Genomic DNA, 288,358 nt, shown 5'->3' on the forward strand with positions numbered 1-288,358 from the left:
TCACTTGTCCTCAGGATCACAGAACTCATTCTATTTACTAACGAAAGTGTAGACATATTCCTGTAGGAGCTGTAAGAGCTGCAGATTCAGTTGCAAGAATGGCTATGCACCTGTGGCATGTCGTTAACCAGAGGGGAGCTCCATGGATCTCTGCTGATGGATGTCATAGTGAAGCTGTTGTCCCAAAACTCAGTTTAAGGAACACTGTAAAGGTTTTTTTTGGGACATAAGACCAATTTCTATAAAAATAAATCAGGCAAAACCCCGACTGAATTCAAGAGAACTTTTGCCTCAGTAAGATTTGGATTAGCTCTGTAGACATTGAAAATATAAAGCTTAAAGAAAATATAAAGCTTAAAGGGAATGGAGTATCCTCACAAACAACTGCAGCATACCACTGTGCTTTGTGTGAACACCGGGGGGCCATTTCCACACTCCTCTGGAAATACAAGGGCTTGAATATAATGATGGATTTACCAGAACAGTCACAGCATATACCTTGTAGGCAGGGCATATGCTCAGTGTCACATTCGGAGCTGCTGTCACCACTATGGCTGCATCCAGCCTGGGGAGCTTTTGCCTTTCCTGCACATATGGTCAGAGCTGAGTCCCAGGAGCTCATAATCATGGGATGTATGCTTTCTTAAAGGGATGAACAGTTTTACTGGGAAGCAGGTTAATTAGTCTGATGAAAACTTTCCTGGCTGGAAAGCTTAAAACTTGATAATGAAACTGAAACTGTAAGTTCACTTGTGAAAAATGTTTTGTTTCTGTAGCTCTTTGAAAACATAATAAATCGGAAAGAATCTTATTAGTTTTTAAATTCACTGTGTGGGAGCAGACCCAGCTATCTAAGCCTGCTATCTGTAAGCATCTGGTATCACCGTTTATGTGATTGACATATTAATTCAAACTAGTTGGGACTTTAGGAAAATTACTGTGGGATTTTTAAATTTAAAAATACTCAGTCCATGCTCATCCATGCTTCGCACATGCTAATCCACTTCTATAAATCTCACAGACTAGATATTTTGAATTCAGCGCAAGAGAAGGAGTAGGTAAAGAAAGTCCCCATTATCACAATGTTTGTTGGTGGCACTGGAAGTATAGGAGGATCTATTACCATATGGGACTGTAGCTTCTTTGCTTCTTCTCTCTTTTTTTTTTTTTTCATTTTGAAGAAATTTTCAGTCTGGGATACAATGAAAAATAACATCAGAACCTTTGGGATTTGTGTGTGCTGTTTTGTGGGAAAAAATTCTTGGCTTTGCAGACAATGAAGAGGAATCTTTGTAATCCTGCTTTTGGAATGAGAATCCTACCTGATACCACTACTTCAGGCCTGTCAGCTATCTGGAGTGCTTTGCAGGGGCAGGAAAGACTGGCTGAAGGCAACTGTTCAGTAGTTCACTTACATAGCAAATGTTCTATGAAGAACCCTCTCAATTTTCACCATTCCTCTTAAACCATTGAGTGCTATGAAATCCTGCACTGTAGTCTTTCTACACAATATTCCTAGCCTGAACTATACTGAAATTGATATTTATTTCATTTTAAAGGGCTTTTGGATTTCATGTATTTAGAAACATTATGCACAGGAAGTTATGAGACCTAAATTTCCCTAGGCATAGTTGATCACTATTTGGCAAAGAAATACCTTTGGGTATCTAAAACAACCCTGTTGTAAGTGCTGACTGAGCTGCTCTCAGTGCCTTTGACAGCCTTCTCAAATGCTTTTCCCAGTAAGGTTGGGATATCTTCACCAAGCTCAACACTGCAATTTGAATGGAGTCAATACCTTGATTGCTGATAGCTGTGTTCGCTAACATTAAGTCCTGTAACATGTAAAGAAAGACTTTTATACCTATGATGTATCCCATAGAGAATTCAGGGTAAGGCTGGAATTGCAGTCTGGCCAATAATATCTACAGTATGGTGAGAAAATGAATATCAGTTATTCTCTTATTTCCAGGAACTTGAAGTGACAATTCCCGTGCTTGAAAATCTTACACTATTACGTATAAGCAATGTATAACTATTATTTAAAACTGTTTAAGTCAGGAATTCCACAAGAATTATATTTATTTATATTTTAAAAAATTTTGAGGTTCAAAAGTGGAACAAGTTCAGACAGAGTTGATGCTGCCTGACAGCAGGAATATGGCATAGATGAGTTCTTGGGATCATTTCCACACTATGTTTTCTGTGTGATTTCATAAGGTTATTCATTTGTGTCTTTCCATCAGCTCTACTACCAGAATTAAACAGAGGTATATTAAGATAAATAGATATAAGAATTGTAGGACTGAATATCTCTATAGACATCAGAGCGAGTCCCCAAGGAATGCAGCAGAGGTGAATATTTGAAAGATAATTCTAACTGATAGCAAGATGAGAGAAAAGTATGCTTTAATAAATGCATAACAGCAAATTAATATGCTACTACTTCAAAATCCTAACAAGAAGTTGAGAGTCTGTATGCTTGTGAAATTTAACAGCAATTGTTCCCTGTTGTATCTGTGACACACTCTCTGCTACATTACCTGTAGTGTGTCCTTTAAATGATGAATGTGTTTGTCCCTCACAGTCTCACAAGCATAATGATTTGTTTACTTTCTTCGCTTTCACTGCTAATCCATATTAGAAAGTTTAACCTAGTAAACAAAACAAAATCCAATCAAACAAAGAGGTAATAAGTGTCTAGAAGCCTGAAGCTAGGCTGGCTAACTAGACTGCTAAGCCAAACAAATTGTTAGTGGTGCAACTGTTGGTTAAAAGGTTAGTATCACATGCAAAAAAATAAAAAGTTCCTCCAGTCAGTCATTTAACACATCGATTTATTTTACTTCCATTTAATAAAAGGTCATATTTCAATAACACTGTTGCCGTAAACTGTTAAGGTGATATAAAATTTAGCAGAAAAATACCTTGAAATTGTTCTATCAGGGGCCTAATCAGTTTTGAAAACTGTTTGGTGATCTGTACTGCAGTGATTTAACCTTGAAAGGAAATGCTTTTGGTTTTCAAGTATTGGTAGTACAGCTTCAGAATGCCTGATGTACTGAAATTCACTCAAAGTAAGAAGAGGAGATGCAATGCACTAGTTCCCAAACTGAGTGGAAAGAAAGTTTGATTTATTAGCACTTGCTCCTGTGAATCATGTACCCACCTACAGCTTCATAGATTAGGTGTGTGCTGCTCTAAGTTTAAGCTGTAAATTTAATGAAACAGGATTTGATGAATTCTATAATTTTTTTTCTCTATCTGGAAATTAGGTTTCTATACATACTTATGGGAATGAAAGGATTTAATTTCCAGTTAACTCTCTTGCTATTTTTCTTTGTAATGCTTAGATTCTAAAATGTAAAGAGTGAAATAGAGACCCAAAAAGCTATGATAACACTAAGTTTTAAAAAAGCAAAGGACATAGGAATATTTTGTCCCTATACTTGTCTCCATATCTTCAAACAAGCTGAAGAAAAAGCTAAAGAAAAATCTGCTTTCTTTTTTTCACTGTGATGGAACTCCTGCTATATATACCACAGATGAAAGTTTAATGAGTGTGCTTGTATTTATTTATATTAGTGGTTTATTACATTATGTTACCTTTCATATTGAAATGTGTCCAAAAAGATATAATAAATCCTGCATTATTATTTTGGATTTCATCTTTCTACATTAATAGCATAATAACTCTTTATTGATCTTCTAAGCACCACTTCATTGGTAGCACAGCAATTGCCATTTTTCTCATTAAAATAAAGAGAGAGTGTTATTTAGGTATACATGGGGGATCAGGAAGTTTTTTGCAATAGTACTTAAAAATATTTTTCAAGAAAGATGTAAACATTGCAATATTCTGTTAAGGACATAAGTAAAAGATTGACAATTTTTTTTAATTAGGACACTTAAATGTGATAATAATTTTTCATAGGTGGAAAATTTAAAGTTACACAAAATTTGAGAGGAAACTGCAGAATTGGGATTGAAAAGTATCGTCAGAAAGGAGAAATGACAGTCAGGCAGGGCCTAAGAGTACAATATGTGAATTACTTCATGGTAAGTTAATAATTGCTCCATTTGATTCATTTGCAGAAGAAGCGAGAAGAGTGAGAAATCAGATCAGACACATTCGGCTACTGACTAAGATGGCAGGCTGTAGTAGACTGAGTGAAGACAATGTATTATATATGTTTTTCATGACAAACAGTTTATTCTAGATGCACTATGACACCATTACTGATATACACAACTGTTGCAATATGCTTTTGGTATATAAAAGTATGCAGAAGTTTTAATGGTTGTTTAAAGTGAACATGCTCCCAGAATGGCTCTGTAACTCTTTGTGTAAACCCTTCTTCTTCCCAAGATCCCTTACTTGTACCTTTGGAATGTCTAAGAGATAACTGGAAGCTCATCTATTGGTTGTTAACCCCTTATTGTCATTGGTTGGTTGTGAGACCTCCTGGACCCCCACTGGTCACATTGTAATCCCCCTAAAAGGTACTTAAGCAGTTACTCAGAACAATAAACTCTCTCTACCTGCTCACCCTGCCAGCTGCTGGTGTCCTGTGGTCTCTGCCAGAGCCATGAGATGCCACGTGGAAAGGGGGAGGGGGAGGGCACACTCCCCCCCAGAGCTAGGGGTAAAAGGAAAGGCCTCTTGCCTGGGGTCCCCCCTCCCTATCCACCTTCAACGTTCGTCACACAACCTCAGAGAACGTCAGCTATAATTTAGGATATGCTACGTATATGAAGGAATTCAATTGTATATACACAATTAATGTTCAAACCTGAGTTACTATTAAAAGCCAGATTTGTTTATCCCTTATGGTGTCAGGGTTGTTCTTATATCAGTCTTTACAGAAAGAGCTCGATACATACAGCATAAATCTACATTTTCTCTGTTTTTAATCTAATGAAAATATACATCTAGGAAATATGACTCAACCATATATAAGGACATAAAAAAGCAAAGTGTTATTAAATATGTATACTACTGACTTAATTATAGGAGTTAAGGGGAAACTTGAGAAAACTCGAATTTTTTGGTATGTTTTTCTTCTCCTTAATCTAATCAGACAACACTAAAAGCCCAAGAGGTATATAAACTTCAGTAACTAGTTATATTAAACCTGTGTTTACTTAGATGATTTGTATGAGATAAATAAATAATTACCCAAAGGACATTAAAAAATGGAATATATGAGACTGCATGTGAGCAAGCTAACACAAGGCAGAAAGCTTGACTGGTGCATATTTAATAAGAAGAATTCCCTGTACTTTTATATCCTCTTCCATTCTATAGAAGTCCTTATATCACCTTTATCACCATAGTAACTCAGCACTTTACAGTCTTCTCTTTCTAGCCATCATATTATTTTATCAGTTTAGTAAAGGATGAAGTGCTTCCCTGATCATCCACTGTTTGATACCCTGCTTTGTGGGCATCCTGCCAAGAAGTATTGTGAATAATGTAATAATTCAGCAATCTTCTAAAGAACAAAAAGTAATCGCTGGCTTACACTACCAAACTATCAATTTCTCATTGTATTTCATCATAATATTTAAAAATTAATTAATTAATCATGAGAGCTTAATATCTTTTAAACACTTGATAAAAATTTCTGTAGCCTTCTGAGTTGAAAGAATCAATTATTATGGTCATAAACCTTGTACAGGTTGAAGACTGGCTCTAAAGTGTCAAAACACAGCATTCAGAAGAGACAACATTATTTAGGTTTACTAGAGAGTATTTTTTCTATCTTCCACTATTATACTACCCCCAAAAGAAGGCAAGGTGCCAAGAAAGCAGGTTTTGTAGCCCCAGAGTGCTCTATTATTAAAATAGGAACAGTCATGACAGACTAGAAAGAATAAGAAGGTATTTTCATTTATATCCATATCTAACCCGTTGAGCTGTATTATTTGAAATTAGATAAATATGTAGATACTTAAATACATCAGTTAAAAGGAAATAAAATATGCAGTTAGTAAATTCCATATAAATAGGAATGGCGAAGATCATATCAGTGAGTAATTTAGACTAAAAAATTTAGGATATTTGTGTTTCACTTATTTTTTTTTCCCAAGATACCACCTTCATAACTTCTAAATATGCATTTGGCATACTTTTATTTATTCATACTAAAGAACTGTGCTGAGAGGCTTTGTCAAAAAACTTGAGTTTACCTGCATGTATGCAAATATTACTACTTTGAAACAAAGCTGACATTTCTAGTGTTTGATCCTTTAAGTGCAGACTGTCTTAGCTTTTCTCTAACATTGCAAAACATCCTTCTCATGTGTTAAAATACTTCAGTTTGATTCAGAGAAGCATTTTACTTTTTTATTTTGAATGTAAGTTTCCCAACTCCACATGATGTGTTTTTATTCTTAATGAAACTTACTCTTTTCTACAGTTTTCCTTAAGGTTACTCACAAAGCATCAGAAGGGCAAATTTTTTTTTTCAAGTATAAAGTGCTATTGGTACATCAACAGATACCTGGTCCCACTAAACCCTGCCATAGGAAACATTATTTAAATGAACATACTAGCTTTAATCCATTAAAATTATTGTCATGACTTGAGCAACTTCACTCCATTAACTTCAGTTGTGATCTTTGCTTTCTCAAAGGATTAAGGAAACATACAAATAAAAAAGTACAAAATTCATCCCATGGTTTATCATCCAAGAACTGCAGTAACCATACAGCTCACGAGAGTGACTATGTGTGACTCTCTGTGCTGATTAGCAAATGAGGTGGGACCAGATCCTTTGGTTAATGCGGCCTGACAGAGCTTCAGGATCTGATTTGTGGATTTTAAAACACAAGATGAGGAGTAACTGGAGCAAGTTAAGTTGTTCAAACTACACTTAAATACTCACTGTATATTTCCTGCAAATACAGAGTTAAAGACTCCTGGTCTAGATAGATGAACCTAACATTTACAGAAGCCTATTTATCCAGCACTGCAGGCTCACTGATTCTTTTTTTTGCCTTGCCTCAGAAGGCATTTATATGCTTTCTCCACTGTAGGGCCTTTTCCTAGTGAAGTTTTTCCATGAAGATTATGGATTTCCTTTTCCAAACTCCTCTGATTATTCTTTCCTTACTCACCTGATAGCTAAGCAAGATTAAGCACCAGTTAAGGAAAAGGAAGGTTCCAACACAAAATTCTTGTAGAAAATGATATTTATTTAACCTACAAAAAAGCTTATCTAGCTAAAGGACAGAAAGACAGAAGTAATTTAGAAATAATATTAGAATATAATACAGGTTTATATACCTGTAAACTTCCCTTTAATATATCCAGAGGTCTTTATTTATTAGTTAGTCCTGTGTTGGCCCTGTTTTGGCATTAGTTCCACAAGTCTGCTCTTGCTGCAGAAGTTCTGATTCTATTTTAGCACAATGGCAATACTTGGGATGGACACAAGTGTTAGAGAGCCAACAGGGATGAAACAACACTGGTTCCAGTTCTCCTGAGCCCCACAGGCTCACAACCCTTAACAAACCTCTCTAGAGCTTCTGCCCCAGTGCGGATGCTAAATGTGAATGCAGTATAGCCCTTCTGTTCCTGGCAGCAAATGAGAAAATTACCCTTTCAGACCATGATTGAACAATATAGAAACTAGAAAGTTACAGATATGTTGTCTTAAAAGAAAACTTTCCCAAGTAGTGCTAGAAGAGCTTCCTTTTTTTGTGTATGTTAATGTGAATTGCAATTATTTATAATTTCGTGCAGAATGCAGTTTTTAAAAATCCCAAGTCTTAGTTGCTTATTTCAGGAAGTGAGTCAGTTTGGCTCTGCTTTGATTATTTGGCAAGCTCATATCCCCTTGCTGTTACGTACATTTTAGTCTGCATGTCCATCACAGGAACTTGAATATGATTATGTTTGGCCCAGTAGGTTCATGTCTTTTAGAAATATAACATTACTTCACTTGAACAGTTATTAGGGCTGCAGAGATGTAACTACAATTGCTAAATGGGATAATGTAAAATGAATGAAGCAAGAGAACCCCTGGAGGCTTCTTGATGTTTACTCTTTCAAGTAATGCACTCTTCTAAGCCTGTCAGCTCATCACAACAGAGAATTATTTAGGGAACCGTGTGAACAGTATTGCTTCACAAGTCTTACAGCCACCCAGAATATAAAGTGTGCATTATACAATACAAGTCATAAATAGAGATTTCCCTGTTTTCTGCAAACCAGTCTCACTACGATGGCTTCTCTCATTACAGCAGTGCAAATACGAAAGCAAAGACGTAAAGTAGCAGCACACTGTTGTGCTTTATATGCTATTTACAAACTCTATTTACTGCTATAAATAAAGCTAACCTACTAGGCTCATTATCTCTTATATTCTTCTGAGGATAAACTAAGACTGTGACATTTCATTCTTACCCAGTATCTTCTAATAGGTCAGCTACAGCCATGCCATTTCTTAACGGTGCTACATCATTTAACTCTGAATAAATATATGCAAAAATAATTAGCTTTACAGTATTATAGGTGTATGAGACATATGTTACACCTTAAGGATCTGAAATTGTCATGACATCATTGAGATTGCATTCAGACAGAATTAGTTAAGCACCATTCTTTTGTGGAGTTTTTACACATATACTTGAAAGACACCTGTGCTATACTATTTATCACTAACAGAATAGGAATATATGTTTAAAGTGAAATATAATACATGTGATGCAACAGCAATAGAGCTAATCTTTTTTGTATTAAAAGGGCTAATAGTTCTTCCAAAGTAGAGGAAGATCGAGAACTCTTTTAACCACTCCAAGGTTGGGTGGAACAAGGAGCAGCCATATCATCTCTGCCCTGGGCAGGGAAAACTTCTTGATGTGCAGTAGTTGGAGAAGGCAATAGGGGCTGATGGATCATTCTGTGACCTTCAAGGGTGTAATGATATGACAGAACAGCTATGCATGTGCCATGGCATAGTAAACTAAGCCGATAACATTTATCAGAATACACAGTGGCAGCAGTGTGTGGACTAGGGGGAAGCAGAACTTCTTTTAATGGTTACCACCATACACTCCTAAAAATTGTCTGCTTCCAGTCACAGCTATCAGCACTGAACATTAGCATGTAGAATTTGGGCAACAAATAAATTCCTATCAACAGCCTTGTTGATATATGTTAAAACTGGTGCACTGTGAATAGGAACTGGGAAGAACTGTGGCTTAAGTAGATGAAAGTAATAAAATCCTTTTATTTTTAAAAGTATTCTAAGTCTTTACCTAGCACCACTGAGGACCTAATAAAATATTGTAACAGGTTGCTTAGAGAGGTTATGTAGTCTCCATCCTTGGAGATTTTCGATACTTATCTGGACATTCTTGAGCAGCTCCAATTGCTGATGTTGCTCTAAGGAAATTAGCCTGCATGGTCTTATGAGTTCCCCTCCAACATAAATGGTTCAGTGGTCTTATGATCTTTGGGGTCACACAGGCTGCCCTGTAAGCCTATCTTTTATATTTGGCACCAATTATAGATGGAAATAATCCAATCCCTCTCTCTTCTGCTGGATCAGACAAGGGATAATGAGAGGTTCAGGTGATAGATTTTTGCTGAAAGATGGAAATCCAGGCAGAGTTGTTGTCTCCTGAAGTCTTGCAATGTAAGTTTTATCTTTGAAAATAAATTAACAGATTTCAGAATTATTTCATGTTCAAAGTAATGAATCTCGCTGTAGAGTCTTAGAGCTCTGTTTCAAGAATATAATTGCTTCTATTTTCTCCTAAATTGTGTCATGGAAGGGACAAAATATAGCATAACTAGTTTTTCTCTCTTCTGTGAACACTCCAACATGCTTATTTTGAAACAACTGGATTCAGAGACTTCGATGTCACTGTCACTGTGGCAAAATGTACAATCACTATTTCCTTAGCCTTGTTTGATTGCTGTTGCTGTAATTTTTTTCCTTTCACTTATATCTTATTCCACTGATGTGTTTGAGTGTTATGTACACTGTCAGTGTACTTCCACGCTCTGGTGACAAAGCTCCATTGTGAAGCAGTCAGTTTGCTAATCTATCTTTAGCATTGCTGTGGTTATTTATTATTTATTCCCATCTCATCACCCCATTAGAGGCAATAAATGTATAAAATTCCAGAGCCTGGGGTGTTCCTCGACTGTCCTCAAAGTCAACACAGTCGAATACATATCCAGGTGAATGATGAAATATTAAAATAAATTGCAACAAGCATCCATAGAAAATGCTACCTCAGTCTTCATTCTTGTATTCAGAGAGAGAAGGCATCCCCTGATGAAAAAGCTTCTTAGCATCTAGCTTTGTCACTGTTGACATGTTCTGGGGGAATGAGGATATTTCAATGCAAATGTGTGGAGGAAACCACAATCTAAACATTTCAATCTTCCTACCTCAGAAGAAAACTGGAAAATTCTGATTACAAGCCTGCTTTCCCATGGAGAGAAATACATGCTTCCTTCATATATGGAATTATTCCCCACTCCCCTTTTGTTTCCTAGCTTGGACGAAAGGGACTCGTGTCTTCTCTCTTTGTGTACTTTACTTTTCCAGGTCTATTATACATTTCGTAACTCTTGTGTATCTAAGATTAAATTTTATCATGTCTTAATATATAATATATTAATCTCACAATGACTCTGTGAAGTAAGAAATTACTATAATTGCTTTTTATTAACAGGAAACTTGGGCACCAATCCTACTAAATAAAAAAGGTGCCTGGAGTGGGAGTTGGATATACAAGCAAATGAGGGGACATCAACATCTCTTCTTTCACAGAAGATCTTAGTCATCAAGTACTAGATTATTTCATGGGGATATGAGTGAAAACAGGAGGTACAATCCACACCTTCTCTAGAAGCTGTGAAACTACTTAGAAAATAATGTCACTAGATCATGAAAAGCACAACTAAGTGCTCCATGCTTAATAAGCTCAGGCCTCTCACTTCAGTGCAGATTTGTCTTATGAGGTGGACAGCTCCATTAGATGTGGCATTTTTAATATGCGAGACATTGGTTTCTCCTCCTTTGCAGATTCCTGTGGCTCCTTTCAGCTTCCTCTGGCTCCTGTTGCCCATAAATAATGTGATGGTACTACCTTATCCTTTGTTCCTCTTCTAGCTCAATGTCTGGAGCACCAGGCATTAGAATATGACAGCAGACATGTTGGAATATATAATAATACACTCTGCAGACTGTAGAGTCTGTATCTGTTCTTGTCCTCTAAGCATTGTCCCCTGACACTTCAGTCTCTTATTATATGATTCCAAGGAAAAGCAAAACCACAAAACTGAAAACAAACACCAAACAAGCAAAACAAAACAAAACAAAACAAAACAATATATGGAATGAGTAACATTAGGGTATTCATAATGAAACATCTATTTAACTTGGACACAAAATGAAAGTTTGGATTATCTAGAATATTTGAAGCTTATTTAAGAGATTGCATGCTGTTGTTTAAAGATTTAGAAGGGTCCTTGTGTAAATACACTATACCAGTACAGTGCACAGGACGTGAATGACAATCCACTGGTTCCCAGATTGCATAACAGCTGCTTTTATCTTCTGATAGAAGAACAGAAATTGCAAGGAAACATTCAAAAACATAATGTATCATACCAAGCCAAATTTTGCACATTAGGACACAGTTAAATCCAAGCAAGCAAAACCATCAAAACATCTCTGGCACCACCTACAGAAGTAATTCAGTATTAGCTTTAAAAGTTTTCTGTTGAGGAAAAAAAATGATTTAAAAAAAAAAGAATAAAGACGGGAAGATGAAGATGAGTGAAAACTAAACTAATAAATAGATAATTTCAAGAACTAGAATTATGTGGATGCTCAGCCCCCTACTAATAAAGTGTTGCTTAGTAGTAGCTGCTATGCTTTCCATGCAACATTTTCAAACTCCAAAGTGTGCTTACATGCTTGTGAATGGTCTCCATGAAATGATTAAGTGACAAGATACAATCTGTAATGTGTGGAAGTCAGTCTTTACTATGAAGGATTTCCTTTCTAGTGCTGGAAGTCTATGTATATAGATTAATCACGTTTTCACAGCTGGATTTTGAATAGAGCCTCATTAAACTGGTATAAATATACACCGTATTGTTGTGTCTTTTTTTTTTTTCTATCTGCATCAAGATCACTTTGGTATGGAAGAATGCTGTTTCATTATATCCACTCCAGCTGTGCTCTTCTTCCAAAGTTCTAGCGCTTGCCAAATGTAAAACTTAGCACTTGCTCACAACAGCAGGTTAAATAAAGTTTGATTGAATAAAAGAGAGAACAGAGTAGATAAGGGAGGGGATAAAATGAACTTTATAATGAAGACAAAATTTTGGTTACAAATATTCTTCACTTCTTTGCTATTCACCAAGGGTGTTGTGGTTATTACCATAAACAAAATAGACACTTCTGAGTCTCATACAAATGAAAGTAAAAAAAATAAATGTTGATCCAAATGACAGATAGCAGCAGCAAATCCCATATAACATACGGCTGTGTTAAAAGGTACAGAAGCAGCAGGCTTTATGGTTGATATTGTGCTCAGCCCTCTATGAGAAAGTATTTCACAATAAGTGAGCTGAAAAACTCATCTAGGGCTTGTGCTTCAGTATGGGCATAAATCTGAGTGAAAAAAAAACATTAGTGATGTTAAAGGCAAAATATCCCTTTGATCTCATCAGGGTCAGATTTCATTTGTGGATTCCTTGCAGGTAAAGCAGGTATTCTGACGTCTTCCAAACACAGGGCCGTGTCACAGCTGTGAAAGTAGGAATCAGTGTAGACCCATAGGGATCTACAGTCCCAAAGGACCCAGTCACTGGGATGGATGCCCCAGAGGCAGCCAGGGCACAACTGGCAGACAAACACCTGACTGGTGGGTCTGCTTTACCCTTAGAACTGTTTATACTTAGCTATAACAAATTTAGATGCTAAGCTAAATACTTAGCATCTCTGTGTCAAGTTCTGCACCTCACTGGGCACTTGATGAGAAGAAACAAGGTGTGAATATATTCATGGAGTATCTCAACCAAAATACCTGTTTTTGAGATGCTTTATAATTTGCAAGCTAGCACTTTTATCCTAAAAGTTACTGTGTAGTCTCCAGGTAGGTATAAGATTCAACAGTATTGCTGCCTATATTCATATTGCAATTTTTATGGGTATATAAAGTGCCTATAAACTTTCTTTATTGATGCTCTTTATTGAAAGTAACTCCCTGATGAAATAATTTCAGTTGGTTGCACTGATGTAGCTTACAGGGAAATTAGACTTGAGATTGATTTTACATCACTACATTTCCTCAAAGATTTTTCTTTCTTACCTTGAACAAATTGTATATTACCATTACATTTTGAAGTGAATGAGTAATTAATAAACTGAAGATTGTTATGATCCCATTAAAATAAGTCTATTCCTGTAATAAGAGCAATGATTCACTGTTCACAAGTGAGTTTAGGCCACTGACGTTAAACGCTAATTCTTCCACAAAACCAGAGCAAGAATGATGTTCTTTGTGAGCTGCAATATAAAATTCCAGTAAACAAACCATTGAAGCAGTGTAGGAGTCCCGCAAATATAAATAATTAGTGAGCCCAAGTCCCATATTGTCACAAAGGGCATTGGAGGGTATATAATCCCATCCTGAGAGGGGGGAAGTAAAGGAGAGCTTTAACTGATGGACTGCAGAGTGCTGTCCAGGAATCACCCAGTTTTGCGTGACGGAAACAAGGGTGGAAAAGGAAGGGGATGACAACCTCATTTGTCAGTGGGTTATTCCAGGTGCAGCATGTAATATTTTTATTAAAAGCAACATGGTTTTGTTCGTCCGTGAACAGTTAAGTATCAGTGACATTATCTCCTGCTGCTACCAAAAAAAAAAAAAAAACCAAAACAAAGAACCTCCAAAAAAATCTGTGAAATGACTATAACTGGAAAAAGATTATGGAAAAAACAATCTCTCATCTATTTTCAGTTAATTTCCTTTGTACATTTGATAGCACTTTTGGTATTGTCATTTTCACTTTCTCTAAATTAGTAAGTTTTTTCTCTTCTCCAGGAAAAAGAATTTAGGTCGATCGGGCTCTAGTTACTTTTATCTAATTTCTTTTAATTGAACATATTTAACACTCATGGCAAACTCACTAACAGATTACAGCTAAGAACAGGGAGGAAGAGCTGTATCTATTGTTTCTTATATAGGGAGTACAAGATAGGTATCCTATTTTATTTGCCTAATCTACTCTACTTTATTATTTCTATAGCAACTATTAGTACTTATTCTGGATATATCCAGTGTATGTAAAGTCAAAATTAAAGGTTGTTGCTGTAACTGTAATTTCTTTCATAATAAGTTTCTTTATAGAATAAGCCCATTTTGCATACTCTGGGTGGGTTTAATTCAATTAACTTGAGATGTCAATTAATATGGGCCACATAGGTTTTGTTATTGCAACAGTTTAATAATGCTTTCCCTTGAGTGAGAAGATGATTTTAAATTGATCACTTAGCAGTTAAGAGGTCTGTGAGCTACAACTCTGCTTCCTGCCTTCTGTGGACTAGGTGTTTTTTGGGATGCTATGGAAAATAATTTTCATATAACTGTTTTCCTCTGAATTCGTGGATTTGTTGTAAATGTCACTAGTAAGAGGGAAGTGTTCTTATATTCTTGACTGAGTAGTTTCTTGGCAGACTTCTTAGCAACCCTGCATACTCTCAGTGACAGTGTTGATTTTCAGTCTTCCTATGAGATCGGGTAGGGATGGAAAGAATTGTTTTCTTTTTCCCTTTTCTATTGTTTGGAAGCATATGTTTCCAACACTGCTGATGTCATATTGGCAATGAATATTATACTTTTGTTTTAGGAGGCAGATGCACTTCAGAAACTTTTTCACTTACTCATATAGTGAGATTATGTTGTGTTTTTTCCTATTTTTTGCTTTGGAAACCTTATAGTATAGTATGGTCCTCTAACAAAACATCCCAATCAGATCACAAATTCTCTCAATGGGTTTGAAGAACAAGCAATGAGAACTTTGTATGATGCCACAATCTGTGAGTGTGATGACTCATGCTCCAGCAAAGAAGCTGTATGATTTTAGTAACAATATCCAAGTGGAGTATTCCACTGAACTCATGCCACTGACTCACTGTTGGATTAGATCTGGCACACAACAGCTCCAGTGAAAGAGAGGCAGCCTTCAAGGATAGATTGCAAGTCTCTTCTTACGACAGACCTTCAGAAATCTCTAGAAGGTAGCTGATCCTTTCTTGCAGTTCCCACAGTCATTTATACCTCATTTTTCACTGCACTGATATTTGCTAGATCTTCCAAAATATGTCAATATGTGTCAATATCTTTCTTAGGCGCACAAATTTAAGCTAACCCTTGTGGTCAGCATTAGAAAGAGTTATGGTTTTCAGAAGTTATTTGTGGCTTACATATTTCTCTGGACTCTAAATTCACACATATGCATGTATGTAATCAAATATAAATACGTTACAATGTATTTTGGATTTCAAAAACAGTGGAATATTGTAAGTCTGAATCTTGAAGCTGAAAACTAGTAACATTTCAAACTGACAGTTTTAAAGGGATATTTTAATCTTTTTTTTATCATGAAGTTTGAAAAATTATATTGCTTTGTGTAGAGTAGACAGTATATGTTAAATTAGTCTCACATAGCATATTGTTAATAAAAATAGAGTAATCAAAGCACTCACAGCCTCTTAAGAGTGAAATGGTATCCTGTCACAAATTAGCAGACTCTGGAAACACATTTTATATCAGAAACTAAAGTAATGAAATGTCTTTTATAATGATGAATAGATATTACATGTTCGAAGAAGTCATCTGGTAAAACTTGCCATAACAGCATCACTGTCTAGGAAGGCTAAGATTTTAGGCAATATTTTTTTGCTAAGCCTAACCTAAAATGTATTGCAATTAAAGTGTGTTCTAAGTCTTAAGGGGAAAAACAGCTCACTGACTTCCTCTCATCAGCAACCTTTCATAAATCTGAAGAGATCTATGTCTTGTCTCAGAATTCTCTTTCTTCCACTCAGCAACTACTCCATATCTTTCATGAAGAGCAGATCTTCAAACTTGCACACCACTTCAACTGAGTTTTGAAGAGAAGGGAAGATTATATGTCATGTAGACTATGACCCTCTTCATATGCTACAGGTTGTTCACCTGTAGCTCTGGAGCACAATAACACTGTGTTAAAATTCTTTGCATTGGCCATTATAATCGTGAAATATTTCATTTCTAAAACAGACAGCTTTTCATTTCTCCATTCTCTGCTACTGAAGTAGATTGCTGGAATGATTCTTCTGTTTTACTTTGTTAAATATCATAGTTATTTAAGACTATTTTTTCCAGTTTGTCAAGATTATTTTGAATTCTGTTAGTCTTTCACCATATGTGCAGTCCTTCACTTATTGAAAATCATTGTCTGCAGTTTTCTTGCCACTTATTTGCAAGTTTTCCAATGCTCTGATTTACTAATACTGTTTCTTACAACTGTAAAGTGAATGTGACAAAATGATCCTGCTTCTGCTGAATCCTAAGCAATTGATTAAGTCTGAACTACAAAGTTAAAGTATTCACAAAAAAAAAACCCCACTCATAAAATACTTATATATTCTTCATCAATCCAGAATACATACACTCCTGGACACAGAAGGCAACACAATTTTTCTTTGAGTAATATGTAAGTAGCATCAAAATAGTCTAGATGATTGCATGAATAACTGATTTTTAATTTTGGCTAAATATTCTTTTTTCTTATAGCAAAAATAAAGAAACTTTTTTTTTTCCAATCAAATAAAATGTCTGCTAGAATGATCCAGAAATTGGATCATTTAATTTGGGAATTTATTTTGTTTAATATTTTTGTGTTTGTTTGGTTTTCCTTTCATTCAAAAATGAACAGTGAGAAAATGTATAATTGAAATACTTGTTTTAATTAATAATTTTTTTCCCAGGTTTTTTTTGTCCAGTTTTCTTTTTCATTACCTTTTGAAATCATTACAGTTTGAAACTGCATTACTTAAAAAAAACAAACTTACAATGAGAGGGTTAAACACTGAAATAAGATCACCAAAAAGATTGTGAAATCTCCAACCTTAGAGACTTTCAAAACGCAGCTAGACAAAGTCCAGCACAGATGGATCTAATTTTCATCTAACCCTGCTTTGAGTAGCAGGTTGAACTTATATGGCACACAGTAATTTTATCTAAATTTAAGACAAGACATGCATATTAAAGATGAAAAAAAGCAATAATTTGTCTACTTCGTATATGTCAGTATCTATAGTTGCAAAATTAATAAGCTAGTATTTTTGTGCCTGGTGTGCTTGTTAAGCACACAAATAGGTATGTTTATTAGCTGAAGGCAGGATGGGTACATTTCTTGAATATCTTGCACACTGAAACAGCATTTCTGGGGCAGGGGCTGATGTTCCCTGGGGCAGACAAAGAGCTCCGGACTATGAGTGGGATGAGGGGAAGCCATGGCAGGGGCACAGTCTTGTCACAGCATTTCTTCTACCAAAGTGTCCTGACATGCAGTTATTTTTTAATGGTTTCAGAAACTGCTATCCTCAGCTCACATAGTATGATAGATGTTGCCACTAAGGTTTTATTCTTCTCTAAGACTTTATTCTTCAACTGCTCATCCTAGTAAATCTCTGTGTGCCATGGTGTGAAAATCTACACCAATTAAGGGTACAACTCTTTTGAAGTCACCTGAACCTTTTTTTATTATTATCCAAAGCTCTTTCCCTTTTTAGTGACTTCCACTGTTCACCCACTTGGCTGTGTCCAGCATGGGATTGACATTACATTCTTGGAACAACGTACTGGATTGTACATAAATTGTCTCACCCAAGTCAGTGTCCCTGGGGTTTCCTAGAACTGAAAATTTTCTGGTAAAGTTTTCCTTGTAGAAAACAGTTCAAATTCCTACCTTCCAAATGTCCTATTTGAGAGATGAGCAACAACCTATGGGAAAAATGTCAGTAAATTCACTTCTAACAAATACTTTGTGAGGAAGTGTCTGTGGAACAACCTGCTTTCAAACTCCAAAATTTCTTTGACACGTATTTCATAGTCTATCTGAGCCTAACTTTACTGAGTTAAACAGCTTTTCATTTGCTCAGGGACAGTGTCATGGTTAACTCATGATCAGCCAGATTTTCTGAAGTGATAAAACTTAGTATTAAAATTTACGAAGAAAAAAAGAGATCAACATGTAAACTATAAGCCAGAGTTTACAGCTATATCGACACTCAATAATTCCAGTCCACCAACATTTCACTTTTTTTTTTTCAAAGTGTATCAATATCTCCGGATAGGGGCTCTCTCAGTACACATTGTGGTCTCTCTGCTTTTCCAGCCTTGTTAGCCAGAAGTGACTATGGCATGGTATCCCCTGGACCTCAGTTGAGGTGATACTTCCACAGATTTAACACCTGCAAGAGTGATTTGATTACCTTCTAGTGACTCCAGTTTCTAGAGGAAATGATTTTGTTATGCACAGATTGCAACAGTATTAATGGTTCATTCATTTACTGTAATGGTAATGTCTGAATACAGTTTTCTTTAAAATTCCCATGCCTCCAGAACAACATCTCTGTCAGGATGGTCCCAGGTGCAAGTAGAATGTGTTTGCAACTTGCATGTATTGTTACATGCTCTAATTCTTCACATGAAGAGAGAGGTTGCCTGTGTTAGATCCTGTTTTCTATTTGGCACTGCTGATAATGCTGTGAATCAAATTAGCTTAAATTAGCCTAGTTTGCCTATACAGTTCATACTCGTCCCACTTGGCACATTTTGCTTTCACTCAATCAACATAATTAAAAACCTTCAGCTGATCCCCACTATACTGTGAGAATTGTTGAAACCTTATTGCACATTTTATAGCTCTAGTGAATGCAGTAAGTAGAAGTCTAGACCCACTAAAACCAGTGGAAACATTGCCACAAGGTCAATACGACCAGATTACATTCAATGAAACAGTTCTTTCCTTTATTTTGTGCATCCTCAGATCGCTATCTCTGCACAGTTATTTTGGGAAGATGAACAAGTTGCTCCACAGCAAGAGCAGAATTCTGAAAGTGCTCCCTAGATCCATCATGTTGCTGGGCTTAATTCTAGGTCCGGCTCCTGATCGTGTGCAAGGTTCAAGATATGTGCAAGGTTCCATCCAGGTTTCAATCAGGTGCTTGCCTTTTCAAGAAAATCTGGACAGCACTGAGAGAGGAGTCTGTTCTGGTGTCCATTTACTACAGCCAACATGAATACCAGCAAGTTTGAACTGATTAACTGATGGAAAATGCTCCATCCCCACCACAGTACAGCAAAGGTGCTACAGAAGCAGCCACCATGTACTCTCTGGCTAAGAAGGCAACAAGCCATTTTTCAGCAAGGATATTTCAATAAAATTCTGCGATTATTTCCATAATTTGCATAATTTCACTACTATCATCCAAAAATAATTCACAAGGAATTTGAGGTCAGCTTCAATAAAATAGAAAGAAGAAACTGTGATTGCAATTACATTGAGATATGTTGTTTGAATCAGCAAGATATGACATGACAACTCACCCTCAAAAAAATGAAATAGAATTGCTCAGGAAGAGACACAGATACATTGAATAAAAAACCCCCTGAACCAACAGAGGCAAAACTACAAGATTTCCCCACACACACACTCTTTTTAGTGATGTAAGAAGGGAATTTTTGCTTTTTTACAGGTTCACTATGAGTTTCAGATTCTAGCATCTTCTTTTTTCCTCCCAATAATATACTCTATATAGGAATAATTATTCTATATAAGAAATAATGGTGTGCTCAGTGCAATAGCAGTAGAGTAATAGCTTCTTCAATAGGCCAGGAGAAGAAGATTTCTAGAAGAGCAGAAAAAGTTTGACAGGGAAATAGTAAGAAAATTAAAACTTTTTATTTCATATTATCAGGAGCTAACAGGTAAAAATACAAAATCACACAGATAGGAAGCATTATAAAAGGCAATTACCTCTGCTGGTAATAAAACAGCTGTTGTCCAGCTATCTCCCTTGTGTGAAAGTGTGGGCTAGCCAGACCACATCAATGACTCTCAGCAGGGTTAAAGGAGCTGTGCAGATTCATTAACTCAGCGGAAGAAAAATCTGAACACTGAAAAAGAGATATATTAAGTGAAATATTCTTCTTTCTTTCTGTTGGGGGAGGGGGTGTCTTTTGAGCTGTTAGGAGTAATCCCTGTACTTAAGTCAGAAGAAATGTAAGAGTTCAAGTGAATTAAATTAATGTTATGTCTTCTTTAAAACAACAGAAAACAGGGTACTTGTTTATAAATGTAGACTGTAGTGTCTAATGGAATACACATACACATATCTTAATGTGTTTCTGGTAATGAGAAATCCAGACACTGGATAATTATGTCAAATCAGAATCTACCACAGACTCATTTTATCCTATTAGAAATCTTGATTTACAAACAATTCAAACATGTAATTTTAGTATTCATTCAGTGCTTCATTTCAGAAAGGCTCATTTGTTATTTTGGAGCAATTGTCCTACCTCCTATTTCTTCTTTAGCCCCAGGAACTTTAGAAATATGTAATGGCAAACTCAGGAAATCCAGTGCACACCTGACCAAAAACAATTTTACCCACTTTTACCCAAGCTGCAATCTGTTAGATAGGATGCAGTAATAAAAAATAAAAAACCAAACCAAACCAAACCAAAACCCCACAAAAACAAACAAAAAGAGAGAGAGAAGAAATTAAACATTTCACTGGTAGAATTGCAATGTTGTCTTGAATAATTAAAACAAAATGTCTTACAAGGCAAAGGTTTCCTACAACTGGCACAGACTTATTTGAATAATGCCCTGGAATAAAAAGGTTAAATGCACATCAGTGATATGTAATGAATATCATATAATACTGATCATGCTGCTTTTCCTGTCTCTCTCTAAAAGATTATGACATGTTGAAGTTATCAAAATGGATGTGTTTACATAAAACTGACAGTGATACATAGTAGAGATTAAAGCTCTCTGAAGATCATACAAAAATAGAAGAGAAGGTATACTTCACAGGTCCCAGTAGATTTTTTTTTGTGTGTGTGTGGGTTTTTTTTATTAAAAAAACAACAAAAAACAAAAAACAAACACACACACACACAAAAACCAAAACAAGACCATTGTAAACAAAATTTCTCCATGCAATGAAATTAAGTATGGCAAAGTGTTTCTCCAATAATAGTGCAAGTAAAATTAAATTAAATGAACATTGTTAACTCTATCAATTCTTAAAGAAGAAGCAGTTAGAAGTCAAGATCTAAAATGCATCTTTTAATTGTTTATTAAACTTTAACATTTACATACTCGATATGAAAATATCAAATGTGAGAGACATATATTTAATTAATCATGTAGGTTTAAACTTACAGTTGTAACTTACCCCCAGTGACTAACCAGGAATATAACTCAGATGAAGTGTTTTTTGCAGCCATGTCTAGCACCTTTTAAACATATGTTTTCAGTGACTTAGAATTCATTTAATTACATAGTGTAGTGTGTTTCCTTGCTCCAAGATAGATTTAAAGCTAACTCAGAAAAAAGAGTAAGTGACGCTTTTCCTCCCATGCTAATGGTCACCTGCAGCTGGGGAGTAACAGCTTTCTGGTAACTGCAAAAAGCAACTTCCTCACCTCTCTCTCTCTCTCTCTCTCTCTCTCTCTCTCCCTGAATAGAACCCGTACATCCTTAAACGTGGTATGAGGGGTTTTTGTGTCTAAAAGGTAATAATGCTTGCTAATCTTTCTGAGATATTTTTGAGGGTAATGGAAGAAAAATCACATCCAAGATCAAAGCTTTGGGATTTAATAAAGTTTGTGTCAAATAAAGAACAAGCAATTGTACAGAAATATTATTCAGGCAGCCCATCAGTCAGTTTTACAGCTATCTTAAGTAAGGATGAATGGCATATTGGCAGTACTGAGATATTTTAGTATCCTTTTCCTCCACCAGGCATCCAAACACTGTGTGTCCAACTTCTCCCAGCTAGCAGGAAGGGCAAGAGCAGTATCTCATAGGGCCTGAAGTCACCTCCTTCTATGCTGCACTGACTTGCACCCACATCCTGCAGCAGCGTCTTTCTCTCTCTGCCTCCGATGGCACTGTATTTAATAGTGTGGCTGCGACCCTCTCTGTCATCACATTTCAAATATTTATATTTCTAACATGACCATGTGAAACTTCAGTTAAATATTTTCTACAATTTTGTTATCTGATTCCTTTCAATTTTCAAAGAACAAATAAAACTGGTTATTGCTAGAAGTTGTAGTTAAGATGAAGGCTACTTCAGTTTTATTGTCAGAATTTTGGGGTGGAAGGAGATTGGGACACACACACACATGCACAAGAGAAATGCATATACAGAGAACAGATGGGGGAAATCTTATGCTTCATTGAGGCTGGTGCTCCCTTCACTACTTAAAGAATGTTCCTCCTGAGAACCACAGCTAAAGTCTGTTTCAGGTTTTGTCCTCAAACTGTAACAGAATTTTAGGTATAGTTTTGACCTAAAAGTTGTGAGTTGAATTGCCATAATTTTTATAATACAGGAAATGAAAACTTTCAAGGTAATGCTAATGGAGGTTTTCATATTAAAAATGAAAAAAAAAAGTATTCTTGTGTTGATTTTACAATTTTTGATGCATGCTATACAGCTTTACTTTCACACTTCTGGAAATAACAAAAGTTTGTGCAATTTTAAGAGCCAAATTATTGCACAAAATCCCAATTCAACTTTTCTTGTTTTCCAGAAAAATAATCCCGCTAATTTAAAGTATAATTTTGGTTGGGAAAAGCAGCTCAGAATTTGTCATAAACGTTATATACTTGTTCAAACCAATATTATAAACCTTTAAAATTCATTTTTCATAATACCTTCACTGTCAATGTCTTTTCTAGACTTTCAGGCAAAATTTCAGAGGTGAAACAATAACACAGCAATACATACAATGTTGATGGACATTCAGAAATGCCTGTGCATTAACACTTAATGTATGTTCTCATAGTAAAAAATTCAGGTATCAAGAATATTGAAACTGACCAGCAGTGGAGTTTTAATACTACAGAGGAAACAATGTGTTGGAACACGATGATATTGTCTCATATTTGGTATATTTTAAGGTTGAAGCTTTCTCATGTGTAAAAGTAATCAATCCCACATGCACTATAAATGTCAATTACTATATATGAAACTTAATGTAAATTTTCCCTCTTGAAACAGGAAAACAATATTGTGTAAACCTGGAGAAAGGCCACCATACAGTACTAAAATATTTTCAACAGTTAAGCAGGAAAAAGCTATCAACAAAAGCAAGAATAATGATCATTTAAGCTGTTACAAAAAAGATTAACAACAGTCCTTCCTTGCCATATGAATGTAGTTAAAAGTTATTTTTACTGTACATATTGACATTCATCACCTTACAATTTCCCATGTATATGAATAATTATAATCAGGCAAGAGAGTATTTAAAAAATTTATGCATATACCTAAGATTTTGCAGCACATTATTTTTTTCCCCTGATGTTGTACAGCAACATTTTCAAAAAATAATAGAGCTTTAACTATGAATTGTTGCTACTGTATCTTTTGACCTTGTTTAAAAGATTTCTTGTTTGTATTATGAATATTTAGGCTAATGCTACTAATTTTTAAGTATATTTTTCAGTGATTTCTATTTCCATTTCTTTAGTAATTGTAATAAAAAACTATTTCCAGTATGATACTTAATGAGTTAAGATTTATTCAAGTGTTCCTTAGAGCATTTCCAAAATATACATTCTTTATTTATATTCACAATAAAGACAAAATATAATAGAGAGCCTCATTCCAGAGTATTTTGATGCCCAGATTGTTCACCAAGGTTGGAGAGATCCAAGAGGCTTGACTGTAGGTACACCTTGTCCCATCAGGTGAGACTTTGAACCAGGTTTTCTCATTGTCTAATAATTGAGCTCTCTCTCTCGGGTTAAAGTGGCCCTTGACAGGAGATAGTACAGGCAGTGCAAGAAGATCTAAGAGGCAAGTGGAGGTAAGTGCACTCTACTGTGGCGAGGCTTAAGCTCATGTCTTATCCAGGTCAGGACTGTGAATCTAATTATATCACTTTCTAAATGAGTGTCCCCTTCTTTGAGCTGTGAGTTACCAGGAGGTTCCCTACACCTTGCTCTGTCTGGTCATCATGATCAGCAGTTTCAGCTTAGACTTGAGAAACCTTTAAGAACAAAACTGTTACTGAAAAACCTTGTTCTTAAAAAAAACAATCCAACCCAACCCCACCTCAAAAAACATCCAAAACATCAGTTCCAATCAATATACTTCATAAAAAAACCCCAAAAAATCTCACTCCAATTAGAAGGACAAAAAAGTAGATACATTATTCACTCACATTGATTGATTGAGGTAACGAGTAAGATTGGTATCCACCTATAGTTTTAAATAGGAACTAGATAGTCCAGTTTTCTGGAACATGGTATCAAGCTCACATTATTTATGCACTTTGCTCTCAGAGTTGACTGCCCAGAGAGGCAGTAGCCAAATCAAACCCCAACATTTGTAATGCCTCATGTGAGGAATTGACCATAATGATTTTAAGATAACTGAGAGAGAAGTCTGCAAACAAAAATAGATTGACCATGTGTACTGTAGTTGTGGTAAAAAAACACTAATAGAGTTAAGTATTATAATGATGTTGTTTTAATTTTTAATAGAGTAATTTTTAGTTATAGTTTGTTTATTTATAGTTGTACATTTATTGTAGAATTTAAGATTTCTTAAAATGTAATTCTCAAAGGCGAAGGGGGGAATTGTCGTGGTTTTGCCCAACAGCCCATCCCTGGGGCTGAGGATGGTTTTGTCCAGGTGATTTCCGGACAAAAAAACCAATCAAAAAGTTCAGTGACGCCTTTGCTAATTACATCTTTAAGAAAACGGAAGAGAAGGTTGGTGTGCGCAGTTGAAATTAGGAGCAGCAGCCATGTAGAAGGGTAGCGGGCCCGAGGAGGGCCAAGGCCCCCTCCTCCCCAGCTTGGGCCAGGGGGGGCAGGTGTAGTACTGAAGCCTCCCTTCTCTTCTGTAAAAGAGTGAAGAAAATAAAAAGGTTTAAAAAATGAACTGCTTGGACAGAAACCGCTGCAGAGAAATTCCAGCGAAGAGATAAAGGATTTTCAAGGTCAAAGCTGGCAGTCGCAGGAGAGAGAGGAAAGGTTCGAAGGGGGGAGAGCTGCTTTTTCTCCCTTTCGCTCTCCCTCCCTTCAGCAGAGTAAAGACTGAAAAATAAAATCCCTGCCACTTGTAAAAGTTTGTTAGAGTGAAGAGACTCCCCATGCGGCTCACAGAGGAGCTTGTGGATGCACCAGAGATTTGTGACTTTGACAGAAAAAGCCTTATGATGGAGCAGAAGCGGCTCAGGTGAGGCAGAGTCCTGTTAAAGACTTTGTGACCCTTGAAGGGGATGATGCTTATGCCGGAGCAAGGACGACTTGGATAAGCTTGGGATCTCAGTGAGAGATCCATACTGCTAGTGCTGAAGATTTGTGACCCTGAGGGAAACCCACGCTGGAGCAAGACGGCTCAGGTGGGATATTGGGATCCGAGTAAGGGATCCAGACTAGACCCATGCCGAGAAGTCAATCAAGGACTGTTCTCCCATGGGGAGGGACCTCCATAGGGAAACAGGGGTGAACTCTTAAACCATTATCCCCTGTAACCCTGTGGAAGAAGATCCATAGTAAGCAAGTGTCCCCTTGCAAACCTATGGAAGAAGACCCTTCAGGACCTGAGTAACCCCCAGCCTTCGGTTTTAACCCAGGAGGGGGGTAGGCCCAACCCTGAAGGTTGACACAGAGAAGGAGAAAGAGTTCCAGCTGCAACGAGAGTGCTGCAAAGTTACTGGAGAGAGAGAGAGCTGGAATTCCGAGAATGGAAAAGGACTGCTTCTCCTCCTTGGACTGATATAAAGGGGGGTGGGGGAGAAGTATCTTCTGTAAATACATAATACCTTTTACTTAAGTAGAATTTTTGTAGATATAATTCTTTAGTTTTAGCTTGTTAATAATAAATACTCATACTTTTTTTTCAATTCAGTCTCTTTTCGTCTGCATAAACCTTCTCTCAACTGATAGTAATTGTATGGGGAGTATAAAAGTAAATTGAGCCAGGGTAAAACCACGACAGGTCATTAAAAGCTTGGAAAATGCTAAAGATCTCCAATCAAATTAGCATTATCGCTACTAAAATTTTTATTGAGTTAAAAAAACTCAGTGAGTTTGGACTTGATCCGTGGCCTGCACTAGGTTGTCTTAGGCTATAGATATCCAGTGGGTTCAGTTCATCTTCCAAAAGGAAAATGTGGACCAGGGATTTTCTGCATTTCACAAAAGGTGATTGAATATGCTTCAAGATTAGACCCAAGAAGAACATACCATTGAATTTGCCCTTTAACAGAAGTGGCACTCATTGAAATGTTTACATTTCTATGTGAGAATAAATCTCGGGGAAAGAAAGTACATTAAAGACTAATTAACAGCACTGTTCTTATCAGGACATCCCACAGCAAAACTCACCAGGTGGTCTGTGGCAGAACTCTGGGACGTATAATTCTTTTTGTTCTTACATGCTTCACAAAGGAACTGCTATTGGCCACTGTCAGAGACACAGCACTGGAACGGATTTGTTCTGATCCAGTAGAGCCTTTATTTTATTTTATTCATTTGTCCTACCAGCTCTTAGTACAGGAATATCATATTCTGTCTTTATTAATCAATTATATTTGTGCTTTTGCAAAACCAAGAAACTTAACCTATATAGTGAAAAGACTAGCAGAATTTCAATGTTTAATTATGACAGTATTGTACAGTGCAAGTGGTGTCCACTCCATAGCGTAAAGCAGATTTCTAGTTTATTTATATATGAAGCAGACAGCCACAAATTCTAATAAGGGGAAAAGATAAACACTCCTGAAAAGTAGGGTGACAGAGTATTAATTCCTGTGATGGTCTCAAAATCAAGAGGGAAAGCAGTACGTGAGCTTACTTGACTTTTTGCTTTGCTTCAGTGAGAAGGTTGAAGCTCCAAGCAAACTGCATCTTCAGTTTGCTTGGAGCCTGTAGGCAGAACCAGAACTCTCAGCCACTGGAAGAAGGTGGAGCTCCCTGCTGTGAGAACACCTACAGAAAGGCCAACCTACAACCACTTTCCTAAAATACAAATGGGGATAAACAGAGTGTGAGGAAAAGCACACAATTCCTCTTACTCCAACGTTCCATTCTGTCAGGAGTCAAATTCATGGATGTCAGTTTTCATTAGTCTGGATGACTGTCCTGCATTAAGGGAGGGTCAGAAATAGATGTCTTGTTGGCATCCTTGATAGGGTTTCCTATTCTTCCTTACAGTGGGATAGATTCTAATAAACTTTTCAAACTGTAATCAAAATAGAAATCCAAAATAAGATAGCATTTTATAATTATTTATCACAGAAAATAAAGTGTGAAGGAAATGTCTCTAGAAGTAACAAAAATGAGTATATTCTGAGTATATACAGGATGTATACATTAAATGCAGAATCTGGTAAACATGAAATATACTTCAGTTCCCAGATTTTAGCATAGAAAACAGAACTTTTTTACACTAAAACTGCCAGTGTCTCTGAGGGTTTTAGTTGGTTGCCTATTTGAAAACAGAAAAATTCTTGAATACATCAAGGGCTGAAAGGTCAGACAGGTCTGAAGTATTTCAATCTGGAAAAGGTTGTCTTTTTTTTTAATATCTTCTAGTATCAAATTAAAAAATAATTTAAGTGGAGAAAGCAACTCTTGAGAAACAAATTCAACCATGTGGACACTGAATAACTTCTGCCATTTTTTTCTGTGACAGCCCAGAGCTGAGCATTTGCCGGCCACTTGGTGTTAGTGAACATGCTTGTGTGTTTCCCACAGTATCACATAATCACAGAATCATTAAGGTTGGACAGAACCTCTAAAATCACCAAGATCAACCCTCAACTTAGTAGAGGTAGCAAAGAGACCCAGCTGAGAATGATATGTGAGTTGTGATTATTGCACTGGATTACACAGATGTACTTAAAAAATAGAATCTCTGCAGGTGTTTAATTTAAGAACCTTGAACTAAGAATTCATGTTTCAAAAATTAAAGTAGGGAGATTTAAATCAAAAGTGAGTTTATAATTTCTCTCCTAATTCCTGCTTCTTTATGAGGGTTAGGCTACCCTTCTGCCTTTTGTGTCATAGAAGTCTGTGTTTGTCTAATTGTATTTGTCAAGTAGCCTTTTTAATAGAAAACTTGAAAGTTACAACCATAAATGTATTTTGTGACATTACTTATCATTATTTCTTTATTTTGTGCTTTTAATACATTTTAATAAATAGTTTAAATGATACATTTTAGAGAGGGTGACTGGATTCAGTCATTCCACAAGCTATATAAAGGACATAAGGTATAATTGCAAATGAGATACACTTGAGAGTGTAGTCTTAGAAGCAAACATTGCAAACATTATCTTGGTATTTAAGTGTTGAAACAGATACTATTTTAATAGTCTTATTCTTTGAGAATGATGATTATAGCCTTTTCTGTGTATTAATATATGAAATTGGAAGGTTTGCAAAGTAAAGTGGGTCAGATCATAGAACCATTTGGGTTGGAACATCTTCAACTAGATCAGGTTGTTCAGAGCCCTGTCCAACATGAACTTGAATGTTTCCAGGCATGGGGCATCTACCAGCTCTCTGGACAACCTGTTCTAGTGTTTCATCACCCTCGTTGTAAAAAATTTCTTCCTTATATCAAGTCTGACTTGACCCTCTTAATTTAAAACCATTACCCCTACCACAACAGGCCCTGCTAAACGATCTATCCTCATCTTTTCTGCAAACCCCCTTTAGGTACTGGAGAGTTGCTCTAAAGTCTCCCCAGAGCCTTCGCTTCTCTAGGCTGAACATCCCAAACTCTCTCAGTCTCTTCAGAGTAGAGGTGCTCCAACCTTGATCACTTTTGTGATCCTCCTCTGTACCCACTCCAATAGGTCTAATTTTACTACCTCTTATCAATTTGTCTTTCCCCCTCCGCATTATTTGGAATATTAGCCACATAGATTTGTTTTCTACTTCCTCACACTTGTTCTCACACTAGTCTACAACTGTTCTCACACTGTTTGGGAACCTTTTATCTTTTGTTCCCACACTACAGTTTGGCAAATCATAACTAAAGTTCATAGGTTGCATAATGTGCAACGTTTAAAAGACATGAGATGTCCTGAAATCTTGCTGTAGTGCAGCATTTATCAATATTTTCAAGCTGCAAATTTCATTTCAGAGGAAAAATATAAAGTTTCCAGAAAAGTCAGAGAAAAAGGGAATATTCCCACTGGCTGCCCTCTGGTTTTTCCTGTCTTCTGTATCTCCTCAGTGTCCATCCCTTTCCTTATAGATATCTGTACCAATGCTGTGGCAAATTATTTCTGTATATGGTTATTTTTTCACATTAGATTTATAATATTGTTCTAGTAACCTACTGCTAGTTCTTTGCAGACACTTTCCAAGGTTAACTGAAGAGCTGCTTAAGGAAGGTAATTGCTGGCATCACTTTAAGGTAGGGGCAACCAATACAAACTTGCAAAGTGAAATACATTTGATACATTTGCCTAACCAAGAGAGAACTAAAAAAATTAGTGTGGGAGATCACACCAAGACTGATACAAAAAAAAGAAAGTTACAAATGGTTTTAAAAAATACTGGTCCATACTGTCAGCCTATGGCCTATACTCCTTGATTAGCCAAACTGCTAATATGTTGGCTCTCACACAGCCTAACAGGAATGAATTTAGGCCCAACAAGACACCAGTTTAAATTCAAACTCTTCTAGTTGAGAAATTTGAGTCACAGGGTATAAAGAACTGAGACAAACCTAATGAGCTAAACTATGGCATAAATACCTGCTTTAGAGTAATAAGGGCAAAACTCATCCAGTGTGATTAAACCGGTCCATGAAAAAACATCCTTGCAGTAGCATGGCTGCTACTGCAGCTATTTGTTAGCCCATACCATCTGCTCCTTTATATCCTTCTTTATAGCTCTGACTTTCAGAGAGATGTGATTACCTCACATCTTTATTATATAAAAAGAACTGTTTGCCAGTTCAGTGTTCAGAGGAAAAAAAAAGTTTTTGTCAGTTACTCATCAATTTGCTCATCTGTTTGTCCTATGCAACACGATGATTTCAAGTCTGCTGACACTGTTACCCAAGGGAGTATGATTCATGCAATAATTTTCCTTCCTTCCTGCCTATTTCTTTTAAATTTACTGGAACTTTGATATATCCCATATATATTTTTCACCTAAAACTATTCTACCCCTACTAGAACTAAAGTCATTCATTTCACTTTTAAAAACTTATTTTTTTAACTTTAGATAGGAGTCTTATGAGTATTAGAAAAATAATTTCAATTAAGATGGCATACAATTTTGGTTTCATACTCTTAACATCCCATTCTTGCCCATTTTTGTTTTCTCTTCTCTTGGAAAATGAACTCTTTCAAGAATAGAAACTAATATTCATAAAAATACCTTTTTGTTTATAGATTCCACATTATCAAGACTATGAAAGAATCTTAGCAATGTGGGTAGTTTCCTCCTTTTCTGCAGCATGCACCAGGATACATGTTCAACCAGCAACCTTCTGAAGTAGTCTCCTGATACTGAATCCTGTAGTGATTAGAGCTTATTGAAAGAAACCCATCAGCAACTTCTGGGTGGAGCAAGACAGGACTTCCTATTTCCATGGCAAAGGAAAGGCAGTCAAGGAAGAGATCGTGCTCACAGCAGTTTCACTTTAATGACCTCAAATCATGTGAGTCTGAAAATGCACAGCAAAGTATTGAACATGGCAAAGACAATTCTTCATGGCTGCCCGATTTGTGTGCTAAAATGATCATGGTTAATTTCTTCATGCTTTGGATGGACTGAGCTGAGACCTAAAGCACAGCCTAATTCAAAGAGTAATGGAACAGAGAGTAATATGTTGTGGTCAGTCTTCCTCTTCAGCAGAGTGCTGCAGGCAGTGCATGAGGTTAAGTGGCGTTTAACTCTAAGCACTGACCTATTTATTAAGCCTTCATTTGCTATTTCTGAAAAAGCGTTTTCATTCTCATGATCTGATGGGTTTAGAAGACTTTCCAGACTACAAGTGCAATGTAATTTTGATCTTTCTTACAGGAGCGCTTGTGCAGGATTTTTATGCAAGAAATGTGCCAATTTTTCCCAGAGAAAGCTGGCAGGCTGTGAGAAACATTTCTTTTTACTTTATTGACCTTTTTCTTTTTTTTCCTTCATATAGCTGTCTTCTCCTTTCCTGGTCCCAGATGGATGCTCTCTTATATTCACCACTTGCCACAAAACCTTCCACCTTATCATGGGCTTTCTTTTCCATGTACTTTTTTTCTCTTCTTATTGGTTTGTTTTTCTTAACTTTTGGTTTTCTTCTTAACATTCTTCTTAACTTTTCCTTCACAATATTAGATTTTTTTTAAAAACTGCTTTAAACAAACAAGAATATCTGACTTTAATGTCCAGATCTGTTTCTATGCCCTCCTCACTTCCAATTTCACTCCAAACCCCTTCCCATTTGCTGCATACATGGGATATGAAGGGAACAGTCAGTGAAGTTGAAACTGCCCTTCAAGGGCTCTTATGTCTCAGATAATGTGGTAACCCTCACTTTGGCCTTTAAAATAGCATCTTCTAGAAAGCCAGAGTGTGGATGTAAGTTCACTGTTACCACATCCATGTTCTTTCTCCTCTTTGATATCAAACACTTCCTAATTGTGATGCTAGCCTTTTGCTAGACATATTGTTCCTTTTGGTTGTTTCTGTGCCTCTAGGAAGAAGCTGAGTCACACCTGAATCCCCTGTAAGGAAGAAAGGAAGTACTCTTATGCTTCTTCCCCTGTAAGAGATTTGTTGTTAGGAGGCAACACCCTGCCTCAACCTTTTTAAGAGAAAATGCTGCCCTGCAATGCTGTAAGTTATTACACACAGACACTCTGGATAGACAGTGAAGCATTCAGAAAACCATGGGAAATCATTAAGTCATGATTTAATTGTTTTGCCTCTAGACCACTTCTCATGCATTTGAAATTTTGGAACTGAGAATTCTGTCACATTTTTGATATTAATTCTAGTAAATTTATACATTACAGCATTGCAGACATTCTCCTTCATCTCACAATCCTAAACCTACGTCATCAGACCTTTTAACCAGCATGGAAGGTTCTGTACACAGTTAAAACCATGTAAACAGAGTTAATAGAAGGCCTAAATTAAATTAGAGTAGATGTCAGAATATGTTAAGCTGTCAAATTAGCATGTTTTCCAGTATTACATAGCAATGGAGCCCTCTAAAGGTTACAGAAAAACCTGACCGCTTTCTAGCTAAGATATAATATGGCCAATTATGTATTTAATTGAAACAATCATGTATATCCTCCAGTTTATCTTTTTTTTTTTTTTTGACAACTTAATACAACTCTACTATATCACATGCTACTGGGTTAAATTTAAATTAGATGACCACTCTAAAAGGGTACTCTTCTATGGTACCTATCTAAGTTAATGATATTGAATGATAATGGTTGTTGCCAGTTGGAATTGAATTAATATGTGTCTACATAATGAACATATATATAAGAAAGCCAAAAGGCTTTGGTGCACTTTTAGCATTTTCACTCAACATTTTGTGTGAAGATTCAGCTACTCTTTTAAAAGCATGTTGCTTTTATTTGAGAGGGCAAATTCTCCATTTTTCAATTAAAAAGGATTTTCAAGTGACATTTCCGAGGTCTAGGAGGCTGGAATTGTCAATATTGATATGTATTAACATCCACAAGAATTAGAGAAGCAGTCAGTTGAAAAATGCAATAGTAATATCCATTTTTTCCTGTAATTTAACTTGGCATTTATTTTATATTTCTTGCTCATGATACAACCACGAAAATTTGTCTTTAAATATGCTTATTTTACTATTCACTTTATAAATAAAATTATACGATTCAAAATTCATGCAAAAAAAAAAAAGTCTGAAAGACTCCAATGAATTTCACTCCACTTAAAGTGTCAAAATTTTGTGTCTTTTTGCAGGATTTCCATTAATGCTGAGGTCTTGAAAGTCATAAATTCAAAACAGGCTGAGAGAGTTGGGGTCGATCAGCCTGGAGAAGAGTAAGCTCTGGAGAGACCTTACAGCACCTTCCAGTACCTAAAGGCATCTTACAAGAGAGTTGGAGAGCGACTTTTGACAAGGGCCTGTAGTGACAGGACAACAGGGAATGGCTTCAAACTTAAAGAGAGTGTGTTTAAGTTAGATATTAGGAACAAATTCTTTTTCTTTTTGGACATAAATATATAAATATAAAAATATAAAATATAAATATAAAAATATATAAAATATATAAATCTATCTCTTCAGTGTTTCTCATTCAAATTTAAAACTTGCAAAACTTCTTATAAACTTCATGCAAGGTAATGGCTTAGGGAACCATAGCTCACCTATAAGTTATGTGTTCTGTACATTTTCAAGTTCTTTTTCGTAAGTTTAAGTTACTGAAAAATCAGTTTCTGAAGGAACTCTATTTAATAATATTTTGGAATATTTTTACTAAAATTTCAAAGAGAATTCCATAGAAATCATATACCATTATAATTGTCATTGCTCACATATAAATCCAGTCAGCTAATTTTATGTTATATTTGTTCTTTCTACAACATGAAGGCAGTAGAAAACTTGGATAACATACACTATATACTAACCTGTTTGAATTTTTGATTGTAAAAATCAATAAAACAATTTGCTAGAAAAATCAGTAACATGAGTTTTTTTCAATAAATTAGCTCTTGTTAATCAGAGGAATGCTTTGACCCACTCTTTGCTAATATTGTAGAATGATTAGTCTAATTTAGTATTTAGGGGCATTGAAACAATAAAAAAAAGATAAAATTGAACTGGTTTGTTTGTATTGACTCTGTGACTTAAACCAAAAAAAATCAGACTCTGATTACTTACAAAAGTTGTCACTATCAATGTAAAAATCCAATATCTTTAAGCAATGCCATTAAATTTAACCCCACTTTAAAACACATTCCACTGCTGTGGAATGAATGTATTTAAAGAATTGAAAAGCTTGCAGTGTTCTGGGTTCTGTTAGAAAATACTTTGCAAAGAAGAGCCAGAGGCTTCCATATTATTTGTTTGGTACATCAGCTTCCTGATTCTTGTGATGCTTTTACTTCAGTGCAGCACACCTTACAAATCACATTCTCTCCAGAATGGCTCTAGGAAGCTGACCACTACTAATCCTTAACTCGAGGTGAAGAGTATTGTATCAGAAACTCTTACAGTTACAGACCCAAAATGGTTCACATCTTTTAGATCCTACCAAATTAAACACCTTCCAAGCTTAGTGTTCTTTAAGATCAAGGGATACTGGTCCTAATTATATGAAGAACTTCATGTCCTGCTCTATTGATTAAAACTACTTAGGTGCATTTAATACACGACTCTAATACTGACAGATGAGTGTGATTTCAGTGAAGAGTCCTAGCCTAGATAACTCTTTGTCCAGCTGAACTTCATTCTGCATCCCCTTGGGTCACTGTGCAAACTCTTTTTGCTGGATCAGAAGGGAGTAAGGGTATACAAGATTATATTTCTTTGATTCAGAGTTGGATTAACAAGTGTGTTACAAATGACACTTGGAACTTGTCCATTTTAAGACATGTGTCTTGTTTCAATCAGTTCTGCTGAATGCCTTGTTAATTATTGCAACGTTTTCAGATGAAAAAGGGAACGTATTTGATCCCGTCCTGTTAGTTTCAACTGGTTCTAACTCTGGACACTGCCAAAGAAAACAGGACTATGATCTCCGTGGGACCACTTAAAATCAGTGCTTGTAACAGTGTAACATATTACCAATTACAGCTCTTTTCCTGGCTTTATTTATGCCTGTGAAACTATATGAGAAAGGTTCCTACTGATCATAATTATATGAAACAATAAACACAAATATAGGAAATGTACAGGCCTTCCTTTTGAGTCCTCTGAGGTATTTTCTATTCAGTACAACACTCACTGTTCCGGTATTGCAGGAAAAGAGTGTTGTAAGTATGGCCATAATTTGGAGGACCTGGTTAGAAGAAGGTAGGTTACAGAACAGAGGTTCCTAACGCACATCAGTTTTGAGTTACAAGGCTGGCATTTCTCAAGCATGTGGTGGGTTATAAGTGCCTAATCTTTTTGGATTCGTTATGTGTATGTGCAAGCATGTAACTCACAGGAAGGGGGCCAAAGACCATTCAAAATGTAAGTCTATATTCTTCATGAAGTGGTGTGTGGAAACAGAACTTGGATGAATTCCAAAGGTAAATAAAAACAAGCTTAAAACTCAGTATACAAAGGAGAACATCAGATGGAGAATACTGCATATATACCTTCTCAAATGAAGTCATAAAGCCTCTGAACACTCCAAAGCACTGTTTGCCTGGTGGTGGAGAAAGTGACTTCTGAAAACCTCAGTCATGACTGTAAGTGACTGCTAGCTATGCCACATAACAAGGACAGACCTGGTAATAATGTATTATGCAAGGGTAATCTCAAAGAAATAGGAGACATGCATCAGCTCATGAACTAGATTGCTTCAGTAAACTTCCCTGCATATTGTTCACACAATAATGTAATTATTTTTCATTGTTATATTTTTTTAATTGGTTGAAGACAGGTTCCTCCATATGAAATGTAGTTATGAGCAAGCAGGGTATTTATTGCCTTGCTGCATTAAGAAACTTTAAACACAAAACACCTCCACAGTTCTGACTTGAAGTATATATGCACATCATCACTGTGCGTATATGCAAAAGAAGTACTTTTTAATGTAAAAAGCAAGAGCGTCAATAAACACTTGAAAGTGACTGGAGATGCATTTTTGAGCTCAGACAAGTTTATGCTTTCAGAGGCTACAGTCCAAGGCTTCCTGGTCATTCCAAAATGCTGCTGGCAGTATTTATGAAGTACGGTGAAAAGCTCTACAGAACCATTTCAAAAGGAAAGCTTTGAATCAGCTTTTGCATGTGAGACAGTGACATCCAGTGGCGAGTTTGGTTACCTGTAGCGATATCTTCCTGATGCACAGAAAAACATCAATATTTGTGTTTGCTGAGATGCATTATTTAAAACATATTTTAAAATATTAAAAAACATTTAAATATTAGAAAAATATACACAGTATGTGAGTTTCCTAAACAAAGAAATATACTTTGATACATTAATTATAAAAATGGTACATCCATCTGAAGTGAAAAATAACAGAATCACAGAATGGGTTGGAAGGGACCACAGTGGTCATCTGGTCAGACCTCTCTGCTTAAGCAGGGCTGTCCTAGAGCACACTGACACAGAATTGTGTCCAGATGGTTTAATAAAGCTTACAATAAAAGCAAACAGAAATGTCTAGCTGTATTTGAAGAAACAGAACATTCTCTACATTGTAGCCGTATTCTTTTCTACCTTGTTCACACAAAAAATCACTACTCCTCTTTTTCCTGAAATTCCCAGTTTCTGTAAGAGTTCAAGATCTGAGATGATGATTCTCAGCATCCACAAAGCAATTCTTCATAGACTCTTCCTCCATTTAAGATTCACAGTCACAGCATATCGCCCTCTAACTCTAATGTAGCTTTTCTAGAATAGATCCCTCCTTTCAAAATGCAGCTGTTGAAAAGTAGTAAGACTGTCCTTCAAAGTTCTTTGTTTAGAATACATGCAAGACTGTAGGAGACCTCAATTTACTGTCCTTCCATGCCTTTGGGAAATAGGTGGGGTTTTTTTACATATGATGGAGATACACATATCTACTAAACTAGAAAATGCTGCTGAGGAACAGAAATTTTAATTCCTTATTACATCTGTTACATTTTTGTAAATCATGAAACTCAATGGACTAAAAAGTGGTGAAAATACATCCAAGTTAAGGATATCTCATTTTAGGGGATGTGGAAAAACATAGCATGCTAGGTTTTCATTTTTGGAAACTCATCTAAGTTACTGCTTTTTCATATGGAATGTGGCCAACCTCAACCTCCAGCCAAGTTTATCAGCTAAATTCTGATAATCTATCTTTTCACAGATTTATATGCAACAAAACTACTTTCTACTATGGTAAAGTTGCCAGGTTAATATTATTTTTCCCTTATGTTTTTCCACACTGTGTGACACCACGTGCTGTTGTGGATAGACACATTAAGGAAGACTAAAGAATTAAGTAACTAAAAGCAAGATACACAGACCAGTAACAAATCACCTCTGCCTCATCTTGCTCTCCACTGGATCCAACTGAGCACCTACCAGGTTTTCTGTATTCACATTTGAAAATGAAATAAACAGGCTCTTCCACAAGCAACCCAAATTCAGGTTTCCCAATTAAAAGAAAAGGTATTTCACCAACCTTAAACATTTGGCTCTCATTCACTTATAAATTCTAAGCAGACAAAACAGTCTCTAAATTCATGATCTAATTATTTTGGTTTGTCAGCAAGTAGGCCCATACTTCATGTTATTGCAGTATCACTTCATAAATCCAGACTCAGGATGAAGAAAGTCATGCTTCACTTACTGAGGGTTTCTGTTATGGTTTAAGACACTTAGTTTTTTTAAAAAAATAAACCCAAAAAAACCCCACCCAAAAATCACAAACAAAAAACACCCACAAAAACTTAGCTGTTAAACTTAGTGTTTCTTAGGCAGGGTTAGCTAAGTTTGAGTCTTTCCAAAATGGGAATATTTTCCTGACAAACATAAATGCACATTCAAGAAAAGGTCATCCAAGACAGCCAGCAAGAGTAAATCATACCTGACCCATCTGGTGGCCTTCTATGATGGAGTGACTGCAACAGTCAACAAGGGAAGACTGAGAGATGTCACCTACACAGACTTCTGTAAGGTCTTTGACATCATCCAACACATCCTTATCACTAAACAGGAGAAACATGGATTTGAAGCATGGATTATCTGGTGGAAAAGAAATTGGCTGGATGGAGACAGCCAGAAAACTGTGGTCAATGGTTTATGTTCATGTGGAGGCTGGAGATGAGTGGTGTTCCTCAAGGCCCTTGTCTTGGGACTGCTGCTCTTTCATGTCTACCAAAGACATAGTGAGATTGAGTGCTGCACACTCAGCAAGTCTGCAGATGACAAAAAGCTGAGTGCAGCTGACAAAAAGCTGAGTGCAGCTGACACAAAACAAGGAAGGGATGTTATCCAGAGAGACCTGGACAAACCTGTGAAGTGGGCCCACAACAACCTCACCAATTTCAGTGGGTTCAAGTGAAAGGTGCTGCACCAGGGTCAGGGCAATCCCAGATATGAGTACAAACTGGGAGATAACTCACTGAGAGGAGCACTGCCAAGAAAGACTTGGGGGTTCTTGTGGTAGAAAAGCTGGAGATGAGCTGACAACGTGCAGCTGCAGTGGAAAGCCAATCATATCCTGGGCTGCATCAAAAGCTGCATGGCCAGCAGGTCAAGGGAGGTGATTCTGCCCCTCTCCTCTGCCCTTGTGAGATTACATCTGGAACACTGCATCCAGCAATGTGGTCCTCACCACAACAAAGATGTGGACCTGTGAAATCAGGTCCAAAGGAGGCCACAAAGGTGATCAGAGGGTTTGAGCACTTCTACCTATGAAGACAGGCTGAAAGAGCTGGGATTATTCAGCCTGGATAAGAGAAAGGCTCCAGAGAGACCAAATTGCAGCTTTTCAGTAGTTAAAGGGGGCTTACAAAAAGAGGGAGAGCAACTTTTTACAAGGACAAAGGGGATCAGCTTTAAACTAAAAGAAGGTAGGTTTAGATTGGATGTTAAGAGGAAAGTCTTTACTTAGAAAATGGTGAGACATGGGACAAGTTGCCCAGATAAGCTGTGGATGCCCTTCCCTGGAAGTGTTCAAGGCCAGATGGGATGGGGTCCTGAGCCACCCAAGCTAATGGGTGGCATCCCTGCTCATAGGATGGGGGTTGGAACTGGATGATCTTCAAGATCACTTTCAACCTAAGCCTTTCTGTGATATATGGAAACCACAATTTTATGTTTGTGAAAATTTATCTCATATAACTGTTACATTTACTTTGTACAGTTTCAACAGTGAGGAAAGGTTTAAAAACACCAACCTCACACATAAGAAAGACAAAATACCGAACTATTTGGGGAAAGACTGACTTGGGTGTTACAAAATAAGGCACATTGTTTTCAATTGCAAGAGACTTGTTGCTTAGCTGACCTGAACCACCTTGCTTACTGTGAATCAAATTCATACACTTCACACTGTAAAGCCAAAGGTTACTGATAACAGGTGGTTATCAGTAACACATGATGAGGTACAACAGCTCCAAGTGTGTGACACTAAAACAACTGTGCATTGGTATTGTTTCAGAACAGTTCACAACAGGAAAGTCAGGAGCACAACACTTGTGTGGTCATGCTTAGGACCATGTGTGAAAATTGCCCCTCTCCCCATGAAATCCTAAAAGCAAGACTGAACTTTTTCTAAACCAGTCTGGGAGGACATCTTATTTATATAAAAAGGTCTGTTCCTTGGTCCTGAAGACAGCAGGTCTTACAGTCACATTTGGACAGATTCTATTAATTCCTTCCCAGAAGGCACATACTGTCTTACCAGACCACTAGAGGTGTTATTCATGCAGTTGACACCACCCAACACTGCACCAAGAGTCACAAGAGAATGGTCAGAATGGGACAACATATAAACCTTCAATTATTTATTTTGCTAATATAAAGTAATCTAGCTGTCAGTGGTTCTTGATGGAGCAATGAGTGAGAAAAACGCCAGAGGCACAGGAAAGTTAAAGAAATGGATCCAACAGTAATACTTCACTACCCTTCCACAATGCTGTGAAGCCCTCAAGAAAGAGTTTCACTTTCTCCTTCTCTAGGAGACTCACAAACTGTGTGTCTCCTAGATAGCATGTGCTATCTCCCTTGAGTTTTTCTCCCTTTGAGTATTTCCACTGGTGTGAAGACTGTTCAAGTAATGAAAATTAATTTCAAAAATACTTACTTAGGTTATAAACTTACCAATGGTCTGGGATTTTCTACCCAAGTATTTTTCAAATTAGTCTAAGTTCAATTTTGTAGATCATCTTCCCTGTGTCTTAAATGAAACCTGTATTAGATAGAAGTGTACATCTCCAAACAAAGATATAGCTTTTACTAAATATGGACAGTTTGCACTGTGTTCACACTCCCCCTTCAAATTTCCTTAATTCAATAAAAACAAGCTACTTGAAACAAAACTGAAGTCTTCTTCTTTTTACCAGAGTTATTTTTTCATTTTCAGTTATTTAAGAAAAAAAAGCATAAAAGAGGGAACAAAATTGTATAGAACATTATAGTTTCCCCCTTCTTTTCTGTTCTATAAACAAGACAAAACCTATAAAAATTTCATCCAGTTTTAAGAAAAGACGTTTATCTATAAGCCTTAAAACCATGAACTGTAAATTTAAAAAAAAGGCAGCAATCATTTTGAATTACTTATGCAAATTAAGTACAAGATTTTACTAAACTAGGAATTTTTATGAGAAAAAACAAGGGAAAAGTCTGATTAAAAATTAATACAAATTAACTCAATTTAAGATACAGTGGATAGTTTTATTTATAAAATGCCACTGGCACACAATACACATAGAAAGTATGAAACCTGATTTATAAAGAAGTGACATGCTTCACAGAAGCATGGATTCCTGAGTTATTCTGAATACAATCTCTCATTTACTTTAATTCACAACACTTCTCCAACTGGCTTAAGCAGCAGAAGAATGGATATTTGATAAACAGAGAGGTAAGATACATTAAAAATCACATACAATCAAAACTAACTGGAACATTGTGTCTCGCATAGGTCATGGTGGAAAACTATCTTAAAATGAAGGGCACAAAATCTCTTAAGACTGGTTTCTCAATTTCACAGCCAATTCAAATGTATTGTAGACACCTTCTTTCACCTTGCCCATAGGCACATGTTACAAAGTCCTCTTGACATCAGACACAAATGTATCTCTGTTTCTGAATAATCATACAGAAGGACTGATTACCCAGACAAGCACTATTATAATTGAAAAAAATAGTGTAAGGTGCTTTCACTTCTTTTTCTCTTTTTCTGCTTTCCTTCTCTGTTGTAGCATCTTTAGTTCAGTCATTACATTCAAAGTTCTGTAAACCCAGCTGATCTGAAAAGTAAGTATATTATTGAATTTAACTAATGCATATACATTCACTTATCAATTTAATAAAAGCACCCATATAAATGAACGTATGTATGTATACATACCACAATTATAATAGTATTCACCAGCAGTGGTGCTGAAAATACAAGCGAAATAAACATTCCTCTTGAATCAAAGTATTGGTATTTAGAAAACAACCTGAAAGAAATACAGTAAAAATGAGAGAGGAAGCTTTATTCAGTGTAGTTCACACATCAGACTTTCACAGTTATTATTTAACATGGACATTGTATACATCATCCTACTTCTTGGGATCCCCAAGCATAAGCCAGCATTCTACTGTACTAAGTCAGAAAAAAGAGGCAGTCAATATCTCATCAGTTATGAATATTTACTACAATACCTGTATTTCTCTCCTTTAAAGTTTTATTGCACAAACACTAAATAAAACAACTATAAATTAAGAAATTTCCCAATGCGACTACAAGAGTACATATATTTGTACCTCAGAAATCATTCTTATCCTGAAGTGCCTGCAATTACTTTCTTAGGTATTTTGTTTAGTTATATTACAAAAGATAACAGAAATAATAAATGTAGTAAAGGTATAATTTAGATCATAAATGCCTGAAGTGAAGCATAAAGACTTACAGTTAGATGACTGCATAAAGTAGTTTTAAACACATAATTTGCAGTTTTATCAGGGAAAGATTAGTTCAATCTTATCAAAATAAGCCATCAGTTTAATTCTGGTATACAGGTTTAATAAAACAGACAAATTTTAATGGTTATGATGCATACAAGTAAGTATAAAAAGCAGCAGTGACATTTTTAAAAAGGGTTTTTTCAGCTTATTAAGTGTGAATAATGACCGAAGAAAATTCAGCAAAAACAAACCCCAAAGTTTGCACCCTATTCCTCTTAACCATAGCACTCTGCTTTTCTCTCAGTTTTCTGACCAGTTAGTTTACAACCATACATATAAACACAGATTTTAAGCAGTAAAATAAAGGTATGCTAGCTACCAAAAATTATCAAGCTAAGTGATATTTATGTTGTATTGTATAGTTTTATTTAAAAAATGAAAGTGAAAACAGTTACCTCCAATTCATGGCTGCTAATTCGTTGATGTACTCAGCACAGTACACTAAGCCCACTGTACAACAAAAGAAAAATATTCGATTCAGTATTTCTTTAAAAATACTGCCATCAGTTCTGTGATTATACTAAAGATGTGTACATATCAGGTATTAGAATTCCTTGATTCTCAGAAGATCCTTCAATATTTAACTGCACAAAACCAATTCTGATTTAAATGTCTCATATAGTTACTAGAAAGTATTAAGTGATCACAAAACATACCCCCTACATTACAAACAAACAAATGTAAAAGCCTAATCATCTGAGCTTACAGAAAAAGCTCACCATACAAATTAATACTAATGAAAAGACCCAAACACCAAACTGGTTTTTTCCCAACAATCCTCTTGCTGAAAGCTTCCAAGTTATGTCTGTAAAAAGAAATGCAAGTGCTCCCCAAAGTTGGTATGGAATTAAGTTATTATTATAGATTTTATGGTGTCACACTGTTATATCTAACATTATTATCTCAAGTTTGGGTACTAATAATATACAAGCAAACACTAATAACATACAAAATAGAAACTGTTTTAACACGTATACAGCAGAGTAGTCTACTGTAATCAGGTACAAACCAGCATGTTCTTACCTGAATTCAGCATATTCTCACTTGAATTACATTCAATATGAAGCCATCAAGACATTAAGAAAATGACAATTTTCAGTGCAACCACATTAAACAGAAAAGCAACACACCTACAAAATTTTAAACTCAAACAAAGCAAAACACCCAGACTGAATGGCTAAAGATAACCTGCACAAGGCAGTTCAGTAACTAGTCTGGTGATATGAAAGAGTGTCATCTTGATGTGCCATCACCTGGATTACCTCTGCTTGGCATTGTGCAGTATAAACATAAACACAAATATAGGGCTGCTTGGTTGCCAAGGAAGCACAGTGTGATAATTTCATAATTTCCTCAGCTATTTCTAACTACCTACAATATAAAATAATTTCTATTGCAGACATATCCAAGGTACAAACAAGGCTTGTACTCAAAATGGGTAGCTTTATGCATTCTGTATTAACAGTAAGTTTACATCATTCCTAGAAGTCTAAACGTATGGAATTGGAAATTCTGAACGTCTAATATTACCACAGAAAAGGCTGTATTCTTATAGGAACTTCAGGCCTATAATGAACAATGAACAGGGCATTGCTACCCTCTGTAGATCATTTAATACATCCAGGTATAACTGGATGTATAGACATTACATATGAGTAGAAGTACAGAAAGATTTCTGGATTCCTTTTTGGGGGTATTGCATATTATTAAAACCTTAGCTCTAGCTGAGTTATTTGCTGTTTTGAAGAAGGTATAATTCGTCTACCAACTTGACTACCACCTAAACAGTATTTTTAAAGTCAACATAGTCTTCCAGTGGCTTTTTTTGCCTGCAAATCTCTTTCAGTTGCTCACTTTTCTACCTCCACCCTGCAAGCATGACAGAGCTGTGGTACCATGTAAAGAAACACAACTCAGCAGAAAATTCAACACATGGCTAGAACCAAGGTAGTGCTCATAATACATGAATCTAATCCAAAATCTATGAGATCTTAATTAAACCAAAGCCAGTAGGTCTTCTGTCAGTCAGCCATGAAGATATAGCATTGATATAGCAAGGTCACAGTGGATTCTCAGGCTGAAGGCTGTTAAACTCTGCGATAACACAAGTTGTTACTGCAATATACATGCCAGTCTTGGTCCTCCTCCTGACATTATCATGGCTGTCAGCAGGGCATAGGGTGAACTTGCTGTGGAAACTAAACTTATTCACTGAACTGCAGCATTAGAACAAGGTAGAGTAGAAAGCAACTGTTGGCGCTCAATAGATTTCTCTTCTGCTTCTCCAGGACAGCAACAATTTACTGGGAACCTGTGATACATGCGACAATGACCGTGCAGAAACCTTGCTGATCCCAGATCCTCACTAACGCCAAAATTTTAAGTCGCTACTTCATACATTTTCTTGGAAAAAAACCCACACATATTTATAGGTCATCGCAGACTCTATAGCACATCATCATCTACAGGTGCATGCACTGCTACAAGAAAAATGCGAATTTCCGTGCACTTCATCTGCTGCCAAGCACAGCACGGTGTGCCCGTGCACTCACCCATGCAGAGGAAGTGCCCGACCTGCACCCGGCGGTGCTGCAGGGACGCGCACGTCAGGAGGAAGCAGAGGAGGTGGAAGGCGGCCAGCCCCAGCAGCCAGGGCTCGGACCAGTCCGTGCTCTGCGGGCGGAACGACAGCGCATCAGGCAGCGGCGGCAGAAGGGGCATCGCCGGGAGCCACCGCGACCGGAGCTCCTTCGCTCCTTCTCCCGCACCGAACGCGGCCGGTCGTCGGTCACGGACCGCGCCCCGCAACCCTCCCGCACCGGGCTCGGGAAGGAGCGCGCACAGCGAGGGCTCTGTCCCCGCGCCGGACGGCCCCGCTCCCCTGGCAGCCCCGCGGCCCCGCTCCCGCTCACCGCCAGCACAGCCGACAGCCCCGGCGGGCCCTGCACGGGCAGCTCCATGGCGGCGGCGGCGGCGGCGGCGGCGGCGGCGGCGCTTCTCGCGAGACTCGGGCGGCCGGCCGTTCTCCTGCGGGGCGGCGGCTCCTGGGGCGGCTCCGCATCCCGCCGGGGGGAAGGGGCGGCGGCTCGTCCTGTGTTTTGGGGAACGAACGGGTCTCACACCTCCTCCTGAGGGTGGCAGTAGGCCAGAACCGCCTCTCCTGGTTGTGTGTCTGACAGAAACAGCGCTGGCTTTTCCGAGCGGGGAGGGAGCTCTGGCCTTGTGTCCAGCGTTTGATGCTGGCGTTGGGAAGCCGCCGGTGTCACCAACTGCTGCGTGGGGTCAGCCTGGTCTCAGGGTCCGTGGCCCAGCACTGGTGTTGGCTTTTTGGTCTCCTCTCAGCAACACCTACTGTTGCCTTTAGCGATGGAAAGGCAAGGAAAAAAGGAGTTTTAATGCCAGCTAGAAATTTCTTAACAAACACAGCTGAGCACTCCAGGCAGGAACTTAAATGAAAAATACTACTTTTTTCCAAGGAAAAAGAAAAAAAAAAATCATTACGATGGAAAGTCAACAATGCATTTAAAGGCTAAACCTAATTTATAATCCCTTTTGCTAAAAGTATGAAGAAGAACCTTCTGGAAGAAGGTTCTGGAAGAACCAGCTGTTCTTAAGACCTACCACTTAAAAAGAATTTCAAACTCAGATTCCTATCAACTAAGCCAGGAGACTTTGTGAAGTCTTAAAGGATTAGCTTTGTCGAACAAGCCATATGTCATCTATACCTCCACATTCTGCTTCCATTAAATTATTTTTTCTGACAGTTTGGCTTATCAGATGTAAAGCTTTGGCTTTTTTTCCCAAATGTTTTTCTTTAAAAAAACCTTACTGTATAAGTAAATATTACATACACTCTTTTAATTTAGTCTACCATACAGCCAAATGCAGGTCATCACTGTGAACTGCTCTCTCTTCACTGTCAGACTCCTGCAATTTAGTGTGAGATACCTGAAACCAAGGTTGTGATTCTTTTTTGCTTTAGATTTTTGTTAATCTTTTTCTCAAAAACAATAGTATGTGGAGGCTAATAAAGACTTTCACTTAAAAACATAAAATTAAGTAAGGTGATACAAAGGTGGTAATTTTTACTACTATTGTGCCTTTAAAAATAAGACTAGGGGAAAAAGATGTTTTGATTCCACGTTGTAGACAGGGAAGTAAGATCGGAATAAACACCAGTACAGTCTGGGGCTGACCTGCCAGAAAGCAGCTCTCAGAGAAAGACCTGGGGTCCTGGTGGACTACAAACTGTGCATGAGCCTTTGTGGCCAAGAAAGCCAGTGGTATCCTGGAGCGCATTAGGAAGAGCATTGCCAGCAGGTCGAGGGAGGTGATCCTGCCCCTCTAGTCAGCCCTAGTGAGGCCACATCTGGACTTCTGTGTCCAGTTCTAGGCTCCTCAGTACAAGACATGGACCTCCTGGAGCCAGTCCAGCAGAGGGCAACAAAGTTGACTAGGGGACTGGAGCATCTCTCTTACAAGGAAAGGCTGAGGGAGCCAGGCCTGTTTAGCCTCGAGAAAAGACAGCTGAGAGGAGATCTCATCAATTGTCTATATATGAAGGGAGGGTGTCAAGAGAATGGAGCCAGTCTCTTCTTGGTGGTGCCAAGCAATAGGACAAGAGGCAATGGGCAGAAATGGATGCACAGGAAGTTCCACCTGAATATGAAAAAGAACTTTACTGTGCAAGTGATCACACACTGGAAGTGATTGTCCAGAGAGGTTGTGGATTCTCCCTCACCAGAGATATTCAAGAACCATCTGGACACAGTCCTGTGCAATGTGCTCTAGGATGACCCTGTGTGAGCAGGGAGGTTGGATCAGATGACCCATAGTGGTCCCTTCCAACCTGACCCATTCTGTCATTCTGTGATTCTGTAACTTGTTGTTTGGAAAGTCTTACAGCTAATAACAAATCAAATGGTTTTGTGTTTTGTAAATAAGGAATGAGTTTCCTATAATTGCTCAGTAATTGACTACGGACACGATCTGCAACTGCTGAAGGGCTCCAACGAATGCAGGATACAGCCACTCCTACATGAATGGAATATACTGGTCAATAGTTAATCTGTGATGCAGACAAGCTGGATGGATAAAAAATTATTGCCTTACTATGGCTACATTAAAACTTCATGTAGCTTTTACTGTCAGCCACTGTTGCATCAGTGAAAACCTTCTTACAGGGAAGTAGGAGTTGCTTCTTTAAGATTGACTAGGATAAAGTCAATAATGCTGTTTGTCAGCAGATGGTAGCAGATACACAAGTATTACCAGATCCTTTGTGTAGTATATGTTCTCTTTCATTTATTTTTAGTGGGGAATGAAGTGTGAACAGAAGATACTTAGAAGGCAACAAACAGGTACCTTACTCTTTTATAGGGAAGAAACTGTGTATTTTTCCTCTTACAGTTTCTTTGTAGAGCCAGCATTCTACAATTAGATCCCAAGTTTTAAAATACTTTACTAATATAAATATACAGTACCAATAATAATAATAATATATATTTCTGTTCTTATAATTTCCTTCCTCCCCACAATATTATACAAGTAGATTGGATGAAAGTTTAAAAAAAAAAAAAAAAAAAGAGTTGATTGGTGAAATGATTTTTTTTTTCCCTTTTAACAACCGAAAAACTTAATCTACTTTACCTAGGAAAGAACCTAAAATCAGGCATCTTAAGTTTAGATTGCCAAAAAACCAAGCTGGATTGTAAAAGCCTACATATGATAGGGAATACCAAACAAATGCTAAATTATATTTCTTGTGGTAGTCCTACATGCATGTTTGCTAGCAGATCATATGGTGCTGTACTAGAAACCATGTAGAAGTGCCTTTTCTACTTCCTTCTGAGGGAATTGCAGCTCTGATTCTCTGTGAGAAGATGTAAGAAGATGTGCAAGCAAGTGAATGGGGCCGCCCCCCACCAGAGCATCAATCAAGGCAAAGATAGAAGGTGGGCACATGTGGGGGCTAGTGACAGGTATACCCAATTTCTGTGCTTTGCAAAGATCCCACTGCTGAGTTCTGCTGTCAGGACAGGGACTGCCCACCTCTACATCTCCTGCCTGTCTCACAGCCTTGCTCCTGGGGAGTAGAATGTTGTACTGACTGTCTTGGATAGCCTTTTCAGAGCTCTGGGAGGCGTGAGCAGTTTCACTGTGAAAATAGCCTGAGCCTGGGAGAGGAGTCTGGATGATCACTGTTGCTGTCACTTCCAGGCCATCATTTTTATCTGTCCTGAAGATTTTCCTTATATACATGGGTATGCTCAAAAGCTGTCTTAAATTTGCATTTGCTTCCCAATGCAGCTGAAGTGAGCCTGGGTCTAATACAGGTTTCACTAAAATCCTTCACTTTCCCTGTCCTTGCCATTATCAAATAATTATTTTTGAGTGCCTCCATTATTTTTTGCAGCAGCTGTCATCTCTTTACATTTTTATAGTACCAGCTTTTATTGGTTATGATGTACTTGGAAAACAAGAATAATAGTCATAGTATTAAAAACGTTTCTTTAGAAATAGAATTTAAAACTCACTGTGGATTGTTTTGTGTACATCATTTCTGGGTTTCAGGTTTAGTTGATGGATGCTACTTCTTCTAAACTTGAGGTTAGTCCTGCTTTTGAGAATGAGAGTTGTACTGGACGACCTCCAGAGGTCTGACCTGTATTGCTCTATAATTTTTAATTTCCAGTGATATGGACTGGGACCAACTGGCTGGGGGGCACCACTGCTGAGCCTGGGAGGGGCAAGAAGCTGAACATAGACTATCAGTGTAACCTGGCAGCAAACAGTGCCAACAGTTTCCTGGGCTATATTAACTGCATACTCAGGAGATTAATGGAGTCAGCATTCATTAGAACACATCTACATCTACCTTTTGATACTTCAAATACAAGGACAATAATGATAAACTGTGAAAATTCAGCAGAGAGCTCTCAAAATGTTCAGGGAGTTGAAACCTTTGTCCTGGGGCAGGGGCTGGGGGAGTTGGGCATGGTTGGCCTGAACAACAGGCTCCAGGGGAAACCTGCTGGCAACCTACCAGTGCTTATGAGGAGCTTATAAAAAGATCCAGGCTCTTCTGGTGGTGTGGTGTGAGAATGAGATGCAGTGCACATAAATTGAAACTAGAAGTTTGGGCTGGATATAAGTAAAAGCTTTTTCCTCATGAGGACAATCAAATAATAGAAAAGGTATCCAAAGAGGTTCTGGGTTTTTTTGAGATTTTCAGGACCCAGGTAGATAAAGCCCTGAGAAACCTGGTCTGGCCTCATAGTGAATTTTGCTTTGAGCAGGAGATTAAAATGACTTTCTAAGATCTCTGCCAGTCTGACTTATTTTAATTCCATAATTCCATAATTTAAAATGAGAAAAATCAACTGTCTAGATGTATTCACTAAAACAGTATTGCTTTAGCCTGGAAGTTAAATAAATACTTTTGTATGTTTTTTCAGAATCTTATTCCCTTAACATCATCTCTTTCATTCAGTTTCTGTGAGGGCTTTTTTTCCTCATTTCAAAGTAGTTTCAGGCATCTTCAGGCTTATTTTTATTCCTCTGCTATTCCCAAACTTTAGAGGCAGTCTGAAATGCAAATGTCTTTTTTTTCTCTACATACTAACAAGACCGCCTATTAAATTGTTCCACTAATCCCACCAAAGATCTCAGAATTATTTCAAAGCCCTGCTGTGTTCTGGCAAAGCAACCAGATTTTTTTTCTGTTGGGATCTTTGTCCAGTCAGGGTGGAAGAGGCCAAGTGTAGTTGAAAGCAAAAAGCAGTCCTGACAATCTCTAATCCTGTTCTTAATTATACACTTTACTTTCTCTTTGATGCCCTCTAAAGTTTTCTTCTGACACAATTGCTCTATTGACTGTTTTTGATCTTAGAAGTACCACCTTTTGTCATTCCATGGAATGATATGGAAATTAAACACCTTTACGTTTCTTTGATGTGTGACTGCATTGAACTGGGCACATAATATAGTGCATTTAAGTTGCAACACAACTATTGCAAGAGGGAATAGAAATATCTAGGATGTGCAGGGCAACTTTCATGATTGTATCTGATCTGACTCAGGAGCTTGATGTCAGCGTTGTACTTTCTGCTTAAGGGCATGCCCCTAAGGCACATCCTAGCTGCTCCTGCCTGTCATTCTTAACATTCAGGGGAAGTGCAAGATGCAGAGAACAGCAGGAACAGGATCAGCAACTGGAAGAGACATTTTTTTGAGCAAATCATTCTTCTGAGGGATCTCAGCCTTCTCATCTCTGAGACTGAACATTTGATATAAATCTGGTACTTTGGGGCTCCTACTGCTTCTGGCTTATCATCTTCGTCTAATGAATGAAGATTGAAGGGTGGAAAAACGGTGGTAATTCAGCAACAAAGACAGCCAAGAGCTAGAAAGCCAGCACATCCAGCCATTGACCCTGGAGCTATCAATGGTCATTGCTTTCTGGTGTTTGTCTGTTGCATATCCTCAAAAAGTCCACAGCTCTCTTGATATAGTTTGACCATATGGCTCAGATTGTCTGAGCTCGTTAGTGAAGATCTGATCTCTTGAAATAGAAATGAAGACACACACATTATAAGCTCTTATATAAGATACTTTGAAATACAATGATAATTGCAAAGCTATAAACATTTGTACATTTAACACGTCACAGCACTGAGTTAGCACCTATCAGCTCCTTCTTACTATCTGTGAGCTAAAAGCATATGACCTGAGAGTATTCACGTTGCAATTTTCTGGCACAGGTGTTGGAGCTCCATTGCAACATCTTGCATTAGAGGTGTTGAGAAGCAGTCAGTTTATCCTCCTGCAGCTTTTTTCAGTTTGAGGTTTTGCAGATTCATAGGTTGTTCCATAGTGTCATTCCCTCATGATTGGTGGGATATGTCTCTAGCTTTTGCTGGTCTATTCCTGACTGGTCGGGGGTGTTGCCGTGGTGATGTTTGGACTTGTTCACACATCACTCTTCAATGTGTGATATATTTATTTTAATTCAAGGTTGTCTCTCATAATAGCACACCAGTGCTGACAAGTCCACTGTTGGGAAGATTATGATAGAGATTTTAGATACTGTTCTGTACATGGATTTTATATGACACTTCTGTGTAAGAAATTTCAATGAAATCATCAGAGAGTTTGAGTTATGAGTATTTCCCAACTTCGTAGGTATCTATATGTTACAATTTGCATAAAATTTACAGAAAGAACTTCAGATTCGAATATTCCCCTGAGCAAAATTAAAACACACACAAGTTATCTGTTGATACCAAAACCTGATATTTTTAATAATTGTAAGTGATGCAAAGAGAAAGAGGAAAAAATAAGAAAAGGTTGGAAAAAGCTAAGATTAATTTTAAAAGCATAGGAAAGATACCATCAAAACTACCTTTCCACCGTGTGTGTGGGCAGAATCAGTTTCTGCCTTTTTTTTCTCTGTCTCTGCCACTTTTCCATGTTATCTTCTTTAGCTGCTGGGTACCTTAGCAGCTTTAGTTCTCTGGAACGCAGTCAGGATGTGTGGCTTTGCTGCTCATGTTGAGCCGTGTCCCAGGCCATGCAGGGTCCCGATTCAGCAGCACCTTTCAGCCCTCAGAAATATGCTTAGGGTAGAAGGAGAAGATATAACTCACACATGTGGCACGGTGGGTTTCAGTTCTTCTCCAGGCCAGCAGAGTTTCATCTCCAGTGGCAGGCAGGCAGCACACAGTGGCAGAGGAGAGGTGAGGAGGAGGTGGGGAGAGACTCCCGGCTAGAGTAACCAGTTCTCTCTCCCTTTCCTCTCCCTGATTTTCCAAAATTTTTCCTTAACTTTTATAGTGTTCAAAGGAGGTTGTACGTGGTTTCTTGTCACATAGCCCTATTCAGTGTTCAAAGAGATATGATAACCATAAACAATAACAAGATCTTCTGGCAGGAAAACTCCAGCAGGAAGCTCTGGTGAGGGCTTCTGGCAAAAAGCTGACAGAATTTTTGGTAGGAAGTTTTGACATGCAGAAATAGTGGTGAAACATTATTTTTGGCATTTCTATATTATCTGGTTGTTACACTGTGGTAGGGACAGAGACTTGCCATTCCTCTAAAAGTTGAGACGTCATCCTTGTACAAGGAATTAATATGGATGGAAGCACTGGAAAGGGAACTATATGAAAGTTAAATCAGCAAAAATGTTTAGGAAGCTAACGCACAGCATACCTGAAAAACCTGTGGGAAAAGTCAAGTTGCAATATTCCAAGTCAATGATGAATGCAAGGAAGAGACTGCATAGAATATTTTGGGCAAAGACTAATTTTTAGAGCTGCTGACCAAAGAATTGCAGACCTAACTGTAGTTGCAGACTTAATATTTGCAGTTGCAAGAGTGTGTGATATTTGGGACAGTGAAACACATAGAACTATACGTGTTTTAAATTGCCATTGGCAAAGAAACACTACCATGGGAGTGGTTGTACACAGGACATGTTGAAGAGCTGTACAATGCAAAAGGTAGCCAGTTACAAAATTAGAACTGTGGAGTAGAGATGGGAAAAGCTCATGTTCCCTTGAAATAGAGGAATTAAGCAAAAAATATGTATCTCTCCAGTAACTATATCCTATACTTCCTTCCTGGAAAAGTATTCTACACCTGGACATCCCCTCCTCCAGCTCCTTCCTCCCATTTTTACATTCTATGTCCAGTCCTTCCATACCCTACTTGTACCATAAACAGTACTGCCAGAAAGTAAGGTAATAGCCATTTTTTAAAGAAAAAATAATTATCCTCTGCAGTACCTTTTGGTGGCATACTGGAAAATACAGAATGAGAAAGAAAAATCACAGCAGAGGAAGGACAATGACAAAATATGGTGCCACCTGGGGCACCACTAAAAATCTATTCTAAAGCCTTTGTTATCAGTTAAAGGATAATGCTTCTCTGTGTGCTTGACCCCACACAAAGCAAGCACTATGTGGAACAGTCTTCCTTGTAGCATCCTTGCCTTGTTACTTCTGTTTTCTCTGGAGTGGAATTAAATTTTACCCAGCTTAACAGCTTAACAGCCCTGTCTGTCTTTGGTTTCAGAACAGACTATCATAATGTATTGCCAGATGCTGCATTTAAATGAGTATGGATATCACATTCACATAGGGTCAGGGAGACAAACTGTTTCACTGTTGTTCTAATGAAAAATAATTAAATATCTGATCGTATGAAAATAGCTACTCTGCTTTCCTTGCTCCCTATTTCCAAAGCCAAACTATTGAAGCTATGTAGAAGCATGGCTTCCCTGTGTCATGAGCTGTTGGTAGGGAAAAGATGTAGGCAGAGATCTTTTACTTAAAGATTAAGTCTAGGCTTTCACCACTAGCAGTAGATAGGCAATCTTCCAGACGTCATGAACCACGGGAACGAACTGTCTCCCACCAGTACAATATTGAGTCACAGAGCTCTGAATTTATCACATCTCTTTTGCTTCAGAAATGCCCATGCTGAGACTCCAGAATATTAGGATATTCTCACTGGGGAGGGTGGTTAATCTCCTTTTTACAAAGCCTTTGAATATCTCTCAAGAGGGTTCTCAGTCTTCCGGGCTTCAGAGACTGCAGGTTGAGTAGAGCAGTAGCCTTGTTTTCCTTCTCACCGGCAAAATTCTTCAGTTCCTTGTAATAGAGATAGATTTACCTGGGTTTGGCAGACTTAGTTTCTGTCCCTGTTTTTCAAATGTTTTCTTCATTTTAATTTTAACTTCATGCAACATCGATTCTGTATGGTGCAGAGCCCTTCCTTGTGACCTGTGCAGGCTGCTTTCAGATCGTTCAACCTCCCACTGAAATTTTTGGCCCTTTCCATGACTGAATTCACCAGAGTAATAATCTCTTGACAGAATGAGGGTGGTGAGCCTCATATTTATCCCACTCGTGGGACAAATACTATGTTAAATTTCTCCTCTTTGGAAGTGGAAGGGCTAGGTTTTTGTCTCAGCTAGCAGTTTGCAGTGGTGATCCCACCGAGATGCTGCTCTGACTTTTTTTTTTTTTTTTTTTGGAAGGTCCAGAAGCTTGTGACTGATCTCCGATTACCTTCCTGATCATTTTGGATTACCTTCAGATACAGAGGAAGGACAAGACATATAAATATTTCCAGTACTGTTGCTTGCATATAATAGGACTTTGGAGTTGCTGAATTACTGCTTTAAGGGCTGTACTTCGTGTCCTTACTAACCTTGGGCACTCTGGATTGAATCTCAGTGTGAACTGTTTAGTTCAGCAGAGAAACCACAGTGTGTGCACAGGCTGTGTACCCAAAGAGTGCTCCCTGTAGCTCCAAGTGTGGATACTCAGCACATTCATACCTAGGAAACATGATGCTGCTCAATAAAGCACTAATGCAGATTCACCTGGACTGTTCAAGTTAAGTATGTTATGCTTAGTTAATTAACTGAGAAGTTCATCCTTACTGGAGAAAATAAGATTCCTAAAGGTAGTCTGAGGAAGAAGGCCTAATGCAGAAAAATTGAAGAAATCTGCAAGAAATTTTTTCCATGGAAACATTTGGAGAAATATTTACTTTAGCTTGTTTCCGTTAAAATTGATGGAATTAAGTGCTTGTCTGTGTGTTTGATTTTGTTATTTGATGTTAAACATATAAAGGAAAAATCAAAATACTGGCTTTAGTATCTATTAACTACTAATCATTGATATTTTCTTGCAGCTAGCCAGAGCATTTTTGAGGACTTACCTCTTTTTAATTTTGTAGTGCTGCTTTCAGGCTAAGGTTATTAGAGGAAAGCATTCCTTTTATGGACTATCAACTTTTATGGACTAACTGGTACAACATTAAGATGTGCTTGTCAGTGTCCAGTAGCAGATTCCTAGGGAAGAATATAAGAACAGGACAATCAGCAATATTTTCCCAGTTAATTCTCTCTGTGTCTTGCAGCTTTTTGCTTTTGTATATTGACAGATGAAAGAAATATTCTGTGACTGAGCTAAACTGAAGTTGCTGAGGGCTCAGTGCAAAACATTTACCAGTTCTAGATGAACGACAGAATCAGATTTTTGTTGGTGTCCAAATACACGTGCAAGAAACCTGGTATCACGCAGCTAGCTAGTTGTGAGTCCAGGCGTACTTCAGTGAGGAGGAGAAGGTGGCATCCAGCACCTCCGTCCTCTTAAACAGCAGCGGTAGGTGGCGCTCTGGCTTTGTTTTTCCTCAAGACATCGCTTTTTCAGGAACACCGGAGCAGTGTTCACAAAACAGGTTTTGAGATACACTCAGATGAAGGAAGTTTTGTGCTATAGATCCTCATGCTAATAAAGAAGCCCAGAACACCTTTTAAGTTTGTGGAAAAGTACTATGCTTCCCGCAGGCATTAATAATTGCTCTTTTAGTCCCTACTGCTAAATATATTGTGGGTACAAAGACACTGCAGACTTCTCTAGGACCCTCCTTGTTCATCAGGAGAAGATGCAGGCAGAGACCTTTTCATGTAAGGATTAGGAAAGCAGAATAAATGCCACCAGTAAGATTTAAAGAACTGTGTTGGGCATCTCCGTGGAAACACTGAAAACTTACTGGTTTTTTTCTGAATGTCTTCTGTAAGCCAACAGCTACTGCAAGTGTGTCTGCCCCATGCCCAATTTACCATGCTGTGCATGAGAAGCAGCATCTGCTTTGGCTCCGTTATGCTGTGTCCTACAGCTCTTGCTGCTACCAGTATGAAAGGGAAGTCTGAATTTGAAGCACGGGAGAGCTGGTGAACAGGAGGGCAGTAGCCAAAGTGATTCCGAGCTTTCTAGCCATGCCATACACACAAAGCCTAAGCACTAATTGTATTTAGCCAGTAGTGCCCTATGACATGTTTTTACTAAGCAGAATTTCTTTGTGCTATACTTGGTCACTCCTGCCTTCTAAGCACACTTATTACACTTACCTAAAAATACTTTTAGATTTATGGGGACAAAGGAATTACCTCAGAGTTCTGATTGCTTCTGGATTCTGCCATGCTCCATGGTGCAACTTAAAATGTGGATGCTGCTACCTCTTCTTGGTATCTTTGTGGAGGCTGGCTCTAAAACCTCCACTAGCTGCACAGAAGTGGACAACCGTCATGTGCTGATGTACAGTAGAATCTTGGCATAAAATTTAGTTTCACAAAGGAGGGAAGATCTGACTTTATTTCCAACAAGAATGGTTGCACTATAAGGTAAGTAGTTCATCCTCCTTTAGTTTCTTGATTTTGACTATATTATACTCAGGTGTTTAGCTAAAGCAGGTTTTGGCCATCTGTTAAGTGAAAACAGATTATTACAGACAGGTGCTGTTGGACTGCTTTCGTAAGAATCCAGGTTCTTTATAGTCTCTACACAACTCATGATGATGTAATAGGGAGAAACTGCCCTAAGAATGAATGGAGTATTTCCCACCTTTTGGAGAATGCAAGTTTTGGTAGAGAATGGGTTAGCATGTTGGTACACAGTGGTATAAGAATGTGGATTTAGTGTGGGGAGGGACATGTGCTTCTCTGGCTTATTGAGATGGCTTTGAAGATTATTGAAAATGCTGTATGAAACCAATCTTGTTGAATTTGTATATATATTGTCAGTGGGATTAGCGGTGAAGTACGAGCTGACCTTTCTGCATGCCCATTTCCCTGTTTGGGAAATGTATTGGTATGCAGCAAAGTTCAGTCTGACTATGTGCTCAAATGTAGGCAATATGCATGCAAAGAAGAAGAAAAAAAAATCAAACCAAAACAAAACTTAAGTGCACCTGAAAAATAGGACTTGAAGGTTGTGTAATATAAAGTTCTGTTTGTTTTGGGGTGTGGGTTTTTTTGTTTTCTGTGATAGCTAAATGTTTGTTTTGTAAACTGCAGAACAGAGTGCTTGATTTCAAAATATCAGTCTCCTGGAAAACACTGTTGTTTTGGACTTCTGGTGTGAAGAGCACTCTGTTCTGAACAGTGAAGATCTAAGTTAGTTGCAAGAATCAAAGCATGAAGAAAGTGCTTGGTTATAGATATTAAAAAATGGATATCTTTAGGAGTTCTAATTAACACTTCTGTGGGGGGAAAAAAGTAAATAGAAAACATTTGGTGGAACATATCTGAATGTTATTTATTGAATAAGGAGCTAATGAAAGAGGAGTGGGGTTTTCAGGTCTTCACATTTTCTTGGGAAACTGTAAACAATTTGGCAGTGGTGTACAAAGAAACCCTGTAGTAACTTGAAAAAAAATGGTAAGAGAGACTGCAATTTCATTATATTGACATCAGCTGTAAACAATCTTAGTGGTAACTTGTATATTGTAATTAGCGGATTCACAGTGTGATGATTAATGGAAGATGCAAAGCTGAAACAATTTTATTTCTTAAAGATACCATGGTTTATCTGAAATCGTAGTAATTAAAATGTTTAAAAACAGATGGAGTTAAGACATTTACTACATGTATGACAGTGAAAATGAAATACTATCTGATAGCTGATATTCAAAGAAAACTCAATATCAAAGGAAAATATTAGAAATAGGAACTTGAATTGCAATGTCAGAAAGGAAGAACTATTGATTTACTGTATTGATTCTTTTAAAAGTGTGTATGTGCATTAAAGTCTGTGCACTTGATCTCTGCTAACAAAAAAAGTTTGAGAGAAAAGTGTTAATTACAGAAAACACTCTTCTTGCAGACATTTGCTGGAAATAAGAATTATTAATAATTTGGGCTGTACTAATAAGAGGTTTGACTATAGCTGCTGAAGGGACAGGACTACTGAAAGCCTTGACAGCAATTCACTTTTATGGGAATTGTGTGCAAGACCTAGTCAGGTCTCTGATTTTACTTCTTCTCTTCCACTGCTCTCTTTAAGAAGACTAAGTCTGGGGATAAACCCAAGCAGGAAGAGTCCTGTGCAGGACATTTGCTAAGTAAACACTTAATCCTCCTTTTCCAGACAGATCAATAAGTAGTAAGTCCAACTGTTACTCCTAGCCAGTTGGGCTGCTGGGGATATTCAGTTTTCTGCAGTTTTCCATGTATCTGAAAGTAAAAAATTGGTGGCACCTTGTTTAGTCACCCATCTTCAGACATGGATTTGTAAATACTGGTCTAGAGAATCAATGAGCATAATTAAGGATTTAAAAAATGTCACTGTTCCTTCACGTGTGTTTTTGTTGTTGTTGTTGTTGTTTGTTTTATTTGTTTGGGTTTTTTTGTTGTTGTTTTGGGTTTTTTTTTTGTTTGTCCCCCCCCATGAGTGCTGTCAATATGGCATCTCCATCTCTGGATATTTTCAAAACTTGAGTGGACAAGGCTCTGCGCAACACGACCTAACATTGAAGTTAGCCCTGCTGAGAGTAGGAGGTTTGATTGGATGGCCTCCATGGTCCCTTCTATTGTGAATTTTTGTATTATTGTGAAGATTCAGTTTCAACTATTAAAATACCTCTTTTATAAAGGACAAGATAAATCAGTTCTATTCTGTCACAAACCCTTCAGTATTAGGCATATAAAACAATTTTTTCCATAAACAAATATTATAAGAATTTTTCTCTGATTTTTTTGAACGAGAAGATTCCTTTGTTTCCCTTCACCTTGATGATGAAGAATGTTAGTTGAGATTTTTTTTTTTTAAGAAGACAGACTTTTACAGACAGATCAATACCTATGAGTACATGAAACATTCCATGTGCTTTCCAAGCATTACTCAATTGTCCACTTTCTTTTTTGTTTTATTTTGGGTTTTTTGTTTGTTTTGGTTTGGTTTGGTTTTTTTTAATATATTAGAGGTCACTTTTCTTTTGCAGTGAGAGAGTTTAATGTTTGTTTTTTCTTGTAATACATTTGATGATAACATAAATTTCATACCAAGAGGGTAGGGCGGTTCCCAAAGAAGCCATTTAGGAGTTAAGAGTGTCTGAAAAGGGGTGGGAACAAAGAAATTGGTGGGGCACTGCATGCGGCTTTAGGCCCTTCCAGGATCAGTACTAGAAGAGGAGGAGCTGGCATGGTGGTAGCCATGAGACAGCTTCTTCAGCCTCACCCAAGAGCCTTTGAACAGGTGTGTATGCTCAACTTTGAGGAAATGCCAGTTGTTCTGATAATTTTTTTGACATCAAGATGAAGTCAGTATCATTGTCAGTTCAGGAAAAGTTACAAATTACTGTGTATCTATTTCTGCTAGCTTGTCTAAAGCAAGCTCAGTGCTGTAAAATTTAAAACAGAAAACTATGAAAAATACAGGAGAGGAGGTTAGCACAAACTAAAGAGCTAGCAGCTGCCCAATTATCTACTGTTTCTGTTATTTATTATCTCCCTGGTTTCAGCATTTGCATCATTGTGAGTGAGGTGAAGTCATAAAGTATTAAAAAGTGATTTTATTTTTTTTCTATGATAATTTTAGTGGGGTACTGAGGTTGCTGTTGCAACTAAGGTAACAGCTTATCAAATGAAATGTAGTGTAGCAAGCTATTCAGTCTTGCAGAGGGGACATGGATTAATGTTAGCCATCAAATTTTTTACACAATACTAGACAGTACTAGACAGTAATGTTCCATTGCTAAAGGAGCACAGAAACATAAGAGGCACTGACACGTTTGGGGCAGGATGAAGAGGAAGTGGTAAAAGTCAGAGTGTGGCATGCAGTAGTGAAGAGAAGGAAGCAACGAGCAAGCATTCCTAAAGGACGAGGACTAAGGGTCTAGAAACAAACAGAAAAAAAAGCCAGAAGCATCAATGGGTTAGAACTAGCTATCTCAGTGAGTGATTTTCAAATATATGCAGTCCTCCAGAGCTGCTGAGTACCAAAGAGAAGAAATGCTTTAAGAAGAAAGAAGCTGTGTAGGGAGGAAGGACTATGGCCTCAACCAGAACGACCCACATGCTGTCATATTGCAAATTTTTCCTTTGTCAATGTGGAACCGACACTTTTGCAAACTTTGATTTTGCATCATCATTTCCTTTTCCATGGTTAAGCACTGTAGTGGGTTGACTGTGGACAGCTGCCAGACACTCACCCAGCTGCTCTTATGCCCACTGGACAGGGGGAGAAAATAAGATAGAAACTCTCAGGGGTCAAGATACAGACAGGGAGATTACTTACCAATTACCATAAAGACAAAACAGACTGAACTTCAGGAAAATTAATTTACTGGTTGTTAAAGACAGAATTGGATGGTGAGAAACAAAGACAAAAATTAAAACACTTCCATCCCACCATCTTCTTCCTGGGGTAAACTTCACTCCTCTGCTGCTTCCTCTGTGTCCTTCTACCCACACACTGAACAGTACAGAGGGATGGGGAATAAGGACTGCAGTCAGTTCATAACACTTCATCTGTATGCCTACTTCCTCCACTTTTCCCTTGCTTCAGGATGGATCCTTTCATTGTCTGCAGTCCTTCAGGATAAAGCCACTCCTGCATGGCTTCTCCAGTCTGCAGTTCATTCAGAGCACATTCATCTGCTCTGTCACAGTGTCTGCCATGGGGTGCAGTGTGAGTATCTGCTCCAACATGATCCTCCATACACTGGAGGGTGACAACCTGCTTCCCATGGTCTTCTCCATGGACTTCAGGGGAATTTGTGGAGCATCTCCTCCCTGCCTGCTTCACCTGGGGATCTGCAGACCTGTTTCTCACATGTTTTCCCTAACACTCTAATGAATAGTGGGTTTTGCCTTTTCTTAAAAAAATACTCTCCCAGAGGTGCCACCATCGTGGCTGTGGCGCTCAGCTGTGCCTTCTGGTGGATTGGTTGGAGCCATTTGGAATCAGCTGTGTCACATACTGGACAGCCCTGTCCTCTGCTCACAGTGACTGCTTCTGCAGCCCCCGCTGTCCAACACTTTGCCATGTAAACCCAATGCAATCATCATGGCACCTCTAGCAGCTTTCTTCAATAAATGTAGGAGACAGAGAGGGTATGTATGCTGTCACTACTGCGATACTACTCATGGATGCTGGGCCATGCCTGTTTGAAAAATATTGGTGTTTATAGTCTTCCCTGTGGCCTAGATCTGAAGAATACTGCATAAGATTTGAAGAATACTGCAGTACTTTATTGTTATTTTTTTCCAAATGGGGACAGAAGTAATTGATGGAGTCCTAGTGCTTATCTGCATGTAGTTTATGGGGTGAATCCTCGTTCTCACAGGGTAATACAACCTTACCCAGACAGTAAAGGATCACGTTGCCAATTCAGGCATGCACTTTTCTTGTGCCACAGCATGATGGAGCATTCCTTTGGTAGTCTTTCTGGAGGCAGAGGCAGCTGTGGGATTTGTAAGTGCCAATGTTTCGAACACTTTGTGAATAATTGGGGCCTGATTTGCCCTTCACTAACAATGTGAAGATGCAAGAGAAAGATTTTACTCTGGCTGGAATACAGTTTCTGCAACAACTCTCCTCCCAGCCTACAGCAACTACTTGAAGCACACGTAATACACAGGAGGATCTCAGAATCTGAAGTGCTATTTGCAGACTTATCAGTAATAGTAGTGATAACTCTCCCTGTCACTAAAAAAAAAAAAAAATCTATTAAATGATTAAAGTGTTATTTTAGGGAAAAAAATTACTTTTCTTGTAAATCCATGCTGGTTGTCAGAGACACAATTGTGATAGTTTCCAGTTTGATTGTTTTCTGACTTCTCTTCTGGTCTTTGATGAGTCAGAATCTATGAAAGGACTGGCACTGTCATGAGTATGTATGAAATGAGAAATTCCCTATTTTAGGAAAATGTAAATGCCTCTTTCATAATTGCCTTAGTCTATTCTAAAGGATAATTTATGGATGTAATCTCAACAGAACTACATATATGTCAGTTGAAACTGCATAACCTTTGCTGGGAATAATATATACCTCTATAGAGCACTGAGAGGAAAGGGTTTCCAGCTCTGGAAACACATATAACAGTGTGTGTGGAAATCTGTATGGCATTTTCTTGATAATGTGGCCTGTGTACCAACAGCTGATGTGACAGGAATATGAGTGAGTGAACACAGTAACCCAAACTATTCTGAAGGGTGTTTACCCAAAACCTGATACTGCTAGGAAGAAAATAACAATGATTAAGTTTGCTTTATATGACCTTCATTGTGATTAAATTACAACTAAGAAATTACCAAGATACTTTTGAGAAAAAAAATCAGCTTGGAAAGTTAAAAAAAAGCTTGAAAAGTAAAACAAAGCTTGAAAATTTGTGATTGAGAGGAGAGACCTTGGAGTGAGTGTCACAGAACAGCAACTTAGTAATATGCTATGAGCGTCTAGGTATTGGAGTGACAGTATAGGGGGCAACATACCTTAGATGTGTATGTGTGATCTCATGGCATGTTTTTTTATCAGTGTGTAGCTCAGCAAATTGTAAGGACTTGCAAGAAAATAGAGAACCCATATCTCCATCAGCAGCTGTGGATAAGGATGGGCAGCTTGTCCAAAAGTGAGATTACATGGTATAGATGCAGGAGGGAATGCATGTGCCATTTGAACAGGAGCTCCAGAGGAGTGTTCAGTGGGTGGCAAGGAGGATAAATGCCTGAGGTGGGTGCCAGGGAGAGACAGGTCTCCTTTTAGAAGAAGTGAGTTTGCACAAAAAGTTTGCATTTCAGGGGTAAAAAGAGGAGCAGGAAGAGGAATGTGGGATAGATCAGCAAAGAGGACATTCTGGAACACAGCTGAAAAAACAGAGAGATTAGAGGAACTGGAAAAACATAACACAGTGGTTGACAAGTACAGTGCTGGAGCACATCGTTCCAGAGAGGGAGGGAAAGTCATGCAGCACTTTAGATGATTGCCAGCCAAAAAAGAACTGCATAATTAGAAAATTACACTTAAGGGGAGTTTCTGTGAAAACACATATTGGAACCACCCCTGCCAAAAAAACCCAAAACATTGCTGTCAATGTGACTGCGACTCACTGTTGCAAACATAACAAACCTTAGTGAAGGAGAGTTACGTGCTGCTGAAGGAAGCTGCTTTCAGTTCAGAGGAGGAATATTGTAAAATTTGTGAGGGAAGAGAGAGGGGGAAGTGAGGGGATTTCTTTGAGTGGTGACTGACTGTTTTCAAGGAAGCTCAGCAAGCTTGGACGGTGAGGTGAAGGCATTCCACTGCTCTGCCTTTAGAAAGCTGGAAGCTGCTCGCAGAAAGAAATCTCACATGCAGCTGATGAAATAAAGTGTTCATGTCTGCCTCTGCCTTTCTGCTTTTTTCTCTTCCAGCAGTGCAAATTTTAGTAGGGAAAAGGAGATATTGTTTCATGAAACAAGAGCAAAGCATAATTCTTACTGGAACTAATCACAGCTGCGTGAATGACCAAATGTCTGCTAAAGGTGATTTTCTCAGCCCCTTTATTTCAGGAAAAATGTGATTGATAGCACTCTGGATATTCTCACCTGTACTTGGCTCTTCATATCAGTGATCTGTCCTCCTAGAAGAGAAAGCTACCCTGACTGGAATATTCGTCCCTTTCTTTGCCAAAGATAAAGCGTAGGTGCTGGAAATTACTCCCTACAAAAGCAATTCACTGTGTAAAAATCTCTCCTTCTGTTAGTTCCTTATTTCCCTAGCAGGGAGAGCAATGAAGGGCAATTCCGTTCTTGAGAACAGAAACATCCCAGTACAGTGCTCCTGTTCCAAGTGAGATAAACTCTTAGCATTAGCACATGAATGGCTGAGGTAAACTACAGCCTCCTATTAGAGATAATTTATGAGATTCTTATTCAGTAGAGATGGTCCAAATACCTTTATTATCTCATTTGGGCATAGTGGTAAAAACCCCATGAAATTAAAGATTTTTTCTTAAGTTTGGTGTTGACTGCTAACGTTACCAGAGTCAGGGTGCTGTGGGTGCTAAAGAGAACTATACCATTCAGTGATATATACATTTACTTACTTAGTAGCATAGGTATAGCAATTCCTGCTCTATGAGCAGACCTGCCTCCCTCCCACCAACATGCACATGTACACATGAATCAGAGCTTCAGCCGCCCCCAGTCTGGTTTAGACCAGCTAAGTACCAATGGGGAAGCAAGATGCTTGCTCTGACTCGTTATGTGCTGCATCCACTGTGGACAGCTCAGTTCCTGCACACGGTGGTTTTTTATCTTGCACTTTTGCTTCTGTAAATGTTAGACATCTGTGTATTATGATCCTCTTTCAAGCAGATAGTGCCATAATTATTTTTTGCTTTCTAAAGGCTTTGCTAATCTTGTAGGCCCAGACCAGTTCTTGAACTTCCTTCATGACTGAGGCCAATTAGAGGTTGCTACCAATTATAGTTTATGTTACTCTTCAGGCTCTGCCCTGATATGTTTCAGAAAAATGGGTATATTTCTAGTTCTCACCAGATGAATCTGATCACCTTATGCTGCAAGTTACCAACAGCAGTCCATTGCATAGGTAATCTGTGTTTCTGTGGGGTAGTATGACAGCTGGGAAAGGCTTAAACCAATTGTCTGCAAAATCTCCTTGGAGTTCCTCTGGAATCTCTTGCCTGCTTGGCCTGTGGCTTATTTAACATTGCTGGTGGTCAGGTGAGAAAAATAATTTGTAACTGAGCAGTGTAATTAATGTAAAAACCTAAAAATCAGTGTCTTGGATTTTCAGTTATGTATCTGCAAGTCTGCTAAACTGTCTCCATGAAAGCTTAGGAAACAGTACCTGCATTTCAATAATATTCTTCACCTTTTTAAGCTTTCTTGAGATGAGAGGGATGTGCATGATCTGTAGGTATTTCCACTACTGTATTTCTACGCAGTTGTTGCTAAGGCAATGCAAGACTGGTGCCCTACTCCCTGAACTGCAGTATTCTATGTCCTTTCTGCAGAGGGCTCTAGTGTGCAGCTTCCTGCTTGGTTCCACCAGGAAGAGCAACTTTTCTTATGTGACCCAGTATTGCCTGTTATCACAATGCACATAACTCCAGCTACCAACACATGTAGAAGTCACACCTAGAAAGAGTCTACATTGCTCACTAAGCTGCTGATGTAGACACCCTTTGAGTGATTCAGATGGTGCTTGACATCTTGTTTCACCTGCGCACCCCATGGGATTTTTTCGAGTCCCCGAGAGCTTCGTAGCTAGTTTTAGAAAAGCGTTGTCTTCTTTCTGGAATTTTGTTGGAGATATCTTTGTGTCAAGAAACAAATCCCTTTTCTTTAAAAGACTTCTCAGTGTCACTGTGTCCTTGCACATTGTCCTGGCAAGCAGAAAGGATGTCTTTATGTTTTTAACATTACCAGTCACAGGAAATCTTTCTTTTTTCTGAGAAGAGTATAGGAAGGAGGTGAGGTGAAGAACAATCAGGAGGATGCCTGGCATTTCCAAACCTGCAGCTGGTGACTATGAAAAGAGTTCATAGAACATTATACTTGACTACTTAGGCAGACAAAATCTTTATAATCTAGGCTTGAGGTTTTTATCTCAAGTTGCATCTTTAAAAAGATGGCCAACTCTTTTTGTTCTGCCCACTTCAACTGACCAGAAGATAAAAGAAGACTGATCATACTACTGCAAAAGGGAGAACTAGCTGTCAAAAGCCCAGATATAATTCTGAAGGATGTTGAAACGTACTTTGACCACATTATTTGTCCATGAGGGCACTACTCTATTATGACATTAAGTACAACAGCACTATATGGATAGGAGGTGATATGACAAGTTGTTTCTGAAGTATCACAGACTGTTATTCATTCCTTGAGCTGTTTTTAATCCCTACAAAAAGAAAACACAGCTTTTCCCCGTTGCTGCAATTTTATAAATGTTTTCCTCTTTCTTTCATATCCATTTTGTGCATAATCTGCCCCAGCAGACAAAGCTAGATGTACACTATTCCTGTGCTGTTCTGTTAATGTGACTCATATGGTATTTCAAACTAAAAATATGATACTATATCTGTCCTTTACCAGAGTAAGAACCTGCAACTAAGCAATATATAGCACAGCTGCTGAACTGCAGAGTAGGTTGATAATAAAGTACAGACACTGAGTATTTTGTTTTACAAAGTCTCTTATGCAGTGCATCAGCTCCTGTGCATCATTTGGGAAACTGAATAGGATGAAACCATTGCTTCTGCTGACATTGGCTGTCCTCAATGGTTTCCGAGTTTTAAAAGACTGTTTCTTTAAAGAACTGCAGCATTCATGTTTTCATGAATTCAAATAAAAAATGCAAAAATTTCAAACCCTTCTGCTTTCAGTGACTCAGTTATGATAATGTTAGTATTGAAATGTCAGCACTATAATGTCAACATTGCTGATGAATTGAAATATTTATAAATGAGAGTTTTGGTTTTTTTGTTTGTTTGGGTTTCTTTTGTTTGGTTGGTTGGGTTTAGATGGATTTTGGTGGTTGGTTGTTTTTGTCTTTGTTTTGCTTTTTTGTTTGGTTTTGGGAGGGTTTTGTTTGTTTTGTCTTGTTTATTTGGTTTTTACTGGAAGATATACTTATGATCATCTCTTTTACATATATAATGATTTTTGTGAATTTATACATCTTGTCAAGAATGAGGCTTTCTATACATTTGTGAAATGAACAATAATGGAGCTTGACAACATGTTATAAACCAAGGTTTTATTGAGGCAATGGGAAAGATGAGCAATGACACAGCTACATGGCACTTCACCCAAACCCCTCTAGCAAACAGCAGCATTAGCAATGCCATGGCTTTGGTGGACTTCTGGGGACACTTGGCACACAGCCAATTGTGCAAATGACTTTTGAATGTGAGTAGGAATCATGTCACCCTTTGACTGAATCACTGGCTGTGTGGTGTGAGAGAACCCTACCTTAGATGAATAATGTGAGTGGCATCCTGCCTATGCTGCCAATGTTGGCCAGGGCCAGAGTGTTGACCGTCTGCCAGGGTGGCTGATGCTGGTCAGGGACAGAGTGTCAGAGTCTGTCTAGGCTGCTGATACTGGCCAAGGGGCAGGGTATCAGGAGCTAGGCCTTCTATACATTAAAAGAGAATGAGTACAAGGTCTCAATTCCTTTAGAATGCTTAAGCCAGCAATTCATGAGAAACAATCTACAACAAAAGTCAGAACAGAGGTACAACAACGTAAATGGTTCATTAGTTATGAGAGATTTTTTGAGTTTCTTTTCAGTACTTGTAATTTTTTTTCCTTATTTTCTCGTTACCTTCCAAATACAGCACTGCTCTCATTCTACTGATACCCAGGCCGGTCCTTGCTGAGTCCTAGAATATGCAGCTGACTTACAGGGACTGAAACTGGAGCTTAGATAATTCTTGTCAGTTTTCCATCTGGAAGAATGTTTTGATGTGTTTTTTCAGACCAACTGAAGGCAAGAGGTTTCTTAAAGACCATTATAACAATGAGCAAAGTAAAGGATTTTTACCTTAAAAAGCTGCTGACTTTTGACTAGCAACAGATGCATTTAAAATGAAAATAGAAGGTATATAAGGAGACCTTCAACCTTAAATAATGTTGTGTGGACTGAGGTTACAGTTCAAGATGAAGTTGTATAACAGTTAAAAATCCTTGCGTTTTAATTTATATCTATGGGAGACCTGCTGCTCTTCTGTTCAGCCAACATCACGGAAAACTCAGATCATGCTGGTGAGTCAGTGATTTTCTGTCGTGGCTCTCTTAGGCAAGACCATTCAAAGGGCAGAAAGTCTGTTGCCAGATCACAGCCAATCTACCTGCCCCAGAGGTATTTTGATCTGCAGTATTCCTCAGCCATTCCTTATCAAGTCTCTTAACTTTATCCTCCCTGCAGTATCTGTTATGTCAGATATGTAGTATCTGACAGCAGCTGGAGGGCAACCTTTAGAGATAGCAGATAAGACTGAAGATGCAGTACAGTGAAAATCAGTCTTTTTCAATGGCTGCAGGAAAGAGAAGGAACCTCAGAAAATATCCAGATAAAGCAATAGAACAAGAGGGATTTTGATGGAAAAGGAAAAGAGAGCAAATCATAAACCCATGCTGAGATATCTTTCTCTGGGAAATTAATTACAACTCTTTTATCTTCCAGTTAAATAGTTGCAACCAAGCAGTTCTATGTCAGTTACTGATTGATAATCAGCTGTGTTGCTCCATTTTAATGCATGTCTATTTCTCCATGTACTTGGTAATTTATGTGGAAAAAACCCCAAAGTATTTTCTTTCACAATTTCAGAACAGACATTAGATTTAGAGGTGCTTTTAGTGATCCAAGGAACTTGTTATGCCATACTTGTCATAAGTAGTCATGTTTAGTGACTATACTTAAGAAAAATATATACTGTGTAGAGCAAACACTTTAAAAATCAGTACTTCTCTTTCTCTAGTCTTTTCATCAATCCACCAAAACACATTAAATGTTATAGACCATTTCATGTTAATGTAAGGTCGTGCAGTATGTAACTGGAACTGTTAAAGAATGTAAGGGACTGTTAAAGAAACAGATTGTTTAAAAAACTGTCAACCAACTTGCTTTTGATTGCAATCCTGCTGGTTTTTGAGATGTAGATGTGCTCTAATACTACATTAATAACTTTTCAAAGAAGCAGTAAAATAGCATGCAATATTCTTTGAAATTTTTTTTTTTAAATCAAGACAGAATTTCAGAGGTTCTAATACAACCCATGAAACTGCAATGACTCATTTTATTTCTTTTGCTTCTAATGGGAACAAAACAACTGTTTTACTCAGCCTCCTGGGATTTTATCTTCACATAGACACTTCAAGTTGATGAGGTAGACAACAAATACACTGTATAGTAGCTATGCTGTTGTGCACTGCATTCCTTTATTTGAACTCTGGAAGTCTAAAAGTTTGTTGTCTGAGCCTTGTGAGTAACCTTTTTCTCTTCATTTACTCAACAGCAAAATATAGATATCTCCAAGGCACTTCATCTCATTTACTTTTATAAAGCTACCTTAGGATGAATGGAGAGAGGTTTTATAAAAACAGCTTGAATCCCAAAAAAACTTTTACTGATGATCTGTTGCAGGTGTTTTGCACAAAATCACTTTTAATATTCATTGTGGGAGGCCTGAACCAGGCTAGTTTGGAGTAGCTAATGTACTGCCCCTGAGTCTACTGCATAATAGCTTCCCTAACTCCAAGTTAAGAATTCACTGCCAAGCTCTTGTTAAACTGACAATTAGGATTAAGTTGAAAGGCATTTAAGGTAAACAACTTTCCATTACCCCTGAAAAACACTTGTAAAATAAAGTCATGCACATTTTTAGGAGGTATCAAAAACTTGAATAATAGCAATTGCACAGTCATGTTTTATAAAATCACATTTATTTTTTCTAAAATTGAAATTGAAGAAAAAACCCTTATGTATTCATTCCACCCTGACCATATTGAAAATAATCAGATGTTAATTTGGATCTGAGAAACGTTTGCAGTTCTGCTTCAGAAAGTATTATTAAAACTTGATGGGAGCTAATGGCAAGCACAGGCAGCAAATATTAATAACACTGGAGACCTAGCATAATCAAGTCATAATAGCTGCTTCCAAAGGGATGTTTTTTGCCTTCTCTGCAGGACTCAATTTCTGTTATAGACAGGAGAGCATCATGAGCAATAGGAGAGATCAGCCTCCTAGGCATGACAGTTGTGTCTGCTCCTATCTTCAAGTTATGCTCCTTCTTCCTTTTCTGGTTACACATGTCAGATGAATTAATGACAACTACTAGGCCTGCAGTAACAAGGAAACATCTTTTTTTTTCTTTTTTTCCTTTTTTTTTTTTTTTTTTTAAGATCTCCATTTGCTTTAATGCAGATATCTGTGCTTACTGTGACCCTGGAATAGAGCTGAGTGAAGATAATGGTGTAAGGGATGAATTCACATTAGAGATAACTGTTAATGGATTCAGTAATCTGGGCTAGTAGCCTGAAAACACTAACTGGTAAAAAACCCCCAAACCCACAACTTTTCATGTGCAAGATCTTTTTTTCATGTGTAAGTAAAAAAGTCAGTCAGACGTGTCACTTTCTAAACCCTCAGGACTACCTATAGAGAAATCTGTCACTTTGCAAGTATATAAGAGTAGGAACAAGAGATTGCTCTATCAAGCTAGATTCAAAAGACTTATCCCTTAGAAGGATGAATATTCTTGATGCTTCCTGAGGCTTATGTTCCATGACTGCTTGCTTACATGACCGCTTTCTATCTTCCCCACGGGAGAGGATCCCCAGTTTTGTAGTCTGGATCAGATGTGATTTATGGTGTACTCCCTGAAACCACATATAAGAAAGCTCTGAAAGCACACAGATGAGAAAACATCCTGGATTTTACTTTACTTTCAGATTGTGAACCTACATAACTCAGAGTAGATATGTTAGACTCAGCCTTAGTAGTACCTGTAAGAATACACATGATCCCTCATCTCTGTGTATGGAGTACCTTTTTCCAGTTTCAGAGCCTTGGTAATTGCTTTAATTCTGAGGGGGAAGAGTAAAAAAAGAGAGAGTGACATGACAACATATGAAGAACTCCAATTAGTGACACAAACTTTTTATTGAGTGGTTTGGTCATAGAACTATGCATCTTCTAAGAGAATACAGGCAAGGCTAATGTCATGACAGAGATACTCAAATGCAAACTTAAAGAGAATTCTGGGTTTTGAAACAGGCCTTAATGAGGACATGATGTTGGAGGGAATGTTGTCCAGGGCCAAGCCTGTGTGCACAATGAGGGTTTGCCTTGTGTGTTATGTAAAGGGTCCATGCAGCTTAAAACAAATAGCCATAATTTCACACAAGTTACAGCAAATCCTAAATTTTCTCAAAAGCTCCTTTTGTACTAAGATTGGAGTGTGTTTATTTTGAAGGGAGTGTAGCCTGGTCTGTGGAATTACAAGCTAAGATAGGATAAATTGCAGAAACTGTATTAGGGGACCAAGCTGAGCTTGGAATGTAGAAATGGGTGTAAAGAAAAGTAGTAAAACTGGTATGACATTCTTCTTTTCACAACAGACTGAAAAACTCCTAAGACTGGAAGCTCCTTGCTGATGTCACAAGGGGTACAGGGGAGTTAATGTGCATGTAGGGTGGAGGCACTCAGGTAGTTGGTTAGACAGATATTCATAAATGGAGATAAAAAGTTTAAAAAAAAAGTGATATATTTTAACCCCTAGTCAAGTTTCTGTGTTGTCCTTTACCTGTGCATTTGAGCCAATATCTAGGCATAGATCTGCCAAGTGGAATTTCTTCATTCACAGCTTCTATTTTTCTTTCTGGGTTGAAACACACTTGAGGCTATTGCCTTACTCCTCAAATCTACCTGAAAGTTGAGAAGCTTTATTTTCAACAGGATTTGGAGATTCAGTGCTGCAAGTCGGAAGACTTTTTTTTTTTTTTTTTTAAGTAGCAAAACAGAAATTTGTAGCTTCAATCAAGATGCAAAGCACTGGAAAAATCATGCATTTCAACTCATTATGGAGTGCTGAACAGTCTGATACCTGAGCCATAACTGTTTGCTGTAGAAAAGATAAAATCTATCAGTATCAACGATAAAACTAAGAAAACCAGATGGAGTCACATTCTCTGTCAATGCAGTCTTTTAAGCTGTATAGGATGCTAGCAACAGTATGGTGTGATGAGAAAGCAGTGTGGCTTGGAATAACATTTCCCTAGTTCCAGAAATTCTACCATTTTGCCTGGTAGTCTCCCACCATTTGTTTTTTTTGTTTTTCCTTTTTCTTTTTTTCCCACCTCTAACAAACCATAGGTGTGTACTAACTCTCACTGGTATTAATTGTTCATGCTTTCGTTACTTTCTAGCTGGAAAATGCTTCATTATCACCTCAGTAGCATTGTGAATCAGCAGGATGCCAGCCATTAGTGCATAGTTTAAAGGGGTGGCTGCTGTTAGACTGAAATCTCATAGAAACCTAATAACATGGAGGTTGCTCTCCTGTAAATGAAAGTCTCTGAACAGCGGTATCCAGTGCTTTTATTATAAATTTATGTTTTCATTTCAATTTCATTGGAGACACTTAGAAACACACTAGATTGTGCTAAAAAGCATTTACCAGGGACAGAAGAAACAGTTGAGTTCTATATCTCTTCTATATCAGTGAATATCTTTTTACAATTGTTAACCACTCTATGCTGTCTTTTCCGTTTCTTCACTTTGATCTCATTTGTTATTGATTTTATTATTATTAATATTTTAATTCATAATTAATATTTTAATTTTCTATTTAAATCAAATAGTACTGTAACTTAGGGTTCTCTCAGAGAATTTATATTAATTCACATAATTTGGTTATAAATATCTGTGTGCTGCTGCTCCAGTAGGCATCATTCTTATGCTTGTATTTAGCATATGCATTGTATGGTACATGATGTGGCCACACTTTCCCACCAGATTCTTGAAAGTACATAGAATCATAAAATATGCTGAGTTGGAAGAGACCCATCAGGATCATCGAGTCCAACACCTGGCCCTGTGCAGGATACCCCAAGAATCACACCATGTGCCTGAGAGCATTGCCCAAATATTTCTTGAACTCAGAGAGGCTTGATGCTGTGACCACTTCCCTGGGGAGTCTGTTCCAGTACTCAACCACCCTCTGGGTGAAAAATGTTTTCCTGATATCCTGTCTAAACCTCCCTGACTCAATTTTGTGCCTGTCACTGGTCACAAGAATGAAGATACCAGTATTTGCCCCTTCACTTCCCCTCACGAGGAAGTTGTAGACTGTGATAAGGTCTCCCCTCTTCTCCAGGCTGAACAGACCAAGTGACCTCAGCTGCTCCTCATATGGCCTCCCCTCAAAACCCTTCACCATCTTCATTGGTTTCCTTTGGACACTCTCTAATACCTTAATATCTTTCTGATATTGCAAAACTGTGCAAAACTGCACACAGTGTTCAAGATGAGGCCGCCCCAGAGCAGAGCAGAGCAGAGCAGAGCAGGACAATCCCCTCCCTCGACTGGCTGGCGATGCTTTGCCTGATGCCTGCCAGGACACAGCTGGCCCTTCTGGCTGCCAGGACCCACTGTCCTTTTTTTCCATCAGACATAGAATTCTGTTCAGGTATTTGGCAAGGAGGGAGTAGCTCAATCATTTATTTCCAATGGGATGTTTAATGACTTGTAACTGGTTCTGGTGGTGCCCCATTGTGAAATATTTGAAAAGCAATCCTTAAGCAGAGAAAATCAAGAATCCTATGTGTGACCTGAGCTTGCATAATTAAAGCAATGTCTGCCATTGGCTACAAATAGTGATTTTTTTCTTACGTATTTCATCACAGAGGTCTCAGCATACTTTTTACCAAAACATCCTTACCTTTTTGTAATTTTTGCTTCAATTTGCACAAAGTAAGTAAATAATATTGCTGGGATACTGAACATGATATCCAGTCATCGTCTTGGTTAGATATCTTGAGTTGTCTCTCTGAACTTATTGCAGAAAATTACAAAATCACTTTGAAGAACCTATTTCCTCCTTCCCGTTACAATGCCTCCAGAAGAAGCATTAGCTGTTCTATTTATGCAGTTTATAAGGTAGCTATGCCAGTGTATCTCTCTCTAACATCTGGGACTCTTGAGAGTAATGTGAGGCTTGAAAAGAGTGGCTGAATGGTGCCGTGTTTGTACAGACTCTAAAATCAGGTGTAACAAGCACAGCCTGTCCAGCAGTTGCCTATTGTTCCCATGCTGTCCCTCCCCTTTGGGAGGGCTAGCTATGGGAGAGAGTATAGGAGCTGCTGCAAATCCTTTGTTTCCAATTTCAGATTGCTAGTGAAAGCCTCCTGCCTGTGGAGCAACTGCCTATGATTCTTTGGAGTGGCTGAACATTTGCAGAGGTTTATCTCCCTGTGTTGTCTGTGAAGGCAAGTTGGCCCAGAATAGGCTTTCTATGCATTTGCAGCAGTGTTGCTCCATGGCCATGTGCAGAATCCCTGGTGGGTGTGTACTTTTGTGTGCTTGTGGGGGTGTGAGGAGAGGGAGGAAGGTGGTGCTTTTTCTGGTCATTGCGTGCTCTGTAAATGCAAATGTCAATATAGAAATTATTGACATTGGATTATAAATTCTTGTAGATAAATGGGTCAATAGGCCTCCAGTTGACTCGTGGTTGAGTAGGTTTCAAAGGTGTTCTTGCTATTATTAGTGGCAGATAAAGAATCTTTTGATAGCATACTTTCTCCCTATGCCCTGCCCTGTCTCTGCATTGTGGAGAGAGAGTGGACTCTGGATGTGTGTTGTGAAAGGTCTGCGCTGCTCACTGATTGGTACCAATAACCTTCTCTGACACTCCTCTTCATTGTGTGTACTCTGTTTGCAGCTCTGTACAGAGAAAAGCTGGTCTTCTGCACTGAAATGTAGTTTGACCTTTGTGGCAAAAGGCTGGAGCAATCAATTTACAATATGGGACATAATTGTATACTCTAAATTGGCCAGATACACAACCGGCTCAGCTCTTACTGAACCGCCTTGTACATCTTATTTTTTTCCTTCCCACCTACAGTGACCACTGTTATTTCATCACTGATTGTGCATTCTGATGACAGGCTCTCTCACCAGAACTCAGCAGAAGTAGTTTCCTCTATGAGGGTGACAGAGGTCAGTTGACATCTTGATAAGCTGGAGTTGAGATCCCTCTACTTGACTGGCAGCATGCTATAGTATGAACTTTAAAAGCTGAATGAGTTGTTTTTTCTAAGCTTTGTTTAGTAAACATCACCTGTAAGTGGTCTATAAAAGCTGAGGTAGTCTTGAGAAGATGCAGAAGAAGTAGAGACCTCAAGGTAATGTAGGAGGAGTGAGTCCAGTGGAAGGTGACAAAGATGATTAGGGGACTGGAGAATCTCTCTTATGAGGAAAGGCTGAGGAATTAGATGTGTTCGGCCTTGAGAAGAGATGGCTGAGAGGGGACCTCATGAATGTGTACAGATATCTGAAGGGAAGGTGTCGAGAGAATGGACCCAGGCTCTTCTCAGTGATGCCAAGGAATAGGTCATGAGGCAGGGGGCAGAAACTGATGCACAGGATCTGAATCCACCTGAATTCAAGGAAGAACTTCTTTACTGTGGAGTGAAAACACACAAGAACAGATTGGCCAGACAGGTTGTGGAATCTCCCTCACTGGAGATATTCAAGAGCCATTTGGACAGAATCCAGTGCAATGTGATCTAAGAAGACCGTGTCTGAGGAGGGAGGTAGGACCAGATGACCCACAGTGGTTCCTTCCAACCTGACCCATTCTGTGATTCAGTGATGTGGTGGTGCACCCCCTCCTCCCATCTCCTCTGACTGCACTCTGATCTCAGAAATGCTCATTAGGCCTAATCCTTGATGAACAGCACCTGAGCTCAGCTCCTCTTAAGTTTATCAGAAACACCCTCTCATTCCGGGAATCTATGTTGTCTAACGACGTTCCTCTTCCTAATGAACAGCCTTGGAAACTTATTTTTCATGCTTGAATAACAACCCAAGTGGAACAACATTTTTGTTATCAAACTTTCAAAGAAAGTAACTGACCTCAAAGAAAGTTACCAACCCAAATTGCAGCCAGGATGGAAAATTACTACAACCAAAGCCAACTCTCTTATGACCCTATGGACAGGGGTCCTAAGGGAGATCCTTTGCCCTCTCCTAGACTACAATGGACTGTGACCACCCTCTGGGTGGGACCTCTCAGAGCTAGTGAACTCTCAATTTTGCTGGGCTAATAGCCCCATTTCTTGATGGAGAAGATGCAAAGGCATGCAATGTCAGCGCTTCAGTGAACAAAATGGGAATTTTTCACAGGTAAACCTTGTACACACTCTGTTAGGTCTGTGAGCATGCAAGTGAGAGTATCCTACTGAAAATCTGAATGTTGCTCTCCTGGGTTCTGAAGTACTTCAGATTCATAAGTAACTTAGGCCTATAAGTGAGTTACAGTTGTGCCTATAGTAAATTCTAAAGAATCTTTTGTTAAATTGTTTAAATTAGGTTATCAATTAAGTTTTGTTAAAACCTTTAGGCCTACACTGTTGATCAAGTCAGGAGCTCCATTCTGAACCTTGTGACTCAACAGGAGGGTCTCCCTTACCCTTTTTTATCCTTACCCTTTGCTATCCTTATTCTTTTCCATCCCCAGCCTCCAAATAGATAATATTTGGTTGATGTTTGGTTTAGATTGATATATTTTAGATTTTACTTTAGTTTTTCTCTGTGTGCTTTAACCATCTAGTAAGGAGTAGAGTGACCCTTCCCAACAAACCTTGCCATGCTATCACTTAAATATTACACCCGCTTTTGCCGATACCTTTGCTGGTGGCTCTTTGAGTGATCAAAAACTCTAATTCACAACGTGATTCTGGAAATGGAGATAGCTGTACATTGAAGAGCCCTTTAAAATACAGTGCTGCCATTGCTGGTAACAGACTGCAGGCTTTGTATTGACTGTGGAAAGTTTCTGGACTATGGCTTGCCAAGTTTATTTTGTCTAGACTCTTCTGTCCTACATAAAGTTTTATTTTAGCTTGTTTAGTTAAATCAGCAATAATTTAACAACCAGGAAACTGTTATGTAACTTGTTTAGGTTTAGCTAGCCTTATACACTTTTGCAGTGGTATAGTAATTTTTCTGTCCTGCAAATTACAGGTAGCAATCCCAAGCAGTTCTTCTGGGTACAGTGAACTGTCTATGACCCTAGAGGAATAATGAAGTGAATTTGAGTACATGTAAAGGATGATAGCAGGGACCTTGAAAATACAAGAACAGGAAGATGCCAGAGGCTGTAAACAAATCACCAGTGGTCAGTTATAGCTCATTAAAGTAATGCCACCTTGGGAACTCATTAAAACCATTAAGGATAACAGAATAAACCCCAAATAGCCAACATATATAAAACACAGGATACATAGTATATTAAGGAAAGACCTTGAATTATGGACCATGGAAAAGAAGAGCAAAGTGTAGCACAAGGTAACATAAAAAATGAACAGTCTAATACACTCTGAAGTGAGGAGAAAAGAAATGACACCACCAATGTAAATATTCTCCTCTGCTGATTCTCCTCCTCTTCTTCATGAAGAAGTTTGGAGCAGTAATTGGTTAGTATAACAGCAGAGATAGGAGTGTGTATTTATGTGTGTGTAGCAATTTAAACTGTATAATTCTGAGAATTTACCAGTGGAATTTTCTTTTGTGTTCTTCCTTGCTTTTTCTGTAATAGTTGTATCTGAACTAACAGTTATTTGGTTAGAATGTTAATATTATAATTATAAACCAGTGCATTATTGGTTTCACCTAAAAAGTGTGTTTCTGTGGCCCATATATACTGCACATGGTGTAGTGTGACAGGGCACAGGTTCGAATCACTTCTAACTATATCCAGAAAAGTTGTCCTTCATAATATTGCTTCTGAGTGTTGCTGAGGCTGGAGGTGAGGAGGCAGAATGGAGTGGTGAGGACAGACTGGGTAATGGGGTAGGAACATGTCACACGACTCTGTTTTGAAACTACAGGTAGGAAGAGTAAGTGTTTTAAAATAAGTAGTCAAGCAAGATAAACATTACTGCTCAGTTTAATTACTAGATAAACATTAAATTAAGAAATGAAGCTCCATGTAGTGTCATATATTCCAAGTTATTTATGGTCTATTCTTTTTTAATATTATCTCTACCTATTATCTAACTCCATTTAGTGTTAACTGTTATTAGACAGAGGTGGATAAATTGACAGTTTTATGGGTGAGAAAGCAGAAATGCTCAATGATATTTCTGGTTTGTAGTTGAAAAAAGACTGGCTTGGTTTTTTTTAGATTATAATGATAAAAGACATCCTACTCCAATAATAACTCAGAAATATGTGAAAGAACCTCTGCTAAAATGAAACATTTTGCAATCATCTGGCCCAGGTGATTTACATACAGGAGTTTTAAAAGAGCAGATTGAATGGTTCTTCCAACAAATCTGGAAGTTATACAAAATTCAACAGATCTAAAAGAAAAGCATAATGCCAATATTTTTAAAAAGTTTGAACAAGAGGACTCAGGATTTTGACCCCTTGTATTGATTAGGGTAAATGAGGTCCTAACTGATGCAAGATGTTAAAAGTACTTAATGAAGTTAATGCTAAGCAGCATGTGTCAAGTTGACAAAAGACTTTTTCAAATTGCCAATTTGAAATAATAAGCTGAGATATTATAGAAATCAGAGTCTTAATATATTTTTGTTAAAGATTTAGTTTTACACAATCTTAATTAGAGGAGCAGTAGAAGCCTGATCCTAGTAGGCTGATTTAGCACACCTGAAGTGAATGTGTGCAGTCTCAGTACATCAGTAACAATTCAAACAACTTGGACAGCACCTGGAGCTCCAGGGACCTTCTGGCAAAAAAGTAGGCCAGCCAGGAGGGGAGGAAGTGATATGAAAAAGATGTTATAACCTTAGAGAAAGGAAGTCTGCCTTTTTATTAGTAAACTAAGCAGTAGTTTGCTAATGTGGGAGGGCATGGGTACCCATGGGTACTGGGTTTAATTGTCCATACTACTAAACTGACATTAGGGAGTTCTTAGAGACTGCACTATAGCTGCACACAGTCCCCAGAAATGGAAATGCATCATATTTGTGGGTATTTCTAAGAAAAATCATAATGACTATACATTTTTGTACCTGTAACATACAAAGATTCATGTAGAATTTTGTATTGCCAAGATCTCAAAAGAGGCTTCATTGTTAAATAATTACTCATACCCATCCTGCTGAGTAGTCTCAGGGCTGGAGGTCTTCATGTAGCTCTGCTGTTCCTACCTCTTTCCCAGCCACTGCTTCCAGAAAGGACAGCATGCCAGCATAAGGTTATTAAATACTCTTACATGTATACAGTATCTTACATTAGCAAAACAACTGAGGAATTGTCACTGAGAAAATTTTCTGAATATCAATATTACGCCAGCAGTTGTCTTTTACCATGCTAAAGTCAAGCATAATTTTTTTAACCTTCTTTTTGAACTGCTTGCTGCTCCTCATTAGGCTAATTAATTATGTCGGTCAGCATGGCATGATAGATGCACTGTTATGAGCTCTTGTATTGAAGTCATGCTCCTTGTCGTCTCATACTTCTGTTATGAATTCAGAAATGCTTCTCTAATGCTTCTCTGGCCAAATTGCATTTCATGAGGACCTTTTTTTGTTTGTTTTTTTTTGATATGTGTTACTATTTCTGCTTCAAATGAGATTACAGGATGCTGTGTGCCCTCCCACATGGTTATCATGCACAGCTGAGAAGACAAACACTCAGCTGGTAAAATCAAACCATTTCAATAAAGAGTTTTCAGCCAGCACTGACTTCCAGAACAATGTATTATGTTTGTGTCTTGTCTTTTCCTCTGACTTAGCATGCATTAGAAAGTTTGATAAATGAATGTAAGGGGTGCACAATAAACTTTTGAAGAGAATCAACATTAACTTAATTAACATGTTTAATAGAAATTGATGATCTGACTCTGTAGCCAGACCTGGATGTCTTAATACATGTAGGAAGTTTCTGAAGTAGGTAGTGGCCCAAGCCTACATAATTGTCTGAGGGCTATAAAAAGGTATGTTTAAAGCAATTCCTTCTTTTGCAATTGCATTGACGATCAAAGATAAACTTTGCTATTGTGTGGGTGAAAAGATCAGAATAAATATTTACTCTGTGTTCTGGTAGATTGTGTGCTCAAATCCAATTCTGTCATTGTTGGCTGTAGTTGTCTTGCTGAACATTCAAGAAGCAATGTCCTCTAATGCAGCATTGCAAGCATGTTGCTCAGCATCAGTCTCCAAGTACAATTTTAGACAGAGCTGACAAGGAGATGAAGAGTGCCTTTCTATTACATCTGGAGCCTCCTTTGATTGGCTTAGCTTCCTGGAAATCACAGTCTTGTATCTAAACTGATGTATGACACAGATGGGAAGATGCTTGATGTTTGTTACTCCAGCAGAGAAAGTTAACATCTACCATGAATAAATCCAGAGCATAGTTGTTTTGTTAAAGCTGCTTCTTTTGCCTCCTGTTGCCATTATCAGAGATAGCCAGTATGTAATTGTTTCAGTGGTACTTCTGTCATATATTGAGTGTTGCAAGGCAACAGCTGGTTCCTGAGAAGAAAGTTGCAGAGTGTCCTTCATTGTCATATTGACAGTGGGAAGGATGTCACCTTTTGTACTCTTCCTGTAGTCTTCACTTATCATGCTAAGAGATCAGTGGCACAATGCAATGATAACAGCTACATTTATACCAGAAGGTGCTATGAGGCACACTAATTTGCTCTCAGGGGAAACTGTTCAAGGCATATATTCCCAGTGGCATTTTCATGGGCATTGTATACCAGTGCACAGTTATCATGATTTAAATGTCAGTTATAGTTCTTCTTTCAGGGACTGATGTTGCATTCAACTGTATAAAAATGTCCTTAATAAGCACTCTTGATTGTACTGTATTGCCAGGCATTAGGACTAGCTAATACACCAGAAACTTATCTTGTTGTTTAAGGAAACCTGTTTAAGTGTTTACTTGGTAAGGAACATTATTGTACCTGATGATATTTTAAACCAAAAAAAGTTACCAAAACTAGGATATAAAGACAAAACTATACTTGTAGGTATCAAATAAGTAGGGTTTGATATTAGGCTAGAATTACATAACTAATTTTTTTAAGAAAAATCAACTAAATTCAATAAAGTTTTCAAAAGGTAAGAAATGCTTTTCAGTTTCAAAGCCTAATGAATGGAGTTTTTAAAGTCAAAAAGATGCAAAATGTGAATGATTAAGTTTCATAATAATAAATCTTAATTCTTATCTTCTGCATTGCAGTCTTTACTTCCAGTGAAGGGTCACTAATTCTTCAGAGGATAGAGGATGTGTTTCATGAGGCTTTACTGAAGGGATCTTCTCTTGAAAGAAATTGCAAACCTGGTCAGTATGAAGGGCTTTTGAGAAAGTCCTTATAGGACTTTGGGCAACTCATGCTGTCACTGGGGAGATCTTACAGCAAATTCAAGAATTTTACGTGGGGGCAAATGAAGGATGACTCAGGATATCAGTAGAGAGCCAAAACCATTTGCATTGACTGAATGGAACTGGCTTTTGGTATGTAGTATCTATTCAAAATTCCTGTTCTCTACTCAGAAGTAACACAGATGGATCACAAGACGGGAGGAATACTCCTGAGACCAGCAGTCAGATTTGGCACTAAATGTAGTCTACCATCTGCCAACCTTCTACCATGAATGAATGCAGAGTTGGGTGAGTGGTGGAGAAGTGAATTCATTCATGAAGTCACTGTTTTCTACAGAAAGCACTACAATCTCAGTCGAATAAGAGAGAATCTAGCCTTGACCACACCTAGCGATCTTCTTTCAGATGTTTTTCACTGTTTCTTTGATATTTTGGTCTTTGGTGGTGTTATCCCCATCAAAAGTAAAGTGACAAATTCTCAGCACAGTATCACTTGCACCTCACAGTCAGACTCATCTCCTGGCACAGAAGTGAGTGACATATAAAAATATAGCCTTAATTAGGACTAATGGCAAAGGAACTTGATCCTCCAAGCACTAAGAAGGTATATGACATATGAGCCCAAAAGCTGGAGATTTGGAAGAGGGTAAAAACAAGGACCCTGTTGTCTACGCTACAATATTCTTTACAGTGACTGGGAAGGTCTATAAGGGCTGATGCCCCTTGTAGCTTTACTCAGTCTTCTCTCCCAAGCATTGGTGTTGGTAGTAGGCAACCAAGCAGAAAGACCAGACACTGTGGGCATGTGACAGTAGTGGTAACCTGTGGTTGTTTCTCTTCAGCAAACAGGAACACAGAAGCATCCCTAATGAACACCACATCTGTATTACCTGCTATTGGGCCCAGACTATTGAACTGAGGGAAACAAGAGCTTGGAGAATGTAGAGATTTAATCCAACTAATATTCATGTATGCTATATTAGTAGCTGTTAGATGGCAGTCTCTGTTCTTCACTTTATTTTGAACATAAAACTAATTCCATATTATTGTAAAATTTGTCTCGTAAAATTACCCATGATGTTAATATTCTATGCGTGACTTTGCTGATTACCAGTTAATATGCAACTTTTAAAAATAAATAAAAAGCTTAAAACTTAAATAGACATACCTAAAGTATGTCTCTTCAATGTTCCTGGACAATTCAAGTGTGCAGCTTACATTTAAGACATGGAAATAGATCTTGCCTTGGAACAAGTTTTTGTCAGCTAGCCTGAGTTTGGAAAAGTTCTGATTACCTTACAAATGAAGGGAGAAAAAACCCACAAGTCCAACACATTCTCTACAGCTCCAACCCTGCTGAAACTCCAAAAAGAATTAACATAATGTATGATCACTTGTTCAAAACCTGGCAAGACAAATATATTATAGTCTGTAACTAGCTTTACTGTAAAAATTGACAACCAGAGGAGCAAAAGAAGAATATTCATTATTCAGCAAAACCAAAATTAAGTTCAAGGTTGTAATTGGCTTCATCAAGTTTCTTCTAATCTAAACACAGAATTCTGCTTGTTAATGCTTTTTTATCTGATAGTTACATTTCTTCTATTTTAAAGCTGCTATGTAGATCAAACAGCTGAAATAGAGAAACATCTTTTAGTATGGAAAAAAGTATTTTAAAACTATTAATTTTAAAATTATTTTCATGTTGTTAAGCCATACATTTCCTAAATATATGTATCCTTTTCAGTGTTTTCCTAGTATGGCTTAGTTCCTTACATAACTCAATCTTGTAATCATGTAAAAGACAGATTTGAAAAGTCACTTTTTCCATGAAAATGTGGAGGTTTTAATCTTAATTGCAATAAAGATCAACCTTTCAAGATCTGAGGATTAATAGTACAAGCCAAATTTCTCCATTATTTTTAATCTTGCTGCTTGATTGAGCGTGATTTTCGTTGTCTTCTGGTGATCTTTTTCTGTGCTTTTTGTTCTTCATTGTGGCTTTTCAGTACTTAACAGGGGCCTATAATAAAGATGGGGACAAATTTTTTAGCAGGGCCTGTTGTGACAGAACAAGGGGTAATAGTTTTAAAATAAAAGAGGGTAGATTTGGAGAGTGGTGAAACACTGGCACAGGTCGCCCAGTGAGCTTATAGATACCCTATACCTAGAACATTCAAGGAGAAGTTGAACAGGTCCCTGAGCAACTTGGTGTAGTTGAAGATATCCCTACTCGTTTCAGAGAAGTTGGGCTAGGTGACCTTAAAAGGTCCCTTCCAACCAAAACTAGTCTATGAGTCTATGATTCCCTGCTTCTATTTGAACTTAATTGTCTTTGTTGATTTGGTCTATGCAATATCAATATTCTGAAATGCCTATATATAGATGTTGTTTGGTTTATATTTTCTATAAATATTTCTCTTTGAGATGTGATTTTTTTTTTTCCTCTATGTTGGAATCTGTTAACATATACAATGGCTTTTTTTTCCTTCATTTTTTATCTAATCCTTTCCAGAATGGAAATCTGGCAGAAATATAACACCCAATAAATGTTTCTGTATTTATATTTTATTTGTATGGGAGATGTATGTTGATTTTTCTCTAAGCATCAGGTTACCTTCCAGTTTTCTGTATGTCTGTAAATACTAATGAGGAAAAGAATAACAAATTAACTCACTACATGGTATGTGTTTAAGTTATTAGATTTTTTTGTATTTACCTTGAATCTGATGACTCTTTCACCACAGAGCAAAGTAAAATTGTCTCTGTCATTGCACATTGAAGATACTTTCTCTAGTTCCTTGGACCAATTTTATTTTGTGTGTGTTTTGTGGTTATAACAAATGTATTTTGCAATACAAAGTCTTCTACATTCAGCTAATGTGTTTAGATAAAAGTCAGCATTTTATGGGTCTCATATTCAGGGTCAATTTCTATGACTGTCAATTATGAAAAGATTTTTTTTCTTTCTGCTATCAGTCTGGATTCCAAAACTGCAGTTACATCTAAAGAAGTTACAAGCACTCCCTCTCCTGTGTTCTGCAAATTGATATCTTACTTCTTGGCATCTGTCTTCTACCATGTGGCTTTTTCAGTTGAGAGCATAAAGTGCTATTGTAGCACGGAAAGCCCTTTCACATAATTTTATCAGAAACTGATTCAAGTATCAAAACATACAACGGGTTGAAAAAAGCAAGGTATTAGGGCAAAAATGCTATAAGGATTAAAAAACCATCTTTTTACCCTGTTTTTATTTTTTCATTACAAGATACCTCAAGTCTTAAATCCCTATATGTGAATAGCATATTCTACCCATACCCTTTGATCACTTGTTCTCAGAAGAATATTGCTACATACTTGCCTTTTTTTTTTTCTATGTACTAAATTAAAAATAGTCTTTCCTGTCTGAAAACTATATTACATACATACATTCTGTGGGAAACTAAAATGAGTGTTTATGAAATAATGTTCACTTAAGCATCTGGTTTTGTGTAATTAGTGTCATTAAGCATTCCAAATTAGTATACTAATGCAGTGAAACTCTACTGAAAAATATGTGTTATGAGTAATCCCCTCGCTTGAGTTTTCAGTGTGAAAAAAACTAAACTTAAAGAAAGTGAAGGCTTTACTGGGGAAAGAAAGAAGGAATCTGATTTATTTTCTCATCTATTTTATACTTTGGAAATGAATTGTATTGCATTTTTAAGTTATTTTAACTTTTAACAAGAAATAAAAGAAGGCAGGAGGACAGATAAAGATTTAGCAACAAACAATTGTCAAAAACTGTCCACTCATGTTGAAAATAACTGCTTTGTTTTGAAGTTTGTGATCAATACCATGCTATATATCTTGTAATGGGTCCCACAGCAAGTCTCTCTTCCACTGACATTATCTCTTAATTATCTCTTAACAAGAAGGAAGATGGGCTAACAGGCACATTTTAAGTGATTGAGTTCTTTTTCTCAAAAATTTTATTCCAGATAAATGAAAGCTATAAGTTTGTTTCAGGAATAATTACATGTCAGGGACAGAAGAATTTGTAGCAGTGTGTCACTAATCCTTTGTCTCTGAATCAATAAAAATGTCGCTAGAATCTGAGTAATGAACTGCTATAGGAAAGGACACAGTCATAGGAAGAGAGAATTGAATCTGAGGTTTCTGGCACTACATCTTGAACTAACCATATCTGTGTGGACATGTGATTAAGCTTGTGATTTCTGTGGTTCACTGTGGCATGCCAGACAATACTCCAAATCTGTGTCTGTGCCCATGGTAGTAATTTCAGCAGTGCTTAGATCCCAGTTTTAATGTCCTGACATGTCCAAAATAACTGAGAGGCTTTTGATATCGATACTTAATGATCAGATATATGTAATTTTTTCTCCTTGGATATGTCCAGAAGAATCTCAGAATCTGAGGAGTTCTTACCAGGCTGATATTTTGCTATCCATGGAACAGTTTCCAGAAGAGTCCTGTGCACACTGGCCAGCACCTGGAGTTTAGCTAAATGCTAATTTAGGGATTATCAATTATGAGCTTCTGTTAGCCATTTACCACCTTCTCTTGACTGATGAACTAATTTTGTCATTTATGCACTGGTGTATGCTTTAGCAATGGATCTGTCATTTATCACTGGAGAAAAAGTAGTTGCAGTTCTCTGCACAGTAGTAAACGGAACTGACAGCCAAGAGCCAACTCTGACATGTTTGCTGTAGGAGTCTCCAAAGCTGTGATTGATTTGGTGCACCTTGTCTGGATAGAGGGTATTCCTAATATAATAACTGAATTGCAGATATTTACCTAGTTGAGCCAGCTGATAGCATCCATTTGCCAAGTAATTGTCTACTGACGAGTATTCCAGAATATGCAAACAGAAGGTGACTTTTCCCCTGAGCTTCACCTGGCTGTTTCCCTGCCTGTAAACTGAATCTCTGCTGTTCTTTACTTTGTTTTCCTTTTCATGAACATTCTCACAGGGTATCTTGGTACACCACTGGCTGATTGGCTGTGGTCTTGGAAAAAAGAAGCATTCGCAAAGAACATTTCACCACTGGGTTGCAGCAAACCATCTCATATATACAGTGCAGCTGCTCTCCCAGGCTGCTGTGCCAGGGATAGTGTGAGCCACTAATACGTAATAATGTCCTTCAGATGATCCAGTAGTCAAAGACAGCAACAGAGGGAATTATTTCAGCAACCAGTCTACAGTAAGTATGAACTGTTGAAAGTAAAGTGTACAGTGTTGTATATCAAAACCCCACAATTCTCAGTAGTTGGGTTTATTCATTCTTGAGAACTTAATGCATCTCTGGGAGGAAGCTTGAATGACTCTGGAAGGACTATTACTAAAAATAAATGTAAGTCATTGCTGATTGCAGAGTATTTTGCAATATGTAACCATTATGTTTCTCACATTTCCATCTGTTGTTTGTTTAAAGTGGCTTGTTGTGTTTGTGCTAAGAGATTAGCAGGTTAACTAAAACATTAATGTGAGCTCTAACAGAGCCCAGAGAAAAAAGTGGAAGTGGAGTGTGTGAATGTTAGAAGCCTATTATCTAAAATTTACAAATGTAGGACGGATCATCCATTGCCTGCAGCTTGCAAAGTATTTTGATTAGACAAGGACCACACAGGCATCCATTATCTAAAAAAAGGATGCTGGGCAGTGTCTCAGTTTAAATGAGACACAAGAGTTTTACTGAGGATGAGTTATGAGGAAGACCCAAACTCCTCCCTCTAAGCAATTGTAAATCTGAAATTAAGAGGCTCTGATTGAGGGGAAAGAAAAACGTGGAAAAAGGAAAAATAACAGCCCTTTATTAAAAGATATATGTGTATTGGCAGAAACAATGAAAGAGGACAAGTAAAACAACCAAACAATACCCCTGTACCCACAAATAATTCCCTTCAAAAACAAACACAGGGGAAAAAAAAAGGTAAACAGTTCAGTTAGTGCCCTTTGGTGCAATTCTAACCACAGTCAACAGGGGGTGCTGTTGGATCACTGGAAATGCAGAGCCTGCTGTGCTTTGTGCTGGTCAGCAGGGGGTGCTGTGGGATCACTGGTTTTTGCCACATGGGGTGGCACCCTCCTGGGTGTGTTGGAGAAACCGAAAATGGGTTTCCCTCCCCCCACCCCCACCCCGCACTGGGAAAGGGGAGAGAGAGGAGGGAGAGAAACAACAACAAAAAAAAGTCCTTCACAATGGGAAACTCACTCTGTCCTGCTGGCTGTGGTATAGTTTTTCCCTCTCCCTTTGATGTGTGCAAGAGCCACTGCTAAGAAAGAAACAAGCAGGAACAGGGAAGGGGAAAATCCACCTGAAACAGTTCCTCTCTGATGAAAATCCAAGCAGAATCCACAGCTGACAGCCAGGCCAAGAATAAAAGCCACTCTGAGCCTTCAATCCAACCTTGTTCCAGCTTCAGCAGCAGCTTGAAGTCCTCCCTCCTGTTTTCAAGGAGACGAGAGGGAAAAAAAGTAAAAAGGAACTCCTCCCCCTTCCCTAAAAGCAAGATTCTGAGGGCCATTAACTAGGAATGTGGCCTTATGGCAGGTCCTTTTGTGTTACTTAACTACCCATTTAAACACTCCTCCATGCAGTGGGCAGGGGAAAGGGAAAAATTGCTGCTTAGTTTCTAAGAACCAGCAAAACCATGACAGGCAGTTAGACATTTCATGTGCCTTTGCCATCTACCTTCAAACTTCCCTTCCCTGCCTATTCAGAGAAAACATGTGCAGAAACATTCTGCTGACCTATAGCAGTATTCAAGGAGCAGATCATCTTGAATGCCATCATGCAGTACATACAGGACAACCAAGGGATCAGGCCCAGCCAGGATGTGTTTATAAAAATCCTGCATGACCAGCCTGATCTTGTTGTATGATGAACTGGCCCACTTAGTGGATGAGGGAAAGGCTGTGGATGTTGCCTACCTTAGTAAAGCTTTTGGCACCATTTCACACAGCATTCTTCTGAACAAGCTGGCTGCTCATGGCTTAGATGGCTACACCATTCTCTGGGTAAAAACTGGCTGAATGACCTGGCCCAGAGAGTGGTGGTGAAGGAATTACATCCTACTGGCAGACAGTCACAAGAGATATTCCGTAGGGCTCAGTATTTGGGACTTTAATATTTGGGAGTTTAATATTTTTGTCAATGATCTGGACAAGGACATCATTCAGTTTGCTGATGACACCAAGTTGGGTGGGAGTGTTGATCTGCTGGAGGGTCAGAAGGCTCTGCAGAGGGATCTGGACAGGCTGGATTGATGGGACAAGGCCAATTCTATGCAATTCAACAAGGCTGAATGCCGGGTCCTGCCCTTAGCTCACAGCAAGCCCGTGCAGCAGTACAGGCTGGGGAAGAGTGACTGGAAAGCTCTCCAGTGGCAAAAAACCTGGGTATGCCATTTGACAACTGGGTGAACATGAGCCAGCAGTGTGTCCAGGTGGCCAAAAAGGCCATGATTGTACTCAATGGTTTTAAAGATCTTTTCCAACCTAAACAATTCTATGATTCTATGAGTTTGTAATTTTGTTTTGTCCTTCTGTAACTGATTTTTTGAATCTAAGGACCAAGAGAAACCCTAAAATGAACCAATGACAAAACTATCACTTGTAGTTGGTAACTATAGTGATCTTTGGCAACTGCTGTGATGTCTGAGATAAGTGGAGAAAAGACTAATGTGATACAACCTCAGCAAACATGATTCACACCTAAGCTGCCTTCTTTTCTAGTGGCTCCTGTGAGGTAAGATTTTTCCTGATTTTTAACCCCCTGCAAAATTGCCTTTTTTACGTCTATGAGGCTCATTCAAGGAGCAATGATGCCTGGCATCTCAGCTGTGATTTATCAAAGCATGGAAATACTTTGATGCTATAAGCAGAATGTGACCTAATTGATGTAAAATTTCAGAAGAAAAAAGTTAGAGACTGCAGGCAATACATTTTATGACAACGTAGAATCACAGTAGTGCTTTGATTTAAGTCTCTGGCTTCACCAAAATTACCTTTGATTTTTGTAAGTGTGGTTGTACAAAATTCTAGTTTACCTTTCTTTAGCTGATGATCTACTTTTATTGCTGCAAATTTTCAAAGAGAAGAATGTAATGTACCCTTGTTTGGTGTACTTTTAATCAAACCAGGGGCTTCTTCCTTTTCCTTGGTTACTTCCATTCCTTTCTTGCAAAACATCTTGAAAGAAGCAAAACCTCTTCAAAGAAGTAACAAATATTATTGACCAATACCTTATTTTGAAAACATATTCCAAGAAATAGGTGGAGGACTGGGAACTTTTAATAGTACACGTTGTACATGAAATTTCTAGATGCAAGTATTGCTTCTTTAGTAACAAATGGCAGCAGTGGAATTAGTACCTTTCATTTGTTGTCTGTGAAGTTGGCAATTGTCTCTTCTGTCTTTTTCTCTTTTGTGATTAAGCTTTCTTTTGTTGTTGCTCACGTTTTCCAGCTCCTTGAACTGTGTTTTCCATTGCGTAGTGATTCAGATGAGACCTTGGAAAGGTTGAGGAGGGTGGAAAGTATATATCACATGTCCTGCAGGCTGCGGTTATATTTGCTTGACCTTGACTAGGGTTCTCATTTTCCAGGTCAGCTGCTATTTGATTATGTTCATCATGTCCTATACCCTAATCCAGAAGAGACACCTCTCTTTGTAAGTATGTTGATAACCTGGATAATGAAAAATGACTGCTTTTACACTCCTGATGTTTGTGATAGACCCTCCTTTACATCCTGTGTTCACTTGGGAAAGGGATGGACTAGCATTCACACACTGAATCTTCTGTATTAGTCAGTGACTGAAGAGGTTCCTTACTCCCAGTGCAAAATGAGAAAATCACTTCACACACTTTCCATTGGTTGCCTGTTGCCTAATACATACCACTCTACTTCTCCAGTTCCTAATACATGCAGTCTTAGAAGTCTAAATTGTTACTGAAATATTAAATAAAAATTTATTTTAGACTATCTGTATTTCTACATCTATTTTAAAATAAAAAAGGAAGGGTGAAGGTCAGAAAAAACATAGTAATGACGGTGGTTAGCAGATTATGCTGTTAAATGATCTTTGGAGAATCTCTTAAGTGAGAGATGAAGAGGAGATGGATAACAAGATATTACTAAAATAGTCTTGTTAAAACTTCCTCCTGGGAGCATATCCTACTTCCGCTAATACCCAGTGGTTTAATCAGTTCTGAAATGGTGTCAGGAGTGTGTTGGCTTCTCTCTGCTATACTGAAATCATGTTCAGATCTATATTCTAAAAAAAAAAATAAATTAAAACCACAAGTGAATTCTGTTTCTGTGTAAACATCTTTATTTCTCTGCTAGTAGTGTAATGTTGGCTAGCAAAATAAGGAGAGATAAAAGCTTAGATCTATGATGTTACATAGTGATGATAGGTATAAAATAGGAATGATTTAGGGAAAACATTATTTAAATAATAGCTAGAGAGGGGATGGATGACTAAGGCTGAAGCAGATGTAGGAATTTTCCTGTTTTCTTCCTGAAGAGTCTGTTAAAGGATACCTGGATGCAAAGTGGGATTCTGGCCTAATCTGTGCAATGTGACAGGTTGGGTGCTACAGTCTAATCCATGATCTCTGCCTGGCTGAGATCAGCCCATGCTCAAAATCAATGACTGTAGATTTTATGTGTGGATCCAGGACACATCTAAGCATTTTCATGACTCCAGAGTCACAATAAATCATTACATCCAAAATTAGATTTTTGGATCATTTTTCTAATTGTTGGCAGGCTTTTCTTTCTTCATTGGTCTGCAGCTCCACATTACATCTGAGCTTACTACATATGACTGTTTTATACATTAGACACCAAGTCTTTGTACTCTTTGTTACCCCAAAACTATTTTTGTTGGGCTCCAGGTTTCCATTTCTTTAACTGACTATGGGTGAGTTGCTCATAGTTGTGGACCCTCCAGTGCCAAGCCTGTGCCCCACCTCTTACCATTCCATGCCAGTACTTCTCTGAACCACATCCTGTGCCTCTGTTTCTGAGAGCCTGTGCAGTCATGCTAGGCTGGTAGTTCTTGCATTATGTCATATGTTGTATCCTGGCCTGCAGAAAAAGAAGCATGACCAGAAAGTTAAGTTTGGTGATTCTCTGCTCATGAGACCCCATCTGGAGTGCTGCATCCAGCTCTGGAGCCTATAGTAGAAGAAAGATGTGGACCCACTAGAATAATTCCAGTGGAAGGTACCAATCAGAGGCCTGCAACATCTCTCTTGTGAAGAAAGGCTGAGAGAGTTGGAAAAGAAAAGGCTCTGAGGAGATCTTGGTGCAGTCTATATGAAGTGTGCTTATAAAAAGACAAGAAAGACTTTTGAAAGAGTATATTTAGAATGGATACAAGGAAGAATTTTTTAAATATAAGGGTGATGAGACATTGGAAGAGTGTGACACACTGCAACAGGTTGTCCAGAAAAGTTGTGGATGCCCCATCCCTGGAGGTGTTCGAGGCTAGGTTGAATGGGCTTTGAGCAACCTGATCTAGTAGAACTAGATGAACTTTAAGGTCCCATCCAACCCAAGTTTTTCTATGATTCTATTATGTTAGTCATAAATATCTAATTCTATCTCTAAGTCACAGAAGCCACAGAATATGCTGAGTTGGAAGGGACCCACAAGGATCATGGAGTCCAACTCCTGTCCCTGCACAGAACCATTTGCAAGAGTCACACTATGTGCCTGAGAGTATCATCCAAATGCTTCTTGACCTCTATCAGGCTTGGTGCTGTAACCACTTCCCTGGGGAGTCTGTTCTAGTGCCTCTTCCTCTGGGTGAAGAAACTTTTTTGAATATCCGACCTAAACCTCCCCTGACACAACTTCAGGCCATTTCAGGTCCTGTCACTGGTCACCAGAAAGAAGAGATCAGTGTCTACCCCTCCTCTTCCCCTCATGAGGAAGTTGTAGGCCCCAATGAGGCCTCTCCTCAGTCTCTTCTTCTCCAGGTTGAACAGACCAAGTGACCTCAGCAGCTCCTCATACGGCTTCCCCTCAAGGCCCTTCCTCATCTTCATTGCCCTCCTTTGAATGCTGTCTAATAGCTCAATACAGTCTTTGTTACTGCTATGCATTTAGAACTATGTGTACTCTGCACACATAAACAAAACACATTACATACAGACAAATGGCAAGATAAAGAAATTGCAGTCACAGCTAAACCATGTAAACCAAAGTTCACACAACTGGGTAAACCTCAGTTCTGAGGCTTTGAAAACTCAGTACAAAGCTTTTATCCTGTTACTAGCAGTGGCAATACCACTTCCAGAGTTACATCTCTGCGCAGCAACTAGGAGCTGTTTGGCAGCTTGTCTTAGAAGTCAAAAGAGAAAACTAAGTTTGTGGAAAGTGACTCCTGAAATGTACTACATGTTCCCACAAGGTCCATGGCTCCTCTGTGGCTTTTTACTCTGGTGTGGTTTCTGAGTATTTTCACAGGCATCAGTGGTGCAAGGAATAAGAGTTATAACATTGTAAGTGGTTGGTGAATTAAGATCCACTGCTGAGACCCTCTCAGGCAGTTTTACCACCTCACTTCCTAACCTGAAGTGCACCCTGCCAACTATGATTCAGGTCCAAAACCAGCCACATATGTGAGGTAAGCAGCTCCATTCAAATTCTATTCTAGTAACAAAAACTGTGCTTTTCGTGGCAGGAGCATTTTCTTCATTTAATAATAGGAGCAATCAATTTCTATCTAAAAGGATACTTGTGTTTCTAGCTCTATTTGTGTTTTTGTTTCCTTTTTTTTCTTTCTCACATGAATATCCTTTAGCTCCTATATGAAAGTAAACAGCCCACACAGTATTTCCATACCTTAAATACTTGATCCCTAAACACCTGTAATTCTCTCAGGAGATGGTGAAGACAGAGCTGGTATGCCAGGTTTTCCAGCTACTTTTCTGGCCCCTTCAGACAGATGGCAAAGTAGCTCTTTTTTTTCTTTTATGCCGTTGAAAGTCCCACACTCACTTAGAAGTTGATTTTCTGCCTTTTCAGTAGATTCAGGTCTTGATATTAAAAGGTTTGTTTGTCAAAAATTACTGCAGTCTCATAAATTTATGAATAATTCTGTGTTGTCTTCATCAAAAGCATGGTGACCCAAACTATACATTTGTCAGCAATTTTTCTCTTCTGTGCATGAAAATACTTGAAATGGAATGTAAAGCAGTTGCTAAATAGTTTACCTGGAAGAGAATGGGGAAGCTGATGGTGTTTGGGATGTGGACTCTGGGTGTTTCAGAACAGCTTGCTGCTGAGATTTGGGGAACTGGGAACCGGGAACCAGGGAAACAACAGCATGATTATAGTCCAGTCAAGTGATGTTTTCATTTCACCACCGTTGTTTTGTTCAAGTATATTGAAACACTGAGCAAATTTACATCCAAAATTCAAAACATGAGATAAAGGTCAATCTAAACCCATATTTTATTCGTATGACTTGGGAGTTTAAATAAGAGTAAACAGAAAATTCAACAATAAAACTACCAGGTTTCCAAGACAACAAGTAATGATTTTTTCGCTTTTAAACATCAAATCCAACTGTTAAGTCCCACTCAATATTACTGAAATGTTGTCAAAATTAAGCACAGCAAATGATGTGACTCTAAATATCTAAACTATGCATACTGAAGAATAATTAGCCCACAGTGGTGTTGACATACCCATACTTGCACTATATCTTTTTCTCATATCTCACAAGCTGCTAGGTATTTTCTGTGATAGCCCAGATTCCCTAGTTGTATGAAATATGCATCAGGATACTTTTGTCAAAGTCCTATACTCTTCAGAATGTCTTTCCCCCAGTTTCACAGTCAAGGTGCAGAACAAAGCAAGCAGTCATTCAGAGGGCATTATGGGCATTCCAGTTGTTTCCGTGGCTTAAGGGTTTGTTTGTATTTAAATTATCTGTGTAGTTCTTGGCTATTAGGTGCTGCTCAATAAGTCAAAGAAGCAAGTTTTAGGTCACATCACATATTCCCAAAAATTCTGTTGCTTGAGCATGATAGTGCAATGTCACAACCTGTCTGAAGGTGAAATAGATGTATTTTGTGTTATTAGCCAATTGAAGGGAAAAGAAAGACTAAGAATATGACCAAGGCTATCGATGATTTAAATTTCCACCTTACTAACCTTTGGCCAGAAACCTGATGGGACCCTTGGCAAAAGATCCATGTTGTTGCAATTACACATGAGTATAGATAAAATAACATTTTTTGTATATGACTGTACAAAAAATTTCATAGTTCATGAAGTAGGGCTTGCATTCTAAAAGTAAGCAGTGATTCTTCCATCAAAGCCTCTGTTAACTTGTTTTTTTACACTGTGTCACTGTCAGAAATTATTTCAAGAGCAATAGGTTCAAATGGCTCAACATAAGCCTTTCATATTTATCAGGCACTCCTTTTTGCTTGAAAAGGAGAGGAAAGGGGAAACTAGGAACTGAAGCTCAGAAGTCTGTTACATAGAGATACATTATGATCATTGTATTCCCAAAACTTTTAAAAGGAATTTTTGACTAGCAGCTATGACATAAATTCTCAAGGTAGTGAGCTAGATAACTTCTAATTTACTCTTGTCCCTAGGCACTGATTTTGATCACTGAGTACTGGTTTGATAGAAAAAGAAAGATATAAGATTTTATTTTGAATATGATCTTCTCATTTCAGGTGTAAAATGAGAACCCACTTTCTGTATATGCATAGATAAAGTTCTTCACATGTTAATGACATGCTCTGCAAAAAGTTAGCTATGAAATTCTGGAAGCAGCCAATTCTAAAGCCCTAGCAGTGTTTTCATACGTCACTCTGAATGGTGGGTTTGTTCTCAGAGAGAATTCTTTAGATAGGCACATGTCTATCTGTATAGACCTATTACACATTCTGTGGAGTAGATATTCCTCTCCTAACATGAATAAGTTTTGTCATTAAATAGAACAGCACCCTTCAACTCCATTTTGGCCTATAGATTTTATGCTAGTGTAGTTCGAAACTATCTTTTTTTTACCATGTGTCTCAAGACCTCCTTAAGTTAAAATTTCTTTATGTGGAGGGTGTAATGTGGGTTGTGTGTCACATTTTTCTGGACTTTGTAGGAGAAATAAAAAATTCTGTAGTTCTTTCTTTTCAGCTATTTGAATTAAGACCAAGATATTTTTTCTCTGTCTTTTACTTATTTCTCTACAAGCTGCAGAACTTTGATCAGAGGTGCTTGTAAACAAAGAGGTTTCATGCTATTAAAATGAAGGTTCTGCTCATTTCAGTTTTGGACATTAAAGATGAGTTTGTGTTTTGACTCCATTCTCTATTCTCATGGATATCTGTAGGCATAAAAAAATTGTCTTAATTCAATTCTTTGTGTATACTGAAAGCTTATTCAAATACTTGTTTAGAAATGTCAGTGGAAATTGAATAAGATAAGGCATTCTTCAGAAGTTTAAAATTGTTCTTTGCCTCACTTTCAAATCATTATATGAACAACAGAGAGAGATTTGGGCACTTCTGTGTTGAAGCTGTAATGTTCTAAACCTATAGAGGCAAATCCACACAGTGAAAGCTGATGCGATCCAACTGTCTGGTACTTTGTGACCTTTAGATACCAGTAAGCTTTATAGTTACACAAAACCTCAGCATTTCATAGGTCCGAATATCTGATAGATTGTGGCAGTCATATCTGTCCTTTGCAAAGCTTCTCTTATTGCAGATAGAGAGAAATGCTCAAAATTCACTTGAATTTCAGTGGTATCTCCACTGGAATCGGGAGACATGGAGTACATGCCCACTGGGGCAATGTGCTTTAGGTACCTTTCTTTGTCATGACTGGCATGGAAGTGGGTATTTGTCACCACTACCCTTCAGAGAATCCATAGTAAGATCTCTTCAATGTAGGATGAGCAAGGAATTCTGTGGGAATGCTGTATTTTAGCCTCTAAGTGAGATAGGCTGGCAGATCAGGAACAGGTTTATTGCAACACCTGGAAAGGCACAGAGGTGCCAGTTCTTGATCAGGTGCAGCAAATATCATCCAAGAATTACCTTCCTGGAAGGGAGTTGGCTAGCAGAAAGACCAGAGTGAAAGGCATGAGGCAAACAAAACTGCAAAGGGGGCTGGGCAAGTGTTCTCAGGCAGTGCCTGCCTGAGGAAAGGAGAGGCAGCATCCATATGTTCCAAAATGGGATGATATCCAATTGGCACAATCCTTTTTGGGTATTTTCAAAGAAATCTGCATCCCTATGTAACCCCTGAGACTTGCTAGACTATACTATCTGTATGATATTCTCAGGAGTAGCCTTGATCCAGACATACCTTGGGTATTTCAGAGCTGTTTGGGACATGGTTCTGTGGCTGTTCTGGCTTCTTGATGATTTTGCTGGCTTCTTATAGCAGCCAGTTTAACACCATCACAGACATCAAACATCATCCACTGTCCCAAGGCTTTTGTCATTGTGTATTGCTCATTGTATAAGTAAAACTCATCCTGCATCCCAGAAACCTACAACTTATGTCAGTGAATATATATTGCCCCTTAAATATAATGGCTGTATGAAGTGCAAACATTGCTCCTTATGTCCTGCCATTCCTGGTTTATGATTCATCATACTCCACCTTCAACAGGATGGACTGGTTTTTTGCTTGTCTAAACTCTGTATGCATTATGTATGACCTGAAGTACATTCCTTAGTTGGATTAAACAGTCCTCTGCCTTTACTGCCTCCTTCCTAGTGTGGGTAAGTACCTAAAATACAGATCCTGCAGTTAGCATCCCTGGAAGGGGTTAAAGTTGATTTGCTTTTGTGTTGTTGTGTGTCCTGTCAAGATAGCACATGTATGTAAGAATATTTTCTCCCTCCTGACTTGGTGGTCCTGGTCTAACCAGTACCTATTTGTTAGTCCAGAGTTGTGCTACACAACGGGTCTTGAAAAAGGAGTGAGTAAGATAGTGGGAAAAATCTGAGTCGTTCTGTGGAAGTGACAGTCTTTCTTTACTGACTATAGAGGGAGCTGAGTCTCTAATTTAGGTGTTTTTATTAAGGGCCATTATTATGTGGGAAGGATTAAAGTGCTGGAATCCACTGGAACAAAAATGTTTGTATGTATGTGACCACAAGGGAAGTAAAGCAGTAGACTGTATTCGTGTTTGCTTGTGTGCCAGGTGTGATCTGACATTCCATAAATTTCACATAGCCTTAGGGAGAAAAAAATGGGGGAAACTGCTGAAGTTACACACTAAGGAAACATCTCTTATTGTGTCATTTTGCAGCCTATCTGTCCATTTTTGAATCTGCAGTATCCACAAATCTTGCAGGCTTTAAGCTCTCAGTGTAACAGAAGTAAGGAAAAAATTCCTTTCCACTATCAAAACATATATGTAACAGGAGATTTATGAAAACAAAGAGTAAAAATGAAACAAAACCATAGAAACTATCAATTCATCACTCAAATAATGAGCCAGAGCAAAATGACTTTTAACAACATCATAAATGAGTATTCTCCCAATTGTAGATTTAAGTAAAAAGTAAATTTATGTCAGAGTGAAGGTAGGCAAAGGTGGCTGAAATCTCTCATTTCTACTTACACAACATTTACAGCTGCTGTTAAAATAAGATTTTTAGTGTCCAAAGGAGAGTATTTCAGCAAAGCCAAAATTCATTTTGTGTATGACCTTTAAAAGTCATCAGTTTCAGATGACCTCCTCACACATACAATGTAGTAACCCTTTTCAGGTAGTAATGAACTCTCTGCTCTAATACTTTGAGGTAAAGCGGCAGTTAAAGTTATGGAGAAATATGGAGAAAATAAGCTCCCAGGCTTCTCTCATTGGCTTCACCTTTTAAACACCATCAGACCTGCATAACAAACTTACTTAATACAGGCACCAGAAGCAGAATGCCTTCATTTTTCATATAACTAAAATATGTGGCAAAACCTAGCTTGTGAATACGTCAAAGAATAACAAATTCTTTTTATACTTGGCACTGACTAGAGAATAGGTTTTAAATTTTTAAAGTGCTATAGTACTGCTGGTTACTTTCTGTCAATATTAATATTAGAGAACAGTAAACTAATCCAGTATTTACATGACGGGGGAGGCACACTTGGTACAAAATTAAGTATAGCATCATTTCAATCAATGAAAACATCAGGTTTTAAAATGTTGAAGAAGGTACTTTGATATGTATCACTTTGAAGAAAATGTTGCTAATACTCTATGACTTGCTTTCAAAATCTGTTCACTAGTGTAGAGAATATTAAAATGTAAAGAGTCAACAAAAGGGAGGGAGAAAACTAATTTTTTAAAAATAAAGGTGTTGGGATCAGGGGCTTAAATTATTTACTGTATTCTGGAGAGTTTAGAAAGATATAGGTTTACATTTTTCCAGGCTGTATGTATTTGAGGATAAACTGAAGTTGAATTGTTTCAGTTCATTATAATTGTTTTGGGGAGCACTGAGAGCAGTCTATAGAATTGCATACAAGATTACAAAAAAAATGTTATAGACTGCGGTTAATCTAATTCAGGTAAAAATAAGAAATGTCTAGGCAGCTCTGATTCAAGTTTTATTAAAAAGAGGTTTTTTAAAACCTTAATACAGTATTTCTACAATGAATAATTTTTTCACTTCATACTATTTTTCAAAGATATTAATTTTTATCTCATATGTTTTGTTGTCTAAAGAAGCAATTTAAAATATTACTTGCACATTAAACTGATAGTGTGGTTAACTTTGTACATTAACATTTTCCGTTTAGTTGATTTGGGATTTCTCGTATCTCTAAACCCAGAATGATAAATCAGTTAATGAAACTGTTTAGAATCTGTGTGTCATCCAATTTTTATCCTTCAAGTCTTAAAGAGTTTTGCTAATTATTTCACAAAGAACAGTGAAGAAACTTGGCAAAAATGGAAGTTTTGATAAGAAATCAACTGTTCATATTAAATAATTGAAGAGGAAAAATGGATGGATGATGGCTGATAATTGTTTAATAAATCAAATATGTTTGTCCTTGTAAACTCACTGATATTTGGTGTTTGCAGTTTCCAGTGTCTATGTTTAATAAAGTTGGGATGCCTAGAGGAGCTGCTTCATTTCCTGCATAATCAGAATTCCTTAATTGATCAATGGTTAGGCTGTACCTGATGTACCTGATGCGGAGCCCCTGGTGGTCTAGTGGTAAAGGCGCCGGCGCTGTCACCGCCCGAGACCTGGGTTCGATTCCCGGTCAGGGCCACTCCCGGGCAGGTGGGGCTCGTTAGCCCTTAAAGGCAACCCACCTACGTCCTAAGGACCTCGCTGCCACCGTCCAAGCTCGCTTGGCCCCGGCAGATGAACCTTAGGATTAAAGGGTGGGCTCAGTTCCGCGCACACTGTGTCTCACCTAAAAAATCCAATGCGCAGGCTGGAAGGTGTAAAGACCTTCCCGGATCTTCGCTCGCAAAGACTGGCCAATATACCTGATGCAGGAGCATCAGTACTGAAAGTACTGAAAAGTTGGTTTGGGCAGTTATTCTTAACTATCATATTTTCTGAATATTTGTCTTTCCAACAGGAAGAATATTATCTCTTTTGTTGTTGTTGTTGTTTTGTGGGTTTTTTTTTTCCTCTCACTTTCCCCAATTTGATATCATACGATTTTTTAAAAAGCAAAAAAAAGTGTGTGTAAAAAATGTTGGAGGTTGGAAGGAAGTTCAGGATGTCATCTGGTCCAATTCCCCTGCTCAAGCAGGGTCACCCAGGCCTGGTTGTGCAGGACTGTGTCCAGACAGCTTTTGAATGTCTTCAGTGAATGACTTGATGAAATGTCTAGGCAACCTGTGCTAGTCCTCAGTCATCCTCTCAGCAGCAAAGTATTGCACTCTAATGTTCAGAGAGCACCTCCTGTTTTTCAGTTTGTGTTCTTTGCCTCTTGAACCACTCATGGCATCTTATTTCATTGTTACTATAACAGAAATTTATCCTCTCAATGAAACTCATCAAAACACTCTTGAAACCCCTAAAAACTGTTTTTAAAAGAGGCCCAAATATGAACTGGTAGATCCTGGATAGAAGGTGGTGGTGTACAAGGCTACTTTGTGCCTTGTTAGACAAGGCTCTCTGAGCAGCTTGCTTGTAAACTGCCTGTGCAGCCTCTTGATTTTTGCACTCCTGAAACAGGGAATATATTGTTTGATCTATTTTAGAGTAAAATGACCAAGTCTCCATCTGTGGAGAAGCTTTATGTGAATTCAGCTGCTACAGTTCAGTGAAAAAAGTGTGGCCTTATAATTCCTATCATTAAATTCAGTGAGCTTTCACTGGCATTGTGTGGATGATAGCTAAAAGACACCTTAATTTACTCCTGCCCAGAGATTGAGTCCTGTGCAATGGTTTCCTGTAGCATTGGTCAGCTGTGTGGACTTTAGAAATCAATAGATGTAACTAGAAAGTTTTGAGATTTTAGGATTTCTGTAAGAAGTTTTAATGTAAAAGGTATTTCTGTTATTACAGAATTAGACTCTGGTTGTGTTTCAAACTTCTGCTGAAGTCTCATGCCATTATCAGAACTCCTTAAAATCCATTATGGAAAAAAAGCAACCCTTCAGGGATGACAGTAGCCCATATTCTCTTCTAAAGTTAGTGTTAAAAACCTTTTTTTCCTTTTATAAAAAAATAAATGGATAATGTAAAAAAAAATAGCTTGAAGAAGTATTTTGATTTAAAGCAACTGGAAGCAGAATTGTATTTATAATTGTGCTTACAGATAATATATGTGCATAAAGTATATTAAAAAGAATACAGTACAGCTACAGTATATAGTTCTGATTGAAGAGATTGCCGTAATGTCAGTGTTTGCAGAAAACACAGCCAGCAGAAAACTTCTAGATTGTAAATCCAGTCCCCTGTTATTACAGTTAGAAAGTGCAGATTATAATCCTTTTCATAAATGTGTCGTGATTTTGCTCTGGGTCAGTTTGCTCTCACACCCCCCACATAATTACTGTAAGTTGAAAGAAGGTTTATGCAGACAAAAGAGACCTGATTTGGGTAAATAATATGAACATTCATTACTAGCAAGATAAAAAACTAAAGAACTACAATAATTCCAATTAGGTAAAAGTATTATGTATTTACAGAAATACCGCTCCCCCTTTTTATCAGTCCAAGTAGGAGAAGTAGTCTCTTTCTCCATTCTCATTCACTCTAAAGCTCTTCTTCTGTTATCCGTAGGCCTCAGGGCTGGGCATAGCCCCTCCTGGGCTAAGACTGGAGCCTGGGGGTTACCCAGGCCCTGTAGGGTCTTCCATGGACTGCAAGGGGACACTTGCCTACCATAGATCTTCACCACAGAGTCACAGGGGATAATGGCTTTTGAGTCCACTCCTGTTTCCTGTGGGGTCCCTCCCCACAGGAGAACAGTTCTTCGTAGACCTCTCCGACATGGGTCTAACATGGATCCCTCACTTGGATCCCAGCATTCTACTTGAGCCATTCTTGCTCCAGTGTACGTTCTCTCAGGGTCACAAATCTCCAACACCAGCATGGATCTCTCACTGAGATCCCAAGCTTACCCAAGCTGTTCTGCTCCAGCGTAAGTCTCTCCATGGCTTACAAGCCTCCAGCAGGACTCTGTTTCGTTTCAAGCCTTCTCATGAAGTCTTGGCTTTCTTGTACATCCACAAGCTCCTTTATGAGCCACATGGGGGTCTCCTCACCCCAACAATCTTCCACAGCTGGCAGGGATTTATTTTTCAGTCTTTTCCCTGCTGAAGCGAGAGAGAGAGAGCGAGAGAGGGGGAAGAAGCAGACCCCCCTTCAAACTTCTCTCTCCTACTGCTGCTAGCTTTGACCTTGGAGGTCCCTTATCTCTCTACTGGAATTCTTTCAGCAGCATTCTTGTCCAGGCTCTTCTCTAAGTTTTTTTTCTCTACTCCGTTATAGGAGAGAAGGAAGACTTCAGTGCCACACCTGCCCCTGGCCCAAGGCCGGGGGAGGAGGGGACCCTAACCCTCCTTGGGGCCTGCTGCTGCTCCTACATCGCTATCTAATTTCAACTGTGCCACAACCTTCTCTTCCATTTTCTTAAATATGTAATTGGCAAAGGCATTACTAAAGTTTTGATTGGCCTTTTCTCCGGAAATCCACCTGAACAAAACTATCCTCAGCCCCAGGGGATGGCTGGTGGGCAAAACCACAACAAAATGTCACCTTTTTGAGTCTGAAGTTTATTTGTACTCAGACTTGGCTGTCTTGTCTTTTCTTGTTCTGTCTCCCCCTACAATGCTGTTTAATCTTTTCTCTTATTTCCATCCTAAAATTGTACACTCTTAATTCATACCTGTATATTCTGGAGGCTTGTTCTTTATTTTAAATAGGTATTCTCCATTCCTGATATATGTTCCTAGATGTATTTATAGAGAGCAATCAGGTCTTCCGGAATTAGTACTTTTAAAATAGGTATCACACTAATTACCTTCTTTTATAATGCAAATCTTACAGGCTGGAAGCCCCTCTCTAGTCTGAACTACTAAGTGAGATTTTCTAACTTTGTTTGCAGGGTGCTCTTTGTTTTCCTGATTCTATAACCTGTAGGACCAGATGCTCAAGGGGTTGTAGGCAGAGAAGATGAAGGTACGAATATTCTGAGCTTCCCTGCTGGCAAGGTGTGATGGGGTGATCCTGGCTGGCTGCCAAGTGCCAACCAAGCTGCTTTATTGCTCCCTTTCCCAGCCAGAGACAGGGGAGAGGGAATAAAATGAAAAATGACTCTTAGATCAAAATAAGGCAGTTTAATGAAGTGAAAGTTTGCGCACACAGAAGCAAAGAGGAAAATAACAAGGTTTATTCTCTACTTCCCATTAACAAGCGGCATTTGGCTACCTCCTGGGAAGCAGGGCTTTCAGCATGCGTAGTGGTTGCTTCAGAAGCCAAACATTGCAAATAACTAATGCCCTCCCTTTCCTCATCCTTTCCTCAGCTTTTATACCTGAGCTGACATCATATGGTATGGAATATTCTTTTGGTTAGTTTGGGTCAGCTGACCTGATTGTGTCCTCCCCTAGAATCTTTCTCTCAATGGAGGGGGTTGGTAATGTAAGGAGACAGTGCTGATGCTGTGCCAGCACTGCTCAGCAGTAGCCAAAACACCGATGTGTTTTCAACACCTTCCTAGCTACCTATGCAAAGCACAGCACTGTGAGGGCTGCTATGGGGAAATCATCTCAGCCAGAATCCATACACAAGGGTTATGCAGTTACCTCCCTATGACACCTATAATCCTATGGTTTTGTGTTCAAGACCTTCAGCAAAATGCGTGCTTTCCTTTGTTTTTATTTTTCATTGGCATTTGAGGGAATACTTTGTATATGCAAGTGTTGAGCTAATCTCACTCTCAACACTTGCATTAAAATGGATTCATTTCATAAAAGGGAAGCAAGAATATTATCTTTGTTTCTTCCAATTATCTTCCAAAAGACATTAGAATGCAAAATCGGACAAACATCAGACTGAATTCGTAGCTATTCATTAGAATTCCAATGACGATTAAATTTCATTTACTTATAAACCACCCTTTCTTAGTTCTTCTCAAAGGCCATGATATAGTTTTCCCTGCTCCAAAAAAGGAAAGGGCAGTATTAGGAGGTGTAAGTATTAAATGTTCCCACAATTGTTACTTTGACACCAGAGCTGTAAATGGATAACAGGGACAAGCTCTTTTGCTAGCAAAGAACAGAACTACATGTCAGACTTAGAGGGAGCAGAAGGGCAGAACAGCCCTTTCAACCAGACTGCTTCTATCACTTTGTCAAGCATCTTACAAATGTGATTAAAGGTCCCTCATTGTGTCTGAGAAGAATTTAGAAGGGGCTTATGTGGGCAATGTCCCCTGATCCCTATGTCTTCCCTGTGCAGCAAATAGGTTATAAGGGTAATTATGTTCTGTTGTCCGGATTTCTCACCTGACAGTCCTCTGTCATAATCTGTGAATTAAATTCACATTAGTTTGAGGGCATTGTGGCTGAAAAGCAGGAAAACTCAAGAGGGTATTGAAAATCACTTTCTCCTGGAGTTCATGGTTCAGTTTATTCTCCTAGTTCACCAGGAGGAGGTGTGAATAAATTCAGCCCTCAAAAACGAAGTAAACCATAGAAACACTTACTTGCAAAGGTCACAGAAATGCTTGCAAAAGTCCTTGCCCAACAGCATATAGGATTAGATAATGATGCCTGATGTCAAGAGAGGAACTTAAATTAACAAGACTGCTATGACTGTATGATACACAGAATTACACTACATAAAATAATTGTAACTGAATTGGGCACAGTTATTTCTTCTTTTGGGAAAGCACTGTTGCCTGCACCTGAGAGGATTTGTGTCTGTATCTTTTGTCAAATCTCTTTATGGTCTCTTTTTGTGTGTTTCTCCTAAACCAGAGGTCAGCTGGGCATCTTCATTTTAATGTTTCAGAGGATCAGAAGTATGAAGAAAACTCTGAACTATCTAGTGACATGGAAGACGGGTCTATGATGGTTTGACAAAGTCAGTAAAGACTATGCAAGTAAACAGCCTGTATTAATGCTTAGCATTACCAACTTCCTGACTCCTGGGCATCAAAGGATTAATCAGCTTTTATTCTCACAGAAGAAACGTCAATTAAGGTTTGGGTTTGTATTTTTTTTTTCCTGTAAGAGGCATTTTTGGTTTACTGCCAACACTAGCAAAATTGCACAGACAAATTGCACTGGGATAGTATCTGTAGTCTGCAAGGGGAGAGGCTACTTGCAACATACATTTTTATAACATGCTTTAAAAGAGATGCGATTTGCACTTGCTGACACTGAATTCCTTTATCACAGCCAACCAGGTATTGCAAAGCAAGTCATAGAGTGTACTTTTGTGTGTTATACAGAATTTATATATACTTCCTCAGGTTTTATCTCATCTGGGAATTTAAACTGATAGAATGTGTGATTGGAACCACCCATACACTCAGATTGCAAACATCTAGGGCTTTCTTTTCATCTTTGTTTCTAGTCCCATTGATTCATTAGTTATATTTCTATGTGAGATTTAGAAATGCTGACTTTTGTGAAAAATGTGATAGTAGACATTGTTGTCACAATTTTTCTCTTCCAGCTGTACTTGGGCTTTTCAGTGAAAAAGCTGTCAGCTAAAGAGCAATAGTATGAAAGCAGTCTTCTTCTAAATTGTATACGTTTTATCATGTTTTTCTGTTTGCTTCCTGCACTGATTCTGTAATGGAAGTTGTTAGAGGTTACATTTATTTTATGCTTCTCTTCGCAGTCCCTTAAAGAAATGTAACCACAAGTTTTTATTTATAGTGTTGTCTTGATGTAATTCAGGAAAGAATAGCTAATCTAAAAAGTTTAAGGTGGTTGATTTACTGTGGGCAAAGGCATGTCATATTCAAATGTTTCTCTCTGTGATGATTTGAATAGCCATATAAGTTTTAAAAATTATGACCTGTGATTTCAATCACGTGAACTGGTGAAAAAATATAGTATTGAGTATGTAGATTTCCTATGAGGTGTGTCTGTTCTACCACTGTAATTAACATAATTTCTATCTTAATAATGGCATTTTCTGTTGCTTAGCAGTCATTACTGTACTTTCTGGTAATGCTAATGGATTTTTTAATGGATATGGAAGTATGCATTAGTTTATAGGTTGGGTCAAACTAACAAAAATATATGAATCCCTACATGAAATGGTAAGATATGTTTACCTCCCTAGAAATCCCCTATTTGTGAAAATAATTTAGTCAGTGCAAGATTTTTTTTTTTTATTATCAAAAACCCACCTACTAATATGGGTGAGGAACTCACACATTCATCTGATAGTGAATACAGAGGCTAGACTTATGGCTACTGGGCCAAAAAGGTGTGGTATGAAAGGTGTCAAGAAAGAAGAAGCTGCGGAGGGGGAAGAAACACTTTTTTTTTTTTTTAAGACATCACTCTTTCATAGAAGTAACATAAAGAGAATTAAATTTGTTTGCTTTCTGTTGATTTCTTCTGGTTGAGGTCTTAATTCCCATGGACCCTTTGAGTAGTTTAAGCTTTCTAGTATCTCATTGCTCTACGGTAATAAATTAAAACCTTTTACTGTCCAAAGGAAGATGGAGTTGTCCATGAGTCTTATGATTCCATGCTGTTTCCTGGTATATTCCATGTGATAAAAGCCTCCATAGCTGTGCACTTCTTTTGACCATATTCCCATTTCTAGTTAGAGTAGGGGATCTTCTATCTGTTCCTGAAATGGTAGCAGTCTTACTCAGTGAAGTTATTGTCTGTTCTGTGCTCCAGCTCTTCTGTTTAATGCCTTGTTCTTTCAACACATCAAAGTAACTTCTGAGAGAACTTCTTCTCATTAATGGACTGAACTGAGATACACGTGAGGCTGTATGGTCATTCTGATTTGTTTTTCAACTTTCCTCATGTTGGTCATCTTCTTTGTAGGGTCTGACAGACACTACCTATGAGACCCAACCACTGAGGGATGAGAGCTAAGAAAGAATGAAATGCATTAAAAACTGTGCATTAGCTGGTCATAATCTGGGCGATGGAGAGTGGTGACTGCTATGAAAAGGGAAATTCAAAGATACACAAAGCCATGGTTCATGACTTTTGGTTTCGGGACTTCTTTAGGATGGAAATACTCAGATAACAGGTAAGAGAGAGAGACAGCTACCTGGTTGCACTAGAGAGCATGTTTACTAAAGACTTCAAAAAGGAATTGGTTTGGTGTTCCCAAGGAACCAGATCACAAGGCTGGTTATTGATTTTGGTTGATTGGTTGCTGATTTTTGTAAATAGATTTTAAAGACTGCATCGTGCATCAGGCATATGACACTCAGATGTTTTTCAGCCTTGGTACTGAGAGTGTGGGAAATAGGGTAGGTGGATGGTCAGAGAGAGGAAAGGGGTGAAAGGGTTTGTCCTGTGATAGCTACATTTTAAAGACAGTGGTATGTACTCTAAAGCTGCATTTACGCATCTCCTTTTCCACTTATGTTCTCACCATTTGCTCATAAAAGGAGATCAGGTTGGTCAAACAGGACCTGCCCCTCCTAAACCTGTGCTGGTTGGCTCTGATCCCCTGTCCATCCTGTAGGTGCTGTGTGATTGCACACAGGATGGTCTGCTCCATAACCTTGCCAGGCACTGAGGTCAGGCTGACAGGCCTGGAGTTTCCCGGGTCCTCCTTGCAGCCCTTTTTGTGGATTGGCGTGACATTCACCAACTTCCAGTCGTCTGGGTACCTCCCCAGACAGCCAGGACTGTTGGTAAATGATGGAGAGCGGCTTGGCAAGCTCTTCTGCCAGCTCCCTCATCACCCTAGGATGGATCCCATCTGGTCCCATGGACTTGTGTGGATCCAGGTGGCTCAGTAAGTCACTGACTATTTCCTCCTGAAACACAGGGGGGCTATTCGGCTTCCTGTCCCTGTCTACCAGCTCCAGAGGCCAGTTGTCCCAAGGGCCACCTCTCCTACTGGCGAAAACTGAGGCAAAGTAGGTGTTCAGTACCTCAGCCTTCTCCTCATTCCTGTTAACTATGTTTCCCCCAGGTCCAAATAGGAATGGAGGTTTTCCTTGCCCCTTCTTTTGTTATTAATGTATTTATAGAAGCAGTTTTTGTTATCCCTAACAGAAGTAGCCAAATTAACTTCAAATTGTGCTTTTGTGTCTCTAATTTTCTTTCTGCATGACCTAGTTATGTTCCTAAAAACCTAGTTATATTCTGAAGGAAATTTTTATTTTAAACTGTAATTTTTCCCATCAGCTAATAGAACCAGGCATGATTTACCTGGTTTACATGATTTATCTGACTCTGTACAAGACAGTCAATTTCCACTCAAGCATGCATTGCTCCGGTACAGTCACAATGGTACTCCCTTGCATGTAAAGTGCAGAGAACTTTTTTATTATTATTATTATTATGACTCTAACAAGCTTTTTGGAAGTGTCAAGCACTATTAATAGATAGTGACTAGTAATAAATGGTGTTTGAAGAGGAACAAAAACTCAAGCCACAAGACAAGCTAAGTGTCTTCTAGTCTGGAATCAAAGGAAAAATGTGGATAATGTGTACTTCTTATAGCTCATTTCTTTCAGCAATTTACCAAGGACATCCTCTATGTCAAAGTGTAGTCAAATAAAACAATTTCAAACTCTAAGATGGGGGCATAGGTTGAATATCCCAGCCAACTTGATGTGTGAGGGCTTTGAAGTTCATGATTTGCATTAGCTAGTGTCTGATCTTTCAAAGATGGGAAGTAGTCTTGAACCAGGCAATGACTTGAATTAACCGTGATTACTGATCCGTAACATTGATGTGGAGAGAGGCATCACAACTGCATGGAGATATAGCTGGATAACACCAGTTAAGTTTTGTTTGGATCAAAGTTCTAGGAAGGAAATGGTATGGGTATTGGAGAACGTCTGTTCTGCAAGGTCTGCACCTGGAAAGATAAAAAGAGAGAGGAGAAATGCATTTAACAGATTTGGTCATGAAAGACATAAGACCACATTTCTAAGAGCTCTGTTAATTACTATGGCAACTTAGATGTCCACGATGAATGGTTTGAATCACACTTCAGGAATGATTCACTATCCTCCTTTGGGGCTATGAGTCTAGATTAATTTACTATCTCATTAGTCTCTTAGTCCTATTAGTTAAAATTTTCACTGAAGTCTGAGACAGCTTTTGTAAGACCAGACTTGATTTCCACAGACTACTCTGGACGTGTATTTCCATGTTCAAACTCCAGTAAAATTCTTGGTCTGTCAGACTTATTGTAAGGACCTTTTTGTTCTTTTCTTAAAAAAACACAAACATTTCACCATAGAATAATCCATCAAAGCCTTGATTTAATGTAATTTTTGGTATTTTTATATTTTTTATTTGCCCTTTTAACATAGTGCTATCAAAAATGTTGTTGATTATTTGCAGGCCATACACATGGAGACCAAGGTAATTTTAACATTAAGTTCAGTGGGTCCAGAGTCAACTGTTTAGTGAATAAATAATTTTGTTTTCAAACAAAGTGTCTCAACACTGAAAATATTCTGATGTCAAAGACTTGTATTCCTCCCTTTCATTAATATTCATTAAGAACTGGAAGAAACACGTATTATGTTCCACTGGGATATGGCTTTACTTTTTTGTTCCTATTGAAATTTCTTTTAATATATTATGAAAAGTCTTTGGTAATCTTTATGCGCTTTAGTTGTGCACAAGCTTTTATACTTCTTCCTCCACAGAAATCACTGTCTAGTTTTGAATTTATTTCTGTTGTTGTCTGTAGTATTGCAGACCTCCTTTGTAGCTTGCTGAGACTGAGTGAATCTTCTGCTCATCTTGACTGAAACCTGGTACAGAAGATTGGACACATTCACCAGGGTATTTGCATCTATTTGCAGTTCAACTTCCAGTGGTTTTGTTGCAATGAAAGAACTAGATGTGGTGACACCGTTAGGCTTTTTGACACAAAGCTGGTTAAGACTCAAAAGTATGATGCATTCAATTAATTTCTCATTCTATGGCAAAGACAAGACCTTCAGTAAAGATATTTGTTTTCCCAGTGACTATCATCTAGACTCACAGTCTTTCACTTCCATCATCTGTATTAAAATTTTACCTGCTATTATGGTGTACTTATATTTGCTTTGAGTAGTTGTAAATTGTTCTCCTGTGTTGGAATATTATTATATGCTAAGAAGTATATTGAAATGCCATCTTCACAGCTATCAATAATACACTTGGTAAATGTGGTGCTCAAGATAATGGATAGATTGTTATTGTTTTAATTAGAGAGTAATACCTAGATTACCTAGGTAATTACTGGGTAATTACAGGGTAAATTTCTGATTTTCTAGTATTATTTTTATTTAATCAGTCTTTGAAAATAATAGTCCCAATGTTATTTGACTGCTCTTAATTCCTCAAATGATTCTGTGACAAACAGATGAATGCAAATAGGGACACTACCATAATTCTGTGAAGATTTAAACAAAAAAGGTATTCATGGTATAGATTTACACCTTCAGAAATAGGTATGCTTTTCAAGTTACTCTGATAGTGGCAAATCATGTTTTGTAGGTGGAAAATTATTCACTGAAAAACTTAAATCTTCAAATATAAAGCAGTGATGAAATCTTAAGTAAAGATCATATTTTTTCAGCAATATTCATTGAAGTCAATGACAGGTTGCATGAGTTTTCAAGCAGATGGATAGCCTGAAATTTCATGAGCAAATAAAAATGTATCATTTTTGACATAAACCTCCAGCCCAGGTTTTGACTGGTATCTTTTAAATGATTGCTTTGAGGAGTCATATCAAGAGCTTAATGAAGATCTCAGTAGCAGTGGTACTCTAAAATTCTAAAACATCAGAAGGAGAAAAATATCTACCTACTCACAGCAAGGTATTTTTTGTGGCAATTAAGAGATATTTACATTAAACAACTTGAAAGTCAATCAAGATATTGACATTAATAAAGTATTTTTAGTATGGATTAAAACAATGTTCAGTGACAAATGACTCTTTAATCCCCAAACTGTTCAGAACTAGCAATAACAACATAAAAAGCAATTGCAAGCCCTCACTACTAAACCTCAGTCTTAGTCTCCTTCTGGCACTATCAGTCTTCCACTGTGTGCTACGTGATGACACAAATTTGCCAGGGGATAATGAGAGCTCTCAGCTTGTTGACTGCAGCACTTTTGCAGTAGGTGAGAGATGTGGTCTTATTTTTCCTCAAGCTGCAGAGAAGGCTCCTCTGTGTTTTAAAAGTAAAAGCATGAAACAGCTATATTACACAAGACAGATTCAAAGGCATCCAAGTGCAGGAACAGGTCCAGGCTGTGAATCCCTAACACAGAAAATAAGACCAATCTCAGGGAGAGGAGGATTTCAGACATACCTCTGTCTTTGTAAAGTCTAGGTATTAGAAGAATTGCTGAGACTTGTCTGATTTTTTGCCAAATAAAGAGGCAAAATGACTAAGTATGGGGTTTAAGGATTTAATTCCCAGTCAGATGTTTAAAACTTAGGTATGACAACCCAGAAATTCCTTGAGAATTGAGGCCTGAGAGTTTTCTCATGGAGTTCACAAAATTCCTAAGAACTTCTTATGCTTACATGTTTCTGTGAAAAATGAGAATACTCAATGAATGCTCAATTTGTGACTTAAGAATATTGATTGTTGCAGGAGAAATTTTGTATGAAAATATATATGACATGTTTGTAAATTTTACATCCTAAAATACTTTATCTGTCTGGGATAATTCTGTAAGATGCCTTGGCATTATTTTGTTGATGAAAAAAATCCATTCAGAACATGGAACATGCCATGAATAATAAGGTTTAGTAGTGATTAAGATAGGCTTAATGACTGAGGTCTAAAAGGGACATGAATCTTTCTTTCCTTCCCAAAGGAGCAGTCTGGAGCCCAGTACTAGCTCTGTTGCTGACATATGGTGGAGATAATGAGAGGTAATTGATGATATTCCAGTGGGCAATCATGAAACGTTTACTTTATAGGTGGGATTTGGGAATATTTTTTGGTACACATTTCTGATTAAAAAGAGAAGTGTGCTAAATAGGTGGTGAAAGTTGATAGTTATATGATTTACTATCACAAATGAAAGACTGAGCATGCTAATGGTGTTTAAATGTTCTTGAAGTTCATAGCCACCCATGTTTTAGCAGCTTGCTACCCCAGCATCCTAAAACTACAACTAAGAAAGGAAAATCAATAGCCCTTCTTGGCCCTGCCTAACCTTTCCTCCTCCCAAGGAGCCAGGAGACCCATTCTCATTCAGCCCAGGGCTCCCCATACTGACTGTTGTTGGTCATGCCAGTGCCCAGTCCTGTTCCCTCACCTCATGGCTGGATTTGCTGGATTGACCTTGGACCTGACTCATCGTTTGCACCCATCTGATGTGACTCTGCATTGTGAGGTATTCCAGATATCATGTGGAATAATCAGAGAAACAGGAGGCAGGAGGCACATTGTTCTTAACACATCCTGACTGAGGAGCTGAAAGCACAAGGGGTGGTGGTCTGTAGCTCAGGGCATGAACACAGGGTAAAGGGGAGCAGCTGGTGAGCCTGGGAATGGGAGGAGTGGTGCCAAGAGCCCAAGGGATGTGGGAAGGAGAGAGTTTCAGACAAGCTCTGTTGCTGGCTGAGAAGGTGTAGGAGCCCCACACCCTACGAATCCCAAACTGGGCACCTGATGTTACTGAAAAACAGCTACTGCAGTAGCCTTATCAGAAGGATAGAGAAAACGATTGCAGACATTAGAAGCAGATATTACCTCTTATTCTGCTTATGTTTCTTTATTTCCTCTAGTATGATAAAATCAGGTCTGCTAGTAGGGAATATCACCTTATTAAAAAAATCTGAAGCTTAGGTCATTATTCTCAGTCTTTTGAACAGGAGTTTAACACCCTTTTTTACTGACTTGAAAACTTGAGTTGGTTTTGCTGTCTGTAAACAAAGAAGAACATACCTCATAGTATGATGGTTACTACTCTGAGGTGTTTTATCATTATTAATTCCAAATTAATAGAGAGAGTTCTAAGAATTTTTCCATGCTCTTATGTGAATGATACTTGAAGGTAGTAGTCTAGGAGCCATGGGTTATCGCAGTGTGAAGGAATTCTGATCTATCAGTCATTTGGAGTAGATGACCCTGAAGTGAATGACTTCTGTCAGTATTTTGACACTGTTAACACTGGACAATAGTTTTGTGTTAGCAAGTGCTCTCCCTACATACTATTTCTTTTATTGAGTAGTGGTGATTGGTTTCATTAACATGTTACATAGACAATTTTCAGAAGTCTTAAAGGAAGGATGCTTTAGTTGTGCTACAATGTGGACTGAAACATTACCAAGAAAAGGAGTGAGAATACACATATCTAACCCATAAAGTTTCTTGTGTTTGTATTCTCAGTGCTGGAAACAATATTGCTCAGTTGCTCTAAGACTTCTACTCTCTGAGAGATAAATCAAAACCACAACATACTGTCTTTACCCTTTTTATGTTGTCCTTTCTCATCACTAAGGAGTTTGTTAGTTGATAAAAAACAGATCCTTCCTTCCCACCACAGAAGATGTAAACCTAGACATCCTCACAGAATGAAGCTTTTTCACTCAAAAATACTGTACTCAAATCTCACTGGACTCTGTATAAAGTGATATCTATATAGAACAGGTGGTAGGACTATTTGCCTTTTAGGAGGTTTCAGCAGAGAATGAAGAGTTATTTATCTATTAAGCAAACACTAAAAAAAAATTAATAAACAAACTGCTATAGACAGAAAATTGTTCAGATTTTTGGTTACAACAAAACATAGTTGTGTGGCTTGTGCACATTTTTTACAGCATATAAACTTTTGCTGAGATGTCTTCTGACTACTGCATCAAGAAAAGAATACAGTAATTAAAGTAGGTAAAAGAAATCTTAATCAAAGGATGCTAAGGAAGAGCAGTAAGTGAAATGAAGTTTCCTGCTCTATTATGTGGTGCCTTTATCACAGGGAAGCAGTTAAGAAATAAAGAAAACTTAATCAGAAGGAAGCAACATCAAGTTATTCTAGCTTTGCAGGAGAATGTACATGAAGCTCAGGTTCTTTTCTGCTGAGGATGACTGTAGTCATCAAGTAATGAAATTTTTAGGTTAAAGGAGTGCCAATGCAGGTCAAAAAAATAGGACATGGAATTTTTGAAGCTATTCAGCAGTCATTATGGGGAGCTTGACCACGTGATTTACAATTCAACATGAATTAAAAGAAACTTCATTCTGTTGAAGACATCTGTATTGTAATATGAAAATATACAGAATAATTGTGTGTATTATGTAAATGTGGTATGAATGAAGCTCAGAACTTGGTGTGCTGTTCATATGGATGTAGATCTGTGTTTAAAGAGAGCTATGGGAACCCTAACAAAAATTCAGATTCTCCATACACTGCTTTAAGAGATGCAGGTTTAAAAAGATGTGCTTCCATGGAAACTTGGATTATTTTGAGAATTGATTTGAAGAGGATCTTTAGGGACTGCTTATAGCTAGGAAACCTCTTCTAGATGTGTCATTACCTGGAAGTGAGGAGCTCACATGAAACTAAGTGTTGCGTTTGTTACAGTGGAGATCAACACCACTCCTTCCTGATTTGTTTTTTAGTTTGTATTATGTTTGTTTTTAAAGAGAACCTGTTCTTTCTGGTGTCTTTTCTCATATTTTTAAAATCATTTTGCAGGCTCCATCCTATCCTGTGGTACTGGGGCCTTCTGTATCAGTTAATCTTGGGATTTTGCTGGTGCTGCAAGATGCCTAATGAGCCACATGAGTGGGTTGGTTTGTCGTGCTTCTCATCAGAACCATCTGGGGACTTTCTGAAAAGGGGACCATTGTGTTAGAGGCGCTGTTAGCTCTATTCATGTTCTTGTGGGTGTATGTGCATCTCCAAGTGTCACAACACTCTTTCATGTCCACTGGAGATGTTATCTGCTTTGATTACCAAGAAAACACCTACTTATCTTGTATAGCAGCAATTTTTCCTCAAAGATGCATGCAACACTTCTTCAAAAAGAATATCTTTCAAGTTAAAAAAAAAAAAGTGAAAAAATACTTAAAAAGAGATGTTTTTCAAAATGTTCACAATGCAGTTTTTATTAATTATGACTTGTCCAAACTAGTCAACATACAGCTGTTTCAAATTAACTTCCTTGTTAAGACAAAATGTTATGTGAAGCACTGAAGTAAATTGCAAATGGATCAGATTAGGAACTTTTGCTGTCAAGAGAAATAAAATATAATATCAGAAATTGCATGAGGGCCTGCTTTTTAGTTGCTGTTTTGAGAAGGATACAAAGAAGTTAGATTATAGTAGTGCCTGGCTTCTCAACTGCACTTAGCATATTCACTTCAGTTTTCTTTGCTTTTCACCATCCATTGATAAATGTGATGAGGTTTTTTATTTTGTGAACAAGCAAAAGCTGCCTTGTTGAGAACATGGCCCCTAACTAACAACTTGAATGGCTAGCATGAAAAAGGAGAAGTAGCATCTCATAAATGTTTTGTTTTTATTCTGAGTTCTTCCTTTGTATAGTGCAGAGCTAATTTAAATACTTCTATTTATTTGCCTTTGTTTACAGTTACACATTTCTCTTAAGTATTCTTTGACTGCTCTCTGATCTAACTGATGTGTTATAAAAATACTGTTAATAAACTTTTCTGGAAAATTCTACCTTATTTATTAACAGCATCAGAATGGAGCAGTTTATAAACCTACTTTTTTACTGTGAGGCAAAGATGTCCTGGAGAGGCTGTGGAGTTTCTCTCCTAGGAGACAGTCAAAACCCATATGAACATGGTCCTGGGCAACTGGCTGTGGGTGGCCCTCCTTGACCAGAAAGTTTGGACCAGATGACCTCCAGAGGTCCCTTCCAGCCTCAACTCTTTTGTGTTTCTGTTGTTCCATTCAAGCATCCCATGGTTGTTCTGAGCTTGATTTAGAGAAGCAAATCAGCTATGCAGCATGCCCCAAAACTACTGGGGAGAAAGTGATCTCAGTGCCTTTAAGCAAAAATTAGCAGTTTTATTTCCTTAAATGACCAGAATTCCATTGACAGCTATCCCCTTTCTCTCATGAGTGAGATAGTGGAATTACTCATGTAACAATATGCCACTAGACAGCATCCTATCTCTTGAAGCCCTTTGATATCAAGGTTCTCAGAGGTTAAAAATGTAAAATTTATTTTTGGTATAGACTTGTAAGCCAATGAAGGTGTGTATTTTAACTGGAGAAAGTACTCTATGATTAAAGGCATTAAATCTTTATTTTCTGATTCTATCAGTTGTTCTAATAAAAGATATGTCTCTCTCCAAATCTTGCCTCCTGTATAATTGAGGATGTTTCAGGATTTTGACCTAGTTTTATAACATTTGTTGTCAGTGAAGATATTTTCAGCTTTGCAGATGGCCTAAATTTCACTTGACCTACAACTGAGATGTGCAGTATCCAAACTGGTTCAAGTCTACTCTGCTGCAAAGAGCTTCAAATCACTATTGATTATATACTTACGAAGACAAAAGTTCTTTAAAAAGCAATATATTCAGTAATGTTTTGCACCATCCATCTTTATCATAATATTAGTATTACCACCTTACAGTGTAACTGAATGTGCTACAGATTTATTACTTCAGTTAACTAATAATCAAACTGAATAACAATAGAAGCAGAAGCAGCACTGCATTTTTTCTTATTAATCTTGTTTTTCTACTGTGTGTTGTTGAACAATGAAATACTTGGGCAATAAAAAACAATTTCTCTTTTTTCAACATCTTTGTCTAGCCTGTGTTCCCATGCTAGAAATCTTGTAAGACTGCATGTAGTAAACAATTGCCCTACTTGTTTCACATTCTTTATGCTTTAGAATGAAAGCTAATCATAGATAGGGGCTTTGTACCTGGACATTTCAAGATTACCTCATTACTGGTTTTAAATCTGGTGTTCAGGCCACATGTATCTCAAAAATTTCTATAGTAATTAGTTTCCTTCTAATTCCCGTTCTTTTTCTTTCTCAGGAAAGAAAGTTTTCCCAAAGTCTGCTTTACCACATCTTCTCCAAGAAATTGTCTGTTTTGATGTATGTTCAGGTTAAATGCCAATAATCTGATAAGATATGAACACCTTTTTTAAACTTTCATAGGATCGTTCCAAGGTGTCCAGTGCAGCCTCCTGCTTAAGACAGGGTGAGCTGTAAGATCAGATCAGACTGCTCAAGGGTTTATCTAGTTTAATCTTGTGAATTTACAAGGCTGAAGGCTGCACAACCTCTCTGGGCAACTTGCTTCACTGCATGGCTGTCCTCATGATAGAAAAGTTTTTCCTATATTCAGTTAAATCTCTGATTTTAATTTGTGTCTCTGTCACTTGTCCTGCCACCAGATGCAACAGAAGAGTCTGGCTCCATCTTCTTGTTAAACTGCTCATAAGTACTAGGGAGTTGTTTGTAGTTTTTCCTTTTCTGCTCCAAAAATGTAGAATTTACTATATATTTTTAAATAAAAACTCTATTACAACTTTATTGGTTATCTTCTATTATTATTACTTGTACTTCCATAAACGTGTGCTAGTAATATCACTTTACTGTCTTTTTAGAAGAAAACTAATAGGAATATAAAATGAAATAATTGCTCCATTTACCCCAGCTGAGATCATTTAATACTTTTGCTTCTGTCTCTTATGTAAGGCACAAAAGGAAAAATCATGTCTAGGTTATTTCTGTTTAAAAACTAACTCAGTTACATAAGGGCACCACTCCTTTGAACAGGCAGAAAAATGTGTCCTCTCATTAGAAAACCAGATCTCAGTTAACTTGCTAACAGTATTGCAGTTTTATTGTCTCAAAAGACTAATGAGCAGCTGGCGGATTCTTCAATAAATTCAGTGTCCTTTTTGATTATTCTGTGTCTAAAGCCAGTCCAAACAAATTTATCAGTCAGGAATAATACCGGCTTGCCTGCAACAGCTGAAGTTGACTGAAACAGATAAGTGTGGGGAGGAGGGAAACCAGGTCATTGACTGGAGTCAGATGTTGTGGGGTAAGGGAAGAGGCTGTGGGACACAGCCATGCATTTGGCAGATTAACAAAAAGTTGCTTCAAACAAAAGTTGCTGCCCAGAATGAGCTGGAGGGCTGTCTGTAGGCCACGGGGATATTGAATAGGCACTGTCCTTGTTTCTAAACAGGCAAACACATAATCTTTTTTCAAATTAATTGCCACTACAAGACAAGACACTCCAGAACTTATATCATCAAGTACTTAGGAGGAAGAAAGCATGTGATTTCAAAACATGAACTCCTCCATCTTTTTAAAAGTAAATGATATACTTTTTATACCAGTCTTATACCTGTTTTTCTATATATATTCTATACATGTGTGAAGACATGATTTTTATCTGACATAATGTATGTAATAATTAGCAGTGTTCAATAATTGCAGAAAACTATTGCTTTATGCAGAAATATGACAAATTATGTTTCTATGTTGCCACGTGGGTATCACACTATGATTGTTTTTGCTATGTTACATTCAGAACTGGTTTATGGTGAGAGGTAACACAGGTTTCATTCCACAACTATCCTTTTTGTCAGTTTTTCTTTAAGGAATGATGTGACATAAGGGAAGCTTCTGTAGGCAAAAAAGGTCATGATCTTTACTGAAACACGTCATATTCTGGGAAATCAGAAATATAACAATTTCATATAATAAACACTATTTTTAGTTGTGAATATAAAGACTGACATAAAACTTATGTCTAATACTCCTCCCTTACCAAAGTTATTTTTTTTTATTTGTAGATGAAACTGCATGACTAATGGAAATTGAAAGTAGGAATAAAAATTTTAAATTTAAGCTGTAAAATTATGATGGAAACCGCTTCAGCCTTTTTTTCCCGTCATTTAGTGAAATCCAAAATATGAGTGTAAGAAAAACTGAGCACATATGACTGGAACAGAAGGAAATTCCACTGACAGGCTATGACATGTAACAGAAGAATGTTTGTAATCAGCTAGAATCACTAAAAATATGACTCCATCAACTTTAATGTCATATTAAACTTACTAAAACAACTGCCTTGAGGGAAGTGAAGGATCTTGATTGGTGAGTGGGTCTCTTGGTCTTCCATTTTCCTCTGTGACACACTGACTGAGCACACTATTCTGATTCAGATGTTAATTTATGGAAATGGATAATACAATGTATCTGATTGCTTAATTATGCATCCTGGGGATTCATTCAGAATCCTTATAATACATCTTGATGACCTTTCAAAGGCAGAACTCGCAATTTGCAACTTTTATTGGGATTTAATCAACTGGACAATATTTCTCACATCTTTTTCTGATGAGGGAACTGACCTCTGTCTCTGACACCTTTGTCTATACTGTAATCACTAATCTCTAATGCAAAAATAAGTAATTCTTGTGTCGCATTAGTGAATCCAAGAGAGAATAGAGTTAGCCCACAGCTCTGTCTCCTCACACTTTAATGCTGGAAAAGATGCTGTGAATAGGTTTGGTATTGAGGGGCTTGCAATGTATTGGCAAAAATGTGGTATAAAGGCTGAATCAAATTAGTGATGAGTACAGAAGCTGCACATTACACAGTGTAATAAATGACATGGAGAAAGCGGGTCTGTAATTTCCATTTGGGATGTTTCATTATACAAAACCAAGATTTTTCTACTGGAATTGTAAAACAACTTATTGAAAAAGGAAGACAGGGTTCTCTACTGCATTTACTTCAATTAACATGCATAATTGATTGCCAAAGTGTGTGACTGAAGAAAAAATATTACAGACTAAAAAAACCTATCCAGCATTTCATATGTATAATATGAATATCTCAAGTTATAATGGTAAATATGGAGCTGTTAGAAAGGATATAAATCCTTATGTAATTCCCCAGGGCATAATAGCAAGTCTCTGTATTTGAATCTAGAAGCAACGCTCCCTTGGGTTTGGTTAAACACCAATTGCAGAGTTTTTTCATTTCTTTCAAAAAACCTCAACCTCTTTACTGCTTTCAGCCTGTAAGTCTGGATGAATGCTGATCACCAGGGGGTTCCTAAACCATTATGACTGATGGGTTGATTAATCATAATAAGAAAGGTAACACTCTTTGTTGCCACCCCAAAACAACAAAATAAATAACGCATGCAGAAATCATGTCCTACTTGTGTTCTGTATTTTGAAACACTGAAGCAAATAGATGATCTTGAGATCACAACATCTGTAGCAGTTTTAATATTTCATTACCCTCCTACAAGAGGGTATATAAATACATTCAGTGAAGGATATAACATGTCGTTGCCCTAAGCAAAGACAAACATAAGAAGGGAAAAAGCTTCTGTTGACCAATAAAGATATTTACAATATAAATAGTCTGGTAGTATTTCAGAGTTTATATAACCTACTGGCAAGAATTAAAACTTTCACACACTTTCCCTTCTCTTTTAATTTTCTTTTTTTTTTTTGTTTCTGACATGATGCAGCACTTTGTGTGTTGAAATTTTTCTTTAAGTAGAGGTGTTAAAGAACAAACCGACCCTGTTAGAGCTAAAAAATCTAGGAGAGGTAATATTCCACCAAATGAATTGACAGGATATATAGGAACGGAACAAAAGCATTTAATGGCATGGTATTGATAGGCCAGTAAATGGCAGTGTGTTTCTACAGAGAGTTGGCATTAAATGCATTTGAACACACAAATACTTTAAATTCTCACCACCTGCTACATACCCTGTATAATGTACGTTCTGCTCTACCATGTATTAAATGCATCTGAGAGTTACTGGACAGGGAAAAATGCAATCTTTGGACAGGACAGCAGGAATGAGTTTTCTTTTAAATAGTTGCAACTACTTTCTTTAATTTTCTATTGATGTGTAGCTCTGATTTTATATCTTAAAGCCATTATTGACTACCAGGTTTCATGAAACTTAAGGCAATTTTATAGTAATAAATTACATGATGAAAAGTAAGTAAATGAGCAAATATACATTTTTCATTCCTTGATTTTAATTTCCTTTTGTGGACTGCCTTCTCAAGCGGAACTGATAATGGATAATACTATGAAGCATGATCTACATTTTTTATATTTTGTTAAAAAAGACCATCTCACAATTGATTAAAGTTTAAAATGAAGAAGTATACTTACTTAATTAATGATCTTATTTGAATGACTAAAGACACCATCATAGCATTCAAATACACTTAGTGTTTGCATGCAAATATAGTCACACACTATACTGGGATGGAAGAGTGAGAATAGACACTGTTCCTCTTCAAAGAAGAGAGATTAATGGTTCCCACTGCCTCAAACCTGTGTCTGGGATGATTTTGTATTCTTTAGTCTGAGCCTAATCTGCTGCACCCGGAAACTGAGTAGTCAAGGTAAGATTTTGCTTATCTACCTGTTACCCCCAAAACAGTGTATTTTCATCTTTAAAAAATTTTTTGTAGCACACCAGCTGTCTGAATAACAGTGAACCATCAAGTCTTTTGTTTACAAACAGATTTGTTTGAAACATTTTGCATGACAGGTTGCAGATTGTGGCAATTCCCCTGGGCCAGAGAAAAGAACGTCAGGTAATGTCAGTGCTTATAATGAAGCATGCTCTGACCTGATTGAAGCATGTTGATTGAACATGTCATGTTGCATACCATACAAAAGCTAAACAGAAAAAAACACCCAAACAAAAACTTCTATAAAATGTTGTCTTTTACCATAATTTTGAGCCAAAACCACACATTAGTTACTTCTCAATACTGTTTCATATTATATAAACTGTGGCAAGCATGAAGATTGTTACCTGAAGGGTGGGAGGTAATTACTCACTGTGATAAACCTGCTCAGTACACAGGTCCCTCCTGTTCCTCCATGTCATTCGCTACTGTCCCTGCCTTCTCTCTGGAGCAGACATCCATTGCTGCCAATGGCTTTGCTTAAAATTTCTCTTCTTTATTTCACTTCCCAACAGCTGGTTTCCATTTACCAGGTTCACTGGGGGGACTCTTTTGTGTCAAGCGTCTGGTACATATATATCTCAAATATTTCCACTCTCACTTTTTGATGCAGAAAACCTGGCTGGTATTCACTTATTTCTCTTCACTGAAGGACAAAGCCTTTCTATCCAGCATCCAGACCACAGCAGTTTGTACTTATGTTTAGATGTTGATTTAATCTCTAATGTTGGGTCTCCAGGTCTCATAACTGCTTCTTAAGGGTGAGATTATTTTTTATATTTTAGGTTTATGCTAAAAGAAAATAAAAGGTTTTGTGTATCTTTACTTTCACCTTTTCCTGTCTATAGCATCATCTTCTATTCAGAACTTCCTTTCATCTCATATACTTCCGTAGAGATAGATGAATTCCTATTACTACTTAATTTTTTGCTTTCTCCTTGATATGTAGTTTTCCTGACATGTAGTTGCTCTGCTATTTTTCAACCCAGTTTTTGTTTTGTGACAGTGGTGCTATCCCACTTAGAGCAACACCAAACAACAGTTAAGAATCTATTTTACCAACCTGATGTGTAGTTGTGGATCATTGCAGAGTACTTCACATATCTGTAAAAGGCCTTGAGCAAAAAGGCATCTTTAGATGATTTTAGAAGAGCTCTGTTTAGTCCTTTTGTTGTTCTGTTATTTTTACCATTGTAGTATTTCAGTGGTATTCCACTTCAAGATTTTCCTTTCACAGAATTTTCCTTTGCAATGTGCCATATTTCTTTGCTTATCCTTTCTGTTTTGCATATCTCTGTGATAACTGCTGGAGCTGAAGTTAAGTCATTGCTGATTGCTGTACACTGTTCTTCACAGTAGCCTTCTCTGCTTTTGACAGTGCCTTTAGTCTGCTCTTTAGTTTGTTCTAGATTTTGCTTGAAGAGTTGCATAATAGCGAGATCATTGTGGCTACTGATGATATGAGTCTCCTTGTACGTCTTTACATTTTAGGCAGGCGATCCGAGCATTAGTAGAGAAATCCTTGGTCTGTTTCGTTGCTGTATCTGTTCTTGCTATCTGGCAAGTCTCAGAGTTTTTCTCTATATATTGTTTTGAGAGAAAACAGTTACCAAATCAAAACTGCAAACCAAGCAAAATTAGTGCTTAGTTTCTGTGATTGTGCTTTCATAATGTTCTTCCCCCCATCACTTCTAATGAAGCATTAAAGTCATCCATCAGAAGGAGTGAGCCAGGCTGTGGTATTGCCACTGGCACCGTGGAGCAATTACAGAACCCATCATTGCTCGCAGGGCTCTGTTGTTCTGTCCAAGCACAATGCCAATTGTGGGCATCAACTCTAGAGCAGGTCCTGAGTCTGCTTGATAGGTGCTCCATTGATTAGCCATCTTCTGTGTGTTCTGTTAAGATGGGTGCTCTAGTTTGACTAAGACATACTTCTTTAGTTTGAAACAGTTAACCATTTATTCTCTCTAATCTTAAGGTGTGAAATTCACATTTTTAATACACTGCAATATTGACTAGTCTCTTAACATCCAAAAATATTTCTGCTTCATAGTAATAGCAAGGCAAACACCAACCCATCAAAATCAAGAGATATAATCTCTGCAGCATCAGCAGGCTTTGGATAGTGGCAAAAATTGTTTATGGAATGTCTGTGCACCAGTAGAAAAACAGTGAGGACATAGCTCAGAATGAGCTGGCAAGGATGTTGAAAGCCTGCCTGTGTGCTTGGCTGAGTGTGGAGAATTTTTGAGACTGATTTGTGTAACTAATTGTGAAACTTTATAATATAAATTAAGCTTTGTAGCTGTGAATGCAGTTTCACAGATTCCCACACCTAAAGCATTTCATTTAAACCATTGTATCTTTGAACATGGTCCTGTGTAAGTTTGTACAACAGACCTGTTAAAAAGTTTCTTTCTCTTTTTACAGTCACATTTTATTCAATAGTTAATAAATAAAATGGGTGAAATATGTGCAGAACATAATTCTATTAATTTTGAATTACGTAAAAAAATATTATTCTAAGCATATCCAAAACAAAGTAATTCTTCTCACTCTTTCACCAGCATATAATTTTTAATGTATTTTCCCTTCCATGTCAAGCATTTATGGCTGTTTTCCAAAATGGTTTTGATAGATGTTGGCTGCATCATCAAATCGAATAATCAAATTGTTTTTCCAAATGAAAGCAGTCAGCTTGCCAGACTGTTTAGCTTTGAGTTGTTAATCATGAAATCTATTTAAAAATGGGTGGTACCACAGCTGGACTGAAGAAACGGGAAAAGTAGCAGGGGCTCAGCACAACAATCAGACTGTGAGTAGACACTCAGACTGTATGTGCTTGTTAGGGGTCCTGTTAGCCCTGGTGCAGATGGGTGAAAACATCTCAGTGATTTGCAGAGTACTGTCCTTTAGTAGAAGGCTTTTGTAGCATCAGGGCATCTCACCATGTACCAAACACTGATTTGCTAATCACCATTAATGGTAATGGTGATTCACTTCAGTCCAAAGTATCTTTACTATCTAATACTGAAAGTATTTTCAAACAAATGCCTTGCATGAAATAGGCAAGGATCTACACTTTGCACATCATGCTGCTAATACAAACTTATTTAAATGAATACATCTCCTGTAGCTACAGGTTATCTCATACTTTATTAGTTGTATACCAAATCATTACCCCTTTGTGGATTGTTTGGGATATTATGTCAAGGCCAAAGGCACAATAGAATTGAGCTGTTTCTTCTACACATGACATTTCCTAAGGAAGACTGCTAAATTGCAATATAGATCTTAAAACTTAACCTAAAATTTTTCTAAATGAAAAAAGTGAAAGGTGGTTTTGACTGAGTAACTATTCCTAATCTGTGCACTGAGAGATCAAGTCTGCTACAGGATTTGCTTAGATCACTAGTGATTCCTAAGTAAGAGGGAAAGTGGTGAAAGCTGGAATGTGCTGGCAATTCCTAACTCCATGTTAAAGATAATATTATTACTTACCAAAATGGAGCCCCTGGTGGTCTAGTTGTTAAGGGCGCGGTGCTGTCACCACCGACGCCCGGGTTCGATTCCCGGTCAGGGCCACTCCCGGGCAGGTGGGGCTCGTTAGCCCTTAAAGGCAACCCACCTACGTCCTAAGGACCTCGCTGCCACCGTCCAAGCTCGCTTGGCCCTGGCAGATGAACCTTAGGATTAAAGGGTGGGCTCAGTTCCGCGCACACTGTGTCTCACCTAAAAAATCCAATGCGCAGGCTGGAAGGTGGAAAGACCTTCCCCGGATCTTCGCTCGCGAAGACTGGCCATTATTATTATTATTATTTATTATTATTATTACTTACCAGAAAACTAATTACCTTTTTTTTGGTGATTAAACAAAGAAATGAGTACATGTAGATGCCAATGGTGTAGGAGAGAGACCCAACAAAACCATTAGGTTCTCAGCTTGGTTATGATATAGGACAACTAAGTAATTAATTTTACTTTCATACCAGAGGCATGACTGGTTGTTCTACTGGCAGTAGCACTGGCTATTCTACTGCCATGGGAATTTTTACTATTTCCTTCCATAGAAATACAATTAAAACTTTGCTATATAATCAAGGCACATGCTATATGTGATTATTCTTTTTTTCCTTCTTTTTTTTTTTTTTTTCTGTTACTAATTGAGTTATATTAAGCATAGCATTGGCTGAACTTTCTCACAAAGAAGATTTATGCTTTTCCTCAGGCAATGTTTCATTCTCTTCTCTTATGTTCACTTGAAAGACTGTCATCTGAAATCATTCTGTGCTTCAGGTTCTAGGAATCAGATGAAAGTGAGGAATGCTTTCATGCCCCATAGATTTTAATCCCATACTATTCTGATTCAGTTATTTTAAATGAAGTATTATAATTTTGTTGTTACACAAATTGAACAAAAATTATATAAAGGAGAATAAAATGAGTTTTCTGTTTATTTTTTTGTTTGTTTTCTTTTCCTTAAAAAGGTAGGAACTTGCTTTTGCAGAATGAATATTTCCAAGAAATGAAATATCTCTACAATGAATTTCAAAGCAACCCTGAGTGTATGTATTTCTATCTGTAAAAATAGTCATCTGCACAAACAGCCCTCCACACAGCATCATTAAATTGACAACCTTTACTAAATAGTAGCCAGCAGGATGCTACTCTAAGAGACTGTATAAATCAGAACATGTTTTTGCAATTAACTAAAAGATGTGGAGACAGGAGCTCACATAGTCATTGTGCCACATGGCTGGATTGTCTCTGCTTGCTCAGTGTGACAAATGTAGCTAATTGCACTGCACAGCAGTGGATAAACCAAGTTCTGGATTTCAAAACTTACTGTAGTACTGACAGGACAGTCAGTAACATACAACAATGAAATTTGCCAACACCTGCTACAAACATTACTATTTCCTTTCTCTGTGTCTCCAGACTTCTGATTTTTGTTTGTTTGTTCATTTGTTTGTGTTTTTTTAAATTTTAGTTCTGGATCAACTTGGATGTCCTTATGTGTCGTACTCTGCTGGAAAGTTTTAGGGATGTGGAATTTAAATAACAATCTGAAGGTCAGCTCACCAAGGTAGTTATAAAGAAGTAAATGCCAAGTAGTAAAAATATTAATGAGAAAAAATGCTGTGTGTTAAGCTTAAAAATCTGACTGAGCTTATGAATTCCCCTGTCAAGTAAGAAACACCTCATACCACAATATGATAGTGTAGAAATTCCTCCCAACTTGATGTTCAGGGGGAATAAAAAGCTTGTGATACAGACTAAAAATGTCAAAACATTTCATTGAATATCTGTGACTTTTTTTAAGGTTGATGATTTGAACTGTCATTAAGGTGGGCATCAGGGAATTCTATTTGGGCACGAGGACATCGGAGAGTATTGGTGAGACAATAGAGAGTGACAGAATATTTGCTAGCTACTAACCAAATTAAAGAGACAGAGAGGGACTGGAATTAATTTTATATCTTGCTGTTTAAAAATAAAAAAAAGTCACAATATAAACAAATCTTTGTAAACAAAATAGTGAAACAGTAAGTATTTAATAAAACTCCTGAAATTTTCTACCTTGATTATTATCAAACACCTATTTTTGGGACTACCTAAAAACATTTTCCCAAATTTTGAGCAAAATGACCTTTCAGAAGGTTACAAGGCTTAAAACAGTGGTGAGAGATAAAGAATTTAATTCCTTCTAGAGAGACACACTGAACAGTTTGTCTTTCAGAGTACAAAAGAGTAAATTTGAAATGGATTGCATAAAAGGAGCTAGAGAAATTGTATCAGCTTCTGTGATAGAGCTGCCTCTGATATTGAACTAGGTTTAATGTGAAACAAGAGTTGCATTAGAAACAAAGCCAGAACTATATAGATAGGTAAGTGATAAAAAAGGTTCCTGACTAGAATGCATTAAATGAGGGAGCTAAAACTGAAATATTTTAGTGGTATGAGATACAAAGTGAATAGATTAATATTAAGGGTAGACTAAACAGAAGATGAATCTAAAGGATTAATTTATGAATTTCATTGCCCATATAAAATGCAGTATCTTGAGAAAAAACAGAGATTATCCGAAATATTAAAATGGGATGTTGTTGAGTCTTGTTTCTTTTTGTTAGCTTTCTATAATTATTTCATAAGAGCTAATTTCCATCACAAATTCCCTATTTGAGGAAGAACTTATGTGTTGTACTTGATAGTGTTTAATGATTACTATCATGCTTTATTTTTACTATATAGATAATCCTTTTAGTATATCCTCAAATTAACAAATTTTTGTTTAGTCTAGAATTTTTAAATGAGTCACATTCTTTATAAAACAACTTTCAGTCTTTTATTTAGGTTTGAAATTCAATGAGTACCATTTTTATTTTGCACCAGATATATATAACCAAGCAGTCATGCTATATTTTGTTATGTAAAGGCACCTGTACTGCATCTTATGCCACCTGATTTAAAATTGCATTGTGTAATGTCCTGACACAGCTTATTGCTTTATTCTTGATTTCAGTATCTATGAACAGTGCTGTGATCAATGAACTGCATATTTCATAGTATCGTCTTCCCATCCTACTAAACCTTTTCCCTAGCAGCATATGACATTTTTGCTATATGCATTTGAGACAGGTAAATGGTATGGGGCACACCACCCAATATACTTCATAGAATATCTGATTACCACATCTGGCATCATTTTCAGTGAGGAGAATTTGCTGTCTCTACTCCATGCAACATAAACTGGCTGGATGCACGCATGCTTATTCTGCAAGGCATTTCCCTTAGATGAGCAATAGTCAATAATAGTTAAACTCACAAAGAGGGAAGAAGAAAGGGAGGAAAAGAAAAAATATCAAAAGTTTGAATTTTTTTTGTGCATTAATGAATAAGAAACGCAGCAGAGCTTGTGTGAATACAAATTACTCTTGTCTGCTTCTTTTTGTGGCTTTGCATTTTTCATCATATCCATCATTTTTTCACAGAGCACCGTTGCAGTTCACTACTCTGCACTGCTGGGATTGTGAGATACAACTAAGTACACAGGGTATAAAAGAATGATACAAGCATTTTATCTCAAGGATTACTGATTGCATTTTGTGGAGTTCTTTATGATGTGGTGAAATTAAAATAAAGCACATTTTCTGTAATTTGTAGGGTTCTTGGTCTTGCTTTGTTGTCTGTGGAAAAGGCTCTGTGTGTGTGTTCTACAAAAAGATGATCCCAATATTTATAGTTCTTGATCATTGTTAAAGTGGTAGTGAGTTTCCCTCCTCTTTGTTCAATTACATATAAGGAAAATGTATTAATAAATCTATACCCTAAGTGAATTTAAGTACATCACCTTAATATGTTCAGAACCGCTATTCTAGAGAGCTTGCGCTGTCTGTTAAAAGAGACAGAGAGACTGAAGCTTTGGTTTTGGCTTACCCATGGTTTTTGGTAACTTAACTCTCCCACATTACAGAATCTCTAAATGGTAAATGGAAAATAATTTTTACCTAGGTCACAGGATGTTTATGTGGAGCTGTAATATGCCAGGCAAATTTTCCAGAGTCTAGTCTTATGTTTCACATTCTTACTGTTTTAAAAGAATTGCATTGTTCTTGTAGTTGAATAATACAACCATCCCTATTGACAAGCTGTGTGACTGAGGATGTTATAATCTGTTTATCTGTAACACAGATCTATGAAGCCTGTATTGCTCTTTTTCATTCCTTTTAGTTTTACACTGTGAATGGCAGTCATGTTTTGGAAAAGTTCCCATCTCTTTCATTATGACTGATTGGTCTGGTATTCTGCTGAGGAGAGGTTTAGAATTTACCTTGTTTGCTTAGAAAAAGAACTTTGGGATTTTCTTCTCCAAGAGTTTAAACAATGTGCAGTAATAAAATAAAGCAAAATATAGGGGAAAGTTTCAGCAATTAGCATTTTTGGATTGAATCTGAAAAGAAGATGGCACTAGTAACTCTCTGCTGATTCTTTTCATAGAGCTCTTAAAATCTGTTTTATGCAGGTGGAATTTCAGCTTTAGCTGTGATTTGTCACAGAATCACAGAATATACTGAGTTTGAAGGGACCCACAAGGATCATTGAGTCCAACTCCTGACCCTGCACAGGACCATCCCCAAGAGTCACACCACATGCCTGAGAGCATCACCCAAATACTTCTTGACCTCTGTCAGGCTTGGTACTGTGACCACTTTTCTGAGGAGCCTGTTACAGTGCCAACCACCCTCTGAGTGAAAAACATTTTTCTAATATCCAACCTAAACCTCCCCTGACACAACTTCAGGCCTTTCCCATTCTGTCACTGGTCACCAGAGAGAAGAGATCAGTGCCTGTCCCTCCTCTTCTGCTTATGAGGAAGTTGTAACTGCAATGAGGTCTCCCCTCAGTCTTTTCTCCAAGCTGAAGAGACCAAGTGACCTCAGTCACTCCTCAAGGCCCTTCACCATCTTCATTGCCCTCCTTTGGACACTCTTCTAATAGCTTAATATCTTTCTTACATTATGTTGCCCAAAACTTCACACAATATTGAAGATGAGGTCACACCAGTGCAGAGCAGAGCGGGACAATCTCCTCCCTAGACCAGCTGGTGATGCTTTGCCTGATGCCTCCCAGGACACAGTTGGCCCTCCTGGCTGCCAGGGCACTGCTGACTCACATTCAACTTGCCATTAACCAGGACCCCCAGGTCCCTTTCTTTGGCACTGCTTTCCAGCATCTCATTCCCCAGTCTGTACAAACATCCAGGGTTGCCCCATCCCATGTGCAGAATCCTTCACTTCACCTTAATGAACTTTATATGGTTGATTATTGCCCAGCCCTGTAATTTACTGAGGTCTCTCTGCAGGACCAGCCTCCATTAGAGGGAGTCAACAGCTCCTCCCAGTTTTGTGTCATCTGCAAACTTGCTTATTCCAGTCCTGCATCTATGTCATTTATGAAGACATTGAAGAGCACAGGGCCTAAGATGGAGCCCCATGGAACTGCATTAGTGACAGGTCGACAGTCTGATGTTCCCCCATTCACTATTACCTTCTGGGCTTGACCCATGAGCCAATTGCTCATCCATCCAATAATGTGTTTACCCAGCTGTGTGCTGGATGTTTTGACCAGAAGGATCCTGTAAAAGACAGTATCCAAAACTTCACTGAAATACAAAAAGATGACATCAAGTGGCTTCCCTTGCTCAGCTTTCTGGGTTACCTTATCATAAAAGGAAATCAGGTTTGATAAGCAGGCCTTTCCTCTCATGAAACCATGCTTGCTGGCTGTTACCAATGCCTGTGTTATCTTTCAGGTGTTTTTCAACACCTCCCAGAACAATCTTCCCCATAACTTTACCAGGCACTGAAGCTGAGACTGACAGGCCTGTAGTTTCCAGGGTCCTTCTTCTTGACCTGCTTGAAAATCAGGACAACATTCACCAGCTTTCAGTCAGCTGGGACCTCTCCCAAGACTGCTCAAAATTCTTTGAAACATGTTTTGCAATGACATCAGCCAGTTCTTTGAGGATTCTTGGATGAATCCCATCATGCCCCATAGATTTCTAGGGATCCAGCTGGAGCAGCAGATCCTGCACAATTTCAGGACCAACTGGGAGCTGATCATTCTCACAGTCCTGGTCCTCCAGCTCAGGGCACTGAGACCCTCTTGGTCCATAGTCTGTGTTGAAGACGGAAACAAAGATAGCGTTAAACACCTCTGCCTTGTCTCTATCCCTGTCTGTGAGGTGACTATCTTCATTTCTATACTGTCTATTGTAATTAATATATTTAAAAAACCTCTTTTTATTGCCCCCCACATTTCTGGCCAGCTTCAACTCCAGTTGAGCTTTGGCTCAAAATGAATTTTCTCCCTACAGTGGCAAGAAAAATCTCAATTCTTCCCACATCACTTGACCTTGCTTTCACTGGCCATACTCTTTCCTTTTTGCCTTATTTCCAATAACAGAGAAAATCCCTGCTCAGCTAGGCCAACCCTCTGCCTCACCTGCTTGACTTTTGATACTTGGGAACTGCCTTCTCCTGTGCCCTTAGGAAGTGATGTTTAAAAAGTGACCCTCACTAATGGAACCCAGCACCTGCAAAAAAAAAAAATTCCCAGGGGACTTTATTTACTAATTCCCTGAGGAGCCTGATTTCTGCTCTCTTCATGTCCAGAACTGAGGCTTTGCTGGCACTTGTCCTCCTGTCAACCGAGATTTTAAACTTGATCACTCTGTGGTTGCAGTGGCCAAGATATACACCAATCCCCTCTGTTCATGAGATCCTCTCTGTGGACAAGCAGAAGATCAAGGAGAGCATCTTTACGAGTTGTCTCCCTTAGGACCTGTTCCATAAGGTTGTCATCCAGGTTTTTTGGGAATCTTCTGGCCCATGTTGTGCCCACTGTGTGATGCTTCCAGGTAATTTATGGCAAGTTGAAGTCCCCTATAAGGACAAGGGCTTGGAAGTGTTCCGTAGTTCCTCAAAGAATAATTCATCAGCATTATCACCCTGGCTGGGAGGTCTATAATGGACTCCCGAAGTGATATCTGCATTATTTGTTTATCCCTTGATTCTCACCAAGAGGCTTTCAGCTGTGCCATTGCCAGCTGTGAGCTCCATACATTCTAACCCTTCTGTTACATACAGTGCCACCACTGCCTATCCCTCCTGAAGAGCCTGTATCTGTCCAACAGGGCACTTCAGTCACAGGTCTCATCCCACCAGGTTTCACTTATGCCAGTGATGTCAAATCTCTGGGACTGGGTCAAAGCTTTGAGCTCCTCTTGTTTATCCCTCATGCTGCGTGCATTAGTGTAGGAACATTTCAAGTGTGGTACATTATATCCAGCACCTCTTGAGTCAGATGAGGGACTCCATTAGTGCTCATTTCTTCAAGTTTTGGCACTCCACCCCATTTCTCATCACTGGTGAGCCTGGTTTTGTCCCTTTCCCCCTTCCAAGCTAGTTTAAAGCTCTATCAACAAGCCCTGCTAGCTCCTGCTCTAAAACTCTTTTTCCCCTCTGAGTTAGGTGCATCCCATCAGGTGTCAGTATACTTCAATAAGCCATAGCCACTACTGTATTTTAGACATATGACCCTTATCCACACATAAAAACCCTTTAATCACATGGTATTAATCTCCTTGAATTTTCTAGCCTAGGATGTGAAACTGATCTGCAAGTCTGCCATAGCATTATCATTTTGCATATGCTTTTGGACACCTTAAAGTCTGTATAGCTAAAGCAAGAGGGATGGAGCCAGTAACTGATTCTGGAAATGAATGTATTCAGCTGGCAGTAAAAGGCCTGGATTGTGACCTGCTTGTACATTTTTTATTTGGTGATTTTCAGATGTGACTGTTTGCTGCAGGAGATGCCAATCTTGAAACCCTTTAGGATGAAGATACCTAGAACCCAGGCTCTTGCATCCTGGGTAAATGTTGTGACTAAAAGTCTGTCTTCACCACTCACCTAAGGTGTTAAAAAGAGTGGTCTTTTAAATATATATTTGTAGAATATATATTTGGCTCCCTGGATTTCAAGTGGAAGAGATATCTAATGTGCAACCCTGACTCAGGTTTCTGTGTTCCTGGGGCTGAGAAAAAATCAGACACATTCATGTTCTTGGGCTTTTGCTTAACATGAATGAACAGCTTTTTAAGGGTCATGCTTAGACCCACCCAGTTCTCTGACTGTCAGGCTTCTTAAACATTCAAAGCCTCAATTTTTTAGATCTGCCTGTTAGAGATGAATGCTCAGTTCTCAATTTTCATGTTATGGAGCTTAAACTGATTGTGTGGAAGGTATATTCCCAATTCCTGACTTAAGAAAAGCAGATTTAGAAATTATTGACTTTTTTAACAATACAGAAAAGATTTCATAGGGATTAGGAAAACTGTGTTCTCTGTTGCATATTGAAGTCCTGTTCTCCAATTTGTTCATTATGTTCTTAGATGTCTCTCAGTTTAACCTATTTTAATTGGTTTTTTTTGTGCCACATAAGTTTCTCAATATGTTAGATCTCACTTTATCTTACAAACAGTGACTGTAAATTGCAGCATATTTTAAATCTAAAGTTCTTGGGTTCTTTTGTTCTTGTTGAGCGAAAAAATAGTAGGTAACTGGTAGGAATGGTAAATAAAGTTTGTGAACTTATAAAAAACAATTTTACCCTAAAGATTAAAGATAATTTAATACATTTGATTCTTACATAGACTTAGTAGTATGTGAACTGATTTCAGCACTGCTTAAGACATGAGATAACAAGGTGAAGTATAACATGTTGACTAGAGGTTTTTTTCGACCAAAACAAGGCTATTTACCAAATCATTGGCAACATCTTATCACACTAAAACAGACATAGACTTCTTACATTTAGTTTTGAGAGGCTGCTAAAATTCAATATGTGTACAGCACCTTTAGATGGTATTAAAACTGCTGGTCTACAGGAAAGGTAAATAGCATTGAACAATAATATCTTCCACACACCTTCACTTTCTGAAGCAAACTGCTGGTTACTGGGAGAAAAAGCAGTTTTTCTTTAATTTTTATGTGATTCAGTGGGATTTACTTCATAGAATCCCTGAAACCCCTGCCATTCCCATGAATTCCCAAGTTATTTTTAACTTTTGATAACTCCCTAGTACTTCAGTAAAATTTTGGAAATGAATTATCAGTTTAGATACACAGTAAGTTAAACAATTCCATGCCCATGCTCTCTTTCTGAAACCAGTTAAGATTTTAGTTGTATAGTTGTAGCCAAGAGTGCACTAAGATATTCCAAAGCTGGTGTGATTTAGTAAAAGCATTGCCAGCAGGTCAAAGGAGGTGATCCTTCCTCTCTACTCAGCACAGGTGAGGCCACATTTGGAGTGCTGGATGTAATCCTTGGCTCACCAGTATAATAGACACGAACATACTGGAGCAAGTCCAGCAAATGTCCACTAAGATGATGAGGAGATGGGTGCATTTTACATACAGGAGATCTGAGATTGTTCATCTTGGAGAAGACAAGGCTTGAGAGGACATGGGGAAGTAAAGGTGAAAGAGCCCAACTCTTCTCAATTGTGTGGTCAGTGACAGGACCTGAGTCAATAAGGACAAATTAAAATAGGAGATTCTGTGTCAATTTAAGAAATAAACTTTTTAAGGTGAGTTTAGTCAAATAGTGGAACAGGTTACAGAGAGAGATTGTGGGTTCTTCTTCCTAAAAATACTAAAAACATGACTGGACACAACAGTAACCAACTTCCTCGAACTGTCCATGCTCTGAGAAAGGTGGGTGAACTAGATGATGTCCAGAGGTCACTTTCTACCTCAGCAGTTCTTGGATAACAGAATGGCTACTTCCATATTGTCTACTGGGAATGGTCTCAGGTCTGAGCTAATACTTGAATCACATCCAGGAATATATTGGAAGAGGGTAGTTGTCCTGAGCCAAATCACAGCCATTCTCATATCTATGAGGATACATCCTGTGGATCATTCTCATCTGGAGAGATATTGAGAGATAATACAGAAAATCTGCAAGTGTCTTTGTGATATTAAAAACTTTCAGGCACTTGATGATAAATTAAAGAATCATAGAAATGTGTTGGTTGGAAGGGACCTTAAAGATCCTCTAGTTCCAACCCTCCTGTCGTGGACAAGGACACCTTCTCCTAGACCAGAGCTCAGAGCTCCATCCAATCGGGCCCTAAACACGTCCAGGGATGGCACCTTACCACCCTCACAGTAAAGAATTTGTTCCTAATATCTATTTTAAACCTACTGTCTTTTCAGCTTGAAGCTATCCTCTTGTCCTGTCACTACATGCCCTTGTAAAAAATCCCTCTCCATTTTTCTTGTAGGCTCCTTTCAGGGATTGGAAGGCCAAAACTGTGTCACCTTTAAGCCTCTTCTTTCCAAGTCTGAACAAAGGTAAAAATTAAGCTAAACTAGTTGTCATGTTAACTACCTCATGTCAAATTGTTATGTTACATTTTTATTATTTTCTTCTTTTTCAATATGAGAAGTAAACCATTTGCAGTACCCAGCAGCTGAAGTTTTTATTTAACAAATTTCTTACTGTCCTAGCAACATCTTCGACTTTTGCTCTCTGTATGTGCCACTTTGTAAGCCCTAGTTTTTGACCTTTAGTACAGTTTTCGACACACTGTAATGTTTGGACATGTTATGTAAGTATTCTTGGTACCTCATGAAATAAACATCATAGAACATGTGGGTGGTTCTTTCCATTCCTGTAATCAAAATGAGGTGTTCAGATGCTTTGGTACTGAAGATATAAACCTTCTAAGCCAGGCAGTTTCTTGCTGTTATCATTAAGGGAAAGACATGCTGTATGCCTTCATCTGTGATTATCAGCTTATAGTGAAGCTTTGTTTCTGTTTAATGCTAATGCATATTAGGTGACTTCAGTAAAATAGACATATATTAAATAATCACCATCTGGAGAGGAGAAACAAAAACTACACCCTAGTGATTACTTTAGGCTTATATGCAGAAAGAAGAGCAAAACAGCCACATGATGTCTTTCCTCACCAAAATAGCCAAAACAAGCTACAAAACCTACTGGGAAATGAAGTCCTAATCATCAGTAGAGTATGACTACAAATGCCTGTTAGGAGACAGGTGCCTCAGGGCACTAGGACTGAGCAATCTTTCCTTGACCAGAGGTCTAGAGCAGCTCTCCTGTGAAGACAGACTGAGAGAACTATAGGAGAGAAGGCTCCAGGGCCACTTCATTACTCAGGATCTAAGAGGGCCTTCTGAGAAAGATGGAGAGTGACTTTTGGCAAGGGCATGTAGAGGCAGGACAAGGGGGAATGGCTTTGAACTGAAATAGTAGGTTCAGATTAGATACTAAGAAAAAAATCTTCCCTATGAGAGTGGTGAGACACTGGAACAGGTTGCCCAGAAAAGCTGTGGATGCCTGGTCCATGGAAGTGCCCAAGGCCAGTTGGATGGGGCTTTAGGCATCCTGGTCTAGTGAAATATGCCCCTGTTCATGGCAGAGAGATTGGAACTACATATTTAAGGTCCATTCCAGCCCAAGCCAGTATATTATAATATTCAGTCTTGTGCTTTCACTGTTCTTACATCTTTTCCTGATGACTGGAGGAAGCACGGCCCAAGCATGAGCAGAGTGCAATTAGAAATGTTTTTGAGATTTTTACTTTCTTTTGTTTGTTTGTTTGTTTGTTTCTTTCTTTCTTTCTTTCTTTCTTTTTGATACTAAGAGCAAGGTAAAGCCTTGTCACAATGTATCTCTGCTTCTGTTAGATAATTCCCTTCTTACTAGAGGAAGCTTCCTCCTTTTGTGTCAAGGAGAGGCTGCCATAGCCTGGAGGAGCCATTCTGTATGTGGAAAGGAAATGTGCTATGTCTCAATCCTCTTTCGTGGATGCAGACTTGAAAATTGGCAGGTCTTTCCAGGACCCACAGAATATCTTCTCAGTTTCTGTTTTCCGTAGGAAATATTTTTCCCGCAACAACCTCTGAAGCAATTCACCTCTCTGCTCCGTTCCATACCCCTCTGATAATAGAGCCATAGTCCAGTTCACGAATTGCATTATTTTTGTATAAAATCCATGAAATTGCCTCAGACATGTCAAATGTGTGGTGCAAAGTGATTGCATACAGATAAAGATATTCTGAGAGGGCATTGCCCACGGGATGTGTAAAGCAGATAACATTTTAACAGTAACTGAGACCTCCAACATCTATTCATTGGGGATAAAGGTATTAACCCCGTATTAAATAGATAATCTAATCTTTCAGCCACAGTGTCTTCCTTGATCAATAGGATTTTCAAGTGCAACTGTTTGTTATCTACCTGTCCACTTTTGTAACTGAGCAGCAAAAGAGAAATTTATCATTAGTTGTGTTGCTTTTTACCAAACTAAACCTACAGTGAATACTTCATTCTTCAAAAGAGCATTAAAGAAAAGTGGTATCTTGGTTTAAGATTTCTGTCTCGTTTTCATTTTGTGAATGCCTGAATATACATGCCTGTTCTGCCCTGTATATGATCTGATCTAGTTGCTTCATCATAGAATAAAATTCTGTGATGCCTGTTGTTGTGCCTGTGGGTAACAAAAATAATCTGAAGGTATCATTACTTGAAATTTATAAAATACAGAAAGGGTCAATCTTGTTTATATAGCCATTGTATTTTGTTTTGTTTTGTTTGTGTATTAAACGAAGGAAAAAAGAATATAACTCAGAAAACTATAAGTATAGCAGAATATTTTTTCCTATGATATATTAGGAATAGATACTTTAACATACCAGACACACTTCTATTTACATACACTAACATAATATTTGTCTCTAAGTGGGATACTCCTGTACACAGGAATATTTTATGCATTTATTAGGTAATAATTGTATTAATATTGTGTCTTCAACAAGGTTAATTCTTAAAGATGTCTGATCTTCTTTGATCTTCAGAGTTTGCATATGTATGCTTTTTCATCTTTTGAAATAAGGGACATCAACTTGAACAAATTTGAACAAATTGATGTTCTAGCCCTTTTTTTTTCAGAAATCAGTATACTTTTAAAGAGCAATTTGTTAACAGTAGTGTTATAGTCAAAAGACCAGCTATATTTTTAAAATATAGTAGAAATTTATTAAAAGCAATTAAGCAAAACAGTGCACTGGGAGACCAGGGGAAACTCCTGTTCCACCAACGGTCTGCATGCCAAAAAACATGCAATGGTCTTTTATATGTGCTACTATTCCTTCCTCTTTAGGTGGTGCTTGGATGACAGGCGGCAAGTCCCAGATGGAGACGGTCCTTGGATGGCAGCGGCTGCTCTCGCAGTGGGGCGAGGTGGCTCCTCGCTCTGCCGCTCCTGTGCTCGGCCGCTGCGACAGGCTGTGCCGGGGCTGCGCTGCTCGGCTATGCCCCTTTTACTCATATCTTTATAGGCACATTTAAAGTTTACATTCAGAACTTGTTTAACATAGTAAGATAGAGCTTTCCATAGTAACATATCATTGTAGTTTGACACTTGTAATTCAAACTAACCACCAACCCCTAACATTGCAAAGATAATTTGATTAGCAAATTATTTATCTTTGCTTTTATTAACTATTACAGTAGTTTTTTACATATAAAGAATAGTAACATGCCATTTAAATTACAGTTGTAAGAACAAAATACCTAGTGTCTTGATGAGTTTATATAAGGTAAATTGCTGGGATTTAATCCAGCAGAGAAAACAATAATAAGAGCAGCCAAAAGACTTGGCAGAACTTATCTTGGTGTAAGCTGTTAAGGAAGTGAATGACTTTTATCCCAGTTTAAATGAGACAAGGGTCTTTTGCTGAGGATGGATTAGGAGGAAAAGACCCAAACTTCTCTTTCTAAGTAATTATAAATCCAGAATTAAGAGGCTCCGATTGAAGGAAAACAAATTATGGAAAAGGGAAAATAACAGCCCTTTATTAAAAGGTATGTGTGTATTAAAAGGAACACGGAAAAAAAAACCAAGTAAAACAACCAAGCAATACTCCTATACCCACCAATAATCCCCTTCAAGAACAAAACTGATAAACTGGCAAAAGGAAAATTAAACAGTTCAATTTTTGCACCCTTTGATGCAGTTCCAACCACAGTCAGCAGGGGGTGCCGTTGGGTCACTGGAGATGCAAAACTTGTAATGTCCTGTGTGGTGTCTAGTTACACCAGGTGCTGCAAAGCATCCTGGGGGTTGTAGTTCTGAATACTCTGTCACACATGCTCAGTTGGATGCTTGAAGGGATTGGCTGAAAAGGTTACCTGTGTGACGTGTCAGCATTTGAAACCAGTGCCTGTCCCTCCTCTTCTGCTCATGAGGAAGTTGTAACTGCAATGAGGTCTCCCCTCAGTCTTTTCTCCAGGTTGAACAGACCAAGTGACCTCAGTCACTCCTCAAGGCCCTTCACCATCTTCATTGCCCTCCTTTAGACACTCTCTAAGAGCTTAACATCTTTCTTACATTACGGTGCCCAAAACTTCACACAATATTGAAGATGAGGTCACACCAGTGCAGAGCAGAGCGGGACAATCTCCTCCCTAAACCAGCTGGTGATGCTTTGCCTGATACCCCCCAGGACACAGTTGGCCCTCCTGGCTGCCAGGGCACTGCTGACTCACATTCAACTTGCCATTAACCAGGACCCCCAGGTCCCTTTCTTTGGCACTGCTTTCCAGCATCTCATTCCCCAGTCTGTACAAACATCCAGGGTTGCCCCATCCCATGTGCAGAATCCTTCACTTCACCTTAATGAACTTTATATGGTTGATTATTGCCCAGCCCTGTAATTTACTGAGGTCTCTCTGCAGGACCACCCTGCATTAGAGGGAGTCAACAGCTCCTCCCAGTTTTGTGTCATCTGCAAACTTGCTTGTTATCCCTTCCAGTCCTACATCTATGTCATTTATGAAGATGTTGAAGAGCACAGGGCCTAAGATGGAGCCCCATGGAACTGCATTAGTGACAGGTCAACAGTCTGATGTTCCCCCATTCACTATTACCTTCTGGGCTTGACCCATAAGCCAATTGCTCACCCATCCAATAATGTGTTTACCCAGCTGTGTGCTGGATGTTTTGACCAGAAGGATCCTGTAAAAGACAGTATCCAAAACTTCACTGAAATACAAAAAGATGACATCAAGTGGCTTCCCTTGCTCACCTTTCTGGGTTACCTTATCATAAAAGGAAATCAGGTTTGATAAGCAGGCCTTTCCTCTCATGAAACCATGCTTGCTGGCTGTTACCAATGCCTGTGTTATCTTTCAGGTGTTTTTCAACACCTCCCAGAACAATCTTCCCCATAACTTTACCAGGCACTGAAGCTGAGACTGACAGGCCTGTAGTTTCCAGGGTCCTTCTTCTTGACCTGCTTGAAAATCAGGACAACATTCACCAGCTTCCAGTCAGCTGGGACCTCTCCCAAGACTGCTCAAAATTCTTTGAAACATGTTTTGCAATGACATCAGCCAGTTCTTTGAGGATTCTTGGATGAATCCCATCATGCCCCATAGATTTCTAGGGATCCAGCTGGAGCAGCAGATCCTGCACAATTTCAGGACCAACTGGGAGCTGATCATTCTCACAGTCCTGGTCCTCCAGCTCAGGGCACTGAGACCCTCTTGGTCCATAGTCTGTGTTGAAGACGGAAACAAAGATAGCGTTAAACACCTCTGCCTTGTCTCTATCCCTGTCTGTGAGGTGACTATCTTCATTTCTATACTGTCTATTGTAATTAATATATTTAAAAAACCTCTTTTTATTGCCCCCCACATTTCTGGCCAGCCTCAACTCCAATTGAGCTTTGGCTGCACGAATTTTCTCCCTACAGTGGCAAGAAAAATCTCAATTCTTCCCGCATCACTTGACCTTGCTTTCACTGACCACACACTTTCCTTTTTGCCTTATTTCCAATAACAGAGAAAATCCCTGCTCAGCTAGGCCAACCCTCTGCCTTACCTGCTTGACTTTCAACACTTGGGAATTGCCTTCTCCTGTGCCCTTAGGAAGTGATGTTTAAAAAGTGACCCTCACTAATGGAACCCAGCACCTGCAAAAAAAAAAAAAAATTCCCAGGGGACTTTATTTACTAATTCCCTGAGGAGCCTGATTTCTGCTCTCTTCATGTCCAGAACTGAGGCTTTGCTGGCACTTGTCCTCCTGTCAACCGAGATTTTAAACTTGATCACTCTGTGGTTGCAGTGGCCAAGATATACACCAATCCCCTCTGTTCATGAGATCCTCTCTGTGGACAAGCAGAAGATCAAGGAGAGCATCTTTACGAGTTGTCTCCCTTAGGACCTGTTCCATAAGGTTGTCATCCAGGTTTTTTGGGAATCTTCTGGCCCATGTTGTGCCCACTGTGTGATGCTTCCAGGTAATTTATGGCAAGTTGAAGTCCCCTGTAAGGACAAGGGCTTGGAAGTGTTCTGTAGTTCCTCAAAGAATAATTCATCAGCATCATCGCCCTGGCTGGGAGGTCTATGATGGACTCCCAAAGTGATATCTGCATTATTTGTTTGTCCCTTGATTCTCACCAAGAGGCTTTCAGCTGTGCCATTTCCAGCTGTGAGCTCCATACATTCTAACCCTTCTGTTACATAAAGTGCCACCACTGCCTATCCCTCCTGAAGAGCCTGTATCTGTCCAACAGGGCACTTCAGTCACAGGTCTCATCCCACCAGGTTTCACTTATGCCAGTGATGTCAAGTCTCTGGGACTGGGCCAAAGCTTTGAGCTCCTCTTGTTTATCCCTCATGCTGCGTGCATTAGTGTAGGAACATTTCAAGTGTGGTACATTATATCCAGCACCTCTTGAGTCAGATTGAGGGACTCCATTAGTGCTCATTTCTTCAAGTTTTGGCACTCCACCCCATTTCTCATCACTGGTGAGCCTGGTGTTGTCCCTTTCCTCCTTCCAAGCTAGTTTAAAGCTCTATCAACAAGCCCTGCTAGCTCCTGCTCTAAAACTCTTTTTCCCCTCTGAGTTAGGTGCATCCCGTCAGGTGTCAGTATACTTCAATAAGCCATAGCCACTACTGTGTTTTGGACATATGACCCCTATCCACACATAAAAACCCTTTAATCACATGGTATTAATCTCCTTGAATTTTCTAGCCTAGGATGTGAAACTGATCTGCAAGTCTGCCATAGCATTATCATTTTGCATATGCTTTTGGACACCTTAAAGTCTGTATAGCTAAAGCAAGAGGGATGGAGCCAGTAACTGATTCTGGAAATGAATGTATTCAGCTGGCAGTAAAAGGCCTGGATTGTGACCTGTTTGTACATTTTTTATTTGGTGATTTTCAGATGTGACTGTTTGGTGCAGGAGATGCCAATCTTGAAACCCTTTAGGATGAAGATACCTAGAACCCAGGCTCTTGCATCCTGGGTAAATGTTGTGACTAAAAGTCTGTCTTCACCACTCACCTAAGGTGTTAAAAAGAGTGGTCTTTTAAATATATATTTGTAGAATATATATTTGGCTCCCTGGATTTCAAGTGGAAGAGATATCTAATGTGCAACCCTGACTCAGGTTTCTGTGTTCCTGGGGCTGAGAAAAAATCAGACACATTCATGTTCTTGGGCTTTTGCTTAACATGAATGAACAGCTTTTTAAGGGTCATGCTTAGACCCACCCAGTTCTCTGATTGTCAGGCTTCTTAAACATTCAAAGCCTCAATTTTTTAGATCTACCTGTTAGAGATGAATGCTCAGTTCTCAATTTTCATGTTATGGAGCTTAAACTGATTGTGTGGAAGGTGTATTCCCAATTCCTGCCTTAAGAAAAGCAGATTTAGAAATTATTGCCTTTTTTAACAATACAGAAAAGATTTCATAGGGATTAGGAAAACTGTGTTCTCTGTTGCATATTGAAGTCCTGTTCTCCAATTTGTTCATTATATTCTTAGATGTCTCTCAGTTTAACCTATTTTAATTGGTTTTGTTTGTGCCACATAAGTTTCTCAATATGTTAGATCTCACTTTATCTTACAAACAGTGACTGTAAATTGCAGCATATTTTAAATCTAAAATTCTTGGGTTCTTTTGTTCTTGTTGAGAGAAAAAATAGTAGGTAACTGGTAGGAATGGTAAATAAAGTTTGTGAACTTATAAAAAACAATTTTACCCTAAAGATTAAAGATAATTTAATACATTTGATTCTTACATAGTAGTATGTGAACTGATTTCAGCACTGCTTAAGACATGAGATAACAAGGTGAAGTATAACATGTTGAATAGAGGTTTTTTTCGACCAAAACAAGGCTATTTACCAAATCATTGGCAACATCTTATCACACTAAAACAGACATAGACTTCTTACATTTAGTTTCGAGAGGCTGCTAAAATTCAATATGTGTACAGCACCTTTAGATGGTATTAAAACTGCTGGTCTACAGGAAAGGTAAATAGCATTGAACAATAATATCTTCCACACACCTTCACTTTCTGAAGCAAACTGCTGGTTACTGGGAGAAAAAGCAGTTTTTCTTTAATTTTTATGTGATTCAGTGGGATTTACTTCATAGAATCCCTGAAACCCCTGCCATTCCCATGAATTCCCAAGTTATTTTTAACTTTTGATAACTCCCTAGTACTTCAGTATAATTTTGGAAATGAATTATCAGTTTAGATACACAGTAAGTTAAACAATTCCACACCCATACTCTCTTTCTGAAACCAGTTAAGAGTTTAGTTGTATAGTTGTAGCCAAGAGTGCACTAAGATATTCCAAGGCTGGTGTGCTTTAGTAAAAGCATTGCCAGCAGGTCAAAGGAGGTGATCCTTCCTCTCTACTCAGCACAGGTGAGGCCACATTTGGAGTGCTGGATGTAATCCTTGGCTCACCAGTATAATAGACACGAACATACTGGAGCAAGTCCAGCAAATGTCCACTAAGATGATGAGGAGATGGGTGCATTTTACATACAGGAGATCTGAAATTGTTCATCTTGGAGAAGACAAGGCTTGAGAGGACATGGGGAAGTAAAGGTGAAAGAGCCCAACTCTTCTCAGTTGTGTGGTCAGTGACAGGACCTGAGTCAATAAGGACAAATTAAAATAGGAGATTCTGTGTCAATTTAAGAAATAAACTTTTTAAGGTGAGTTTAGTCAAATAGTGGAACAGGTTACAGAGAGAGATTGTGGGTTCTTCTTCCTAAAAATACTAAAAACATGACTGGACACAACAGTAACCAACTTCCTCGAACTGTCCATGCTCTGAGAAAGGTGGGTGAACTAGATGATGTCCAGAGGTCACTTTCTACCTCAGCAGTTCTTGGATAACAGAATGGCTACTTCCATATTGTCTACTGGGAATGGTCTCAGGTCTGAGCTAATACTTGAATCACATCCAGGAATATATTGGAAGAGGGTAGTTGTCCTGAGCCAAATCACAGCCATTCTCATATCTATGAGGATACATCTGTGAGAATGATCCACAGGATCATTCTCATCTGGAGAGATACTGAGAGATAATACAGAAAATCTGCAAGTGTCTTTGTGATATTAAAAACTTTCAGGCACTTGATGATAAATTAAAGAATCATAGAAATGTGTTGGTTGGAAGGGACCTTAAAGATCCTCTAGTTCCAACCCTCCTGTCGTGGGCAAGGACACCTTCTCCTAGACCAGAGCTCAGAGCTCCATCCAATCTGGCCCTAAACATGTCCAGGGATGGCACCTTACCACCCTCACAGTAAAGAATTTGTTCCTAATATCTATTTTAAACCTACTGTCTTTCAGCTTGAAGCCATCCCTCTTGTCCTGTCACTACATGCCCTTGTAAAAAATCCCTCTCCATTTTTCTTGTAGGCTCCTTTCAGGGATTGGAAGGCCAAAACTGTGTCACCTTTAAGCCTCTTCTTTCCAAGTCTGAACAAAGGTCAAAATTAAGCTAAACTAGTTGTCATGTTAACTACCTCATGTCAAATTGTTATGTTACATTTTTATTATTTTCTTCTTTTTCAATATGAGAAGTAAACCATTTGCAGTACCCAGCAGCTGAAGTTTTTATTTAACAAATTTCTTACTGTCCTAGCAACATCTTCAACTTTTGCTCTCTTTATGTGCCACTTTGTAAGCCCTAGTTTTTGGCCTTTAGTACAGTTTTAGACACACTGTAATGTTTGGACATGTTATGTAAGTATTCTTGGTACCTCATGAAATAAACATCATAGAACATGTGGGTGGTTCTTTCCATTCCTGTAATCAAAATGAGGTGTTCAGATGCTTTGGTACTGAAGATATAAACCTTCTAAGCCAGGCAGTTTCTTGCTGTTATCATTAAGGGAAAGACATGCTGTATGCCTTCATCTGTGATTATCAGCTTATAGTGAAGCTTTGTTTCTGTTTAATGCTAATGCATATTAGGTGACTTCAGTAAAAGAGACATATAGTAAATAATCACCATCTGGAGAGGAGAAACAAAAACTACACCCTAGTGATTACTTTAGGCTTATATGCAGAAAGAAGAGCAAAACAGCCACATGATGTCTTTCCTCACCAAAATAGCCAAAACAAACCACAAAACCTACTGGGAAATGAAGTCCTAATCATCAGTAGAGTATGACTACAAATGCCTGTTAGGAGACAGGTGCCTCAGGGCACTAGGACTGAGCAATCTTTCCTTGACCAGAGGTCTAGAGCAGCTCTCCTGTGAAGACAGACTGAAAGAACTGTAGGAGAGAAGGCTCCAGGGCCACTTCATTACTCAGGATCTAAGAGGGCCTTCTGAGAAAGATGGAGAGTGACTTTTGGCAAGGGCATGTAGAGGCAGGACAAGGGGGAATGGCTTTGAACTGAAATAGAGTAGGTTCAGATTAGATACTAAGAAAAAAATCTTCCCTGTGAGAGTGGTGAGACACTGGAACAGGTTGCCCAGAAAAGCTGTGGATGCCTGGTCCATGGAAGTGTCCAAGGTCAGTTGGATGGGGCTTTAGGCATCCTGGTCTAGTGAAATATGCCCCTGTTCACGGCAGAGAGATTGGAACTATATCTTTAAGGTCCATTCCAGCCCAAGCCAGTATATTATAATATTCAGTCTTGTGCTTTCACTGTTCTTACATCTTTTCCTGATGACTGGAGGAAGCACGGCCCAAGGATGAGCAGAGTGCAAATAGAAACGTTTTTGAGATTTTTACTTTGTTTGTTTGTTTCTTTCTTTCTTTCTTTCTTTCTTTTTGATACTAAGAGCAAGGTAAAGCCTTGTCACAATGTATCTCTGCTTCTGTTAGATAATTCCCTTCTTACTAGAGGAAGCTTCCTCCTTTTGTGTCAAGGAGAGGCTGCCATAGCCTGGAGGAGCCATTCTGTATGTGGAAAGGAAATGTGCTATGTCTCAATCCTCTTTTGTGGATGCAGACTTGAAAATTGGCAGGTCTTTCCAGGACCCACAGAATATCTTCTCAGCTTCTGTTTTCCGTAGGAAATATTTTTCCCGCAACAACCTCTGAAGCAATTCACCTCTCTGCTCCGTTCCATACCCCTCTGATAATAGAGCCATAGTCCAGTTCACGAATTGCATTATTTTTGTATAAAATCCATGAAATTGCCTCAGACATGTCAAATGTGTGGTGCAAAGTGATTGTATACAGATAAAGATATTCTGAGAGGGCATTGCCCACGGGATGTGTAAAGCAGCTGACATTTTAACAGTAACTGAGACCTCCAACATCTATTCATTGGGGATAAAGGTATTAACCCTGTATTAAATAGATAATCTAATCTTTCAGCCACAGTGTCTTCCTTGATCAATAGGATTTTCAAGTGCAACTGTTTGTTATCTACCTGTCCACTTTTGTAACTGAGCAGCAAAAGAGAAATTTATCATTAGTTGTGTTGCTTTTTACCAAACTAAACCTACAGTGAATACTTCACTCTTCAAAAGAGCATTAAAGAAAAGTGGTATCTTGTTTTAAGATTTCTGTCTAGTTTTCATTTTGTGAATACCTGAATATACATGCATGTTCTGCCCTGTATATGATCTGATCTAGTTGCTTCATCATAGAATAAAATTCTGTGATGCATGTTGTTGTGCCTGTGGGTAACAAAAATAATCTGAAGGTATCATTACTTGAAATTTATAAAATACGGAAAGGGTCAATCTTGTTTATATGGCCATTGTATTTTGTTTTGTTTTGTTTGTGTATTAAAGGAAGGAAAAAAGAATATAACTGAGAAAAGAAAACTATAAGTATAGCAGAATATTTTTTCCTATGATATATTAGGAATAGATACTTTAACATACCAGACACACTTCTATTTACATACACTAACATAATATTTGTCTCTAAGTGGGATACTCCTGTACACAGGAATACTTTATGCATTTACTAGGTAATAATTGTATTAATATTGTGTCTTCAACAAGGTTAATTCTTAAAGATGTCTGATCTTCTTTGATCTTCAGAGTTTGCATATGTATGCTTTTTCATCTTTTGAAATAAGGGACATCAACTTGAACAAATTTGAACAAATTGATGTTCTAGCCCTTTTTTTTTCAGAAATCAGTATACTTTTAAAGAGCAATTTGTTAACAGTAGTGTTATAGTCAAAAGACCAGTTATATTTTTAAAATATAGTAGAAATTTATTAAAAGCAATTAAGCAAAACAGCGCACTGGGAGACCAGGGGAAACTCCTGTTCCACCAACGGTCTGCATGCCAAAAAACATGCAATGGTCTTTTATATGTGCTACTAGTCCCTCCCCTTTAGGTGGTGCTTGGATGACAGGCGGCAAGTCCCAGATGGAGACGGTCCTCGGATGGCAGCGGCTGCTCTCGCAGTGGGGCGAGTGGCTCCTCGCTCTGCCGCTCCTTGCTCGGCTGCGACAGGCTGTGCCGGGGGCTGCGCTGCTCGGCTATGCCCCTTTTACTCATATCTTTATAGGCACATTTAAAGTTTACATTCAGAACTTGTTTAACATAGTAAGATAGAGCTTTCCATAGTAACATATCATTGTGGTTTGACACTTGTAATTCAAACTAACCACCAACCCCTAACATTGCAAAGATAATTTGATTAGCAAATTATTTATCTTTGCTTTTATTAACTATTACAGTAGTTTTTTACATATAAAGAATAGTAACATGCCATTTAAATTACAGTTATAAGAACAAAATACCTCGTGTCTTGATGAGCTTATATAAGGTAAATTGCTGGGACTTAATCCAGCAGAGAAAACAATAATAAGAGCAGCCAAAAGACTTGGCAGAACTTATCTTGGTGTAAGCTGTTAAGGAAATGAATGACTTTTATCCCAGTTTAAATGAGACAAGGGTCTTTTGCTGAGGATGGATTAGGAGGAAAAGACCCAAACTTCTCTTTCTAAGTAATTATAAATCCAGAATTAAGAGGCTCCGATTGAAGGAAAACAAATTATGGAAAAGGGAAAATAACAGCCCTTTATTAAAAGGTATGTGTGTATTAAAAGGAACACGGAAAAAAAAACCAAGTAAAACAACCAAGCAATACTCCTATACCCACCAATAATCCCCTTCAAGAACAAAACTGATAAACTGGCAAAAGGAAAATTAAACAGTTCAATTTTTGCACCCTTTGATGCAGTTCCAACCACAGTCAGCAGGGGGTGCCGTTGGGTCACTGGAGATGCAAAACTTGTAATTTCTGTCACCTCAAGGTGTGAGTAGTATGATGGGTGCCAGGCCTGAGAGCAAGCAAAGGTAGAAGCAGTACAGAATGCTCTAACAGCTTTGCAAGTGGAACTGCAAACTGAGGCACTTCAACCAGTGAGTTGTTGTTACGCTTTAACTTCAGCCAGCAAGCAACCCTCACACAACTGCTCACTCACTCCCCCACCAGTAGTATCAGGGAGAGAATTGGAAGAGTAAAGGCTATAAAACTCCTGGGTTGAGATGAAGTATTTGATAGGGAAAGCAGAAGTCACACAAGCAAGCAAAGAAAAACAAGGAATTCATTCACCACCTCCCATGGGCAACAGGTATTTAGCCATCTCCAGGAGAGCAGGACCCCATCATGTGTAATGATTACTTGGGAAGACAAATGTCCTCACTCTTCCTTCTTTCCCACACTTTATTTAGTGATCAGGATGCCATATAGTATGGAATATCCTTTTGGTCAGTTTGAGTTAGCTTTCCCAGCTGTGTCTCCTCCCAACCTCCCATGGAGCCCAAACTTCCTTGCCAGCATGGCAGTATGAAAAGCAGAAAAGACTGGCTCTGTGTAAGTCCGTGTTCAGTGGTAAGAAAACCATCTCTATGTTATCAACCCTGTGTTCAGCACAAATCCAAAACACAGCCCCATACCAGCCACTGTGAAGACAAATAATTCTCCCACAGACAAAACCATCTCAGTCACCCACTGCAAAGCCATTTGATAGCTCTTCTTCAGTCTTTTTAGAGACCCTCTCCTGATCCTTCACAGTATGCACAGGCACTTTCATGCCAGACTAATTTTTCTTGACAAATTAATAAGACTGTTGAATAGAGCTTTATAATAGAAGCTGGCTGCAACCTTCACTACAGTGCAGCTAATATTTCCATGTAATAATGGAGAAGCGTATTCTGTTTGTGTGATTTAAATAATAATGTGGAAATTGAGGAGAGACAGGAAGCATTACCATATCATTAAACAAAATTGAAAGGAGACAAAATGCTCTAAATAGAGAAGAGGAAAATGACAGTTATTGTTATTTCTATTTACTCCCTCTGTTCTACTCATACTTTTACCCTTTTTCTCGTTTCTCATTTCTTCTGTTACTAACTTTTCCTATTTTTAATTAGTAGGTAGCAGCATGGATTTCAGATATAACATTAAAAAAGAAGTGATCAGGTTGGGTATTATGCTGCATCAACAAAGAAACTGCAGGACCAAATACAGTCCTAGGTGAAAGATATTGCTGCAAAAGGCAGGTTTGTCTTAAGATTGCTGTATTTAGAAGCAGAATTTATTTTGTATTGCAGCATACAAAAGCCTTTCTCAGCTACTAAGACAGTAAGCACAAGAGTTGGGAAACAGTGTAAAACCACTTGTGCTGATCCTTATGTTTTTATTTTGAGGCAAATTTCTTTCTCACTCTGATATAGTTTATATGCTGCCCCCAAAGCTAGCAGTAATGGTAATATAGCTGCAACATGTCAACAGGACAGGGACTGTGCATGTGGTTAATGCCGATAGGCCTATCAGTAGCTATTTCCATCAATCATTGCTTCAGCTATTTGCCTTCTGAAAAAAAAAAAAAAAAAAAGAAAGTCTTATTCCTATTCTTTCCTCACATTTTTTTCAGTGCTATTTTCTGCTTGATTTTTTCCCCCCCAGCAGCACCCTCTGTCTGTTGCATTTATTGGAATTTCCACATAGAAACTCCAAACAGCAAATTGAGGTCAAACTGTAAGTCAATCTAACACACTCACTCAGCTGTTTTGTGCATACCTCATTACATATATCCCCTTCTTCATGGTAGTTCCTTCTGTTTTGAAGTTTCTTCACTTTTTGGCTGACAATTACTCTCAAGTAACTTTTAAGTCTTAACCTTATCAATACTCATTGGCTGTTCCACAAATTAGTATACGTAAGACAGCTTCTAATATATTTGTTACTTGCCCTCGTTTTTTGTCTGCATAAGCTGCATAATCATGGACTTTCAAGCCAAACCTGTGGTCCATTACCAATGCCACTAATTAAAGGAAAGAGAAAATTAGTTGGTGGTTGTACTCTGTGAATTCTTACCAGATACTTGTAAAGGCCTATTGATATGCACAGTGCTTCTCCTCTTTGTCTGTAGCTCTCTGAATACAGGTAGTTGAAGACAGAGATGTATTTAGGGTTGTTTTGAGCAAATCTAACTTTAGGTAGCAGAAAACAGTAGTAACAAAGTAGAAGTTATTTTTATAGAAGAAATTTAAAATAAAAAGTTAGGATTCAGACTTGTGTTGAGCTCATATGTGCTATTTTTCTCACATCAGTTATGTATACTCCTGTCCTAAATGCAGGTAATTATACTTATCCGTCTGGGTATAGAATTTTTAAATACTTATTTAAAATGTATTCATCAAATATGCATTTATTTCATAAAAACAGAGTAGCAAAGAGCCTAAAGAAAATTTTATCTTAGGTTGTACTTTCTTGAAAACTTTGTTACCTTGCAAGAATATACTGGAAGCCTTCTACCTGGCTCTTTTTGCTCATTTACTAACTCCAGAATACATTTTAAGTCAGTAAAGACATCTTGCAGCTAGCAGGCCTAGGAAAGAGGAATTGTTGCATGGATACTCTGGGTAAAAAAGAATTTAGTTTAGTGTTTATGCCTTCCAACATATTAATGATCAAAAACATAGACAAGGAGATGGGGATATGATTCTATCTAAGAGAGAAATTGTGAGATCCTGAATGTGAATGTTGTGGCATAGCAGTATTAGTACTAATAACTTTCAGATCTTGCCTGACTTTAGCATCCCACAGGGTTCACAGGCAGTGGGGTCCTACAGCCCACCTTGATGTCAGGACATCTCAGTCATACCCTTTTATCTGACTGCAGCATTCTCATGTTTTGGGACAACTAAGAGACTGAGGCTTATTACTATGCAAGAAGGGTGAGGAGCTGGACTCGATGATCCTGATGGGTTCCTCCCAGCTCAGCATATTCCATGACTCTGTGATTTTCTAGATGTTGATTGATAACTGTTTCTTTTCTATGAGCTAAGCATATGCTGAGCTAATGTTCAGGTCAAAACTTTATGATTGTCTATTTTGTGTATATAGAACCTATGTTTCTGCTAGTGTTTAGTAAGAGCTTCAAAGTATGCCAGGTCAAGGATGTTCAGATAAGACTGTTGTTTTACTATGACCCTGGGAGCATGCAGTATAGGTGGATCAAGGATGTTTATGTTGACAACATTCATTTTGAACCTCTCACAACCTACATAGCACCTTGCAATGCTCACAAAACATGACAATGCAACACATCATAAACAGAAAGCTGGTCCCCTAGGCCTGAAAACCCAAGTGTTAACAACACTTGAAATATGAAAACTCAGTCTGCAGAGATGGCTGTTGACTCATGTGAAGCACAGTTATGCAGCTTTCCCCATCTTTTGTAGCACAGCACTCTTAAGGTATAAACACTTGCAAAATGTTTTCTGCCCAGTTATCTATGAGCTAATTTTTTAATGTTGCTAGAGCTGTCTTTTTCCTTTTCTGCATCTACATTTTGGATGTCATGTTAATAGAGAGTGGTGCTTTGAGTTACCCCTTCTTGTAATTTATCATATGTGAGTAGCATACTGTCTGCTAGTAGACATAGAGATTTCCAGTTTTACATTACTTGAAATGTTTTATCTGACTCATTTCCCCCTTTTTTAATGTACTCTTCTAACACTGATGACTAAAGTAGCTTTTGAAAGGAAGCTGTTCCCATTATCTGCATCATGCTACATTTTTTTTTCATTCTTGCTGTTTTTAAAACAAGTGTGTCATAGATTTTTTAATTTCTTCCTGGGTAGCCCTTGCTTGCTTTTTTTTAAATCCCTGTGGATTGTTTTTATTAATTTCTGTGCCCATAGTTCATCCAGCTCTGGGGGGAGATTGTTAGAGTAGAAAGGAGACTTCATAACTCTCTGCCATTAAAGGTTGAAAACCTATGAGGTTGGCAATTTGCCATTAACTGAATCATCAATTGGAATTACCAGTATCAGGCAGGTTGTAACTAGGCTCAGGAAACAGTGTCATAAACTTTTCTGCTGCTGTTGCCCTTGCTGAGGATTACTGATGTGCTGTTATGAGGTCCTGAGCATCGTGATGCCAAATAAATTGCAGTCAAGAGATCTCAGCAGTCTTGATTTGCCTTGAGGAATGGCCAAAGATTTGGTACAGTGGCCTAGATTTATTGGAGACAGACACAGTTCTAACACGTTTAACCTAAAGATTATCAGGAAGTTAAGGGATATGTACTGGTGGAAAGGTTGTTCCCATAACACAGTGACATCACTTACCTTGCATTACTCATTGGCAAAGTTTTATCCTCCTTCATGATATGGTAAAAAGAGTACAACTTGTCTATCACATGACAGCTATATCTTTGTTTTTCTCACTGTCCTGTTCTTTATGTTCTCTTTCTAGTCCTACCTTGTTATGTACTTACTACATTTCTTTTCAACCATCCCAGTAAGACTGCACATATGAGTCAATGCCTTAGAAGCCTTGGTGTTGCTGGTACTCTGGTGAACTCTATATTAGGCACCCATCAGAACATATTTCCCTGTCAGACCAGTGGTTCCATCAAAGTTGGAACAAATAAAACCTCATTTCTTATTGATTTGTGTCTTACATTCACCTCATGAACTTTCTGTTGTCCAATAAAGTGTGAAATCACACTGTACAAATCCCTCACATGGAATACTTATAGGCTGTCTTTTACCCATTTGCACAAAATCTGTAAAGAGTTCTAACTTTCTGCCAGTTGCACAGTAACATGAGGGCAGGAATCGGTGGGAATTAACAATTGAGCATGTACATGTGTCAGGAGGGAGTGGGAAGGATAAAGAGGTTCTGCATTTTTAAGTAATTTGCAATTGAATTGCATAGGTGAAAAAGGTGTCTGAAGGTATTATGGACACCCAAGAGTTCTTACTGAAAAATTCCTGAATCAGTATCATTTGGAAGAATCAAGTCTTGCCTAATAGCTGAACCAGGATGTTTCAGGACTTGTGCATGTCATATGAATATGGGCGAGTCTGTACTCAAAGTGTAGATGTACACAAAGGCAGTGGAGCAACAGTCTCTGTCAAAAATAGGGCAACTGTCATTATATTACTTGCAAACCAAAGAGTCTCCTGAAATGCCTACATGGCTTTGAAAATTATTACCAGGGAATTCAGATGTCTGCACAGAAATAAAGAAGGAAACCAACTAAAGGAAGAAGAGCAAAGAAAATAATCTGAGATAAAAGCATCCATCCTCTTCTTGAAACTTTTGTCACAGAAAAGGTGACTGATAGTTCACAGAAAAGGCATGAAAGGCTTTACAGTGTTGTTCAAAACATGCACCAGGTGATTAGTGTTGTCTATCATGACAATTTATCTCTTGCATCTCTTCGAATATGAATAATCCTGAAAAAAAATCCACATCAGGTGTATTCTTTTCTACTCAGAATTATACTTTGCCAGATGTTTGGATTATTGACGTGAAAGAAATATAGGAATTGCCTTCTTAGATACTTTTTAGAGTGAATTTTTTTAAAAAAATGTTGAACTTCTGAAATTGTGAAAAGTGAAGGGACAAAGTGCCCTAAAATGTCCTGATACTGTCTGCATTCCTATAATGATTGTATCAGTTTCTCCTTTTGGTTTGGCTTGCTTCAAACACTACCACAAGGAAGGCTATCTATGTGAACTCTCATCTTATTATTAGCACAATGATGAAGAGGTTGACAGGTTATCTTCTTTTGCCTGAAGCTGCTATTAAGATCTCTCTCACAGCTGCTAGCTAGTCAGCCCAGCTGATGCTCCCTCCAAAACTTTTTCTTGGTTTATATTCTTCTTTCCTGTGGTTTTTACTTCTTTAATACATAACAGTAGCATAGATGAAAAGCTGCCAAAGGGAAAAAAGAACTGAGTAAAAAATCCAAATCAATCCAATCAGTAGCCATAAATAATACACCTTCAAGAAGAAAATCATGAAATTGGGTGAGAAGTCCAGTATACAAGAGACTACTAAAAGGTTTGAGAGCATCTTACCAAAATCAGTAGTCAAGGTCAAGTATGTGATCATGAAGGCAGAAAACACAAATGAAAATATTATTCAAAATGGGCTTTTTTCTGTTACAGTTCACAGTATGATGACTTCAGGTGTCAAGATACCCAAGTTCCCAACTTCACTCATAAGAAATGGCAAGTATTATTACAATATCTAACAAATATAAGAATCACAATTCAGTAGTAATTGGTATACATAAGGAGTTATAAATGTAAGGAATAAATAGGTAAGAGAATCTAAACATAACAGGAACAACTTCCTGTAAGTTACTATTGTGAAGGCAATAGTAATGTCAAACTGTAAACTTTAATATAGTTGAGTATATAGTAATCCTAGTATATCTGGAATGAAAGATAATTCCAGTACCACTCAAGGATACTTTAAGATTCAGACAACCAAACTATGATGAAAAACAATAGTATTTAATAACTTTTAATTTTCGTATTTTAAAAAATGGGGTATATAATCATGTATCAGAATACCAAAGTACTCTCCAGTCCACTGATTAAAAATCTCATAAGAGAGCAATAATAGAAGAAATATTTCAGATAAGAATACTTAGATAGCTTTGCCCAGAAGTCTTATAAGATTTTATAGATGCTCTTTTTAGACCTGAGAATTATGGTGAACAGCAGCTTTAAAATAAACCAATAGTATATCCTTGGATCTAAGAAGGCCAAGAGCACCTTTGGATGTCTTTGACTATTGGCAAGAAAGTTGGTCCAAGACAGCCAGTTCAGCACTTGTGAAATTTGGAGCACTGTGTCTGGTTTGGGGTACACTAAAATCATACTAAAATGGGTCTGGTGAAGGGCTACCAAGAGATGATGATGGCCAAGGTGAGGCAGGAAGAAATCTGATGGTTCAGCCTTAAAAAGGCTAAAGGGAGATCCAATTTCTGCCTGTAACTATTTATTGGGAGGTTATAGAGAAGGTGCAGCCATACTTCTCAGATGTACACAAGGAAGAATGGGAGGTCCAGCACAGGGAATTCCAATGCATTTAAGGAAAAAATTATTTCTATAAGAGTGGTCAAATATTGAAGAAGGTTTCCCAGACAGGGAGTGGAATATATATCTTTGAAGACACACGAAACTGAATGAGGCTCTGAACAGCCTATTCTTACTAGGACTTCACTGGTAAAATGAGCTTTGGATGTCCCTTCAAAGCAGTGTGATCCCATGATTCTGTCATTAAAGGATAATAATTTTAATAAATATGAGATTATCAGAGGTATTCTAGAATTACAGAAGAACCCTCCAGTTAGGAATTAAAGTGGGCTCCGTGCTTTTACATGCAGTTACATATTGTTTAGTTAACCACACAGGAATCCTAGCCAAAAAGTAATAGCTGAAACTGGGTGTAATTAATCAAGAGCAAGTCATGTAAGTATAAGAATCAATGAAGACTATAAAATCAAGACTTGAAGACCTAGGAGATCTGATGTCTAGTAAAAGCAGAGCTCATGGGTGCTTTAAAATGTCTTTTCTCTTTTGCTGTACCTTTTTATTTTTTTTTTTTTTACAGAAACATAAAATCTCTGGAATCTCTTCCATCTTACCACATATGTTTGAAATTACTGATTACGTCATTGTTCCTTTTCATGAGACCAATCATCAAGGAAGAAAATGCATAGACAATGTCTTATTTCTGTAGGAAACCAGGCCAAAAATGAAAGGATGATAATCTATTTAGGACCAGGCAACTTAATATTATGGAAAGAAGTCTTGTTAAAGAAACATGACTTTAGTCCTTTGTGTCATTATAACTGGGATTTATAAAACTAAAAGCAAAGAACAAAATTATTTAGGTGCTTCATTAGTCATAACACCTTGACTAAAAAAATATGATTATGAAGTATCTATAAAAAGATTTTTTAAGGGATTAAGAACTTCCTTTTTGAATAGAACTGGAAAATGAGCTGTCAGTGGGGAGTCCAAGTTGCATAGAAGCTCACCTAGTAGGGTTCCTTAGTATCAAATTGTTTCTGTCAATGACTGAAGGCGAATATAAAATCACTGATAACAAAGTAAGGCAATTCAAATAAAAACAGTGCATGCATTTTCAGCACTAGGAAGTATAGTTCCCCGTGGAACAAACTAAGAGAAGCAGCAATGTTTTAATCCTATGATGTCTTCAAACCAAAGGAAAAAAAGACTCTGCTAGCATGCTTTTTGTGTTAAGGTTGTTGACTTAATTCAGATGGGGTGACTGAGTGATGTCCTGTGGTCTCTCTCCAAGAGTTGAAATCAGATGACACTTAAAATACTAGTCTTTAAAAACAGTGACAAAAAAAGAATTGATAAGACCAGAAAGATAAACACAGAAAGTGAAAAAATATTTGTGATAAATCTAAGAGTCATGATTAAAACCAAAATGACTGTTGCCTGATTTTGAAAAATGAAATATTAGTAAAATAAATATTTTTAAAATGCATCTTCATCTAGGACTGTTCCAAAATTTTGAATCAAGGGAAGGGCTAATTAGTAAGAAGGGCTTTGCAGTTGTCCTGGTTTTGGCTGGTACAGAGTTAATTTTCTTCCTAGTGTTGTGTTTTGGATTTAGTATGAGAATAATGTTGATAACACACTGATGTTTTAGTTGTTGCTAAGCACTAGTTAAATAAAACTTTATTTAAAAGACTTTATCAGTAACCATTCATGAATGAGACAGCAATGAACCTAACAGAAATAAGACATCAATGAATAGAACAGAAATGAGACAGCTGTTCAAGGGAGGGGATTGTCCTGCTCTACTCAGGTGAGGTGCAGCCTCACCTGAATACTGTGTGTAGTTTTCGGCAGCACAATATAAAATATGAAGAGAGCATCCAAAGGTGAGCAATAAAGATGGTGAAGGGCCTTGAGGGGAAGCCATGTGAGGAGTGACTGAGATCACTTGGTCTGTTCAGCCTGGAGAAGAGAAGACTGAGGGGAGACCTCACTGCAGTTACAACTTCCTCATGAGGGGAAGAGAAGGGGCAGGCACTGATCTCTTCTCTCTGGTGACCAGTGACAGAATGGGAATGGCCTGAAGTTGTGTCAGGGCTATCACTAGGTTGGATATTAGAAAAAGGTTCTTCACCAGAGCATGGCTGGACGCTGGAACAGGCTCTTCAGGGAAGTGGTCATAGCACTAAGCCTGACAGAGGTCAAGAAGCATTTGGATGATGCTCTCAGGCACATGGTGTGACTCTTGGGGATAGTCCTGTACAGGGCTAAGGGTTGGACTCAATGATCCTCGTGGGTCCCTTCCAACTCAGCATATTCCATGATTCTGTGAACAGGAAACTATATAAAATGCAGTGGAAATTTCAATCTTATTCTTAGATTCAGCTTTTAAAGACAGACCATTCAGGTAGCCAAGAAATCCCATCACAATGTCATTTATTATACAATGGTTATGCAGTAATTCATGCTTGCAGTAGGTTCTTGACAAAGATTTCAAGGGCTTACAATGGCAAACAAAGTTGTTAAGGTACCTTTCAAAACAGAATTGCTGTAAAAGTGGCAGTGTGTTGCTAATGACTGTCTGGCTATGCACATACTCTAACCCAACCCCACCTCTTCCTTATTAGAAATCCGGAAAAACTCAAGCAATTAGAGTAGAAATGTGTTCTTTTGATTGGGTAATAGGAGTTCCAAACAGAAGTGTATACTGAAACCTCTGCATACAGATTACAGGTTTATTACTCCTCTGTGCACACTGATGGCCATTAGAAGCTTCACACTTTTGTGCCTGCATTATTTTCAGAAACAATTGTGTTGAAAGTTTAAAGAACTTCCTAACCATACCATTCTTTCTTTGTTCATTGTAATACTAATTGTAAGTCTGGTTAAGCCACTGCCAGCTGTTTTACTTCCTATTTGTTGGTAGGAGTCCAGTTTACTGTTTTGAAAAAACACTATAAAATCCTAAATCTTTATTTAACCTTGTGTGATGCCTTTTTACTTATTAAAAACTTTGTTTCAACCTAGCCTGTTAATTCCATATCCAATGTTCAGTAACTAGCCTCACACGCATGCTTCGTCTTTTCATAAACATACTCACATCCAAGTGCCCCAGAGTACCAGTCTGCTTTAAGGAGTGTGCCTGTCAGTGAGCCACAGAACTCCATGAGGAGACAGTTGCAGTGTCTCATACCCCTATGAAAATCAGTGTTTCCTGTGGTTTTTTAGTTCTGTGTCTCTCTGCCTCTTCTTTAGCTGTCTCTTTGGAAATCTTGGCTCTTTACTGTTCACTTATTTAAACTCTTATGCTTTTCTTTACTCACAAATGGATTCTCTGTACAAACTTTGGTGTATGTACTAAATGAAAATAAATGTAAAAAAAAAGGGTTAAATAAAAATTATTGTAAAGATCAATTTTTATTTTTTTTTATTGTGTGGAACTTTTTGATGTTGCTGTGTGCTATAACTAGTTAAGTGTTAAATACACAGGATCATTGAACTCCGGCTGAGTCCGGCACATCCACCAGAAAGGTGTCACTGCTCCAGTTTTGCTATGGTCAGTTTTCTAAGCCTAATCACTTGGATCCAGAACTAGTATACCATCCTTTTCTGGAGCATACCTTCATGTAATTTCTTCACCCACACTCTTCTTTGCAGTTCCTCATTCCTGGCTAAACAGTGACTATTTTCATCGAATTATCCTGTCTGCTCATACCAGGACAGGGAATTCCACTTCCTCCAGGCTCAGTGAGTCTTGCAACTACAAGCAACGAGATGTTATATAGGAGGGTAGGTGTTACAAAACTTCTCTGCCAGGCCTAAATTTCTCTATGAATTGTTGTATCTTGCTCTATTTTGTACCGCACTCAGAATTTTTGGTGTTTAGTAGGTGAAGTCTTTAAAAAATGATGAAGCTGTATGCAGCAGTGCTAGAGCAAAGTAAGTCAGTGGTTTCTCATGGGCCTGTGAAGTGAAATGGTTGAAGACCAGTCACAGTTCTATATGAATAGAATGGTTCTCTTACTTCCACATATATACTTAATTATACATGAATTTCATTTAGATGTGTCTTTTATACAAGTAGAATGCAAAATATTAGGGGTTTTTTTTCCATTTTCTGAGGGTACCAGCTTTAGTTGCAATGTTTTTTCATAAGCATAGAGAAAAAATATGAAATTCCTTTACTCAAGCAGCACTATCTCTGAATAAACATTGCCCTGAGTTGCTCTAAAATCACTGATGTAAGATCATTCTCAGGTTCATCTATTGGGATGGGCCTGATTGAGTGGAAGAGGAAAGCTTCAGGCTTTGATCTGCATGGAAGTGAAACATGAAATTCGTTGACACACTTAAATAAATAAGGGTTGGAACATAAAGAATGATCAAGATGCTTGTAGTGTAAATGAGCTAGAAACCAAATGTATGTGCTAAAGGCATGATCAGCATAATGACTAGAGTATGCACAAGCCAAGTAAGCAATAATCAAGTGTTTAGTGCCTGGAACTGAGATGTATGTTTTATAAAAGGAAAGTTGTGGAGGTCAACCTTCACACTCAAACCACTCAATACCTAAATTTTGATGCTTTTGAAATGACTCAAATAAGCTGAAGACTGTATGTAGAGTTATGTTTGTGGCTAAAGAGGCCAAAAGATCCTGGTAAGTGAGAAAGAGTCTTCGGAAGGAAATTATCACAAACAATTTCATCTCTCCTCCATCTAACACATCTTTACCCATGTTCCTTGCTCTTAACATCTGTCATCATTCATGTCATCAAGGCCTCTACTTTCACATTTCTCATGCTTTTCTACTATAAGGTTTTGCTCTAATATTTTAGTTGTTATGGAACATTTATTTCTGTAGGATATTTCCCAACCCCATAGTTCAGCTCTAAGTTTATTCGTCATTACATTATTTTTGACCATCATTTTGATGACTTTCTGGTGCACAGCAAAATGTTATTTCTGGGCAAAACCAGAATCTCTTTTGTTAAAAAAATATATAAAATTTTAGATTTTGTATACGTTTATTGATGAACGTTGAGGGTGGATGGGGAGAGGGAACCCCAGGCAAGAGGCCTTTCCTTTTACCCCTTGGTCCCTTCCCCTCCCCTCTTCACCCTGCGGCATCTCATGACCCCCACCAGAGAGACCACGGACACCAGCAGCAGGCAGGAAAGGAGCAGGCAGAGAGGGTTTATTGTTCTGGGTAGGTGACTTAAATACCTTTTGAGGGGATTACAAAGTGACCACTGGGAGTCCAGGAGCTCTTACAAACAGCCAATTACAAGGAAGGGTTAACAACCAATCATTGAGCCTCCAGCTATCTCTTAGATATTCCAAAGATACAGGTAAGGGATCTTGGGAACAAGAAGGGTTACACAAAGAGTTACACCATTTTGGAAGCATGCTCACTTTAAACAACATTACAACTTCTATATCCTTTTATATATTGCCAAGTTACCCCAACAGTTTATGTCTATTCACTAAATGCCTTGGTGTCCACATTCTCAAGTCTCATCTTTAACCAGGGAAATCAAAACCTCTTTGCTGGACCTTGTTATCTAGTTAAAATACCTACCTTGCAGGTTGTTCTATCTGATATATTTCTGCTATAAAAATTCTAAAGCATCTCCAAGCGTCACTAGTGGAAGCATTATGAAATATTTTTTTCCCATTACACATAAGCAGATCAGGGTTCTCAGACTCCTTCCATTTCTTTTATTTACAGTACTCTGTAAGAATCTGAAGGACATTTTGCTAAACTGTATTTCATCTTTTCAAGTGAAATGATGTTCCATTTATTCAAGTACTGCATAGCCAATCACTCAGGGTGTAAACACTCCTCTGTAAAAACCTATGTGAGTAGAGCTAAGCCCAGCTGCATTGTCCTTCCCTCGACAGCACTCAGATAGTAACTGTAATGATCAGACAACAGTGCTGGGAAAGTGCTTTAGAAATGTAATCCCTCTAGTTCTGCTGCCTTCAGCAACTTCAGAACAGGTCCTTGGTGCCATAAAAAGTTGCAGAAGAATCTCATATTACTGACTAATTATACGGTAAGGAGGCATGTAAAATTCAAAGTTACTAAGTTTAACACATGGGATAAAAACACTACTTCAGCACATGACAAATGAGAATGGCAGCACTTCAGAAAAGAAAGCACTGCAGAAAGAAACTTTTGAGTCATGATGAAAAGTTCAGTGAAAAGACCAACTTGATGGTCACCGCTGGTCAAACAACAAAAGAAAAAGATAAGAGTTATCATAAAGAGACAAAAAAATCAAATATGCTATGCCAGTCTTTAGTTGATGACACACCTGTTACATGCAGTTCCAACCTCAAAATGAATACAACAGAACTGGGAAAGACTTAGAGAAGAATAAAGAAAAATATTGGAGGGGGTGTAAAAAGAACTAGATAAAGGTTGGACAAGAGATAACTGAATGAAAAAAAAATAAGTTTATTGTCATGAGAGCTATAGAGATGATAAGGAGGCACCAATTTTCATTTTTTTCCTTAGAAATAAGTAGAGAGAAAACAAGGCTTTACAAGGCAGTATTTTAAATACACAAACCGCAGTATTTTCTATAAATTATTGTTAATGGGGGAACTCACTGACTCATGAGTGGGATGAGTCATGGAATGATGTGTGGAAAAATTCTCATAGTCTTTCATTAAGTATCCACTGTGGTCAATGCTGGAAATGTGATACAGGGCTGAAAAATAGATTTTATTTTTTGCTCTGTCAGTGACATATGAAAGCATAGACACAGTCTGTAGGTATAAAAAGACCACAACTTCTCAGCTATTAAGAAAAATACAGTGGGGGGCTTGTGCCTCTCCCTTTGCTTCTTGGAGTAACTGGATCCCAAATTAGCTCACAGTAGATGTCTGTCTTGTTGCAATAAAAAGAACCTGCTGACAGGATCAGAACATTCATGCAGGTACAAATGATGAGAAAAGACATTTCTTTCTCAAGTTGTTTTCAATGACTTGTCAAAACCTAAAAAGTAATAATCACAGGGGCAGTTCTGACGATTGCCTCTCTTGTGTTTTACTTCAGTGTTATAGCTGACCAAGAGCTGAAAGAGAGTGTGCGTGCAATACTAACAATGACAGCCCCCAAAGGGGAAAAGAGAACTTAAAGTGAACTAAATGAGGGAGAATGCAAGCACAACAGGTGCTTGGCAGCACGGGTAGCAGGGAATAAAGGCACATCATTGTAGGAATCAATGCTCTCTTTAGAAATCTCTAGGGAAACATCGTGTTTTCCTCCAGGGTCATTGCTGTACTGTATTGCTGGTGATGCAAACAACTGCTTTCCTCTGGTGTTACTACTTTTGGTAGTGCTGCTGAGGCATGCTACATTTAAGCTTTCCTTCTCTGCCATTAGATATATTGTTTTCTTTGTTACTGCCACAAGTTCACAGTTTTTATTTTAATTCTCATTCTGAGCACAAAAGCTGAGTTGCTAATGTGTGCAAAAGCGTTACCCAGAATTAATATGATTGCATTCATACCATCCCCTACCATCTTCTTGTCAGCCCTTATAAACTTAAGATATACTTATTTTGGACTGACCTTTTCTCTAATTGGACAGGAGAACATAGAGGAATATCTAGGTGGTAGGATAATGCCTTACTACAGTGAGTAGGAGAAAAGGGCCATCTTCTGTAAGGAGTGTCATTTCTTGGAGAAAGCACATAACCAAGACCATGTTCCTCTTGCAGTAACGTGATTTCTGCTTTTGTGTTCAATTTGAACTCTTTTTGTAAAACATATGCATTTTTCTACCAAAATATTGATTGAGGGGATATATTTTCTTTTTTTTTCTTTTCTTTCTTTTTTATATTTTTCCTGTGCTAAAATATTGCCTATTGTTATTCTGGTTGGTTTAAAAACTGTCAACTTAAACTGCACTGGAGGTCACATTCGTTTATGAAGACTGGAATTGCTGGACTAGATCAGGACTAGTAGCGTGGTTTCACTCCCACTGACGATCTGTAGGAAACATTGCAGAAAAACATGCCAGAAACCTCATTCTGCAGATGTAAAGCAGTTTTCATTCTAATCCTTTTTAATCAGACTTTGGTTTAGAGCTTGAAATGTAGGATTTTATATCCTCTGGGTTTTTTTATTTTTTATTTTGAATATAACAAATTGATTTTTTCCTATGAAGCCTCAGTTCTTCCTTATGGCCTATTCAAATGCACAACCATGTCTGTCCCAAGATTCATGCAGATCAATAGGGTTCAGAAGCAGGGCACGTTGCCTGTTTGTACAACTCTCACTACAGGATGGCAGCCATCATTTCAAATCAACGCTTTCTGGGGGAGGTGAAGTTCATCCTGGATATGCCTCTGCTGGAGGTGTTTTGTCCCTTGCTCAGGATTTATCCATCCCTGTCAGGCACCACTGCAGCTGAAGTGAGAGTTTATACCCTATATGCTTTATAAAGTTGAGGGAGCTTAGTACATCACTGTACTTTGCTGTGGGGTGAGCAAATAGGTCATGGTCATACTGAGGAAAAGATTATGTTTATCCCTCTCCCACCCTGGAGAGAACTCAGGGTAACTTGCACTACCAGCTAACAACCAAAATGACTAGGAGGTTCTGTCCCATAGCTTGCAGTTATCTGTGTCAGAGGAACACAAGGTTACTGCTGCAGAAGCCTGGGACAGCTAATACCCCAAGTATTATTGATTCCCCACAGTGGAAGTTGCCTTCACTTTGAATCTTCACATTAATTAAAAAGCCTCACTTTTATTTTTGATTGTCAGTGTTAGTTACCAAAGGAACAACTTGTACATTGCATAAGCTGCTATTACTCTCAGCAACTGAAGATTAGAATCACAGATCAAAACCTAGGATGAAGAAAGAATTGAACTTGGTGCTTTCACCCCATGCAGTGATTTCTGTCACAGAGATATTTTTTTCCAAATAATTTGTACCTCATTCCTCATGACATATGGCAAATGTCAAGACAATCTAAGTTCTTGCGGGAATTTTAGAAGATATATGATGGCTACACAGTATAAGTACAACAGAAATATTGCTGTAGCACTCTAAATCTGACTTCATATTTACAGGCATCTCTCCTTGTCGTGGTTAGATAAGAGTTTTGAACTTTTCAAAAAGCAGTGTCCTCACAATCTTTTTCTGCTCATTTTAAAGTAAGGCTGCTAAAGAGAGGCAAGAGACAGACAGGAAAGAGTAGAATATAACAAAACATTTGCTAAAGACAAGAAGTAGACAGGAGATATTCCTGTGGAACTATATATATTGCATTGTTACAAGTGTAAGTGTTATTCTCGAAACTTATGCTGGTACTTGCCTTCACCAAAGACAATTCTCGCTTGTTTCAAATAGTAGCATACATTATAGTCTCCTTTTTCTTTATACTGACATAAACTTTAGCATTCTTCTGAGACATCGAAATGTAGAAAGATCTAGGACACTTGTGTTTTTTCATGTCTATTGAAGTGACTGCATTTGTTCAAGTCTGACATGATAAAAATGTTAATAAAAAGAGAGTTCTTGCCTGGAATGACTTTTTTTTCAAGTAGAGAATAAGACGCTGTTTGATAACCCTGCTTCTGTTTGGAACAAAAGCAAAATAAAACCAGGTCTTTATGATCAGATGTTTTAAATTTTTTTTTTTATTTGTGCCGATTTAAGACTTCATCAAGTTATTTTTCTACTTTTTTAAACAAATATTGTAGATACCTAAATGAGTAATGTTGCTAAAAATCTTATATTTATGCACTCTCAGGCTACCTAAGGTGAAATTCAAGGCAGAATACAGAAATGTCTAGACAAATTTAGATGTTCTCTCTGCTTCTGTGCTTGCAAAGATAGGCAAAACTGTGTGTGAAACAAAGAAATAATTGATTCCGTTCAGAAGGATTAACTTTTCTCCAAATGCAAGGAAGGAGGATTGACTTCTAATCAGAAGGATAAGGAGCTCAGACTGGTTCCAGTGTCCTATCTCAAAAAGCTCTCAGCAAATTACAGTGTTGTCATGGTAAGTAAGAATATTGCAGAGTACAATCCAACGTATTTGTCAATGGTTCACTTGCAATCCTAACACTAGAAAATTTCTAACTACAACTCAGCTACAAGTTAAGTCTGTCATTGGCATCACATCATGATGAATATTCAGTTAGAAATTACTAAATCAAATAATCAGAGTGTGCTGAGTTGGAAGGGACCCACAAGGATCATCAAGTCCAAGCCGTAGCCTTGTACAGGATTATCCCCAAGAGTCACACCATGTGCCTGAGAGCATCACCCAGATGCTTCTTGACTTCTGTCAGGCTTAGTGCTGTGACCACTTCCCTGAGGAGGCTGTTCCAGTGTCCAACCACCCTGTGGTGAAGAACCTTTTCTAATATCCAACCTAGTGATGGCCCTGACATAACTTCAGGCCATTACCTTGGATCCTGTCACTGGTCACCAGAGAGATCAGTGCCTGCCCCTCCTCTTCCCCTCACAAAGAAGTTGTAAATTAGAACAGGAGCTTTTATTCTTGTTCCTCTACCTTCTCAATTACAGGAACAATTTATGACTTATTTAATGTTACCCATATTTGATTAGACTGCAGCAGTGCTTGACCTAACAGCATTTAAGGCATCGAATTAGAATATTGAATATGAATGTGATTTGAGACTTCCCTAAAGATTTGACGTAAGTTTCTTTTCCATTTTGTAGCACAGTGAAATAGCCATGACATAGAAAATATTTTTCATACAGTTTGAAATGAGATTGCTTCAGCCACAAGGTGGCCTGTTGATTTAAACATATTAAAAAACCCACAAACTATTTACCTCTTCTGATATTTAAGGGACAAAGAGTAGAATTTAAACCAAGAATGTTTGTAAGAAAATTAAATTAATTAACACTGGAATAAAATATTTATTAAACTTTATGTTGAGACTAGACTGGTGTTTAAAATTTCCATATTTTTAGAGATGTTTACTCACTCCAGTATTCACAATTTCCTTCCATTATCAGCATCTTGGTGGAGAACAACCATAGTTCAGGGATGTTTTTTGTCCAAACTTCTGAATTAAAAAATCTATGTACTTTTTCAACTCTGTCATGGGCTAAAATAATCTTAGTCTAAAAAAAGAATGGACTCAGTTAGTCATGGCTTCCCATGTAGACAGCAAATAGGCACGATAATGCATAAAGACCAGTGAGAGAGATTACGGTGAGAGAGAGAGATCATAATTCAGGATACTGAGAAAGACAAGTCTCTCAAAGGCTTTTAGGTACATGAGCAATTTTTAAAGCTGAGCTCCTACCTGCCACCCTCAAATACCAGTTCCAACGTATTTAAAATGGTTGGGATACTTGTTTAATTCTCCTGACTTTTTTTTTTATTTTCACTGGTTTACAGTCTCATTTTCCTTTCCAATGTTCAAAATACACTCAGTGAAATACAAATCATTATAACAAAGTTATGTAGGAAACACAGAGAATTGACGCTTCAGTGCTTTAGGCATTATGTGTCATTTATTTCAACAGTTCATGTTCAGTGTCAGAATAGTTTCAGGAAAAGGGGATGTACAGTACAGCCTTGTTTGGAATAAATTTATCCATAACAAAGAGAAGGAATTATATTTATCCAAGCTGCCATTTATATTATGGATTATTGTGTCCCTAAAAAATGATGAACTTTTAAATAAAGATATTTCACAATAGTGTTGCATTTCACAATAGGGTTACTAATTAAAAACTGAAAACTTAGTGCTAAAAAAATGTTATCTCTCCCCCTTATTCCTCATTTTTCAGATATATTTAAAACCAAATTAAATTTTTTTGCAGATTTTTTCATGTGAATTTTCTTGATGTTTAGAAGAAGTGCAATGAATGAGAAGTTCTGCCAATACCAGACACTCAAGGGATCACCTTGACAGTATTAAATAGATCCTCTCAACTCCACTGACATTAATAGCAGTATGGTATTTCCCCTCCACACCCCGCCCTGATAATCCTCCCTTTTTTTTTCCATATTACTTATGGGATAGATCTTGATACTTACAGTCCTTTCCTTCACAATTAACCATTCATTTTTCTGCACTGATGTGTTCAAATGTCTAATGCAAATAGAGATTCTCCTTCTATTTTTAACTGAGCTACAAAAATAGTATCTGCTGGTGACTGGAAAATTTATTTTCTGTAAAACATACTTGTGATTTTTTCAAAATGGGAAAATACACTATTTGAGGACGCAGCAAGAAAGTACTTCTCAATATATAAATAACTGGTAGGCTCCGTTGTGCTGACACACTCAATCAGGAACTGCTGTTTGTAAATTCACTTTTCCTTAAATAAAACAACCTCAAGGAAGATTTGTTTTTATCAGATAAAGGAGGGGGTTTTTTTATAGAAGTTTTTTCTTATTTTGGTGAGGATTATTTTTGCTCTTTTTCAGATAACAGGTTTTGTGTTTAATTGAAAATGAACTGTGAAATGCAAGCTAAAAGGGTAACTTAAGTGCATCAAAGACTGCAAGTGGATAAGATCTTTCCTAAATATTTTGTAGCTTCATTATAATTTTTGAGGTCTTACAGTTTATGGTACAGAATCTGCACCTGTCAAACACAAAATAATTTTGTGCTGCAATGTTTTGTTTTATTTTTTTTTTATTTCCAGTGGATGTCCCTGTGTTTATTTGATGCACTGTTGGGAGAGTATGAAGTGATACAGCTCCTATTTACATTAAGAAATTTTGTTTAGGTACAGTTTGTAACCCTAATGATTGATACCTCTGGAGGAGTTGAAAATCATGAAAGTTCACCCTAGCTACCTTGTAACTTCTACTTTTTAAGGCACTTCCAGATGAAGAAAAGTTTCTTTCAGTACTCTGGAATGTTTTATATTGGTCAATCACCAGTCATCCATTCAGGGAATCAAAATAAAAATGGGCTGTGATTGTGGAAACTTGTCTGTGTTTGAAAAATACAAAAAGAAGTTTTTTCTGTCCTTCTAGTTATGTAACTGTAATGACCTAAGAGGAATCATTACTACTTCCACTGGCTTATTTTGATAAGATGCAGTATTTTTGATGGTGTCTTTAGTGAGTTAAAGTGAATCAACCGACTCAATACTGCACTTAATACCTCTTCTGCTGTAGAAGGCAGATAGGGAGGTTTGTCCAGCTGCAAGTTGACTCCAGAAACTGGGAGAGGGTATTTATTCATTTGACTATATTAACAGAGGTGTAATATTACATCAGATGTCCCTGACTCCCACAGCTTATCTGAAATCTATTAAATGTCTGATTTTTTTATTGTATCAGAAGTTAAACACCCATACATTGGTATGAAAGTCTGCTATATTTTATTTTTCTTGTTACAACATGTGGTTTAAAAAGCTCTGAAATCCTTCAGCAAAGGTGAGCACAACAGTGAAAGAAACAGGAGTCACTGAAAAAGCAATGGAAAAACTGCTTAAAAAAAATAGCACACAAAATAGTAAACAACAGGGACTAGAACAAATAGTCCTGTGGTAACAGAGGAAATGAGATAATGAGTTCCAGGGAATAGAAAGCTCTAAGACATATTTAGAATTTAATAACGTAAATATATTAACTAGACATATACAAATTACAAATTTATACAATTATGCAGAACAGAAATAGGTTCAATCCTATGTCATAGTTTTAAAGGTTTTATTAAAAATGATATACAAATGCATTCAAGTCAGTGCAAGTAAAAAAGACAATTTTAAAGGACTAGAATATATAGAAACACCCAGCTTCAGCTGGTATTGCAACAGTTTTGAAATTTTGCTTAATTTCCTTTTTTACTATGAAGGAAATATCTGATTTATTCTATTCATGTTCTAATAGTTCAGTCCAACCAGAATCTGTAATGAGTAGTGAAATATTCTGAGTATATGTAAATGGATGAGTCTGGCAAACCTCCCCCTTCAAATAATGCTCATATTGATTATTGATAAGGATAAATTTTCTGTTTTCATGTTTATCTTTCAGCAGTTTGTAATTCCATTAAGTGTAGCCAGCATGCTCAGCAAAGGTGCACTGCAAGTATCTACATTCACTCTCCTTAAGTTATTGTTGGCAAACTTTGACTGAAAATGTTGTGCTCCTACGAATGCCTCTACCAAAAAAAAAAAAAAATTAAAAAAAAGGAATTTTAGCTGTTAGAAATATTCTTTAAACCCTTTTGTTATTGCCTTCACTCATAAAATATCCCCAGATGGCAGATCATTCCTCATACTTATACTCCTCAAAATCATTGTTCCCCTACCTTCATGCTCCTTATGGCAGCACCACCCACCCACATCTATGTCTTTTGCCTTCCTTGTGGTATTACCCGTTTTATTTTTTGTCTGTTCCACTCCTCCTTTTACTCTGTGATGCTATTCTGGAGTTCAGAAAGACCAGAGACATAAACTGAGTCTTTGCAACTTGCTGGTACCGCAACAGACCTAGTTTACATGCCTGGGTAAATCTGGGACTATCTGGGAGCTGGTGGAGCTGATAGCCAGGTGAGTAATTTCTTTTTGCTTTTGCTTAGCTTTGTATAACTATTCCATGTAGTGCCTACTGCTATAGATTGCTTTTTGGGCTCACATGGTTAGACATTGCAAGTAGCAGCTGTGTATGAGGACACACTAGAACTACCTCAGAACTGTAAACAATTTGTCAATGGCCAATTCTTTCTCACTAAAGGAGCACAGTTTTAGTGATAGGAAAGAAAACTGAGATAATATACAATGGTAATTTTCTATTTAGGGAAAAAACCCAAATGTATTTTGATTAGGTATCAAAAAATATTTCTCCTGGTATTAATTAAGAAATAAAGTATCATGTTTAAAACACTTGCTTTTAATTGTACTTTAACTTCAGCAAATTTAGAGGACTTGTAAGAGATTTAGATTTAGGTTTAGTTTAATCATCTCTGATAGATCCTTATTTCAATTCTTGAAAAGAAGATAAAGGCTTTTTGTTTTGGTTTTCATTTCTAACTTGAAAGTTTCAGCCTGCTGACTATGAAAGAATAGGTAAAAATGCAGATAAAATATGTTTCATACCAAAGTTTCCAGTTAAATGAAGTGTGTCTTCAAGGAAACAGTGGTATATTGTTCATTGAAATAATCTGTCAATCTTGTCCCATTCAATTGCTAAAACATTCTTTTGATGTTTAAGTTTCTCATTACACAATGCATTATATTTTATAGGTCACAATATTTCAGTTACCATATTTTACACACAAAGAAGCAGCTCACTCAAATATGCTCATAGATGTAAACATTTTCAATGTTTGAGATTCTAGCTATAACTTTTCTCCTCTGTAGTTAATGAAAGTTTCTAGCTTTACTTGAAATAAAATGTGTTAAAATTTGATAGCAAATGGTTAGGAAACATCAGGACTTCCAAAGCAAAACCCACAAAAACCCTTAGTTGCTGATTACTTTTTACCTATGATCCAATCATTTTCCCCTGATGATTCAGTATGTTATATTCACATAAATACTTGAAAACAAAAGGGTAAGCAGAAGAAACCAGCCTCTGAATGTTAAGGTTAAAAAGGATTGTTATCAATTCAAAGCAAATTTTTAAAACTTTTTATTTCAGGAGCTTACTTTATTGTTGATAAGATATAATGTGTTTGGTTCCCTGTCTGGTGTCTTGTTTCTGACTGTCTAGTTCTTACATCCTTAGACAAATGCTACTGGCTAGATGAATAAATGGGTAAATAGAACTTTGACCTGACATGGTGCAACCATCCTTATGGTTAAACATAATTACACATATTTTATGAAAATACCATATTTACTTTTTAATATTTAAGTCCTAAGAAGAATTCCCAAAACTTTATGAATAATGAACTCTGTTCAAGTGCAGATTCATACAACTAGATGATACATGGAAAGGTTTTGGTTTTGCAGAAGTCTGTTTCCATAAACTTCCTTGCTGGTGTTCAAAGCTTCCACTCTAGGGAAAGGAGAAATAATGACAGAATAAGAAATGTTCTCCAAAACTGGGTTTTGTAAATCTGAGTTGAGGTTAGCTTACCTGACAGGCTCTACCAGTCTAGATACCATGAGACATGAGGCAGACTTGAAAAGAATTATTTGTGTGTTTCTTAAACAGAAATCTCAAAATATAGAAGAAAAATTCCTTTGCAAAATGTTCACAGATCACCCATAGACCTAGATTTGTATGAAAGAAAAAAAGGAGTTAAGCTAAGTCCTGGCTCTGTTCATATTAGCTACTGTCCCAGTTTAAATGAGACAAGGGTCTTTTGCTGAGGATGAGTTAGGAGAAAAGACCCAAACTTCTCTTTCTAAGCAATTATAAATCCAAAAGTAAGAGGTTCTGATTGAAGGAAAACAAATTATGGAAAAGGGAAAATAACAGCCCTATATTAAAAGGTATGTGTGTATTAACAGAAACACGGAAAAAAACCCCAAAACCAACAAGTAAAACAACCAAGCAATACTCCTATACCCACCAATAATCCCCTTCAAGAACAAACCGATAAACCAGCAAAAGGAAGAGTAAGCAGTTCAATTTTTGCGCCCCTTGGTGCAATTCCAACCACAGTCAATAGGAGGCGCTGTTGGGTCACTTCCAATGTCCTGTACCATTCACCAGGTGGCGCTGTTGGATCACTGGAGGTGCAGAACTTGTAATGTCCAGTAAAAAAACAACAACAAAACAACAACAAAACCACCCCTCGGTTCCCCTTTCCTTCCCACACTGGGACAGGAGAGAGGGAGTGGTGGGGGTGGGGAAGGGAAAGGAAGGAGAAAAAAAAAAAAAAAAAGGCAATCAAACAGAAAGTTCTCCCAGTGGAAGAAAACTCATGATCTTCAGCTGGTTAGAGTTCGCTTTAAGCAGGGCCTGCAGCCAGCAACAGCTGAGCAGAGAGCAGCAGCAAACTCCCCTCTGACAGGAAAAAAAAAGAACCAGGCAGCATCTTCAGCTCGCAGCAGGTCCTGAGCCCACCGGCAAACCAACCTCTCCTCCCAGCCTGCATACCAGCCACACCCCCAGCCCACCAACATTCCTCCTACCCTGTTGCCCCAGAGATGAGAGAAAAAAGTAGACTTTTGCTCCTTCATCTACCTGTTTCCTAGGAGACTGATCTCTCGGCCATTAGTGGACTGGCCTATTCTTTTGTTCACCTGATAGCTACCTGATGGCCTATACACAGGGCACACATGTCAGGGGGAAGGGAAAGAAAAATTCCTTGCTAAAATCGGAACTATGACAGTTACACAATGAAACCATATGAAACCCACAGTCCTGTTACTTGGTACAGTTTAAACTTGGCTAAATGTTATCAGGTCTTTCTTAGAAAGTTTAAGTAATTTACAGTTGATATATCTGAAATTATCTTTCCTTTATATTTGATCTTCTGATCTCCATGTTTCTAGAAAGCCCTTAGGTGACATATTTAAAAAGTATACAACAGAAACTGAGTGGAAAACACCTTGTGTCTATTAGTACACTTGCAATTGTAAGAGTGCACAAAAATTTGCACTCTGGGTAGTCTTGCAAGTCATTGCTAGAGGTAAAAGCCAAATATGCTGTCCCCTGAGTCCTCAGATGCTGTCCCTGCATGGCCAGGGCACTCCTGCTGCATGGGCAGAGACTTTGTCCATAGCGCAATGTGTGTGTGTGAACATGTGCATGTGTGAATAGCACAGGTGGGCTGGATCTTTTCCTTCTACTTGGCCATCTCCAAAACAGTGGATTTTGTGTCATAAGTTCTCTAATGTGATACTAGTCATAGAATGGAGAGGAAAATAAGTGATACTGGTAGAAAGGTATTTTATGTTATTTAATTTTCTTCATCTAAAACTGTTATAAAATGAGGAAAATATATCCTTAAGTGCTCTTAGTTAGAGAATTTATTTCCCTCTCCTCAAAAATTCAAAATATAAAGCAATTTCCCTGCAGAAAAAAACCTAAGGAGTAGATCTCCACTTCTGCCCTTCTCTTTCAAGCCCCCCAAAAGTTCAGGCCAAAACTTCTTAGCTGTTTGCAGTGAATAGATTGCCTCTTCAGCTTTCTTCTTCCAAAATAAATTCTTCCAATTTTCTTGCAGAAGATGGAAAAGAAAATGTTTTTCATTAGTATTAAAATTTGACTGACTTGTCTGCTCTATTGCAAAATACCAAACAGTCAGTTCAAGACTTCCCAGGAGCTAGGCTGCATGGAAATTTTCTGTCCAATGAAGAAAAAACCAAAATAAAATTAGTTAGGGGCAGCTTTATCATGGCAGATGTGGAGTGGAGAGGAGGAGTCAGGGGTCAGTGGAAAAATTCCAGGATGGATCACTTTAATTTCAAGGGGTTTAGTATGGCAGAGTGGTTGAGGGTCAAAATTTTGAGGCAACTTATATTGACCATTGGGGTCTTCCCTTCCACAGATCGTTGTCAAAAAAAGGGAGAGTCAGGATGTTCTGGAGAAGGAAGAAGGGAGAAGATAAATTCACAGCAGACATCTACTACTTGCTGCAGTCAGCGTGAGGGACAGGACAAATAACATCATGGGCTGTCCTCTGTGTTCTGCCCAGTCTGGTCTGCAATGGCACTGCTTTAGAAAATGTCTGCTTTGTTTACACCCCAGACTTTGCTTTCCATCTCTGAATGCAGAAAAATCCCAACCCTGATATAGTCCTTGGTAATTGGTTAAATATTAATGATTTAAAAGATTTCTTTTTTACTATTATTATAAATTAAGAAACCAAATTTCTTCAGATTCAAGATAGTGGTAACATGCTAATTGTGCTTGTAATATCCCCAGTCTTGTACTTATTCATCTTCTGTCCCTATAAATAAGTAACTTGTGGGTTTTAGTAAAAATACAAATCCCAGAGATAAAACTCCTGGATTACTGCTTTCAGTTGGAGTTGATAGAAATTAATTCTAAGTATTAATTTTGCAGGAGAAATGTTAATTTTATGTTACTTATCCATTCATTTTTTATGAAAAATTAGAAAAAGACCCCTTTTAAAACTGCAGAGACTCATACTTGTGACATTTGGTAACAGCCTGCTTGCAGGAGCTTTTTCAAACAGTCAGCATTCTAACAGACTCACTGAGCTTAATGATATACTGTCCACTTTTCCCTTGATTTCATTATGCTTTATATCAATGAGACAGAATGTTAGCATATTGCTACACCAAGCACATTCAAAGTATATCATCTATTGAATTAAAAAATATATAATTAATTGAAGTATGGGCATTTGGTTACATGAGATTAAAATAGGTATAAAGTCTATATCAATATGAATATTTTTTCCCAAGTTTTTTAAGAGATTACGTTTCCAAAGAAGTTAATCTAATATGCAGGATGGATTTCATGCTTCAAAAGGTAAGCTGAGATAACAGAAAAAAGCATTTCTAAAATGTAAGGAAAAAATGGAGAGTGTCCACAAACAAAAAGGTATATCTCTCTGCTTCCAGATATAGATTTTGATTCCTCTGTCTCTTCACTTATATTGAGTGACAACCAAATTTTTTTTTGTATGACTACCACAAGAAACAAAAAGAACGTGGTACCACCGTGTGAGAGTCTGTGTATTCAATGTGTTCCTCTCTGAGTGAACTACTCAGCAATTAAACAGTCCCTTTAATCAGTGTAAGTAAAGGTTGGGTTTTAATAGACCTCACTATGAAATACATTGTTCTTCCTTTCCATATAAACCATCTGGAATACAACAGCAGTTTGTGCAGCTGTCTCTCCTGGTTGCTTTGAGAAAGGGAAGATGTTTTGCCACAAACACATAACTTATTTTAATTAAAATCAAGGCAGCTGAGACTGGTTCCATCTCTTTCAAAGCTGGTAAACAGTTATAACATTGTCATGATTGCTGAAACCAGGAAGAACATGTAAAGATATACGATGGCTCATTTGGAGGGGGGCACCTTCAGGTCTTGGGTGTTAAACCACTCTCTGGAGGTGTAATGCTCTCCCAAACTGCCCCTCGAGCACGTGGCTCTATGAGCCCGAAAGAAGTTCACACAGACCACGGCTGAGGAACGGACGAAAGAGGAAGTTTATTGGGGATGGGGGCTTATATGGCTTTCAGGGGGATTGAAAAGGAACCAGTTACAGGGTCAAGGTACTACAGAAAAACCCAATCAGGTAAAGAGTTAATAGCCAATAGAAAGAGGTGAACAAAGGCCAATGAGAAGACCTAAGGATATGTTTCTAGGACATTCCTGCATAAGGGTTCTTTACAGGGGGGTGTTGGGAAAGAGAAGCAGTGACTCTGCAAAAATACAGAAAAGCCATCTTAAGATCTGTTTAAACAACATTAAAAACTTTGGTTTCTATAACATTTGAGCTGTTTCTTCTTTTCCTTCACCAGTCCATCTCTGACAGGACTTCTTCCATCCTATATAGGATAAATCCATTGCTACAAAGATATATGTTTACAGCAGGGCTTACTTGTTCTGCTGAATCAGAAACTGGACTCCAAATTTTACTTTCACTTGGGCTATTGTGTTTAGAGAAAAAAAATCTAAACTATAAAAATATTTCTGCATAAAATGATACTTTATCCCAAAAATCTGGACTCAGAGCCTTTGCTTCCTTAGCAATATTCTTTGGTAAAAATAAACTAAAAATAAAATTTTGATCAGTTCATAAATATTTATTTGACAAAATTTAGTGGTTTCAGATTCTCCTCTTTTTTCTCTTCACTAGTTCAGCTTTGAAATAGCTCAGGTGGCAAGTCCTCCTTTCTTTCCAGTTCTTCCTTAACAAAAAAATTCATGGACTTGTGTCAGCACAGAACTGAAGTGGAACAGCAGTAAATTAGACCCAGTGGAAATGGATGTGTAGACATCTGAGCTGAAGATCACAGGGAAAGGAACATTGAGCAGCCATTGAATTCACCAAAGAAAGAACAAAATAAAAACTCCTAAGTCAGATCACACGACTGTGGGACTTCACTAATTGCTCATAACAACTGTACAAAGGAAGCACTTGAAAGGAACTTCTTTATATCAAATATTCTCACAGTGGCTTATAAAGAAAATGGAGCAGAGGATCACTGCCACTATGCTATGAATATTGTCTTTCAAGATCATAAGTTTCATCAGTTCCTTTTTTCTCTCTGCTCTTCCCTGAAAATGTTTTTCTCTTGTACTAAGTGATTTTTACTTGGATTAAACTTTCTTGCACAGATCTGATACTTCAGAGGAAAGGGAAATTTCAGGTTGTGATGAGCTAAAAGCATGCACGTCTGTTAATTTTAAAAGGTATTAACAGAAAATGGAACTAACCTATCTGGCAAGATGGTTTCACACAAAATAAATCTTACAACAGTAATTTTCTTTTTAAGAATAAAAATTATTTGGTGTGTAATCTTTCTTTTGAGTGTTTGCCTTTTTTGGCTTGTTTTTCCTTAATTTTTGCTCCTCTGGTCCTTCTTCTTTGCTTTCTCAGCCTCCTCTGGGACCAGCTGGTATAGCCACCACAGAGTAGTATGGACTGTGTGATAGGAAAATTTTATACTAATCTCTAGTATTCTATGCTACTCATGTTATACCAAATTTCTCATGTTTTAAGTCACTGATATTAAACAAAATGATATGTTGCCGTGGTTTTGCCCAACCAGCCAGCCCCTGGAGCTGACAATGGTTTTGTCCAGGTGGATTTCCGGACAAGAAACCAATTAAAACTCTCAGTAACGCCTTTGCTAATTGCATATTTAAGAAAACGGAAGAGAAGGCTGGCTGCACAGTTAAAATTAGGAGCCATGTAGGGAGTGGTGTCAGGCCCCAGGTGGGGGCCAGGCCTCCCTCCTCCCCTGGCCTGGGCCGGGGGCAGGTGTAGCACTGAAGCCCCCCTTCTCTCATGTAAGAGAGTGAAGAAAAAAAAACTTTAGAGAAGGACTGATTGCTTAGACGAAGAACTGCTACAGATGAATTCCGGAGAAGAGATAAGGGTCCTCCAAGGTCAAACCTGGCAGCTGCAGGAGAGAGAAGGAAAGTTTGAAAGAGGGAGGGCTGTTTCTCTCCACTTTCACTCTCTCTCTTCATCAGGGAAAAGACCGAAAAATAATCCCTGCCACCTGTAGGAGTTTGCTGGGATGAGGAGACCCCACCATGTGGCTCACAGAGGAGCTTGTAGATGTACCAGAAAACTGAGACTTCATGAGAGGGACTGAAATGAGGCAGAGTCCTGCTGAAGATTTATAACCCTGAAGGGATGAAGCTTACACCGGAGCAGACGGCTTGGGTAAGCTTGGGATCTCAGTGAGAGATCCATGCTGCTGGCGCTGAAGATTTGTGACTCTGAGAGAAACGAGACCTACATAGGAGCAGAAAATGGCTCGGGTGGGATGTTGGGATCCATGTGTGGGATCCATGCTAGACCCATGCCGGAGAGGTCTATCAAAGACTGTTCTCCCGTGGAGAGGGACCTCCATAGGGAAACAGGGGTGGACTCATAAGCCATTATCCCCTGTGACCCCGTGGAAGAAGATCCATGGTAAGCAAGTGTCCCCTTGCAAGACCATGGAAGAAAAAACCTTCAGGGCCTGGGTAACCCCCAGCCTCCGGTCTGAGAAAGAGAGAAAGAGAAAGAGTTCCCAGCTGTGACGAGAGTGCTGCAGAGTTACTGAAGAGACCTGGAGCTCCGAGAATGGAGAAAGGGACTGCTTCTCCTCCTTGGACTGATATAAAGGGGGAGAAGTATTTCTGTAAATATATGGTACTTTTACTTAAGTAGAATTATTGTAGATGTAGTTCTTTAGTTTTAACTTGCTAGTAATAAATGTTCATATTATTTTTCCCCAAATCCAGTCTCTTTTGTCTGTGTAAACCTTCTCTCAACTAATAGTAATTGTGTAGGGGATGTGAGAGCAAATTGAGCCAGAGCAAAACCACAACATATGTTCATTCTCTTCTGCACTTCCCTGTGTTTCTGTCTCTGGCTGCTAAACTGAACAACTCTCTGAGCTGCGTTACGTATGTCAACTAGATGTTAATTGACAGTAATGGAACATTTAAAAACTGTGGCATATCTTGATAGCTACATTAACCATCTAGATTTGGTCTTGCAATGAATTGTATCAAAGATGTTTATGGAGCTCTTGGTACTGACAAGAAAACTGAAAAGAGTTCAGAATTTCTTGGTCCATAGACTTAATTTGTAAAATATTGACAGAGCAGATCCTAGCAAAACTCTCTCTGATGTCTACAACACAGTCGGCAAAGGTAAAAATTGGGGTTCAGGCCAGGTCTCAGATCCTAAGACCCAGAGTTTATGATCAAAAGCCAAAGTACCATAAAGAAAGGGGTCTTCATCACTCAAACCAGTAACTAAGTTGTAATCTAGCATCCAGTTTGGAGCAGTATGGTTTTGTGACTGACTGAATCTTGCTGAGAATAGTATTGTCAAGACATGAGAAAGCATTTGAACAAAAGTCATCCAAGAAAAAAAAAAGTGAAAATAATTAGCAGCTCAAGGCTATGATAAAAAATGTTCTGACACAAAAAGTTCTAAAACACTAAGTTAAAAAAAGGCAACAAAACCACAGAGAATCTGCAGAGACTGCAGTTCTGTAGTATCACGGCACAGCCTCTTCTGAAAAGAAGCAGAAAGTGATCCTTCCCCATCTGACTGACAGCTCTCTAGACAGTGAATCCTAAACCAGCATCTTACCAGCAGTGGTCACTATATTAATGCTTAGCCCAGCAGCTCTTTAGCATAACTATCTTCTGTGTGTTGGCTGATACACAATTGCTTTGTTGTGTATATATTTTCACACAGTGTTTCTGCTCATGATAAAAAGGGTCAAAGCATAACTAATCAAAAGGAGAGGGTTAGCTGGATTTACAATGGAGTTTCTTAAATACCAGTTAATATGCAAAGTAGTTCTTTTACAGCTTCACCAGGCATCTTTACTAGTACCAGTCTGTCTAATTGTTTTACTTAAAAAATATGTTTAAATGAATTCCACAAAGTGATAAATTTATGAACGTATTGTGGGAACTTAGTAAAAGGTCCCACATCTTTACCAACTAGAAAAACTTCAGCAATACTGTTGCTAATAATATGAGCTCAAAATTGGCACTAGATAGTGTCCAGTTTTCTAAAAAATGGGCAAAGTGCTAAGAAAACATTTATGATCGCAGTGATACATTTTGTTGATAGTGCCGTAGTAAAACATTTTGCTGTTTGTGATGTCAGGTTTCTTCAGACCACATTTGGTGCAGGTTGCTGGTAAGATCATCAGTATAGAGAGCAGTGCAATATCCCAAACTGCCTGATGTTTGCTGAATAGACAGCAAATTCTCATTAAAATATTGTGTCATTCAACATGGTAGTCACAAAAAAAGAAAAATGTTGTTATTCCATTTTTCAAATAAAAAAATCATAGAAAATGAAAGATCTTAAAGATGCACTATAGAATGCCCCAGAAAAGTACATCTGTTTTGTCAAAGGTGGAAATAGCAGATTCATCAGTTCACTATTATATGTATGTACTTCATAAGGTGGGGTAAAATATTTTTATAAACCATCTCAGAATACTGTTCAAAGAAGCACAAGAAAAGTTTCCTGTCCTCGAAGATGAGAGGTACACAGGGAGGAGATTCAAGATGGAAATGAGTATATGAGGGAGGAGAAGGAGGATGGTGGGGATTTGGAGTTACCACATTTGTTTTCCCACGTAACTGTTAATGGAGCCCTGCTTTCATCAAAATGGCTGAGCACCTGCCTGCTGATGGGAAGCAGTGAATTAATTCTTTGTTTTACTTTGCTTGTGAATGTGGCTTTTGCTTTGCTTATTGAACTGTCTTTATCTCAGCCTGTGAGTTTTCTCACTTTTACTCTTCTGATTCTCTCCCCTGTCCTGCCATGGGGGGAAGTGAGAGAGTGACTGTGTGGGGCTGAGTTGCCAGCTGAGGTTTAACCATGACAGTTCTTAAAACCCCACTAGTGTTACTGAAGATTGTCAAACACTGTTAGGGAGAAAGACAAATTCCCAGTAGAAACATTTGACAGTTTATGCAATTCTTCATCTTCCATCTCTGATGGAATGAAAATCATAATCCAGTGGGCAGCGAACTGCAGAATCATCTACTGTGTTGGAGACTTTTAAAACCATGAAACATATGTCACAGTGTAAGGCTAAGTACTGCTAATATTTTTTCTGAAATAAACAAATCTGGAGGTTAGGATCTAATCACAAATAATTGTAGGTCTTCACTGTTACATGTTAAATGAGAGTCCATAATAGCTCAGAGATGCGCATGTCACCCACCTTCTCAAACTGAAATCTCTCCCAACATACTATGATAGTGACTGGGATATATAATTTCTGCTAATTGTTGGGGAACTCTTTGCTGCTGTAGATCTCTGCAACCTTTGGAAGTGGAAAGTAATCCACAGAAAGCTGGTGTTACAGCATGATTCATGTGATTTTTTAAGCCATGAAGATTCAAGGGATATGGACGGAACAAAAGCAAGATCTGTGAGTGTCAGTCAGTGGAGCACTTTGGCCCTTTGACTATACTATGACTTCCTGTCAGGATTTCTTGGAGAAACTTCACTTCATTTAGTTATCCAGATTAACTTTCAGATTGTTCACTTATGTCACAGTGGCATGACAGCAAAAATCTTTAAGTAAGCAGCAGTGCCAGGATGTCTTGCTCTTTCATGTGGTCCTCAGTAAGGCTGTTGTTCCTCTAGTATGACTGCTGTGAGGAAAAGTCCTTCTCACATTTAAGCATGATGCTGTGCAGTCCCACATCCTTTACTGTAGGTGGTGGCATGTTTGACCTACAGAGACCTTGAGGTGATCTAAAGGACACAGGCTGAGTGGTCCCTGCCAGCACAGGGCTGCTCCTGGTACAGGCTGCAAAACTCATTGCTGGCTGCTTTGTCTGTACCATTAAGCATCTCCACCTGCCCCTCCGCATGAGGCAAACAGGGATCCTGTCCCTGCCCCTCTCAGTCGTGTGGACTGGCAGTACAGTATGGATATCTGTAGAAAAACTCTGCCAGTCAGGCAGAACCCCCTCTCCCTACTCTCATGGTTATGAAGCCATGCAGAGGATAGAAAAAGCTGGTGTTTGAGAGATTAAATCAGCATGTCCAGAATTAAAAGGGCATCTGACTTCAAACAAATGTTAATGTGCACTGAGTGGTTGTCACCATTCTTCTCCACAGTTGTAATGCTTGGACAAATGAACACTTTTCACATCAAGCCTTCCAGCCAGCTCCATGTGAGTTATTTTTCCACTGTCAGTGATATTAAAATGTATAGCACAATACGATCCCAAGCAGTGCTGAGGCAGAGTTCCTCCAGGGTCTGAGCTACACTGGTCCAAGCGTCTGATGCTTATCTCAGAAAAATGATTGCTCAGGCCAATTTTCTTATTTTAAAATGTGTGAACAGCTGAGAGGTCAGTCAGTGAATTGTTAACCAGATATGCTAAAAGCAAATCTTCAGCTGTGTGGCATTAGATCTACAACATGGACACTGCAGCTAAAAGATGGTCTGCTGTGCCAGTGAATATGAACTGGTACTGTCAAAGCCAATGAACAAGAACAGACTGACATCGTTCAGCACAGAACACAGCAAGGGAAGGTGGGAAACTACCTCTCACACGTGTAGCTATAAAAGGAGAATCCTCATATGATTAACTAGAGGAAGACTGGCAATAGCATTTTCTGCATTAACCGTATAGATGAGTTTTGAAGGCTATGAAACTGTGCATCTTTGTTTTCCTCTGAACAGAAGATGCAATAGAAGGGCTGATATAATGTAATGAGGTTTGTTTCTCTTAATTCTGTGAAAAGTGCAAGTTGAAGATATTGACTGGGAAGGTTGAAATGCTTTGGTCAAAACTTGAAATATTTCAGTTTTCAATTGGGATTTTCTCAGGAAAGATGAAATCTGCTCTGCTCTCATCTTTAGAAAGAAGTGGAGTATATGGAAGTTGCTGCAATATTTTTTAGTCACATTTCTCAGTTGTTAACTTTTTTTGATGATGCAGTTCAATATTCTGCCCAAAAATCATATATGGAAAATTGATAGAAATTTGAAATTACAGAAAAATATTTTCACAGAAGAAAAAATTATGTTTGTATGATTGCAGTATAATATTTTCAATAATCTTTGGATTTCCATGCATTACTCTTCCACAAATGACTTCTGTTCTATGAAGAAATCAGTATAAGTGTTATGTTAAGACAAAAAAAGAAAAAGAAATCAGATTCTTATCAAATTACGCCCATTATTTCTGGTCCATGAACAGCAATATTGATTAAATAAGCTTCATACTATATTACACTTTGCATTTCCTTTCTAAGCCTTAGTTTTAACCTTTTAATCTCCTGAGGTAACAAAATGAGTCCCTTAACCAGCACATCGTGCACAAGGCTTGGTTCAAGTCTAATCCAAGATGATAATCCTGACAATAAATGTTCAGGATTTTCTCAGTAGCTGGAATTAAACCTGCAGTTTCTGGCTTAGTACCTGGAACAGTATTTGAGGAATCAAACATTCCTGTCTGCCAGTCTTGGCATAGCTTTGTACAGCACTCCTAAACCCACTTTCTCCAAGATGAAGGGACAGTATCAGGTTAAATAAAAATATTTGCTTAGGAGGAATACTAGACTTTTTTTTGTTTTGTTTTGTTTTGTTGTTTTTTTTAGTTTTTTTTTTTTAGCACACATATATAAATTATTTTGAAAACAAAAATGCCATCACTAAGGGTAAATAATAATGATGTTACAGCAGTTATTCTATTTGTATTTCAGGAGAGATTGCAATGGTACCCCAGAGTAGATACTGTGAACTTAGTCTCAGAGGTAGGAAATTCCTCAGCTTCCATCTAAAATGATATCAGTATGATCTTTTGTGAATTTGCATTGCTTTTTACATCATATAATTGGGAATAAATGACAATTCAAAGATCTTTGGTTCTGACTTTAGTTTTGTTTGAATAAATGTATAGTGTTGAAGTGACGGAAAACACCATTCAAACTTTATCAAAGAAAATGCCTTTCAGGCCAGCATTTGATAGCTCTGAATTCCCAGCTCAGTGTCACAGTAAAACCAGTTGTGTGAGTTATTATTTGGAGATGATAATGCTTATAAAATTTAATAATCTCAATAAAGAGGAAAGGTTGTCTGAGCATGCATGTGTCCAAATAATCATCTAGTCTTGGTCAGGCACAGGAGAGGATTGACAACACATAACAGATTTGTGGCCCAGGTCAAAAAAAAAAAAAACACGTAAAAAATTCTAGGGAGAATTATGATACACACTGATGAAACTTTTCATGTGTTTCTGTTTGAAGAACAAAATTTAAGATGGGCCAATCAATTCTATATTAAGTATTATTGTTTACACAAATAAAATTATAAATAAAATTGACTTTTTTTGGCTTGGTTTGATTTTCTGGTTTTGTTTTGGTTTTTTTGTAAAATGACAATCAGGATTTCTTAAAATTCTCTCACCATTACATCAGTTTTCCAGGAGAAAATATTTAAGTAGTAAAAGTGCTATAAATGCCAAACTTATAACATTTTAATATATTTTATTCAAGAGAGAAAAATGTATGATACTTACAGTAAAGTGAAAATGAACTCTCAGATGATTAAAAAAGTAATTTCATGTAGACAGTGTTTACCAGAAACTATTCTTGAAATTTGCAATAATACAAGGAGCTATAGATGAGATGTAATATCTCCACAGGCATTATAGGAGATGTAATGCATCCACCGCCAATAACAACCCTTATTTATAAGTTGTTGGAATAATAAATTGCTGTTTTTCTCTGACAAAGTGTTGTGCTCTCTTTGCACATTATTTATAAAGATGTAGCCTGGTGCAGACTATAAATTAGAAGACTGATTCAAAATCTCATGGGAATTAATTCTGAAGTAAGATCTGCGTATGAGGAGAGGAGGAACCAACCAGCATATACTAAAATAAATGATGTTAAATTTATGTTTAGGTTACGTGATCAGCTGAGGTGGAAACTGACCTGGAAAAACTCCTCTCTCTCCTGTTCCAAACTGTGTTGCTGTTAGATCCTTATTCTTTGCCTAATATATTGTTTGTTGGTAGACAGTCTTAAATACTCAAAAAGACAAATGCACATAGAAAAAATAACATTGCTTCATGCTACCTGGGTTTTGATGCCCAAGAGTTTAAAAGGAATAGCTAAGAATAGCTAATCCTCATCTTAAGACAAAAAAGCACCATGAAACTTGTTTCTACTGTCTATGAAGGCTACTTACAGTAACAACCCATGGTTGTTAAACATAAAAACAACATAAAATCCATGGTTTTGGTACATCAAATGTTTATACACTGCTTGATAAACATATAGATCTCGGGAATTAGGTAAAAACATGCATTTCTTAAAGTCTATTTGAACAGTTTTTATATTCTCTAATTTTAGGGTAGAAAATATCCATTGTTAGAAATGCATGTAAAAACCTGCAGATGCTTGATTACAGCTTCCATGAGCAATCACCTTGTTAAATTGCAAATGTCTTAGCATTTTCAAAACTTTAATGTCTCATAATAGCAAACATTTCCAAAATTGATTTTTGCATATAAGAGTGTACAGTTTTCTGTAAAATGCAGGAAACATTTTCAGAAATTATTGAGCGTAATGTAATCCTCATACATTTCTGATAAAATTCAGAATCAAATGTAAAATGTGAAGTAAAAAAATGAGTAAAAAATCATAATATCTGATTAATTTCCTTGGTTTAGATTAAGACAAAAATGACAGTAATTTACAAAAGGTCTAAAATTTATGATGGGTGTTGTGGTTTGATTTGGCCACTGTCTCTCCAGGCAGTCTTTGCCCACATTCTCCACCAAAAAATGTCATGGGTTTGCTTTGAGCCAATTTTCTCTCACCTCCCCAAAATTGCTATAAGTTGAGAGAAGGTTTATGCAGACAAAAGAGACCTGATTGAGAAGAATAATATTAGGGATTTGTTACTAGCAAGATAAAAACTAAAGAACTATATGTACAACAATTCTAAGTAGGCAAAAAATGCTATGTGTTTACAGAAATACCCCTCCCCCCTTTGTATCAGTTCAGGAGGAGAAGCAGTCTCTTCCTCTCTTTCGGGAGCTCCAGGTCTTTTAAATGACTTTGCAACACTCTAAAGTTCTTTTTCTATTATCTCTAGAATGACAACTCCAATTCTTTTTCTCTCTCTCTTCTATGTCAGCCTCAAGGCTGGGCTACCCCCATCCTGGGCTAAGACCAGAGCCTGAGGGGTTACCCAGGCCCTGAAGGGTCTTCCATGGACTGCAAGGGGACACTTGCCTACCATGTATCTTCACCACAGGGTCACGGGGGATAATGGCTTTTGAGTCCACCCCTATTTCCTGTGGGGTCTCTTCCCACTGGAGAACAGTCCTTGATAGACCTCTTCGATGTGGGTCCATCTCTCAGGCAAAAAGTCTTCCATTCTCTGCTCTCCCTCAGGGTCAAAAATTCAGCTGCACCAGCACGGATCCCTCACTGGGATCACAACATCCTACCCAAGCCGTTTTGCTCCAGTGTAAGTCTCTCTCCATGGGCTACAAGTCTCCAGCAACACTCTGTTTCATTTCAGGCCTTTCACAAAGTCTCAGCTTCCTCGTGCATCCACTTACTTCAGTATAAGCTCCTCTATGAGCTGCATGGGGGTCTCCTTACCCCAATAAACTTCCAGAGGTGGCAGGGGTTTTAGTTTTCAGTCTTTTCCTTGCTGAAGGGAGAGAGAGGTGGAGAGGAGTTCCCCCCCTCTTCACGTCTTTTTCTCTTCTCTCTGGCTGCCAGCTTTGACCTTGAAGGCCTGTTATCTCTGTCTGGAATTTCTTCTGCAGCATGTCTTGTCCAGGTAGTCAGTCCGGGGGCTTCAGTGCCACACATGCCCCTGGCCCAGGGCTGGAGGAGGAGGGGGGCCCTGGTCCACTTGGGTCCTACCTTTCCTATATGGTTACTAATTTCATCTGCACACCCACCTTCTCTTCTGTTTTCTTATATATGTAATTGGTAGAGGCCTTACTAAAACTCTTGATTAGCTTTTTCTCTGGAAATCCACCTGAACAAAAACATCCTCGTCCCTGGGGGGCTGGCTGGTTGGCAAACCCATGACATGGGCCAGTACGTATTCAGGCAACACTGTAATCAGCATCAATAACAAAAGTTGAAATTGTCAGGTTTTTAAACCCATGAAATATTCCTTTGAAGCTTAAAACATTGTCAATGCAAAAATTATACAAGGTTCTGTTTTTATTAACCCAGCCCGGATTTATGTAGCCCATTTACCTGTCAGTATAATTTTGTTTTCCTAAGTAGACCCTAATCTGTATCTATGGACAAGTGATGTAAAGTTTGCTGGTATTATAGAACCCTACATGACTGTTGTGTACCAGAGCAACACCTCTTTTTTTCATGTTCTGTGTACTGAAGGTCAATATTAGATGTCATAACCCCGTACATTATTTGGAATAGTATACTTACTTGTGAAACCGAGTGACTGAAATACCATTTTTCCTGCATGGTAACTGATTTTTACAGTCTGTTCTTCAAGATTAATTTGAAATTACTGACAGCGATCATTTATGCATGAACATTGTAGACAAACTGCATTATGCAGCTGACTGCTTAGTTGGTATACACTGTAAATCAAAGGTGTATTTGACAGTACATGGAAGATTATTTTGGAAACTAATTGCAAATTAAAAAATCATAAATATGGATGTGCTGCACACTGCTGTGAAAAATGTCTTTGTTTATACTGGGGCTTGAAAGATTCCCAGTCTCTACTGAATTTTTCAAATTTCTTACAACTTCAGTGATAGGTTTGGGTCTTCCAAATTTACTTCGTCAATTAAAAAGCCAAACAGCACCTCACATTCTCTGGAAGTGCCTCTTCCACTTTCATTTGGCACACGTACTGCCTTGTATTTGTGTAGTAAAATAACTTTCTTAAATCATTTAATACCACAATCTCTCTTTTAGCTGCTTTACTCAATTGTGATTCAGACTGAATAACTGAGTACCTTATCAAAAGTACTTCTCTATTAGAATTTATTCTCTTCCTAGTAACTGGGATCAAATATTAATTCTTTCAGAGGCTGAAAATCCACTCAGTGCATTTAAAAACATAGGAAGCTTTAGATTTTCAGACAGCTGGAGATCAAATAGAGTTTAAAGACAGTACAACCAAATATTTTAAAATTTTGAACTTGGATTCAAAATCATCAGATGTTTTTTTCCTGAAACATGTTTTCAAGGTTTTTTTCTTTCCCAATGGATGCTGATAGGTTTTATTTAATCAAAAGCTACCCTGCTTTTGCTGCTTTCATTTCTTCGTCCCTGAAAGGTTTTTATGCAACACTGTACAGGGCTCAGCATATTTCTTTAACTGCAGAGATTTTAATTGCATCAAACTTGTATCTGCCAAGAATGATTCAACTGAAATGTATTTCTTGGTAACTGGGTAGTATCGGTACGTGCAGCCTTAAGCTGAAGGGATTAATTTTGTCTGTCTCAAGCTATGTAACGGTCAAGGTGAAGAGCTGAGAATTTAAGGTTCTGAGGTCAGTGAACAGGGATGGCAAGTGACATGTCCTGATTGGATTTTATCTTAACATAATAAAAATATTTAAGATAGTTGGGTAAATGGTTTTCTAGGGCTATTTATCTCTTTACATGAGCAATAGGAGCCCTACTGACAGATTGAGGATGGGCACCTCAGTGGCATTCTCCCTGTAGAACATTTCCAGCATTTTAGGACAAATATGCATTTTCATTATTCCCCAAGTATTTTCTTAATTGGTGCATTTTTCATCTGGACAGAATTTCTGAAGGAATAAATAGCACTTTCTTACATTTTTTTTAATTTAAAAAAATTTTTCTTTCATGATTTTTTTTTTAACTCCGCTATATATCAGTTTCTCAAGAAAATACAAAAATCATATCTCATGATCAATTTCTTCCCTTTCTGAGTTTTATTAGTGAATGAGAAAATTCTCTCAATATGGAACATTTAGGGTAAAAAATAAATCCCTAAAATAAAAGGGTATGAGAAAGAAATTCTTCATGGACACTCTTCAGCCGTGTATAAAGAGACAATACTGCTGTAAGAAAGTCTTGTTGTCACAGTCTGCAAAAGAAAACATTGATGAAAATACTAAGAATGACTTTTATGGTTGTGAGAATTAATTACATATGATACGAATTTGTGAGGAGGATCACATGAAAGGGTATCAGGATGGCCACATGGAGGCCATAACAGTCTACAGAACAATTCCAGAAAAATTATACTAAAGTACTTTCAGAGCCGTAACTTTGAACCTAACAACCTATATCTAAAGTGAAAGTAGTGACACTTCCATGACACTTCAATTAGACTAAAAATCTATTTGCTGTTACATTCACGTTATAAGAAGCAGTAAAGAAATGGCCACGAAAGATTTTACAGGACAGTTCTAGCCAACACAAGGTGGTGAGAAAAAGAATTTTTTTTATCCTAATGAGCATAAAAATTAGTTCTATTAGGACAAAGGATTCTTAGTAGTGACATGAAATCATTCCATTTTTATTCTGAATACAATTTCATATAAATACCATTAGGAACTTGTCTGACTTGAATGAATTCTAAATCAACTTTAACAAATAATTTTTAAACTCCAAATGTAATTATATTTTCTTCTATTCCTTTTTAATAGTTTTGCATGAAAAGGTGCAAATAAACCCCAGTTAAAATATATGCCTTGTAAATCATTCCCTCATTTTATCACTATAGGTGAATTCCAGTAAAGGATTCATACATTCAAATAGGTAACACTGAGGACTAGGAATCATTTAGTCTCTATGCAGAGGATGACTTAGACATCCCAGTGTGAATCAGAGCAGTCACATTGTTGAGCAGTAAGCAGAAAAGCATCTACGGATAACCAAAAGAATAAGACTCACAGCATGGCATATCCTACACTTAATATTCATATTATTCACCTTGGGCTGGCAAAAGACATTTCTGCTGCTTTGGTATGGCCCAGAACAAAGGCTTTTTGAAGAAGGTTGGTTTCAGGATTGGGAACTACAGGATTAATATTATAGAACTTCAGAACTTAAAGATTAGTATTAGATCTTAGTCATAAAGTTGGAATGATCTAGATTCTACCAGACAGTGTGACAAAATTGACTTTTAGAGTGCTGAGTGTCATTTATGACTAGAGCCATTAGCAGCTAAACAAGCCATGATAAAAAATGGGAATAGTATGATCTACAGAACAGAATTAGAGAAAGGTCAAGGGAGAGCTTTGTTCGGTGGTGTCCCAGTGGCAAGAATCAAAAAGATTTTTCAGCTGGGAAGATAATTTAGAGTTCAGACTGGTCTATAGATTTGAGCTGAGACTGGAAAGGCTGATGGGCTGTGATAGTTCTTGTATTTTGTCGTTTACCAGACCAATGTTAAGAGATATTAGGAATAGAATTTGATCAGTTGATTTTCTGAGATCAGGAATAGAATTTGATCAAGCAGGAACCAATTGGAACAAATGTAGTGCTATAAGGGTTTAATCTTCCTGGGAAAAATAAAAAATAATAAAAAAAAAATAAAATAAGTAAAATCAAGCAACCAAGTCTGTCTTAAGCCTGAGTAGAAACAAACACATAAAGCAGTTAGGATTAGGTCAGGTCTAACTCATCATCTCCGTATTGGTGGAGAGGTATTTGGAATAAGTCTAATAAAAATTTCTAAACTGTGCTTACTTTTGGTGTGGATGTTGGCACTGGGTTTGGCCCATGAGACAGCAAGGGCTGATAAATCTAAGCTATGTTTGTTCTGATAGCTACAGATTCAGTTTGGGGCCAGGCGGAGACCACTGGCATGGAGCCCGTGGATCTCTCATCAGTGATTGGACTTGCTTCAGTTGCCACTCTTGCATTATTGAAAGACTTAATGGAGGACACTGACCTCATGTTAGGACTTAAGCCATTAAGGGACCACTGGACAAGGTTTATTGGTGGTTTTCAAATTCCAAGATCTTTTGATACCATCCAGAATAAAAGCTGTAAAATCAGTTAGTCACTCATTGGTCTGAATGAACTGCAGATTTTGAATATAATATATATAGGTTTAGTGGGTTTTCTCTGAATGGTAATGAAATAATGCTTCCTTCAAATTGTATATAAAACTTGGTAATTAAATTGAATAAATCAATCTATGCAGATCAGTGAAAACCTTCTACTGAACTTCACAAATACTCAGCCCATTTTTATAAGATATTTAGAAAAATATAATCAAATATAACACTTGGAAGTTGATAAGAATAACTTTCCTAAACAAGTAGAAATATCTGTTGTTTGTGCCTTGTCTTTACTGTTTGTTTTTTAAAATTGATGATCTTCTGTCTAGTTTTTTAAGGAGTATTGTAACTGCTATGTCTTTATTATGATGATGAACGAAAGAGGAACAAAAATGAAATAATCCATCATTGGTTTGTCTTTTGGTGATACCAACTATTCTAAATCTTCAAAAAGTCAGTATTTTAAGTTACTACTCATTTCAATGACATTTACCTTCTGTATCCACAGGTTTATCAACTATTTTACCCACACTTACTACAAAATGAATTGCATATTTTCTACGAATTTTTCCTTTATAGAAAGCTAAATCTTTTCTCAATTTCTAATGATGTCAATTGGGAGGGAATAAATTGCAGAGTACTAAAATTCAAAGTATTTCAGTACTGCTAGAAAAATCCATCCTTTTGTGTTGCAGCTAGCACTCCAAACAGCAAGCACTGAAATAATTCCAACCAGTAACTATTAAATTGACTCCTCAGAGACCTAGAAGGGGGGCAGAAGAAAGGAAAAAAAAAAGGAAAAAAATTAAAGTGAAATCAGAAAATCTAAAAATGCCTTTTGTGTTAGCAATTCAAATAGCTGACAACTTCTTTAATTTTGCTCCAGGGAAATATTGAACTGAAGTAAACACTGACCCACATGTTAATTTCTAAGAAAGCAAAACTCGAAGCACAGAAACAGAGCTAATGAGAATGTAACGCAAGGTATATGCTCCTTTTACTTCTTTTCAGCCTTACATAATTTCAGCTGAAACACAGCTTTTCATGTAGCATGTCACAATATTGTTGAATGCCACACTTGGGCTCTGTCATTTTAATTTTGATAATGACGATGAAATAAACATAATAATCAATGTCTTAGAAGGCATGGTCTACCCAGAGATCTTTGTAGTATTATTGATATCACCCTGTCATTTACAGTTTTGCTACCTGAAAAAGTAGAGATGTTCATGGGATTATCTGAGGGAGGCAGAGAGAAGTCCAGTATATGGGATGTTATTTACATTGTATTGCTGAGGCAGGAATGCTCATTTAGTGCTGCATATAATGTCTATGTCCACAAAAATCACTCAACAAATATGCCATGATACTGATATTATAAATTTTTGTGATATTACTGTAAATTTAAAAGAAGTTGGAAATCAAAAGGAGATGATCACTTCAGCTAAAGTTTGAAATTCCTAAGAAGCATAAATAACTGAGCTGCAGGTGATCAGCTTGTATCCATTCAAAGCTCACAGTAACTCCATAAATGCTGATGTAGCACATGTATTTCACATCAATAATGATTGGCTGAATAGTGAGCTCAAATGAAGTAATTAAACAGGAGGGGCATTGGTTTTGTTTAAAGATTAGGCCAAAGTTGAGTAGGATTCCTGTCTTTAGATGTCCCCACTACAGATGAATTTTAAGAGGTAATTACCTGAACTTTTTTGTAGTGAGAAGAGAGAAATAGGCACTTCTAGATTAAAATTAATCTGATTTTTAAAATAGGAGGAACTGCGCCCTACACACACATGCCCAAATTGACTGCAGAAGCTGACCCAGGGGATCAGATAAAAGTGTATCTACCTTAAGTATTCAGTGCAGCTTGTAAGAGCACCAGAGATCTGGACCCTTCTAGATCAACAAAGTAAAAAATTTCCTCCAGCTGTTCAGACATATCAGTATAAGATTTGACTTCAAGCATTTTTTAGTAGGTATAAGGTCAAATATGAATAAACAGTGTACTAGGGTGGACAGCAAAGCTCTGAAGGCGTAGGATACAAACGAGGGTAGAGGAGCTTATTTCACAGCTCTACAAATACACAATTATACTAAAATCTGGCTTGATATACCATAGTCTTAGAAATATGATTTCACCAGCCTTATGTTTCAGAGGAAGTAGAAATTTAATGACCCTAATTGGAGGGAAAAGTAAAATATTTTCTTCTGATAGACTACAAGACATTCATGTTACCAAAAGCAGGTTTCTAGTACGTAGCAGAGGTTTATGTCTGAGCTCATTTTTTGTATGTCCTTTATTGTAAGCACTTAAAAAGTGGAACTTCCATTAATCTCATAGTCGAGTAGACTTCTAAAACAGACCATTTGCTACCACGGGAGACTACTGTACTCTGATTCTGTCAGATGTGAATAGCAGTCAGAGGTCATGCAAGAAAAAAATCCATATAAAACATCCCTTTAATTTGTTAATTTTGTTCAAGATCTCTAGTCTTTTGGGTGCAATATAATTAAATACATATACAAGCAAGTGTTTCTGTGTTCTGTGGGAACATTATTAGTAAGACTCTGACAATGAACTTCCTTCACTAATCCAGTGAAATATCTTCCAATCTTGAAGTCACTCTTTTAAAAGTGTTTGGATCTCATTTTCACAAATGAGAAATTCAGAATTTATCCCATTATTTCTCAGTGTTACAGTTAACCTTTTGTTCATAGAACACAGTGTTAAATTTCATATAAACACAGTGCTTAATAAAGACCAAAATCCAATTAACTTCCTTACACTAGGAGATAAGACAAATATCAGCATTTCCACAAGATTCTGATGATTCAGTACCAATCTGAATTCCATTTTCTCTATGGTTTAGTTCTGGTTTCCATCTGTTTGGTACTTGCTGTTCAGGAAATCATTCTTGAGCATTTTGTGGTGAAGTGTAAGTAGACAAACACACAAAGGTTAGAGAATAGGAAACAGATGATTTGAGATCTAATATTAAACTTTTAAAATTAGTGCTTTGAATAACATTAATTCCTTTGTAGGCAACACGCTACAAAAATAGGTCACTGAATGATATTTAAAGATGAATAGGTGTGAGTCTCACAGATAAGACCTGGAAGTTGTACCACGCAAATGAGCTATGTGTAAAAGCACAGTGAAATAATGACTTGGGGAAAAAGGACAAAAGAACTATGTGGATGAGTATTGTGAGTGGGAGTGTATAAGAAAATTACAGGGAGGTGAAGGTAGGAAGAAAAAGGTTATTTCTAGCATTGGGGATAAATACATTTTTACGTAAAAATGTTGAAAAACCATGGGGTGTTCAGAGACTACGGTAATGATACAACATATAGTCACACCATGTGTAGACAGAGAACTTGACAAATATTTTCATTTTTTTTCTTTAGAAGAAAAAAGACCCTGTTCTAAGAAAAATGTATGTACTAAAGATGCTGTACCACAAAAGCAGTTTTGCCTACATGATTTTATTCTCTTTTTCAATTACAGTACATGAAGACATGTCATTCACAGTAGGACTGATCCCAAATGACAGCATGGGTGAGACTTCATCAGTTTTGTCTCCCTTATCCCTGCACACTTGTCTAACACTGCAGCAGTAGAGTAGGCATCCCCAGCCCCACCCAGTGACACTGCTGTGGATGACTGCCAGCTGCCTAACAAGCCACGGGGTATCACACTTTCTACCTAAGCCTTTTGCTCCACAGGACTTACAGGAACTCCATAGAAAAGAGGAAAAGCTGCCAGGGGATATCTTCCTTCAGGGCCACCAAATCCAAATGCCTCTTGAGTCCCTGAAGAGGCAAAAGCTGCAACAAAAAGCTGAGCTTCCTGTTTCATTTCCTGCAGCCCAGGAAGCAAGTATCCTTCAGCTCCGTGTCTGCAGGTTCAGCCAATGGGCTGAACACATATCCCCAATAGGCACACATAAACACACACGTCCAGCACATATATGGATATACAGGTGGATGACTAGACAGATAACACAGACACAGCCCACACTCACATAGACACACACAGCATCAACGTCTCATTCCCTCTCTAGCTGAGTAGGATGAATACCTATTAGTGCAAAATACATATATGCATATGTTCTTGGTAGATCCTTCCAGCAGTTGGACTCAGACAACCTTTCCAATAGCTGCCCCTGAATCCTTTGTTTCTCCATGTGCTATTGCTCCTAGGGCCACTTCTGCACAGAGACACACAGAATTGCACCACTCTCTGGAAGCTGGACAAGGCACCTTTGTTACTCATTAGCCAACTGCCCTATTGTCTCAGCTTTAGAGACACACCTGGCTCCCAAGATACTTCACCTACTTGCCAACTGGTGTAGCCTCATCTTTGCTAATGATCACATACTCACTCATATGCCCACACTCACTTGTCCTTGACACAGTGGACGTCAGGGCTTCTGAGCCCTGGTCCCACTGAAGAGGCTGTTGCATGGTTTCACTCAATCCGGTCTCTCCAGTTGCTGGCATCACAGACACATGGCTGTTCCAACCTAATGTCTAACTGGAGCTTCTAGCAGCACGGACCCTCCTCTCTGCATACATGTAGGAAAGAGATTTTCCCCTTGTTCCTCTATAAATTAGCTCAACTGGTTAGAGCATGATGCTAATAACACCAAGGTTATGGGTTTGACCCCAGTAGAGGCCATTCATTTAAGCTTTGAACTTGATGATCGTTATGGGTCCCTTCCAAGTCAGAATATTCTGTGAAATCTGTGAAGGCAATTACATCCATACCTTTCCCCACTTCTGCTCCTCTTCCTAAATATCCTACAATAAATCTACAGTCTCTAAACTTCTCTTCCTCTGAACCCCATAATGCTCCCTGTATCCCGGGCAGCAACACTCCTTAGTCCAAAAGTGCAGCTCTACTGTTGACTGATTTTTATAGGTTTCATGACCAGACACTTGGGCTGAGGTTCTGCTGGAAAAGCACTAAGAAGGGCCCAGACAGAATGTCCCTTCTTCTAAGTCCTTAGTTTAGGTTCCTGCCTTCCTTTGTGCTCTTCTACTTCTCTGGGCTTGTTGAGACGGACCCGGGATGCGCTGATCACGCTCCTGTGATGACCTTGAAGTAGCCAAAGCAAGGTACCATTTTGGTTTCCCCACATGCTTTTGGGCCTTTTTGGGTTCAGATGAGCTTTCATCACAAAACCTGAGTTACCTGGAACTGGGTTTAGTCAGTATTTGGATAATTCCTAGGATGGAGATACTACAACCTCTCTGGGTAACCTGTTTCAGTCTTTGACCACCTTAATGGTAAACAGTTTTATTCTTCCATTTAAACAGAATTTCCTGTGTTTCAGTTGGCACCCTTTTCCTCTTGTCCTTCAATGGGCATAAGGGAGAGGAGTCTGGTTCCAACTTCTGTATGTCCCCAGTCATGTATTCATACACATTGCTAAGATTACTCTTGAACCTTCTCTTTTCCAGGCCTAACAGTCCCAGCTCTCTCATGTCTCATTGACCAGGGAACCCAGAGCTGGGCTCAGCTTTCCAGATGGCTCTTACCACTGCTGAGCAGATGGGAAGGATCATTTTCTCTGACTTATTGAAAATGCTCTTCAGGTGATGAGAGTTGACAGAAACTCTCTCTTTTGTAGGAGGAGTACATGAAAGCAACACAAAGCTAATTGGTAAGGAAAGTGAAATAATGTGGATAAACATTTCTTAAGATATACCACCCGTGATGTCACCTATATATGTGGTCAGTACTGCAGTAAAAGGACTGTCACTTTAAATAACATAGGTAGAAGCTGCAGGTCCTTACAGTGGCTGAGCAAACTAGATTATTTTCACATGGCATTTAGCATTCTTGGCAAATTCCTAGCTGTTACTCCCCTCTAGCTATGACTGCACACCTGCAGGTTTGAGATCTTAATTTCCAAGAGTGATGAACAGAAGAAATTCTAGAGTCTTTTATCCAAATAAACCAGTTTGTTTATAATGGTATAGTTCAGGAAATACATTTCTATTTCTTCTCTATTGTATCACAGGTTATTATTTTTCTTCTACCTGACTTTATTTCATTGCACACATTTCATCTGCACATTCTTAGAAAAACCATGAGAGCTGCTGTGCTTGTGATGAGCAAGTGGCCTCCAAAGTTCCCCAAATGGAGTCCATTCGTTCCCTCTGAGTTTTGATCCACTAATTATTTGCCTATTTAATTCCATGTTATTCCTTTTATGTACAAAATTTTAATTGCATTAAGTACATCATTTTTCTTTAAGATAAATTAACTAGAGTATTCCATCTCTCTTCAAAGCTCTACAGATCCTTTTGTATTAAAAAGATGTTATTTACTATGCCATAATATCTTAAATATGTGAATAAGAGCTTGAAATACTCATCTACTCCTCTAACATGAAAACTCTCCATACGCCTTGCATATGTTACTCATTTTCTATTTATATATAGTGCTTCTTTTGAATTCAGAATTAAAATATACATACACAGGATAATATATACACATATCTACATATATATGTGTGTGTGTATCCACAGTATGTCATAATTCAAATAAAATCTCTTCCTCTTTTTCTAATGTAATTTCCCTTTCAAAGTTTGCCACTACAAAACTGTAGTTCATCTGATTTCTGCAGAAATCAGTAGAGCTCAATTAAGTATAAAACTCTGCTCAGATAAGCAAACAACAAAAGAGAGAAATGATGATCATCACTTTGACTTTTAAAGGTCTTATAGAATCAGAACAATTATTTTTATGATTAATGTAGTTATCCATCAGTTTATTTGTCTGCCTTATATAAACACAAATGAAGTTTGGAACACAGTCAGAGTCTTTTGACTCATTGTTATTTAATATTTATTTTTATTTCTATAGTATATTAATTTGTACCTAAAGCATAAGCAGTGGTTTAATATAGATGCTATGCAAAAAAAAAAAAAATAAAAGGGACATGATAACATTTATGTATAACACAGCAAATTAGAACATCTTCTGAAAATTATGGTTAATACAAGTGAATTTAGAACAAGGATCGGTGTCACTGTATATGATATTTCAAATTACCATCATACACAGCTGTAAGAGAACTTGCATTAACTTCAGCGTGGCTGAATGATAATAGTTTGAGTAGTTTTATGTAAAGGTGGTGTTAAAGGCATCTAAATCTAGTTTCTTTTTTTTATGAGAAGCAAGCAATTTGTATTTTTGACAAGTACTTTCATGTGGAAAAAACAGAGAAGAAGAACAAGCTTATGATGATTGTTGATGAGTTTAGTCTAATGGTAAGAGAGAAGGACAAGAGAAACAAAAAAATTATACAGAAGTTATGTCTGGTATAATCACAATAAACATAGCATATCATTGTGTACAATATATAGGAGTAATAACACATCTGGAAGAAGAAAAAAAGAAATAAAAGAATTCACCATCTGTTGAAACTCTATAGTATTGCACTGATCTTAGTCCATCCCTGCAGAGCAAGATACGAACTCAGGACAGCAAATTCTGGTATATATGAATGTGTTTGTAAGCCAATATGAGTGAGTTCTGTTTGTTTGGGCTATATAAGAGAGTTTGTCAATTTTAAAATTGCAAACAAAGGATTCTCCTGCAATAAATTATGGTATGTGTTTACTTTAAAAAATCCTTTAGGTGATCTTAGAAGCTACATTCTAAAATACAATAGCTTATCTCTAAAAGAAGAGCATTGAAATCTCTTTCTTTTAACAATGTCCTTAGAGAAATTAAAACAACTGAATCAAATATTTCTTTTATCTTCTTCATTTCAGATTTTGCCTTAAAAGAAAAATGCCTTTTTAGCTACTTGTTTGCAGAGACAGTTTCTTTCAGTGCAGTACCCTGTAATTAATGGGTTCAAAACTAATCAGAGACATAAAAGACTTAAATGACAAGTTAAAGAGAAAGTAGAATGAAAGAAGGGTACAAAAATAATACTTTAATGGGTTTATATTAATTTCAATATAGAATTTTAATAGATGGATTAGCTTAATTGATAGGGATGTGATACTTTTTACATTTTTAAGTCAAATTTAAAGAGATGAGTCTTGGAAATATACCTGTTAATCAACTCAGACATTCATGAGTAATCTTCCTTGTCTGTCTCTAAGGGCTACATTTAGAAAGTGAGTTTCTGCTCCTTATTTAAACCATTGTAGCAGCATGTTAGCTGAAGTGCTCTAATCTCTCATGCTTGAAGCTTTGTGACACTAAATGACAAATGGGAACCATGCAAAGCAATGAAGCAAAGATGAGAGTAGCTGCCAAATTTGTGACAACATGTGATTATGCATGCAACATTCTTGCTTATAGATCCTGAAATAATTTCAGTAGCATCTGGCAGTGAAGTGGACTAAATCTATCAATTTGTTCTATTGAAGAAATTTGCTAAATTCAGTGGCATACATAGCCATTAAGATTTATTTTCAGTAGCTTTAAAAATCAATTTTGTCTTAATAATTCTGGCTATGGTTCACTAATTTATATTGCTTGCTTAGTTCTTTGCTACTGTGCTGACACTTAAAGGGGCCAGAGTTTCCTATCCATTCAAGCAGAATACCACTTCTCCTTGTAAGTATTTCAATAATTTGCATTTGAGTTAATTGATAGTAAATCTTTGTTATGTGGTACATGGAATTATTTATTTTTGGACAGATTTTAACCTATGTTGTGTGTTACTTACTGTGATTACTTGCAAGACTAAGTGCAAGTTTGTCTGGCCCTAATTAAATGCTTCCAAAGTTTATTAATGAATGGACTTACTGGCAACAGTCTTAAATTCAAGTAATTTTCTGTTCTTCAAACAAGTAGGGTTTTCAAAGCAGAAAACAGCAGTTTGGCAAAAGATTATGTTTGTTAAAATTATGCTAACATAATAACTTCTGGAACAAAATAAATAATTTGGGGTGTTTTGTATTTTATATATTATCAAGATAAAATGTAAGGGAGAGGTTGTTGAGTTCATTTGTTCCTGAAAAAAATTCTTCAACTACTTGGTTTTAATATCCAAAGTGACAATCAAAAGACAAAATACCACAAATAAGAAGTCCAACTAGTTCTGGCTCAAGGAACCTGTCTTTCATACCTCATACTTGATATTACCTTAGAGACACTCTCCAGCCTGCCTACACTGCAATCCATCTCTACTCCATTCTGTCAGTTCAGTAGTTATCACTGCATAAAAATGTAATAATGCAGGAGAAGAGGCCTTTTCTCCAAAGAATTTTTATAAGGACACCATAAGTAGTATATGGTAATTATAAGGGTTTTTTTTTAGAAACTAAGCAGGATGTAGGGGTGGATGCCACCTCAGTGTAACGTGCTCATCTCTGTTGTTCTGCTGTATCACCTGGTAAAGGAATGCAGTCAACTCTTTCTCCTTTCTTCCTCTATTTATTTAGTGTCTAAATAGGAAAAAGACATAGTATTCATCCAGCAAATGTCAATTTTCCATACAGATTCCCAAGATATGGACATATACAGTTATGTTAAAGACTGGACACCTGGTTTTCTCCCTTTAGTTTTCTAAAAATATGTGTTATATGGATGTTGTAGACAGGGTGGTAACTAAAGTTCATACAATGATGTTTTTATCTGTTAGATGATATTTAGGAGATCTTAGTCCCTTTTTGTGAAAAGCCTTATAACAACATTCATACATCCTTAGAATGAGAAGAAACAAAAGTTGTGTCATTGATCTGAGCTAAAGAGTAAAAGCAGTTCAGATGAAGCTCCTCCATACTAGTATTTCCCCTCTCCCTTCATTTACATAGCAGTGACCCATTTCCCTAATATAAATGACTTGGTGTTATCTCACCATATACTCTTTTGATGCCTGCCTTTGTGAGTTTTATGGTTTTCTAAGACATTAGAGAGGCTGCAGCATGGGGTGAACATTGAAAAGCATATGCACAGCAAGAAGCAGGCTATATGAGGCTGTTTTCTTACTGCTCCCCTTGCACTCACAAAACTCATGGCAGAAGAGAGTGTTGTTCTACAGAAATAGCAGCTATTAGTAAATGTAAATGCAAACTTCAGGAAGATTTTTCTGCCTCTGAAGCCAGCTATGCAATGGCTCTGCTTATGTCCACACACCTGCCCAATAGGCTGGCTGAATTCTGCCAAAGGCAGACTGGTTGTTGTGTCCCTTGTTTGATCTTGCCCTCCACCATGTCAAGAGATGGCTCCCGGCTTGGGTCAAAGCGTAGCTCCAAATCTTTCTGAGTGTGTAACAGCTCTGAAGGCTCAGCGGTAGCTCTTGGGCCTGAGTCTGGACCCTGTTCAGTTTGACATGGTGATTCTCTCCTGTTACAAGTAAACACGTCTGAATAGTCACTTACACAGCACTAATAATCTGAACAAGTGAGCATTCTTCAGTATTGCTTTTTTAGGGTCTTTTCACCCCTTTCTAACTGGGCTATAAGTGTTATGCACATGTAGTCTCATCAGAACATGTATAGGAGTTCAGTATACTCATCCTTCACAATACAGGAAAATCAATCAATCAATCAGAATTTGTACTTTTTCTAGAGAATAGTGTAATTGGTGTAAGGCTCTAAGATTCTATACCTGGAGTATAGATATATGTAAACTGAATTATACATAATACCTCCTTACAAGGTATTTGTACTTGCAAAAATGAAACCCAACTTTTCTGTGAAAATTCAAGTTCTGTTCCAGATGCTGACAGGTTTGTGATACCGTGGAATTTCATAATAATCTCCTTATGCTGCCTGGGTAATATAGCCATTCCCCTGATTTGACATGTGTCAAAATATCCCTATAGTCTCTGTCATGCTGCTTAATACACCTTCCCATGACAAGCTGCTTTGGGTCTTCAACGGCATGAGTGAAGAATATTAAGTGAGCATCATGTCAGCTCCTAGTTCTATAAAGGTTAAAATGGGACTTTTTTAATAAACTTTTAATATATCTTCACAGTTAAAAACTATTGCTGCTTTAACTAGTTTAGTAATAATGGTAACAGCTATAACTTGTATGTGCATAAGGTTTTAGGAATATAAAACTTTTTACAATGCTTTACAATCAAATCAAGTGTTTTACACTCAAATCAATATTTTTAGAAGCCGCATTTCCCCAATATCAAAATTTGACCATCCACTACAGTTTTGCTTTTCAACTGCAACATATGCACCAAACTCATTATTTTAGGAAGCACAAAGAGAAACATTAACTGCAAATAAGTTATATTATTTTTGAATATAAAAGCAGGCCAAATCCAAGAATTTTCAAATCATGTCAAGTTTGAGGTCAAAACCATAAAATCTCTCATCGTTGCAGATTTTGAATCCACAACATAAAGTAAGTTGCAATGTGTTTGACAGGTCTCAGCAATGTCCCCAAAGATTTGCCTTTAAAAGAGTTAAACATTTTCCTGCAAATAAAATGCAAAAGAATTTCAATTTCCATGAGTGCAATAAAAAACCAGTGTTTTCACAAATTGAAACAAGAAACTTAGTGTTGTTTATGTGCAAAGTTATCTTTAGATATCTCCTCATTGTAGCATTCAGAAGTGATTTATCTTTCTAGAACTCATTGAATATGATAGATAGGGACAATGATATTATGGTCTAACAGCTGGACTCTCTGCATGAAACAATTACTGCTAGTGAGGAAAAAGTGAGCAATTGGGTAAAAGCCTAATGGAGACAGAAGGGAATGTTCTCAACCCAGAGGTAATAATAGAGGGTTATGATTTAATTATTTCTAAAGTGAGTAAAGCTAATAAATCTTCTAAATCTAAACTAGACTTGATTAAAAATGAATTACTGAAAAAATATTTAAATTTTGAGGTTTTTGATTTAAAGTTTTTCCAGAGATAAAACACTTCACATTAAAATGAATGCCAAAAGTGTTTAGAATTCTTTTTCATTACCCCATAAATTCATGTTATTTTCTTCCTGTTAAGGAGTGAAGTTTTGTGTTCTCTCCTATTACAAAGAGAAAAATCTATTTTGGAATTCTATTTTATCATTTACCCCAGTAAAAAACATGGCCAAAATAATGAAAGACTCAGAGAATCTAAATATAGTATTCAATCATGCTGTCAGAATTTTTACATGCACATCCTTATGACCACCTTCTCACATCTTGTGAATGGATTTGGATAGCTAATCCTGTAAAAAATCATCACATTTTGGATACAAGAAAAACAAAACAAATGCAGGAATTTAAACAATAAGGTGCAGGGCCTTATTCCACATTCAGGCTGGTTTGTAAAGAAGATATAATGCATGAATTATACAAGATAATGTTCCAATGAAAATATTTCAAGATAATAATAATAATAACAAAAACAGCAACATGAATTCTGTCCTTCTAATCTTTAATATTCAAAACTCTATGATGTAATTGCATTAGAAAAGTTCTTGTATTGGCAGCAGACTAAAAAAGTTTGAGACAAAGAAATAAAGTTATTTAAAAGAGTTGTCCTATGTAGTTTCTTTGATGTCATATAGAAACGATTTGCTGCAAATTTTTTGATGTAACAATCAATTTGTCTTGTGAGATGTAAATTACAGAAGGTGTTGTGTGCTATTACTTTTTGGTGATAAAAAGAAAAGAGGAAAAAAGAAAAAAAGTTTAAAAAAACTAGAAAAATTTGAAAGATAGTTTTATTATAAAGAACTTTATAATGTAGCTATTGATAATAAGATGAAAGTGACCTTTGGATTAGCAATTGACAAGCAAAATACCTTTTCTTCTTGGATGGGCACTGGGCCTTGGAAGCCAGAAAACATTTTGTGGCTCTTCAAATATCAGACAACAATGGTGTATCTATCCCTGAAATCTTTCAGAAATTAGTTTATGTAACTAGCTCAGTAGCACCTTCTCCTAATTTTTTCTCTCCAATCCAAAATGATGAGGACTTCTGAGACAGAAAAAAGAAATCAGCTTGTGGAAGAATGGAAGACCTTTGTACCTGTCACTTTTTCCTGTTGCATGTATCTCTGCTCAGTAGTCCATTCATAGTCTTATCTAGTTCAATATAAACAAGACATTCAGAGAGTCAGCAAAACTTTACATCTTCCTGCCACAAAACTTGGAGAACCGTAGAGTACCAGTGTCCCAGTTTAAATGAGACAAGGGTCTTTTGCTGAGGATGGATTAGGAGGAAAAGACCCAAACTTCTCTTTCCAAGCAATTATAAATCCAAAATTAAGAGGTTTCGATTGAAGGAAAACAAATTATGGAAAAGGGAAAATAACAGCCCTTTATTAAAAGGTATGTGTGTATTAATAGGAACACGGAAAAAAACCCAAGTAAAATAACTAAGTAATACTCCTATACCCACCAATAATCCCCTTCAAGAACAAAACCGATAAACCGGCAAAAGGAAAATAGTTCAATTTCTTGCACCCTTTGGTGCAGTTCCAACCACAGTCAGCAGGGGGCGCTGTCGGGTCACTGGAGATGCAAAATTTGTAATGTCCTGTACCATTCACCAGGTGGCGCTGTTGGGTCACTGAAGGTGTAAAAAAACTTGTAGTGTCCTATTGTAGTCACCAGGTGGCGCTGTTGGATCACTGAAGGAGTAGAACTTGTAATGTCCAGTGCCCGTCACCAGGCGGCGCTGTGAGATCCTTGGCTGCCGCCAGGTGGGGGAGGTGAGGGAAAGAAGGGGAAGGAAAACAACAGCAATAAAACAGAAAGTTCTCCCAATGGAAGAAAACTCACAAACTTCAGCTGATTAGGGTCCGTTGTAAGCAGAGCTTGCAGCCAGCCACAGCTGAGCCAAGAGCAGCAGCCAGAACTCCCCTCCGACAGGAAAGAGACAAAGGAACCCGGCAGTGTCTGCAGCCCGCAGCAGCCTCTCACCCCGGCAGAGAGAGAGACTCTCCTCTTCCCCCAGCCTCCACCCCCTTCCAGTCACACACCAGCCAACTCCCCCCTTCGTTGTCAAGGAAACAAATCTCGACCATTAGGGCTCGGGCTGATTCCTTTGTTCAACTAATGGGCAATATACAGAGCACACACACACGGCAGGAGGAAAGAAAAATTCCTTGCTAAAAATACGAACTATGACAACCAGAATTACTGTTATTAATAAATTTAAAAAGATGCTAAAAAGGAGAAACTCTGAAAACAAGTAATTGTTAATATGCAAAAAAATTCTTTAAAATACATACTACATAGAATACCTGTTCAGCTGCTAGAGGTTTTTGGTTTTATCTGAGCATATGGTAACTAATCAGCAGTCAGGAAAAGTGGGAAAGAAAAAAAAACCCAAAGCAGTGACAGTTCTGAAAATAATAAGTAATGCTACATAAGTACTGAAATGTAAAACAATTTATCTTATAATTATTTGGGTTTCCTTCGAGCATAATATATGTTTCCATTTTTTCAATGTTTCATATACTTAATTTTTACCCTCTAGACAAAAAACCAAACCAAACCAAACCAAACAAAAAAACCCCCAAAACCAAACAAAAAAAACCCACCCCAAACAAACAAAAAACCAAACTAAAACCAATCAATTAAACAAACAAACAAAACCCACAAAAACCCCAAACAACTAATAAAACTCCATAAAGTTCTTTCATCCCTGAAATAAAGAGTTTTTATAAAACATCAGGAGCTAACTGTGGACTACATAGAGGTTTAAACACTTTTATAAACACCTATAGAGTTAAATTTAATAACAGTATTTGGTATAAAACCATGAGTATCACCAATACTGTTTGAAAGCTGGAGATACAAAAGTGTTGCTTTTTTGTTTACAGCATTTCACATGCTTTTGTATAAAATACAATAGGAGTAACAACCTTTTTTGTTGTTATTGTTGATTATGAGAGATATTTAAGTGTAAACTCAATTTTTTGAAGTATAGAAAGATACTGCGTGTGCCTGCATGGCCACGACTCTTGAGCGGCCTGTATAGGAGCACAGGTAAAGATCAGGCTGTGAGAGCAGACACTGCATATAGATTGAATACAGGGAACTGTCTGGAGGGTGTTTGCTCCAGGGTGGCTATTTAAAGAGCAAAATGACCATAGAAGGATTAAAGGGTAACCAGGGAACTTCAGAGAAGAAAGAATGTGTCAGCTGGAAAAGCAGTAGAAAAGAAACACAATAAATTGTAGCAAGAGGAGAGACCCTGCAATGGAAAGAGCAGCAGCCATAGCCTTGTGTGACACTGCTGAGAGTTTTCTTGCAATGCTGCAAGTATGTTTTCTGTATGTGAATGAAGCAGCTCTGATCTGAGAAAGATACCAGACCAGTTCTGTATGTTTTCATATACTGACCCACCTTTATGAATAGAGCTAGAGAAGTCAGAGCATTTAGGTGCAGAAGTGTGGCTTTGATTTTTTCTTGGAAAACTATGTTTTTTATTTTCAGAGATACATAGACTAAACAGAAGTAGGTCAGCTAATGCACACTAGGAAAATAGTAAATTTCAAGTATTTTTGGTTGAGATTGAGAGCTCTGTCATGTATTAAACAACTAGATTAAGAATATGTGAGAAACTGTCCTTAATGCTAACAAAATATAAAGGCTTCTTCCTCAGATCTAAGGAAAAAAAATCAGTGTTGTGCTATGTTTTGAGATTAAAGCTCCAAAAGTAATCAGAAATTTACAGTTACTGAGATCACGAAGAAAATACCATAAAGAACTAGATGACATCAAGATCCATGCTCTATCACCATTATTTTATAATTTAGTATGGTAAGAAAAAATTATATAAAATGTGAACCTAACTTATTGTTTTCCATACACTAGTGTCTAAATTAAAATAACTGTAGAATATTTTTTTTTGATTCTTGAAGAACAGAAAATTAAGACAATCACTGTGAAGAACTTTTACTTCATTTTAATTTCTGAGAGAATCAATTCTCTAAATTTGGTACAAAGTGTTTTTATTGACATAGGAAAAGCAAGTAAAATTATTTAAATTATCTGATAATTAGTTCATTGATTCATAAAATAAAAATGAAGTTTCTATATATTTTTTTTAATTTCTCTTAGAAGAATGGAAATATTTCTGGAATTCTTATAAAATATGTATAATATAATTAGATTTCAAAAGGATAAAATGAGGGTATTTTAAGTTAAAAATATTATCCTTTCAATATTTGTTTCCATAAAATTTGCCAAAACAATGAAGGGAAAACACTCATTCCTTTTGAAAAAAATCAACAGGAAGGAAGCTTACGCTTTTCATAACAACCTCCCACTTCCCCAACATGCAGTTTAAAAAAAAAAAATCTATTTTTGTTTGGCTCAAATTACAACAAGCTAAGCTTATCTAATGAAAAAATAATTTAAAAATACCAAAACTGATATTACTTTCACTAACATTCTTCATTATGGAATCTTACATTTTAGAGGTCTCTTCTCTGAGCTTTATCTGACCATCTAGGCTCAGCTTATTTTGACACATTTCTCAATTCTGTCCAGTATAAACTTCTTGACCAGTACTAAAACATAGTATTAGATAGGATCTTACAGAACATTTCTGTTCTTTTATTTTGTGACAGAAACCCCCAAACTTCTTAATAAACCATAATTCTATTAAAATTCATCTGTGAATTCTCCATAATCTTATATATATATAATGCTAAGTAATTAAGTACTTATTTACCTATTCAAAAGAAACATGGAGAACTGAAAACAGAAAATATCTAGCAAGAAGTATTAAGCTGATATACCAAAATATGTCCCACTTCTGTGATATATGATTGTTTGATGCAGATTGTTCAGGTTTGTTAAAAATAAAATATTTCCAAACAAGTAACAGTGAAATGGTTTGTCTTAAATCAGGACTAATAATATTTCTTCATTTTGACTGTGAAGTTTTCATCCACATTTAGCAATAAATTCCAGGCTTTACATGTAATGTGGATTTTCCTTTACCTTTAGTAGGATTTTGAATGCAATGAAGGAACAAATGAAGTCTGTAGTTTCAGGGCTGAATGGATACAGTTACAAACACAGCCAAACACAGAAAAACAGCTTCACTGTTCCACAGGCCAGGTTTGAAAAGGAGGAGTTTTCTAGCAAAACAAAAATTTTATGTTATTGTTTAAGAAATAACCTGTAGCCAAAGTTTTATAAAAAATTTAAAAAATTTAAAACTTAACTACTGGAAAAAAAAAAAAAAGTATACCCGTATTGCCACCACAACCTCCACCAAACAAACCTGAGACAAACCAGGACTGTCTGGCCAGAGCTCATTAATTCTGTATTTTTGGGAGAGAAGTGACAGCAGCAATATATGTCTAGTTATATTTATCCTTATGTAACTGAAGTAGTAAATAATGTTCTTACATTTGAAATAACTCACAATGACAAAGGTGTAGGCCAAGATTCTGCTCACATACTTGCATGTGTCAATCAGATGTCGGGCTATTTAAATAAATGAAGTTGCACCCATGCAAGCTCACTGTAATTGCAAGGAGGCGACATTTCCAGGGTTATGATGGTAGAAAGATGATATGTTAAAGTGACACAATTAATTTTCTCCTCTTCTCCCTGGTGCAGATTAGGAAAAGGTGGTGACAGCTCAGAGGTGGGAAAAGATGTGATGAGGGACAAGGGGAGAGAGGGGGAATGGCCAAATGTCCATCAGCAGGGCACTCTACTGTCAGCCACCAATGCTTTGTGCTGTAAATGGGCAAAGTCAGAGGAGTAGGATTTGAAGGCCACATGGGGAAGAAAGTGGTACAGCACATTGTTTAAATAACCCAATTAAAAGGGGAGAAGTTGTTTCAGGAGTTTTGTGACAGCAGTCTGGCAGCTAGTGAGGGTCTTGGCCAAAAGGGACAGCTGGCTGAATCCAAACGCTTGTCTAAAGAGACAGTATGGGTACCCGGACAAATACACAGGCTATTCTAAAGTATTTTAAAAATACTGTTTGAAATTCAAGGTCAGGTCAAATGGGACCCTGAGCAACCTGAACTTAAGTGTGGCCTCCCTGCCTTTGGCAAGGGGAGCTGGAACTACATGATCTTTAAGATAGGTCCCTTAAAACATTCTGTGATTCTGTAAAAATAAGCCAGCCCAGTTTCCTGAAGGAACAGTCTTGGCCCCTTCCAGCTTGTCCAAGTTGGCCCAGTGACTACAGAAAGGCCAGAGCCCAAGGCGTGAAGAAAGGCTCTATCTTTGCATATCATTCTGTATTTTAGGGAGAGAAATTCATCTTTTTGGAAAACACAGGACCAGATCCACATCCCAGCTAAAGTTCCTGTGTTTTGGTGAGGGCGCAGTGATGGTCTCTGCTATCCAGAGCAACTGCTTTGTGATGAGACAGTTAAAGGGCAATAAAGTGTAAGTAAAATAGTCTGAAGAGCTGGGATTCACCCCTGAGGTGTCACAGACATTAAGATTGGGCTCAGTCCTCTAATCAGTTTTCATGCCAATGTTTACCTGCATAAGTTAATAAATTCAAGCAGTAGGAAATCCAAGGTGGATTAAAATAAGTGAATAAAATCATGTTCCAGTGACAGATGTTTCTGTCAGGCCTAAGCAGAAACTGAGGTGGTCAAGTCTTTTGACTACAGCTTCTTATCTTGAACAATTATTTTAGAAAAAACAGTGCAGGGGAGTGATTCTTTAACATATCATTAATTAAACTATAATAACCTATAAGAAAAATGAGACCAATTTTCTAATGGCTTATTTTTGAACTTTGAACAATTCTGATAAAGGAAATCAAAATACAGATAAGATAGTAATTTAGGCTTTGAAAAGATAAATATTTTTATTCTTTTAAGAGTACTTTTTCAGTGACCAAAATGAACATTGACCTTTTTAAATCTTCTTGTTTCCTGATGAGTTGAAAACTAAAAAGCATTGATATAAGTTATTTCAGTCATTTCAGAGAGAGGTGAATAACTCAGAAACTGAAAGTGGGAATTTCTTCTATCAAAATAAGACAAGTGTCTTTGCACAAAAAATATGATCTTAGTCAAATGATATCAAGAATAAAAATTAACATTCCTTTGAAAACCTGTTTTTTGTTGAAAGGTGTTTTGAGGGAGTATTTTAAATTATTTTAAGGAAGAGTGAATTACTTGATTTATGCTTGTCACCGGACCATGCCCTTTACTATTTTCACTTTTTCCAGTGACCACATGACTGACCTGCACTTGGATTTAACCTAGACAGAGAGAAGATAGTGGGTAAAAAATAAGAGATCCGGACAATTTATTTGAAAGTTGATGTATTTAAATCACGTGTCTACAATAAGCCAGTGTTTGTGAGATCATGACTGGACAGCCATGGCTAGTTCTGATGGATACCACAAAATCGATGGAAAAGGGAAAGAGCTGCAGTATGAGCCAAAATCTAGGAAAATTTTATTTCCAGTTACTTCTCTTTAGGATAAAAAAAGACTAATAAAGTATATAAAAGGCTCTTACAACTAAATTTTTTCAATAATATGGTAAAAAAATCAGATGTTACTGAACTTTGTTTAACATCAGAGCCTTAAAAATCATCTCGTAGGAAAGGACAATCAGTTTGACTTCTTCTGTATCAGTTACAAAGAAGGGTCACTTATTATTACAAAAAACTTGTTTTTTCAGTTGTTGAATTTAAATAATATGCAAACTATGTAAAAGCAAAAAGCCTAATGGTCTTTATAACGACTCTTTTTAGATGAAGGAAAAAAATCATTAAGCTTCTGCAAAACTTGATTGTCCTCATACCAAGGATTTTATGTTTCATGGGAAACTTAAGTAACCAAAATTATCACTTTGTCAAACACACTGTATGTAGTGTTTAATTATATCAACAACAAAAAAGAGGTACAAAATTCAATCTAAACTCAAAAATTTATATTTAGAAATTATAAAATTTCTGTAATCCACCTGATCTCTATGCTTTTTATAGAAAGAAATAATAAAATTATCTTCCATTTCATCCAGTCAAAAAAGAATACCAAATAAATAAATAAAATTATTAGCTTGGGGTTTGTATTATTGATCCATCAGTCAAAGTAATAGACACTGATTGAGAATCTTTAATTTGCCTGTATAGGGTTATGTAACAAATAATAAGGAATTTGTGAGGCATGCATGTAAGGCCACTTGTGTTTAAGAAAAAAATGTACTGTAAACGATCTCCATTGTAACATGATATAGAAATAAATCAGCTAACTGGAAGACAATAGGTCTTGGTTAAGTTTTAGCAGTAGTCAGACAGGAAGCTGCTTGTCTAAGTTGCTGTTTAATCATAGCTATAAGAGGTTAGAGGGTCCAGCTGCTTGTAATTAGTGCTCTAAATCTGCTTCTGAGGACCTGATTAGTGAACACATCCCTGTGCCGAGACCTTAACCAAAGCTTATGGAAACTCTTGCTATAAGGAGACAGTCAATCAATTAGAAAGGGCAAAGATGATCAGAGCAAGAAAAGAAAGTCAGTAATGGAGCAACTATAAAGATTTATTTCAAAATAGCAATGACAGGGCATGGCTATAGTAATATAAATTTTATCACAAAAGTGTTCGTGGTGGAGCCAGGGAATATTTAGCCTATTGAACCTTCAAGAGAATGTTGTTCATTTTATGAAAGTCATCATAGATTAGAGCAGCCATTAATATAAGGGAGTTCTATCTGATAAACTAAAAGATTTTTGTGATCCCTCTTCTTACGTATTTACAGCCTTAGATTTTAACACTTTGAAGTACTTTAAAGGATAACCTTAAAACAAGGAGTTTCTATGTGCCAACATGTGTTTGAGTGATGATTGGCATCAAACAAATTTAATCCAAAATTTTTTATTTTCTAAAGGCCAAGAATTAAGCTTTAACATTTAAATATGGATGTAAATGCATTGATTAAAGACTTTTTAAGAGCTTTGGTATTTTTCATGGCAGGTTGCTTCATTTTGAACATTCAGTGCTGGTGTTACATGCCAAAGCAAACTCATTTGCTAAAAGAAGTGAAGTAAGGACTTGAATTCAGAGCCTCCTTCCTGTTCTACTCATCAAGTTTTATTTCCATTAGGCATTGTTTTATTTGGAAAAAAAATTGTATTTATTTTGTGTTATTTTGACACTGTAGAGGAACTATTATTATGTAACTTGTAATAAAAACTATATTTCCATTCTTGGAAATCAAACTTTGTTTTGTTGTTGTTGTTGTTGTTGCTGTTTATTTTAGCATTTATTCTTCTGGTTTTAGGATATTTTAAGTATTTGGGAAATAAGAATAAGATAATTTAGTTGCATATTCTCAACTGTTTGTATTTCTCTTGGCTCAAGACAGCAAACCATCAGGTTTTTTCACTCAGTTTCCTTGGTGTCAGCAGTGGGAGTGTGGGGTGAATAGGGGAAGGATAATACTTAGCTTTATAGTCTGTGTTTTAAAACAGTGTCTAGTGGCTTTGATAGCAGTAACTGTTTGTGAAGGTAAAACATCAGAAGGCGGCCTGGCTTCAAAGGAATGTGTTCAGAGCTTTCTGGAGATTTTCATTATGTATCTCAAACTATAAACTTAACAAGTAACTGAGTCATCAGCCAGTTCTCAAAGTCTTTGTGTAAATGGTTACATTCTTCGAAACTGACAAAGTTACTTCGAAGCCTAACTCAACTCATGATATCAAAAACATTTAAGTCAGTTTGAACTCTTTCAAACTTTCACATCTATCTGTCTCACCACTGTTATAGTAGAGAATTTCTTACTATCATCTAATCTCAACCTGCTCTCCTTTAGTTTAAGGCCATTCCCCCTTGTCCTACCACTACATGCCCTTGTGAAAAGTCTCTCTCCAGCCTTTTTGTACTGGGAGGCTGCTCTGAAGTCTCACCAAAGCCGCCTTTTCTCCAGGCTGAACGGCTGCAACAGTCTCAGCCTGTTTTCACATGAAAGGTTATCCAGCTCTGCTCTGCTCATCTTAGCAGCTCTTCTCTGGTCTCATTCCAATAGGTCAATGACCTAAACAGCTCTGTGATCAAAAACGTTTTGGAAGGAGTTCAGTGACAATGAGTGAAAGAGAATATTAATATGAAAAGAATGTGAATCTGAATTTCTTGATTTTGCCTTTAAAGTTAAACAGGTGCATTTTCCACTTTAGTGAAATTTTTGCCTGTATCTAGGTCTCCATTGTATAGTAGGGGCTCCATTTTAACTGTCTTGACCAAGACAACCCTGTTGTGGTTATTGTTCTAAGAAGAAAGTGTTAGAGTAAATTATCAGTGCAGAAACAGCTCGAGGGTTCATTGTAAGAAAGAAGGAGCAACCAAAACTCACAGCTGTTGAGGAATATGGTCAGTGCAGGTAGCTCTGGGTTGTGAGAGCACAAGGCAAGAGGCTGTAAACTGGCACCAAACTTAGCATAACAAAGGGCATGGAGATCTGTTGCCAGTCAGGTGAGCAAACACTTGGAGACATAGCAGGACCCAAGTACTCTGCTGGAAGATCTCAGGCTTTTGTGCACTAAGACTGTGAGGGTATCAAAACCCAGGATTTACTTTGTTCAGGATCCCTCCTCAGAAGCACCCAGCTCCAGCTGTTATTTTTTTATTGCAGTTGAGGCCCCCATTGAGAAGGGGTTTTGGTCCTTAGCTCAGGTGGTGCGAGTGCCACTACCAGAGTGGCTCCTTGATGGTCAGACAGGAAAGTTTCCTTAACATGACTTGTTTTATAATCATTATAATTAGAAGTGTTGACTCAGTGCTATTGGAAATATTTGTCAACTTATAAAAATACAGATTGTTGATTTTAGTCATCACAAGCTCAAAGCACAGACATCCCATTGCCAGAGGTCCTTGGCTCAGCTACATCAAAGTAACACTTGATGTATACTCCATGTTATGGAAATAAAGGTTCTTCAGCTCTACCAAAACACTGACAAAGTGTACCGATTTTGATTAGTCTACCTCACTGATCAATCACTACACAGTGACTGATGGGAATGACTCAAGTAAAAGGCATCATCATGCTGAGCACATGCAGAGTTAGATTTATTCACAATGCAGCATTTGACTCTGGATAGACTGAGTTCTCTCTTCTGTGATTGTACATAGACCAGTGCCTCATGCTGAGTTAATCAGTGGTTTAGGAGATCTTTTCATTATTGTGTCTTTAGTTCATTGTGATCACTGCTGGCCAAAAGAGTTAGAGGCAATAAATTCATAAGCATGGAAGATTTTATTTGACTTTGAATAATATCAGCCAATAATAGCTGTAATATGAACAACTGTAAATACTTTTAATGTTTTAATATAGTCAAAAATTATATTGTTGAGCATTAATGATTTAATATTTCTATCTGAACAACATATATGTTGAGGCAAGCTTGGAAATCAAATTTGAATAGTTTCAGTAGTTAGTTCAAAAGATAAAATAGTCATTTCCTGAAATAAAAACAGCCAAATTATTGCTTAGATTATTAATAGTGCTGTAAATATACCTTGCTTTGTACCTGGGAAATGAGGCTGAAAAGGCTTGGTCACATTCTTTTTAGGGAATCACAAAGGTCATATTTATGCCTATTTATGTTTAAAATAAGTCACCTTTATTACATGAAAGCTGAAATTTGGCTATTTATACTTCTGGGGAGATTATGTTTCTAAATATTTAAAAAATTTCTGGTTGTCCTGAATACCTAACTTCAGCTTTGCAAAATAATGTTGGACATATCAAGAAAAAAGAAGTACATACATATTATTTTGCCTCAAGTATTATTACATTTGTTTTTGTCATACAGAAAGACTTAGGTTTGGTGTTAAATATTAACAATAAAGTTAATTATTTACCATACTAGGGACTACTCACAGGGTTGTGAGACCTTTGCGAATTTGTATGAATTATCAGCTTTTGTCTTAAAATGACAATTTTCTTCCAAATTTAATTATTTTTTAAATAGCTTATGTGGCCTGCTTTGTGGTTTCTTGTGGTGAGCAAGAACAGCATACAGCAGCTCAGCGTTACCACCCCTAGTGGGTGGGAAATTTGTTGTGTTTTGCTTTCCAGGAGGTGGACTGATTGCTGCAAATGACTGGGAATGTTGCTAAGCGGGTTCAGATATTTTATAGAACATTTGCTTTCCAGATTAAAAAAAATTAAAAAAATAAAAAATCCTGCTTTGAAATCACCACAGAAACCTGTTCCCATTGCAGTGGCTGATGTCTCACATGAAGCCTGTGGCAGTCTTCTATCAGGATTAAACTGACAACGAGACCAGTAGTAAGCCCAGATTTTACGTTTCATTATTAGAATCACAAAAAACCCAGCAGCCCAATACCAAAGATACAGCAGGGCTGCCATCCTAACCTCTAGGTAGAACAAACAGCTGTAGCAAATGCTGTGGTGAGCAGTGAGCACCTGAGCTTGCTGTGCAGCATGACATGGCAGGCACTGTGTGGATGACAGGCAGTTTCTGGGACCTGTTCACCTACTCTTAGCCAGCCAGTAGATGCAGCCTTGCACTCTGAGTATCCCATAGCTTGTGTAAACAGAGGGGCTGTGGGAATTGGGTGATGTCTGGCTGACGGGAGACCAGATTCTGGGTCAGTACTACTGGCAGATGAAATACAGGAAATAACCTGCAGAGTCACCAAACTATCAATGAATGTCTGTGGGCACATACATATGAAGGAACAGAGTCCTGCTATGTCTGTCACCATGTTCAAAGCATGTATTGAGAGCATGTTTGATCTAGAGGACAATTCAGTGTATTGTTCTTTTTGAAGACAGTGTAGATTTCTGTCACAGAGTCCCACCAAAGCTACTCTTGGGCACAAAAGGCTGAGCAGAAAGACTTAAGTGAGGAATAAGAAGTCATGAGAGAGTTGGGGTTGTTCAGCCTGGAGAAGAGAAGGCTTGAGGGGGTCTTATAAGAAAGATGAGGACAGACTTTTTAGGAAGGCCTCTAGCGATAGGACAAGGGATGATGCTTTTGAACTAAAAGAGGGTTAATTTAAAGTAGATATAAGGAAGAAGGTTTTTTTTGCAATGAGGGTGGTCAATTCTCTGGGCACAGGTTGCCCAGAGAATTGATGGGTGCCCCATTCCTGGAAACATTCCAGGTCAGGATGGACCTGGCTCTGAGCAAGCTAATCTAGCTGAAGGTGTCCCCACTCATTCCAAGGGGAGTCAGACTAGATGACCATTAAAGCTCCCTTACAAACCAAAATATTCTATGATCTATGATAATGGGTTTAACACAGGCAGATATAGGTAAAAGCAGCTAAACTCCCTTAAACACCTGAAAAAAAAAATCCACTGATGAAAAATTTATTTCTGTCTTAATTAGTAACAGCTACCAGTTTCCTACTATTCTACTCAATAAAAAAGAAACTTTTTAATTAATCAGCAAGTTACTGTCAAACTACACCTGTCTGACAAAGCACCTGTTCGTGCTTTCATTATTACAAACACATAAAATATCTGACAGACGGCTCCTGAACACGCGCATTTAATTTAGTAGAACTTTAATTTTATGTTAGACTCATGAAGTATAGACCGACCATATAATTCACTCATATTTATCTGGTTGTTAGTTCTGATGAGGACCTAAAATGAAATCAGTGTAGGCAATGTCTATGCATAATCAAATATTAATATTGAAACAGTTACATCCATCCAGGGACAGAAGAAATTAAGAGAAAATGCAGAACTGTCTACATAAAATCCCCATTCTATTGCCAGCAACTCAGTAATACAATTCTTTTAATAAATAGCTCTTCAGTTCTCCTTCTCCAGCACATGAGAACTGAGATCTTCCAACCATTTTCCTGCTATAAATCTGTTTTCATCTAGTGTTGGTCACTTTCAAGAACAGAAGACATTCAGGAAACTTACAAAATAGAAATTACTAGGTATGTTGGCTCACAAAGCAGTTACAGAGCTTTAATTTGGCCCACGAGTCAGTTTGTCCATAGTTTTCTATGATACTTAGTTTTGTGTATCAGAACCCACTTCAGTGCCTTGAATCTTCATTTGTCTGTGTAACACACAATCATATTTACAGGTGGGATATATTTATAGGTGGGATATATTTCTACCTCAGTGCAGTCTCACAAAGTTAAACATTTAGACATTCTGTTTCTCTATAGGTAATGATTATAGACCGATAACCTACTGAAATTCATCCCACTTGTGTGGCAATGAGACAGCTTGCTTCCCTAAGGTGTCACTTTACTATAGAAGAACAGAGAACTAGTCTACAGTTGGAGTTTAAAGTTAGGTGATTTAACACTCTCTCCAGTGCTTTGTTGGTGGCCACAAACTGAAAAGAGCACCCCTGAGAACTTGTCGTGGTTTTGCCCACCAGCCCATCCCTGGGGCTGAGGATGGTTTTGTCCAGGTGATTTCCGGACAAAAAACCAATCAAAAAGTTCAGTGACGCCTTTGCTAATTACATCTTTAAGAAAACGGAAGAGAAGGTTGGTTGCGCAGTTGAAATTAGGAACAGGAGCCATGTAGAAGAGTAGCGGGCCCGAGGAGGGCCAAGGCCCCCTCCTCCCCGGCTTGGGCCGGGGGGGGCAGGTGTAGTACTGAAGCCTCCCTTCTCTTCTGTAAAAGAGTGAAGAAAAAAAAGTTTAAAAGATGAGCTGCTTAGACGAGAAACCGCTGCAGAAGAATTCCAACCATGAGATAACAGGACTTCCAAGGTCAAAGCTGGCAGTTGCAGGAGAGAGAAGAAAAGTTCGAAGGGGGGAGAGCTGCTTTTTCTCCCTTTCGCTCTCCCTCCCTTCAGCAGGGTAAAGACTGAAAAATAAAATCCCTGCCACCTGTGAAAGTTTGTTGTGGTGAGGAAACCCCCCATGCGGCTCACAGAGGAGCTTGTGGATGTACCAGAAATTTGTGACTTTAACAGAGAGAAAGCCTTATGCTGGAGCAGAAGCGGCTCGGATGAGGCAGAGTCCTGTTAAAGACTTTGTGACCCTTGAAGGGGACGATGCTTATGCAGGAGCGAGACGGCTCAGATAAGCTTGGGATCTCAGTGAGAGATCCATGCTGCTGCTGCTAAAGATTTATAACCCTGAGGGGGATGAGGACCTACGCTGGAACAGAAAACGGTTTGGGTAGGGATGTTGGGATCCATGCTGCTGTTGTTGAAGATTTATGACTCTGAGAGAACCCATGCTGGAACAGAAGACGGCTCAGGTGGGATATTGGGATCCATGTGTGGGATCCATGCTAGACCATGTTGAAGAAGTCTATCAAGGACTGTTCTCCCATGGGGAGGGACCTCCATAGGGAAACAGGGGTAAACTCTTAAACCATTATCCCCTGTAACCCTGTGGAAGAAGATCCATAGTAAGCAAGTGTCCCCTTGCAAACCTATGGAAGGAGACCCTTCAGGACCTGGGTAACTCCCAGCCTTCGGTTTTAGCCCAGGAGGGGGGTAGACCCAGCCCTGGAGGCCAACACAGAATGAGAGAGAGATAAAGGAGTTCCAGCTGTGACGAAAGTGCTGCAAAGTTACTGAAGAGAAAAAGAGAGCTGGAATTCCGAGAATGGAAAAGGACTGCTTCTCCTCCTTGGACTGATATAAAGGGGGGTGGGGGGAGAAGTATCTTCTGTAAATACATAATACTTTTTACTTAAGTAGAATTGTTGTAGATATAATTCTTTAGTTTTAGCTTGTTAATAATAAATACTCATACTTTTTTTTCAATTCAGTTTCTTTTTGTCTGCATAAACCTTCTCTCAACTGATAGTAATTGTATGGGGGGTATAAAAGTAAATTGAGCCAGGGCAAAACCACGACAGAACTACACACAGACCTCAGAGAAGTCACATTGTTCCCTAAGGGCTGAAAGAGACCATTTCCAGAGAAGATGGCTTATACTGCCGAGCTTCTGTAACATCCCAGAAAAAGGGTTTGGCCCAGACCAACCTCTTGTCTCCTGTACAGTCTTTAGCATCGACTCAGAATATATCAAAAGCTGAGACTTAGCCTGAAGAGTAATTTTAGGTGTGGTGCCCTTGGTGTAAACAGCAAAGGAGTTTTACCTGTGAGTGTGTGTGCACACATGATAGTTGGTCTCCAGGGTTTGCCAGGATTCTAGAACCATTTAATTGATTAACATTGCTGCATTTTTGCCCATCCAAAGGTCTCTGGGTTTTGTTTTCTTCTGCTTGAAGTCTAGAACTAAATATTCATAATTTTAAAATACTTACATTTGGAATTAGGAGCATATCAGTTGACATTTTTACTGGATATTTTTTGCAGATAAAATAATTTTTTAAGACAGTAATATTGATAATTGAATGAGCTGATTTAAAAAAAAAAAAGTTTTAAGTTATTTTTCCATTCAGTCAAATATTTGTTGACTACCTGTCTTTCTCTTGGGAACAAATTTGCTAATTAAGTCATGACAACAATGATATTGCCAACATTATGTAGAAAAATCCGCTTAGATATACCTCATTCTTCTCTCCCTAAACTGCTTGGTGTTGTTAAATTACTATTCCTTAGTTAGTATGTTCCCTTGTATATAATTACCTGATTAATCTTGATTGTGGCTGATCAAGGATTATTTTAATAAAATTGATTATGTTTTACTCAAAGACTGTAGATTTATTTGATCTTTTAAGAGGACCATGACTTCTAATTGACCCTTAGTTGTGAATTGCTCTGCTAACACTTATTATCTGAAATGAGTAACTGATGGACTTTTCTTGGATTAATCTTTACGGTGATTTATTGCATACTCATGGTGTGATCCACTTGGCTACTCACAGTTTTTGACTTCTCTAGGTAAATTGCAGTTTTAATGGTGAGCACAGCATACTTCCACTAATAAATTCATTAAATACTGTGATACTTGTAATATTTTTCTTCATCCACCTATATGTGATTTTTTAAAAAATACTGGTTGTTATTTTTTCTTATTTAACATGCTTGCTTAAAACTACCACCCCAACATTTCATTCTATTTGGAAGACTAGAGCCCTACTCTGAGAACTCTAGAGGAAAAAGCCAAATCACACACATGCTGAATGATATAATACCAAAACTACAACGAGTGTGTAAAAAATCAAGGACACAGTGGTGGATGTGTTCTATATCTTTTGCTTCACTACTGTTCAACACATTGTGCAAAAGATGAATGGGAATTCTCAGGGATCTCCAGACTGTCATGGTATTTAATGACAAAACTGGCAAGCCCTAAAAAGTGGAAGGAGTTGCAGTGAGCATTGTCTTAGCAATAAATGGGAAACCAGGTCTTAGGGAGTCATAACAGAACCATTGTGAAGAATTTATTACAATATAGTTGTTAAATACTCTTAATTTCCCCAGACACTCACCTTGAAACCAACCTAGAAGCAGTGCATTCTTTAATATAAAGGGTTTAACTTACATCATCCTTATTCTTTTGAGGTCAATGTGATATATAGAGGTCTGATGAAAAACACATTAAAAACAGTCTCTGAAAACTGTTTGTCATTCACCAATGGCATGAGTTTCAAGCCAAAAGTCCTTAAATACCAGCAGAAGTCTTGTGATACTTGGCAATTATTGCAGTATTAGTGATTTATGAAATCCGTCATGGGTAAAAATAATTTTGTCTTGTTTAGTCTAGTCAGATGAAGATGACTGAGGGGAGAAAAAAGTCAGTGACTTCCCTCAGATTCTGGAATGGATTATGACTAGTGATGTTATTAAATTTAGACAGTTAAAATAGCTTTTCAATATACTGAGGATAACAAAAGAAGGGATTGTGTTAATATCAAAGCTGACTACTGCTAGCAAAAGTTCAAATGTATTAGCATTCATCTCTGTCCTGTCATCTTGGCTTTTCTTCATCTGTGATTTTGTGAGCGATGCTCCAAGTGGAGACTGAATTGTGATAAATATTTATATCCAAATCCAGTGCAAGTGATAATGCGAATATGTGCACCTTCCAGAGTTGTGAACAGAACAAGTGTTATAGTTTGGAAAGCAACTTTGTGATAAAAGGGCCTAAGTGATTTAACTACTTTCAAAACCAGAACTGGAATTTTAAGGTCTTAATCAATGAGAATGATGGTTACACAATTTCTATATTTAGGGTTTTTTTAGTTTTTTTCCTAACTCATCCAGAAGCCAAAATCCTAGAGTTAGGTAATTTTAAAATTCTCAGACATGCATTCCTTTGAAAACAGTGAGATATGTATGCCTGAAAATGTTCTCTATGTTTATCTATATGCAGTCAACAACAGAATAGGGAAGTGGGATCTGGGCCAGGAAAATCTGTGTTTATTTTGGTACCAGCATAGGTCGTTCTATCCAGTATCACTGAACAAAACCTATTGCTGGACACTCTTCTTAAGCCTCTTGTTTTGCTGTCATGTTCTGCTATTTTTACATGAGCCTTCACAAAGTGAAAAATGCCCATGAAAGATTTCTTTCTTACAAGATGCAGTACCAACGTTGAGGTGCTGTAGATCACCAAATAGAGAGGAAATACTTCTTTATAACACAGTCAAATTAAATACCCAGGTGAGCTGAGTCAGTCAAAGTTCTTTTTCTCAGTCTATACTTACAAGTGCTTTTGCGTTCTCAATCTTATGGATTACTCGTTTTACTAATATCAGAGCTTATAAAGCCCTTATGAAGCTATAGGTCCCTCTATTTTTGATGTAGATCTATGTTAAAAAAAAAAAACAAAAAAACCAAACCAAAACAAACCAAAACAAAAAAAACCAAAACCCAAACCAAACCAACAAACAAAACCCCATCAACAAAAAAACCACAAACAAACAAAACAAACAAAAAAACAAAAAAACAAAACAAGAAGTCCTTCACTTAGGACCACATCACTCACAATAGTGAATGATGAGGTTGGAGAAGAGCGTGCCCAGCAATCAGTGTGGGGCAGGGTGTGCATAAGAGCAGTGTGTTCAGGGATGGTCCCCATGGACACACACAAGTTCCTCTCCCTTTTACAGTCTTCCTCTCTTGAATTCCCCACCCTTACTTTCCTATGCTGTTATACCTGTGATGACTCCATGACCTCTCTTTCCTCCCAAGGAGTCCAGTTTCTCCAGGGACTTCCCAAGAACAGCCTGAATGAAATCACTTCAGTCCTAAACTCCACATCTTACTACACTAGATTTTCTTTCCCATATGCCACTGCCATTGTTCTTCTCCTGCGTTTCAATGAGCACCACTGCTACCCTCCACCAGTTGCATTGGCTGCTTCTTCCTCAAAGAAGGGAGATCTGTGTCTCCCTTCAAGATAAAAACACAGTTCCTTTCTCTTCTCTGTCTATTATTTAAAAACAAACAAACAAACAAACAAACATTAAAGAGACTGAATTCAGCACAAGTCCATCCAAAGAAATAAAATTAAACTGTGTACAAGGTAAAAAACCCCAGATCTGTGGTGATCCTACATAGGAGAAGCATAAGAGGACATAAGCAAGTTTATTCAAGGTAAGCCTAGGAAGAGCACTGAGCTCCATCTACTAATGATATATATGTTAAAAAGAACTGTTGACACCAAATGACAAGGATAGATGTCCCTATTTGCCTTTAAACTGAAAATAAGAAGCTGATTTCTAACAACTGGAGGAACAAGATTCCAGAAGAGTCTTTCAGCAGCAGAAGGGAACTAGAATACAAAGGCAGAACCTGGCCAGTTACCAAAAGTCATTCTGTGACAGATTTACCTGCTGGAGATGAGAACACCACGTGATGATTAGGGAGATCCCTTCCACTTCTGCACTGCTTTCTGTTCTTCATCCATTGGATTTCCTTTCTCCTTTGAGTTCCTGCAAGCTGTCAGGCAAATCCTGTGTCTTCTGTCTCTAACACCCCAAGTGCAACTTAGTGTGCTATAAATAGGAGTGATATGCACCCTTGGAGTACATTAAATACAGTGTAAACTTCTCAACAGGATAGATATATCAACTCTTTCTCTGTTTTCTTAATAGTTATATAGCTGCATGGTAAGTACAAGGAGCAAAGGAAAATATAGTGTGTACTTTATGTTGCTGGAGGCAGAATAAAGAGATTTTTCTTCACGTTGGTGGGAACTGCTTTGAAATTAACCATAATAAACAATGCAAGTATCATCTGGTGTTTTGAGTGTGCTGTCAAATAATGGATGTTCTACAAGGTACATGTAAAAGAATAAGACAGCACAAAATGTTAACTAGAAAATGGCATAGATAAATTTAAAAATAATAATAAAAAAACCCACTCAGTAAATAAGGCAAATGATAAAAGTAAATGATAAAATTTAAAATACTCCATAGTAAGCTAATTGCAAAAAGATTGTTAAATAATGAATATCTCTGAAAGTTTTGATTTTGAAATTTGAGTTTTTTAGAGACTGGTAGAATGAATGAAAAATAATATCCCAAATAAATTCGAAGAACAGGAGAGTGTAAACTTGTGCTGTTCAACTCTTTCTACTATAAAGACATTTATTGTTTTACTGCCCTATTACAAGGCAGATGTCTTTTGCTAAAAGATGTGCTTTCCAGATCTATGATTTGGAAGATGGTTTGCATTATCTTTCTTCTGTAATGGAAAAGGAGGAGACCTACTTTCTTTCTCTCTGATTAGAAAATTCTCACAGCAAAGTATTTATCCAGCTGTCCTATCAGCTTCTGCCTTGAAAAGGGAATGTAGAGAAGCACACTTCGAGACAAGTAAATATTTTTTTCAAGCTCAGAGGTAAGCTTGTGTGTTCCTTATTCTCCTCTTCCTTAATTATAATTTGCATTTATCTCTTAAAAGTCCCATCAGCTTCAATGCTGACATGAGGTTAGTACAGTAATAAGTGCTTTTTTCCTCTACCACTTCAAATATAACTTTTTAAAACAATTATAATGGTCCATCACTTATTTCACCAATGGGCTAAACTTAGGACTTTAAACCATAAGATGTACTTTCTTATGATCAACTGTGTGTTTGTAGAAAAGCAAATTAGCAATGACTGTTGAAATACATTGACTTACATTTTAATGTCCAACCATTTAATCTGTTTGCCCTATATGAAGAAGGTTCATAATGAGTAATTCATCACCAATTATGGCTATTTGGTTATTTTGCTATTTGCTCTCCTCCTATTGCTTGCCAGCTCCTGAAAAATTATGTAATCTAATGCCTTCACCTTAATTTGGCTTATACTGAGTTCCATGACAAAGAGAGTAACTCTTTGCTCAAGGGGTTTTCTTTGCTATATTTTCTTATATTCTTTCATGTCTATTTACTAACATTGTTCAACCTCAGTGATAATAACAAAGCTCTGCTACATGTCAAAATATAACTTTTCTCTCAAGGATTTGTTTTGCATCCCCCAACAGTATCACTTGGGGTTCATTGTTCTTGTTTCACCTCAGTGTCACTTGCTATCAAACTCTTGGCTACATTTCCAAAATTGAATCAGCCTGAGGTGATATTTTACTGTAGTGTTATTTTCCCTTTTTTTCTCTTCTGCCTGAAAACACATTTCACTCAGTAACCATATAATCACTGGTGATGTTTTTCAGATCACTGTATTACATCAACAGTGGCCTGTGCCATATGTGGATTGTGCAGTCTTTTATTCATAATATTGCCTATTTAGATTATCAATATTTTTGATCACTTTCTGTGAAAAGTTTATGGTATTGATTACTAAAGTCTCCCTGGTAAAAGTTATTGTTAGGGAGTTGTCAAAAAAGCAGACATTAAAAAGACGTTATAGTGACAAATTTCTTGAGCCAATGATCTCTGTGGGGATTGTATGTGGTGATGCTGGAAATAAAGTTACAGACTTTATGCAGGAATAAAGCCAGATAACAATTTTCACAAAAACATGACCCATTTTGCAGGAGAAAATTCAAGAAGTGGAAGAAAGCATGCAAATTGTATGAGGCTGGCAATGGCAAAGTGAAATAGCTAGAACAGAACCAAAGATATTTGAGTCTTAATATTTTTCCTGCTAAAAGAATAACCTGTGAAACACAGATGTTCAGTATCTTATTCTTTTACTAGCTTGTTCATCCAAAGGATGATAACTAGTTTTGTCAATCACTTTAGGAGCTCAAGACACAAAAGGGTGTGTCATAAATCAAGGTATTTCAAACTGGTAGATGAACTCCGTGAAAAATAATTTTATACAATGAGTGTGTTTCTGTAAAATCTCAGTAATAACATTCAAACCCACATTTTTTACAGAATTTCATGAGCAACATTAAGGTTGTGGTATAACTTGGAAGCATCAGGTTAAGGTCAGAAATCAAAGAATATTTCAATTTTCCTTATATGTCTGGGAAGTTGATTTAAATGTGTTTCAGAGATCCAGAGACCCTTAGGACTTCAGGTGATGATGTCCTGAAATGACATGTACCCTATGCACACTGAGTCCTTGAACTCTTTTTTTTATAGGTTTTCCTGTACAATTTCTAGTTTATCAGCATCCTCTTCGAATGGTTTAAGAAGGCTAGATTGGCAACAATCTATTATATTGTCTTATCAGCATTGTTTACAAATGGACGACTATCTTCGTAATTATTTCCATTCTGTTATACGCTCAGGGTCACATTAGTTACAGGTTTGCACTGGAATTTCCATGATGTCTAAATTGTTCTCATTCCAGAAAAACAACCTTCTATATTTTCTTAGTGCCTATGCTCACAATTTCTCTCACTCAACCTTAGCCTCTTAAAATTGACTTTTCTTGCCCAAGTCAACTTAGTTCCTTCCACTGTGAATGAACAGAAATGGTTACCTACAGAAGTTGGTTAATTCATTGCTAGCATATATGAATTGACTGCTGGAAGACTCTTTTGAATACAAACTTGCATTTTGAGGCAGTTAATATTATCCAAGATTACTTACCTTGCAGGGGAAACCTAGAACTAAGCAGTTTTGCATTGGCCTCTTTTCAAATGAGTTTGAATGAGTCTGACTTCCCAGGCAACGTCACAGACCAGTAGAGGCAGAGCAGGACCTTTACCCACAAAAACACCAACATCACTCACACAGACATGAGCAGTACAGACTGCCTAGTCCTTTCCAGCAGATTAGGTGGAAGTCACTGGTGGCAGACCCTCTTTCTCTGGAGTCCACCAATCAGAGACCTAAGTGTTTTCATTTTTCTTATTGTTTTTGTTGTCTCTGATTAGGGTTTGTGTTCCTTAGTGTTCAATTTATTAGTTACCAGTCTCTTGAATTTGTTTCTTAGTTGAATAGCTGTTTACTAGATATCCACAAAACCCTTACATCCCCAAATGTCCTTACGTTTCAGGTAGCCACCTGTTCATTATCTTTCATTTGAGAATCTCAAAACATTTAATGAAAAATAATGAATGAATAAGAGAACTAAGCCATGTAATATCCTGTGATGCAGATATCCCATACCTTAAAGGTGAAGAAAAAGAAAATCAGTTTTATCTTGTCTGAATTCATCTGAAATCAACAGAACAAAAATGGTGTGAATTTAGCATGAGAGGTCAAATTTATGAAGATTTTCCAGGTGCCTAAAACCCGTTAGATTCCTTGGTAACTGCACTTTTTTGATTGTGCCACATTCCTGAAAGACATGATTTAAAACTAAGACTCTCATAACATCTGCTGTAAGTAATAATTATACTAGAAAAGTCTCAGTTCTTACTTTTTTTTTTTTTCCCCTTTCATGGACTGGATTAATTGCTTAGACTTTGAAAACGTAGGTACAGGATTTTCTTGCTATAAAACAGAGTTAATTCCCAAGATGTTAAAAATCATTGTGAAAGGAGAACATTGACTCTTCTGAAACCAGTAATTATTCCCAAAGAAGTCTGTGGACCTGAAATCTGCCATTTTATGAAAATTGGGAAATGCTCTCTCCAAATTACATGGGTGAAGCTGACAGCCTAGCAACTAAAGGGCAGATTGATTTATTTTTGTGTAAAAAAGAACTCATATCTGTCACACTTGCATACCTGGAAATCTATTGTATCATTGCTGGCATATATTAACTGCTTAAATTCTTTTTATTTTTCAGGTAGGTAAACAAGAAAAATAATAGGAGTAGAAGAAAACATAAGAATTAGTTATTACTACAAAGGTTCAATGCAAACTACTACAGAGAAATCATTGTGTGATAATGGATATAAATTATTTTCTAGTTGAAAAAATTAACTTGAAAATACTTTTGAGCAAATTACTTCATATGTCAAGTGTGAAATATGTACTCAGAGCTAGATTCAGTGCCCACTAAAGTAAAGTTATTTCCCCTTGGTGAACACCAAAAAAAAGCAGGAGGGAAGGGTTGTGGGAATTGTTCAGGATAAAGTCAAAGCTCACATAAAACTGCAGAGAGGTAGAGCACAACTCAAACATGCTTTGCATTCCAGTGCCAACAACAGCCTGGTATCTTTTGGATATCTCCATATATCCTTGAGACAACTGGAAAAAAATAAATATACAATGGAAAAAATCTTATTTCCAGTATGTATTGTAATCTCTTTGATGTGTGGGCACATCTTTTGCCTGACTACTGAGAGTATTTCCTTGAGTGTGATTAGCTGATCATGAAGCATAGGTGTAAGCTCAACAATTATGTAAACATGAAATAGTGAATAAACTATAGAAATATTTTTGGAATACTAGAATGTGCAATGTGCAAAATAGTGACAGTAAAAGATAATACAGATTCTTTTAAACAAACCCAAAGGAACACTAAGAAGAAAGATTTGTTTTCAAGTGTGAAGCATCAGAACTTTTTCTCTAAAAATTTCCAAGTAGTGGCAGGTTAGCAAAGGTCCCCAGAGCTTTTCTCCTTTAATATCAAGTCAGAGACAGGATTTCCTGCTTGTTTATGTGGTCAACAGATTTCAAGATCACAACTATATGCTAAGTATAACCATTTGATAACTAAAGTAAGAAAGGGCAATTTTAAATAAGTAAAAATCATTAATTTAGTAAAAATTAATTAACTGAAATTCAGATAAAAAAGAAGGTATTCAACTGACATCTGGACATGGTCCTGGGCAACTGGCTCTAGGTGACCCTTCTTGAGCAGGGGTATTGGACCAGGTGACCTCAGGAAGTCCCTTCCAACCTCAAACATTCTGTGATTCTGTGATCCTGTGAAGCCAAATTAACCAGCATTTGGATAAGTCAAAAAGGAGAACAAATTAAGGGAAGCAAGCATGACTCCAATTTCCCCAGAAGGTTCTCAAGGTGTTTTAAAAGTGACTTATAGTCATTAATGTCAGCAGAAGATGAGAGATGTAGAAATACATTGTCAATTATCTGCTCCCTTTCCTTTCTGTTCCTGTTGTATTTTGAAAGACCAGTTCAAGCCATGCAAACTTTGTGTTCCCTTGACAATTTAAAAGAGAACATAACTGTTAAAACTTCTTTCTGGACATTTTATTCAATAAGCAGTTCTTTAGAGTTCCTCCTGGATGTGCTGACTAGACACTTCAGTGAAATCTTATCTAAAAATATATTGTCTTAGTTAAAAATCCATTTCATAAAACACACGACTCCATACACACACGACAGCATCCATTGAAATGTACTAATAAACAAGCTGTAAGAACCCCATTATTAATATAATGCTTATTCTTTCACTTTTTTGTTTACTTCGTTTCCACAGCTCAGTGAATTACCTCTAGTAAGAAGCTTCTTTTATCTTTAAAATTGTAAGCAAAAAAATAAAGACAAAAATTCTAAAAGATTTGTAGGTCTACAAAAGGTTTTCTCCATCAAAGCTTAAGTATGTTATCTAAAATAGATTTCATACAGTTCAGCTTCACATTCTGTTCAAATGCAAATTCATAAGTAGATGCATAGAGAACTGAGATGCTTGACTGATAATTCACAGTAAGAATTTGTTCTCGGTAAGTCTGATGCACATAATGCACACAGTCACTGAGCTAAAATCACCCATCATTTCTCAAACGAATATCTAACTTTAGAAGCCCAGTGAGTTTCTGATCAACACAAGTCAATACACTATCTGATTTCCTCCATTTCTCTTTGCATATGTCCTAAGCACAGTTCTCTGCTGCTTAAGGCTCTTTGAAGAGTGTACTCAGTGACTTGAATACCCTTCTTTCATCTGTAGGTTCAGTAAAATATTTTAATATCCATGTATGCAGGGCCTTTAATTCGGTCTTGTCTGTCAGCATGTAATACTGCCTTGTCTACTAAGTGGGGCATGTGATATTTCAGAGGAAATTTTTCACCAGAACCTAGAGGCTGTAAATGACTTTAAACAATTAAGAACCCTGTCTAAGGAGGAGGACAAGTCAGCATCTGACTGGGCAGGTGAAGGCAGTAAGGGGTCTCTTTCTCTCTGCCTAAAAGGATGGTCATACTAGGCTAGTTGGGCTGTGCTCACCACAGCTTGCAAGCAAAGGGTGAGATTATGTTTTTGTGCAGTTCTTCAACATCTTCATGACCTAGACAGAGTAAATTACAACCAAGAAGTTATAACTGGGGGATTACAGAGTTTACAAGACTACAAAAAATTATGTAGAAGAGGAAGTGGGAGATGAAAAGAGCTAGAATGTGAAACAAAAGATTAGGAAGAGTGCCAAAGGAAAAGAGTACAAGCAAACATTAGGATAGGGTAAAAAGTGGGAAAAAAAGGCTTCAAGAAATCAACTACTTTGTTTCTTTTCATATTTACAATGTTTAACACTCTTTCTCCTCCTGTTCCAGTACACTCTTTACCATAATGCAAATTGAAAAGAAGCCTTCTAGTGTCTCTTGGGTCTGATCCTTTTTATTTACAAAAACGCTTAACTTTCAGAGCAGTCAATACTTAATTAATGGAGTAATGAGGAAAATAGTTGAATAGGAGAAAAATCTCATTTATGATGTTCCACATTTGCCTTCAACAGTTGACAATTTTTGCAGTATTTCAGACTGTGTCTTTTCAGTTTAAAACATTAATGTTCCTCTTTCTCTAGGAGAAACAAAGGTTTAGAAGACTTTCATCAGTCAGACCCATTTATATAAATGAATTCCCTTATTATTTATTTCAAAATTGTAAGTAGTTTAATATACATGAGAGGAAAGCAACATCCTCAATTCTAAACCCACATTAATTAAGTACACACCAACTTATCATCATTATCATATCAATATCTGTTCATGCTGAATCCTGGACCTGAAAAAAGGAAGATTATTTTACAGAAATTATTATGCATTATGTATGATAATATTTCAAATAATTTTTTCTTAGCTATGCTTGTAATAGTTATTCTATATTCTTTAATTTCAGCTCTCTTCCTCTGACATTTACTTTGATTTTTTAAAAAGTGTTTAATTAATCTTCAATTCAGGAGGGGATTGTGCATCACACTGGCAGACCTTTAATTTCCAGAATAGTTCCTGTTTTCTTCTGTAGTGCTTCATAAAGCAAATTACTTTTATAATCTATAAAACAATAAACAAAATTATTATATCCCAGCCCATTCATTCTCTACTACCATCCTGAATACCATTTTCTAAATCAAGCACTGAAGGAAATTACCAAGGTAATGACAAGGAAATAGAAGACAATTATTTTGAAGAGATTTAAAAAAAAAAAAAAAAGGCAGATAGTATAAATTAAGGTTAAATGAAATGAGAATAGTATTTATGATATGACTTAATTTTAAACTAACTCACTTTAACCTTAATTTAAAAAGTATACATGAAAACAGATACTGGTTTTAAGTTATATTAACTGTGTAGAAGAGCATTCATTATTTGTGCAGGTAAGCTAACTGGTGCTGGTACTGTTTTCTGATATCACTGATACAGCACAAGGTGAGAGAAAGGGCTAAAAGAGGATAAATATCCTAGAAACAAACAAACAAAGATAATGGAGTAAAGCATTTTCCTGTGAAATATTTCTTACTGCCTAAATTTGTGATTACCCTGTTTTGTCTATTTAAATGACGGAATTACCTTTCATTTCCTTCATTTGTTCTATGCCGTCTACACTGACAGGAAGATCACTCTGACAGTAAAAGGTCTGGAGGCAGTCCCTTATTCTGATATTCTGATATCGATTCATCTTCTGCAGGGGCCCTTGCCACACATCTCATATGCACATCCTTACACACACTTGTTCTTACACATGAGAATACTTTGATGATTTTAAGAATATCTGTATTGTTTTCTTCAACATTGTATTAAGTCTACTATGTTATAAAGAACTAGGACAGACAAAGTAGAGTTGATGTCTGGGACACAACATGAGTCACCCATAGCCTTCGCATAACCCCATTGCTTCAAAGCACATATATCTGGAATCTTCAGACAACGTCACCTCTGCTCATTCCAGTTTTAGAACAAGGTGGAAATGCATAGATTGCTCTAGCTTAGTTGGTTAATGACCCTGAATCCAAAGTAGATATACATGCTGGTTCTTTTAGACATTATCTTTTCTAAACCCAAAATTGTACAGATTGGTTTTGAAGCACTGATCTAATCTATTGGCTAATTTGCACCAGAGCTTATGTTTTCTGCCTGTCTACATTTCTACTGAAATTTCAAGAGGACATAATGTTTATAATTTTCCATGTTGAACATGTTGTTCTGTGTTTTAGTTATAAATGTTGCTAATTTTCACCCTAGGGTTGTCAAGATTTTAGTGATGAGAAATTGATCCCTGAAAATACAGTTTTTCATTAGTTTGTAGAATTTACTGACATCTTTGCCTGAAATATGCTATGTAACTGTCAGTTATTATTGCTCCGTCTGAGTTCAGAGACAAACATATTTAGCTTAGATATTTTAAAGATGACTTTGGAAGCCCAGTAGGAAAACCATAATACTTTTCTTATAATCAGAAATAATAACCTTATCCTTTCTATTCAGCTGGTTGAGTTATTCTTTTATTTTAAAGCAAATAACATATTCTAGTGAGAGGGTAAACTGATGAGTTTTACCAGCAAAATTTCACTACAGCATCTCACTATTCTCTTAACAACTTTAATGTATGTAACAATAAAACATTTTTCAGCCTCTCTAAAATTTCAGTATTAGAATTATGTTAAAATTAAATTACTTACATAACAAAAATAAAATTATAGGTATAATATTTACTTCATAACTAAGACTGACTCTAACTTCATATTTTCCTACCTTGTCCATCCCCATGATTATGAAGCACAAGCTGACCCATCAATGGGCTACAGTCTACATTTGCAGTGTAGCACAGTGTTTAAAGATCAACTGTTGGGGACATTTTTCTGCTCAAGGTAGAAAGCCACGTGAGAAATATACTGAAGTGCATTAATACCTTCAAATTGAAAATTCTAGTTTTTACACTGTCTGCTTAACTAGAGACAATTTAAAGAAAAGTCCTTGTAAAAAATGTGTCCAGTTTATCTTTTGAGAAGTAGTCAAGCCACACAAGCCACATCAGAACAGACAATAAGAATATGGAGAAACTTTTAGTCTTGAAGAGATGACTTTGCTTTGGTAAAGCAATATCAAAACTTGTACTCATGTAAGAAGTCAGGAATATATTTCTTTATTAGTTAATGACATAATTTTTAAAAATTGTTTTTATAAAATTTGGAAATAATTCTGAGAACTAAATAGATGCAGATATATGAATCTTGACAACGTTGTAAGACATAGTTTTTATAACTTACATAATTTGTTTGTGGATGGAATGTAAAAGTTTGTTTTAATAGTTCATAAGCTTTATAGAAGACAAAGGTAATTTTGTAAACCTGTGTATAGAATAAGAAGTCTCTTGATTACTTTAATAAATGTAATTTTAACAGTCTTGCACACTTTTTGGTGAGGTATGAAAAGAAGTAGAATTTCCTTCCTTGGTTCTTATGGAATAGATGGACAGCTCTAGATATGCCTAGTTATAGTTGTCTATATGCCCACCTCTCTTCTCTTTCCCGAAATTGCCTAATAGAACTTTTGAATGTCTGTTATAAAATCATATACCTGTAGAAGAAAAACTTGCATATTCTGTTTCCAGGATTGAACTCAGTGAAGTCTCGTTGCTTGTGCTATGCAGGTCAGACAAGATTATCACAATGGCCCCTGCAAACCATGTAATGAATGTAGTTCTACATTTTTATGTAGAACATTTCTTCATTTTATGTTCTGCTGAGGCTGCAAAGTTCATAACAGACAGTTCTCAGTTAAAAACCCTTATTCTTTTTAATAAGCATAATGTATTTGAACTAAACTCATTATTTTGCCTTAGGTTCTGCTGCTTTTTTTTAGTTTCGCAAAATACTAGTACATGTGTTGGTTTATTGATACTTTTTCCTAAATCTGTTTTTCCTACTTGCCCATTTAAACCTGTCCTGCTCAGGAGTTGGCTTTCATTAAAATAAGTTGATATGAACCAGGCTGTATGGGATTGATCATCTTTTCCTTTTACCATTTCAAATCATTCTGAAAAGTCCATCAGTCTGTTTGGTATCCAGAAATGCTACAGAACCTTCCTGAAGGCCTTGTTATAAGTATTATAGCATTAAAGTCTAGTTTGAGATATTATTTACATTATTGAAAATCTTATCAGATAGTAGCTATTTTAAATGGACAGGAAATAATTTGAAGGCCTTTTGTATTTATAAAAGGTCATATCATTACTATTTTGGTTTCAATCTAATTATTTCACTTCGTGGTTATAGAAATAAATGGATAGAAAACATCTCTTGATTTTACAAAGGTATTTTCAGAAATTTAAAAGGAAAGTATTGTGATAATTTATTAAGAATCTCTATTTTGAAGCCTTCCTATAAACCATAATTACATTTGTTAAAGAGCTGGTAAAAATGTAAGAATCTGATTAGTGGTTTTGGTTGTATTTGAAGTGGAAATATAGTTTCAAAGGTAAAGATTTCTTTTAAGCAAAACCTTCTGAAAAAGACTCCTTGATGAGTATTACTGCTGAATTGCCAAAGTCTGTCAAAAGAGATGCTTTAGGAAAACTTTAGGAAGTCTAGGCTTTTCTATCTCTTCCCTTGATTTTTGAGATGAACTTGCCCTGGGGGATTGCTATGAAAGGTAATACACAGAGGAAATTTCATCAACACACAGGAAATTTTTCACAGAGGACATTTGGCTGAAAATAAGTCATGCCAACATTGGCTCTGAAATATACAGTAGAAAACAAATAGTCCTAAAGAAATAAACTCTAGAACTGTAAATAAGGTGCTTCACAAACTGGCAAAGAATGAGGATTAGCTGTTTTGTAAATTCCATGGCTGTCCTACTCACTTCTGAACAGTGACTGCTTATATGCTTTCTCTGGCAGGGAAACAGAAGTATGTCCCCCATTTCTGTGTTGGTCTATTCTGATCTGGTCATGACTCTTCTCTGTCTTTACAGAACACTGTTGCTTCCTTATCAGCAGCCAGTATTAATAACCAAACACTGGCCACTTCCCTATGAATAATAGATGTGGTCAAAACTAGACAGTGTAGCTGCTTTGAGAACACAACCAGTTTACTCCTTAACTATTACCTCCTTGTACTTTATCACCACAGCCTTGTGCACTCCACGTGAACGGCCTAAATAACCACAATTTCTGCTTTGCTGCCTAGAGTTATACTGAGAATTCTCTGTTTTAGCTGGTCTATGGGTGCTGTCTGCACTTTGAATTTCAACATTCTCATTTCATTAGTCACTGCCTTTTGCTTACTTGCTTGTGATTTTTGAGGTGAAAAGAAAGATGACTGTTTCCTACAACAGTTCTGGGGTTTTTTAGTCTCTTAGAAAAAAAATTCTTCCTTATGCCATTACTTTGATAATACTTCAGCTTAGAGCTCTAGCAAACACTTTCTTCCCACATTTTTAATTGTGTTTCTTGTGAATAATTCCTTGATAGTCTGCCTGTTCCTGTTAGCATTGAAACATGTTTTGCCTCAGTCTTTCCATTCTTTCCTTCCTTTCCTCCCTTCCTCCTTCCTTTATTTTTTTTCCTCCTATGCTTTCTCCCTCTTCTCTCCCTCCCTCTCTTCAGCCCTCCTCACCCTGACTCCTTCTCTCCTTTTTTAATTGTCTGGCCTCACAGTGACTCATGGAAAGAAATATAAGCAATAATAACATAATATGATGCTCACAGTCATTATTCAGTTTTTAGCTTACCTCCAGCTTCAGCATATGATCATAAATATGAAATCTCAAGAAATATCAGGACAGTTTTGTCGCTTGCTAAACTGTTATTTCATGTACCATTAGCTTGAATTCTGTCCATTTTTATGTATACCACGACTGGTCAAAACAACCCATTTGCTCATGCCCAAATGAGTATACTTTGCTCATAAATGCTGTTTCAGCAGCAAGCAAAAGGGACTTGGAAACTTGTAGAAAGCAAATTTTCTCAGCTGTTCAACCTGAATATACAAACTGTAAAATCACTTGAGAGCATCTTCTCAGCCAATTCCAAGGAAAACAAGACAGCTATCTGCAGGAGAGTCTTTGACAATAAGAAAGAAAGACCACAAATATTCTCACATTCATAATCCATGCAAATATCTCTCTATAATGATGCTACTGAAAGTGATAAGACTCATGATCAACAGGTTACTTAGATTAACTCTTACTGGATACTGTTTGCAGTAACAACCATGTCATAGGAAAGCTTTCCTTCTTTTAGGTGAAATAAGTTTATAAATAAGAAGTACATTCACATGAAACTTTTTTAAAATAAAACAGATTGTTTCTTACCCTGTGCCACTCTGATACCAGCTGCATTCTTCTGTGAGTCAATTCAATTAATGTGGCAGAAACGTCTTTATTTTTTTACTGGATTATTTGTTGCAGGATTAGTCAGTTGAAGTGGCAAAAGGAGATACCTAGGGATTACCAGATAAGTTGTTTCAGGAAAAATAAAACCCTGTAGATGTGGCTAAACAAGACAAGAGTACAGTAAGGGAGGAAAGGAATGAGGCCTCTTTTTCTTTAAAATCAATGCTAAATTGTCTTGGACATCTTTTTTTAACTTCAATTTTAGGCTTAATTAGGCACAGTTTACCTTACAATGTCACTGTACATAGGAAATGGAAGAGTGATTACTGAGTGGAAAAGACAAACTGATGTTCATAAGATATTTAGAGAACTTAATTTGAATTTTGTCTCATGATGTAGAACAAACACATAAAACCTGAGATTCTCCAATCCGTTTTCTGCAATTGGGAAAAATAAATATAACATTTTTCTGTTGAGGAAGAAACAACCATAACATTATCAATGTTCATTTTAAAGTAACCTCAAATATGTAAATGAAAACACATTCACCTTCCTTGCAGAAAGCCCAAACTTCCAGGTTATTGTTTTTATATGTCCATTAATAAAGTTACACATAGTTCACATACAAAGGATCAACCTCACTGGCTGGTACCTTTTACTGCCATTTGCTTTACATTTGAGGAAAAAAAAGCTATAACATTTAAGTCATCTGTCTTAAAAAAATAAAAACCTTTCAAAAGAAACTACAGAATGTTGAAGGAATCATTCAACTCTGTGAAAGAAAGACAAGGCATCAATTTTCAGGATTTGCCAGCATGAGTTGTTATTTGAGAAGTTAATGAATAAACTGTGCATGTTTCTGTGTTTCTATGCATGTTTGTACTTCAAAGAAGCATACACCACTGTGAATAAGGGATAAATCAATGTGAAACGTTTTTAAATTTTCTGAAGTCTCTTCACATTTCATCTGTCTTATGAAGGACAGTAGATATACCCTACTGAACTGTAGAGCTCTCAAGCCCTTTTACTGGAAGTTAGTAGTTCTTTCTTGCACTCAGTTTTACATTTTCTCAATAATATTAACATTTACTTATCTATTTTTTAGATACCTTCTAAAATTTGAAAAAAACCCAAGAAGATGCTAATTCAGGAATCTAGTTTGGAAGTTTTTAAATGCTAATGTGATTAAATGGTAGTCTGATTACAAGAAACACTTTAAGAAAAATTCAACATTGATTAGAGCATTTTAAAAAATAAGTGTTTTTCAAAGGACCATCCAAAATTAAAACCTTGGAATCAAAAATACAGCCCATAATAACACAAGTACAATAACTGTAGAGGTAATGTGTCCACTGCCACAAATAGCTTCCCAACATCAGTGTAGAAACTATTGTTAAAACTGAGGAGATTATTATTTTTTTCATGGTGCTTCTAACTCTGAGGTCTCCCAAGGATTTACTCTTTTCACAGAATTACAGAATACACTGAGTTGGAAGGATCATCGAGTCCAACCCTTAGCCCTGCACAGGACCATCCCCAAGAGTCACACCATGTACACCATGAGAGTATTGTCCAAATGTTTCTTGAACTCACTCAGGCTTGGTGCTGTGGCCACTTCCTTGGGGAGCCTGTTCCAGTGCCCAACCACCCTCTGGGTGAAACCTCCTCCTGATATCCAACCTAAACTTCCCCTGATACAACTTCAGGCCATTCCCTCAGGTCCTGTCACTGGTCACCGCAGAGAAGAGATCAGTGCCTGCCCCTCCTCTTCCCCTCATGAGGAAGTTGAGTTGCAATGAGATTTCCCCTCAGTCTCCTCCAGGCTGAACAGACCAAGTGACCCCAGTTGTTCCTCATACGGTTTCCCCTCAAGGCTTTTCACCATCTTCATTGCCTTCTGTTGGACACTCTCTAATACCTTAAGGTCTTTCTTATATGCAGTGCCCAAAACTGCACACAACATTCAAGGTGAGGGTGCATCAGAGCAGAGCGGAGCAGGACAATCCCCTCCCTCGACTGGCTGGCCATGCTTTACCTGATGCCCCCAGGACACGACTGACCCTCGTGGCTGCCAGGGCACTGCTGACTCACATTCAACTTGACATTGACCAGGACCCCCAGATCTCTTTCCATGGCACTGCCTTCCAGCATCTCATTCCCCAGTCTGTACAAACATCCAGGGTTACCCCATCCCAGGTACAGAATCCGGCACTTTCCCTTGTTGAACTTCCTATGGTTTTGATTGCCAAGTCCCTTTTCATTATAGAGACAGTTGCTGTTTTGTATAGAGGTTTTGAATTTATGAATTTTTATCTGGAGAAAACCCAAACCTCCAGGCATGGACCACCTTATTGCCACTGTTTAATAGTTTCCAATTACTCTGTTAATGGGCAGTACCAGAAAGAATGACAACTGCCGTCAAGGACTGGCTCCTGGTGATGTCTGCAGGCATGTTGCTTTTTGTAATCATTTTGTAGAGTGTTTCCAGATGCTTTGCAAAGTGCATGCAATCCACTGACCACAGGTTGAATGATTCTTTGCTTACCAATCCCTGCAATTTTTCTTTGTTTATTTTCAACCCTTTTTCAGTCTTTACAATCTTACCCAAAGGTTACCCAAGTTAGCTAGTGATTAAAAGCCATAAACAACAGATATTTAAGAAGTGTTACAGAGAGTACAGTGCTTGCATTCTAGACTGTAAGTATTCTATTTTCTTTCTAATTTCTTGATGAAACCTGGGTTCCCAGAAGTAGTTTTATCTCTTTCTAAAATAGTCAGGCAAAATTAATTCCTTTGTGGTGTAATTGTGATGGGTGTCCATATCTTTCTTCTCTGGCTCCATTAGTGTATAAAGAGCCTAAAATTAGACTTGGTACTGTGGTGGACTTAAACATGACAGCTGATTTTAAGATTGCTTCTCTTAGCAAATTGGCGTAAAGGATTTTTGCCAGAGACAAAGCATAGGCTCAATATCTGATAACAGATTTGTCTACCATTATAAGAACATTACTGTATGTTATATAGGCCTAAAGAATATTTCAGTCAAATTAAAAAAGTGTCCCCTTATGCCAACTTTCCACGTTTGTGTCTATTTCCCATTATCTCTCCTATCCCTGCTCTGCAACTCAGCCCAGTCAGCTCCTATGCATAAACAGAATGTATTTCTCACATATGCTGAGAACACTCAGATGGTAAGATATAAGTACGAAAATTTTTGTTTGATTATTGTTTGATTATTGTTTGGGTTGTTTTGGGTTTGGGGTTTTTGGGTTTTTGGGTTTTTTTGAGCCAGTATCTCAAAATATTTATTTTCCACTTAAAAGCACATACAGTAAATATCAAACTAAATTGATTCATTGTAAAAACATTAGTAAAAGCATTATTTCTAAGTGAAACTTAATATTGTGCAAATAACTGAGACCACAATTTAAGTAAATATTTGGGAGGAGAGGTACTTCAGGTTTCAAACTCTTTACAGACACCTTCAATCTAGAGAAATTATACGTTTAAAAATAATTAAGTTGCAAAATAATCTATTGATCATGGTTTAAAGCATTTCTCTGTACAGTAAAAAACTTAACCTTACTTTTAAACAACAATTCACAACAGGGTTGTTTATGGAATGTTTTAGAGATATAGTTTTCTGGATATTCTCCTTCTGTTAAGAAGGTACAGGGAGAGAAAGCTTTTATTTCTATCAAATTATGGCATATCCATTGCACAAATTTTTTACTGCAATTAAGACAAAAGTGTGTTTAATGAGTAATAACTATAGTTATGAGTAGATGCCTATGAGTGTGAGCAGGGTGATGTAAGATAGATTAAGGGTGCTCATTTCTACAGTTTCCTGTGCATAGTTTTGCTATATAAGGAACTACAGCTGAGACATGGACAAACTTTCTGAATCTAAAAATCACAATCCTGCCTTTTTAAAAGCAACAAGATAAACACAAACTAGTTCAGACTGAGGGAGAGTTGGTGAACTGGTTTTGTGAGGATTTCATGACAGCCACATCAAAAAGCCCCTGCAGTCTGTTGTAAGGCTGGATGTTTACTGGCGCAGCCGTTGATGTTGCTGGCTTAGGTCTCCTTCTCACTGGGAATTCACATCCCGCTGCTGGTACCCACAGTCTGCTACTGTCTTTCTAGTGTAAACTCTGGTGAAAATATTGGTGCCTTTTTGTTGAAACACTAAAAAAGCATCATCAGGAGTTGAAAATCAGTGATAGCAGGCTATCCTGACATTCACATTGTTACCCTGGCTCTCCATTTGGCAGTAAATGAATGAGAGGCAGCAGGGACCTGTGAACTTGGGCGTATGCCACAGCAGATAGTGCTACTGGATTAGATGTATCTAGTTTCAGGGTTTTATTTGGGACTTGCTGAATGTGATCATTTATGAGAATAAAATAAAATAATCAGCATCTGATTCTGGCACACATTACTCTTGTTCTTTTTATCCACTGTTGGAAAAAAAAAAAAAAAAAAGGCAGCAGCATTGTTCAAATGGCCTCCTTCAAAAAGATGTGTCAGAAGTGATGACATTCTACACTTTTTTCTTTTTGTGTGTATTTGACCTCATTCTCAGCACTCAAACTATGAAACCTTTCAGGTTATAGTAGTTTTCAAAACAGGACAATTTTTGGAATAAATCCCAGGGAATGGTAGTCTATGAGAAACTTTATGAGGCTGTTTGGGAATAAGAAGAATTTGCCTCTGCTTTTCATGCCTTGTAAAAGTACTCACTGCAGGTTTATATTGCTGCTATTTAAAAATTTAGGAGGCTGGACCAGGAATTTTGAACCTACTGTGGCAAATTATTAAAACAAAGTTATCCTAGGCGATATTATAATTTTGAAAACTATTCTTTTTTAAATGCACCTGCCAGAGCCAGTGTACACTTTTATGCGGGTTCATGATTTGGAAGCAGAAACCTCTCAATACTGGATTGCTTTTTGTAAACATGGTACATGACTTAGTATCAATTCTTTGACTTTCCCTGCCACCCATTTCTAAACAACTGATTATTACATTGTTGATGTCAAGAGGAATTTACCAGATACCTCAATAGAACCAAAAACAGACTCACAGAAGAGGCAATTAAGAATTCTTACACTACATCACTGAATTCAGACTTGTATTTCAAGTTCCTGTATTTTATTAAACTAAGATCAATCAATGCCTGAAAACACTAAAACAGATTTTCCTAAAATATTTATCTTTAATTTATTGATCTTTCATTCATTCTAGGATACAGTTCATGAATCTTATAGTCATCATCAAGGCAATAATGGCTTTCAAAGTCTCTTCTTTAATGATTTTTAGTGTTAAAGCCTCCTAAAAATTATAAATGCATTCAGTAGAATGATCCCTGTATTTCACATGGTCAATAGGCTAGCATGTTTATGTTAGAAGGGACCTAAAACAATTTTCTAGTCCAAGAGTCTGACTACTTCAGGGTTGACCAAAATTAAAACATATTTTTAAGGGCACTGTACAAATACCTCTTAAACACTGACAGGCTTAGGGCATCGATCACTTCTCAAGAAAGACTGTTGCAGTGTTTGACCACCCTTGTTGTAAAGAAGGGCTTTCAAATGTTCAGTCTGAACCTTTTCTGGTGCAGCTTTGAACCATTCCCCACATGTCCTATCACTGAATATCATGGAGAAGAGCTCAGTACCTCCCTCTCTACTTGCCTTTTCAGGAAGCTGTAGAGAGCAATGAGGTCATGTCATGGGTTTGCTTTGGGCTAATTTTCTCTCACTCCCCACACAATTGCTGTAAGTTGAGAGAAGGTTTAGGCAGACAAAAGAGATTTGATGTGGGGAGAATAATTTTAAGATTTATTACTAACAAAATAAAAACTAAATAATTATGTATACAACAATTATAACTAGGCAAAAGTACTATGCATTTATGCCTCCTTACTCCTCACAGGAGCTTTTCCCTTCCAAGTCAAATTTAGTTACCCTTGTGTTCAGCACAGTTTCTCATAGGTGTTTTCAAAGAACCTCAAGAGATATTTAATTCTATGTTCATATACTATGATCAGTGTTTTAACATCAACTAATCAGGGATAAGCACCTGTCGTGGTTTTGCTCTGGGGCAATTTGCTTTCACACCCCCCCATACAATTATTATTAGTTCAGAGAAGGTTTATGCAGACAAAAGAGACTGGATTGGGGAAAAATAATATGAACATTTATTACTAGCAAAATAAAAACTACTAAAGAACTACATTTACAATAATCTTACTTAGGTAAAATACTATGTCTATGTATTTACAGAAATACCTCTCCCCCCTTTATATCAGTCCAAGGAGGAGAAGCAGTTTCTTTCTCCATTTTCAGAGTTCCAGGTCTCTTCAGTAACTCTGCAGCACTCTCGTCGCAGCTGGAACTCTTTCTCTTTCTCTCTTCTCTGTGTCGGCCTTCAGGGCTGGGCCTACCCCCCTAACAAGACTGGAGGCTGGAGGTTACCCAGGCCCTGAAGGTTTTTTCTTCCATGGTCTTGCAAGGGGACACTTGCCTACCATGGATCTTCTTCCACGGGGTTACAGGGGATAATGGTTTATGAGTCCACCCCTGTTTCCCTATGGAGGTCCCTCTCCATGGGAGAACAGTCCTTGATAGACCTCTCCAGCATGGGTCTAGCATGGATCCCAGACATGGATCCCAACATCCCTACCCGAGCCATTTTCTGCTCCAGCGTGGGTTCTCTCAGAGTCACAAATCTCCATCACCAGCAGCATGGATCTCTTACTGAGATCTCAAGCTTACCCAAACCGTCTGCTCCGGCGTAAGCCTCATCCCTTCAAGGTCATAAATCTTCAACAGGACTCTGCCTTATCTCAGTCCTTTTCATGAAGTCTCAGTTTCTTCATGCAGCTTACTCTAGTTCAGGCTCCTCCACAAGCAACATGGGGTCTCCTCACCCCAACAAACTTCTACAGGTGGAAGGGATTATTTTTCAGTCTTTTCCCTGCTGAAGAGAGAGAGTGAAAGGGGGGAGTAACAGGCCCCCCTTCGCACTTCTCTCTCCTGCTGCAGCTCTGGCCTTGAACATTTTGTTATCTCTTTGCTGGAATTCTTTTGCAGTGGTTTCTGCCCAAGTAGTCAGTCCTTCTCTAAAGTTTTTTTTCTTCTCTAAAGTTTTTTTTCTTCACTCTCTTACATGAGAGAAGGGGGGTTTCAGTGCTACAACTGGCCCCCGGCCCAAGACAGGGGAGGAGAGGGCCTGGCCCCCCCCACCTGGGGCTTGCTGCCTCTCCTACATGGCTGCCTAATTTCAACTGCGCAACAACCTTCTCTTCTGTTTTCTTAAATATGTAATTAGCAAAGGCATCACTAAGAGTTTTGATTGGCCTTTTTGTCCGGAAATCCACCTGGACAAAACCATCCTCTGCTCTAGGGGTTGGCTGTTGGGCAAAACCACGACAGCACCCTATGTGTCCTATGAATATAGGCACTGAAAATGCAGTTTGAAATTTAATTTTGAAAAATTCAAATATTTGACCTTAAAATGTAGTCCCTCTGAGTTCTTTCACACATTAAAGTAAAAAGCTTACAGAAAGAAACTAGCAAAGTTTAATGGGTTTAGAATCATAGAACCATAGAATCATTAAGTCTAGAAAAGACCTCCAAGATCATTGAGTCCAACCTTTGATGAAAAACCTCCATGTCAACTAAACCATAGCACTAAGTGCCACATCCAATCATTTCTTGAAAACTTCCAAGAGATGGTGACCCCACTATTGCCCTGGGCAGCCCATTGTAATGCTTGAAAACCCTTTCAGTGAAGAAACTCTTCCTGGTGTCCAGCCTGAACCTCTCCTGGTGCAGCTTGAGGTGATTTCTTCTTGTCCTGTCATTAGTTGCCCGGGAGAAAAGGTCAACCTCCTCCTTGCTAAGATTTTGCTGTCTATTTGAAGTTGAACAGTCATGTATGGGTAATCTATTTATTTTTAAGACAACTACAATTGCAGATAAGTGATCTGAATTACTTTCCAGCATCAGTGATATAAAGACTCACCTGACTGAAAGGTTAGTATGGGGTAGTGGAGATTGTGGTCTGTGAATTACAACTGTTTACAACAGGTTTAGTTTGGGCTATTTGAATCAGTAGATCCTAAAAATGTTTACAAAACCAACATCAAGTACAGTGATAACAATGTAAATCTGTTTATATGTTCTCCATCTTCTTTTTGGGTCTTTTTTATTAAGAGTTTGGTTTTATATTTTTCTAGGGGCTTCCATGTGCACTTGCAATATAGACTTTATAGAATGTTTTTATAAACCAGTTACAACATTTTTACATGTTTACGTATTTCCCAATAGTCTTCACATTATGAAAGAACTGCTATCAAAGTAAAACTTTGTAGCTTGTTTAGTATCTCCTGTATATTTTATGCTGAAGCAAATTCTATTCATTTTACAAGCTAACTAACTCTTTGCAAAGGGAACTATATTTTTTTGTTTACTTGCTTGTGTGAGTTCCGAAGCATGCCAGTTAGTAACTGGATCTGTGCCATTTTTATCACTCCCATCTGAGAAACTCAGGCAAGTAAAACAATCAAAACTCATGAGTTTTCTGCCATTAACATGAGGGAACCTATTTGTTAGAAGACATCCTGCTGGATTCTACTGGGACGGCCCGGGATAGAATTATCACACTGTAATGTGTTGACATTGACTGGATGCCAGGTGCCCACTGTCACTCCCACTTCTCAGCTGGACAGGGGTAAAAAATAAGATGGAAAACAACTCATAGGTTGAGATAAGGCAGCTTACTAAAGCAAAAGTGAAAGGTTGCATGTGCACAAGGAAAGACAAAAAACAAAAAAACATTTTCTTCTCTACTTCCCATCAGCAACAGATGTCTGGCTACTTTCTGGGAAACAGGGTTTCAGCATGTGGAGTGGTTGCTCTGGAAGACAAACATTGTAAATAACAAGTACTGCCCCCCTTCCTTATCCTTTTCATAGCTTTTATATCCGAGCTGATATCATATGCTATGGAATATCCTTTTGGTCATTTTGGGTTGACTGTCCTAGTTTTGTCACCTCCCAAGATCTTGCCCACCCCCAGCCTACTGACGGGGAGCAGAATGTTGGAGAGACAGTGTTGATGCTGTGCCAGCACTACTCAGCAGTAGACAAAGCACATAAAACACTGGTGTGTTATCAACACCTTTCTAGCTACCAATGCAAAGCACAGCTCTGTGTGAGCTTCTATGGGGAAAATGAACTGCATCTCAGCCAGACACAATACACACAGACTCTGACACAGATTCAGAGGAATAGTCTTTATTAGTGCTTCTACAATGTGTTCCTCTCACAAGCACCAGTGATTTTTTCCAAGTTTTTACTTCCTGCTACAGTAATAACTGACATAAATGTCACTCAGTCTAAAAATTTTCTGTTTCTATGATTTCACTTCTTCTAGTGGAAAAAAAGAAAATAATCTTAACTGATATTAATGTCTGGAAAAGATACAGTTTAAAACTTATTGTTATTCAAAGTACACATATTACCTTAGTTCATCATGAAAAGAATGCCCATAGACTATACATTCTTCCCCTCTACCTTCTTTTCCTTTTTTTTCTCTCTCTCTCTCTTATTCTTAGTCTGAGGGTGGCATGTAGGAATTAAGGTATAGAATACCTATAAACTTCTTTGTGCCAATACTTGTTCTAGCTTGACTGAGGAACATAATTCACCTCCAACAAATCAATTCATTACATCTGGGGTTTAGAATGATTCATCTCCTTAGTAGCTGTTTTTTAAAAGTGTCTTTTCAAGTCCACAAAAGCACCTTTTTCCCTCTTGTAGTGTAGACTTGAGCATTAAAACTCCTTCTGACAGATCAGAATTATACTTTTCTTTATTTAGAAAAGGAGATGCCAGAGATGAGTGAAATATTACATGTGTCTCAAAGAATAAAGAAAAAGGAATGAGTATATTAATCAGCAAAATTCCAAACAAATCTGATATATTTTTGGTTTTGAGAGAGGAAAAACAGAAATTTAAGTTTTTCTTCCACTAAGTTTATTCTGAACACATTTCAGTGCATCAGGGAACATTGCTGCAAAGCAGCAAACAAGTCTGACTTTTCTAAATGTGAGTTACTGACATTCTGAAAACTGTATATGCAGACTATATGCCTGATACTGTAAGTCAAACCATTCTTTTATTATCCACAACAGCATAATAATATTTCTGGTGGAGAAATTAGATTTTTATTTCTTTGATACAGTTAAAAAATTATGCAAAAACAATTGGTACAAATGGGGTCTGAAACCATGAAAATATTAACTACCACATAGCAATAAGGAGAAAAGGTAACCCCAAATTTCCACAAGATTCACTCTCATTATTATTCTTCTCTCCATGTTGTCGTAACTTTAATTCTTCTTAAAAAGGTTAAAAAGGTTAAAAAGGAGAAATATTTTGGCATTTCTTTTCTAGCACATTTAGGAACCTGACTTTGTTTTTTATGTTTCTTTATAGACCAGGTTTCTGAACTGGCCTACCAAGTTGGTTTGCATATCACGGAATATGTTGAGTTGGAAGGGACCCACAAGGATCATCGAGTCCAACCCTTAGCCCTGCACAGGACCATCCCCAAGGCTCACACCATGAGCCTGAGAGGATCATACAAACACTTCTTGAACTCTGTCAGCCTTGGTGCTGTGCCCACTACCTTGGGGAGCCTGTTCAGTGCCAACCCACCCTCTGGGGGAATAACCTTTTTCCAAGATCCAGCCTAACCCTGCCCTGACACAACTCCATGCCATTCCCTCAGTGCTGTCCCTGGTCCCCACAGAGCAGAGCTCAGGGCCTGCCCCAGAAGTTGTGACTGCAGTGAGGTCTCCCCTCAGTCTCCTCCAGGCTGAACAGACCAAGTGACCTCAGTTGCTCCTCACACAGCTTCCCCTCAAGGCCCTTCACCATCTCCTTCACCCTCCTTTGGACACTCTCTAATAGCTTAAGGTCTTTCTTATTATTGTGGTGAACAAAACTGCACACAATATTCAAGGTGAGGCTGCCCCAGTGCAGAGCAGAGCGGGATCTCAGAGAATGCCAAACATTACTGACTAAACAGCGGTGACAAATAGTTCTTAACACAAGGTGACACCTCACTGCATCGCACAAGCTACCATGAAACATTACAGAGGGCATTTTAACTCGGTCATTTAAATTACCTGGGGCATTCATTTAATTGGATATTTGACTAAGATTAAGATGCTATCACCTTTCTTGTACAATGATAGGACAAATGTCTTGAGTGAGGAACTATATCAGCAGAGCTCTCTGTAGCCATCCCGACTTAAACCACACAGACCTTCCTGGTAACAAGTCTGTCTTAAGCTCTGGGGAAAGCAATGGTACAACTTCTGCAGTGGAGAGTCATCTATGTTTAGTCAGAGGAACCTTGTCAGGCTCACCTTAACCAGCTGCAACATAGGCTGACAGAGGGAGCAAGGCCTTTTAAACAAGAGTGTTTGAGCAAATGAGCAATGAAGAGAAGAATGGAAAAGACTGGTTGAAAGCTAGATTGGATTATTTACCTACCCCTTTTAGAAGACTAATGTCATAAGTATAAATCACCAAGGAACTGGGGCATTTACACTGAAATTGTCTTGAATTATTAATTGTTTTCTTCTTGGAATTTATTCTGAATTTCTTTCTAACTCTTCCTTAACAGTAAAATTATCTTCATTTCCAAGTCTGGAACAAAAACCTTGTAAAAGATATGATTCTTAGGGGAACTCATATAAACTCATTTGTTTTTCCAGTTAATGAGTAGGCTTCTATTCTTGTTATGATTTCAGAAAATCACTTCTGTAATCAAAACCGGTGCCTTATGCCATCAACAACCCATGGTAGAAAGTTACTTTTTATTGTCCTGCATTTGCAGAAAAGAAAACAGGCTCCCTAAGATTGAATCAATTCTCACAGAGATGCCATAATGAATTACATTTGCTGATTAAAACTTTGGAGGAGGTTTTGTCATCCAGCATTTGCACATAAGCTAAACCTTAATTAAAAGCTTTGCTGAATTAGTGTATATCAATGCAACAACTTGAGAATATTTAAACAGAGCAGAGAATTTAATGTAATCAGCAATTCAGAGAGTTTTTACCCAGAAGGTCCTACACATATCAAGAAGGGCAGGAAGCTCAACTGGCCACCGTCTGAAGCCACTGAACAAATTCTGTTTGACGCCATTGACTGCTGCAGAGAAATGAAGGGTGAGTACCACAGTTTTTCATTTTGATGACTTAACAAACAAACCAGTCATCAAGAAATATGTTTGTAAGTGGTTCTGTTCCTGGTAGCTACTGGTATATATTTTCTGAGGATAAGTAATAGTTAAGGATATAACAGTTTAATATAGTTTAAGTAAAAAGTCCATATTTCACAAGTATGTTTTTTTCATAGGCTCATTGATATTTACAGCTATAATACCAAAAAACGTTTAAGGTAATTCTCATGCAGTCATATATGGTTCATAGTATCTGAAATGTGGGTTTACAGAAAGTGACAGATCATTAAACCAAACCTATCTCTAGGTACGACCTCAGTTTCATGCACAATCACAGTAATTTCTCAAGACTTCTGACTTCTCATCAGAATATCCCTTCTGCTTGTACACTTGATTGCATCTAATAAACTACATGATAAAACTGCATGAAAATAATTTACCCTTGCTAAACTTAATCCACCAGTATGATGTAACAGATGCTGAAAATGACAATTTCTTCTGAAGTAAACTCTATGAATATGTTGATAAAAAGGAATTTTTTTTTAATTTCCTTGTTTAAAAGTAAATCTACAGCTGCTCTTTGTAGTTGCTTTGAATATTCCATTACTCAGCAACTTGAACTAGAACTGCTGGGACTTCCAACATCCAAGAGTCAGGAAGCTGCATGATACCATGATTTAGAATACCATATCCACCACTTTCACAACAACTAGGTTCCCAATTGTCCGATAAATTCTCTCAAACCCCCCCTCCCCCCAAAAAAACCCCACAAAAAACCAAAAACAGATGTCTCAAATGAAATAATTACACTTTAAAGATATCATTGAGGTTTGAATGGGATTAGGCTTATAGACCACTCAGAAGTCAGTGCAGCTTCAGTGTCTGCAGATGAAAATTTCAAAGATTTCCAGAGGACTTGGCATTATAAATTCCAGTTAACAACATTGAATACCATAGATACTAATCAAAATTTTATCCTAATATTCCTTTGATGAACTGCATGTATCTGAACTTACCACCTTCGTGCCCTCTAGGAAGAAAATTGTTTGAACTTGTAACCCATCTCATCATATCAATTCTGAAAGACGACTTCAGGATTTTCTCTAGGAGCATCTCTCCATGGACTAATGAGCATGTGTTTTGACCTGTCCAGATATAAAGATCTATAATGCTGATAGCTAAATTCAGGAGCAAATTCCCTCTTAAGAGTCTACACAATTATATGGCAAAGTCAGTTGGAAAACTGTTTTGCCAATAGAAAGAAAGTGAATTCAGGAAATAAACTTTTTTTCAAAAAGTAGATAAAAGTACACTTGACCCTATAGTTTCTAGCGACCATTTCTGCAAGATCTGGGATAAGATATCTTACCAGAGATTCTTCCACATGATAAACAAACTGGACAGTTGGATTCAATGATCTTAAGGGTCTTTTCCAACCAAAATGTTTCTATGAATCTATGAAATAAATTAATAAATAAATAAACTTATATAGGAATGGGTGTATCTAGAAAAAGTGGCAAGTTGGAGTTTGGAAGCTCACTGGGTGGGAAAACTTTCCAGTATCTTTGAGTAGCCTGCTTTATACATTTTGCAGGATAGTTCTGATAAATAAAATATTTTTATTTCATGTTCCAGGATACAAATAAAATAAACCTGTGCAACTGAAACTATTAAACTCTTTCTGCAGTACCTTGTTCTACAACATGCTTCACTGAGGTCAATATACATGGCTTACATTCAATGAAAATAATACTATCCTAAGATACCAGAAAGGTAGTTTTCCTGTCATATGCCTTACTCAAATCAAAAGGAAGTTCTGTGGAAACGAAGACGTACCTGGCTTGTTTGCATTACCACAGTATACATCACGCTGAACAGTCAGATCCAGCTGTCATACATCCTATAGATGCTCACCATGCACATGGAAACCCCATGGATTTGGCACAGTTTCTAGGCAGTTTATAAAGCAATTCAAAGAAATTTCAAAGAATTTCAAAGACCATCAAGAGCAACTCACATACCACCACCACTACGTTTTTGGTAGTAAAAAAAAGCAGATACATTGTTTTATAGAGATGGACATGATAACAGTTTTCAGCAATTTTACTTGCTAACCTGAAAACATACAAACTCTCAATTACAAATGCTGTAGTTCCTTCTCTGCCCCTGTTGAGATAATGTGGAAGCTTATTTACATATTTGTGTATTTTTATATACATGAATCCTTTATTAATCCAGCCACAGAATGATTGGATGATTTGGAAAGCATTACATGACATATGAAGAGCTTTCAGAATGCAGAAACAGTATTGCTTACGGGCACTCAAGGGATTTATCTGTGTTTTTCTGAGTCCTGATGATATACTGTTTTAGTAGGTGGGAGTCAGTGTCTTTGATCTGAGAATATATGCTAAGAAATTCACTGTCTGATGAAATGGGATGTTTGGTAATCAAGACCACAAAATTTAATACTTTCAAAAAGAATATACCTGCAAATTCTCAACCACTCCTTTGGATCTTTCTTCCTGAAATTTGAGCAACATATGTACATGCTTTTTCTATTGCTGGTGTCTTCCTTTGTGCAGCTACTTTGCAATACAAAGGCACTACCAGCCCTCAGGAGTAAGGCACAATAAAAGCTTTAATTACCTAATACTTGCCAACAAATATTTGGCATTCTCACACTTTCTATGAGAAGTGTTTGTGTGCTCCTAAATCAGTGAACCCATATCAACAAGGCAGTAACAATTTCTGTTGGAAGGAGGAGCAAAAGAGGAAAAGTTTATGAGTTGTTTTGATATTTGTACTAAAGTGCATTGTCCACAGAAGGGAAGAAGATGTGAGAAACAACTTTTCTCTAACTTCTCATGTAAGTTCCTTCCAAAGAGGTCACTTTCTGTTCCGTGCAAATTGATAAAACTGCATAGAGGTCCATATATATTTTAGTTTAAAACACACACATTAAGCTGTGTTTAGAATCAATTGCAGTTGCAAACTCAGTATTTGTGAGTCTCTGCCTCAAAATAAAAGTCATTACTGGCCTAAAGTTAAAACAATTATTTACTGCAATTTCAGTAGGCACATGGATGCAGGAAGTCCCCACTCTGCCTCTGTATAGCATTCTGTTATAAAGAGCCTTACACCTCACAGAATGAGTCATTTTGCTTCACTTCTGTGCAGCCTGAGGTCCTTTTTGTTTCAGTGTCTCCAACAGTTGTCTGCTTTTTCTTTCTTATTTCAGCTAATAAACATTTTCTGCACACAGTTCTTGAGTTCCTCACAGCTCAATCCCTGATGTACCTGCATCTATTACTGCATCTGGATAGGACCCTCTGGAAAGCCAAGGAACCTGCACTGTTTTCATCAGGCTTTGAGCTGGATTATTTCTCCTTTCTCTCATCTGAATCCCCCAGTCCAGTAATCCTACCTGTTATGCCAGTTTTTAGTTAGAATGTGTCAGAGGAAGAGAGACATGCCAATAACCATTAATGTTATATAATTAAAATGTATATATACAATTACAGACAATATTTTTGTTTCAGTCAAAGATTATTTTATGGATTTTCTCATTGTTTAGTTGCAAAATGGGTAAATTTCATTTTCTTTCCAATTTTTATATAATCAAATTTGCATTTCTTCTTATTTTTTTTTTTTTAAATAGAACTGTTTCCTAAGGAAGGGAAATGTGTCTTTTTCTCTTTTAAAGAAACATGTTGAAAAATATTGAATGCCTATAGTCTTGCTATTTTGCTCTGTTGAAAAGAAAAGATTAAGTTATTTGAGATCTAATATTGTAAGATATTCCTGAATAATGAAAAGTATATACAGCAGGTGAACTCAAGTAGTTAATTTTAAGTATATTTTGCATTCTAATGTTTTTGTTTTGCAGTATGAAAACCAGAAAGAGAGAAAAGTAATCTGATAGAAAAAAACAACAGTAATAGCTTATATGTCAGTAAACACTTAAACAACAATTGGAGGCATGTTTAAAACAAATCATACTATCAAATTAGTTTTCTGAGAAGAAACTTGATCCTTTTTTGAATTATATACTGCTCTTCAAAAATAGTATTTTAATAAAACACATTCATGCAATGCTATGTCTCACTTTTCCAGCTGATTAGAAACAAAGAGATTGTCTTTCAGGCTCATATTTCACTGGGCTGCATCTTGATATCCATAACTATCATTCTTATTCAAAGCCTCTGGAAAAAAAGAGTGAAGTTTCATACTTGCACATCTGATTTCATACAAGACAGAAGTCAAAAAGTCATCAAGTTTGATGATATTCTGTTATGATCTGTCTCTGAGGCAGGATAATACGACGGATGGGTTGGAGGGGGAACCTTCAGGTTCTGGGTGTTAGGCCATTCCCTGGAGGTGAATGCTCTCCCACCCAGCCCCCCAGCACGCAGCCCTGTGAACCCATAAGGACTCACACAGACCATACAGAGGGACAGATGAAAGAGGAGTTTATTGTGGGGATGGGGGTTTATAAGGCTTTTAGGGGGATTAAAAAAGAACCAATTACAGGCTCAGGGTTTTACAGAAAAACCAATCAGGTAAAGAGTTAAGAGGCAATAGGAAAGGGTTAACAAAGGCCAATGAGAAGACCTCAGGATATCTTCCCAGGACATTCCTGCATGGGAGATAAGAGTTCTTTGCAGGGGGTGTCGGGAAGAAAGAAGCAGTGACTTTGCAGAAATGCAAAAAGGCCATTTTAAGATATGTTTAAACAACATTAAAACCTTCTGTTTCTATAACATTTGGGCCGTTTTCTTCTTTTTCTTCACCAGTCCATCTTTGAGAGGACCTTTTCCATTCTATATATGGTAAATCCATTGCCACAGGGTAACTAAGGTTCTTGTTAATAGATCTCTTGGGGTGAATTAGAGTGAAGTGAACTGCATGACCAGTGTATATATGATGCCAGGCTATATAAAAACCATTTCATTGCAGCAGAGAGGAAGTATGCAGCCATTTTGGTTCTTTTCTATAAAAATATAAAAATACTATCAAGAAGAAAATACATAAGGCAAAGAAAGAAAGAGAAGGAAAGGACTAGAGTAGATAGTGGAAAGATATCAGCACCTGTGGATCCAGGGATGACACTTGATCATTGCAGTTTCAATGTGGATGATCAGAGTGATGTTCTCCACTGAGAGTGGGGACCTTTGTAACAAAGAGTTCTATGGGTTATATATGTTCAAGCTTACATGGGAATGCCCTGGAGAAGGGTTTTACACTGTCTGATGCAACACTCTGCAAATGAGTCACAGAGTGCTTTAGTGATCTTGTGGCCCCTTCTACATGACCACTGTTTGGCCCTGCTTTTTGTGACTGTGTAGTTGCACCTTATCAGAAGTGAGGAAATTGGCATTATAAAAAACATGATAATAAACACCACTGCAGGATCTGCTTCTTATCAGCCTTTCCCTTTATCTGACTTGAAAACACTTTGTTTAAGACATCAGTCCCAGGTTAACAGGGTCACAATACATCACAGGGCACAATCAGTTTTTTTAAGCAAAGTTTGGTCTATCACATCTTCCTACTTGAGTCTTGAGCATCTGACTCATGGCATTTCAATAGAGCTAGGGCTAATAAATGTGTCATCTCTTGGATGGAAACAGGAACAAAATTATTATTGCTAAGTGAGCTAACTGAAGGAGGGAACAGGAATATTATTTGGGATACTTTTATGCAGTCAATAAGCAGAAGAAGGACTGAAAAGTCTATTCATTCTATATGAGGCTTGCAGGACATGAACACAGGCTTGATAAGGAGTGTTTGTTATGAGTTTGTTGTTTTTTTCCTGTATCTTCTGTTACTAACCCTAGAGTATTTATAAAGATGCTTTGCAGAATGTGAATAATTCTCTGGGGGCCCTGCAACTGCTAAATATTGCATGCAGTGATAGTAAGGTGGCTTTCCAAGAGGCTTGGGAGGATCAGAGACAACTGGTACTGAGCAGGTTTGCAATCAGTCTTCAGAATGGCTTACAGAAAGGCTCCTGGGGCATCTCGGGGTACTGCAGAGGCCACAGACTGAATGCAGCTTGCGCTAACAAGAATCCACTCCACAGAAATGGTAAAACAAAGGTTTCTACTTTGGAGTGAAACCTTTTCACTTCGTGCATAGTGCAACTTCTGAAATCTTATTTCAAAAATTGCAATTTTATCAACACTGACAAAAATTGCAGAGGATTCTTGGTTAATCTGTCTACTACGTCTAAGGTGGTAACCTAATGGGTACAAAAATAAGGGATGGTAATATCAGAAAGAGGTAAAAGGGTGCGATTAAATTAGTGCATTTCTGCAGGACATTTGAACTTGGCTGTGTGAGTATTTTTCAAAACAAAAAAACTCACACCCATATTTAAGTTATTCTTTATATTCACTGAATCTTTAAATTCTATTCTGCTTTTCTGCATACTTTCAATTTAATCTAGGGAATGATCAGATTTGCGCTGTGAAAAATACTTGAACCAGACAAAACACATTTCTTTTCCTTGACAGAGGCAGGAATTTAATTATGGAAATATTATAGAATAATGGCTAAATTCATTCACTTACAGATTCATCTATATTTCTCACTTGAGGAGACATTTTTTTGACAACTGTCTATTCTAGTACTTGTAAGTATAATCATATAATTAAAGTTTGTGCCATAGGTCTTTTAACAACATCATAGCAAATACTAGGAATCTCGCCCCAACAAGTACTGCAAGTCAGACTCTTAAGCTATTTTGGCATTTATATAAATAAACGCACAAACAACTTATCAAAAAGGTTTTTCAAAACCCTTAGGTGTGTGCATAAGTTTGAATACATAGTAGCTTAAAGATTGTGTGGTTGCATCTGGCATTCATGCTAATTGATAATGTAAATTAATTGTTTCGGGTTTTCTTAGTCCTTTCCACTGATTTTACAGCAGGCTAGACAGGATAAAATAAGCGTAGTAATTGAGCAGATTAAGTGTGCAGACATTCTTCATTTTATCAGACTGACATAGAACCACAGAATGCTTTGGATTGAAAGAGACCTTAAGGATCATAAACTTACACAGACAAACACACACCTTCCATGGACAGGGACACATTCCACTAGACCAGGTTGCTCCAAGCCTCATCCAGCCTGGCCTAGAACACTTTCAGGGATAAGGTGATCTCCTCTGAGCCTCTTTTTCTCTATGTTAAAAAACTCCAGCTCCCTCAGCCTCTCTTCACAGGACCTGTGCTCCAGACCCTTTCCACCTCCTTCTCTGGACATGCTCCAGCACATAAACATCTTTCTCGTAGTGAAGGGATAGGTAGTTTTAATCTAGGCCTTCCTTGGTGACCAGTTTGTAACCAAGGAAGGGGCAGTATTCCCAGTATTCTACACGATTTTTACGTAAATCGGGGTATAAATAAGAAGGGAGGAGAAGCCTTCACTTTCTTCCGGCGAGGTTCAGGAACAGTGGGTCCCTGCGTTGGTCTCGCTTATCTAAGGTTGAGGCCTGCAGCGACCGCTGGCCTGACACGTGGAGGATAGCAGAGTCCTGGCCGTGTCTGCCAATCCTGCTCTTTCTAAGGGATGTGGTGAGATCTGTTTTGTTAGTTATTAGTATAGTTCTTAAGTTTGATTGTGTATACCTGTTTGGTGTCCCTTTTTGTCCCTTTTTTCCCCTTTCCTTATCCTTTCGGGGGGTGTTTAAATTCCCTTTTGCTCTATACATAACATCTTAACTATATATAACTATAATATACATAAAATATATATATTTTTTATATAACTAGCTTGATTTCGAGTTCTTCAATTTGCATAGGTTTTTTCCTTTGCCCTTGGGGGAAGAAGGGAGGGAGAAGGGGGGGGTTGCTACTGTGGGTTTGGGCATTTGGCAGGGAGCCAGGTCCAAACCATCATAGGGGCCCAGAACTGGATTTGAGATGTAGCCTCACCAGTGCCGAGTACAGGGGGACAGTATCTTCCCTAGTTCCTGCTGACCACACTGGTGCTAATACAAGACAGGATGCCATTGGCATTCTTGGCCACCTGGGCACACTGCTGGCTCATGTTCATCCGGCTGTTGACCATCACCCCCACGTCTTTTTCTGCCAGGCAGCTTTCCATACACTCTTTCCCCAGCCTGTAGCTCTGCATGGGGTTGTTTTGATGGAAATGTGGGATCCAGTACTTCACCTCATACAATTGTCCTTGGCCCATCGAGTCCAGATCCCTCTGCAGAACCTTCCTACCTTTCATCAGATCAGCACTCACACCCAACTTAGTGTCATCTGTGAACTGATTGAGAGTCAGTCCCCTCACCCAGATCACTGAAGATATTGAACAGAACCAACCCGAATACTGAGCCCTGGGGAACTCCTCTGGTGACTGGCTGGCAGCAGGATGTAACTCGATTCCCCATACACTTGGGGCCCAGCCTTCCAGCCAGTTTTTCACCCAGCAAAGAGTGCACCTTTTCATGCTATGAGCAGCAAGTTCCTCCAGGAGAATGTGTGTAAAACATTGTCAAAGGCTTTACTGGAATCAAGGTAGACAATACCCACAGCCTTTCCCTCATCCACTACGTGGGTAGCTTTTAGAGGGGGGATGAGTCTGGTCAAGCAGGAACTTCTTTTCATAAACCCATGCTGGCTGGAACTGATCCCCTGGTTGTCCTGTATATTCCACATGATGGCACACAAGATCATCTTCTCCATAATCTTCGCCTGCAGCAGATCTGATCCCCAGATACTCCTTCCAGGACTTCAATTATCTGGCATTAGTAATGACAATTTTATAAGGTTGTTAACAATTTATTTCAAAATAGAAAATGATTGCTTACTAGTAACTGAAATAATTTATGATTCACAGAGAAATAGTTAATAATTCAGACTCTGTGTTTGTTTTTAAATGTTTTCCCTTTATGTAAGATAATAATGGTATGTTCACACACAGAGGCACAGTTGTGAATTTTTTTATCTGAGATACAACTATTACAAAATAAGAAAGTCTATTCTGTCTTTTTTTTAATCTTGAATTTGGTTTGCTGCTCTAGTATCCCAGTTTCACCCCAGCCTATTTTGACTGATTTCAAGGGTTAAAATTCTCCAAAAGAAGAATCAAGACTACTACTTTTCTGCTGCAACCTCAATGAGCATGCAAGCCTTCTCTACACTGACAAGAGATGTCCCCCAACAGGAATGTATGTGAGAGTGATACAGTTGGTGACAAGAGCCCAGAATTGACACTGCATGCATTTCAGAAGGTTTTACTCCAGTTGGCCTTGAATGGTCCTATGGTCCTGCTTACAATTTCCTATTGAATATTTTAAATTATACTTTAAATAGTCATAGTCAGGTCTGTCCCCCATCCATGTTTACCTCAGTAGAGTTTCAAGCCTGTTGATGGCTGGTTTCATGACCATTATGCAAAGAAACAGTAGAAAACTTCTTAGATACAACATTAAGGTAACAGATGCTGTCCTTACATGCCTCTGCCGTAGCAAGAGACCCATGTCTCCTTCTTTAGCTGATATGTCACGCTCCCCAGCCACCAGGCCATTACCAGCTGGTGGGGAACAATGCTGTGACAGCAGGAATGAGAAAGCAGATTAATGCCACTCTCCTGGTGACTGCAGGCATGTGTCAAATGGCTCAGTGGGTAGATGCTGTGGTGGTGAGGGCAACTATAAATGGACTGATCTTCATTGTTACATTTAACTACACCAGCACACCTACATTTGTAACATTTGGACTGTATTCCAAGTGTTCAGAAAAAAGCTATTAATTAAGCCAATAAATGAGAAATTTGAATTATTAATTAATTCACCTAATACCTCACTACTATTAATAGTGCATTCTTAAATATTCTCCGGGTTAAAAGCTAGTGTCCTGGTAATGAGTAACATATCAACCTGAGTACATTATTAGGCTCTGATGAAATAATGACTAACATGACAGATAATGTATCTTATCCCATATAAGAATGAATTCACTTCAGTAGGTATTTACTTTTTCTGTTGTTGGGGATTCACATGTATTGGCTGTCAAGTTACATGTTCTCATTCAAAACAAAATACAGTGTCTGTGTGTTCTGTAGGAAAAGGAGGAGGAGGTGAAGGCAAAAAAGGATGTTACTGATAGATCAATGCCATAGCCTATCTTACTGCAAGAACACCATGAGTCATTTACCTGAAAAAGTCAATCAAGTAACCTAAGAAGTAGAAGGTGCTTTGCCTCAAGCAAGTGGGTTGTTCTTAAATCTCCTCTAATTCTTTCCCTGGTTCTCATGTGGAAAATAACTTGTCTCTAATACGGGGCCAAAACCAGAAACTACACAAAAAGAAGTATAAATCCCAGCAGTCTATATTTATTCACCACACTGAGGGAATGGCCTCTTAGAGCTATAGTTGTTCACAGGGTGGCTTTAAAAATTTAGAAATTTTGAGAGAAAATACTGGCTAAAACCAGTTTCTTTTTTGTTTGTTTGTTTTTTGGTTTTGTTTATTTGGGTGTTTGTTTTGTTTTTTTTTTTGAGGGGGTGTTAGTTTTGAAGGTTTTTTGTTAGTTTTTTTTACCTTCAGCCCTACACCCTTCTCCCCCAACATCCAGTCTCTCAATCTCATCTCCCCCTTCTCATCCAATTTGGCTTTTTGTTTTTTTTAATTTTACAGAGTGTTTTTTGGGGTAATTTGTGTTTGTCAGGACAATGGCTTGGAGTCTGTGAATTGTGAAGTAGTTACTTTGGTGTACATTGGAATTGAAGAGCATAATTCTGTATGCCAAAATAAGAAAGTAAAACTGAAGAATGGAAGTGTTCCTTCTTGCATTGTCTCCTTCCTCTTACCTGTCCTTTTCCTCCCTTGCCCTACCTTTCCATATGTTCCAGGTATTGCAGCCACTGCAAGGCAGGATTTTTTGCAGTTTGTGATAAAATCTCAACCAATAGGCTACAGTGACAAAAATTTACACATTATATGATCTTACATATTCAAGTATGGCAAACAGTAGTTTTTTGCCACTCATAGTACCAAATTGAGAATGTAACTATTATATAGAAAAAATCACTTTTATTTCCAGCCATTTTCACCTTTACAAGTTATACCTTTTTGATTGCCTACATATTTTCTGTTTATTTATTTCATAGACTGAATTTTCAGGTGGTAAGATTACATGAATGTTGTCCTTTGCCAGCAAATTTGAGATTCTCAAATAAAACATTAATGGTTTAAATATATGCATTCAGTGAAACATCTGGGAAAGTGACTTGATTTTGGCTGGGGTAGAGTTAATTTCCTTCCTAGTAGCTGGTACAGTGTTGTTTTGGATTCAGGATGAGGATAAAGTTGATAACAAACTTATGTTTTCATTGTAGCTGAGCAGGGGTTAACCTAAGTCAAGGATTTTCCAGCTTCTTGAGCTGTCCAGCCAGTGAAGAGGCTGGGGATGCACAAGAGGTTAGGAGGGGACACAGCTGGCACAGCTGCACCCAACTAACCAGGGGGATATTCCATACCATCAACTATCATGTTCAGCATATAATTTAAGGGGAAAGGTGCCTGGGGGCCCACTGCCTGAAAACAGAGTGAGCATCCATCAGTTGGTGGTGAAACATTTTTTCATTTGCATCAGTTGTTTTTCTTGGATTTTGTTTCTCTCTCTTTTTGTTATTTTCCTTTTCATTATTATTATTGTTTTTGGTTTTATTATTATTATTATTATTATTATTATTAAACTGTTCGATCTTAACCCATGGATGTTCTCACTTTTGCAGTTTGATTCCTTCCCCCATCCCACTGGGGAGAAGTGAGTGAGGGCTTAGTTGCCATCTGGAATTAAACCATGACAGAAAGGAGGATAATGAAGGATTGTTGAGATTTCTGGCTGGAGTAAATCTGCACCATACAGAGAATTTAGGTAGTAAAAGAGTGCTACAAATGAATATATATATAAGTAGTGCTATAAAAGAAGCATAATGCAGTGCAGACTAGAAAGAATAATCTACACTTTCCATAAAAACTCAGATTTTAGAAGGCTTCAGAAACCTTAGATAATTATAATTCTAAAAGATATATTAAGCTCATGGCAAAATATGGGTGAAAACCCACTTTGAAAAAATTACAGAGTATTCTGCAGTTTCTCTCAGCCACCTGTCTGGGGTTTTTTTGCAGTGTCACATGTGACAGGATACCTTGCAAACTTTCTCAGTCAGAATTTATATGTCTTTAAGAGGTACTGTGAGGTATTTAGTATTAGAGATTAGAGTAACTCTTTCTTTTCAAAAATAAAAAAGCCTTTCAGAGAATTAATTGATTTTACAGACAAATATACCTTTTGGTGAAATTTTCTGGCACTCTAACAATTACCTATAACCAAAAAGATCCTGATATAAGTTCTAATAGTCTATCTCTTACTTTATATTTTCCAGTGATGGGGAGAATGGAACTTTTTTTTTTGTTATGATTGAGTCTTCAGCAGAATTTTAATAACATTTTTAAGAAATTGAAGAACTGAAAATTTAATTGAGAAAAATCTTACAAAATTCATGTTTTCATTTAGCTCTAGCATGTTTTTCAGGATTTTACATTAAAAATTATTAGTAAGGAAGCATAAAACAACAAACTTTGAACAACAGAAATGAAACCACAAGCATCCCTGAAATCCTAAGTATTTGAAAGGAACTAGCTAGCAAAAGCCAAACAGTTTTAAATCAGATTAAATACCTAACAAATATTTTAGAAATGTACCAAAGTTCCTATGTTCAAAGTATTTTTAGACCTAGAGTCCCTGGGAGTTCATTAAAAGGCACATATATATTTTATTTAAAACTGTGTTCATGTAAGTAAGAAGACTTTTAAGATTAGCTGCTCTGGAGAAAAAAAAAAAAAAAAAGAAAGTTATAACAACGTCGTCTTTATTTATACATTACTTAATGCATTTCTTAATGCATTTTAACATCTAATTTCAGCAGCCCAGTTTGGAAACCTGTGTTACCAGTTGCATGAAGACAATAACAATAGCACCCAGCTTAAAGTTCTGTAGATTAATAGTGACATTCCAGAAAAGTCTTTAAACCTCATATGCAGAACACACGGCCAAGACCCTTGACTGCTTAACTGTCCTACTCCAGCTGTTCTCTCCTACAAAGCCATAGTAGACTGGGAAATTGGAAATGAGAGAAGTTTTGTGAGAATTTTTAAGCTTTAAAATATATGAAATTAATGCAATGTTTCTAAATATGTTTCTTAGTGATTACTGGGCCACATTACTTCTGACTAAATATTTAAGAATGTATTTGTTCCCTATCTATCCCAATACAGATGGGACCTGATCTGTCACACTGAGCTAAAATGGATTTTAATTATGAGAGTCTCAGGATGATTTGCAAACCTAATCTGATTGTTTAAGTGTCCTTTTTAAGTATCCTGTAATGCAACGTGGTCAACAATTAAGACTATGGCTATTTAAGCAATTAGCATTGATAATAAATTGCTGTATAGGTGTTGACAAAGGTTTTGTTTGGGATAGTATCTGCCAGGTATACCCAGATGGACAAAACCAGTTCAACCATTTCTGCATTGATTAAAATAGTTTTGATATGACTGAGAAACACAGTAATAAGAAGAGCAGGCACCAGTTTTGGGGAACCATAAGTTCTGTACTCTTGCATTATCTCCTCTGAAAAATGTGAAATTAACATTTCCTCCTAAAGCTTGTGACTAACCCTCACCACCTAGACCAGAGGAAAACTTCAGTCTAAGTCCAGTGATCTTTGTACTGGAAAAGGAAATTCTGACATCAGCAAGCACTGAGACAAATATAGAGGCTCAAAATCAATTATGCATGTAACTCATATATAATTCCATAGAGATATATTTGAGCAGTCACAACAACAAATATGCATTCCTGACTGAATAAATACAAGCAGAGATTTTCTTTTTTTTTCTGAAACTTTTTTCATGCACATTCATAACTCACAATATTTTATTCTTAGGAATTATTGGGATGCATTCATGGTTTCTTTGCTTTGATTTTTGCACAGTTGATGATGTACAGTGAATTGTAAGCTGCTTAATCTTTAAATCAACTACTAAAAAAGAATATTAAGATATTTTTAAGTGTTACCAATTTATCCTTTGATATTTATAAGGTTCTCTCTGTTGCTTTTTTTATTTTTTTTTTAATCCTGTGGGGATTTTTTGTTTCTGAAAAATGATGAAATCTATAAATTTTTAACTTCCCTGATAAGGATGTAAAATGTCTGCAAACTTTGGGGGACCACAGTTTCATCTTATAAGTCAGTAGACAAAATGTTTTTAATTTGCATTAGGTTATTTCAATTTTTTTTTAATAACCTTAAATCAGCTTCTGTAACAGTTCTTTCCAAATAGTTTATTTATAGTGGTGGAACATGTAAATTACTTTTTTTTCTATTTGGAAATATGAATTATAATCCACATGAGAGATATTTTTACTCTTTTGTTAAAAAATCCCTTCCCTGACACACCAGATAACATATATACTCATCTTTGTCTTTGGTAATGTAACAGGCAATTAACTTGGAACCTATGCTGCACATAGAAGTGAAGATAATTTATATAATTCAACCTGTATGGAAGCTACATGTGTGTTTGCAGATAGAACTGACTTTGTAGTGGATGATGTGGTTATGCTTTGAGTCATTGCTCTTCCCTCTGCCACCAGTATAACTCCATTGCAGAAGGCCACCAAATTTGCTAGGCATCATTTATCCTTAGTGAAGCCATGCTGGCTATCACCAATCACATTCTTATTTTCCACGTCCCTTAGCGTATTTTCCATGAGGATCTGCTGTGCATTCTTACTGAATGCACTTAGCCATTTAAATGATATTAGGGCAATTCAGTTATGGATTATTGAAACTTGACTTGCACTTACGTTTCTTATGATTAAACAAAAGAAATTACTGCTTAGACACAATACATACAAAAGAATGTGAACGTGACAGTATATTTACCACAAAAATATAGCATATTGCCCCCATAGCAAAACCTCTAATAATAAAATTTCAGTACTTCCACACTTTATATTGGTACCTAGACAAACTCTGAAGGTTATCATATAGCAACAACTTCTGCCATTTTCATCTAGTGAAAAATATTTACACTGTTAGTCCCTTGACATAACCTGTTGGAGCACTGTGGAAAAGAAAAAAGCACAGGGTGCTCTGAGATTTTTATCTTCTGTAGAGTCTGAAATACATTGAAATACATTTAAAGCACTCCTAATATATTTAATTTCTATGTCTTTTTTTTTTTTTTTCTGAATGAAAACAATCTAGGTGATTTATCAGAGAATCAGGAAGATGAGGTCATTACTTCGTTCTTCCAGAGAAGAAGAAAAGAAAGAAAGATCCTTGCAGCCAGCAGTTCTTCCATGGAATATACAAGGCTTTGAGTAAAGAAACAGTTCTTGCATAGCTGGAAATCCAGAAATGAAAGATAATAAAAGCCAAAACAAAACAATGGAAGAATTAGTAAGAATCTCTCCATTTAATTTATTACTGTATTAATATGTATATTTTATGTTAATATTTTTCATATTATCTACATTTGAAGCTTTTTGAGAAAGAAATCGCCTTAGGTTGCTGCAGGATAATCAACTAAATAGGCATAACACAAAGATGCTTCTAAGCCTGTACTTTTCATACCACTCATGTAAGTAGTACTCAAAACAATCCCAGCAATAACATTATTCTAATCACAGATCACATCTGTGAGGTGAAGGAATAAACTGAAATGCATTTGCAGCCTATGAGGGTACATTGCTAACTACCAGAGACATCCATCCTCTATTTATTTTTGGATACAATTTTTTTTGTCTAGAGTAGGCAAAAGATTCATTTCTCACATATGCTATTTAATAATTTATACTCAAAACAGCTGCTATCCTTGTCACTCTGGGCTGTTTACTACTGTTTCTTTGTTATCAAAAATTCAGTGACAACTGCTTCACTTGAAAAAAATCCAAACATTAAAACTCAGTTATGATAGATTAAGCAGTTATGGCAAAACAACCAATTTAAATAAATTTAGTACCTGTTTCTTGTAAACAATGAGACAAATACTACTAAGGTTTAGTTTTATTTTCTAGGTGAGGTTATCTTCATCTAAGCTTCAACACTATTAACTCTGCTATTATTTTAAGATTTGAGTGAAACACTGCAGTGAAGCAGCTGTTAGAGTGGAAAGCAATGTTCATATTGGCTTGACTGCATACCCTTAAGAGAAATACAAGTTTAGTTGTAATACATTTCAGCAATATTTAACAGACATACTACTTCTTCCTTCAATACCATTTAATGCCAGAACTCTTTAATGTTTATATATCACAGCTAACAGACTTCCAGAAAGCACTACCTCTTTACAAAAAGAGAGCTCGAAGCTTTATGCTGTTTTGTGCTGCTAACAGTAGCATTTAGATTTAAAAACCATTTTGGGTTGGAAGTGACCTTAAAGATCATCTAGTCCCAATCCCTGCCATGGTCAGGGACAACTTCCACTACACAGGGTTGCTCAGAGCCTCATCCAGCCTGGCCTCGAACTCTTCCAGGTATGGGAAGTTCCTTGTCCTGAGTTAGGGAGTCCAGAACTGGACACAGCACTCCAGATGCAGCCTTCAGGTTTCAAAATGAAGTAATAGCATAGGCCAATAAATACATTGTTAAAATCAATCTAACAGCACCTGAAGGAGCTATTCAATCTGGTAAAGTCCTTTACCTGGTGAATACCTGTAATTAATCTGACTGGGATGAAGTTATTCTCCATAAGACCCCATATGGTGATGTGGTTTTGATTTGTGATGAAAACGGTGTTGATAGCACACCATCATTCTATTATTGCTGAGCAGGACTTACAGTGTCAAGGTTTTATCCACATTGACTCTGAAGTGAGTAAACTGGGATGTACATAAAAATTTAGGAGAGGTCATAAGAAAGACAGTGGGTCTGAACTGACCAAAGGGATATTCCATTTCATATAGCATCATGCTAAGTGATAAAAGGTGAGGAAAGGAGTTTTCTTGGGAAGGCAACCATTTCTGGGAGACTTACTTGACATCAGTCTACTTGAGGGAGGTGGTACATGTCATTTCATCGCTTTCAGTGGGAGTTCTGAGAACAGGTAATTAAACTGAAACAAACCCAAAACCAAAACATCTTGGGGACAGATACTAGAAGCATTATGAGACATTATCCAATGTGTTGCTTCAAATAATGGGAGACTGAACTAGAACCAGGCAGTTCTTTGCATTCTAGAGTTTCTAATATATTGCTGTTATTAAATACTGTACACCTGTATATATTTCCTTTCTAAGTTTCTTTTCCATGTTTAAAAGCAACACCTGCATATTCTACCAAAACATTTTTATTTAAAATTCTCTACCTCTCCACTTCATAAGGAAGCCTTGTAAAAAGGAACATAAACTTGTAGGAACTCCAGACAGACTTTTGTTTGGTTGTTTGTTTTTATAACTGTGTAGATATTGTGGTATCTGGCTCTGCAGATTTTCTTTCTCAGAATAAAAACACCAGTAATTTCTAGACACTTGTTCATACAATCGGGTATAAAAAGAGGAAATATACCAGTACCAAGAGTAAAACAAATAATGAATATGGAAAGCTTGACTGTTCTAGTGACAGAGAAATATAAACATTTTTGACAAATTAACAGTTTCTTCATTTACTAAAACTGAATTTCAGCACCCTAGATGTAAAGGAGTGCATAAAATCATAGGAAAATTCAACTGGGAAGTACTCTACAGGTCATTTCAAAGCAAGGTTGGCTTCAAAACTAGATCAGTTTGTCATGGGGTTCATCTACTTCAGCTTTGGGATAACAGAGGCTGTTATCCCAAAACTTGTGTGAGAAATTTGCTTCGGGACTTCACCTTTCTTGTGGTTTCCTCATGCCTGGCTGCAAATTTCCTTCCTGCAAGTTGTGAACTTTTGCTGCAAGTTGTGAGCAGCAGCTTACCATGTCCTGTCACCCTGCACCCCTAGGAAGAGTCTGCTTCTTGCTGCTGTACAATCTCCCTTCATATAGTGGAAAATGGCAAAGAGAGATTTGTTTGCAGCAGGAGATGCTGGTCTATGGTCAACTCGGTCAAAAAGGCACTCAGATTCTGTGAAGCATCATTTAAACAGTTATTTTGGAGTGAAAGAAAGAATACCACAGATAATCTGATCCTTTAGGATTTATGCAGCTCGATAATCCATAAACTCTAAACCAAAATTATTTCATTGCAATCTTTTTTATGAAAAGTGGATACTGTACAAAATCAAGCTAGGAGTGAAAGTCTTCTCTTACCTTGCTCTTCAGAACACTTTGTTTCAAGAGTAGCTCTATAACTGAGAACAGTCAATAACTGAGCAGCTTCAGTGTTCAGTTTTCACAAATACATTATGATTTAAATTATTTATTATCCATATTTCAGCTTTCCTGGCTGAAAAAAAGTCCCCTCCCAACTTCTTGTGCACTTCTGGACTGTTCACTGCTGGGATGGGTGAGGAGCATAAAAGGCCTTGACACAGTATAAACTCAGCAATAACTAAAGCATACCTGGGTTATTAACATTATTTTCAGAACAAATCCAAAACACAGCCCCATAACAGCTACTATGAAGAAAATTAACTCTCTTCCAGCTGAACCAACACAATACATTAAGGATCTGGTTACCAGAGAGCAAAATATGAATTTTCAGTCAGGAAACTTATGAGATTCATCTTAGCTCTACATTTCCTTAACTTCCTAACAATTTGTAGGAAAATATTTTTCAAGGGTTGCTAAAGATTACAGAAATTCCCATAATGGGATTTCAGTGTACCTAGACACCTAAATCCAATTAACCTTTACTTCAAGTACCTTTAGGTCTCACTGAAAATTCTAACCTAAGATAATACTCCATCTAGAAATAATACAGCAACACATGTAAACTTTGACAAAGAAAAATAGAGTTAAAGTTGAAAACTTTTTTTGTCATGCAAAACGGCTTAAAGTTTACTGTTTTGCTTTTGTTTTTTTGTGTAGAAAAGTATCTGTCAGTTTTGCATCCACTGCTATCCTTGCCTTCCATTCCTCTTCCTCCATGCTACAGATATTATCAATCATCCTGATTCTCTGTCCATGTTGAAATACTTACATAGTCTTTACATACTGAATATATGAAATCCCTCTCTCTTTTCTGATATGGACTCATCGCTGTGAATCGTAGAGCAGCCACCAATGACAACAGTTCTGCAACCTAGCACTGCAAATCCCATATAAACAGTATTTCTACTAACAAGACTCCTGCCTGGGTTTCAAGAAAAAGTCAGGAGACTAAAATTAGGCTTGGCTTGCTGATTAGCCATCAGCAGGCAGAACTGTCCCCGCTCTCTCAGCCTTTCCTCATAGGAGAAAGGTTCTATCACATTAATCATCTTCATGTGCCTTCACTAGGCTCTCTCCAATATGTTCATGTCTCTTATACTGAGGAACCCAGAAGTGAGCACAGAACTCCAGGTGTGTCCTCACCAGTGCTGAAGAGAGGGGAAGTATCACCTCGCTTGCAGCCCAGGTTGCTGTTGACCTTCTTCGTCACTAATGCACATCCCTGGATCATGTTCAAACTGGTCTTTACCAGGACCCCCAGGGTCAGCTTTGTCAAGCTGCTTTCCAACCAATCAGCCCCCAGCATGTGCTGGTGCATAGAAGTCATTTATCCCTAAAGAATAGAACTTCTCAAGTTTGGAAAGCAAGCCCATTTCAAGTCCTGATGCTCCCTGCTCATTTTGAAATTCATCATGTATTAGGTGATAGATTTGATCAGGATATTGAAACATAACAACTATTTGTACTGGTAAGCATGATGCACGTGCCAGGACAGATAAAAGGATTTTTACATATCCTTTTGTTTCATAGAATCATGGAATATCAGGTTGGAAGAGACCTCTAATATCATCTGGTCCAACCAAAAGCACAGTCTAGGTGTCCAGCTGAATCCTAAAAGTGTCCAACATTGAGGAATCCACCACTTCCCTGGGAAGATTATTCCATGTTTCTTCCTGCATCCCAGCAGAATCTCCCCAGGACTAGCCTGTATCCATTGCTCCTTGTTTTTTCCACATGACCCCTTGTAAAAAGGGAGTCTCCATTTTCTTTTAGCTACCCTTTAAATACTGGAACACCCCTAAGCTTTCTTTTTTCAAGGTTGAACAAACACAGTTCTGTCAGCCTTTCCTCAAATGTCAAGCTTTCCAGTGTGTTGGATTATCTTTGTGTCCCTTTTCTGGACCCTCTCCAGCCTATCCACATCTGTTTTGTGGGTAGGAATGAAGCTACAACAGTAATGGATCAGAATAAAACTCAGTAGAGTTATAGATACTACTAAAAAGACCAGAACTAGTCTACCAATTTCTCTCAATATAAAGTCACAGGAGCTCTTATGCTATCTGATACATTCAAATTGATCATAAGTGGACACAGAAATCTGGTATAAGCTGCACTTAGGTATGTATGAGTATCTGTCTGTGTACACACACACACACACGTAGTAATGTGTACTTCTTTATTCCCTGCTGCATCTAAAATATTCATAGGTGGTGATGCTAAAATGAGTGTTTGAATTAATTCTGTTTACCAAAAGATTCAGATTTCAAAAGTACTTATACAAACATATTAGCATTGTATTCATCCTTTTATTATCATTTTGCAAGTGTTTACCATCTGCACATCAGTAGCAATTTTTACATTAGCTTCCATGTCAGTGATGGCAATATTGAATAGAATCAAGAGTAAAGCAGTCCTCTTGGAAATCTCATTTTTGAGATTGCTGTGACTGTGCAATTTGAAGTAATACTGGAGATCATATAATCTATTCTTAAATTGTGCCAATTTTGTATCATAATGCCATGTTTTACTAAGTCAGTGTTTTTCAAATGTCTGACCATTTTCATTTTCCTTTTCAGACAAACTTATAATTGTCAACCACGTAGCCAGATTTGGTTGTCAAGGTTTGTTTCCCATAAAATCTCTTCCACCCTTTAGTTATTTACTAATTTCCTGTTCTGTCTAGGGCTGATACTATACCAAGAGTCTTTGTGTCCTCACTTATTGACTATTGACACTAGAACAGTACAGTGTCAATCTCTTTCTATATCTGGTGTTGAAAACTGACATCAGCAGAAAGGAAATAATCTCAGTCAACTCTTTTACTATACTAAAAGTGTTTATCTGCTTATAAATTGCCTCCTACCTACCTCTGTGGCATTCACATGGTGGCTTCTGCTTGATTCTGTTTCTGAAAACAACTGCAGAATATGAATGAGATGCTTCTGCCTGAAGCATTTCTATTGTCCCCAGACGATGAAGAGATGATAACAGTATTGACTTTCAAAAGTTAAAAACTTTATACATTCAGTATCAAAGCCATATGATACACCTGTTCAATAGTATTCTGTTATAGTCTGTAGAACATGTATGGAAGTGACTAATTTGATAGTGTTCTAAACTAATATTTCAGAGTGTTTATACAGAAGGGAAGATTTTTGCAGGAGATCACCAATATTCATAGAAATTCCTTCTGTAGCATAAGAAGTTTCCTACAAGACTGTTGGTATTATGAAGCATTCAACATAATGGATAATTTACAGCGCAGGCAAATCTAACCTTTATGAGGAGGTGACCTTTTTGACCTCTTTCTTCATACCCTCTGAGCTAATGAAGGGAAGTTCTGCTATGTCTGGTAACCTTACGAGAAAGTTCAGTGCCTGGAGAACCATGCCCTTTTATTCAATTCAGTTTCTCTCAAACACAAAGATGCTGCACATAACACACCGAAATTTTTGTCCTTTTGTTCTGACATAATGCAGCTCCTAAATCTTTCAGCATCTTTATTCTTTTGACTGAAGAATGATCTAGCCACACCAGAGAAAAAATTGTTAACTAGCAATGTATTAATATACTATAATTTTATATAAATTTAAATAAAAAGTAAAAAAACTAACACTAATAGAAAATCTACACAGGTGTCTTTATATAATGCATAAATCTATCTCATATTTTTCATCTATACTTACAGAAAAAAATCATGTCTCATAGCAGTAAAAATTGATAGAAAATTGTAATATTGCAGCAGTTACAAGTCTCTTCTGAAATTATAGAAAAAAATCTGATGTTATTCAAAGCATGCTTGGTTTTAGTCTGCATCTTTCACTATCATTAGATATGAATTTGAGGATCAGATTTTATCTCACAATCTTTATCTAATATTTTTTTGTTATGGTAAGAGATACTCTAATGCCAGATAGGGCTTTCTATGTGCACAGTATTATTTATGGATATCTTCTTAATGCTCCTTATTAGTTCTTTGTTAGTGATTGATTTTATCACATTTTTTCACTGCAGACCATGAAGTTAATTTAATAAATTAAAAAAAATTAGTCTTGTAGCCACTGAATATGAAGGGTTGAGCAGAGTATATAAATTAAGAGTTTATAATATAATTTAATTTAAGGAAACACTATAAAATGCTTATGTCGTAATGAGCCCTTCAAAGAAAATTAGGCTTTTTACCTCATTGATAAAAAAGGTTCTTCTGTGGTGAGGATTACCAGGGCTTCATTTTAAATAAGTACTTTGTAACTTTGTAACTTAACATAACTTATGTCATGTTAAGTGCTGGAACAATTTTGGTGACCTCAGCAGTGCCTGCCATCAAATGCAGCTGATGTATCTCAGAGCAAATCACTTCCTGCTCATAGTAATACAGACAGGGGACAGACACACTAGCATAATTCTCCTGAGTTTTGTGTAGCTTTGGTCTTCTTTGGTCTGAGCTAAATCTCAACATCTCCTTGATGGAAATGAGCAGAGCCGTAACATTTTGCAGGCTTATCACACTGTCTGTGGCATCATCAGGTAATTTTTGTGGGAGGTACACCTCACACTGTTCTTGTTCCTCTGATTTTTGGAGTGGGTAGATTATTGCAAATGACTATTCCCTGACTACGTTTTGAAGTAAGAAGCCTGCTGAAAAATAAACAGATTAAAATGTTAGTTTTATATCGTATAGTGAAATCTAATAGTTCTGGTCATGTTCCTCACTGTTAAATACTCTTAATTTATAAGATAATAAATACAACTGAAAATATGGCTCCTTTCAGCTGAAGTAGAGTTCTTTGTTGGTGTACCAGCTTATGAATTTAAGTTACAGGGTGCAAAACTGATGACAGCTGATACCAATTTTACTTTGGTTTCAGCACAGGTGCTCCTCATTTACACAGGTGAATATGAAATCAGAATCAGGCCCTCATTAGTAATAAAAAAAAAAAAAATAAAAAAATAATAATGGCCAGTCTTCGCGAGCGAAGATCTGGGGAAGGTCTTTACACCTTCCAGCCTGCACATTGGATTTTTTTAGGTGAGACACAGTGTGCGCGGAACTGAGCCCACCCTTTAATCCTAAGGTTCATCTGCCGGGGCCAAGCAAGCTTGGATGGTGGCAGTGAGGTCCTTAGGACGTAGATGGGTTGCCTATTTAAGGGTTAACGAGCTCCATCTGGCCCGGGAGTGGCCCTGACCGGGAATCGAACCCTGGTCTCGGCGGTGACAGCGCCGCGCCTTTACCACTAGACCACCAGGGGCCCTCATGAGTATTTTTTCATTAAATAAATTTCTTGTTACAAACACTGTAAAGTTGTCCATCAGATAGGGCAGGGAGGTCAAATGAAGATACAGTCTGCTAGGAAGGCTATCTGAAAAGTAAACAAAATGTATACAATTCTATAGTTCGAAAAATATATGTATAAATATCTTCAATATACTTCAGAAGAAGATACCTTTGCTCTGTAGTCAAGGATGAGGGCAAAGCAAAGTAGCCTTGAAATTCAGCTAGTGCTGCAATCACTAAACTTTGGTTAAACTAAGTTTCTTATCTCCATTTTCAGCTACAGGCTGACAATAAGGAGGAAAGAAATGGCCATCAGAGACAGATTGTTTGCTGTGAAACTGAAAACCTAGCCAGATTCAAGAACACTTATTTAAAGTTTTTTCACTTCTGCTGGCTTGTCATCAGTACAAAATAATGATGAAAGTTAAAAAAAATCAATTCAATTTGTAGACTTCTCAAGGAAGTGTGACAGGGTAGACAGCTGTGTGACTGTTAGATGCCTATTATGTGACTAGTAGCACCTCTGGCTTAAAAGTAGCATTCCTGCTGCTAGCTTGATTTCTTTAACACAGCATGACCTTCACAAATAAAAGCTTTATATTTTCCTAAAATAACCCTGTAAACTCCTTAAATAATACAATTACATAGTCATTAGTAGCACACATTTTTTGTTTCTTGCCACGAAAACATCATACATGTCCCAGATACCGTAACTGCTCATCTCTCTTCCTCATGCCACACACTGTAACTCACATAAGGTAGACACCACTGGCATTACATGTCCATTTCTTTCTCCTAGAATTTACTGATGATGTTGTGGTTACACTTTACCCAAAAGTGTTTTACTAGACTATTCTGGGGGTGATGTTTCATTCGACTCCCAGGTACAGAGAGACTATGATTTCCAGAAGTAGTAACAGTTCCATAGCAAACTTTTAAGACAAAATTGTAGTTTTCCCTGAACTTTGATTCCTGCCTTTGTGAGTTTTCTGTTTTCTGTTTCTCCTTAGCTACATGTTGTCTCTTTCTCAGCCCAAACTTAATTCAGGCTCCCCAGTTCTGGTCTCACCAAAGCTCTGTGCTCCTCTGTCCCCTTTTCCTATCCCTGATGTACCCTATCCTCCATCGAGACCTCACCTCTGGAGGGAAGCACTGCCACTGAGGGAAATGCAGGAGCTCCTGTCTCCTTGTCTCTCACCCTGCAGCTGGTAACACCACCTGCCTTGTCTATCCTGTATTACATATTGTTTTACACCTTGGCACATTTTACCTTCAACAAGCTTCATTCTTTCCTGCATGTTCAGTGTGCCACATTAGCCACATCTTTCTCTCCTTCTTTTACAACTGTCTTCCATCCAGCTTTCTGGCTTATGACATACCTTCACAAACATTTTATGGTCACCCTTGAGGCTTGCATTGATATTGCCCCTGCCTCCATCTCTTTCATTCTCTGTGTACATGCTCTCTTCTCTGATTTCTATTATCTTTGTTCCTTTGATATCATCCAACAACACCGAAAAGTAAACTCCTCTTTGTGGGACTCTTCTTTACAGGGAACATACCAGCCATGTGTATGCTATTATAAACAAAAAGTAATAAATAAAAGCAAATTTAATGCTTCGGTATAATGAGAGACTGAGTGAAAATGCTACACTTCCCTGTGTGGTGGGATTGGAGGATGATGGGTCCTAATTAAGATAACTTAAAAGATTTTTAATATTGTCCAAAACACCTTGTGATATCCTTAAAGTTTTAAGGAAACCTAAGTGTTTATTTTCTGTTTCCTTAGCTAACCAATCGTCTTTAAAGTTAATATTGAAAAATACCAGCAAATGAGATTTGGGGTTTTTTTTGTATAGAATCACCAAAAGTGTCAGGCGGCACTTGTAAAGGAAGACTGTGCATGCACCAAATCAAGAGTAACAATGTGCATGAAGAGATTTCTGGTAAGGTCTGAATCTACTCATGGTGACACTGTAGTCTGTTTTTCTTAGAACAATGAAATGGGATGGGAATTTATTCTGAGGATCATATAAACTTGCAGGATTTCTTTTATTTCTGATATAAATGGGGTAGATGATTACTAGAGAGACAAGATAGATATATGACAACATCACAGACCTTGTGGAATTATTGTAGTGAAGTAGAAATATTCACCAGGCAAGGGCAATATGAGATTATTAATTATATAGTTCTAATATTGTATTATAATCTCTGATTCTGTGATTCTGTGATTGTTACTAGCTCCTTTGTTTAACAATTGAGAATATCTTTATCAAAATCAAATGTAAGTATTTCTATCTGCAAAAATAACAAGGCAAAATAAGGTTTTTATCAAACATCAGTATGGGTAATCAATGTCACTTTTCTCTTATTAATCTGCTGATACATTTTTCTAATCTATTGCACTGGAAATGAATCTTGATATAGTTATATCTCATTCTTTAAAACTAAACAAAACCCTAATTTTTCTAACAAAGCATACAAATCTAAACCAGTAAATGGATTATATAACTGAAGAGAAATCCATACTTACATGGCAAATTCTTTCTTAATTAATGTAATCTTCAACATGCACTGTATTATGAATCAAGAAATTAAAATTTTTAGTTCATGACTGTGATGTGAAGTAAATACAGAATGTTACTTTTTTCTTCAAGTTCTAAAGCTGTTTCACTTAAGTATGTCTGTACTATTAAATTATACATAGCCAGGGAACTTTGCTTCTGTAATATGTGCATCTTATCTGACAAGTTTTTAAATGGTACATAGTTTAGTTCGATCTCAGAGAATGGTACAGGAACAGAGGTTGAACAACTGGGGACATCATAAGTGCCCTGCTGGCTTAGGATGATCCGTCATGCAGTACTCTGTATCAAAAAAAAGTCAAAATGAGATGGAACGTAGACAGTGCTTTCAGACAACTTATTTCATAATTTCTCTAGCATCCACAATCTTTACACTGCAAGCATGGAAAGGTAAACTTCTCATCTTTTTTGAATCTGCAAATACCATCTGCCTTTACAATCCCCTTGAGACATTGGATTAATTATATTATATTAATTATCATCTTGGACCAACTCAGACGTGGTTGTGGGGGGAAGGGACAGGTCAAATTTCAAGGAGGTGAAGAAATGCCCTATTCCACACCCCAGCTCCTGCAAGTCTCCTGGGGCAGCCCCAGAGCAGCTATCAGTCCGGGCAGCCAGGGAGCACTGCCCTATCCCTGACCCAGGGGCAGACTGGCTGGCACACCTCAAGTCCTGCCTGGGGCACGGGGTGTGGCCGCAGGGGACCAAAGCAAATACAAACTGTGATGTGCCCTCTCCATGACTGATTGAACCCTGCCACTCGGCTGGACTTGCACAGGACTTTTCAGTAGTAGGTCTAATTTTCACATTTTCTCTCTCTCTTTTTTTTTTTTACTTCTTCTTTCTTCATGTTTTGGGTGAGACTGGATGTATTGGATTTTGCTAAACTGTGTGCATTAGCATGTGGTAAATCAATGCTTTGTGGAATACTTTATCTTGGTTGATTGCTACCCTTTAAATTTTTGCCAAGTATTCTTAGTTTCTAAAGTTTACCAATCAAAGTACCCTCTGAGAAAATATGTGAAGCTTTTCTCCTATGCCTTGTCTCTTAGGGTGTTAAGAGAACTGAAGGCTCTTCGGTTAATCTGGAGGGTAGATATTATGTGAACCTTGTATACTTTTAAAGTAAAACCCCTTTGATGATCTTGTAGCTTGGGGCCCAGGGTCTTATACCTCCTGTGCCAATGAATTCTGAAAATTTGATACACAATAGGTAAAAAAGTAGCTTTTAAATCTCATTTAAGCTAGTATGCTATCAGCTTCAATGTAGTCATATTATTTAAGGGTTGTTAGCAATTTATATATTCATACTCACTCCTCAGGACTTTTCAAATCTTAATTAGACACTCTGGTCTCTCCTCATCAGATGAGAGTTCCATCCCCTCAACTATTTTAGATGCCCTTTTGTGTTCCTTTTGCTATGTCCTTGTTGGTCCTTACCAATGAACAGTAGGGACCTAGTCACCTTAATCTGAAGGGTAAGAAAGTTTAACAGGCTATTTAATTCAGGAATGGTCTAAGAACAAAGAATGGATTCCAAATATTTTATGAGAAAATAAAAATAAAATATTGTAACATTGAGCGTGTGGGACAGGAGGCAGCCACAACACACAGTGACAGATCTCCCAGTCTTACTGGGACTGATACTGAAGGGCAAACTAAAAAGTACAGGGCTTAGAACCTTGACCTGGTCATCAGCGCTCAGAGCACACAGTTTTAAAGGTATCACTTTGATTATATCATCAGCACAAAATATTTTCAAAAGCTCATCTGCATAGGCAGAGTGGACATCCCACCAAGAGCCAAAATATAGGGGCTGAGGATTTGGGCCACCATGAGAGACTTCTTTGCCTAGAGAAGGTGAATTGTGTGATTTTCACAGTCTTAGCAAGTAAGATGGGAAACTGATTCCAGAAATGGTGTTCCTCTGTGCATTTTTTTCTGAAAACAATTCCCTTTTTGACTGAATTACACTCAGCATGCATAGACAGAGGATTTCCTGGGGGCTGTTTCCACATCTATAGCTAGAATTACCTTGTCTTCTTTTGTCCATAGGTGATATTATTTACTGTGGATTAATAAGTGGTGGTCTGATTTATCACTGGAGACACTTACACAAGGCATCTAATTGAATTTCACTTCTTTTTCTCACCAGTGTTGGAACAGGACATGCTGATTTTTTTCAGTTTCACGAGATGTCACTTTTCAGGACTCCACTGGGATGTAATATAACTTAAAAGAATCATTTCCTTACAACATTGACTGATATTAATGGTAACATAATACTTACACTGTTGCTTAAATACAGTCCTCTACATGCAGTTAAGAAAAGTATCAATGATACTTTGTAAAATTTTAAGAAATTTTACAAACCTTTGTTTTGACATTGTCCTACATTAAATTTCTTCCAGAAAATTATGTATTTCCTGATATGATCTAACTAATTTTTAAGAAAAATACTGTTGCAAAATATATGATATACACTGTTACCTGAAAAAGCATGCCAGCTACTGCCTCCTCTGTGTAGATTTTCCTCTTGCTCTAATCATATCTTTCTCTTCACAATTTTTTTTCAACACAAAACTTTTTCTGTACAATTTAAGTGTGCAGCAAAGAAGAGGTTCTTGAGGGCAATGAGATATGATTAAAATGCCTTTTCTGGAGTTTTGGAGGGTAGACTACTGAATCCAAGTTAGAAAACAGCTTTTATTATTATTATCTTATTATGCTAAGAACTGCCCAGTCCTTGATTGGCATAAAGAGCAGGTTATTTGTTAATTTCATTTAAAGTTGTTTTTCTGCTGGCGTTTGGTCTGTTGGTCATGTTGCTCTGTTTTGTCAGTGTTCTGTTCATTGCAAGGGTGTGTGATGTGTATTCCTTACCATATAACCAGCAATGTGCTTTTACTCTTGAGTAAAACAGAGATAAATTATCATGTTATAATTACATTGATACATGTGTCCTTCAGCAAGTATTTAGAAATTGTATCTTAAAATTAGCTTAATAATAGCTTAATAAATCTTAGTGTCTGAAGTGAAAATTTGGAAAATAATAATTTTTTCTATGATCAGATTCCAAGGTTTTTTTATAAGAATGCCATATACTAAATGTAATGCTGAGTTTCAAAACAAAGGTTTTCTTGAGATGAAAGGTAAGTATTTTTAAACCAGATGCCAAAGTGTATTTAACTCCTGTCCAGTCATTAAAAACTTCTTTTTGCAATTTTTTCCTAAATTGTAACTGCTGTTTATTTAGCAAATCTGTGGTCTGAATGTACAAGTTTATATCTATATATGAAATAACCTACATATGAAATATCTAGATATGAGTATTTATAGATTCTTAGTATTCTTCTCTTCAGAAATATTTTTATTAAGATGAACTTGAGCTTATTGTGTTTGGCAACAGCTATTCTCCTTTGGATAGTCATTCTGTTCTAAGTATCACTCTGGAAAACAGAACATTACCAGAATGTGTTGTAAATGAATGCATTACACTATCAAAATTATAATTGCATGGGTTTGAAACAAACTTCAGAGAACCATATTTTCATGTCACACAATATAACAATTAAGGGAAACATCTTAAAGAGGGACAATGTGTTCCCTTCTTCCTGTTGTATATGTCAAAGGACAACGAAATTATTTTTATAAATTTATTTTATCTGCTTCCATGATTAGGCCATGAGTGGGGTCCAGAGCTGTAATTCTCTGGCTCAGGGATGCAGCTAAAGCAAGAATAATGGCTCTGCAGTGCTTTTTAAAATGGACCACTCTTCCTCCTGCTCACTGCTTGCTCTAAGACTCTTAGACCACTGCAGCAGATATCCAGCAGCTTCTGTGAAGGCACTCATTTTTTTGCCAGCATTTGGAAAAGTTTTACCAGAAATGGTGCTGAAGACAGCTCTAGTTCTTGAAGTTTCTGGGTCCCCAGACGCTGAAGGCTTTGTAGTGAATTTTTGTGCCTACAAAGCACTTTAGTAACACTCATTTTTTAATTGTCAGAAACTCTGGGTGACTGTTACACTCACAGGATGGGTAAACAGAATAAAACACATAAATTAAGCTAATATTTCTCTGACTGCTTGTACCCACCTACACTCGTGCATAATGATCTGCTTCCCAGAGCTGCTCGTCTCGTGCAGCCCTCACAGCCTCTGGAGTTTGATATACACATCAGGTGTTCAGGTTTTCCACTGTGACCTGTCAGTCCTGACAAATGAAACCCGTGTCAGTGTTGGGATCACTTTCTTGTTTTTGGTTCTTTGTTCAGTGTGCTGGAACTGCTACCTCTTATGCTGTGAAGCTTCATTTCCTTGTACCAGGAGCAGCCCAGTTGGCAGCTGAAGGGGCTGAGAGCCCCTGCAAGGGCCTGGCTGCTGCACACCCAGCCAGGACATCCCTCAGGGAAGGGGGACCATTGCTCTCTGCAGCTCCAGCTCCCTGGTGACTTTCCAAAAATGTCAAAGGAGTCATGGGTAAGATTCTTCCCCTACTTTAGAGGTTCATACTTCTGAGTAAACTCAAGCCTTAAGGCTTTGATTTTTTTTTTCCTTTTTTAACACGCTGGCTGAAATAGCAAATTTGTTATGCCTTGACTTTTATTTTGTAAGAATTATTCCTGCAAGCAAATGATGTTAGACCATTTTGGTTTCATGTATCTGTTTTCTTAAGGGTGCATTGACCAGCATAAATTTGAAGTTTTTCATTAGAAATTTCATGTTAAAATAGCAATTTCAAAATTTCTGAAATTTAGGTTACGAAGGAGGGGGAGCAGATATCAAGCAAAATTCTGAAGGACATTAAGGCATAGAACATATCAGAGAAGGACCACTTGTAAATTCACCTTATTTCAGGAAAACTTATACTAAATTCTGAAAATTATCCTAAGGGTTTATGAGACTCCTGAGACTACTGGTAGTCATCTCTAAGCAGTTAGCTCATATTGACACTAAGAGACTGATATTTTATTGTTCAGTCTTACTTTATTCATGAAAAAAATATTCTAACTCTAATACTTTGTCAATGGACCAGAGAAAAAAATAAAGATCCAGAGTTACAGACACTTACCCCAAGACTGTCACCACTTGCAAAAGAAATTTTTCACTGCTCTGTTCATTCTCAAAATGGATCTGATGAAATGCATACAATATTTCCTTGTGACTTTATTTACATAAATATTTACAATATTTCCAATGTGACTTTACAAAGTGTGATGGTCAAGGTATTGTTATATGAATTGTATGTTTGTATAAACATGTAAGTAGTTAGCTCAAAAGGAGTCAATGATTTCCTGAAAGGAAGATATTGGGAGCAACGTTAGCACTTCTTATTTGTTGTCTAGACAGAGACATTAGCACTTCTCAGACTGGGGAGGGAAGTCAATAATCGTACAGGCACAACTTTACAAACTGACATTCTGAAAACATGATGAAGTACCAGTGAGTCAGGGAGCAGCAAGAACGAATATCTGAGCATGAATGTAACCTGCAAAAAGAGAACGAGCTTACACAGACTGATGCATCCCAACATCCAGATTTCCCTCAAGAAATGCAATAGTCAGCCTGTGTATCTTACCATGCAAATTGATTTCAGCCAGTAAATCAAGTCAGCACAGTTACAGTTTGTTAGCTAAGTCATACATATATGTATGTATATATATGTGCATATATATACGCATGTATATATTTGTATATACATATGTATATGTGTAAAAGCAGTAACTACAATTGAGGTTGTCTATCTGTTTCACTTACCTTACAAACTGTAACTGTGCTGACATGATTTATTGGCTGAAATCAATTGTGTAAATCTCTCTCTCTCTCTCTCTCTCTCTCTTCCTTCTAACACTGCAGTGCTTTATCTTGGTTAATTCTAGATTGGGTGGGTAGTGGGTTATCTACTAAAAGTAGTTATCTACTTTTACTTAAATGATGTCTGATGAAGAAGTGATTTTAAAGAACTAGAAAGCCATATGCCTAGGGTTGGAGTGATTCACAGAACACTTTCACAGTGCCAAATGTTCCATCAAAAGATACACAACCTACCAAAAGATCGTGGGAATATTCTCCAGTTGTTTTTATGGTATCATCATCATGGCTAGGCTTCGTGGATGAAGATTTGAGAAGGGTTCTACCCACGCTTACTACAAACGCGCTGATGGCTAAAAAGGCCAATGAGAGATAGACAAGTCCGGTTGCAGAAGGCACAGCAGAAAGACTCCCCAGGTGATATCGACAAGACGCGATTCTTTCTGCGTTGTCTTTTCTCCTCGAGAGTGATCCTGCGTGTGTTCTCAAAAGCAGCAGCAGCGTTATAGATGGTGTGTCTCCAGGCCTCCCGATTGAAGGCCAGGGTAGACCAATGGTGGTGATCAATATGGCCAAGGATGAGGGATTGTTTCAGGCAGTCCTTGTATCTCCTCTTCGGGGCTCCTCTCTTGCGGCAGCCAGTGGCAAGTTCCCCATAGAGCACGATCTTAGGGAGGCGGTAGTCCTGCATCCTGGAGATGTGCCCTGCCCAGCGCAGCTGTGTTCTCAGCAGCATGGCCTCAATGCTCGTGACTGCTGCCTGTTCAAGGACAGACGTGTTGGTCACATAGTCAGTCCAGTGGATGTTTAGAATTGTACGGAGGCAGCACTGATGGAAGCGTTCTAAGAGACGCAAGTGGTGGCAGTAAATGACCCATGATTCAGATCCATATAAAAAAGTAGACAGTACAACGACTCTGTAAACACTGATCTTTGTACTTTTCTTCAGATGTTTGTTTTACCACATTCTTTTATGGAGTTTACCAAAAGCTCTGTATGCCTTTGCTAACCTGTTGTCTATTTCTGCATCAATCTTACCATCTGAGGAGATGATGTTTCCCAGGTAATTAAACTACTGGACTGATCTGAGCTCTGTTTCACCAATGGTGATATGAGGATGATGGGAGACGCTGCTGCGCCAATCTGTGCAGTCGACCCCATGAAAAAGCCGTCGGGAGCTGTGTTTCGACGTCGGAGCAGCAGAGCGGTTGGCAGATGGTCGGTGGCCATGTGGGGCCGGGCCGTGGGACCGGGCTGTGCCGGGTCAGGCCAGGTGGGTGCAGGGAGGGGGTCGGGTGGTCCTGGGGGTTCCCCAGACAATCGACGGGGGCGGGTGGATGGTCCTGTTCAGAGAGGGGGGGAGATCCCCAGGTCGGGCCAGGCTGGGCCAGCCCAGGCAGGAGCAGGGGGGAGGGTGGATGGACCTGGGGTTTCCCCAGGCCGATGTGGGAGGGCCAACGGGGCTGCCTCGTCCAGGGGGCCACGGGTGGGCAGTGCAAGGGGGAGCTTGCAGTGGCACACTGGGGGATGAGGTTTGGGGTGGGTAGTGGGTTTCTCTGGGGGTTGGGGGGTTTGGGCTGGGCAGAGGCTGTGGAGGGTGCCTAAGCCTCAGGTGGATGTGGGGACCTCTTACTTGTGTGCTTGCCCTTGTCAAGGGGTATGCCGGGATCACTCCTCTTCAGGTGTTGACGCATTGGGAGTGGGATATGATGAGCTTCAGCTTGCTTGTGGCTTCTGCCCAGGAATGTGGTGTGTTTTCAGTTTAAATCTCTGCCCATTCCTGTTTGATTCTTGTATTATCATTCAGCATATTTTTATCTGTTGGTAATTTCTAATGCAGCATCTATTGGAACGAGGTTGTGTAAGTTTCTGCTTTCATCTGCGAAGACTCATGTAAAATAATTTTAGTTATAAAGATGGAATGGAAAATATCCTGAAAAATAATGTCTGTTTGGGATTAGATGTAAGAGATCTTTTACATTAGATTACTAAGTGTAAAATACCTACTGTTATTTTAAGCCAAGCTTTTGTGTAGAACACCACTGACAAATTTCTGCTGACACATTAGTTACTTACAAAACAAATAGAATCATTATAATACTCTTTGTCTGTTCACTTAAGAAATGTTCTGTTCTCTTGTTTCCTGAAAGATGAATTATCTCCTGATCTAATGCTTTCCATGTAATCAAAAGTCTGCCCCCACAAAAACATGTTTTGAATTCATCACTTCCATGAGGCTTTTCTGGATTCCATAACTACTCAGGCACAGTAGTCAATTGAAAAGTGTTTGGATTTATGTTGTAGAGAAGTGCCTGTGGACCTCCAGGATAGCTTTCATGCTGTCTTAAAACAGCAAAAAATGTCTTGTGCCTGTATAAAAAGCCCTCCATCCAATATAGTAAATACAAATGTGGAAGTGTTTGTAGCTAATAGCATATATATTTTGTTAAGAGTAAAGGGTAATCAGTTTTCAGGGGTAAATAGAACAGAGATCTAAAGTTTGCCTTCCATTGGTAATGGCCACCCAGAGGACCTCCATGGAGTTAAATGACATCTAAAAATGTGACAGTGTTTAATGCTAAGTCTTTATAACAGGCTAAAAGAAAAATGCTCACTTTTGAATGGGTGGCCTTTATGAAAACTTTTGAGCCTCAAGCTGAGTTCACTCTAAAATTGAAGTAAAATTGAGCTGAAGCAACCAGAACACTAAGTACTGCAGGGACTGTTAGATTCCAGAGGCTCAAAGTCTTTCTTCTCACTTTTGGTTTGAAATTACTGATGAGCTACCTATGGGATTATCTTTTTGTACAGCAACTGTTCCCACTGATGTAAACAACAGTGCTTAAATCATATGAAATAGGACACTTTCTAGAACTGGAGATGACATCCATTAGTAGTTTATAACAGGATTATTTTGATGCAGTATGCTGAAGTGTAATGAGTGAAATATTCAGTAAAGGAGCTGAGGTTTCTGTAGCATATAAATTAAAGAGATACAAAATTAAGTAGGAGGATAAAGGTTAAGGCAGACTGAATAATAAGAAATTACCAAATTACTTGAGCACATGAAGACGTTTTTATCAGAGGTACTATTAAATGGAGGATGGGATGGCCATCTGGATGAGGACAGGCACCTGGGATGAGAATTGAGATAAGATTAGCATTGACAGATGGAGCCCCTGGTGGTGTAGTGGTTAAGGGCGCGGTGCTGTCACCACAGAGACCCGGGTTCGATTCCCGGTCAGGGAGACACTCCCGGGCAGATGGAGCTCGTTAGCCCTTAAAGGCAGCCCATCTACGTCCTGAGGACCTCGCTGCCACCGTCCAAGCTCGCTTGGCCCCGGCAGATGAACCTTAGGATTAAAGGGTGGGCTCAGTTCCGCGCACACTGTGTCTCACCTAAAAAATCCAATGCGCAGGCTGGAAGGTGTACAGACCTTCCCCGGATCTTCGCTTGCGAAGACTGACCATTAGCATTGACAGGTAGTCAGGATCCAAATAGGCTAAGAGTCTGTGGCAGGAGGTGGGATGACATCAGAGCAAATATTGCTGCAATTCAAAGGTACCCTAATCTACAATTAGGTACAATTTCCATCCCCATGATGGTAACTTTTTCCAAAAAAAAGCACCAAAGCTCATAGGTATTTTAAGCCTGGAACAGTAACTCTACTCTTTTTTTGTCACTCTTAGAAAATGCTGTCAGAAATTGCTGCCTGTTGAACTGCACCACCGGATGTGAAAGGTATGGAAGCATAAACTCAGTCTTCTTAGGAGATACTACTGAAGCATTTGAAGGTATTAGTAAGATTCTCCCACCAAAGAAAATGAATTTTGGAGAAGGCTCAATAGTGGGCAAGTGAGGAGGAAATGATTTTTATGAGCCTAAGTATCTTAAATTGATTCATTCTTTTTATTATAACTATTAAAGGTGTATTAGATTTTTGAAAGGCAAAAAGACTTTTGCTAGTTAATAGAAGACTATAGTGGCTCACAGAAATAGATTAATAATCTTGTTGATGTGTTAAGACATTAAGACAAGCTAAAAAGTTGTTGGCTTGACAACTTAACAGTCACCATGATATATTTGGGTAGAGTCATTGGACTGTACATGTCTGACATAAACTTCAAAAGATAAGGAAAGATTGTGTGATGTAGTACAAGTGCAATCACATGGAATCAGTTACACATGGTACTTTACAATAGTTGTGAAGTTTTATACCAAAAATAGTTAGCTAAAGGATGCATGGGAGATAACAGGGGTATTAAAGGTTGGCATTTTATAATTGTTCCACTGCTGAGACACTGTGATGCCTGTCAATTATATATCTGGTAAGCTGAGTTTTTGAGTGAAATTGCATGTGTATTTTGTTACTGACTTTGACATTCATCTTGTTTGGTTTTGACTGTGAAAATGGACAGCTCAAGGAGAGGATTTTTATGTTTTAAGTGACAAATATAACAAATTAATCTGGAATTGAATTCACGTTTTCCTCTGCAGTCTTATGACAATGGCAATGGCTACTTTTAAGGTAGAACATCAGATGTGAATTTGGATTTAAAACACAAATGGAAAAAGTAGAGAAGAATAATTCTGTCATAGGACTTGAAATAGGGTGAGCAATGTTGTTCTGTTTTTCAGTTCAATGTCTAGGCTTTGTACGTGTTAATAGTTTTTCCTGTTCATTTATTTATGTATTTATTTTACTTATTTTCCTGGAATCTTACTCTAAAATCTCTTTCTATACAAAATAAGTTCTGCTCATTAATACCCTATTATCTAAGTTATGGAGTCAATATGTAATGAAAACTTGTGTGATGAGTCAGCTCTATATTGTGTGCACACGTGTGTGCAGGCACACATTTATGTTTCTATGCTTATTCACATTATGTTTGTAGACCTACAGACTAATAAATAAATTGTATAAGTATTTGTGTCATAAATGCAGTCCTTGACAGAAGTATTTTCTTTAGGTTCATAAATATCTTATTGATTTTTAAGTACATATGAAAAATAATAGCAGGAGGAAAAATATATTCTGTGTTAAAGACTATATAAGAGAATAAGTAATAAGAATCAGTGTCAGAAACATTTCATGTTTGGAAACCCATACTCTCCTCACCTCATTTTTTTTCAATGGAAAAAGGTATCACTTAAAGTACAACTGCAGAGTTTATCTGTTTTTTTGTAAGGAATTTATATATATATATATACCATTAATGCTATTTTGAAAAAATGTAAAAGTTTTCAAGATATTTTATCAATTACTTTCAATGACTACTTTCCCCCGCACACACAACACTAGGCACTAATAAAAGTGTGTAAACATTAAAAACTTTCTATCTTCATGTATTAAAGGTATCAAAAGCAGTTAAAAAGTGTCTTAGGAGAGCCTGGAGCAATAAATATTTGAATTACTCACCTGGTTGGTGATATGTACTTACATGAATTTACAGCATACCAGCTGTGGTGGTTTACCTCAGAGTGCAACTAAATACGACACAGCTACTTCCTTCCTTCCTCTGGTAGGATGGCAAGAAAAAAAGGTAAAACCCATAGGTTAAGATACGAAAGTTTAATAATTGATATAAAATATAATAATAACACTAGTTGATATGAAAAGAATATTCTTTAAAGAACGACCTCACCATGAAAAAAGAAGAAGCCATTTCTGTCAGTAAGTCAAATTTCTTATATATTTTCCTGATTGGAAGTAAGGAGGAAAGCAATTTATTCACAGGACCAAATGATGTTAAATGAATGGTCATATGGCCAATATTTATTCAAATTTTAATTTGTGCTGATGGCAAAGTTCTGAACTGTATTTATCACTTAAAATGTTTGAAAATTTTTTGACAAATCTGGTTTTTTGTGAGTAGTGCAATATAAGTACTTTAGGAGAAATTAGCTGTTTCATTGATTTTTTCTTATGAAATTGTTACTATATTTCATATAGCATTGCTTGAGTTTTCAAGCCTTTGAACTTAATTCTTGCTTTAGTACTTATTCATGCCAGTAAGGCTCAATTACTTGAAAGAATGCTGAAAACAAACATGAAACAGCAATGTTATGGTTCTACTGAAATTTATTTTTGAATTCACATGGATAGTCAAGGGAATTTAAGATGAGGTTTGCCCATTCTATCTTCCTTTGCACTTCTGAGCAGTGTCAAAGGGTTTTAGATAAAGTTAGATTCCAACTCTGAATTTTTTTAAGCTCACAGATGTCAAGCTACACCGTTACGAACACTTTCCTTTACACATAAATTACTGCCTTTCATGAACTTAAAGGTGACGCTTTGCAGATGCTGGACTGTATAATTACCCAACTTTTACTTTTATAGAAGAGAGAATATTATGCCACTATTTTTCAAGCACTTCTTTCATGACTTTGCATAGAGTGTAACTCAAATAACTGCATTCTATCTAACAGCTAAACCAAATTTCTTTTGCTGTCTGGTCTTTTTTGCTTGATGGTAAGCTTGTAGAAACCTGTCTGAGAACATGATATAAACCATCAAAAACCAATGGGAAAGTCCAACTAAATATAAATTCTATCAGAATTAGACTTTTTTCAGAATCCTAATTACAGTTCCATTTCAGTTCTGCCAGAACTGATGATTGCAACTGATTGAAAAAGTACTTGAAATTTCAAATTTAAAAGATTTGAAATTTTATTTGAAACAGAGATTACAACTATTCAATATCTCTGGGAATCCTACACTACAGATGGACTGAGCTGTTTTGTACATTCCCTGCTAAACATACCTTGAATTTACAATATTTATTCTTGAAAAGCTGAAGAAAGATTTACCAGCCCATCACAGGACTGAATTCACTATAAGTTACATGTTTTGTATACTTGCAACAAATTAGCAGAAACGTCCAGAATTTTTCTTCGAATACAGTTATTGGAGACTTTCCTTAACATGTCAAAAACTCAGACTTTTCATCATGAAAATACTGAATAAATAAGCAAGTTCTTTTTTTTACTTTTTTTAATGGAACACCATTTTCATCTTTAAATGAAGTTTCTGTCCTTCATTTCAATTAGGCTCTACCTAAGTTCACAAAAAAGGCATCCCATGTACCTGACTGCTCATTTTGATTGTCTGTGAGAGCATGGTTTATAAAATGACCTCTGAAACACTAGAGAGTTGCAATTTCATCTTACTTCTGTTTGAGAGCATTTCAGCTGAAGCTATTTTTTAGGAGTCTGCAAGAACTATGCCTCTAATATATATCACTTCCTGATTTTCTGTGGAGAACCAGTCCATTTAACAGCATAAGGTATTTAAATCCTTAAATAATCAAAAGAAAATAATCAAAGAAAAGATGGGCTTGATTCTTAGCTAAGTGTTATAACTTACCCTCAGCAAAAGAAATCCTTGGATTTGTCATTATTCAAATAAATTCTTAAGATGAATGGAAAAATTTGGGGTGACATTCACTGACACATTTCAAGGTTACATATCTGTGGCACCCAATATAAGGTGCTTGTGATGGAGAAATATAAACAGGTCAAGATGTCCTTATTGTGTTTTTCTTTGTTTTGATTTCTGTAAGCTTAGTCAACAGTTAAAGTCAACATATTTTTGTGGGCCTTAATCGTAACTTTCTTTCTTGTGTTGCATAGGGAGTCAGCAGTACTTGTCATCATTACTTCGGTGAATCAACATGTCAGATGACCACATGCTAGAATGGGGTACCAGGTATTTTTAGGGTCACATACCTTGACACGAAAGTTCATTTTTCTCCACTCTCAGGTATATTTGACTATTGCATACTGAAAAAGTAATTCTTGTCTGATACTCTTCAGACAAAGTGAAAAATATACTGAACTCACAATCTGCCTGTGGGTAGTCCAATATGACTATAGTCATCAGTGTGCATGAGGAATGCTTCATGTGTAAGAAGATGGTTTTGTGTTTCATGCCAAACCCTTCTCACAAGATCCTAGGAATGCATCTTATTATTTTCTAATTCACAGCATTACAATACATAGAGATAATATTGTTATTTTCCTGCTGTTTTGTCTTTCAAGATTTTAAACTCTGGTAGTAAGAAAATAAGAATTAATAAATTAGTAACATGAAATCAGTCTCTACCCTAGAGATGTTCCTATAGGACAATGGCACATGATAGAAGCTCTTGGAAAGATATTTTCATTAAGCTATATTTTTGAGGAAAAGAAGTGATCAGAAAACAAATAATGAATAGTTAGTTACTACTTCAAGTCATTATGATTTTCTGCTGGACAACCATATACAATCTAAATAAACAAAATGTATTAAATCTCGAATGTATTTTAAACCAGTATTTTTTTAAGAGTTAAAACTTTTATGAGTTAATCAGAAGGGAGAAAATCTAAATAATGAAAATGCTAAAAACCTGTGAGAAATTCTTTAAGGATAAGTGCAACTAAATCCTTAGTGCTGGTTGAAATCCAGGATGAGGTCCACACTCTATTCAAAGGGATCTGAAGGTGGTCATCATCCCAATTTGCCTATCACTAACACTGTTAAATTTAAAAGACTGTCTCCAGCACAGAGAACATATGAAGAACCTGCACACCATCTGACAACTGTATACCAAAGGAACTAACTGAACAATTTATAAAAAAAGTAGTGTTGAGAAGTTGTTTGGGCTCTAATTAGGAAACTGAAAAACATGTTTCCAAAAGCTGCATCCTTTTAAAAAGCTGCTCAAAAGAGCTTTGAGACATTATTTTCTTCATCTGTTCATCTCAGCAGTTTTCCTCAGAGTTGCTACATATATGCATTTTAACTCAGAGACAGAGAAAAAAAATTCTACAGAGTTCTTCTTTCCTTTTGTTCAGCTTCAAAATTAGAAGATCTCAATAGGAGTACCTAGTTCCAAGATAGTGCAACACTAAAAGACTATTTAATTAAAACCACAAGCCACAGTACAGCTTAAGAGTTTGATTAATGGATACTAGCTTGGAATCACAGATAGTTTCAGTTAATATTTAGTTAGAATAACAGCATGCAGAAGTCCCTTACTTACAAAGCACCC

General features: G+C 37.5%; 1 protein-coding gene and 1 long non-coding RNA gene across 2 annotated transcripts; both read right to left on the reverse strand.

Annotated features, from left to right (window-relative positions):
* Window positions 1-23,211: 23,211 nt before the first annotated feature.
* On the reverse strand, window positions 23,212-217,693 carry LOC126639975 (uncharacterized). The gene is made up of 2 exons (XR_007628918.1): window positions 217,588-217,693; window positions 23,212-25,780 (listed from the first exon to the last, which is right to left on the reverse strand). It is a non-coding gene; the product is annotated as an uncharacterized LOC126639975 (long non-coding RNA).
* On the reverse strand, window positions 40,821-45,127 carry TMEM18 (transmembrane protein 18). Its single transcript, XM_050315384.1, has 5 exons — window positions 45,035-45,127; window positions 44,675-44,795; window positions 42,518-42,572; window positions 41,521-41,614; window positions 40,821-41,419 (listed from the first exon to the last, which is right to left on the reverse strand). The coding sequence occupies exons 1-5, from the start codon at window positions 45,080-45,082 to the stop codon at window positions 41,330-41,332; spliced, it is 408 nt and encodes a 135-aa protein (XP_050171341.1). The 5' UTR covers window positions 45,083-45,127; the 3' UTR covers window positions 40,821-41,329.
* Window positions 217,694-288,358: the final 70,665 nt, after the last annotated feature.

The sequence above is a fragment of the Myiozetetes cayanensis genome, unplaced genomic scaffold (genome assembly GCF_022539395.1).
Source record: "Myiozetetes cayanensis isolate MyiCay16 unplaced genomic scaffold, myiCay2020 scf2-11, whole genome shotgun sequence".
NCBI classification, from domain to species: Eukaryota; Metazoa; Chordata; class Aves; order Passeriformes; family Tyrannidae; genus Myiozetetes; species Myiozetetes cayanensis.

What these genes read in the sequence shown, in the direction of transcription:
- TMEM18 (XM_050315384.1), bottom strand. Translation starts at nt 45,082, where the DNA reads ATGGAGCTGCCCGTGCAGGGCCCGCCGGGGCTGTCGGCTGTGCTGGCG. An exon ending in CGGGCACTTCCTCTGCATGG is followed by an intron (nt 42,573 to 44,674) that starts GTGAGTGCACGG and finishes TTTGTTGTACAG; the next exon opens with TGGGCTTAGTGTACTGTGCT. An exon ending in TGAATACTATTATAATTGTG is followed by an intron (nt 41,420 to 41,520) that starts GTATGTATACAT and finishes CTTACTTTTCAG; the next exon opens with ATCAGCTGGGTTTACAGAAC.